A 288,358-nucleotide genomic window follows, 5' to 3' on the forward strand; every position below is an offset into this window, starting at 1 on the left:
TTAACTTTTGCAACATAAGGTGTCCTTACACAAACCGAAATGGTGTTGCCTACTATATATCTAGGCTATGTGGAATGGCCTATTGCTCCCAGGCTACAAACCTATACATCATATTACTGTACAAAATACTGCGTGTAATTGCAACACAATGGTAAGTAATTGTGAATCTAAACAAACATAGAAAGGTACAGCAAAAATATAATATTATAATCTTATGGGACCACTATCTTATATGCAGTCCAATGTTGATCAAAATGTCACTCTGTGGTGCATGACCATATATGTATTATAAATGTGTGTAGGAGTGTGGCCTCAATAAACAAAAAAATGAAACATATTAATAGGTCATGAAGAGAAAATAAGCAAAAAAATCATTCTTTGAAACAACACAGATGTAGGGGCCTTGCTGGATGCAGGTTCCAAGCTTAAAGGGGTAGAAGCACCTAATGGATAACCAGCACCAAAGTGTTTCCATGTAAGCCAGCCTCATTGTTTGAAGCCAGCAGCTGAGCTTGGGCTGGTCAACAAGGAAATAAAAGTTGAACCATAGGTTTTATGGAGTTATAGCTGAAACACCATCCCATGCTTTGCCTTCAACTGAATTTAAAAAGAAAAGCTTTATTAAAACTGATTTAAATCATGAGGTCAATTCCATATCTGAATAACCTTCAGTTTTACTTTCCATTGCTTCTCAGGGCATAGGGAACTGCGGAAAGATACCAGGATCCAACCAAGCTGACATATCTAACAGTAAATACTCATCAGAAAGGTAGGCCTGTAGAATGTTCAATTGGCTGTAAATTTACTTTCCAGGAAAGTTAAGAAAAATTGCTTGGTGGCAAATTTGGTTCTAGGTAGAAGGAAAAAATCTCCCATAAATCTCTTGTAAGAATTTATAATTATAAATGGCCCTCATATGAGTTTGCACTCTAATATTGCCTGGGAGTCCAAATGCCTTAGTTCAAATATTAAGTTTGAAAAAATATTTGTTTATAGTGTCTTTAAGTGTCTGCAAGATGCAAATAAAAATCTTCCCTGAGCCCAGAGTCAATCCAAGTTATGAGAAATTTGTACAAATACATTTCCAAAGATTTTAAGCCTACAGTCAAAACTCATAAATCACACAAATAATGATGTGTCAATAAGTAAGTCTTGACAGACAATAGGCAATCAAATTAGACATCAAATGCTTCAAATGTCAGAGTCAAAGTATAACGCTAGTACATATAGGCCAGGCATGGTGGCTCATGCCTGTAATCCCAGCACTTTGGGAGGCCGAGGTGGGCAGGTCACCTGAAGTCAGGAGTTCGAGACTAGCCTGGCCAACACAGTTAAACTCCATCTCTACTAAGAATACAAAAATTAGCCAGGCGTGGTGGTTCATGCCTGTAGTCCCAGCTACTCAGGCGGTTGAGGCAGGAGAATTGCTTGAACCTGGGCGGTGGAGGTTGCAGTGAGCTGAGATTTGGCCACTGCACTCCAGCCTGGGTGACAGAGTGAGGCTCAGTCTCAAAAGCAAACAAACAACAAACAAAAAAATACTGCACATATGTAAATATGAGCTATAAGTATATATAAGCAAAAAGAATACATATATGTATATATGAACAAAGATAAATACGTTAGTTAAAAAAGATTTGAGAAGAAATAATAAATTTTTTTAAAAATCGTAGAACTGATATTTAAAACTCATTAGATGTAGTTAAAAACATATAGGCCAGGGGCAGTGACTCATGCCTGTAATCTTAGCACTTTGGGAAGCCGAGGCAGTTGGATCATTTAAGGTCAGGAGTTCGAGACCAGCCTGACCAACGTGATGAAACACCATCTCGACTGAAAATACAAAAATTAATTGGGTGTGGTGATGCACGCCTGTAGTCTCAGCTACTTGGGAGGCTGAGGCAGGATAATTGCTTGAACCTGCGAGGTGGAGTTTGCAGTGAGCTGACATTGCATCACTGCACTCCAGCCTGGGTGAGACGGCGAGACTCTGTCTCAAAAAAAAAAAAAGCAGACTATATGTGATGGTTAATATTGAGTGTCAACTTGATTGGATTGAAGGATGCAAAATATTGTTCCCGCGTGTGTTTAGTCAGGGTGTTGCCAAAGGAGGCTAACATTTGAGTCAGTAGACTAGGAGAGGCAGACCCACCCTCAATCTGGGGGCACTATCTAATCAGCTGCCAGCATGGCTAGGGTAAAAGTAGGCGGAGAAACATGGAAGGACTAGATTGGCTAAGTCGTCTGGCCTCCATCTTTCTCTTGTGCTGATGCTTTCTGCCCTCGAACATTGGACTCCAAGTTCTTCAGTTTATGGACTCTTGGACCTAAACCAGTGGTTTGCCAGGGGCTCTTGGGTCTTCACCCTCAGACTGAAGGCTGCACTGTTGGCTTCCCTACTTTTGAGGTTTGGGGGCTTGGTCTGTCTTCCTTGCACCTCACCTTGCAGACAGCCTATTGTGGGACTTCACCTTGTGATCATGTGAGTCAATACTCCATAGTGAACTTCCTTTCATATATACATCAATCCTATTAGTCCTCTCTCTCTAGAGAACTCTGACTAATACAGATTTTGGTGCCTGGAGTGGTTCTAGGGGGAATAGAGTTTTAAAGATGGAGTTCTTTAGTTGAGTTTCTGGAATTCGCTGCTTCACATGATTATGCCTCAAAATGCTAAGGACTCTACTTCTAATAATATGGAGAACACTGATAATCCTTGGCATGAACTGTTTAGACAGTTTTGCAAAATAAATGCATTTGATACTTCTGATTCACTGCTCATGAGAGGCAAGGAGTTTAGTGGCTCTATACATAATATCTTTGACCATATATGGAGAACCAAGGTATATAATGAAGTTGGTTGGTTGCTGCTAAATTCACTAGACAAAGTGGTAAAAGAAAATGATGAACTCAGGAATTCTATCCCCCAACTCCAGAAGCACATACTGAGGCTCAAATCTTCTAAGATTTCCTTGAGTGAGAGTCTTATCTCCTGTAGAGAAAGAGTTGAAAGTATAGAAAATGAGACACAAGCTCTTACCATGAGAATGGCTGCGCTGCAACTAAAGATTCATACACAACCTTGCCAGGTGTCTACTGTTAAAGTGAGGGCATTGATTAAGAAAGAATGGGACCCTGCAACTTGGAATGGGGACATGTGGGAGGACCCTGATGAAACTGGGGGCATTGAGATCCTAAATTCTGATGAGCTTTTATTTTTTTGCCAGATAAAACTTCTAGTAGTGCACCCTGTTGTGCATTTTGCTTGGAAGGAGAAATGGCCAGATTCACAATTACATACTGATACATGAGCAATAGCCAATGGTTTGGCTGGATGGTCAGGGATTTGGAAGAAGCACGATTGAAAAATTGGTGGCAAAGAAATTTAGGGAAGAGGTATGTGGATGGAGCTCTCTAAGTGGTCACAAACTGTGAAGATATTCGTATCTCATGTGAGTGCTCACCAAAAGACGACCTCAGCAAAGGATAATTTTAATAATCAAGTGGATAAGATGACTCTTTCTGTGAACACAACTCAACCTCTTTCTCCAGCCACCCCTGTCATCACCCAATGGACCCATGAACAAAGTGGGCATGGCGGCAGGGGTGGAGGTTATCCATGGACTCAGCAACATGGACTTCCATTCACCAAGTCCAACCTGGCTATGGCCACTGCTGAATGCCCAATTTGCCAGCAGCAGAGACCAATACTGAGCCCTAAATATGGCACCATTCCTTGGAGTGATCAGCCAGCTACTTGGTGGCAGGTTGATTATATTGGATTTCTTCCATCATGGAAAGGACAGTGGTTTGTTCTCACTGGAAGACACTCCAGATATGGGTTTGCCTATCGTGCATGTGATGCTTCTGCCGAGACTACCATTGTGGACATGTGGAATGCCTTATCCACTGTCATGGTATTCTATACAGCATTCCCTCTGACCAAGGCACTCACTTTACAGCTAGAGAAGTATAGCAGTGTACTCATGCTCATGGAATTCACTGGTCTTACCACGTTCCGCATCATCCTGGTGCAGCTGGATTGATAGAATGCTGGGATGGCCTTTTGAAGTAACAATTACAACACCAGCTAGGTGACAATACTTTGCAGGGCTGGGGCAAAGTTCTCCAAAGGCTGTATGCTCTGAATCAGCATCCAATATATGGGACTGTTTCTTCCATAGCCAGAATTCATGGGTCCAGGAATCGAGGAGTGGAAGTGGAAGTAGCACCATTCACCGTCACCTCCACTCATCATCACCCCTAGTGACCCATTAGCAAAATTTTTGCTTCCTGTTCCTGTGACATTATGTTCTGCTGGCCTAGAGGTCTTAGTTCCAGAGGGAAAGATGCTGCCACCAGGAAATACAACAATGATTCCATTAAACTGGAAGTTAAGATTGCCACCTGGCCACTTTGGGATTCTCCTGCTTCTAAGTCAACAAGGTAAGAAGGGAGTTACAGTGTTGGAAGGGGTGATTGACTTGGACTATCAAGATGAAATCAGTCCTCTCCTCCACAATGGAGGTAAGGAAGATTATGCTCGGAAAACAGGAGATCCCTTGGGGCATCTCTTAGTATTACTATGCCCTGTGATTAAGGTCAATGGGAAACTAAAACAGCCCAATCCAGCAGGACTACAAATGGCCCAGATCTTTTAGGAATGAAGGTTTTGGTCATTCCATCAGGTAAAAAGAGCACAACTTGCTGAGGTGCTTGTTGAAGGCAAAAGGAATACAGAATGGGTAGTAGAAGAAAGTAGTCATCGATACCAGCTATGACGACGTGACCAGCTGCAAAAATGAGTACTGTAATTATCATGAGTCTTTCCTTCTCATTTTGTTAAGAACATTTGTGCATATACACACTTATACTAAAAAACAACTTCATTTTATTTTCTTTCTTTTTCCTTTATTATGTGACATAAGATTTATGGAGTTCATATTGGCATTTAAGTGTTAACTTTATGTAATAACATTTGGGTTGGGGATTGGTGCATTTCTGGTTGTATGAAGGATAGCTGTATTATGTTATGTATAATTATAACCTTATTACTGTATTTATTTGACGATTACATATGATTTCAGGAGATGTGTATGGATTCAAGTTGACTAGGGGTGGACTTATGATGGTTAATATTTATGGGTTCAAGTTGATTGGGGTGGACTTGTGATGGTTAATATTGAGTGTCAACTTCATTGAATTGAAGGATGCAAAGTATTGTTACTGGGTGTGTCTGTGAGGGTGTTGCCAAAGGAGATTAACATTTGAGTCAGTAGACTACGAGAGGCAGACCCACCCTCAATCTTGGTGGGCATCATCTAATCAGCTGCCAGCATGGCTAGGATAGTAGGCAGAGGAACATGGAAGGACTAGACTGGCTAAGTCTTCTAGCCTTCATCTTTCTCCCATGCTGGATGCTTCCTGCCCTCGAACATTGGACTCCAAGTTCTTTGGCTTTTGGACTCTTGGACCTACACCAGTGGTTTGCAGGTGGCTCTCGGGTATTCAGCCACAGACTGAAGACTGCACTATCGGCTTCCCTACTTTTGAGGTTTTGGGACTTGGACTGCTTCCTGGCTCCTCAGCTTGCAGATGGCTTATTGTGGGACTTCACCTTGTGATCGTGTGAGTCAATACTCCTTAATAAGCTCCCTTTCATATATGCATCTATCCTATTAGTCTTGTCCCTCTATAAAACCCTGACTAATACACTATACATAGTTGAAGAGAGGATTTATGAACTAAAAGATAGAAATTAAAAATTTATCTAGAACAAAATACAAAGAAATGAATGTATGGAAAGCAAGGAAAAGCAGCTGATATAATAGAGGATAGAGTGCTAAGTTCAAAGTATATCCAATTTGTAGTTTTAGAATGAAGAGAAAAAAATAGGGGTGGTTCAATACACAAAATTGGCAAATAATTTTTTATGACCAATGAAAGACATCAATTTTGATTCAGAAAACTCAATAAATCCCAATCAGACTAAAAATATATTCACCCAAATATATGATGATTAAAAATGCTTAATATAGAAACAAAGAGAAAACCTTCAAAGGAACTAGAAAAGAATGTACAGATTATATACACAAATGAAAAAATTGAACTGATGTTATTCATCACAATGAAAGCCTAGTGCAAAATTTCTATAATGTACTGACAGAAAATAATTTACCCACCACATAACATATTTATATACCAAACAAATATATCTTTAAAGAATAAAGTGAAATATATAGTTTAGGGGAAACAAAACAAAATTTGGCACCAGTAAATTTTTATCAAAAGAAATTCCAAAAGATATGTTATATGCATAAATGTCATCTCAGATGTAATAAACCTCAAAGTTCCAGTGGACTTTCCTTAACAAAAGACCCTAGATATGACCCTTGAAAAGGGTTTTTGTTCAAATAAATTATAAAAAAACCAACCCCCTTCAGAATATACTAACAAGAATCTGAAAAGCAAATAGAGAAAAAGCCTCTTAAAGTAAAATCTGCATTTTTCCAAATGTAACACCATAAAACATTTTTTTGTTAATCAGTCATCGTTAATATCTCAGAGAATATACTTTTGGGAATATGGACTATATTTTCTAATCAAAAGCTTTAAAAAGATTCCTAAACAAGAGCACAAACAAATAAGGGACATAAGGAAAGATTAATAGACATGGAAGAAATTTATCTTAAAAAAAAGAAAAAGAAAAAAGAACAATCTTATGCTTCCAGATGGTGAGGATTATAATGACATAAATCCCACTCCACCATCAATGTAAACATTTAATGTCAATCCAATAAAATCCCAACTGAGTTTTTATAGATTTTGGTTATTTGATTGACAAATTCATTTTGAGGTATATTTAGGTGAGATCAAACGTTTTTTTTTCCTTAGGAAAACTGAATAATAAAATAATATTTACATTTTCAGATATAGCATTTCAGGGTTAATATGATTTGTATATTGTGGGGGTCCTTACCAGATTATATAAGCAGAGGGACTATGGGAACAAAATAAAAAGGTAGAGAAAAGCCATCCTTATATAAAATAATTTTACTTACAAGACAAATATATTCGACTTACAAATTAGTGGGAAGCAAATTAACAAATAATGCTTAGATATTTTCATTAACTACATATTTAAAAAGTAACAGTGTATCCTGTCAAACATCACTCAGCCAATAGCTATACATATTATTAAATACAAAGATATAATTTGTATTAAAATGATACAAAAATAGAAGTTAATATGGCTTATCAAGATAGGAAATTCAAGGTAGGAAAAAATAAATGATAAAGGATTTATTGATATGCTTAATAATAATAAATTCATACATTTTTTATGATTATAAACAATAACAAAAAGGCATATAAAGAAATATACTATTATTACGAAAAGGACAATAATATTTGTTGTTTAAATCCTTACAAACAGAACAAAAGTAGCAATACAATTTACTAAAAAAAATTAGATTTAGACAAACCTACATTTATTTATCCACCTTCTACTTAGAAGTTAAATAGGCAATAAGTATTATTTTAGATTAACTTTGTGCTTCTAGGGTCTGACAAATTTAAAAGCAGATTTAAATTGTTTTCAAGTTCATCCCTTAGTAGCTATATAAACTAATCTTTATTTTTTGCATTCTAAAGGAATGGGGATAGAAAAAGGTAAAATCAGCAAGATGTTGCAATAGGAAGCCCTGATCCCTATCACTCCCCACTTATAAACACACTGATTCAACAACAAAATATAGACAATTCCCTTTGTGGCAAATCCAGAAACTAGTTGAAAGGTTCATAAATCCAGCATGACTGTGAACCCATTCACATTGAAACTGATGTAAGAGTTTAAGACACCCTCTCACCAAAAGCCCTGCTATTGACCCAGCACCAATGATTAAGAAGAAACTCTTAGCTTCAGTTTTTCTCTGGGAAGAAACAGAAGGACAGGACCTTGCATACAGTGCTCTGAATTTTCTGGGGCCTTCTTGAGGCACATCCTTCTTCTTTGCCTATCTTGGAGTGCTGGAAGGACCTGGCATACTACAGATGCCCAGGGGCTACAAAGACTATAGTTTGAAATAGGAGGCTAGCACATGCTACAGTTCCACATTTCAGCTCACCAGCTGTTTTCTATCTTGCTTATGTCAGAGCACCAATAGGACTAGCATATTCTAGATGCCTAGGGGCTACCGAAAAGAAACATGGTGGTCTGAACTAGCATGAAAGTTTGAGAGGCCCCCTAGAGTCCGTAGCTAGGCTGATTGGTGAGGGTCTCCACCTGCATGACAACAGTCCCCAAAGACTAAGAGAGGAAGTTCCTTAGCCTGATTTGTTATTGGTCTTTGTATTGGTAGACACCAATACAAGTAAAAAAAAGGAAAAAAAAGGAAATGAAGAAACAGAATATGTTATAAACAAACAAGATAAATCTTCAGAAATGAAAATATATAACTCACCTGAAAAAGAATCCAAAGCAACCATCATAAAAATGCTCAACAAGTTCAGGAGAACAATACATGAACAAAGAGCATTTCAACAAACAGACAAAAAATGCAACAAAGTAACAAACAAATCATGGAGCTGAATAATATAGTAACTGAACTAAAAATCCACTAGAGTGGTTCAACAGCAGACTAGATAGGCAGAAGATATGGAAACCAAGATATGGAAACAACCCAAATGTTGATGAAGAGATGAGTGGAAAAAGAAAACATATATAAAGTGAAATGTTCCACTGTAAAAAAAGATGGAAATCCCGTCATGTGTAACAACATGGATAAATCTTGTGGCAATTAGGCTAAATGAAATAAGCCGATCTCCAAGGACAAACGCTGTATTACTCCACTTACATGAGGTATGTGAAAGAGTCAAACACCTAGAAGCAGAGAGCAGAATGGTGGTTGCAAGGGGTTGGAGGAAGGGAAAATAAGGAGTTGCTACTCAATGGGCATGAAATTTCAGTTACACAACATGATTAACTTCTAGAGAACAGCTGTACAACATTGCATTGTGCCTATACTTAATAATACTCTATTATACACTTTAAAATTGTTAAGTGAGCAAATCTCATGTTAAATGTTCTGACTGCAATAAAAAATGAAGAAATGATAGAAAACATCTGAATTTTATTCTATTAGAAATTATGCAGAAATAATTCACTATGACACAAGAGTGAAAATGAAATTTTTATAAATGCAAATCTAAGTTATAAAATATAAAAATATAATTTTTAAATTCAATGGAAAATGTTTCTAAGATCACAGTGAAATGAGTAATTTTAGATATCCTAGCAGTAAAGTAAATGTGTATACATAATCTGTAGAGCTATTTGGGACTATCAAATAATTTATAATATGCTTACAGTTGACCCTACAATTCCATGTTTATGAGTTTAAGACATTTCAATTTCAATGTATTTTAAGATAGATTTATTTTCAATAATGTGTATTCCCTTTTTGTAAGAGACGCAACTTCGGATACATGTAGAAATAATTACGGATCTGTGTATACCCAGGTTAGTATAGAAACATTGCATTGTAAGACCTAGAGTTTCAAGTGCTGCCTTAACCTCTTAAGAGCCTCACAGCCCTCTCAGAGGCCTAATTATCAATTCCCCTCTTCTTACAATATATATGACCCTACCCAGTGAGAAAAGTTCTCCACCTGGCTAGTTTCTCTGTAAGTTATACCAGCTGTACTCTATCTGTTCGTCAACTTAGGCTCTATCTTCATGCCAGACTGTGGAATTATTCAAACAAAGCAATTACAACCTCCTGCAGGAACCAGAGAACACCCAAACTTGTTCCTATGAATACTGCCTCCCACGGTCCCTCCTTGTTCACTCTGCTCCTGAGTACAACCACTGTGTGGCCCTGAAGGGTGTGTGGTGTCCTCCTACCCCAGACTGTGAATATATGTGACTTATATATTCCTGTCAATCTTTTTTGTCCAGTGCTGAGTGTTGTATACTCTGTATCTCATATTATTTATGGTGGAAAGGGGATCTGTCTCTCAACAATGAGGTGAATAGGAGGCAATCAGAACAAATACCCATTTCCTTCCTCTGTTAGCTGCAAGGACTTAGAATCAATGACGCCTTGGTAGCAAATAGCACAGTCAACACATAGATTTTGGCTTCTAATACTTCTCCAATAAAAGGAACTGGGATTTTTTGGAGAAGTGATTGATTCTAGGTCTGGGGCAAAAAATATACTCGATAAGCCTAGAGCATCCTTTGGTTCAGAAAGTAAGGAAGTGCTTTAAAACTCCACAATGATAGGGCTCCATCAAAGGATGTAGGAATCATCTATAAGAGCTTCCAGTGGTCAAAACTGAAACAATTTGAGCAACAAAATAAATATAGTAGTATTGGATTATAGACTCAAAGTCTAAAATAAATATCTCTAAGTAAATATTAATATAAATAAGCGGTTGATTAAATGAATGAATAAGAAGTACGTAAATAGGATGAACTGGCCAAATTTTCCATCTCCTGTGCAAAGGAATTCCAAATCATTTATGTAGACACTCAGCCCTCTCAAAAATGGTAAATAACTGACTTTGACTGTGGGCTGCCTATAGTGACATCCCTTCAAAAATACACTATGAACAAGGGCAAAAAAGAGTTTTTTTGTGGTGGAGAAATCTGGAATATAATGGACTCAGGTGATCAGGTAATATCAATACTGATAAGGCATGTCCATAGTATGTAGTGAGAATATCACTGTACTCTTCCTCACCACTAAAATCTAATGCCAGAATGGAGCTTTACTTCTGTGACCTTTCTTTAAAAAATTCATCATCTCAGTATCATTGTGATAAAACCATAATACAAATCCAAATTGAGGGACTTTCTACAAAACATCTGACCAGTATGCCTCAATGTCCAAGGTAATCAGAAAAAAGGAAAGACAGAAACTGTGATATCCTTGAGGGGCCTATGGAGATGTGATGGCTAAATATACCATGGTATGCTAAATAAAATCCTGGGGGGGTGGGAAGGATATGTGGTAAAAACGAAGAAAATTTAAATAAAGCATGGTCATTAGTAACAATAATGTATTCATATTGGTGAATTAGTTGTGTTGAATATACCATATCGTATTAGTCCATTCTCATGCTGCTAATAAAGACATACCTGTGACTGGGTAATTTATAAGGAAAAGATGTTTAATTGACTTCCAGTTCAGCATGGCTGGGGAGGCTTCAGGAAACTTACAATCATGGTGGAAAGGAAACCAAACATGTCCCTCTTTACATGGCGGCAGCAAGGAGAAGTGCCGAGCAAAAGACGGGAAAGTCCCTTATAAAACCATCAGATCTCATGAGAACTCACTATCACAAGAACAGCATGACGGTAAGCACTCCCATGATTAAATTATCTCCTGCTGGGTCCCTCTCATGACACATGGGGATTATGAGAACTACAATTCAAGATGAGATTTAGGCGGGAACACAGCCAAACCACATCACATACTAACATAAGGTGTTAACAATAGGGGAAACTGGGTGTGGAAGCTCTATACAGTCTGCAACTTTTTTTGATATCTGAAACAATCCTAAAATAAAACGTTCATTTTAATTCCTGGTTTTGATATTGTACTGCAGCTATATAAGGTTGTCATTATTAAGAGAAGCTGGGTAAAGGACTCATGAGACTATGTACTCTTTTTGCAAGAATGAGTCTATAATTATCGTGGAATAAAAAGATGACAATATTGTGTCTAAAAAATGTATCTTTATTTTTCTAAAACAGTCTGTTAGGTGAACCCCTGAGTTATTGCCCATATTTGATCATTAACCTATAGAAATGGCAGTTTGACATTCATCACATAATGGAACAATGTTTGAACAGTGGAAGGAATCTGGAATTGGTAAGTTCGGAGCACCCTCCTCCTTTGCTTAATACTGCATTTAAATTGTGGAAACTTACAGAGGCTATGACACCAGGAAAGAAGCCTTTTCTTCTGGTCACTTTCTTCCTAAATCCGAGCTGGATTTTACCTGAACAGGTCTTAGACTTGCAGTCTATTCACTTGGGGTATGGCTCAGTCACTTTTAATCTTGATTGTCAGTTCATTTAGTTTTGAATTCTCTGTTTACTCTACTGCACTGCTCAAAGAACTCTGTAGCATTCTTTTGATCTGATACTACAGTGGCCTCAGGAAAAGTGGTGATCTTTCTGTGGCCCTATGTGCTGTCAAGGTACACAGAGAGAGCTCTGCTTCTCCTGTACCAAAATATGGAGTGGGAAACTTTGCAGTTTGTCTCAACTGCTGTGTGACTAGCCCCAGCTGGGTCCTTACTTTCTCCCAGAACCTTTGGGAAATGGAGCATAACATTAACCTGAAATTTCTGGAAATGCCCAAAGGAAGGAAGACTTATAGAGTCTACTCAATCTTTGTTTCTTTTCAATGTTTCCTCCTCCTCACACCATTCTGGGGATATTTTATCTAAATATTTAATAATCTTATCTTTGATTTATAGAGTTTTTTTTTTTTCATGAATCCTCTCAGAGCCTAAGCTTTTGAAAATCACAATATATTTCTTTGTTACTGTTAATTTACTTTCCTAAAGCAATAGCTACCACATAGTTTATTTGCTGGAATGCAGTTGGTTGGGGGCCAGGGGCAAAGAGTAACTAGAAATAGCAACGAACCCTATCATTCGGTGTTTCAAAATTGGACTGTGCTATATTTCTTCTTCTAGCAAATATTGACATGGCAACAAGAAAGACTTGCTGCTATTCCAGATCTGTACTCTCTTTCTGGCTCCCCAGGCTCTCACCTCTGAAGCACACAACTCCATTTCTAGCTCTTCTCTGGGGGCTCAGTAAGTTTATTCTCATAATAAAACCCTAAAAAAACCCTACATTTGTCCTTTCTTCCTAAAATCTGACAACTTCTTTTGGTGGGCGGGGGTAGCGTGGGAACCTTAATAAATATTTCAGAAGCGTTCTTCTTTGGGAGTGTTCTTAGCTAGTGTGTGGTGGGGGAGGCCCATCTTTCTGCCTGTGTAACATTAAAACAAAAATGAGTAAATGCTAGTCTCTTCCTTCTGTTATTTGGCCTTGATGAATTACTTTTCTTGAGGATCCAGCAAATATAGAATATTGATTCAGGTCATAAAGAAGTTGCTTCTAAGGCTTTCAAACCCACGAATTTTATCACATTTATCAGTCTGAATGTTTCATAAATTTTCTCTAAAATTGACTACAGACATTAATATTTCATTCAAACAGGTTGTTCAAAACACAGAATGCATTATTATTTTCTCTTCTAGATTTACTACTTTTATCAACAGATTTCAATACTTAAAAAATTATTAGTTAAATTTTCACAGCATTGTGGAAATATATGAATATTTATAATATGGATAAAATTACTGTGCCTCAATATTTATAGAGAAAATGCCTATGATATCCATGACAGTGGTGAAATATTCCATCTGTGTATGATGCTGGTTAGATGACAGTGATTTTCCTAGTTGCAGTCCTTTGTCTTACTTTCCCCAGGCACTTCTTTGTTGGTTTAAGTTTTTGTTCTTATAGTTGCTTCAAATTGGACTCACAGTAATGATACTCACTGAGTTCTTATGTGTTCAAAAATATATATAGCATTTATACTTGGAAAACAATTTGGCTGTCTATAAAATACTTGGACCAACTTTATTTCTTTGCGAATCTTGAAGGTGTTATACCACCGTCTCTTAGAATTTAATGAAAAATGAAATTTGAGGTCAGCATGATCTTTTCTCCTAGTTGCCTAAATTATTATTACTTTATTTCTGAAAGTTTACATATTTACTATAATACATCCGGGGAAAATTATTCTGCATCAGTTTTCCTACCATATGGTATGCTCTTTGAGCACATAGATCTAAGGCTTCTTTTAATATATTTAAAAATATTGGTTTTCCTCTACTGTTTTGGCTTTCTTCTTAGGGACAAAGTATCTTCTGTGTGCCAGTTCCCCTGTGCCTGTCTTTTATATCTATCCCCGTCTCCCCAGCAGTTTTAAACTCTTTTTTCATATCATTTTGCATACATTTTTATAGGTTTCATGTTGTATTTTCCACAGTTTGTGTTTTCCCTTGCATTCATTGTGATTTTTTTCCCCTTCTTTCTGGAATGGTTTTATTTCTACTGCTTTCCTAAGTTTTGACAGTTTATCTTTTATCTTCTCCAGATGACCCATTATTTCTGTCCTGAATTTTAGCTCTTCCAACTTTCCTTCCTAAAGGCAATTGTCTTCTGAAATTTGTATATTCTTGAGAAAATATTTAGATCTAATTATATCTTCTGTATGGCATACTTTTAAAATAAAAAGTCTATTGTTATAAAGCTTTAAAAATATTTTGCTCATTTTTTTCACATATTGTGTTTGTATTGACGCTGTGGCAGTTTCTATTTTATCACTGGCCAGTGAAGAAATTGAAATTGAATTTCCTGAGCTTGCCATTTCTATAAATGGTGGTTGGGCAGGAAAGCCTCATGGCCAGGTTGATCTTCCAAAAATCTGGAAGCACTAAGTACAATCCAAGCACCAAGTACACTTCCTCTTCCCTTGACTAAATGAGGCACAGGAGGACCACTGGCACCAAACTTGCTTACTACAGTGCCAACACTGAAATAGCCCACCACATCAGAAGAATGCAATACCGGTGCTCAGATGTGCCTTCACTTTGATGATACTTTTCCACTCTCTGTACTTCTTGTCCTCACTTGCTCTCAAGAGGATCCCCCAATCTAGTTACTTTTGGCAGGCTTTATGTGTATTGCAAAATCTGTCGTTTTTATCTGTCTCCTAGTTTCACCATAAATGGTTTTCCAGGGTTTTCATTCTACATTCTGCTTTTGGATGATTTCTAGGCAGAGAATGAGAAATGCTGACTCATCCAGCTATGCTCCTACCATAAGTTCCAACATTGCTATTTTTAAATAGGAAAAGTTTGAATACACAGAAAAAAACATATATATAAAATGAAAATTTCCCACTCTGTAAAACTCATGTAAAGAAATACGTAAAGACATAATAAAATTAAGAGTGTATATGTGGTAAAAGCTGGTTTCAAAATCTTTTCCATATGCCATGAAGTATGCAAAGGTATAGAAAAAGTTTTGAGAGTTATATATAGAAAGCGTAAGGGAAGAAAAGATATGATACCTTTCCTCATCCATCATAAGGGTCGCCGCAGACACTCACTATAACCAAAGACATGTTAACAACAGAAAAGCATAACAAACTTTTTAAACTAACATTTTACATGACATGGGAGCCTTCAGAAATGAAGACCCAAAAACCCAAGAAAACTGTCTATTTTTCAGCTTAGGTTCTATTAAGAATGGATAGTCATGCAGAAATGTCATTGGACCAAAGGGTATAATATAATGGTAATATACAGAAAACCCAGCAAGGCCTGTCTGGATTCTTCTTGGCCTCTCTTTGTAGCATTCCTTCCTCCTGCATATGTCACAGGACCCCTCTGGAATGAAATTTTAATTTATAAATTTACCTTATTATAGATATTATTTATAATTAAATATCTCAGCATCATTTATTAAATTGTTTGATTTTTCACATTCATTTGAAATACTATTTTTCCTACACATTATCAGTAGTTCTCAATTTTTTTCTCTGATGCAACTGTTTAATATTCATGCCATCACAAATGATATCCCACAGTAACCTGCTATGTACATAAGGCAATTCCCATATTTGCAATAATTGGAAGGTGTACTTATTGCATCTTCATCTTTTTTCCTCCAAGATCAGTGATGTACAATAGCTCAGAATCTATAAACTAGGTATTTATAGATTTTGTTTTGCCTTTGTTCTTTTTATTGTTTCTACATATTTAATAAAATATGGATATTACATTCTTTTGGAGGGTCTTTTTTTTTTTTTTTTTTTGAGATGAGGTCTTGCTCTATTATCCAGGATGGAGTGCAGTGGCACAGTCACAGCTCACTACAACCTCAACCTTCTGGGCTCAAGTGTTTCTCCCACTTCAGCTCCCCCAAGTAGCTGGGACCACAGGCGCCACTATGCCTGGCTAATTTTTAATTTTGTAGAGACAATGTCTCCCTATGTTGCCCAGGCTGGTCTCGAACTCCTGGGCTCAGGTGATCCTCTTCTCTAGGCCTCCCAAAGTGCTGGATTTACAGGCATGAGCCATTGCACCTGGCCTAATTATGATAATTTTATGACATGTTGTCATATCTGACAGAGTGAGATATCCCTTTTGTATTTCTTCAAAATTTCACTGAACTCAAGTCTACAATTGTTTGGAGAAGATTTGACATTCAAGAGATAATTCTTAATTTATTAAATAATTTGTTTGAACCATTAATGGCAAACCGATATTTTCAGAGTATTTCTTTTTTCTATTCAAGAATATTGGCCTGGTGCGGTGGCTCACGCTTGTAATCCCAGCACTTTGGAAGGCTGAGGCGGGCAGATCACGAGGTCAGGAGATCGAGACCATCCTGGCTAACATGGTAAAACCCCATCTCTACTAAAAAATAAAAACAAATTAGCCAGGCATGGTGGCAGGTGCCTGTAGTCCCAGTTACTCGGGAGACTGATGCAGAAGAATGGCATGAAGCCAGGAGGCAGAGGTTGCGGTGAGCCCAGATCATACCACTACTCTCTAGCCTGGGCGACAGAGGGAAACTCCATCTCAAAATAAATAAAATTAAAATAAATAAAAATAAAATAAAATAATAAGAATATTGGATGTATCTGCATTTTTCAAGCCTTCTTTTATGGCACTTAATAAAATTGTATAGTTTACATTATTTTCTTTGACATAATAGATATTTTATAATATAATGGGTTTTCAGATTTTCTTTTAAGAGAAACTTTCCTAAAAGTATTATAGGCTGGACTTCAGAGGAGCATGACTAAAGATAGGGCAGAAAAAAATATTTCCACGATTACAATAACTCTAACATGAAATAGTGATGGGCTAAAAGTGAATAAAGTGTGGTAATAAGGAAAAAATGGCATTTGTGAGCAGCGTTCTGTTAATAAAATCAATAGGATATGGTGATTGTTGAGTGTGGAATGGAAGAAAGAGGCAAAGTCAACATCGATCCCTAAGTTGCTAGCAAAGTTCAGACCTAGGTTTCAGAAATAAAAACATTTCTTCAGAATGGGTTGGGTTTACAGTGTATGGTAGGGCTTGTAGGTGAAGATTTCGGTAGGTAATTAAATATATTATCATCCTATTGATCTTGGTTTAGACCTCAATGTCTTCATTTGTAAAATAAGGATGATTACAGTTACTTCATGGAGTTTGAGTGACGATGGGAAACACACTTCGGGTTTCACTCTTTCTCCTCCCTTCTCCTTTTGATGTAATTACTCAGCTGCCTTTCAGCTGCAAAGACAAGAAACACAAGAGAATATCAAATTAAGTAGAATAGCCAGTTTGCCCGTCTGTCTCTTCAAAAACTGCAGCCTCTGACATAGACCAGTATGTACTGTATTTATATTTATCAAGCCAGTTCAAGCCAATTTATGTAACAACAATATGGACTCATTTTATTGCAGTATTTGATCATTTTTACTCATCCAGTAATTTTTTTTTTTTTTTTTTTTTTTTTTTTTTTTTTTTTTTTTGAGACGGAGTCTCGCTCAGTCGCCCAGGCTGGAGTGCAGTGGCACTATCTCGGCTCACTGTAAGCTCCGCCTCCCGAGTTCACGCCATTCTCCCACCTCAGCCTCCTGAGTGGCTGGGACTACAGGCGCCCGCCACCACGCCCGGCTAATTTTTTTGTATTTTTAGTAGAAACGGGGTTTCACCGTGTTAGCCAGGATCGTCTCGATCTCCTGACCTCGTGATCCACCCGCCTCGGCCTCCCAAAGTGCTGGGATTACAGGCATAAGCCACCACGCCCAGCCCATCTAGCAATTATTTTATTACCTTGAAATGGTGTTTGCAATAATAAAGTCCATATGAATGGTTTGTTTTGGAAAGTAAAATAGTTCTCAGCTGTGTGTACATGTAAATCTGAGCTACACTGTGTTTTTTAAACAGGACTCATACCTTGTCATTTTAAAAGCCACATTTCCACAGCAGCTTTATTTTCTTTCACAATTTTTATGTCTAACTCCTTCATTCTATCTAATTCCATAAAAAATAGTTTGCAAAAATTCATCATGGTCATCCAATTTAAATTTTTGTATGTGTGAACATAAACATTTTTCCTATCATTAGTTTGTATGATTCTGTATGACTTGTGAATTATGTCCAGCTGTTGCTCCAGTGACAATATAAATAAAATCTTATTTTAAGTCTGAAAATTTGCAAAGAGAGAGAAAATTTAATATTGCCTCTCTAGTAATTGACATGATACAAGAATGTAATTGATCTTGGATACTTGAGATGAAGTATCCAATAAACCTTGGATAACATAGCTGACCCTGAGTTAGTCAAAAGAAACCACTATCTGTTCTCAGAAGTATCAATATACAATCATACCTTTTAATGCTTTTTATGTTTTAAGTGATCAAAATAAAATTTTAGGCAGCAAATCATGGCAGTGGGAATTGGGACTCATATAAATAGAAATAAAGAGAGTATTATTTTTATATTTTTCAGGAGTTTGGAAATTCTGATTTTTTTACACTACGATAGAAAAATATACTTGAAACTTTGCTTTTAAATGTACTGGCTGCTATTTTAAAAAGCAGCGAAATGCATAACTTAAAATGCTATGATAATAATGATAGTAATAATAAAACCAAACCTAGTGAATCCATAGAGACACTATAGGGAAAAAAGACTTAGGGCATGCACAGCAATTAGAAACACAAAATGAGAATGAAAAATAATTCCAAAAATATCAAGACTCATAACAAATAGAAGGAAGCTAAAACCACTTAGTGAAGTACATATGTCAGATCATATTAAACAAACATTTAAAAATAATATTTTCTCTCAACAATCAAAAACTATGTAGAAACTTGGAAAACAAAGATACAAAGCAGTTAACTGCAGGAAAAATGCTATTTTTTTTTAAAACAGGACAAAGGAAGCTGGTGTATACACATCAATAAAAGACCAAATAGATTTGAATCTGAAAAACGTTAAAAGTGAAAGAGGGGACAATTTTAATCAGTAAAAGGCTTCTCTTTCTCAAGAAGAGGAGCTTGTATTAACCCAACAACCTAAATTTGAAATCCATATAACAAAACTTTGCAGAAATCAAGATGAAGTAAATACATTTCATAAAGGAAAAAAGAAAGATAAAATTGCAAAAGGTACGAATTACAAAGTAGTAACTTTGCCTCGTGTGTGCATGTGTATGTGTGTACACTTTTAACACACAAAATTTACAAAAATGCCAATAAAATCTCAGCAACAGAATCTCAAATTATTGCCAAAACAATGACAAAAGTTAGTCAATGTTACCTGACTGCAGACCAGCTAAGGAAAAGAATTATCAAAATTGAAGTCATTTGGAAACCACCAACTACACGTAAATGCAATGCACAGGCTCTAAAGTGATAGTTGAAATTACAGATATATACATTTACATACATATATATTAATAAGTACTTATAAATTTGTATTTACGCACTTTAGGCCTTTGGACATCCTATCCCCAATGTATATCTTTGGACATTTTACCCCCTAAAAAAATGTTGAAGTCTGCAAACAAAAAGATTTATCCAGAATTGCTGCTGTACTTGGCCAAAGTGGAGAGGGAATTAAAAGAAAATGAATGTTCAGTGCTTAATGCCAGTTAATGGATTAATCAAGAAACAAAGACCAACATGTTCCCCATACAACAAGGTTTAGCACAAACCTCTCCTGTGGGGAAGAGTGAATAAATGGCTGGACAGTGGCCAAGAATTTTACCGTAATAGAATTCTTTCCATATGAGAACCTAACACCAAAGGAAAGAAGACTCCTTCACAAAAATTCACTGTTCATCATTGTTTTCTCTGCCCTTTATTAGCTCTGATCTTGGTATCTCTGCTTAGACTCAATAGTCATTTGGTTAGAGAACATTCTCAAGTATTATTTCAGGTAAGAAACATGGTGGTTCACTCTGAATCCTGCAGAATCCTAAGATAACTTTTGCTCAGAAAGATGAAGAATATCTAGACCACAGAGAGAATTGTTATATTGAGTAACTTTTCCTCTGTGGTTTAAATAAATTTAGACATACACAAACACACATATGTAAAATTTGAAGAAAATTATAAACTCCATGATAACTCGCAAATTTTTGCATATGAAATTAGTCCTATATTGAATTAGTTTCCTTTGTAATTAGCCTGGTTAGAATTATACTTAAATAAGTCCTGATTTCTAGGGACAGTGACCTAGCATCCCATCCAGTTACTATCCCTTGATAGCATCCCGATTTGGAGAACAAATTAAATGGTGACTCTAGATTTCTTTCTTCATTTCAGGAAAAGTGTTTTCTATTGCTTCTTTAAATATTACTTCTATGACAAGAATTCCAGCTACTCATTTGCTAAATTCTCTTTATCTGACCTCTAAGTCTTTTTTATTTAATTTGCTCTAATGATAATCTGTATTTTTGGGGTTTTTTGGTTATTTTAAGTTCTTTCACTAGTGTATCAAGATTCAGTAGCAGTCATAGTGCTTTTTGATTTTCTTATTGAAAAAATATTTTAATTTGTATGGCATTTTGACTCCTTCCTTTTTCTTTTTTGCTTTTAATATATTTCCTTTACCATTCTTATTTTTTAAATTAACTTTTATCTTTGTAAAAATAAAATATTACTAAGAGGCTAATATTGTAAAACAATAGGTCCCTACTCTACCTCTCCTGAAAACCTAGGCCTGACACCCTGAGGCAATCATTTCAACTCTCATAGTATTTTTCCTATTTGCATTTATATTTTTAAACAATACACCTGTACTATTTTGTGTTGCTTCATAAGTTGCTTGTGTGTGTGTGCTGTATTCAGCAGTAGAATACAGTAATAAGGAGCATGGTGCTTTGAGCCAGGACTGCTTCAGTGCAAATCCCAGTGCCACCACTTACTTGATGTCTAATCCTGAACAAGTTATTTAACCAATTTGTCTGCAATTCCCTTATCTATAAATAGGAATGATAACATCACCTAATTCATGGTATTGATGAGAAAATTGCTTGTTATGTTCACCAATATATATTACTAACGCATTTTCTCTAGCTATTCTCCAATTTTTGAACTCTATTCTATACGTTCCTTTCTCCTGTAATAGATAACAAAAATTCTGACACTATATGTTGTTTTTCAGGGATGTTTACTTTTATTCTTGTTAGAATGTTCCAGGAAACCACTGAGTTTATGCTTCACGCACCTGCTTTTCATCTTGAAAAAAAAATGTGTTGGACAATTTTGTCTGCTGTTTTCTTCTTGCTTTCTTTTGGATTGACATTCCTCTACCACGATTTCAATAATATCTGGGGAGAGAGAAAAGATAAACATATGTTCTCAATCTTCCATATTCTGAATGCAATATAATTAAAAATTATTTCATATATTCAGATAAATCTAAAATCATGACATATGATGCAGTATCTTTAACATTTTTCTCAAGTGAAACAACATTGAATTGTTTTTCACAATCTCTCTTTTAAGAAAGTGGTGAGTCTGTACTTTTGACTGAATTATATATATGCAGTTTTCCCTGGAGGTGGTAAACTTTTCTTGCCACCACTGCTCTAGACAGTTGTTAGAATAAGAAGAGAAGGGAGCTGGTGCAGTTGGATGGAAGCAGAGGGAAGAAAGAATGTCTAGGAGGAAGGTTAAATCAAGGATCTCAAAGTTGCATAAAAACGATAGCATTATTGCCTTTAAAATAGCATTGCCGGTTGGGGGCGGTGGCTCACGCCTGTAATCCCAGCACTCTGGGAGGCCAAGGCGGGTGGATCATGAGGTCAGGAGATCAAGACCATCCTGGCTAACACAGTGAAATGCTGTCTAAAAAATTAGCAGAGCGTGGTGGTGGGCGCCAGTAGTCCCAGCTACTCGGGAGGCTGAGGCAGGAGAATGGCATGAACCTGGGAGGTGGAGCTTGCAGTGAGCCTAGATTGTGCCGCTGCACACTCCAGCCTGGGCAAAAGAGTGAGACTCCATCACAAAAAAAAAAAAAAAAAAAAAAAAAAAAAGCATTGCCAGGGCTAGGTGTGGTGGCTCATGCCTGTAATCCCAATCCCAGCACTTTGGGCTTCCCAGGCAGTCAGATCACCTGAGGTCAGCAGTTCGAGACCAACCTGGCCAACAGAGCAAAACCCCTCTCTACTAAAAAAACAAAAAAAAATTAGCAGGGCATGATGGCAGGTAACTGTAATCCCAGCTACTTGGGAGGCTGAGGCAGAAGTGCTTGAATGTGGGAGGCAGAGGTTGCAGTGAGCTGAGATCATGCCACTGTACTCCAACCTGGGTGACAGAGCAAGACTCCATCTCAAAATAATAGCATTGCCAGGACTAAGTTAGAAATAAAAGACAATATGCTAAGTGTAATTGAGTGATTCTAAATTAAAATTAGAAACAAGCAAATCGTTGGTTAAACAGAAAAACATAGTGGTGAAAGGAAGTTGAAAGTTAAAGTCATAAATTGAAGATGTAAGAAGCTTGGAAGGTACATTGGGTTTTAGTCTAACGGGGATTTGGAAATGTATTTTACTTGATATTTTGTATTGTATAGAGCACCCTTGACATAAGTAACTCCATCTTACATTCCAAAAGGTACCTTGCATGCAGATGTTTTGCCTAATCAATAAAGACTGCATCCAACCAAATAAGCATATAATCAAGCATACTCTTCCACTATCAGTCCTCACCAGAGGACTCTGGTCATAAAAAAAGCAGGACTTGGGCCGGGCGCGGTGGCTCAAGCCTGTAATCCCAGCACTTTGGGAGGCCGAGACGGGCGGATCACGAGGTCAGGAGATCGAGACCATCCTGGCTAACACGGTGAAACCCTGTCTCTACTAAAAATACAAAAAAAAAAAAATAGCCGGGCGAGGTGGCGGGCGCCTGTAGTCCCAGCTACTCGGGAGACTGAGGCAGGAGAATGGCGTAAACCTGGGAGGTGGAGCTTGCAGTGAGCTGAGATCCGGCCACTGTACTCCAAACTGGGCGGCAGAGCGAGACTCCGTCTCAAAAAAAAAAAAGCAGGACTTCACCAGCTTGGAACGGCCATCTTAACAGACATTGTCGTGCTGTCACTTGTAATAAGCACCTGGCATCCACCACTGCTGAAGGCTCTGCCCACTTCAAAGACTCTTCCTTGCAAGACTGACAGATCACCTGGCCCAGACCAGGATATTTGTTTTGCTCAGATTGCTTTCTGTGGACTGGTTCATTAACCCTTTTTCCTATCCTTTTCCTCTTGATGTTAAATGTTACTTCATTTGTGATGGAATGTTTAACCTATAACATTTACACATTGATTAAGTACACTATTATGTTTGATTTGCAGTATTGACTGACTTGGGGAATGGCTTGAGCCTGTGTGCCCATGGCTTTGACTACTGAGTGAATGGGAAGTACGAAGATTTTCCTCCTTTGGAATTCCAGGTAGTTTATGACTTTTATGATTGAGATAGCATGAATAAAAGTCTGACGCCGTGGAAAGACACAAGCATATGTGGACCTGATTACTTCTGACCTTGTATCGCTCATGATAAAGATGGAGAAAATGAAGGTATAATTTTAGCATTTTTCAGGAGTCACTCTGGAACAAGTTGTTGTTTCATCCCCATATTAAGTAAGAAACAAGTTAAATGATTTTCCAAAAAGAATGTTTTGTATTTGAATATAGGAGAGGATAAGAACATACGAGGCAGGTGGGTTAAAAAAACATGAAAAGCAAATGTTGGCTTGGATTTTTATTTCCAATGAATCTTAATTCCAGAAAAATAAAAGGCAAAGCATTTATTGCATTGTAATGTGAGAGTAGAGCTTAAAGAGGGTGGGTGTCATTTACAACAGTCATGTTGTAAATTGAAGTCATAAGTCTTCATAAGCCCGTCACAGGACGGGCTCTGCTACTGGTGATTATTGAGGCCAACTAGTACTAGAATATGGATGTTTAATTTTAGTCATCTTATTTCTTTACCTATACACTATAATAAAATATTTTCACAAGGCAAGTGGAAAACCCAATCTGACAGCGATTTGTAAAGTTACTCTAGGGGAGAACAGAAGGTGAATTAGGGAACTAAATCCACATGTGGGGACTACTTTCCAGATTTCAAGACTCAGGGCATTTGCACTGAAATTCAAAAGAAGCCTGGCATGTGCGATTACAATCAAGATGAAACCAGTATGAGACTTCATGCACAATTTCCTGTTTGCCTGATAAAATTTGAAAATAAAATCAGTAGACAAACCATATATGACCATATTTTACATGCAATTAATGCTTTCGGGTTTTAAAAAAAGTATTTCTATCTAACCTGTGGGATAGTTCCCAGAAACAAACAAAACAACAGCAAATTTTAGGAAGAATAGGAACAGTCTCAAAGATTCAATGGAAACATTATTTAAAAACACAGAAAATATATGACAAGATTTATAAAATTTGCATATGTGAGAGACCAGCTAGATAGCAAAGTGAAAAAAGATGAGAGAATGGAGAGGAAACTAAGGCACAGTCACATTCTCAAGTCTAATTGAAAGATTTATTAAAGAATCATTGTAAATCCAGAAATTTTGGATCATTGATATACTGGAAAAGTTATACACTATTCAAAATTTGCCACCAGATGTTGATCAGTTCTTCCCCAAACATGCTTATAAGATTGTATCCCTTATTGGGACTACCCTATCAATTGTTAATGATAATAGTAATATACTCCTCAACTGTTACTGCTACCACGACCATTGCCACTGCTGCTATTCACTCCCCTCTAATGCTTTTATTCCTTTTGCTGTGCGATACATTTGACATGTATTACCTCTAATTTTATCAATAACCACTACACCCATGTAGACTTGCAATATTCTAGGCAATCTTTTACATGTTGTACATAGGCTAACTTATTTAGACATCACAAAAAGCCTATGAAGCAGAATCTGTCATTTTCCCCACTTTATAGAAGAAGAAACTCAAGGCACGGAAATGTCTTTGAATTGGCTCAATGGCACACAGATAAGAAGACAGATTATTTAGTATCACTACATTAAACCTAAGGTAACTGTCATAACATGAAACCGAAGACTCAGAGATGTGACTTGTCCAAAACCACACAACAAGCAAGATATCTTCTCAGCCTATTGTCCTGATATAAATGAGTTCATGCACAACAAGCAAGATATTTTCTCAGCCTATTGTCCTGATATAAATGAGTTCATGCAATCCAAATACTGAGATATCTGCATTAAACAGATCTTTGTTCTCCTCTTGGCTGTAATATTTCAGAGCTATGAGAGTTTTGTCAAGTTATGTGAACTTTCTAAGCCCTCATTTCTATTCTGTAGGTTAAGACATCAGTGCTTAGATTACAGAGTTAGGAAGAATAAATAAACTGTTATCTTTAAAACACTTACTACAGCACCTGGCAAAACATGTTTTTAACAAATCCTACATCTCTTATCCCTTTCTTTCCTTGTCACCAGCCATGGGACCCAAGAAAATAAGAAGCAAAAGCATATGTCATATTCTGCTTCTTTGTTCAAAATGGGTGCAATTTTGCCACAAAGGCCTGGTTGGGGGAAAATATGAATAAAAAGCTTTTCCCTGAGATAGATATTTTTAAGTTAATTTTTTTAACTTGTCAGAAAAACATGTATCTCAATTTAGATGCAACCTTTAGACAGTGCTATTTATACAAATAATATCAGGCGTTCCAGAACAAATAACGTGACACCGATATCCATGATTATCATTAACCTTAATCAGACATGGCAAGCTTAGAAATTCTGTGACTCCAGGAAGACGTTCTCTGATTAGCTCTGCTCAGCAGTAGGCTTTCCTAGGCTGCACATTAATAGCTCCATCCCCCATCAATGGGAAAGGGAAAGTCAGGAAATGTTATTTGTGAAAAATGGAAGTTTATGAATGGACTGGCCACAGTGTCTACATTAAACAAGCATGGCACATTGATTGGGGTGGCTGTCAAGTAGTTTTGATGGATTATTTTTTTCTTCATTTTTCTTTGAGAAGGATATATTGGTTTAGCTCACTGCAAAACATCTAAACACGCTTGTAGATAATTTGTTTCTTCTTAAAACAAACAGCCTTGCATGTTGTGGCCTATAGATCAACAATCATGGATTTCCCCAATAATTTATCCCAGAACAACCTATGGTTGGTGAGTAGCTTTATAAAAGAGATATAATGTCTGTTCTAAATAGATAGACATTTAAACATTAATTTCAATCATTGGAAACTGAACTGAATAATGTATGTACCTAGTGACTGGAGGTGTTAAAAATAGTGACATGAGGAATTTCAAAATACTTAATTACTGTTTTATTGGTGTAAAGAGTAGAATACCTTAGTAGGGAAGTACAGATGATCAGAATGAGCGTGTCATTTGGAAAAAAATAAACAAGCAAACTGGGCTTTAAGTTAGAAGGCTTGGACTCTAATTCGTCATTGTAACTAATTTACTGTGTGAGCAAGTAACATTTGCTTGACAGGGCGCTCTAACCTTATTTGTAAAAATCCTGTGGTTAAACTAGGTTATTTTCACCTCTAAGTTGTCCCTTCACGTCTATGCTCCTATGAGTCTTTTATGTGAAGAAATGTTGATCTCCCAGAGAATGTGCATTTATTAATTAATAATTAAATAAGTTCTTCTTAGGTTTTGCTAGGTTCTCTGAAATGATGAAAATTTTTCCCTGATCCTTATTTTTTTCTATAAGAGATTGACCCTTTGGCCCCTTGTAGATCTAATGCTCATTTTCTAGGAGCATAATTCATTGAGGACACAGAAATATAGTATAATTTGCCAAAGGAGAAAAAGAGAGAAAGAAAGAAAAGTTTGAAAAAATAAACTAAGCATACATAAGGGCTTCCAAAATATCTTTTTTATTTGTCAACTTTATTTTAGATCATTAAAATAGGAATACAGGAAAAGGGAAAAGAAAGGCAGGCATATAGCTTTTTTTGTTGTTTATGTTAATTATAGATTTTCTTTATGTTAATTATAGATTTTCTTAATGTACCTCTGATAATGATATATGTATAAAGTATGTGTTTATATAAAATAACATTTGATGAATCACAAAGTGATTCACAAATTCTAGAATATTTGTTCAAATAATAAAAATATAAAGAAGAAAATAAAAGTAAGCAGTATTTTGTTACATCAAAATTACCACAGTAACATTTTGTTGCATTTTCTTTCCTTCTTTAAATATAAGAATTGCATGCTACTTTAAAACTACTTAAACTCATTTTTTCCAGCACATTCTTTAAGAAAATTATTAATATTAGAAAAAATAAAAAAGTTGGAATAGAAAGAAAACAACATACTTTGATACACATTTTTAACAAAAATGAAAATATTAGGCATATAATGCCTTTTTGACTTAACAATATGACATCACATTTTCATATGAGTAAGCATTCATTAATATTACTGTTAGAAATGTACTCTATTTTATCATTGCAAAATGGATTCTATCCTTTTACTATGCAGATATATGGACTCTTCACAGTTCTAAAGATGAGACAACTTTGGCTCTGAGAGATTGTTTTGTGTGTTTTGCTGTTGTTATTTGTTGTATGTGACAAACACTCATGTAAGGAATTAAAATCATATCTTACACTATATTCTCTGTGTTAATCCCTACTGAGATTCTGATGGCAAGACATTCATGCATTTTTAATGTACCTATGGTTTATATGTAAATAAAAACCTTTATTTACTAAAGGTTTTTTAGTAAAAAAAATCTTTATAGTTTTGCTAAATACAATTATGTCATAATATTGCTTATTTTAAAATGTGGCCATCGTTATTTTAAATTATTTTTGTTTTTATATTTTATTGCTTCATATTGCTAACTCCAAATCAATATTGATAATTGGATTATGTCCTCCCATAGCTTTCTCCACTTTCATATAATTATGTATTGGTTATTTTATTTGATTTTAAATCAAGGAATATATCTTACATATACATTTCTACAGCTTGCTTCTCTCAATTCACAGTAGATCATGAACATTCTTCCCAGTAAGTTAATATGAATGTAGTAAATTCTACATCAGTTTGAAATATAAAATTATTCTTCACTTAAGGAAAAGTTAACATATAGTTGGATAGTTTCAAGTTCATTCCTATACTCTAATAAATACTCTAACCATCACTTCATTTTGAACAAAGTGCTAGTTGGGGGAAAGTGTCTTATCATGGAGTTATATCAATCAGTGTTAGCTGGGATGTTTATAGAATTTGTCTTCTGGGAACTTTAAAGAAAGGTTAAATTTATTAGAGATTGGAAATGATTCCAAAGAGTATAACCTCACGAGTTTAATTGTTGGGGAGCATGATGCACATGATTTTTGAAAAATCTAAACTAACAGGTAAAATAATAGTTGTTTAGACTATAGAGCTACTAAATATTGACCTGGTTTGGAGGGGGTGGGGAACAAATTGTTGGCACATGGACATTTTTGTCTTGAGGAAAAAAAACAGAGTTTCAAAAATACTATCTCGCAAACACAATAAACAATGGTAAAAAGTATATATTTTGTTTCTGGGCATATACTTAAAAGAATTGAAAGCAGGATGTCAATGAGGTATTTGCACATCGATGTTTGTAGCAGCATTATTCATACACAATAGCTAAAATGTGGAAGTAACCTAATATCAACAAATGAATGGATAAGCAAAATACGATATATACATACAAGAAAATATTATTAAGCTTTGAAAAGGAAGGACATTTTGACACATAGTGCAACATGGATGAAATTTGAAGACATTATGTTAAATAAAATAAGCCTGTCACAGACAGACAAATGCTGTATGATTCTCTTATGTGAGATATGTAGAAAGTAGTTTAATTCACAGAAACATAAAGTAAAATGGTGACTGTCAGGGGCTTCAGGGGAAGGACAAAAGTTTAATGGGTATAGAATTTCAGATTTTCAAAATGAAAAAGTTTTGGAATCTGTTTCACAACAGTGTGAATGTACGTAAAATCTTGGAACAATACACTTAAAATGATTAAGATGGTCAATTCTGTTTGCCACATTAAAATAATTTTTAAAAACCATAGCAGCAGAAAGCAAATCAATTTCTTTGAGCTGGTGAAGTTAGGGAGGGTTTGACTACCAAGGGGTCTGAAGGAATGTCTTGGTTCTATTATGGTTATTCTTCCTCAGGTGTTTGGAAAAGCATATAGAATTGTCAGGCAAACACTACATTTTACTGTATTTAACTTATACTTTAATTTTAAGAAGTATAGGCACCTGAAAAAATATATTATTCTCATGAATAAAATTATTTTATGAAATATGAGCATGGAAAAACAGTATTTTGAAATCAATATAGTTTGTGTTTTAATAAAAAGTTAAATGCTATGTTTGTATTTTTTTAATGTTTACATTTATCTTTGTAAAAGGAAAGAAAATAAAAGAAATTTAGGAGATTCTTTTCATTAGAAATGCATATTTCTTCTTATAGGTAGGCATATAGGTGGAATTAATATACTAAAATTTATTTAACTATCTAGTTCTGATTGTTAGTTAATTTGATGTAATTATGTTGTCACTCCAAAAAAATACCTCCTATCAATATTAAATATAACCTTCTATACTTGTGTTTTTACTGACATGGTGTAAAGTCCTAATTGTGGAGCAGTAGATATATAGTGTTAATGCGATAGCTGTATCTTTTCTTTTCCCCTTTACTGAAGTATAATTGGTATAACAAAATCAACATATAATTGGAAATATGTATATGCTTATGTAACCATCACCAGAATCCAGGTTATAAACCTATCACTTCCAAAAGTTTCCTTGGTCCCTTTGCTTTTTTTCTTTTGTGTGTGTTCAGTAAGGACCCCTCACATGAGTTCTAATGGCAGGGTCCCCAGTATGCCCTACATTGGGCCAAGACCTACTTTCATTATCACTGTATTTTTTTGTTTATTCTCTGTTCTGTGGTATAAAGATATTGTTGAAAATGTAGAAATGGCTTGCAGCTATGGGTAAAAATGATGAGAAAAAGAGAAAGCATTAATGTTTAGCTATAGCACAGAAAGTCAAGATGTTAGACAAACTAGATAGAGGTTTAAGTGTAAAATATCTTATAGAAGAGTACAGTGTTGGAATGACCATTATATATGACCTGAAGAATCCAAAGGATAAACTGTTGAAGCTCTATGCTGAAAGTGATGAACAGAAGTTAGTGAAAAATAGAAAAACAAGGTATAAAATTAAAATGAAGATACTGATCATGTATTGAAAGACTGGATTCATCATTTCCCAGTGAATATATGCTGCATATTGGTGCACTGATCATAAAACAAGCAAAGATCTATCATAATGAACTGAAAATTAAAGGAGAATGTAAATATTCTACCAGCTGGTTGCAGAAATTTAAGAAAAGATACAGTATTAAATATTTAAATTTTGTGATGATAAAGCCCCTGCAGATGACAATTCAGCAAAGAAATTCATTGACAAGTTTTTCAAAGTCATCACTGATGAACATCCGATGGAAGAACAAGGCTATAATGCTGATGAAATATCACCTTTTTGGCATTACTGTCCCAGAAAGAAAGCTGATGAGACAGCCCCTACAGGAATTAAGAATGCCAAGGACAGAATAGCTGTTCTGGGATGTGCTAATGCAGCAGGCACACATAAGTGTAAACTTGTTGTCGGAGGCTAATGCTTGCATAGTCGTTACTTTCAAGGAATGAATATCTCACAAGTCTATTGTGCTGGGAAAACGTATAGATAACCAGAAACATCTTTTCTAACTGGTTTCACAAATGTTTTGTACCAGCAGATTGTACCAGTGCTCACTGCAGGGAAGCTGGACTAGACGATGACTGCACGATATTCTTATTACTTGAAAACTATTCTTCTCATCTTCCAGCTAAAATTCTCATAAAAAATAATATGTATGCAAGTAATTTTCCCCAAAAGTGACTTTATTCCTTCAGCCATGTGACAAGGGTATTCTTAGATCAATAAGATTAAATATAAAACACTTTCTTGAACAGCACACTAGTAACACTGAACAGAGGCATGAGTACAGAAGGTAATCAAAAGGAGTTCCGTGCAAAGGATGCTATATTTGCTGTTGCCAGTGCTTGAAATACAGTGATTGAAGACGTAGTTGTGCATGCCTGGCACACCCACTAGCCTGACTTTGCTCAATGATGATAAAAACAAGGTCGTGACTTTAAAGGGTTCTGTATGTCAAGTCAGAAAAAAATAATTTTTAACCACCTTACACATGCAAACATATGCCTTCAGGGTCTGTAAATAAGCCAGAAGGCATATTGAAGAATTTTTAAAGTTATTAATGAAGCTCCAGTTTTTCATTAATTTACTGGTGGTAAAATAGCCAAAATAATTCTGAATTAAGGTGATTGTTGTAACAGTGATGACAAAGATGATGTTAAATATTGTAGAAAAAATGCCGGAAAATATGGAAGTGACTTTGGAACCAGGTAACAGGCAGAAGTTGGAAGAGTTTGGAGGGCTCAGACAAAGATAGGAAGATGTGGAAACATTTGGAACTTCCTAGAAATGTGTTGAATGGTTTTGACCAAAATGCTGATAGCGATGTCAGTAAAGAAATCCAGGCTGAAGTGGTCTCAGAGTAGATGATGAACTACATAATCCGAACTGGAGTAATGGCCACTCTTGCTATGCTTTAGCAGAGATACTGGTGGGATTTTGTCCCTGCCCTAGAGATCTGTGGAACTTTGAACTTGAAAGAGATGATCTAGGGTATCTGGCAGAAGAAATTTCTAAGCAGCAAAGCCCTCAAGAGGAAGCAGAATATAAAAGTTTGGAAAATTTGTAGCCTGATGATGCAAAAGAAAAGAAAAACCCATTTTCTGGGCAGAAATTCAAGCCTGCTGTAGGAATTTGAATTAGTAGTGAGGTACAAAATGTTAATTTTCAAGACAATGGAGAAAATGCCTCGAGGGCATGTCAGAGACCTTAATGGCAGCCCCTCCCATCACAGGCCTGGAGGCCTAGGAAGGAAAAATGGTTTCATGGCTTGGACCCCAGGTCCCCATGCTCTGTGCAGCTTGAGACATGGTGCATGGCATCACAGATGCTTCAGCTCCAACCATGGCTAAAAGGTGCCAATGTGCAGCTTGGGTCATTGCTTCACAGGGTGCAAGCCCCAAGCCTTAGCAGCTTCCATGTGGTGTTGAGCCTGGGTGCAGAGAAGTCAAGAACTGATGTTTGGGAACCTCCACCTAGATTTCAGAGGATGTATGGAAATACCTGGATGTCTAGGCAGAAGTTTGCTTCATGAGCGGAGCCCTCATAGAGAACCTCTGCTAGGGCAATGTGGAATGGAAATGTGGGGTCAGAGCCCCTACATAGAGTCTCCACTGGGGCACTGCCTAGTGGAGCTGTGAGAAGAGACCCATCATCCTCCAGACCCTAGAATGGTAGATCCACTGACAACTTGTACCATGTGCCTGGAAAGCTGCACACACTCAATGCTAGCCCATGGAAGCAGCTGGGAGGGTGGCTCTACCCCACAAACCCATAGGGGTGAAGCTACCCAAGGCTGTGAGAGCCCACCTGTTTCATCAGTGTGACCTGATGTGAGACATGGAATCAAAGGAGATCATTTTAGAGCTTTAAGATTTGACTGCCCTGCTGCTTTTCAGACTTACGTGGGGCCTGTAGCCCCTTCATTTTGGCCAATTTTTACCATTTGGAATACTGTACTCCATTGTATCTAGGAAGTAACTAATTTGCTTTTGATTTTACAGGCTTATAGGTGGAAGGGACTTGCCTTGTCACAGGTGAGACTTTGGACTTGAACTTTTGGGCTAATGCTGGAATGACTTAAGACTTTGAGGGACTGTTGGAAAGGCATGGTTATGTTATGAACTCTGAGGACATGAGATATGGGAGAGGCCATGGATGGAATGATATAGTGTAGCTGTGTCCCTACCCAAAATTTTACCCTGAATTGTAATCCCCATAATTCCCATTATCCCCACATATCAAGGGCAGGACCTGGTGGAGGCAATTCAATTATGAGGATGGGTCAAATGGTATTTCTGCTTCTAGATTTTTGAGGAATCACCACACTGTCTTTCACAGTGGGCAAACTAAGTTACATTCCCACCAACAGTGTTAAAAATGTTCCTTTTTCTCTGGAACCCCATCAGCATCTGTTGTTTCTTGACTTTTTAATAATTGCTATTGTGACTGGCATGAGATAGTATCTCATTGTGGTTTTGATTTGAATTTCTCTAATGATCAGTGATGTTAAGCTTTTTTTCATATGTTTGTTGACTGCATGGATTTCTTCTTTTAAGAAGTGTCTCTTCATATCCTTGCCCACTTTTTATGGGATTTTTTTTTTTCTTATAAATTTGTTTAACTTCCTTCCTGGATATTATACCTTTGTCAGATCGATAGATTGCAAAAATTTTCTCCCATTCTGTAGGTTGTCTGTTCACCCTGATGGTAGTTTCTTTTGCTGTGCAGATATTCTTTATTTTAATTATATCCCATTTGTCAATTTTTGCTTTTGTTGCAATTACTTTTGGTGTTTTCTTCATGAAATCTTTGCCCATGCCTAAGTCCTGAATGGTATTGCCGAGATTTTTTTCTAAGGTTTTTATAGTTTTGGGTTTTACATTTAAGTCTTTAATCCAGCTGGAGTTAATATCTTATATAAGCTTTAAGTAAGGGGTCCAGTTTCAACTTCCTGCATATGGCTAGCTTTTATTCCCAGCACCATTTATGGAAAAGGCAATCTGTTCCCCATTGCTTGTATTTGTCAGGTTTGTCAAAGGTCATAGTTGTAGGTGTGTTGTCTTAGTTCTGGGTTCTCGATTGTTTCATTGGTCTATGTGTCTGTTTTTTTACCAGTACCATCCTGTTTTGGTTACTGTAGCCTTCTAGTATAGTTTGAAGTCAGGTAGCGTGATGCCTCCAACTTTGTTCTTTTTACTTAGGATTGAATTGCCTATAGAGTCTCTTTTGTGGTTCCATGTAAATTTTAAAATACTTTTTTTTTCTGATTCTGTGAAGAGTGTCAATGGTAGTTTAATGTAATCTGTAAATAACGTTGGGCATTATGGCTATTTTCATGATATTGATTTTTCCTATCCATAAGCATAAAATGCTTTTTCATTTGTTTGTGTCCCCTTTAATTTCCTTAAGGAATGGTTTGTAGTTCTCCTGGAAGAGTTCCTTCACTTCTCTTGTTAGCTGTATTCCTAGATATTTTATTCTCTTTGTGGCAATTGTGACTGGGAGATAATTCATAACAAATTATGAATTAGAAGCTCTCTGCTTGTCTGTTGTTGGTGTATAGGAATGCGTGTCATTTCTGCATGTCGATTTTGTATTCTGAGACTTTGCTGAAGTTGCTTATCAGCTTAGGAAGGCTTTGGGTTGAGATGATGGGGTTTTGTAAATATAGGATCATGTCATCTGCAAACAAAGACAATTTGACTTCCTCTCTTCCTATATGAATACACTTTATTTTTTCTCTTGGCTGATAACCCTGGACAGAACTTCCAATACTATGTTGAATAAGAGTGGAGAGAGGGGGCATCCTTGTCTTCTGCTGGTTTTCAAGGGGAAAGATTCCAGCTTTTGCCCATTCGATATGATATTGGCTGTGGGTTTGGGTTTATCAGATATGGCTCTTATTGTTTTGAGATATGTTCCTTCAATACCTATTTTATTGAGGGTTTTTTAACATGGAGGGATATTGAATTTTATTGAAGGCCTTTTCTGTATCTGTTGAGATAATCATGTGGTTTTTGTCTTTAGTTCTGTTTATGTGATAAATTACATTTATTGATTTGCATATGTTGAACCAAACTTGCACCTCAAGGATGAATCCAACTTGATCATGGTGGATAAGCTTTTTGATGTGCTGCTGAATTCATTTTGCCAGTATTTTATTGAGGAAGATTTTTGCATCAGTGTTCCTCAGGGATATGGGTTTTTTTTTTTTTTTTTTTTTTTTTTTTTTTTTTTTTTGTTATTGTTGTTGTATTTCTGCCAGGTATTGGTAGGATGAATGTATCTCTGCCAGGTATTGGTAGGATGATTGTATCTCTGCCAGGTATTGGTAAGATGATGCTGGCCTCATAAAATGAGTTAGGGAAGAGTACTTCCTTTCCAATTGTTTGGAATAGTTTAAGTAGAAATTGTACCAGCCTCTCTTTGTACCTCTGGTAGAATTCAGCTGTAAATCCATCTAGTCCTGGGCTTTTTTGTTGTTGTTATTGGTAGGCTATTTAGTACTGCCTCAATTTCAGAAATCCTTATTGATCTATTTATGGATTCAATTTCTTCCTGGTTCAGTCTCGGGAGGGTGCATGGATCCAGGAATGTATTCATTTGTTCTGGATTTTCTAGTTTATGTACACAGAGGTGTTTATAGTATTCTGTGATGGTTATTTGTATTTCTGTGGGGTTAGTGGTGATATCCTCCTTATTTCTGATTGTGTCCATTTGATTCTTCTCTCTTTTCTTCTTTTTGATTCTAGCTAGCAGTCTATTTACTTAATTATTTTTTTCAAAAACCAGTTCCTGGATTCATTAATTTTTTAAAGGGTTTTTCATATCTCTAGCTCCTTTGGTTATGCTCGATCTTGGTTATTTATTGTCTTCTTCTAGCTTTGGAGTTTGTTTGCCCTTGGTTCTCTAGTTCTTTTAGTTGTGATGTTAGGTTGTTGACTTGAGATCTTTCCAGCTTTTTGGTGTGGTCGTATAGTCCTATAAATTTCCCTCTGAACACTGCCTTAGCTGCAACCCAGAAATTTTGGTATATTGTCTGATTGTTCTCATTTGTTTCAAAGAACTTCTTGATTTCTGCCTAAATTTCATTATTTACCCAGGGATCCCTTAGGAGCAGGTTATTCAATTTCCATGTAGTTTTGTGGTTTGGAGTATGTTTCTTAATCTTGAATTCTAATTTAATTGTGCTGTGGTCTGCAAAACTATTTGCTATGATTTCAGTTCTTTTGTATTTGCTGAGGAATGTTTTGCTTCCAATTAAGTGATCAATTTTAAAGTAAGTTTCATGTGGCAATGAAAAGAACATATATCTGTTGTTTTGGGGTGGAGAGTTCTGTAGATATCTATCTGGTCCGCTTGATCCAGAGCTCAGTTCAGGTCCTGAATATCTTTGTTAATTTTCTGTCTCAATAATCTGTCTAATATTGTCAGTGGGGTGTTAAAGTCTCCCACAATTATTGTGTAGGAGTCTTTTTGTAGGACTCTAGAAACTTGTTTTATGAATCTATGTGCTCCTGTATTGGGTGCATATATATGTAGGATAGTTAGCTCATTTTAGAGAATTGAACCCTTTACTATTATGTAATTCCCTTCTTTGTCTTTTTTGATCTTTATTTGTTTAAAGCGTTGTGTCGTAAACTATGATTGCAACCCCTGCTTTTTTCTGTTTTCTTATTTGCTTGGTAAACATTCCTCCATCCTTTTATATTGATGCTATGTGTGGTTTTGCATGTGAGATTTGTCTCTTGCAGACAGTACACTGATGGGGCTTGACGCAGCTTGCCATTCTGTGTCTTTTAATTGGGGCATTTGACCCATTTACATTTAAGGTTAATATTGTTATGTGTGAATGTGTGAATTTGATCCTGTCATTATGATGCTAGCTAGTTTTTTTGCAGACTTGTTTATGTAGTTGCTTCATGTTATCACTGGTCTGAGTACTTCGGTGTGTTTTTGTAGTGGCTAGTGGTTTTTCCTTTCCACATTTAGTGTTTTCTTCAGGAGATCTTGCAGAGCAGGGCAGGGCAGGGCAAGGGGTGATGAATTCCCTCAGGGTTTGCTTGCCTGAAAAGGATCTTATTTCTCCTTCAGTTATGAAGCTTAGTTTGGCTGGGTACGAAATTCTGAGTTGGAAATTTTTAAATTTAAGATTGTTGACTATGAGCTCCCAATCTCTTCCGGCTTGTAGGGTTTCCACTAAGGCTTGCTTTTAGTCTGATTGGATTCTCTTTGTAGGTGACCTGGCCTTTCTCTCTGGCTGCCCTTAATGTTTTTTTCTTTCAATTACATTTTGGATAATTTGAGAATTATATGTCTTGGGGTTGAATTTCTTGTGGAGTAAGTTACTGTCACTCTCTGGATTTCCTGAATTTGAATGTTAGTCTATCTTGCTATGTTGGGAAAGTTCTCCTGGATATCCTAAAGTATGTTTTTGTACTTGGTTCCATTCTTCCCATCCCTTTCAGGTACCCTAATAAGTCATTGGTTCAGTCTTTTTACATAATCTCATATTTCTCAAAGGTTTTGTTCCTTTTCATTCTTTTTTCTGTATTCTTGTCTGCCTGTCTTATTTCTGAAAGTGTATTAGTCCGTTCTCATGCTACTATGGAGAAATATCCAGGACCTGGGATATTACGAACAAAAGAGCTTGTATTGATTTACAGTTCTGTATAACTTTGAGGCCTCAGGAAATGTACAATCATTGCAGAAGGCACCTCTTTACAGGGCAGCAGAAAAGAGAATGAGTGCCAGCAGAGGAAATGCCAGACACTTATAAAACCATCACATCTCATGAGAACTCACTCACTATCATGAGAACAGCATGGGGGAAACAACACCCATGATTCAATTACCTCCCACCAGCTCCCTCACATGACACATGTGGCTTATGGTGATTAAAATTCAAGATGAGATTTGGGTAGGGATATAGCCAAACCATATCATTCCACTCCTGAACTCTTCCAAATCTCATGTCCTCACATTTCAAAACACAGTCATTCCTTTCCAACAGTTCCTCAAAGTCCTAACTCTTTCTAGCATTAACCCAAAAGTCCAAGTCCAAAGTCTTATCTGAGACAAGGGAAGTCCCTTCCACCTATGAGCCTGTAAAATCAAAAGCAAGTTAGTTACTTCCTAGATACAATGGGGGTACTGGAGTTGGGTAAATATACCCATTCCAAATTGTAGAAATTGGCCAAAATGAAGGGGCTACAGGCCCCATGTAAGTCTGAAATCCAGTGGGACAGTCAGATCTTAAAGTTCTAAAATGATCTCCTTTGACTCCATGTCTCACATCCAAGTCACACTGTTGCAAGACAGGTGGTCTTTCATGGCTGTGAGCATTTCTGCCCCTGTGACTTTGAATGGTACAGCCCCCCTCCCAGCTGCTTTCACAGCTGGCATTCAGTGTCTGCGACTCTTCTAGGCACATGGTGCAATCTGTTGGTGGATCTACCATTGTTGGGTCTGGAGAACAGTGGCCCTCTTTTCACAGTTCACTAGGCAATGCTCCAGTGAGAACTCTGTGTGGGGGCTCTGACCCCATATTTCCCTTCTGCACTACCCTAACAGAGGTTCTTCATGAGTGCTCTGCCCCTGTAGCAAACTTCTGTGTGGACATCCAGGCATTTCCATACATCCTCTGAAATCGAGGTGGAGGTCCCCAAACCTCACTTCTTGTCTTCTGTGCACCTGCAGGCCCAACACTATGTGGAAACCACCAAGGCTTGGGACTTGCACCTTCTGAAGCAATGGCCTGAGCTGTACCTTGGCCCCTTTTTGCCATGGCTAGAGTGGCTGGGATGCAGGACACCAAGTCCTGAGGGTGGACAGAGCAGGGAGGACCTGGACCCAGTCCAAGAAACCATTTTTCCCTCCTAGTCCTCCAGGCCTGTGATGGGAGGAACTGCTGTAAATGTTTCTGACATTCCCTAGAGTCATTTCCCATTGTCTTGGAAATTAGCATTTGGCTCCTTGCTAATTATGCAAATTTCTGTAGCAAGCTTGTATTTCTCTCCAGAAAATGGGATTTTCTTTTCTACTGCATTGTTAGGCTGCAAATTTCCCAAACTTTTAGGCTCTACTTCCTCTTGAATGTTTGCTGCTTAGAAATTCCCTCCACCAGATACCCTAAATCATCTCTCTTTAGTTCAGATTTTCACAGATCTCTACTAATTTTGTGTTGTTTGTTCTTGCTTTTCTACTTTTAAAAAATACAGCATTAGGTGGCATATTTGAAGTTTTTGTTTTTTTTGTTTTTTTTTACTTTTTTGCTGTAGGCATTTATTACTAGAAACTTCCCTCTTAGTATTGCTTTTGCTGTATTCCAGAGGAGGTGTTTGTCTGTGTCATCTTGTAACTCACTGAGCTTCTTTAAAACATCATTTTGAATTTTTTTATTGGGCAATGGAGTGTTTTCTTTTTCTTTAGGTTGGTTGCTGTAAATTATTTATTTATTTATTTATTTGTTTATTTATTTATTTATTTTAATTTATGTTTCTAATTCTTCATGTTCTTTATAGCTTTGCTTTGGTTTATGCACATTTGGAGAAATAACCCACTCTTCCATTCTTTGTCAGCTGAGTTTAACAGGAAAAGACCTTTACCATTTAGCACTGCTGGAAATTCTGGACCTTTCTTCCTAGCTGTCCTTGGTACCCAGACAGAGTGTCATTTATGTGGTGGAATTTCTGTGGTACCTGCCTTTATTTTTCACAAAAAAACTTTAGTAAATAAATATACAGTCTATTTATTCTAAAGAAATGTCTTAAAGGTGGACCCCAAATTGGTCAGGATATAGTTATGAAGGACTTTTTTTCATTCCATCCATCCTGAATTTTGTCCATCCCAAGGCTGGAACTTTGACTACATATTTGTCTTGGAATCAAGAGCAAAAAACCATGGAAAAGATTCTGCGTCTTTTTTTTTTTTCTCATGATATCTAAAATAAACAGGTATTTATATTAAGTACTTTAACATTCAGATTACCAAATTTTATTTTAACATGGTTGGGTATAAAATAATTTATATAACTTTTCACCTTTCTCTTTCTATTTTTAGCTATGCTAAATCTAGGATCCATTGGTGAAACAATCACTGCCTTGGAATAGTTATTTTTCTTGAAAACCAGTAAGGATATGAGGTATTTCTGTGGGCTGAAATGTGTGCAAACAACAACTTAAGAGAGAGAGAAATTTATTGGTGAAAACATAGTCAAGATCAAAGAAAGCTGAAGGATTTTGAATTGCACAAACTATTTGGAGTCATTAGAACCATGTTACCTCTCTTACAAATCTACTGATTTGTGTATTAATGTAGGACAGATTTCAACTTTATGCTTAGAGAATAGATAAGATCATATTTAAAATCCTTCAGACTTAGCAAAGAAGGCTAAATGGATGCAATGGCTTTAAACATCTTTAAATGGAAGGAGGCCATTCTGCAGTCACAGATGAGAATATTTTACCAAAGAATTAAGAATGTTCTAAAATGGATTAAGCATTGGACTAGGTAATGTAATGCACTAAGTTTAAAGAAACATATAGCTGGCATGGCATGGTGGCTCATGCCTATAATCCCAGCACTTTGGGAGGCCAAGGTGGCTGGATCACCTGAGGTTGGGAGTTCAAGACCAGCCTGTCCAACATAGAGAAACCCTGTCTCTACTAAAAATACAAAATTAGCAGAGCGTGATGTGCATGCCTGTAATCCCAGCTATGTGGAGGCTGAGGCAGGAGAATCACTTGCACCCAGGAGGCGGAGGTTGTGGTGAGCTGAGATTGCACCATTGCACTCCAGCCTGGGCAACAAGAGTGAAACTCTGTCTCAAAAAAAAGAAAGAAGGAAAAGGTAGAAGCGTATAGCTATTTGTCCAAGGATCATAAACTAGTTAACATCTATAGGCAATATTCTTAAAGAGCTCTCTCCACATAAGCCAATATGCTGTTATTAGTGGATAATATTTATTTTGCATGAAAGAGAGGACAGGGACATTTATTGTTATGCTGCAGGAATACTTTGAGTTAAGGGTTATTAAAATAGAGATGCATGATTGGCTGTAAGTGCAATAACTATTATTACAGTGAATGTAACATTTACATTATAAGGGAAATTAATACAGAAAAGACAGAATCTCTAAGTGTGCTGGGGATAGGAAATGTAAGAAAAAATATAAGAGAATGCTCAAAGAAAAAAGAGATTACAAACTTCTTTGACCCATTCTCCAAAAGAGTAGTTGTTAAAATTTTCTTATAAGATTTATTTACAAAATATCTATTTGTAAAGCAAAGGAGAATAAATAATTATATACCAGGAATTTGCATCAAAATTGAGGCACAGCATGTCTAGAGAAATGGAATAGAAAAGAAAATAATATGTATCAGTTATATACGATCTGTTAGGCACACAGATATGTTTCATAATCATGCCATCTGATCTTAGAAAGATGGAAACTATTTTGAGAAAGTCATTAATATTTTACAGAAGCATTTGTTTATTTTTATTTTAAAAGTGTTATTTTATTATTAAATTTGTAACATACAGGCCCACTGAACAGAACGTATTTCTTTCATATATATGTGCAGTTTTAAATGTGCACATACTGTAAGTAAATAATTGTGGTCTTTAAAATGATAGACAAACAGATTTAGCTTCTATTTTTCCTTAATATTAAGTGGTATCTAGCTTGATGTTTTCCATTCATCCTATCCAAACACCCCACTAGAATAGATATTAAATACAAAATAAATAATAGGAAAAAGAAAATCAGTAACACCAAAACTAAGAGAAAATCTGAGAAACTGGGAGCCATATCCTCAATTTTCAGCTGAGTTAACTGAGTAAAAGCTACTGAAAAGGTATCTCATGAGATTAAGATGATATAATGAAACAATAATAACTAAGAATTTCCCCCAAATTAATATAAAACCAAAGCCACAGATTCAGGAAGCTCGGAGATTATTAAGCAACAAAAGTGCCGCATACACACAAAAATTATGCCTGTATGTATTACATTTAATCTTCAAAAAATCAATGACATAAGAAAACTCTTGAAAGAAGCCAAAATGGGGGAAACTTTACCTATAAAAAAGCAAAGATGAGAATTATATCTGACTTCTCAGAAACCATGCAAGCGAGAACAAAATGGAGTGAAATATTAAAACAAGAGGGGAAAAAACTAACAAATTATAATTCTGTACTCTGAAATTATGCTTCCAAAATGAAGAATAAATAAAACTTTTGTCAGACAAATAAAAATTGAGGGGAGTTTTAGCCAGTACATATGCCTCGCAAGAAATGTTAAATGTTCTTCAGAGAGAAGAAAAATGATACAGGTCAGAAACCTAGATTTATGTAAAGAAAGAGCATTGGAAAAACAATTAGTGAAGGTTAATAAAAGCATTTTATTTTTCTTATTCTTGAATGATCTAACATAAAATAGTTTGTTCAAAATATTAATAGCAACAACATATTTAAATATGCTTATGTACAAGTGAAGTGAATGACAACAATGATACAATGAATGGAGGGAATTATTTTGTTAATATAAGGTACTCATACTACCTGTGAAGTGGTATAGTGTTATTTGAAAGTGGATTTGGATTAGTTATAAATGTTACAAACTCTAGGACAATCACTAAAAAAAGTATAATTGGTATACCAGAAAATGAAATGCTATAAAATACTCAATTCAAACCACAAAAGTCAGAAAAAGTGTAGAAGGCCAAAAGAGGACCAAACAACAAATAGAATGCAGTCTCCAATATGATAGATATTAATTTAACTAAATCAAAAATAACTTCAAATGTCAATGGTCTAAATCGGCAATTAAAAGATAGACATTGTCAGAGTGGATCCAAAAGCAAGTTCCAATTTTCCACTGTCTAGAAAAAAACTGATTTTAATATACAGATACATATAGCCTAAAAGTAATAGAATATGTACCATGCAAACACTAATTTAAAAAGGAGGAGGTAGCTATATTAATTTCAGACAGAGTAGACTTCACTACCAGAAAAGTTTTAAGGACTAAAAAGAAACATTACATCATGATAAAGTCAACACTCCAAGATGACACAGTAATTCTTAATGTTCATTCATCTAAAAATAAAGTTTCAAAATATGTGAGGCAAAAACTGATAGAACCAAAGAAGATATAGATGAAGCCACTATTACGGTTGGAGATTTTAATACTCTTCTATCAGAAATGGACAGACAGCAGGAGAAAATCATAAGGACTTAGTTTAACTTAGCAGTACCACCAATTAACTGAATGTAATTGACATCTATAGACTATTTCATCTAACAATAGTAATTACAAATTTTTCTCAAGTTCTCATGAAATGTCCATGGAGATAGACCACATGCCAGGCCATTTACCCCAACAAAAGAAAGAAGAAAGGTAAGAGTAGAAATCATATAATGTCTTCTCTGAGACAACAAAAGCAATTAAACCAGAAATCAGTAACAGAAAGACAGCTGATGCTTTAGACAAAATACTTGTGTTCCTTGAAGATTTATATGTTGAATTTTAACATCCAATGTGATGATATTAGAAAGTGGAGCTTTTGGGAAGTGATTGGGCCATGAGGGCAGAGCCATCAAATAGGATTAGTGTCCTTGTAAAAGAGACACAGAGAAGTCCCTTAAGTTTTCTGCATGTGAGAATATGGCAAAAACATGATTGTTTATAAACCAGAAAGCTAGTTCTCACCAGATACTGAATCTGCCAGCTCCTTGATCTTGGATTTCCCAACCTCCAGAACTGTGAAAAATAAACATTGTTTATAAGCCACTCAATCTATGGTATTGTGTTAGGGCAGCTTACATGGATTAAGACAGTTAGAACATCCAAAATGCTTGGATATTAAATAATACACATCTAAATAACACAGGGGTCATAAAAGAATCTCAAGAGAAATTTTCAAATATTTCAAACTAAACCGAAATGAAAATACAACTTATCACAATTTGTAGGATGCAGCAAAATGAGCACTTCAAGGGAAATTTATAGCATGAAATGCATATTTCTGGAAATAAGAAGAAATAAGAAGATCTAAAATCAGTCATTGATCTTCCACCCTAAAAAACTAGAAAAAGGAGAGCCAATTAAATTAAAAGTGGAAAAGGAAATTAAAAACTAGAACAAAAATCAGTAAAATTAAGAGCAGGAAATCAATGGAGAACATCAACAAAACTCAAAGTAGTTGTTTGAAAAAAATCAGTAAGTCTTTAGTCACACTAAAGAATAAAAGATAAAAAACAATTGCTAATGTCAAAATTAAAGAAGGAACATCACCATAGATTCCATGAACATTAAACAAATAATAAAGAAATATATGAATAAATTGACATCCTCAAATTTGATAATTTAAATGAAAAAGACAAATTACTTGAAAAGCACAATCTTCAAAAACTCATAAAAGAAGAAATACATAATCTGACTAGGCCTACATCCATAGAAGTATTTGAATCAATAATTAATAACCTTGCAAAGAAAAAAACGCCAAGCTCCAGTAAGTTCACTGGTGAATTCTATCAAACACTTAAGAAAGAAATTATACCAATTACCTACAATCTCTTCCAGAAGATAGAAGCAGAAAGAATACAGTTTGAATATCCCTCATCCAAAATGCTTGAAACCAGAAGTATTTTGGATTTCAGGTTTATAAATGTTTGCACATACAGTTGTTCCTTTGTATCTGTGAAAAATTGGATTTAAAGCCTCCCACAAATACCAAAATCCAAGGACTTTCAAGTTCCTTATATAAAATGATATAGTATTTGTTTACAACGTATACACACGCTGTCATCTACTTTAAATTCTCTCTGGATTACTTATAATACCTAATACAATGTAAATGTTACATAAATAGTTATTATTGTTTGGGAATAAGGACCACAAAAAGTCTATATATCTTAATACAAACACAGTCCTTCATTGTTTTCAAATGTTTAATATTTCAAATATTGGTCAAATTTGCAGATGTGGAATGCAGAGGTCAGCTGTACATAATGAGATATCTTGAAAATGGGACCCAAATCTAAACACAAAATTTATGTTTTATGTATACCTTATACATATAGTCTGAAAGTAATTTTATACAACACTTTTAAGTAGTTTTTTACATGAAACAAAATCTGTGTACATTGAACAGTTAGAAAGCAAAAGTGTCACTATGTCAGTTACCCATGTGGACAATCCGCGGTTGTCTGGCATCGCCATTATTCCTGACCTTATGTATTTTATATGCTGCTGATAAGCAATAATTTTCTTACACTTATTCACCAATAAGCACTTAACAGTAGAAAAATAATGGCATACTATTAATACAGTGAAACAATAATGTGTTCATGGTAGCTACACAGCACAGTAGCATCATCAGAATAACTGCTTCGGCGGTTAAAAACAATAGATAATGGCAGGCTTCAGGTCTCCATCTAAGATGCTGTACTTTGATTCAAAGACTGTACAATGTGTCTTTTTTAGGTGAGAAGAGCCTTCAGAAGCAGTTGAGGGACCAGAAAGGGGGTCCTCTAAGGGTGGCTTTTAAAAATGTTTCCTCCAGAATAATCTACCTAACTTACATTTTTTAACTTTACAACTCTCTTTAATTATATATACTGACATGATGTCTTGTTCTGCTATGAATGCACACTATTCCTATCCTTCAATAAGCCCATCACACATTTTTACCATGTCATCTTGTATTAGCCTGTTCTCACATTGTTATAAGGAAATACCCAACACTGGGTAATTTATAAAGAATTATTAGAAGAAGAGAAATAAAAAAGATCAGAGCAGAAATAAATAAAATTGAGGCTTAAAAAAATACAAAAGATTAATGAAACAAAAAATTACCTTTTGAAAAGATAAACAAAATCAACAAATCTGGGGCCGGGCACGGTGGCTCAAGCCTGTAATCCCAGCACTTTGGGAGGCTGAGGTGGGCGGATCAAGAGGTCAGGAGACCGAGACCAACCTGGGTAACACGGTGAAACCTCGTCTCTACTAAAATACAAAAAGTTAACCGGGCGTGGTGGCGGGCGCCTGTAGTCTCAGCTACTCAGGAGGCTGAGGCAGGAGAATGGCGTGAACCCGGCAGGTGGAGCTTGCGATGAGCTGAGATCCGGCCACTGCACTCCAGCCTGGGAGACAGAGTGAGACTTCATCTCGGAAAAAAAAAAAAAAAAAAAAAAAAATCAATCAAACAATCAATCAATCAACCAATCAATCAATCAACAAACCTTTATCCAGATGAAAGAAACAAGATAAAATGCTCAAATAAATAAAATCAGAGATGAAAAAGGAGACATTACAACTGAACCATAGAAATGTAAAGGATCATTAAAGCCTATTACGCAGCCAGGCGTGGTGGCTCATGACTGTAATTTCAACATTTTGGGAGGCCAAGGCATGAAGATCGCTTGAGTCCAGGAGTTTGAAACTAGCCTGAGCAACATAGGGAGACTTCTGTCTCTACAAAAAATAATACAAATAAAAATTAGCCGGGCATGATGGTGCATGTCTATGGTCCTCGCTACTCAGGAGGCTAAAGTAGAAGGATTGCTTGGGCTCAGGAGGTCTGCAGCGAGCCAAGATTGCACCACTGCACTCCAGCCTGGGCAACAGAGTTAGACTCTGTCTCAAAGAAAATAAATTTAAAAAAACAAAGACTATTATCAGCAACTAACTATATGCCAATAAAGTAAGAAACTTAGAATAACTGAATAAATTCCTAGATACATAAAACCTACCAAGATTTAACCATGAAGAAATCCCAAACTTGAATAGACCAATAATAGGTAACAAAGATCAAAGCCATAATAAGAAAGCTCCCTTTGAAGAACAGTCCAGGACCTGATAGCTTCACTATTAAATTCTACCAAACATTTAAATAAGAACAGAGCTACAAAGTACTACATATCTGGGGAGTGAAAGGTTTCTTCGACTCAGAGCTTTCCTGAACCTAGAGATGCTCTCAGCAATTACCACTCTTCCTACCAATGCTTTCATTGAAAGATCAAAAACAAGAAGTCTAAGTGCAGTTATTTCAACATTAAAAATAAGACTATGTAACACACCAAAAAATGTAAAATAGAAATAAATCCAGATTTATTTCATAAATGGCTGCTGGGTCAGTAACCTGCACAGCATTTCTGAAGGTCTGTCTTTTACATTATTGGTGCAGTGAATACTGGCACACTGTTTTGTTTTTTTCTTTTTCTTTAGACAGAGTTTTTCACTCTTATTGCCCAGGCTGGAGTGCAATGACGTGATCTCAGCTCACTGCAAGCTCCGCCTCGCAGGTTCATGCGATTCTTCTGCCTCAGCCTCCCAAGTAGCTGGAATTACAGGTGTGCACCACCATGCCCAGCTAATTTTTGTATTTTTAGTAGAGACAAGGTTTCGCCATGTTGGCCAGGCTGGTCTCAAACACCCGCCTCGGCCTACCAAAGTGCTGGAATTATAGGCGTGAGCCACTGCGCCCGGCCGGCACACTGATTTTTTTAATGGCAATTCTAGATACATGTTTCCTTTGATTTAACAATTGCTCTTCTAGGAATTGAGAACTTGGTACAATGTAGGATATTACACTATTGTTTCAAAAGGGGTATATCATATATAAAAGCATTGGGTATATTTATAAATTATCTAAATACTAATACAAGGAAATGGTTTGCTCTTATAAATGATTCTGTAAACTTTTTGATATAGAAATATTTTCACAGTATATATATATATTTTATATGCCTCTTTAAATTTAGTTTTATTTTATCTATTTGTGTTCAATATATTTTGATACACACACACAGTGAAATAATTAATAAGGTCAAACACATTTCCATAGTCATCATCTTCCATAGCTATGTTTTATTGGTGTGTGGCAAGAGCATGTAAAATCTACTCTTTTACCATATTTTTGGTATACAGTACATCATTATTAATATAATCTTTATGCTGTATAGAAGATCACTAGATTTATTCATCTAACCTAACTGCAAATGTGTACCCTTTGACCTACTTCTCATTTCCTTTCCCTCTTTCCCCCTAGGAACCATTGTTTTACTCCGTTTCTATTTATTAGTGTTAAATTTTATTTTTTAGATTCTGCATATAAGTGAGATCATACAGCATTTTTCTTTCTTTTGTTTGACATGTTATCCTCCTGGGTTCATCCATGTTGTCACAAATGACGGTGCCTCCTTTTAAAAGGCTGAATAATATTTCATTTTGTGTGTGTGTGTGTGTGTGTGTATATCACAATTTATTTGTCCATTCATCTCTTTATAGTCACTTAGGTTGTTTCCATATCTTATCTATTGGGAATAATGCTGCAATGAACCTAAAAGCACAGAAAATGGCTATGAGGTGCTGATTTCATTTCCTTTTGGTATACAACCAACAGAGGGATTGCTGGGTCACAAGGTAGTTTGTTTGCTTGTTTGTTTGTTTTTAAGAAATTCTGTACTGTTTTTTATAATGGCTCTACCAGTTTATATTCTCATTAACAGTGTATAGAGGTTCAATTTTCTCATAGTATATTTTTAGTGGAAAAATGTATGATATGGTTTCTATGGAATGATCATGTGCATCTATCTGTATCTAGATATAATTCTATAGGAGTCTAAAGGCATGCATTCTAAAATATTACCAGAATAATCTCTGAATATTAGACTTTATAATTATCCAAATTCCCCTTTATTTTCTAAAGGTAAACCTCTACTAATTTAATAATAAAATATAGTAAAGAAAAAGATGAATAGTTCTAAAAATTAGTTTCCAGGGCTGAGAATTACTGAGCAAAATAAAGAAACAAATTTGAGGTCATCAGTGGGAATCTCTGTTTTTTGCATGGTTTCTCAAGAGTAAGCCTGACTCCTTTTTGGTGGAATATCTAGTCCAAAATGCCTTCAGGAGTGAGTAACATTCATTTCTGAATTAACTTTCAGTTTCCTGGCAATTGTTTGTACCAGACTTAATTTTCAGTGTTTTAAGTCTTATGTATTTACAGCATCAATTGCAAAACTTCTTGGGAATGAGGCAGTAATAAAAGCATGAAACTAGTCACAGGATGTGGTTAGATATTAAAAACACACTATTCAGTTGACATGCCTGTGTTTTAAGAATTCTGTGGTCTCCAGAGCTATAACTCTGAGTGATTTATTTTCTTTCTCCTTTAATTTTCAGGTTTACAAACTGATGTCGGAACAGTTCTCTTGTATACCATTTATAGTAAGAAATCCTTTAAGATTGGGCTGTTCTCTAGTTGGCCTCTGGGTAGTTAAGTTTTCCAAGAGAACAAGTTTGAGGGTAAACACATTCACATGTTTAAACTTTACTTAACTTTCACTCTATCAGTGTATCTTCACTCTGCCTTAGTTCCCTCCCCCTGGGCTTACATTGCTTTTTTGGCAGAGTCAGGGTGCTATGGTTTGAAGGTGTTCTCCAAAGTTCATGTGTTGGAAACTTAATCTCCAGTGCAACAGTGTTGAGAGCCTGGATCTTTAAAAGGTGATTCAGTCATGAGGTCTTTGCCTTCATGGATGGATTAATGTTGTTATCACAAAGGTAGATTAGTTATAGTCATAATGGGTTCCTGACAACAGGATGAGTTTGCTGCCCTTCCTCTCTTCTCTCTTTTTCTCTTTCTCTCTCTTACTTGCTCTCACTTTTTCTGGTGTGCCCTCTTGTCTTTCCACCTTTCGTCATGGCATGAGGCAGATTGTTGCCAGATACAGGCCACTCAACCTTGGATTTCCCAGTGTCCGGAACTGTAGGAAATAAATCTCTGTTTCCTACAAGTTACCCAGTCTCAGATATTTTGTTATAGCAAAGCAAAAGGGATTTGAGACAGAGGGAGACACTTTATTTTGTACATGAGTCTTTTATTATTCCTTCTCTTACACTGAGAATTATGTAATACTTTAGGTTGGCTAGCAATAGTATAACATGTTACAAATATTAAACTGTAAAAATTATAAGGGTTACTTTTGCTGAGTTATCATGGTAATGAAACAATAGAGATTCAAAAATACGCACATAATAACAATAAGAAGAATATGGCTAATATTGGTTAATGAGATTTCAAAGTGATTTCTAAAGGACAGAAATTATAAAATAGACTAGAAAAAAACTGGGCTGAGGCTGTGTGGACATAGATCTACCAATAAGTACATCTGAGAGGCTCTCATCTCAGAGTGATAGAGACAGGCAGATAGAAGCAACAAAGATGAGCTTCATACTTCTAAAATTCGGTGTTAGTACTGGAATACAAAGCCAATGAAAGCTCAGACCACAATTCAAAACAAGTAATAACAATGGGAGAAAAAAATAAGACATATCTGATATTGTCCACATCTCTCTAAGAAGAATTCTAGAAAGAGAATGAGAATACACATGTAAACAAATTATACAAGTAATAACAGAAGATAATTTTCTTTAAGTGAAGACCCATGTTTCCAACAATTGAGTTGTATTAAAAAGTGACAGATGATGAAAAGGATGGAGTCGAAAGAACTTTAACAAAGACACACCCTCATAGAAGTGAAGAAAATCAGATTAAAAGAGCATTGTAAAAGTTTGTGGGAATAATATGTACAGACAGGCAGCCCTCATTACTAATGAATGCCATATTTTCACAATAACCTATTCACTGAAACTTATTTGTAACCCCCAAATTAATACTCACGGTATTTCCTTGGCTATTCATGACCATGCACAACCTCAGAGTAGCATCCCAGGTTCTGAGTCACGATGTACACATTTCCAGCTCAGATGAAAAAGGTGATACACTGCCATCCTGTTTAGTCTCTCATCCTATAAATGAGCATCCTTTGTTCAGTCTATTTAATGTCACAGTTTTCAAATGTGTGTGCTTTTTGTTGGTAATTACACTGTTTAAAATGGCTCTTAGGCGTAGTGCTGAGGTACTGCCTAGTGTGCCTAAGTGTAAGAATTCAGTGATGTGCCTTATGGGGGAATATGCATATTTAGGTAAGGAATGAGTTATAGTGCTGTTGGCCACGAGTGTGATGTTAACGACTCAACAATATATATTAAATAAGCTGTCTTTAAATAAAAACACACATTTCCAAAAGGTTATGTATTGATTGATGAACATTTTGTGACCAGAAGCTCACAGAAACCTAACCTCGCATTTCCTCTAGTTGCAACTTTTCCATAGTCACCAGTTTAGTGTTTACAGTAATTTCGTAGAATGTAAGTCCTGCAAATAACAAACATTGACTGCTTGTCACTCAAAAGGGACAGGCATTAGATCTTCTTTCTAAACACTTGATAAATCAAAATGTTATATACAAAAAGTTAGGTTGTACCTTGTATCTAGCTAAACTATTAAACAATTATGCACTCAGAATAAAGATTTTATTTTTCATTAAGTAATTGAAGATATATATATTAATTAAGTAGAAGAGAGATACAAGATCCAGAAAAATGAAGAACAAGGTCTGGAGTTAGAGACCAGCCTGGTCAATATGGTGAAACCTCATCTCCACAAAAATGCAAAAAGTAGCCGGGCATGGTGGTAGACGCCTGTAGTCCCAGCTACTCGGAAGGCTGAGGCAGGAGGAACTCTTGAACCCTGGAGGCGGAGGTTGTAGTGAGCCGAGGCTGGGCCACTGACCTCCAGCCTGGGAGACAGAGTGAGACTATGTCTTTAAAAAAAAAACAAAGTGGCAGGAACAGAAAATGTACTTAATCTCGATGCCGGGATACTCTTCTTCTATTAGTTTAGGGCTCATACAATTAAAGCCATAAAGAAATGTATAAATAAAAATTCTGATCCACTAAGGAGCTCTTAAATGCATTACACGAAGAACTATAATAAGAAAGATATAATTTATTAGAACACACTTTATAGTAGTCCACCTGACTTGGTTGTGATAGTAGATACTTGTTTTAACACTCTTCAATAAAAAAGTAAAATTTTATGTGTTGGACATTGAGAAGTAGAACCAGAGGAGAAAAAGTTAAGGAATAATGCAGGTGTTTATATGTATGTGTGTGTGTATATAAATATTAAACTTAATAAATATAGGAATATAGATATTATTTGATATTATTTAAACTTATAGAGCTAATCAATAGAATACATAGTTCCAAATGTAAGTACATATTCACATTCAGAGTCAAACACATGGGAATGTACATTTCCAAATACAAGTATTTTTAGGATAAGAGTCAGGGGAAAGAGAGGATAGTATAGGTGACCTAAGTTATATTGTATCACAAATGAAAGTTGATAGTTGATAGTACACAAAGAAAAGAAAACATGGAACAGAAATTAATGTTTTATATAGATGTGTATGTGTTCATATATTCTCAGATATATACACCAGATGAAGTTGAAAGTATATATTACGGGCAAAACAATTTTTAAAAAATAATAATTTTTCTTCCTTAATGGGGACTGGATATTAAGAGTGTTTGGGACATCGTTGTGAGGTTTGCTGTTTAAAATAAGCTCTTTGTCCTCTTTAACATGTTAGTATGGATCATCTGTCACAATTTAAAAATATGTGCTAAGGAGTCTTCTGCTTCTGTCCAAGTGAAGTAACAGAAAAATGATTTACCCTGTTGCATGAAACAATTTTAAAAGTGGGAGAAAATGAGAAGGGAGAAGGCACAAATTACTGCTATTAAGAATGGCAAGGGTAGCATTTATTTTATAAAGATTATTAAAAACTTTATGAGATGGATAAATTCCTGGGAAGACACTAAGTAGCAAAGCTCAAGAAAATATAGGTAATATGGGTAGCACTATATTTAGTAAAGAATTTCAATCTTTAATTCAAAATCTTCCAGAAAGAAAGTTTTAGCCTCAGATGGGCTCCCTTGGTTAATTCCACCAAACATTTAAGGAAGAAGCAATACCATTTCCACCAGAAAAATACATTCCAACTGTGAGGCTGGAATTACCCTGATAAAAACAATATAATGAAAGAAATATACACACCAGTGTTCCTTGTGAAAATATACAAATACTTTTAAAATTATGTCAAATCAAATCCAACGATTGTAAGAGGTATAATGCATCATCATTAAGTGACTTTTATCCTTGGTTTGACATTTTAAAAACAAGTAAAACAAACAATATTCTTATCAATATTGATTGATTGAAATTTAAAAACAAAGATAATTAATTTGATCATCTTAATATGAACTAAAGAATATTTGCAAAAACTCAGTATCGAAATCAAAATTGCCGTTCTTGATTAGGAAAAAAAGCTATCATCAAATTAAGCACAGAAATAAACTTACTCAACTTGATCAAGGGCATGAATGGAAAGCTAACCGTAAAAGAATACTTAATCATAAAAGAACTGAATTCATCACCACTAAGATCAGGAAAAAAGCAAGGATGTCCAGTCTCACCACTCCTAATCAAGATTGTTACACAGGATATCCTAGGCTGTGCAATAAAAGAAGGAAAAAACCCTATTTTTATATTTTTATAATTTATATTTTAAGAATTTGAGTTATAATTTAAATATTATCCAATTTACTTTTTTCTAGGAAATTTGGAATTATGAAACCAACATCACAATCCAATTTTAGAGTATTTTCATTATCCTAAAATATTTCTCAATTTAGTTTTTCTATGTATAGATTTGTCTTCTGGGGAAAGTTCATATAAATAAAATCATACGACATGAGGTCTTTTTGTTTTGCACCTTTCATTTAGCATAAGGTTTTTGTCATTCATCTATGTTACAGTAGGTATAAGTACACCATCCTTTTTCATTACCTGATAATATTCCACCATATGTAGGCTTTTTGACTATTCTGAGTCTCTTGGAATTCCATGATTTTTCTAGTCAACTTGTCAATTACTATGAAGTTAGCTGGGATTCTGATAGGAATTGCACTGAATCTATAGATCAATTTGGGGAGTACTGTTTCTGAATAGTCGAAAAATATTAAGTCTTCTGATACATTAATATAAAATATATTTCCATTCATTTAGATCTTCAATAATTTATTTCAGTAATATTTTGTAGTTTTGAAAGTATAAATTATGTACTTTTTCATAAATTTATCTTTATGTATTTCATTCTTTTTGATGATGTATTTGTTCATTTTCTGATACTATAACAGAATACCACAGACTGAGTAATCAATTTTAAAAATAAATTAATTTCTCACAGTTCTAGAGGCTGGGGCATCTAAAAGCATAGCATCGGCATCTGGTGAGGGTCATCTCATGGTGGAAGGTGAGAAGGTAAAAATTAGCATGTGAGAGAGAAAGCGTAAGTGGTGTACTCCCTTTTATTACAACCCACTTTCACAAAAACTAACCCTCTCTGGCAATAATGACATTAATCCGTTCATGAGGGTTTTGTTCTTATGACCCAATCACCTCCTATTAGGTTCCACCTCCCAACACTATTGCATTGGGGATTACGTTTCCAACACATTAATTTAGGGGGCACATTCAAATAAAATAGCAGATGTCATTGTAAATGGAACTTTTTTTTTAATGTTATTTTTGGATTGTTCAAGTGTATAGGAAGAGTTGATTTTTGTATGTTAAACTTTTGCCTTGCTGAACGCCTTTATTAGTTTGAATAATTTTCTGATAAATTCCTTAAGTATTTTCTATGTTCAGTATTTGTCACCTGAAAATAAGGATAAACTTCTTCCTTTCCATTCTGATCCTTGCTTGCTTTCTCTTTCTCTCTCCCTTCCTTCCTTCCTTCCCTCCCTCCCTCCCTCCCTCCCTCCCTCCCTCCCTCCCTCTCTCTCTCTCTCTCTCTCTCTTTCTCTTTCTTTCTTTCTTTCTTTCTTTCTTTCTTTCTTTCTTTCTTTCTTTCTTTCTTTCTTTTCTTTCTTTCTTTCTTCTTTCTTTTTCTTTCTTTCTTTCTTTTTTCTTTCTTTTTCTTTCTTTCTTTCTCTTTCTTTCTTTTCTTTCTTTCTTTCTTTCTTCTTTCTCTCTTTTTCTTTCTTTCTCTTTCTCTTTCATTCTTTCTTTCTCTTTCTTTTTCTTTCTTCTTTCTCTCTGTCTCTCTTTGTCTCTTTCTCTTTCTTTCTCCTTCTTTCCTTCTTTCCTTCTTTCCTTCTTTCCTTCCTTCCTCCCTTCCCTCCCCTCCCCTCCCCTTCACTTCCCTTCTTTCTTTCTTTCTTTCTTTCTTTCTTTCTTTCTTTCTTTCTTTCTTTCTTTCTTTCTTTCTTTCTTTCTTTCTTTCTTTCTTTCTTTCTTTCTTTCTTTCCTTTCTTTCCTTTCTTTCCTTTCTTTCCTTTCTTTCTTCCAATTACCAATTTTTCTACACAGGACCTACAGCACACTGTTTAACTGACATGGTGAGAGTGGACACTCTTTTATTGTTCCTAATATTAAGGGGACAACATTCAGTCATTTACCATTAAGTATGATGTTAGCCGTGGGTTTTTTAGATTCTTGTTATTAGGTTTTTGACATTTCCATCTACTATTAGTTTTTCATGAAAGGGTTGTGGGTTTTTTTAAATGACTTTTCGGCACTTACTAAGATGATCATGCAATTTTTGGTTTCTATTCTATTTGTCTGATGCCTCATATTCATTAATTTCCACACAGTAAACCAGTCTTCAATTCTGGGATAAATACTACTTGTCATGGTGTATAATTCTTTTTAAATGTTGCTTGGCTCAGCTTGCTACATTTTTGTTGAGGATTTTTGCATTTTTATTTGCAAGAAATATTGATCCATAGTTGACTTTTCTAGTATGTCTGTGTCTAGTTCTGTAGTTAGGGTAATGCTAGACTTGTCAAAACACTTAGGAAGTGCTCTCTACTTTTCTAGTTTTTTAAAGTGTTTATTAAGAACATGTATTAATTCTTTATTGTTGGAACACACTATTGAAATCATGTTGGCCTGGGTTTTACCTTGTGTGCAGTATGTTGTTTACTAATTCAATCTCATCATTTATTAGAAGTCTATTCAGATTGTCCATTTCTTCTTGAGATAGTTTTGAAGTTCGTGTATTTCTCTGAATTTATTAATTTTATCTAGATTACCTAATTAGTTTGGCATATAATTATTCATCACATTCCTTTATAATTCTTTCTATTTCTGCAAAATTGGTAGTAATGGTCCCTTTTTTATCTCTGATGCTAATAATTTGAGTCTTTTCTTTTTTTATGGTTGATCTAACTAAAAAAATTAGTGGTTTCAGTCTTTCTAAAGAATGAGCTTTGGTTTATTGATTTTCTCTCTTTTTTAAAATTATCTGTTTCATTAATGTTTGCTGTCCTTTTATTACTTTCTTCTTTCCACTTGCTTAAGTTTGGTTTGAGCTTATTTTTCCACTGGCTTAAGGTGTTAGGCTATTTATTTCAGGGTTTTCTTCTTTCTTAATCTAAACATTTATAGCTATAAATTTCCAAGTACAAATGTTTTTGTATGATTGTAATGTACTTGTGTGTGTGTGTTTGTCTTGACTAAGTTTTGAGGCCTTGGTTGTATGCCAGTCAGTTCCTCTTTTTGCCTGCGCTGATTAAGGCCACACCCCCAGCCACTTTCTGTATTGGTCTCTTACACTCTGGGCCACTATACACTGGCACGAATCACCTAGGGCTTGGTACCAGACACCTAGAAACTGCTGTAGGCCCGCGAGTCCCCTGGAATTATTCACAACAGCCAATTCTAGGCCTGCTTACCCTGCCTCACCCATGCCTTCCTGTGGAAACCACAAAAAAGTGCTTGCCCACAGGTCACCTCATCTTCGTCTTCTGACTGACCCCAGTGCTTCTCCTGAGTGGCCCTGTATGGCATACTGTGGTCTCCCTAAGAAGCTTGTGAGTATAACAAAACTGCAAACATCTTTTTGGCTTCTTTCTCTTCATCTGCATCCAGCTTTCTCATACCTCACCCAAGATAATATGGTTAAAACAACTGGTGAAGCAAACAGGGTGTTTTGGTCTCGGATGAAAGAGAAATACCACTAGATGGTGTCTGGATTTACTGAGAGGTGGACGCAGCCTGGGAGCAACTGCTGCCTGCTGGTAAGCTTGCGCTTGAACCACTGCCACTGTGCATGATTTCATGTTTTGCCATCATTTCCAATCCTAAATTGTGGATCTCATAAACTGTGTTCTCCTTGAGTTTCTACAACCTAAGCACGTGTCTGCCTCCTCTCTTAGTCACTGCTTCCTGAGCCTCCAGAAGTGAAGGTTCCACATCGACAACTTAATTCTTCAAAAGCTCCCCCAAAAGGAGAGAAAAGGGACTAACCCCCTTGGACCTTATGATACCCCCCAATCAGCAGAGTGGGCTGTGCCCCAAAGAGCCAGGCATATCTGAACCAAATTCGAATTTCTTGTTGCCTGATGTAGTGTAGCAACAGCAGACTGCCCACAGGTTGCCTGGAAGTACCAAGAGTTGCATGAAACTGGCAAAGGAGCACCCTAACATGGGGTCCTTGAAAAACAATAGTGTGCTGTCGGGGCTGGTGGTTCCTCTGCTGTTGTTTACCTTGTATCCGATGGCTCTCCATCCCTATAGTCAGTGGCCTATTGGTGCACACATCCATGGAAACTAGCAATTCAAAATTTTATGAAGCAGGAAAAGGAAAAAGATCATCTTATCCTTGCTCCCTGTTGGAAAATGTAAAAGTCTAAGTCATTTTGCTCAGGCACTCCTTACTGTTGCAGCCTATCAACCACACTAAGAGCTTGTTATTGAGATCAAATGGCCTACAGGTTTTCTCTAGAAGACCTGGATACTGGCATTTACTTCTCCTAGGTTGACAGGGATGCCTTAGAATGAGAATCAGCACCTTATGAGTAGACTTATGGGGACTACCAGGAGTAAGTGGTGAACATTGAAGGGATAAAACTGGTTTGGAACAGACAAAATATGTTTAAATTGGACAAAATATTTGAATAAAATGAAAGAAGACATATTGATGGCAAAAATGTGTTCCACAAGTCATTAGTCATTAGGGAAATTTACATTAAAACCACAATGTTATATCATTAGAGAGAATAGACTGACTAAGGAAAAAGTGCTGACAATACTTAGTGCAGGCAAGAAAGTAGGGTCACTGAAACTCACAAACGTGACAGAAATATAAAATGATACCATCTCTTGAAAGGCTCTTTGTCAGTTTGATAGAATCAGGGGTCTGTCTACTCATGCTTCTCCATTTTTAGGATCCTCATGAAAGATTTCAATATCTCACCTTGAATTGTAACAATCCCCACGTGTCAAGGGTGGGGCCAGGTGGAGATAATTGAATCATGGAGGTGGTTTCCCCTATACTGTTCTCCTCGTAGTGAATACATCTCACGAGATCTGATGGTTTTATAAATGGGAGTTCCCTGCACAAGTTCTCTCTTGTCTGCCACCACGTAAGATGTTGGTTTTGCTCCTCCTTGCCTTCCACCTTGATTGTGAGGCCTCCCCAACCATGTGGAATTGTGAGTCAATTAAACCTCTTTCCTTTATAAATTACCCAGTTTTAGGTATGTCTTTATTAGCAGCATGAGAACAGACTAATACAGATTTCTTGATTTCTATAGATATCTGAGCTTGAAAACTGATGGCCTAAAGTCACTCAACACTTCGGGCAATGTTGAGTGATCAAGGTAAGAGATTATATTTGGGTGTAGGCCAGTTTACAGCCAGTATCCTTGGATTGCTTTTTTTTTTTTTTTTTTTTCTGGAACTTATTGTGGGTTAAATATGTATCTATAACTGTGGCTATAGATATAACTTTTATGTGAATAATGTATGTGTTAGAGGTGAGGGGCATTGTTAGTATGCAATAAAAAGATTGAAAGATAGGATTTTGGCTACGCTTATGAGGATTAGTGCATTGAGTAATTACAGATGTCACAATGATTTAGAATGAGTACAAAAATCAATGTTAGGCAAACTATTCCTCTGTAAATATTAAAATTCTGCTTTGATGTGATAACAATCCTTCATTAAGATGTTTGTAATCAACTTATTTAGTCATCTATAGTGAGTTAAGCTTAGCAAGGGCAACATGCAGTATGATTCACTGGGCGGTGAGAAAAATACTGTATTAGTACAATCTTTATTTAATTTTAACTTAAAAATAATAAGTACATTAAGTTAGGAAGCTTGTTGGTGAAGATATGAGAGCTCCACAATCCAGAGCTGTTGATAACACCAGCAGGAGTCACTGGCTTACTACTGCTGAACTGAAGCATAGTAAAGTATACATGTGCTTTGTAAGATATAATTATGGATTTTATTATCTAGTGTTGACCCTCAAAAAATAGAAAAGTGGTTTAAATAGATTCCTACTATTGTGAAACACAAGAAAATGGCAGAGCTAATATAGGTAATGTGAAATGTTTGTAACCCATATTAAGTCGTAAAAACAATGGCAATCAAAATGCCTGATAACACATTAAGTCAAAAATTAAATTATGAAAGATATTATTTTACTGTATAAATTCACATTTATTTTTAGTGTTGATGACCTTGCATTAGTTAACATTTTGACTAGAGTTAGTATAAACATGGTAGAGATTGCTAGCTCTGCATCAAAGACTAGTATTATTCTGTAGTTTAAATTGTTGCTGAGAATACATTATAAGCCAAGAAATAGATTTCCAAGCCCACTTTGCCAATACAATATTAGCAAAACTGATGTATGATCCCTTTTGCCCAGGCCTAAAAAGGTCTTTTCTTCCACCTATTGGATGCAGTCAATGTCTAGGGTGGCCATGAAAGTCCTATGTTAGCCGGGGCTTCCACATGAATAGAGTTCTTTCCTCTCCTAGCCCCTTTCCCAGTACAATCTGATTTCATATGAACAATAAATAAACATGTATTTAGTAAGCCAATAAGATTTCAATGTTATCAATAACTTTTATATTTATTTTACCAAATATGTAGCTTGCATTAAATTATTTCATAATGAGATAATTTGTATAAGTTTTAAAATATAAGCACCTAACACATGATAATCAATATGTATTTATTTTCAGCAACATTTTAAGTCTAGATAATTCCTCCAATACTCTGCAAAATTTCCTTAAACAATGAGAAATGTGAAGAAACATATAGATAGAGTTCATAGGAAATGGCAGCAAAGTGCCTTGTTTCTCTAGATACTGTTGAACGGGCAGAGAAAAATTTCAAAAGTTTGAAAGAAATAGGTTTAAAATAATACATAGTGTGAGAGGTTCCAGAGATGGATAAAAGTACAGATTCCTAATGTGCTTTAGATTTTGGCATTTGCTACTCTGTGTTTCTAGAAAAGATACATAAGACAACTATTCTTGTGAGCCACTAAGAAAAAATATACCAGGAAAACCGAAAGTGTATCCATAAATTTTTTTTCTACTTTTATAAGAATAAACAAAAAGACTTAAAAAAACCTTTTTTTTAAGAGATAAGGTTTATTTGCATCATTCATAGACAATCCTGAGCAGCAAGTATACATAAAGTACTAATGAACAAAATTCTACAAGAAAAGCCAATATTGTTTGTTTGTTTTATTAAAAATGAAGACTTCTTTTTAACTAAGTGGAGAGTTACTCTGAAAATCTTTGTGCCAGGCAAGAGTTCACTGGTTACATTTCAAAACATTCTTGAACTGGGTATTAATTTTTAAGATGTAAGTCACTTCATGTTATAAATTTACTGATTTTATTTTGTTTTGGGATAAGTAGCTATCAATTGTAAGGTATACAGCAGATATTTTTACACAATTAAGAATGATAATAATTAAAGCTTATATACTGTTACCTATGCTTCTGACACTGTTTAAAATTTTTTTCTATCAATTTTATTCAATTAAATTTACACATATTACAGTGCACCAGTGTTTGAGAGTATCAGCCTTTTAAATGTTTCCTATTGTAGGGGATAGGTACTAGTACTTGGTTGTGGTTTTAATTTACATTTCCCTGGCAATTAAAGATGTTAAGTGTTTTTTTATATGTTTATTTGCCGTTTGTTTATTTTGCTGTGCAGTAAAATACTTTGTGAATTTTAAAAAAGTAGGTAGTGTGCTTTCTTATAATTGAGTTTGTCGACCTAAAAGGAAGAGGCTGAGGCACAAAATAGAATTTAAAGCATTTACTTGAGCCAAAGTGAGCACAGTTTTCCAGGGGCTCATACCCAAGTATATTTAGATAAGAGCTCTCTTTAGCCTTTGTTAAAAGGAGGTTTCCAAAGGCCCAAATCGAGGACAAGGAGTGGGTTGGTACACAGTTGTTTATCAAGAATTCTCATTGGTTTACAAAAATAACATTGATAAGTTATTGGCTATACGTTGTTAATCTAGGGGTATGGGTTATAGTGTCTGGTGGGGGCAATGTTAGGGTACTTTATAGCTACTGTGGCAATAGCAAGCAGTTTCAAGAGATGAATGCATAGTTGAAAAGCGGGGAAGTAGGACAGGGTTGCTGTCTCATTTTAATGCTTCTCTGGGATACTTGAAAAGAATTCACACTCTTCAGATAAAAGTTCCTTTCTTTTCTCAAGTTGTAAGAGTTTTTTTATATTTTGTATACAAGCATTTTGTCAACTTCATATGATGCAAACATTTTCCCACAGTCTATGGTTTATTCTTTCATGTTAATGGTTGACTGGAAAATTTTGATGAATTTCAGTTTATCATTTTCTTTTGGTACACACGATGCTGAACCATAGGTCATAAAGTTGTTCTTCTGGGCTAGAAGTTGTATAATTTAGCTTTAGGTTTAGGTCCATGAATCACTTTGAGTTTACTTCGTTTATGGTGTGAGAAATGCTTGAGGTTTTTTGTTTGTTTTTTGGTTTTTGCTTCCAAATGGAAAACTATTTCAAAATGGATAAGAGATTTAAATGTGAAATACAACACTTACGAAACTTGTAGAAGAAAGCATAAGAGAAAAATGTGTCACTTTCACATTGGAAATGAATTTTTGATACTTTGGCCAAAGCATAAGGAAAATAATTTATGAACTTGATTTTACGAAAGCTTTTACCCTGTGATACATTGGTAGAGGATGAAAAGATAAATTTTGGCCTGATTGCTTATATTTGTAAATCTCATATCCAATAAAGAACTTATATCTAGTATATAAAAAGAACACTTAAGCATCAATAAAACAGCATACAATCCAATAAAAAAAGCAATGTATCTGAACAGAAACTTTATTACATAAGTTATATGAATGCCAAATAAGCCATAAAAATATATTCAATATTATTTATTACTGGTGAAATGAAAATTTAATTGGTCATGAGATAATTGAGAATGGCAGAGTAAAGAATTTTGAAAAATTTTTCTTTCATCAAATCAATAAGAACATTGACAAATATTGTAAAAATCAACTTTTTCAGAACTTTTAAAATTAACTGGAAATTAAGCCTGGAAAATATTTAGAAACGATTTATTCAAGAAAAATAGCTGAATCTAGGTAAGAACAGCAAATTATATGGCAGTCTGACATTTTAATTCCATTCCTTTTTTGAGGCCTTGAAAACCAACAGCATGATGAAAAACAGGAAGATCTATCAGTCACTGGTGGAGGCTGATGAGGTTTGAATACCTCAAAAACCACATTTCCAGAAAATTGTATTTGATCTGTCAGTTCCTTGGAAAACTCCACTGAGATATTGCCCTGTGCTAACAGTCTTTTCCCAGGAGCATCTGTATACAAACAAAGGAAGTAACAATAACAACAACGAACAGTGAGGAATTGTTCAACATTGTTGCTTGGTGAAGTAGCAATAACAGCTGCAGTGAATAACAAGTTGGCCAAAAAACTAAAAAGGAAAAGCTAGAAATGAGATGTCCATAGGGTCTTTGAAAAGCTCTGGCATATTTCTGGAATTAGAAGGTCACATTTATGTGTAGTAGTGTTCGTCTCATCAGGGATGTGGAATACCACGAAAGACCTGAGTATGTCCTCAGTTGTCACCTCTGGCTGATCTTGAAGCTCTGCACAAGCAGTACATGAAGGTGAAAGCAGAGCTGTAAACTTGGTGCCTGATCGTAGAAAGTGTGCACCAAAATGTGATGCAAAGACTCCTGGTGAAAGCTTGCAGACTTACTGGTTCTAGGTATTTAAGGAAATCTCTGTTCAATCATTAGCCCAGTACTAACAGAATTGAGTACTGGGGGAGCCACACAAAACAAAGAATGCAGACTTATAGAATTAGTTCAAGAAAAGTCACTAAACAAGCAAACAAAAACAGTAAAAACCCTTGGTGGAGAGGAAATCTAATTTTCAGAGTATTATATTATATTATATTATATTATATTATATTATATTATATTATTTTTTTCTGAGTCGGAGTCTTGCTCCATTGCCCAATCTGAAATGCAGTGGCAACATCTCGGCTTACTGCAAACTACACCTCCCAGGTTCAAGTGATTCTCGTGCCTCAGCCTCTTGAGTAGTTGGGATTATAGGTACCCACCACCACACCTGGCTAATTTTTGTATTTTAAAAATATTTATTTATTTATTTTTGAGACAGGATCTCACTCTGTTGCCCAGGATGGTGTGCAGTGGTACAATCTTATCTCACTGCAATGTCTGCCTCCCAAGCTCAAGTGATTCTCCCACTTCAGACTCCCAAGTAGCTGGGATTAGAGTAATGGGCCACCAGTCTGGTTAATTTTTGTATTTTTAGTAGGGACAGGGTTTCGCCCTGTTGGCCAGGCTGGTCTCCAACTCCTGACCTCAGGTGATCCTCTTGCCTTGGCCTCCCAAAGTGCTGGGATTACAAGCATGAGCCACCATGCCCAGCCTAATTCTTGCATTTTTAGTAGAGACAGGGTTTCAACATGTTGGCCAGGCTAATCTTGAACTCCGTACCTCAAGTGATCCTCCCTTAGCCTCCCAAAGTTCTGGAATTACAGGCATGAGCCACCACACTTATATTATTTTAAATGTCCAATGTTCAATAAAAATTATATACACGCAAAGAAACAAGAAAGTATGTCTCACACACAGGGAAAAACAGCAATTAATAGAAATTGTTAATGAGATCACCCAGATGTTGGACTTAGAAAAATACATGTAAATCAACGATTTCAAATTTGTCTGTATTAATTTGCTAGGGCAACTGTAAAGAATACCACCAACTGGGTGATTTAAACAACAGAAGTTCATTGTCTCATAGTTCTGGAGACTAGCCGTCTGAAATCAAGGGATTGGCAGGGTTGGTCCCTTGCTGAAAGCTGTCATGATAGGATCTGTTCTTGGTTTGTAGATGGCGTCTTCTCCTTTGGTCAAAATTTCCTCTTTTTATAAGAACACAAGCCACACATTTAAGGTATACAAGTTGATCTTTTGATATATATATACATTGTGGAAAGATCACTACAGTCAAGAAATTAATATATCCGTCAACTCATGTAAGTAAATTTTTTGTTTTGTTTTGCTTAATGAGAACACTTAAGATGTACCTGTAGTGACTGTTCATAATTTTATGTTGCCTTAATATCATTTAAATATACAGGTTTAACATTCTCATGCCAGAAGCAGGACTCAGTTACCCCTGACACAGTTTCCAATACTATATCCCACCCAAATGGCTCCAGCTGCTGGCTAGAGATAAAAAAGTAAAGGCATCTCTCCTGCCAGGCAAGCTGGGCTCCTTGTTTTCCCTCTGATTTCTTTAAATGGACGGTTTAGATATTTGCCCATGAACTTAAAATGACAACCTCTCAGTCACAGAATGACCTCCTGCCTCCCAAGGGGATGGGATTACTGGTGTGAGCCAATGCCCCAGCCCTGAATATGTTTATTAAAGATGTTCATTCAACTTGTCCCAAACCATTTAGGTAAGTGGAGATGTGATGTTAACCCAGGCCACTTGTGTCCTAAATCCCTGCCTTTAATCTCCTTCCGGAGATTAAAGATAGATATCAATGTTCCTTTGTAGTCTTCCTTGTTGTGTACATTTCTGTGTATGTGTGTGTGTGTGGGGGGGGGGGCGGGGGTGGAGGGGCAGGCAGGAAGTGAAGGGTGTTTAATTTTAATTTAGATGAGATTATGATTTTCTCAACTTTTTAGCAATTTATCATGGATTATTTTTACCTAAATGCCTCTTTCAATTTTACAGATGTAAATATATTCCTTTAATTCTGCATCAAAATAATTATGTGTAAAATAAAATACCAGGAAAAAACCTAAAAACTTGAAGTAGGAAATAACATTCATTGAATTCTTTCATTAAATGCTTATTTATATGAATTATGATGTTCTACTTTTCAAAACACCAAATCCAGCAATTCAATTTCTGGCCTCTAAAACTTACGATCTAAGGTTTCTTTCTAAATATACATTGAAAATAGTGTTGATTTTAGGGAGTCATTTTTCTCCTCTATAGCAATGATTCAGTGAATAATTTTAGCAGTATATTTTCCTACTTTTATCTTCATAAGTAAAATAGAAAATCAGCTTGTTCATACATGCTGCTTATGAGAGTTTTAGAAAATCTTAATGCTACAGACACCACAAATATGTAGACAGATCACTTGCCTCTTCACCTTTTTCCTCCCCATTTTTCCCTTTTTCTTGAAAATTATAGCTTGCCTTGGACTGTACCAGCTGGTGCCACTTGGGATAATAAAATAGCATGAGCTTGGGTATGATAATTTATTACATTTATGTCATGACTTTTTTGGTACTATAGTTAGCCTGCCAGAGCCTCAGATTTTCTCCTCTGCTTTAATTTGTAAATTGGTCGTTAGTACCTGCTTTATGTGGTTATTAGGGGCAATAAGGAGATAGTTAAAGCACTAGTTAACAGCCTGGCACATGACTGGTTTTTCTTTTTGTCCCTGTCTTCTTTCTTCTCAGTTTGTCTTCTTCCATTATAGCATAAGATGATCCATTATAGCCACTTCTTCATAACGGCTTCTTAATTAACAGTTCATATTTTTAAATGAAGCAAATAGTGGTTTTATTCCATTAAAAAGGGCAACTTTGAGAGGTGAAGCCAGCTGGACTTCCTGGGTCCAGTGGGGACTTGGAGAACTTTTCTGTCATACAAGAGGATTGTAAAATGCACCAATTACTCTCTGTCAAAACACACCCAATCAGTGCTCTGTAGCTAGCAAGGAGATTGTAAAATGCACCAATCAGTGCTCTGTAAAAACAAACCAATCAGAGCTCTGTAGCTAGCAAGAGGATTGTAAAATGCACCAATCAGTGCTCTGTAAAACGTAACAATCAGCACTCTGTAAAATACACAAATCAGCACTCTGCAAAACGCACCAATCAGCAGGATCCTAAAAGTGGCCAATCACAGGGAGGATTGAAAAAAGGGCACTCTGATAGGACAAAAACAGAACATAGGAGGGGACAAATAAGGAAATAAAAGCTGGCCACCCTAGCCAGCAGTGGCAATCCACTCAGTTCCCCTTCCATGTTGTGGAAGCTTTGTTTTTTTGCTGTTTACAATAAACCTTGCTACTGCTCACTCTTTGGGTCCATGCCATCTTTAAGAGCTGTAACACTCACCACGAAAGTCTGCTCCATTCTTGAAGTCAGTGAGACCATGAACCCACCAGCAGGAACAAACCCTGGACACAATTTGTTTAGCTAACTGGTTATTAATTTATTTATGTATATATTTGCAAACTGGAGTTACATACCAAATGCCAAATTTCATGATAGTAAAGCAATTAAATAACTCTACTTAGTGACTTGTAGGCAATTAACTTCTGAATTCTTTGAACATAAAAAAGAAAATAGTATTCCAGTTAACAGCTATAGGACCATGAGAAGAAAAAGTGAAAACTTGAAACATGACAGGTTATGGTAAAATAATTCAAAAAGCAAATACAGTTTTAGTTTTATAAAATTGTGTACTATGACTTCAGCCAAGTTCACAGGTAGAGTGAGAAAGTTATAAAAATGTTGATTTGTTTCAGTCAAAACAAATATAAAATGAAGAGAAATATTTGTGAACAACTAAAGTGCTTAATACTACTTATAGAACAATAAAACATGATGTCAACAGGTGGTAACCATGAGTATTTTCTGAATAGGAATGCTCATAAATCTGAGAACCATCAGATTTATATACATTTATATTCTATACATTTTCTTTGTAGTTGATACATTTTGATTTTATGTATATCACCGGAGATAAACCCACAACCTAGACACCTTAGGATTTTTTTTTTCTTTTCTATGTCAGAATGAGAAAGGGGATTTTAGTGGGGAGTGGAGAGGGAAAGAGAAGTGGTTGTTACTTATAAGATCTTAAATAAATTTTATTAGTGTTGAAGAATGTTTGCCTAGATTAGCGTGTGTGTGTGTGTATGTATGTGGCTGGCTCTATGAATCCATAAAAGAGTGGATATCAACTTAGATTCCAAGCTGCCTCCAACTACTCATTCTACCACTTACAAGCCATGTGACCTTGGGCAAATTAATTTATTTGTTCTTTAGTTAAGTCACCTGTAAAATGGAAAATGCATTGGCACCTACCCCATAAGATTAAATTTTTACACAGGTAAACTACTTAGAACAACAAATATGCTATAATAATTGATATGGTTTGGCTCTGTGTCCCCAACCAAATCTCACATTGAATTGTGATCCCAAGTGTTGGAGGTGGGGCCTGGTGGGAGGTGATTGAATCATGGAAGTTGTTTCTAATGGATTAGCACCATCCCTCTAGTGCTGTCTCATGATAGAGTTCTCACACGATCTGGTTGTTTAACAGTGTGTAGCACCTCCCCCACTTTTTCTCTCTCTCTCCTGTTGGCCGTGTAAGATGTTCTTGTTTCCCCTTTGGCTTCTCCCTGAAGCATCCCCAGCCATGTGCACTATATAGCCTGTGGAAATGTGAGTCAATTAAACCTCTTTTCTTTATAAATAACCCAGTCTCAGGTAATTCTTTATATCAATGTGAGAATGGACTAATATAATAATTATTCAGATATATTAATATATTGGTTTTGTGATGATTATTATTTCTCATGCTTCTCTGTCCTGTGCATCATCTCTTCAAATTCCTATTGAATATTTATATCAACAACATGAACATTTTAACCATTACATTTAACCTAGAAATCTTACTTGGGTATATTATTCTACACAAAGCCATCATTCTTGAGGAGGTATTTATAAGGTATTCTATTACATAAAGAATAATCAAACAGTTGCCAATTGGAAAATGAATTGATATATTGTTGTCAGTTCATATTGTGAAAGTTTAAAAATAAATGGCTACGTTTCTGTATTGACTCAGAAATGTCTGGATATACTGCAGTAACAAATAATCCCCAAATCTCCTTTTCTGAAAAATAGCAATGCTTCTGATGCGTGTCATCCAGAGTGTCTGTCATCATCTCAAATGTTGGCTCTCTCTGTACAAAAGGAAAGAGAGAACGTAGGGAAGTGGCCACTTGTCTCATCTTTAGAAAGGTAATGTGTAAATTTACCCACATTTTGTTGGTAAGAGGAAATAAAATGGGCATACATATTTTCAAGTAGATGAAGTTCAATCAATCATAAAGGAGAGGAGAAAGAGCCAGAATATATGTGAAAATGCTAAAAAGTACCACTGTTTATATCAATTGACCTTGAGGAATGGATATTAGAAATGTAAGTTGCCAATTAATTAGTATCCTGTCACCTAATAAAATTAGTTTGTCACTATATATGTTGTCATTAACATGGATAAAAATGCAAAGACAATTATTGTTCTGTTTCTTTATACTTTTTCCTTTTGTATCTCTATTGTAGGGAACATATCTTTAAGAAAATAAAAGAGGAGAATAATAAGTAACTAATTTGAATCAGTAACAAAATGTCTCCCATTAAAGAAAAGCCCAGGACAGCATTACTACAGAATTCTATAAAACATTTAAAGTGCTAATATCAGTTTTTCTCAAATTATTCCAAAAACACTGAAGGTGAGGGGATTTTTCCAAATGTATTCTACAAAGCCAGAATTACCCTGATATCAAAAACAGAGAAAGCCATAAGAAAAAAAAAAAAAAAAAGAAAAAAAAGAAAAGAAAGCCACATGCTAATATTCCTCATGAAAACAGATGCAAAAATCTTGAAAAACATACTAGCAAACTGAATTCAACAGCACATCAAAAGGATTGGTCACCCTGATCAAGTGGAATTTATCCCAGGGATGCAAGAAGGTTTCAACATATGCAAATTTATGAATGTGATATATCACAACAAAAGAATGAAGGACAAAAAATGTATGATCACTCAATAGATGCAGAAAAAGTATTTCATAAAATTTAATGTGTCTTCATAAAACCTTTCAACAGAGTAGGTTTAGAAGGAATGTACCTCAATATACTAAGGCTATATATGACAGAACCACAGCTTACATCATACTGAATTGAATTGAGAATAGCCGAAACCTTTCTCTGTAAGAGCTGGAAAAAGAAAAGAATGCTTATTTTCATAACTATTAATTGATGTGATACTGGAAATCCTAAGCAGAGCAATCAGGCAAGTGAAAAAAATAGAGGATATCCAGACTGGAAAGAAAGATGTCAAATTGTCCCTGTTTGCAGACAACATGATCTTACGTGCCTGCACGCACACACACACATATATATCCCCAAAGACTCCAGCAAAACACTCTTTGAACTCAATAAATTGAGTAAAGTTGCAGGATACAAAATAAATAGCAAAAATCAGTAGTGTTTCTATCCACCAAGAGTGAGTTTCCTGAAAAAGAAATCAAGAAAGCAATCCCTTTTACAATAGCTACAATAAAACACCTAGACATAAATTTAACCTAGATGGTGAAAGATTTCTACAATGATCAGTAGGAAACATTGATGAAAGAAATTGAAGATGACTCGAAAAAGTGGAAGATACTCATGTTCATAGATGAGAAGAATTAATATTGTTCAAATGTTCATACTACCCAAGTGATCTACAGATTCAATGTCACTGCCATACTGCCATACGAGTAGATACATAGATGCATAGGATGGAATAGAAAGTGCAGAAATAAGCTCACACATCTACAGCCAACAGATATGTAACAAAAGTCCGCATACATGCAATGGGGGAAAGAACAGCTTTGTCATTAAATGGTGCTGAAGAAACCAGATGTTCACATGCAGAAGAATGAAACTAGAGTCTTAATCACTCATCATATACAAAAATTAAATAAACATTGGTTAAATACTTAAATTTAAGATTTAAAACTGTGAACTACTTGAGAAAACGTAGGTAACAAAGGGGAAAAGCTTTTTGTCATTAGTCTAGATGAGATGTTTTCAGATTAAACCTCAAGAGCACAGGCAACAAAATCCAATATAGACAAATGGGCTGACATCAAACTAAAAAGCTTCTTAACAGCAAAAATCCAACCTACAAAATGAGAAAATATATTTGCAAACTATACATCTGATAAGAGACTTATATCCAAAATATATAGGCACTCAAAAAACTCAACAATAAAAATACGAGTAATCCAATTTAAAAATGGACTAAAGAAGACCTGAAAAGACATTTCTCAAAAGAAGACATACAAATGGCCAAATATATATTAATAAATGTTTGACATTACTAATCATCAGAGAAATACAAATCAAAACTGCAGTGAGATATCATCTCACTCCAGTCAGAATGGCTGCTATCAAAAAAATCAAAAGTTAACAAGTGTTGGTGAAGGTGCTGAGAAAAGGGAGCTCTTACACCCTGCTGGTGGTAACATAAATCAGTACAGCCAAATATATGGAAGTTCCTCATAAAATTAAAATATAACTACCAAATGATCTAGGAATTTTACTGCTGGATATATATATACACAAAGGAAATGAAATCAGTGTGTTGACAAAATACCTGGATTCCCATGTTCATTGCACTATTATTCATAATAGACAAATATGAAATAAATCTAAATGTTCATCAATGAATGAATGGTTAAGGAAAATGTGGTATAGATACCCAATGGAATACTATTGAGCCATAAAAAGAATGAAATCCTGTCATTTGTAGCAACATGAATGAACATGGAGGGTATCACGTTAAGTGAAACAATCCAGGCACAGAAAAACAAATACTGCATAATCTCACTCATGTGTGGAATCTAGAACGTTATTCTCATAGAAATAGAAGTAGAATAATCATGTCAGAGCATGAGGAGTGTGGTGGGGGCAACTGGGGAAAGACTGGTTAATAGGTACAAAGCCACAGTTAGATAAGAATAAATTCTGATGTTCTATTGCATAGTAGGCAACTAGAGTTCACAACGTATTTCAAAATAGCTGGAGGAAAGGTTTTTGAATGTTCTCATCACAAATAAATGATAAATGTTTAAGGATATGAATTTGCTAACTACCCCTTTTTGATAATTACATAATGTATACATGTATTGAAACATTACATTGTACCCTAGGGATATGAACAATTATTTTGTGTCAATCGTTAAAAAGAATCAAAGTGCAGGTTAAATGAAAACTTTTTAAAATGTTTACTGTTTGGCCTGGGTTTAAATTTGTCTTAAGAACATTATATGGACTTATGTGCAATATAAATTGTATTAAACAGAAATAGGGTTTGAGTGGACCTTAAATTTTCAGAGTCTCTGCACTTACCCTGCCCACTTTGGCACCAAGTTGTTGTATCCAATTTTTGGTAAAGCCCTTCAAATTCACCCAATTCTTAGAATTTTCTAAATTTGGTGTTAGAGTCCATGCTTTATAAAAAATAAAAGGATTAATTGAGACTGTCTATGGAATGAGAATTGCATAAGTGATTCTTTACGTTAGATTTAAACATATTCTCTATATGGATTGCATGGTATACATTCACACTTATACCTAAAGAAATCCACACCAAATGCAGTGGAGGCAAAAGGCTAGTTCTACCTGTGGTCTAAAACATGGAAATGTTTCAAACTAGCAATTCCATTTAAATGCAGTTGAAAGAGATTAAAAGGCAAGGTGGGCATCTAGTTGGATGGGATTAACCCTGGGCTATGGAGAAAGAAAATTGCTTGCAGCAATATATTGAATTTTTAAAATAGTGAAGTGGGATCATGGCAGGAGATGAGTTTGTAAGGAAGGCTAAATAATAGAAGCAATTTAAATACCACAATCAGTTTAATATTTGTACTTCTTTGCTTATGAAATAAATATAAAATTTACTGTAACCTCATTATTATCATTCTTCATAAGATATTTTGCTTCATTATCCCATACATATTTTTATAGGACATTAACATTTTTAAATAAAACATTCTCAGTGGTACACCTTTAAAGTTCTTTTTTCATTCACTAATTTATTGATTCAACAAAATATTCAGTGCAGATTTTTTAATTAAAAAAGCAGAGTTCCATTTTTTTTAGTTTCATGGTGTTCTTTATCTCCACTGATAATATTTTATCAGTGGGCCTACTTTGGCCTCCCAAAATGCTGGGATTACAGGCATGAGTCACCACACCTACCAGGGACCCTCCCACCTCAGCCTCCCGAGTAGCTTGAACTACAAGAATGAACCACCATGCCTAGCTATGTTTTTATTCTTTTTTTTTTTCGGTAGAGACAGGGTCTTACTATGCTGTCCAGGCTGGTGTTGAATTCCTGGGTTCAAACATTCCTCCTGCTTCAGATTCCCAAAATGCTGGGATTACAGGAATGAGTCACCACATCTACCTGATAATTTTTGTTTTGAGTTATAGGAAATAACCTCTTTCTTTACCTCTTGTAAGAGGTAATCTGTTTCCACAAAATATTTCAAGTTAAAATTTATAACTTATTTCTGATTGGTTAGACATAACCAGAAAGTCCTTGAATCCACTTGTGTTGGGTCTCATGCAGTACCTTATAGAATAATGTAAAAAATGGTGTTGATTATCTCCCAGGAAAATTTTTGTATTTCTATACTATTTTACTTGAAAATTTATGTTACCTCACTGAGTCCTTACAGATGGTGTTATGGGGTGACTGGTGTCACCTCAAATTCATATTTTGAACTCTTAATCCCCAGAACCTCAGACTGTCATGGTGTTTGGAGAGACGGTCTTAAAAGAGGTAATTAAGGTTAAATAAAGTCATGTGGACCACCTTAGTCAAATCTGACTGGTGTTGTCATAAGAAGAGGAGATTCGGACCCACAAGAAGAGACACCAGGGACACATGGATGTGGACAAAAGGCATGAGAGGACATAACGAGGAGGCAGCCATCTACAAGCCAAGGAGGGAGGCCTCACAGGAAACCTTAATCTTCAGAACTGTGAGAAAATACATTGGGTTTTCTCAATGAGTTGAGATAAGGTTGTTCAAGCCATTCGGTGGTATTTTCTCAGTGCAGCTCTAGTAACTGAGTATTGATGGGTATGTAAAGACTTTTAGCCAAAACAAACAAATACATAGCACAAAGCACTGCTTTCTTATTATGCAATTAATTAAGTTCAGTAAAGTGCAAGACAAAGTTAGATTTTCTACAATGAACATGAGCTTGTTCCACATAACAAATTACACGTTTGAAGGGACCTGGAAAGGAATAGATTGGTGACCACAAGGAAAACGAAAATTAGGGCAGGTCAAAACCAGAAACACCATAACATTAACAAGAAAATCTTGGAAACCATGAAAAGAAAGTGGTTGCTCAGGGCGAACTTTCCATTACACTGGAATTTTTGGCTACATTTAAGGGCAAAGAATAGGTTGGTGGGTTTTTGGGGGATTTTTTCCTAAAGACATGCTAAGGAACTTTTACTTTTGGAAATAAAGTGGCTGCAATGGGAGCTTCAACAAAAGCTCATTTGGAGAATACTAAAACATTGCTAAAATATTCAACTTATTTTGCTATTGTTCAGTGAAGTGTTTCAAACTTTCCTACTGAGCACTTCATGTTCAATCCCTAATGCAAATAGATTCAGTTCCAATTCATTTCATCCCCGTGTTTTACTTATTTGTATCCTACTGAGCGATTTTTGATGCCAGATATTCTCTTTTTCTCCTACATTTTATATTTTATCTTTTCAATTTCCCACTGAGGAGTTTGCTAGATATCCTGTCTAGCAATAAGTTACATTTAAATAAGTATCATATTTTTGGAATTCTAATGGGCAGTGACCATTCAGCTGAAAAGATAAAAAATTCTCTTTAAGATATGCACAAAGGAGTTATAAATGTGATAGATTAGTTCTGACCTTTTAATAGGATTGATTACACTATATTTTAAAATAATCCCTTAAAATCTCTGAATGTTGATGGCTGCTCATAGGAGAAAGTTGTGTTCTTTATGAGCACTACCAGATATCTATTAGTAATTAATGCTGGATTCTCATTAATGATACACAAAGGAATACATTTTGAAATTTATTTGAAAATCTAATCAATCGAAGCTTTTTTCATGTAGGAATTATACTGAGAAAATCCTCTTTTATTCACTCATATCAAAAGTGGCAGATATCTGAATGCTGGCCTAGTGGTTTTGCATTTCTCTGTGCTTTCTGTGAAACTAAGTTCTAAGAAAGCTTTCAGTCACAACCTATTGTTTGGTAAGAAATCTTTAGAAAACAGAAGAAAAGAAAAGCAATGTATTTGAAGAAGAAAAAAGATGAAATTAGATGGTGAACTTTTGAGGGAATATTAGTAGAGAGGATAAATTTCTTGTTACCTGGGAAGCAGTGCTTTCTTCATTAAACTTACACCCATAATAAAAATCCAATTTGTTTACTACTATGATTGTAATATGTATTTCCTAGGCGACATTGAACTAGAACTACAAATAGGATCACAGCAATAGCCTTAGATAGTGTCACTCTAGTTTTGCTTTTCTTCATTTTGTAGGAATTTTACCATCCCTTTAAATGACACCTTCAAAGTTTTCTTTCTACAATTATTGCTCAAAATATGCCATCACATTTTAATTTATTTTATATTTAAGAAAGAAATTTCTTATTCAGTAGGCAGGAGAGTGCATTTTAAAGACATTGTGGTTAATATAGCATGTGACAGCTTATGTCAATGACCAAGGGAGATAAATGATTCAATAGAATGGGAGGGCTGATTTTTGTACACAACGCTATCAAAAAATGACTTGACAAGAATTCTTGGAGAAAAGATAGAGATTAAGATTAGAGGACATGTATTTTATTGGACATGAGTGACAAGAAACAATTATAAATATATTGGCATATATTCCGATTGGTAGATGTGGTCTTAGGTACTAATGGAAATTATCTTCTAATTGTTCAAATTTTCCTTCAGGGAAACCAAAGCCATGTTCTTTAGAGATGAGCGACTATGCCAAAGGAAGTGATATAAGATTGAGGAGAAAGGAAAAAAATGCATAGTTGAGCGTGGAGATTGAATCCATTAGGAAGCTGAGATCTGATTATCCAGTGCCATGAAAGGCCCACATCACAAATTTAGAGTCCATTCAGCATGGCTAAATGTTTTAGTCTAGAACTATTCAGTTGCAAGACAACAGGCATAGTGCAGGTGAAGTGTGGAGATTTATTGCATGGGTATGACAAAGAGAGTCAAAAGATTTGAGGATGTTTGCATGGGAGGGAGTCATCAGGCAATAAAAGCTGAAAAATGAAAGAGAGAATGTAAGAAAAAAGAAGGCAGTGAAAAGGTGGTAAATCAACAAGAAGAGGTGATTAGTTTATAAAAGTGTCACCTTTATTGGTAATGACAGTCTAAGAAGATATGACTATGGGAGTGACTGGTGAGGCCAGATGTATAGTGTCATGATTGAGGGAGAGGCCAGGATGTAGGAAGGATTGTCTATGTTAGGATTTCTCAATGTGAACACTATTCACATTTTAGGCTGGATAATCGTTTGTTGTGGGATTTCATCCTGTGCATTGCAGAATGTTTAGCAGAGTCGCTGACTTCTACTCACTGGATGTTAACAGCATCACATCCCATGCCCCAGTTGTGACAGCTTAGAATATCTCTAGACATGGCCAAATGTCTCTGAAGGAGGGCAACTCATTCCCAGTAAAGAACACCATTAGATATACATGCATATCACCCCAAAATGAAAACTGAAATGAAAATCACTAAGAATGAAAATAGGAGTGATGTTACAGAGTGACAGTAAGTCAGAGTCCAAAATTAAAAATGAAGATGTTACTGTTGGATCACGTGAGATTTAAATCAGGAATGTTGAGAATGGTGAATGAGAAGGGAGAGAGTGGTCTAGATGTGTGGAAATGAAAATCTCAGTTCCAGGACAAGAGATAAGAGGACACTGAGAGAGAAAAGAGCAATTGTTAAAGATATTCTTGAAAGAAAGGGCTGCAAGGGAATCTCTATACACAGAGGAGAGTCAGACATAGTAAGAGAAGGAAGAAAAGAAAATATGCAGAGAGAAGGTGAAGGCTATGAAAGATTTTACTAATGATGAAAATAGAGTATCAGAAATGTGCAGTATTGTAGCAGGACGAGCCACAGACAAAACCTATCAGACACCGAGTTGTAGAAGGAAGGGCTTTATTCAGCTGGGAGCATCAGCAAGCTACTGCCTTAAAATCCGAGCTCCCTGAGTGCACAATTTCTGTCCCCTTTAAGGGCTCACAGCACTAAAGATTTCACGCGAAAGGGTCGTGATTGATTTGAGCAAGCAGGGGGTACGTGACAGGGGCTGCATGCACCGGTGGTCAGAGTGAAACAGAACAGGGCAGGGAGTTTCACAGTGTTCTTCTATACAATGTCAGGAACATCAGTTTCTAAGTCATGAGTTGATTTTTAACTACTGGGTTTAGGCCAGGCAGACTCAGGCCTGGTTCCGGGCCTGGCGCCGGGCTGCCTGTCTTTGGTTTTACTTCATTGTTTTTTCTTAAAACAGGTACTGAGTATAAAACAATATAAAACAATATGAGAGGGTCTGTCTCTTTCCTCAGTATGAGGGTTCGGGAGTCAGTTAGGGGTGAGGGACAGAAAATAAAAGAGTGTGTAGAGGGGTTTATGAGAATTAGGGCTCTAGAAGAGGAGGGAAGTGACCTGGAAGGTTTTGTAGTCAAGGTGTCCAAGGATTTCTTTTAGATAAACTAACCACTAGTTTAAAGAAAACGTTTTGTCTTTGTTAATGATTCTTTCCCCTCTCCTTGTAACTAAAGGATCCCCTGTATCAAGTGCTGCTGATCCCTAGGGGGTGAATGGTCTTGTACCAAAGATATATTTAACCGATAACTTTGCATGTAAAACAGAAAGGAGACAGGTCCTCTATTGACTTGACAGGGTAGGGGAATTCAAATTCTTTTACAGCAGTTAAATTGGAAGGGAGTGTGTGTGTGTGTGTGTGTGTGTGTGTGTGTGTGTGTGTGTGCGTGTCTAGAGACCAAATTGAAATTATGTAAGGATGAAAGACACTAAAGATAGGACTGAAATGAAGGGGGATGGAAAAGTGTAAAATTCATTATCAGATAAGTAAAACAAGAGAGAAAATTAAACAACTAATTGTATATTTGCTAATATATAAACAGCAAATCTATGCTAAAGGATTTTAGTGATACGTGAACATATTTTCTTTTAAAGAGTGGTAAATAAATTTGAAGAATAAGCAAAGCAACTTAAGGCAATGCTACAATGAACCCGTGTGTATCATGTGCCCGAATGGCGTAATAACTCTGAACAATACAGTTCTTTTCCAATTTATTTATTTGTAGGAATATGTTTCCAGAAATCAATGATTGAAAAGTTATAATTTGACAAAATGATTTATAGTTTATATGAAAGAGAAACAGGCTAAAATTTTTGAGGAAAAATAAAAGTAGAGAGTACTACACTTTCAGATATTAAATATTAAATATATATGTAGAGTCTCTGCCAGGCTTTGGTATCAGGATGATGTTGGCCTCATAAAATGAGTTAGGGAGGATTCCCTCTTTTTCTATTGATTGGAATAGTTTCAGAAGGAATGGTACCAACTCTTTCTTGTACCTCTGGTAGAATTCAGCTGTGAATCCATCTGGTCCTGGACTTTTTTGGTTGGTAGGCTATTAATTGTTGCCTCAATTTCAGAGCCTGCTATTGGTCTATTCAGGGATTCAACTTCTTCCTGGTTTAGTCTTGGAAGAGTGTAAGTGTCCAGGAAATTATCCATTTCTTCTAGATTTTCCAGTTTATTTGCGTAGAGGTGTTAATAGTATTCTCTGATGGTAGTTTGTATTTCTGTGGGGTCGGTGGTGATATCCCCTTTATCATTTTTAATTGCGTCGATTTGATTCTTCTCTCTTTTCTTCTTTATTAGTCTGGCTAGTGGGCTGTCAATTTTAGACCAATATCCCTGATGAACATCGATGCAAAAATCCTCAATAAAATACTGGCAAACCGGATTCAGCAACACATCAAAAAGCTTATCCACCATGATCAAGTGGGCTTCATCCCTGGGATGCAAGGCTGGTTCAACATTCGCAAATCAATAAACATAATCCAGCATATAAACAGAACCAAAGACAAGAACCACATGATTATCTCAATTGATGCAGAAAAGGCTTTTGACAAAATTCAACAGCCCTTCATGCTAAAAACACTCAATAAATTCGGTATTGATGGAACGTACCTCAAAATAATAAGAGCTATTTATGACAAACCCACAGCCAATATCATACTGAATGGGCAAAAACTGGAAAAATTCCCTTTGAAAACTGGCACAAGACAGGGATGCCCTCTCTCACCACTCCTATTCAACATAGTGTTGGAAGTTCTGGCTAGGGCAATCAGGCAAGAGAAAGAAATCAAGGGTATTCAGTTAGGAAAAGAAGAAGTCAAATTGTCCCTGTTTGCAGATGACATGATTGTATATTTAGAAAACCCCATTGTCTCAGCCCAAAATCTCCTTAAGCTGATAAGCAACTTCAGCCAAGTCTCAGGATACAAAATTAATGTGCAAAAATCACAAGCATTCTTATACACCAGTAACAGACAAACAGAGAGCCAAATCAGGAATGAACTTCCATTCACAATTGCTTCAAAGAGAATCAAATACCTAGGAATCCAACTGACAAGGGATGTAAAGGACCTCTTCAAGGAGAACTACAAACCACTGCTCAGTGAAATAAAAGAGGACACAAACAAATGGAAGAACATACCATGCTCATGGATAGGAAGAATCAATATCGTGAAAATGGCCATACTGCCCAAGGTAATTTATAGATTCAATGCCATCCCCATCAAGCTACCAATGAGTTTCTTCACAGAATTGGAAAAAACTGCTTTAAAGTTCATATGGAACCAAAAAAGAGCCTGCATCTCCAAGACAATCCTAAGTCAAAAGAACAAAGCTGGAGGCATCATGCTACCTGACTTCAAACTATACTACAAGGCTACAGTAACCAAAACAGCATGGTACTGGTACCAAAACAGAGATATAGACCAATGGAACAGAACAGAGTCCCCAGAAATAATACCACACATCTACAGCCATCTGATCTTTGACAAACCTGAGAGAAACAAGAAATGGGGAAAGGATTCCCTTTTTAATAAATGGTGCTGGGAAAATTGGCTAGCCATAAGTAGAAAGCTGAAACTGGATCCTTTCCTTACTCCTTATACGAAAATTAATTCAAGATGGATTAGAGACTTAAATGTTAGACCTAATACCATAAAAATCCTAGAGGAAAACCTAGGTAGTACCATTCAGGACATAGGCATGGGCAAAGACTTCATGTCTAAAACACCAAAAGCAACGGCAGCAAAAGCCAAAATTGACAAATGGGATCTCATTAAACTAAAGAGCTTCTGCACAGCAAAAGAAACTACCATCAGAGTGAACAGGCAACCTACAGAATGGGAGAAAAGTTTTGCAATCTACTCATCTGACAAAGGGCTAATATCCAGAACCTACAAGGAACTCAAACAAATTTACAAGAAAAAAACAAACAACCCCATCAAAAAGTGGGCAAAGGATATGAACAGACATTTCTCAAAAGAAGACATTCATACAGCCAACAGACACATGAAAAAATGCTCATCATCACTGGCCATCAGAGAAATGCAAATCAAAACCACAATGAGATACCATCTCACACCAGTTAGAATGGCAATCATTAAAAAGTCAGGAAACAACAGGTGCTGGAGAGGATGTGGAGAAATAGGAACACTTTTACACTGTTGGTGGGATTGTAAACTAGTTCAACCATTATGGAAAACAGTATGGCGATTCCTCAAGGATCTAGAACTAGATGTACCATATGACCCAGCCATCCCATTACTGGGTATATACCCAAAGGATTATAAATTATGCTGCTATAAAGACACATGCACACGTATGTTTATTGCAGCACTATTCACAATAGCAAAGACTTGGAATCAACCCAAATGTCCATCAGTGACAGATTGGATTAAGAAAATGTGGCACATATACACCATGGAATACTATGCAGCCATAAAAAAGGATGAGTTTGAGTCCTTTGTTGGGACTTGGATGCAGCTGGAATCCATCATTCTTAGCAAACTATCACAAGAACAGAAAACCAAACACCGCATGTTCTCACTCATAGGTGGGAACTGAACAATGAGATCACTCGGACTCAGGAAGGGGAACATCACACACCGGGGCCTATCATGGGGAGGGGGGAGGAGGGAGGGATTGCATTGGGAGTTATACCTGATGTAAATGACGAGTTGATGGGTGCAGCACAGCAACATGGCACAAGTATACATATGTAACAAACCTGCACGTTATGCACATGTACCCTACAACTTAAAGTATAATAATAATTAAAAAAAAAAAAAAAGTAAGTCTGTGGATACAAATGTAAAAAAAAAATAAATAAATAAATAAATAAATATATATGTAGAACAACTAAACCAGTGTGCTTTAATAGGCCAGTTGAGTGGGTTTTCTAAAAATAGATCACAGACTATCCCAAAGATATAAAGCAATGGGATTTGGTATAAGGATATAGAGATCAATGAAATATAACTGACATAAAATCAATGCAATGGAATTGTATTTACCCATAAATAAACCTGTGTATTTGTAGTTAATTGGTTTTTTGGCAAAGATGCCAGGATGACTAAATGCAGAAAGAAGCAAATAACTCTGGGACAACGAGATAATCACAAGAATGAAAATGTACCCTTTTTAAATGCCATATCCAAGAATTAACTCAAAATAAATCAGAGAGATATATATATATAAGAGCTAAACCTATAAAGCTCTTAGAATAAAAGACAGGAGTAAATTTTCATGACCCATCTTCAATGGTTCTTTAGATATGACATCAAAATCATAAGCAACAAAAGAAAAATTAGATAAACCAAATTGCATCAAAATTAAAAACTTTTGTGCTTCAAAGGATACCAGCAAGGGAATGAAAAGACAACACACAGAATTGGAGAAAATATTTGCAAATCATGTATCTGATAAACGACTAGTGTTTAGAAAACAAACGACTAGATAATACAAGACAAACATCTTATTAAAAATGAGGAAAGGATCTAAATATCCAAAGAAGATAGACAAATAGTCGGTAAATACATAAAAGGTGCTTAACGTCGTTAGACGTTAGGAAATGAAAAATCAAAAACAGGAGCTGCCACTTCACATCCATTAGGAAGGCTGCAGTAAAACAGAGAGAGAGAGAGAGAGAGAGAGAGAGAGAGAGAGAGAGAGAGAGAGAGATAAGAGAGATAATAGCAAGTATTGGTGAGAATGTGAATACGTCGAAACTCTCATTAATCGTTGGTTGAAATACACTGGGGCAGCCACTTTGGGAAACAGCTTGGCAGTCCTTAAAATAATTAAACATAGAGTTACCATATGACCCAGCAATTCCACTCCTATGCATACAGGCAAGAGAAATGAAAGTATGTGTACACAAAAACTTGTACCTCATATTCACAGCGGCATTATTCATAATAGTTAAAAAGTAGAAATAACCCAAATGTCTATCAACTGATAAATGGGTAACATAAGAATGTAATATAGTATTATTCATAATAAAGAAGAATAAAGTAGTGATGAGTGCTATATGCTAACATGAATAAACTTTGGAAATATTTATGTAATTATGTAGTGAGCATATTATTTCTCTAATAGTAGCTTTGTTTCCTGACTCCACCTCACAGATTCAATGGTACCACGCAAAATACAGGAAATGTTGTTCCCTATTGCACTGTTGAATGGCCACGCTATGAACTCTCATTGCCTCACACTTCAGTGAAAGAAATAATCACTACTGAAGGTAATTACCTAACTAAATCTAGTTGGTGTTCAATTTTTAGAACTGCTTTATGTCATTCAAAATAATGGATTTTTAAAAGTCAAACTTAAGATTCTATTCATGTTTCTCAGGAAAATCCTATTACTTAGTTTTTAAATTTTGTTATATATTTAGAAATGTTCTTTTGTCCTTAGTTTACAAAAAAGATATTTTAAAACATTACATTGTATATGTGGATTGTCAAGTCATCATTGTAGTTTTATCTTTATATGTGTTATATATTTGGAATTAATATTACTAATCACATAAAAATTTATACATCAGTTAAAATGAACAATGGGAGTGGACTTCCAGTTTTAACACCCACATGTAACAGGCTTGGAAGTCATTAATCCCATCTTTACAACAAAGAAACACTTGACACACTGAAAGTCAATAACTTTTCCTGGATCCTTCAGAGAACTGATGTCAAAAGGCTAATGGCTGACCTGAAAGGTGGAGAGAAACTCACTCAGAGTAACACAGTTGAGATCTTCTTACCTAGAAGAGAAGTCAAGAAGCCTTAAATAAGTAGGGACACACATATGATCACTTTGGCAAGTTACTGGAGGCCAAATGTGTGGACCAGCCTGAGAGTGGGAAAGTCCTGGGAGCTACAGTCCCAGGAGGCTTCTTCATTTGTGGTCATTACCTTCAGGAACTCCCCAGGGCTCTCATGGTGAAGATTTGACAAAGATATTCTGGCAGGTCTGACAGAGAGAGGGAAGCATAATTATTGTGAAGTATATTCTGACCCTTCTTCATTAAAATGGCCTTATTTCAAAGCCTACTCCATCTGGAGGAATTTTACAACTCCTTTTGGGTTTCCTGTCTCATCTAAGGGAGAAATATATCGTAGTCAACAGGGGCCAAGGATTCAAGGAAATGTATTTGAAATACCAGGGGAGACAATAGAGGGATGGGAAAGAAAGATATCACTAGAGAAATAGGAATGAATGTCACAGTCCTGAGATATGAGTAAATGTCACAGTCTTGAGACACACACCCACAAAAGACTGACACTTAGTAGAAATATTACAGAATGTCCCCCACATCCCACACCTTACTACCACACCAAAAGGGCCCCTGTATAATAACAATGGATTATATCAGAAAAAGTCGAAAGATAAATGCTGCTTTCTTCAATGGTGTGTACTTATAAAGCCCCAAATCACAAGAGGACCAAAAAATAAAAAATAAAAAGAGGAAACTAGAAGACTTTGAATCTCTGACACCTGCATCTACAATACACGCTAAACACACCCTAAAATAGCCAGATCAACAAAAATCTTTACACTATACAATGTACTTCCATTCCTAATATCTGAATTGTTTGAATTTCAGCAACAACAAACGAGACATATGAAGAGGCAAGACAACTCACATTCTAGAGAGACAAAGCAATAATCAAAACAATATTCATATATAACACAGATATTGGATTTATCAGAGAGGTAATTTCAAACAACTACAATTAACATGTTAAGAGTTATAATGGATAAACTAGATAGCATGCAAGAGCATATAAGTAATATAAGCAGAGATGTGGAATTTGGAGAAAGATTTTAAAAGAACTGATAGAAATAAAAAACTGTAACATAAAATAATGCCTTTGATGGGCCTATTAATAGACTTGATATGGCCAAAAAAAAAAAAATTGGTGAGGTTGATTGACAATAAAGACTTCTTAAAATTGAATTGAAAAGAATATTAGAAAAGCCAAGCATCCAACAACTGTGGAATTTCAAAAGGGGGTGTAAAGTATGCCTAGCTGGGTTATCAGAAGTACCAGAAAGAGACAACAGAGGAGAAATACGTAAAATAGTAATGGTGAAATTGTTTTTCAGAATTAAGGATGGACACTAAACTTAAATGCAAAACACAAAGCTATCAATCTATTAGAAACAAACAGAAGAATATCTTTAGGACCTAGGGCTAGACAAAAAGTTCACATACGTGACACCAAAAATACAACCCATAAAAGAAAAATTGGCAAATTGAACCACATAAAATTAAATTTTTTTTCTGTGAAGGACCCTGTTATGAGGCTGAAAAAAATAGGTGAGAAGAAATACCTGCAAACCATGTATCTGATAAAGGACTGGTTTCTAGAATATATTTTACAAAAACTCAATAGTAAAGAAATAAGTATTCCATTTAAAAACTGGGCAAAAGACATGAACATTTTAAGCAAGAGGATGTTCAAATGGCATATAAACAAAGGAGACCATGTTAAACATTGTCAGAGGACTTTAAGAACAATAATTAAGGGTGCTGTGGAAATATAGGGTACTTTTTTTTTTTTAACAAAAATAAACACCTCCCAATAGGAAAGCAGTTTATTGGGAACTATGCATACTACTTGTTTTTGGCTTGGGTTAATATTTGAAAACTCAAAGGGTTTGGTTTTTAAAACCCATTAGTGCTGGCTGCTAATGGCTTATCAGTGATTATCTCTCCACAAGTTTCCCTAGGCTAAAGAGAGTATCCTTGCCAAAGGTTGCCCCCCTTAGGATGGGGGAAGGCAGCCTGTAGCCAAAGATGAATAGTTGTGTGGGTAGAAAGGACTGAACTCCTTGCCTCAATTGGGATGATTCCCGGGGGCCAGAATTCCCCATGGGATCTGCTGAGGTCTTTGTTGTGACTGCATCCCATCCCATCTTAGAGACATCTCTATGGCATGCAAAGGCACTTTCTGTTGGGATGGGAGGTTTTGTCCAATACCCTAGAAAAAGGGCTTGGCAGGAATAAGAAGACCTAGTCAATACTACAGGATAATTGATCTCGTCCAACTCTAGCTCATAAATCCTACTCACTGTATGGTGGCCAATATCTTTTGCCATTTTTAATATTTTAGTTTACTTTAAAATTGTTTTTCTAGTAATGTGAATAGGAATAATTTGCAGAATAGCCAACTACATTTGATGAAAGAACTGAACTGCCTGTACTTTCCCTAATTGTATTACTTGTTCTACCTTACTTTGCTATTTCAAAATAAATTCTTTTTGTCAAATTAGTGAGATAATTTTCCCATCATATTAGAATAATGTTATCTAAACCTAATGATTTTCAATGCTCATTTTGAAAAATATTCGCTTTGCTACATTTTATTAGTAGGTATTTTACAAATTCTCCATTACTACCTAATTGTGCAAAATGCTCTTCCCTACTTTTCTTATTAAAGTCAGGTTGCAAAATGAATTCAAAACCTTAGCATTTAAAAATAATTATTAATTTCATGCCTACTTGCTTTCTAGGTGTTTTACTCCTGATATATTTATACAGATCCTGCCTATTCTTTTCATCCTTTAAATAGCATTAACTGCTTTTTCACTGTTCTCATGTTTATTTGCGGATCTCAAAAATTGTCTTGCATCCTAACTTTCCTCCTCTAACCACAATAATCCTGATTTTCATCACTAGGTTTTCAAAAGATTACTTTTTGGAACACTGAAAAGGGTTATTTGGTTTTTCTAAATTATACACTTGAGGAATATACATATGTTATAATTGTGTGAACATGGGTTTTTCTCTCCCTTTATCTACAGAAATGTTGGCTAACATCTGCACCAAGTCCATAGTCAAAACTTGACTTTCTAATGTCTTTAGATAGTTTTCTAACATTTCAAACCATTTAACACCAGAAAGTGATTTAAAAATTATTTACTAACATAAAAATTATTTATTCCATCAATAGGTGGGTATTTCTGATTTATTTTTTAAATTATCCTCTAATTATCCTTATTTTTTCTCCTTAAAATCAGGTTATTTAAGAAATATATACATCATAAATGTATTTTCTGGTATTCTTCATGTAATATTGAGTTTCAGGGCTAGAAAGGACTTTAAAAGTCCTCCAATTACATCACGATACAATGCAGTTTGCATTCTTAAGAAACCCTTAGCTGGCTGGGCATGGTGGCTCACGCCTGTAATCCCAACACTTCGGGAGGCCAAGGCTGGTGGATCACGAGGTCAAGAGATCGAGACCATCCTGGCCAACATGGAGAAACCCCAACTTTACTAAAAATACAAAAATTAGCTGGGTATGGTGGCATGCACCTATAATCCCAGTTACTCTGGAGGCTGAAGCAGGAGAATCACTTGAACCCAGGAGGTGGAGGTTGCAGTGAGCCGACTGCATTCTAGCCTGAGACTCCGTCTCAAAAACAAAAACAAAAACAAAAGAAAATAAAAAAGAAACCCTTAGCCTCAGGCTCCATTCACACACTCACCTCTCATATGATATTGTAATTGCCTCTTAAGGTTTTTCAATTTTCCATGCTGGCATCCGTCAATCTCCGAAATGCAAATGTCATTGTATGGCATTTGTTGAACGTTGTTTATTGTCCTATTTCTACATTTTTCACTCCTTCCGTATCTGCAACTTTAGCTCTACAAATTTACATTTTTCTCTATAGTTCTCTACCCAAAGATAGAATATTTTTATGAAATAACTCTATGATCTTACTGTCAGAGACAAACTTTGAGCTGTTACATCAGTGAAAAAACTCAGGTGGTCAATTCCAGTGGTTGGATGTAGAATAATTGTCTATATCACTCTATGTCCAAGTCAGGCATTTGAAAGAAAATAAGAAAAAAGAAGCACAGATCTCTAAAATAGATATGCCATGATTGAAAGCATCCCAACCTATGCATGCATGAAAGGGGAGTGACATAGTAGGGTAGGAAGGAATATAGGAAAAAATGTTTGTTTGGATGTCCAATTTTCAAGCAAGTTCTTCCACTGAACTGTTTAGTCTTCTGAATGCTACTTGTTTATTAAACGTTTATGATAAAATACATATAAAATTTATCTTTTTAATATTTATCCCTATGTTTTTTTCTAATAGCTTTATAGTCATACACCTCATTTTTAGGTATTTGATCCTTTTTTACACAGTTAATTTTTATGCTGTGATATAGGATCCTACTTCTTTCACACATGGATATACAGTTTTCCCAGAACCTTTCTCAAAAAACACTCTTTTCTTCATTGTATGGTCTTGACATCCTTGTTGAAAATCCATTGATCTTAGATATATGGGATTATTTCTGGAAACATTAATTTATATGCCAATCCTTATGACAGTACCACATAGATTACTGTAGCTTTGCATTAGATTTTGAAATTGGGAACTCTGAGTCATCTAACATTGTTCTTTTGTTTGTTTGTTTTGCGTATTTGGGGTTCCTTGCAAATCTACATGAATTTTAGAAGCAGCTTTATCATATCTGAAAAACAAAGGCTGGCTTCTGGGTCAAGATGACAGCCTAGAGCTGCTCATGTGCACCACTCCCATGGACAGGAAACAAAAGGGCCAGTGAACACTGATCCTGCAGGCCAGTCCCCTGAGAAACCATGTCAGGACCCAACAAGGTAGCAGGGGACTCAAGGAGCAGAAAGCACAGCATGGAGCCAGGAGAACCTCTGCAATATGAGAAGGAAGGAATGAATGAGAGCCCAGTGGGGGATTCACATTCTCCAAGGGACTTGTGGGAATGTGAGAATCCCCCTGTCACCCCTGTGCCCCCTCACTATGCTTCTAGACTGAGGCAGAGAACCTCCCAGATGTTTTGTGAAGGAAAGTTTTGAGTCCAAGGGGGCATCTACAAAGCTAGGCCCCAGAGAAACTAGTGCTGGTACCATAGTTGCAACAGAGGCCGCAGTTGAAGTGCAGTGCAGTGCAGTGCAGTACCTGGGAGGAGTAAGATTGCTCCACCCCTCTTGCCAGACAAGGCTTAGCACTAGCTTTTGGTCCAGTGTTCCCAATTCTGTCTGAACTCAGCTAGTAGCTATAGCCTCTGTTTTCCTAGAAAGCACTTGGATGGCAGGGCAGGTGACCCCACTCACCCCTGTCACTGGAACCCAGACAGGCAACACCTGCTGGAGCTTCCAATCCAGTGGTCCTACTTTTGTGTGGATTCACCTGGAGGGGGGCATGCAGGCTCCTGCTGTTCCAGGAAACACATGGATAGCAGGGAGAGTGACCCAATCTACCCTGACACTAGTAGCCAGGTGGTTTCACTTTCTAGGACTTCCAGCCAGCAGTCCCTCTTCTGCATGAGCTCAGCTGGAGGGCACAACCTCCTGTTGTCCTGCAAAACACCCAGATGGGTAACTCCATCCACCCTCACCTCTCATAGCCAGGCGAGACATGCCTGCTAGAGCTTTTAGTCCAACGGTCCTACTTCTGCCTGAATTTACTGAGGGATGTAGCTTCTTCTTGCCCTGGAAAAACCCAAATTGCAGGGTGGGAAACTCCAGCCATCGCACCTCTGGTAGCCAGATAGGCCACATCTGCTAGAGCTTTCAGCTCAGTGGTCTTGCTTCTGTCAGAACTCTGTTGGCAGGTGCAACAGTGTGTTCTCCCAGGAAACACTTGAATAGCAGAATAGGACTGAGCTGGCAAGGATATGACCTGTCTGCCAACTGTAGCCCCTGCCTAAGGAAGACCTGTGGACCAGAACATCCAGCAAAATAAACATAGGCACAGCATCAGTAATCAGAAGTGCTCCTCCTAGATTCAGGAGTAGATTAGAATCAAAGCCAGTTGGCTGAAACTACCTTGTACAGCAATCGAACCCCCAAGGGCATCAAACAGGATAAAAGCATGAAATAAAACCCATCCAAAGAACAACACTTCAAAGACTGAAGGCACATTAGCCCACACAGATGAGAAACACACACACACACACACACACACACACACACACACACACACACAGTGTAAGAATTCTGGCAACTCAAAAAGCTAAGTGTTTTCTTACCTCCAAATAACCACACTAGTTCCCCAGCAATGGTACTTAACCAGGCTGAAATGGCTGAAATATCAATAATAGAATTCAGAATATGAATAGGAATGAAAATCACCAATATTCAGGAGGAAGTTGAAACCCAACCCAAGGAATCTAAGCAATACAATAAAATATACAGGAGATAACAGACAAAATGACCATTTTAAGAAAGAATGAAACTCTAAACTGATAAAGCTGAAAAGCTCACTTCATGAATTTTATAATAGAATTGCATGTAGTAACAGTAGAATCAAACAAGCCAAGGAAAGAATCTGAGAGCTAAAAAGATAGGTTCTCTGAAATAACTCAGGCAAAAATAAAGAAAAAAGAATAAAGAAGAATGAACAAAAACTGAGAAATATAAGATTATGTAAAGAGAACAAATCTATGATTCATTGGCATCCATGAAACAGAGGGAGAGAAAGCAAGCAACTAGAAAAGCATATTTGAGGATGTTATCTACAAACATTTCTCCAACCTCACTGCAGAGGCCAACATTCAAATCCAGAAAATGCAGAAACACCCTGAGAGATACTATCCATGAGGCCAGTCTTGAAGACACATGGTCATCATATTCTCCAAAGTCAAAATGAAAGAAAAAAATGTTAAAGGCAGGTAGAGAGGAGGAGCAAGTCATCTACAAAGGGAACCCCATTAGGCTAATAGTGGATCTTTCAGAGAAACCCCACAAACCAGACAAGATTGGGGGCCTATATTCAGCATTTTTAAAGAAAATAACCCACCAATAATTTCATGTCTTCCCAAACTAAGTTTCAGAAGCAAAGGAAAAAGATCCTTTTTAGACAAGCAAATGCTAAGGGAATGTATTACCACTAGACCTGCCTTGCAAGAGGTCATTAAGGGAGTACTAAATATTGAAAGGAAATACCCTTACCAGCCACCACAAAAACATAGTCAAGTACATAAACCATTGAAACTGTAAAGCAACCACACAATGAATACTGCATAATAACTAGCTAACAACATGATGACAGGATCAAACCCGCACATATTAATATTAACCTTGAATGTAAATGGGCTAAATGCACCAATTAAAAGGCACAGAGTGGCAAGTTGGATGAAGAAGCAAGATCTAACTGTATACTATCTAAAACAGACCCATCTTACATGAAATGACACCCATAGGCTCAAAGTAAAAGGATGGAGATAAATTTATCAAGCAAATGGAAAACAGAAAAAGACAGGGATTTGAATTCTAATTCCAGATAAAACTGACTTTAAACCAACAATTACGAAAATAGGGAAAGAAGGGTGTTACATAATGGTAAAGGGTTCAAATCAACAAGAATACTTAACTATTTTGAATATGCACCCAACAAAGGAGCACCCATATTTATAAAGCAAGTTCTCAGAGACCTACACGGAGACTTAGATAAGCACTCAGTAATAGTGGGAGACTTCAATATTACACTGATAGTATTAGATCATTGAGGCAGAAAACTAACAAAGATATTTGAAACCTGAACTCAATGTTTAACCAAATGGGTCTAACAAACCACTACAGAACGATCCACACAAAACCAACAGAGTATGTATTATTCTTATCTGCACATGGCACATATTCTAAAATCAACCACCTAATCCTCAGCAAATTGAAAAACAATGAAATCATACCAACCACACTCTTGGACGACAGCACAATAAAAATAGAAATCAATCATAAGAAAATTACTCAAAACCATAAAATTACATGGAAATTAAACAGTCTGCTCCTGAAAGTTGTTTAAATAAACAATAAAATTAAGGCAGAGATCAAGAAATTCTTTGAAACTAATGAGGATAAAGATACAATATATCAGAATCTCTTGGAAACAGCTAAAGCAGTGTTAAAAGGGAAGTTGATAGCATTAAATGCCCACATAAAAAAATTAGAAAGATCCCAAATTAACAACCTAACATCACACTGAGAGAATCTAGAGAAAGAAGAGCAAACCAGAGAATCTAGAGAAAGAAGAGCAAACCAACTTCAAAGCAATCAGGAGGCAACAGATAACCAAAACCAGAGCTGACATGAAGGAAATTGATTTTTAAAAAATACAAAATATAATTGAATGCAGGAATTTGTTTTTTGAAAGAATAAATAAGATTACCTGACTGCTACCTAGACTAATAAAGAAAAAAGACAGAAGATTCAAATAAACACAATCAGAAATAAAAAAGGAGACATTACCACTGAGCCTGCTGAAATACAAGAAAACCCTCAGAGATGGCTATGAGGACGTCCATGCACACAAACTAGAAAAGCTAAAAGAAATTAATAAATTCTTGGAAGAGCAGAACTTCGTAATATTACACAAAGAAGAAACTGAATCCCTAAACAGAATGATAACAGGTTTCAAGTTTGAATCCATAATAAAAAGCCCACCAACCAGAAAAAAAGCCCAGGACCAGATGTATTCACAGCTGAGTTCTACTGGATGTATAAAGAAAAGCTGGTACTATTCCAGTGGAAACTATTCCAAAAAACTGAGGAGGAGGGACTTATTTCTAACTCATTATATGAGTCCAGCATCACTCAGATATCAAAACCTGTCAGAGGCACAACAAAAAAGAAAACTTCAGGCCAAACAGAAATGCAAAGATCCTCAACAAAATGCTAACAAACTGAATTCACCAGCACATCAAAAGCTAATCCACTATGATCAAGTGGGCTTTATTCCTGGGATACAAGGTTGGTTCGACATATGCAAATCAAATCAATAAACGTGATTTATTACATAAACAGAACTAAAAAGATACTGCATAATCATTTCAACAGATGCAGAAAATTATTTTAATAAAATTTAATATCTATGTTAAAATAAACCCCCAACAAATTAGGCAATTCAGGAGCATGCCTCAAAATAATAAGTCGTCTATGACAAACCCACAGTCAACATCATACTGAATGGGCAAAAGCTAGAAGAATTCCTCTTGGAAAGCAGAGTAAGACAAGGATGCCTGCTCTCACCACTCCTATTCAACACGGTACTAGAAGTCCTAGCCATAGCAAGCAGGCAAGAAAAAATAAAAGGCATTCATATAGGAAGAAAGAAAGTCACGCTATCTTTGCTTGTAGATGATATGATTTTATACATAGAAACTCCCTCGTCTCTGCCCCAAAGCTCCTAGATGTAATAAAACAACTTCAGCAAAATTTCAGGATGCAAAACCATTGCATAAAAATCAGTAGCATTTCTGTACATCAACAACTTCCTAGCTAAGAACCAAATTGAGAATGTGATCCCATTCACAATAGAGACAAAAAGAATAAAATGCCCAGGAGTACAGCTCACCAGGGAGGTAAATGATCTCTACAATGACAAGTATATAAAACTACTCAAAGAAATCATAGATGACAAAAACAAATAGAAAAACATTATATGCTCACTGTTTGGAAGAATCAATATTGTTAAAATAGCCATACTGTCCAAAGGAATTTGCAGATTCAATGCTATTCCTATCAAACTACCAATGACATTCTTCATAGAATTTGAAAAATCTATTTTAAAATTCCTATGGAACCAAAAGGGAGTTTGAATAGCCACAGCAATCCTAAGCAAAAAGAACGTAGCTGAAAGCATCATGTTATCCAACTTCAAACTATACTGCAAGGCTTACAGTGACCAAAACAGCATGGAACTGGCACAAAACAGACACATAAACCAGTGGAACAGAACAGATAGTCTAGAAATAAAGTTGCACACCTACAATTGTCTGTTATTCAATGAAGATGACAAAAATAACCAGTTGGGAAAGGACTCCCTCTTCAGTAAATGGTACCAGGATAACTAGCTGGCCATATGAAAATGATGGAAACTGGACCCCTTCCTTACACCATATACAAAAGTCAACTTAAGATGGATTAAAACTTAAAATGTAAGACTTAAAAGTATAAAACCTCTAAAATATAACTTAAGAAATACTATTCTGGATGTAGACCCGGACAAACATTTCATGATGAAAACTCCGAAAGCAATTTGCTGCAAAAAACAAACAAACAAACAAAAACAAACAAAAAACAAAAAAACAAAAAAAGTATGAACTAATTAAACTAAAGAGCTTCTGAACAGCAAAACAAACTATCAGCAAAGCAAATAGTCTACAGAGTGAAAGAAAACATTTGCAAACTATGCATCCAACAAAGTGTAATATCAAGAATCTACAAGAAACAAACTAATCAACAAGCAAAAAACCATAACCCCATTTAAAAGTGGGCAAAATAAATGTACAGACACTTTTCAAAAGAAGACATATGTGCGGCCAATAAACACATAAAAATGCTCAACGTCACTAATAATTAGAAAAATGGAAATCAAAATCACAATGAGATACCATCTCACACCAAGAATGGTTATTACTGAAAAGTCAAAAAATAACTGATGCTGGCAAGGTTGTTGAGAAAAGAGAACACATACAATGAGGATGGGAATGTAAGTTAGTTCTCACTAACTAACTTATACATTATGGAAAACAGTATGGCAATTTCTCAAAGAGCTAAAAACAGAAATCCCATTCCATCCAGCAATCCCATTATTGGGTATGTACCCAAAGGAATACACATTGCTCTACTATATAGACACATGCATGCATATGTTCATCACAGGACAATTTACAATAGCAAAGACATGGAATCAACCTAAATGCCCATCAATGATAGACTGGATAAAGAAAATATGGTACATATACACAATGGAGTACTATGCAGCCATCAGAAAGAATGAGATCATGTCCTCATGGATGGAGCTGGAGGCCATTATTCTAAATGAAGTAATGCAGAAACAGAAAACCAAATACTGTATGTTCTCATTTATAAGTGGGAACTAAACATGAATGCAAAGAAGGGAGTAGACATGGATGCCAAGAAGGAAGCAACAGACACCAGGGCATTACTGAGGGTAGAGGTTGGGAGGAGGGAGAGGATCAAAAACTACTTACTGGGCACTGTGCTTACCACCTGGGTAACAAAATAATATGTACTCCAAACCACCGTGACACACAATTTACCTGTATAACAAACTTGCACATGTACTCTTGAACCTAAAATACTAATTTTTAAAAGACTTGGAAGAGAAATTCCCCATGATTTTGGGAAAGCAGGGTTTTCCAGTTAAAATGTCAGAGTGACCCTTTGCTCTGGCTGATTCACTGAGCAACTGCACAATCTCCCATTGACTTATGTGCATATCCAGCCTAGTATGACTTCACTGTTGTTATAAACAAGCACAGTGCCTTAAACTAACAAATGGCCACATTATTAAATCAATTGTTCCAAAAAGGGAAAAAATAGAGAATAAAGAAAAGATTATGCTGCAAAAAAAAAAAAAAAAAAAAAAAAAAAAAAAAAAAAGAGCCAATTTTGATAGGCACTGCATTAAAAGTGTGTGATTCACTTTGGAGTATTGCCATCTTAATAATATTAAATTTTCCAATTAATGAATAAGTGATGATGTTCCACTTATTTAAGCCTTCTTTATAGTTACCTAGCAAAATATTAGTTTTCAGTGTAAAAGTCTTATATTTTCTAGTTAAATGTACTCTCAATTATTTTATTCTTTTGATGCTATTATAAAGGGATTTTTAAAAATTTCCTTTTTGAATTCTTCATAGCTAGTGTATGCAACTGATTTATTTCCTTACAAAGGTTTAATTTTAGATATTTTTCAAAGAATTTATAATTGACATATGATTGTTAATTTTATGGGGTAAAATGTGATGTTTTGGTACATATATACATTATATAATGATCAAATCAAGGTAATTAGTATATTTATATCCCTAAACATTTACCATTTCTTTAGGATGAGAACATTCAAAAAAAATTTTTTTTTTCTTTTGCCATTTTGGAGTATACATTATTGTTAAGCCCAGTGATCCTATTATGCAATAGAAACACCAGAACTTATTTCTCCTATCTAACTGCAGCTTTGTACCTGCTGACCAATCTGTCCTCATCTCCCTCTCCCAACTACCCTCCTCGTTCTCTGATAACCATTATTCCACTCCCTTCTTCTATGAGAACAACATTTTAGATTCCACATATGAGTGAGAACATGCAGTATTTGTCTTTCTTGGTTTGGCTTATTTACTTAACATAATGTCCCACAGGTTCATTCATGTTGCCAACCATGACAGAATTTCATTCTTTTTTATAGATGAATAGTATTCCATTGTGTATATATAACAAATTTTCTTTAATTGTTCATCTGTTAATGAACATTTAGGATGATTTTATATCATGGCTATTATGAATAGGGCTGCAATAAACATAGGAGTGTAGTTATCTCTTCAAAATACCAATTTCATTTCCTTTGGCTACATACCCAGTAGTGGTATTGCTGAATCATATGGTAATTCTGTTTTTAATTTTTTGAAGAACATTCATACTTTTCCACAATTGCTGTTCTAATTTACATTCCCATCAGCAGAATGTAAGGGCTCCCCTTTCTCCACATCTTCATCAATCCCTGTTAACTTTTGATTTTTTTCATAGCATTCATTGTGACTAGATCAAGGTGACATCTCATTTCGGTTTTAGTTTGTATTTCCCTGATGATTAGCGATGTTGAGCATTTAATCCTACATCTGTTGTCCATTTGCATGTCTTCTTTTGAGAAATGTCTATTCGGGTCTTTGGCTCATTTTAAAATCAGGTTATTTGTACTTTTGTTGTTCAGTTGTTTGAGTTCCTTATATATTTTGGATATTAACTCTTCATCAAATGTATGATTTCTCATAGGAAGAAAGATAAAATGTGGACGGGGGAGAGGGCTAAAAGAGAATGCAAACAATGGGGCTGTAACCTTCTTACAACCATAACATACTTATACCTGGCACAGCACAGGGCACAAAGTGGGCTCTCTTTTATAGGTTTTCGCTTTTGTTTATTGGTTGTTTCCTTTGTTGTGCAGAAGTTTTTTAGTTTGAGGTAATCCCATTTGTCTACATTGGATTTTGTTGCTTGTGCTTTTGAAGTTTTATCCAAAAACTTCCTGCCTAGAAGATTTTCCCCTATGTTTTTTTCTACTAGTTTTGCAGCTTGAGGTCTCAACGCCTTTAACCCATTTTGAATTGGTTTTTGTATATGGTGAGAGATAAGGATCTATTTTTTTTTCTTCTACTTATGCTTGTTCAGGTTTTCCAGAACTATTTATTGAAGAGATTGCACTTTTCCCATTTTGTGTACTTGGTACCTTTGTTGAAAATCAATAAACTGTAAATAAGTGGGTTTGTTTCTAGGCTTTCTATTTTGCTCCATTACTCTGTCTGTTTTTATGACAGCATTTTTGTACTTTGTTTACTATAGGTTTGTAGTATGTTTTGAAGTTGGATAGTGTGATGTCACCAGCTGCATCTGTGTGTGTCTGTGTGTGTTTCTGAAGACTGCTTTGTGTGGTCTTTTTTTTATGGTTCCATAAAAATTTTAAGATTTTTTTCTATTTCTTTGAAAAATGTCATTGGTACTTCCATAGAGATTGCATTGAATTTGTGGATGACTTTGAGTAATATGTACATTTTAACAATATTTTTACAATTTATGAACATGGAATATCCATATTTTTCTATGTCTTCAGTATTTCATCAATGGTTTATAGTTTTTATTATTGAGATCTTTCATCTTCTTGATTAAATTTGTTCTTATGATGTTTTTTGTGGCTCCTGTATGATATGGAATTACTTTCTGGATTCATTTTTCAGATAATTTGCTATTGGCATATAGAAATGCAACTGATTTTTGTATGTCGATTTTGTACCCTGTAACTTCAATGAATTTATGTATTAGGTGTAATAGTTTTTGGTGGAATCTTTGAGGTTCTCTGTACGTAAGATCACATCGTCTGTAAACAGGGACAACCTGACTTCCTCCATTTAAGGTTGGATGTCTTTCATTTCTTTCTCTTGCCTAATTGCTCTGGCTAGAACTTACAAGTGATTTTTGTCTGTTGGTCTTCTCTCTTGTAACATTGCTGAATTTGTTAATTAGCTCTAATAAGTTCTGGTATAAATCCTTTAGAATTTTCTCTATGTAACACAATGTATCTCTAAAGACAGTTTTACTTTTTCCTTTCTAATTTGGATGCTTTTTATTTCTTTATTTATTCTCACTGTTCTGCATAAAACTACCATTACAATGTTGAAAAGAGGTGAGAGCAGAGGATGCTCTTGTCTTGCTTCTGAACTTACGGTAAAGTTTTTCTCCATTTGGTTGTAATGTTAACTATGAGTTTTAAAATACGCACCCTTAAAACATTGAGAAATAATCTGTGTATTACTAGTTTTCTGAGGGGGTTTTTTCATGAAAGAGTGTTGGATTTTGTCAAGATTTTTTTGCACTAGTTGAGATGATCATATATATATATATATTTAATTTTTCTTTCATTCTAATGATATGGTTTATTATATTGATTTCATTCATTCTTGGAATAAATCCCACTTGGTCATATTATTTTAATATGCGGCTGGATTTCATTTGCCAGTTTTTATTGAGAATGTTTTGCACCTATATTCATGAGGGATTTTTGTTTGTAATTTTCTTTTCTTATGTCTTTGATTTAGTATTAGAGTAATGCTGGCCTCCTAGAATGAGTTAAAAAGAGTTTTATTTATTTTTTGGAAGAATTTATTTAGGATTTGTGTTAATTCTTCTTTTAATGTTTGGTAGAATTCACCAGGGAAGCCATCTAGTCCTTAGCTTTCCTTTGTTAGGAGGTTTCTGTTTTCTGTTTTTATTTTAGACCTAGGGGGCACATGTGCAGGTTTGTTACATGGGCATATTGCATGATGCTGAGGTTTGGAGTATAGCTTCTGTACCTCAGGTTGTGAGAATAGTATCAAATAGGTGCTTTTTCAAACCATACCCCTTTCCCTCCTTCCACCCTCTAGCAGTCCTAGTGTCTATTATTCCCATATTTACGTTTATTTCTGTTCAATGCTTAGCTCCCACATGTAACTGAGAATAGGCAGTATTTGGTTTTCTGTTTCTGCATTAATTTCCATAGGATTATGGCCTCCAGCTGCATCCATGTTGCTGCAAAGAACATGATTTCAATCGTTTTTGTGGCTGCATAGCATTCCATGGTGTACATGCACCACACTTTCTTTATCCAATCCATTTTTGATGGGCTCCTATGTTGATTCCATGTCTTTGCTATTGTAAAGAGCATAGTGATGAACATGCAGAGTGCATGTGCCATTTATTGATTTATTTTCCTTTGGTTATATAATCAGTAATGGGATTAAGAGGTTAAATGGCAGCTCTGTTTTAAGTTACTTGAAAAATCTCCATATTGCTTTCCACAGTGACTGAACTAATATACCTTCCCACAAAAAATGTGTAAGTGTTCCCTTTTCCCATAGCCTCACCAGCATCTGCTTTTTTTTTTTTTTTTTTTTTTTACTTTTTAGTAATAGCCATTACAACTGGTGTGAGATGCCATCTTATTGTGGTTTTTATTTGCATTTCTCTGATGATTAGTGATGTTAGCAGTTTTTCACATGTGTCTTGGCTGGGCTGCTTGTATGTCTTCTTTTGAGAAGTGTCGTTGCCCTTTTTTTTTTTTTTTTTTTTGAGATGGTGTCTCACTCTGTTGCCAAGCTGGAGTACAGTGGCGCGATCTCGGCTCATTGCAATCTCTGCCTCCCGGGTTCAAGTGATTCCCCTGCCTCAGCCTCCCAAGTAGCTGGGATTACAGGTATGCACCACCACACCCATCTAATTTTCCTATTTTTAGTAGAGACAGGGGTCTCACCATGTTTGCCAGGACAGTCTCAATCTCCTGACCTCGTAATCTGCCTGCCTCGGCCTCCCAAAGTGCTGGGATTACAGGTGTGAGCCACTGCACCCAGCCCTTTCCCATTTTTTAAATGAGGTTGTTCATTGCTTGTTGATTAAATTCCATATAGATTCTGCATATTAGCCTTTGTCAGATGCATAGTTTCTGAACTTTTCTTCTACTCTTTAGGTTGTCTGTTTACTTTGTTGACAGTTTCTTTTGTATGCAGAAGCTCCTCAGTTTAATTAGGTCCCACTTGTCAATTTTTGTTTCTGTTGCAATTGCTTTTGTGGGCTTGGGCGAAGATTGTTTGCCAAGGGCAATGTCAAGAAGGGTATTTCCTAGGTTTTCTTCAAGGATTTTTATAGTTTAAGGTCTTACATTTAAATATTTAAACCATCTCAAGTTCATTTTTGTATGTGGTGAATGGTAGGGTCTAGTTTCGTTTTGCATGTGGCTAGCCAGTTATCCTGGTACCATTCATTGAATAGGGAGTCCTTTGGTAGGTTTCTGATTACTGATTCAATCTCATACTTGTTATAAATCTATGCAGATTTTTATTTCCTCTGGAGTTAGTTTGGATAGTTTTTGTGTTTTTAGGAATCTGTCCATTTTACCTAGGTTATCTATCATAGTATTTTGCTATAAAACTTTTTATTTCTGCAAGATCAGCACTAATGCCTTCACTTTTTTTTCTGATGGTGGTAATTTGATTATTCACTTGTTTCTTATTCAGTCTAACTTAATATTTGTCAATTTTACTGATCTTTCCAAAAGACAACTTCTCATTTTATTGAATTTCAGTGTTGTCTTGAATTCTCTATTTTGTTCCTATCTGCTCCATTTTGTTGGTTTGCTTACCCTTTCTTCCCTTCTGCTAGCTTTGGTTTTGTTTGCTCTTTTTTCCTAGTTCTTTGAGAAATAAAGGTAGGTTATTAATTTGGTATCTTTCTTCATTTTTAATGTAGGTATTTACAGGTATAAATTCCCTTCCAAGACATATAAAGCTAATACATTTTGTATGTTGTATTTTGTTTTTGTCTCAAAATAAAATATTCCTAATTTCTCTGTGATTTCTTTTTTGACCATTTTTTGTCTGAGTGTATTGTTTAATTTCCACAAACTTGTGAATTTTCTAGTTTTCTTCCTGATATTGATTTCTAGTTTTACTCCAGGTTATTGGAGAATAAACTTCATATGTTTTCAAAATTTTAAATTTTGAGATGTATTTTGTGACTTAATATACAGCTATGTTAAAAATGTTTTATGTAAACTTAATACAAAAAGTGTATTTGCTCTGACTTGATAAGGTGTTTTGTACATGTCTGTTTAGTTCTAGTTTGTTTACTGTGTTTTTACAATTCTGTAGTTTCTTATTCATGTTCTTTTACAATTCTTTATATATTGTTAAAAGTAGGATATTGACATTTCTAACTATTATTGTAGAAATGTCTGTTTTCCTCTTTACTTTTATCAATTGAAGGGGCTCTGTTGCTAGGTGTCTATGTGTTTGTAATTATTATATCTTCTTGGTGATTGACCCTTTAACCAATTTGTACATTTTTTTATCACCTTTTATAATTTTTGATGTAAAATCTATTTTGTTTGATATCATTAAAGCTACCCTAGCAATCTTTTTGTTACTATTTCTATGGTACTTTTTTTTTTTTTATCATTTTGCCTTCAGCCTATTTGTGTCTTTGGATCTAAAATAAGTATTTTAGATAGAATATCGTTGAATGATTGTTTATATTAAATGTACCACTCTTGTGTTTAAATAGAGAGTTTAATCAATTTCCCTTTAATGACTAAGAAAGAGTGACTTACTGCTTCCATTTTGCTCTTTGTTTTCATACGTCATATCTATTTTTTCCTGTTTCCTCCTTATTGCCTTCTTTAGCATTAAATTAATTTTAATTAATAGATTTTATATTTAGAACCTTTTTAGGTTGGTAGAAAAATTGAGCTGGTAGTGCAGAAAATTCCCACCTTTTCCCCCATTCATAGTTTCCCCAATTTTAAAAACCTTGCATTAGTACGTTTGTTACAGTTGATGAACCAATATTGATACATTATTATTAACTAAAGTCCATAGTTTCACTCTATGTGTTCTATAATTATACTACTTTTGACAAATGTATAATGTCACATAGTCACCATTATCGTTTTATACAAAATACTTTCACTTCCCTAAAACTCCATGTGCTTCAACTGTCTATCCTCCCTACTTTTCTAATTAAACTTGCAACCAGTGGTCTTTTTACTGTCTCTATAGTTTTTCCTTTTCTAGAATGTCATGTAGAACCATACAGAACCAATTTAAAATGGCTTGTTTTAATTAGAAGTATACATTTAAGCTCCCTCTATGTCTTTTCATGGTTTCATATAGCTCATTTCTTTTTATTATTGAATAATATTTTATTGTATAGCTGTACCAGAGTTTTTTTTTATCCATTCAACATTTGAGTAATGTGTTGTATGCTTTCAGTTTTGGCAATTATGAATAAAATTTTTGTAAGCATCATTGTCTTTTTATTCTCTTAACAGTGTCTTTCACAAAGCAGAAGTGTTTAACTTAATGAAGTCTAACTTATTAACTTTTGTTCATGGATTGTGCTTTTGGTGTCTTACCTAAAACACATCGTAAAACCCAAGGTCATCTAGATTTTCTCCTGTTATCTTCTAGAAGTTTTATAGTTTTGTGTCTTACATGTAGGTCTATGATACATTTTGAATTAAGTTTTGTAAAAGTTGTAAGGTCTATATCTAGGTTCTTACATTTTGCTTTTTGCCTGTGGATGTCTTGTCACAGCATCATGTGTCGAGAAGGTTTATTTTTCTCCATTGAATTGCCATTACTCCTTCATCAAAGAGCAGTTTACACTATTTGTGTGAGTCAATTTCTGGGCTTATAAATCCGTTTGAAGGCCCTTTGTTTTCTCTTCCTTTACAGTTTTCATCTTTCAGTGGTAGTGTTTCCTTTTGTGCAGGTGACAGTGTCATGCTTTTGTTGTTGTTTCCTCATGTTTATCAACTTATTGGAGAGGCAATGGAATGACACAGGAAAGAGTGTGGGCCTAGAGAGAGAGATTCTTTGTTTCAAGTCCTGTCTCTGCCACTTAGTAGCCATATGAAGATGTGGAGGTGATTTAACTAATTCATGAAAAAGAGAATAGGAAAACGTATTTCAGAAGGCAACTGACATGATTAAGTTGAAGGTAATGGACTGGGATGTTGGGGAACTCCTCTTCTGCAAAGACAAGGGAAAGAGACATGAATGGTTGTGAGAAACTTGACTATTAAGGCTCAGTTTTATAAATCAAAGGTGGAACCTGGGATATCTTTTCAGCTACCTTGGACTGGCTCTTTTAAGTCAGATTGTTTTTCCTTTTTTTACTTCCTTTATATTAAAATCATGAAAATAATTTTTGTGTGTGAATGCTGGGATTTTATAAAAACATTCGGCTTCATCAACATCTTCTGCTCTGTATCTACATGTTACCTACTTTGTGCTTGGGGTTGATAAAAGTGAAGGAAACCTGGTCTTTAGGTCTGTGTGATTACTTCAGAAAGCATCTTAGCTGAGGAGGAATTCATTGTATTCAAACAAGGCACTATGCATTTGCCAGAAGTGGAACATTTCTGTCAACTCTTAAATAATCTCACTGTAAGAACAAAAATAAGACTGTTTGTAAAACTGTTGTAGCATGTTTCAAGGGTGGTAAAAATTCCCATGCTTTATGTGCTGTTAATTCAAGATCTTGGGGAGATTCTTTGTTAGAATAGGTAATCATCAATCCTTTAGATTTAGCTAATTGACATTAGCAACTCCCAACGGGCTTACTTTCTGAAGTCCCAATAGATAAACCTAATGCCATGTATCATAATGAACCATTTTATTTGTTGTGCATTTCTACTTTCAGTGTCATTAGGATGTTGCTCATTTTCTAAGGAAGCCTCCATCTGTAATGAAATGTCATTGTTAATGAAATCAGGAAACCTTTAATGTTATTTAATCTGTGTAAAAGAAAATCAATATTTAGAGTGGAACATGTCAAAGAATGTATACCTGGGTAATTTTGACAATTTAGAATATTAAAAAATTAATATTGGCAATATTTTTTGAACTCTTAGTAAATTAAATGCATCACTCTGTCTTTATATATCAAAATAAGCCACTTTCTCATTGCATTCAGCTTTTTGTTACAGTGTTACACTATGTTACCAGTGTATATTAGATCCAGTAGTATATTAGATCCAACCCAATATACTACTAGACAGTAAGTGACTCAAAAACAGATATAAAATAGTACCACAGAAAGATTGTGATTTAGAGTCAACATTTCTGTTATAAAATGTAGATAAAACTATCCTTTCAGTATCATTTTTATGAATTATAGAATAAGGTGTGAAATAATTCTGTAAGAAATTGTGCATTAATTAATCTATTAATTATAACGTGATAGTCTGGCTATCAGTGTAGTCTGATTGAAGTTATATCTGAATTTAAATGTGAATCTTGCATTTATTATCCACATACTTTTTTTCTTTTAAACTTTTATTTTATGTTCAAGGTGTACACTTGCAGGTTTGTTACATGAGTAAATTGCATGCAGCTGGGGTTTGGTGTACAAATGATTTCATCACCCAGGTAGTGAGTATAATATCAGATCTTCACTCTCCTCTCACTTTCTACCCGCAAGTATCCCCTTGTGTCTATTATTCCAATCTTTGTGTCTATTGGTACTCAATGTTTAGCTCCCACTTATAAGTGAGAACCTGTGTTATTTGGTTTTCTGTTCCTGTATTAATTTGCTTAAAATAATGGCCTCTCTAGTTGCATCCATATTACTGTAAAGGACAGGATTTCATTCTTTTTGGCTGCATAGTATTTTATGGTGTAAAATACAATATCACTTCATGTTAAAAATCCTCATTACACGAAGAACTGAAGGAACATAACTCAAAACAATAAGAGCAATCTATTACTCTTATTCTGAAGCCCACATTGAGCATCATACTGAATGGGGAAAAGCCAGAAACATTCCCTTTGAGAACCAGAACAAGATAAGAATGCTCAGTCTCACCACTCCTTATCAATATGGTATTGAAAGTCCTGGCCATAGCAATTAGGCAAGAGAAAGAAATAAAGTGCATTTAAGTAGGAAGAGAGGAAGTAAAATGATATCTATTCACAGACAGTATGACTCTATAGAAAATCCCATAGTCTGTCCAAAGGCTTCTAGAACTGGTAAACAACTTTAATAAAGTTTCAGTATAAAAAAATTCAATGTACAAAAATCAGTAACATTTCATATACAACTAATGTCCAAGCTGAGAACCAAATCAAGCACACAATCTCATTCATAGTAGCCACAAAAAGAAAAAAATACCTAGGAATACAGCTAATCAGGGAGGTGAATGATCTCTACAATGAGAATTACAAAACATTGCTCAAAGAAATTACAGATGACACAGACAAACGAAAAAATCTTCCATACTAATGGATTAGAAGAATCAATATTGTTAAAATGGCCATACTGCCCAAATCAATTCATAGATCAAATCTTATTTCCATCAAACTACCAATGTCATTTTTCACAGAATTAGAGAGAACTATTCTAAAATTATGGAATTTAAACAAGCCAAAGTAGCCAAAGTATCCTAAGCAAAAGGAGCAAAGCTGGAGGCATCACATTACCTGACTTCAAGCTATACTGCAAGGCTACCGTAACCAAAACAGCAGTTTGCTGATACAAAAACAGACATGTAGACCAATGGAACAGGTTAGAGAACTCAGAGGTAAAGACATACACTTACAACCATCTGACCTTTGGTAAAGTTGACAATAACAAGCACTGTGGGAAGGACTTCCTATCAATAATTGGTACTGGGATAACTGGCTGGCCATATTCAGAACATTGAAACTGGACCCCTTCCTTTTACCATATGTGTTAGTTCAGTTTCACACTGCTGATAAAGACATACCTGAGACTGGGCAATTTACAAAAGAAAGAGGTTTATTGGCCTTACAGTTCCACGTAGCTGAGGAGGCCTCACAATCATGGTGGAAGGTGAAAGGCAAGGAGGAGCAAGTCACATCTTACCTGGATGGTGGCAGGCAAGGAGAGATTTTGTGCAAGGAAACTCCGTTTTTAAAACCATCAGATCTTGTGAGGCTCATCCACTATCATGAAAACAGAGCAGGAAAGATCCACCCCCATAATTCAGTCATCTTCCACTTGGTTCCTCCCACTACACACGGGAATTGTGGGAGTTACAATTCAAGATGAGATTTGTGTGGGGACGTGTCAAATCATATCATCATATATAAAAATCAATTCAAGATGGATTAAAGGCTTAAATGCAGGACCTCAAACTATAAAAACCCTAGAAGAAAACCTAGGAAATATCATTCTGGACGTAGACCTGGGCAAAAACTTTATGACAGAGTCTCCAAAAGCAATTGCAACAAAAACAACAATAGATAATGGGACCTAATTAAACTAAAGAGCACAGCAAAAGAAACCATCAACAGAGTAAACAGATGGCATTCAGAATGGAAGAAAATATTTGCAAACTTTGCATCTGACAATGGTCTAATATCCAAAATCTATAAGGAACTTAAACAATTCAACAAGAAAAACAACAACAACAACAACATCCCCATTGAAAAACGGGCAAAGGATATGAACAGAGACATCTCAGAAGACATACATGTGACCAACAAGCATATGAAAAAATGCTCAACATCACTAGTGAGTCATTAGAGAAATGCAAATCAAAACCACAACGAGATACCATCTCACACCAGTTAGAAAACCTATTATTAAAAAGTCAGAAGAAACATACATTTTAAAAACTGCCTAACCTATTTGACCAATGTATACTTTAGTAATAGTCTTTTAAAATAAAGTTATGAAGTTGCTATGGCAATTAAGAGAGAAAGTGTGTGAAGCATTCTAATATATCTCATTAAATACATCAGGGGTCAAATAGTTCATTTCTTTGCACATTCTTCACTTATTAATCGTAATAGTTTTAATGTCAATATATACTTAATAAGTAACTGAGCAATTAGCATTTTTTTCTGATAAAAATGAAGATCATCTAATGATCTTCAATGGCAATTATGACAGGCAGAACTTAGAATAAAATATAACAAATGTAAAAGGAGACACTGTATTTCAGAATCATAAATATTTTAAATTATTACAAAGCATAATTAATTTTATAAAGAAATACCTAAAATCCCAAATCAAGATGAAACCAATGAATCTACCTGTGACATAGTTGAAGGTATAAGCATTTTCAGAGGTTTCAAATCTCTGAAATTTTCTATATAGCTGTATTGAGTTATGTTTAAAACAACCAAAAAGAAAAACCTGCAAAAAAATTCAAAATTGTTTGGAATAAACATATTGTTTCATGTTGTTATTTTGAGTTCATATTGTTATTCTGATACTATTGTGGGTGTATTACGGCATAAGAGAAATGACTATGTCAGTTCCGTTGAGAACTAGGATTTTCAGCACAAGAAAGAGAAGAAATAATATTTGTGAGGCTTGTATAACCCTGTATTCCTGAAATCAATTCAGAAGTATAATTATTAATTCATATTAAGTTTATTCCTTACAAATTTGATTTCCTAGCTCTATCCACTGAAACTACCTAGATACCATGCATATTTCAGTAGCAAAGAGCATCCCTAGTGCCCATATTGTAAATTCTTAGTACAATTCTTCACTAAGACGAGCTAACACTTCTCATTCAAAAAGCTATCTGGGTCAGGGCAAGAAATGTACATGAAAGACCTATGACATTTCATCATACTGCATAGCAAGGATGTACTCAAGGACTTCTACGAACATAGCTAAAAAGATTTAATATCCCATGCAAGGAGAATCTCTGTAACCAATGGTGAATCAAGTTTCGGCTTCAGTTAGAAAATGCTGCCATCAATTGCAGCCCCTTTGTTAAACCCCATAATATTATCACAAAGTAATAAAATAATAGACCCATTGATCACCTTCGAAAGATACTAATTGTACAACTCATCAATCAAAAAATGCATAGATAAAGGGAAAATATCAAGTGTTTAACTTGTGTCTTCTTGTTTTTGCCTGGTTATGCTTCAGGGCAACCAACCAGATGATGAGTACAAATTTATCTTTAAAGAAGCATTCCAGATAATAAATGAAAAAGAAACAGTAAATAAGAACATGACTATTTTTAACACATAATAAAGGATCGGTGAATTATTTAACAGGCACTAATATCACACACATATAAAGAGTGTTATCTGGATTATGTGCGCTCTGTTGGAAGAGAACAACCTATAAAGAGTTATTGCAAAAAAAAGCCAGAATCATATAGAGCTTGATATATATGTTTATTACAAATAAGCAGACAGAGGAAAAATGATGAATGACACCTTGGAGATGTATCAGAAAAAGACAGGCCATGAGATACTCTACAAGACAATTGACCTTTTTGGTATCAGAAAATAACAGCTAGAGAAGATGGAATATGGAGTAAGAACCTGTAAATTGAAAGAGACTTAACAGATGTCAAGTAACTGCATCCTATAGACCTTCTTAGATTGTGACTTAAATAAACTGTACAAAAATACTGAGTTTATTTGTATAAGACTAATTAATTTTCCCACCAAAAAACCAAGTATGGAAACGGAAAAAAAAAAAAAAAAAAAAAAAAACCCAAAACTGTTTAAGGCAATAGAGAGTAACCAATACAGTCATTACTTAAAGGCCTACCATTCTGAAAAGCAGCAATTACATCTAGTACTGGCAAGAATGTAGGCTAAATACAACACTTACGTCTTGATGCCTAGGATAGAACTGATGTAACCACGCTGGAACTTCCAAACTAAACCTATGTATACCCTATTACTGAGTGCTATGTGAAACTATCTAAATGTACATCAGCATGAGGACAGACTAAGTAAATAGACTATTTTGTAGTTAGAAAACAGAGCAAAGATAAAGAATGAACTACGGCTTATATGCAATACCATGGATAAAACTCAAAGGCAAAATGTTGAGCAAACAAAACCAGGCACAAAAGAGTAAAACTGTATAATTCTAATCATCAAAAACAAGCAAAACTAACATAGTGGTATTTGAGGTCACAATAGTAGTTCTCTATGAATATACAACATTTTATTGATGGGACATGAGGAAACCATCTGAATAAAGGAAATATTGTAAGGTTTGGTGGTTTCATGGCATTTTGATGAGGGAATGAATAAATTAAAAGAAAATGTAAAATTAAATAAATTATGAATTAATTTGGAAAGTTGAATTCTGATTAGACATTTGATTTAAGAAACTATTTTCTATTTCAAAAGTTGAGATAATGGTGGTGGTGTTATATTAAACAGGTTCTTGCCATTTAACTATACACATTTAGGTATGTACAGCTCAAATGGTATGATATCTGGGATTTGCTTCATGATAATCTGAAAACAGAGTCCCAAAATATACAAAGCAGACAGTGACAGCATTGAATGGATAAACTGTTCAACAAGAATATTTGGAGATTTTAATATACCACATTCAGTAGTGTTTAGAACAACTACACAGATCAACAAGAAAAACAAGACCTGAGCAACACTATAAACCAGCTAGACCTAACAGATTCTTAGAGAGCACTTCATGCAACAAGATCACAAGAAGCATTCCCAGCTGAACCGTATGCTAGACCATAAAACTGGACTCAACTAACTTAAAATACTTGAAACCATGCAGAGCACATGTTTTCTAACTGTTAAGTAGTTAGATAGACATAAGAAGCTGGGAGGGGATGAGAGAAGAGATCAGAAGGGCTGTCACTAAGACAGGTCCTGGCCCACCTAAGTTCAGCGCCAAGATCACCCTAACTCCACCCTAACAGATGGAGTTTGTGGTAAAGTCTGTGGCTAGTGATAGAGGTAGGAGACAGCCAAATGCTGCCCAGGTCATTGTACACAGGGGGCTTGCCTAAACGTGCCCATGGTGAAAAATTCTGTCCCTTAACACATGCGTAGTAAGGGAAATAAATCAATGTGGAGTGGCTCAGACTAAGGGCCTGCATGTGCAGTGGGAGAATGGGGTGGAGTCACCCGGAATTTGCACCTTATGCAAGGGAGGAGCAGGGCCTCTTCAGTGCACATGTGGTGGCCTGGTGTTCAATTCTATAAGTTGGAAAACCTGGGTGCAGGCCCCTCTTTTTGTTGAGAGTGTTCCTTTTTGATTAATAATTCTGCTCTTTTTACTTTTCAATGTGTCGACATGCCTAATTTTTCCTGGTTGTGAGACAAGAACCTCAATTTTAGCTGAACTACAGAGCAAAAAGTCCTGCATCACTATCACATCCTGGAGAAAAAAAGAACTGGAGCATGGATTAACAATCCCCTAAAGGGGCATAGGTCCAGTCCATCTGGGCTGGAACCCCAGGTAACCCTATCCTCATTATACAGTGATTATAATAAAATATACATGTGCTTTGGCCCCCTTGAGTGGGCTTTCCTTAATGAATTACAGATAAAAACATGCACAATTTAACTTCAGTTATATAACCACAAACTCCCCATCAAATGACATCATCCTGCTACTCAAACCCAGTTCAAGCCTCACCTTCTCCCCACAAACTGGATAAAAGCACCCTGAACTCTGTAAAGAGGGTCTGGTTTCTGTGAAGTGAAATCAGCCCACTCTCTCTCTGAGAATTTATTACTGTGCTTTAATAAATTTTGCTTTGAGCTTGAATTTTGGTGTTAGTTTGCAATTCTTTGCTCACTACCACAAGAACTGAGATTGCTGATCCAGAACTCTAGCTCTGTTGATCTCCTTGGTTAAAGAATTCATCCTAATGCAGAATCCCCCAGTAACATAACCACAATGCAATGAAATTAGAAATTAATAACAGAAGTAAACCGGGATGTTTGCAAATATGTAGAAATTAATAACCCACTCCTAAATAACCAATCTCAGAAAGAAATCACAAGGGAAATTAAATTAAATGAATAAAAATGGAAAGTAAAATTTACAGGATTAACTAAAAGGGTGCTTACAGGGAAATTTATACCTGCAGACTCCTATTTTATTTTTTTTAAAGAGCTGTATCTCCTCATTTTTCTTACCCTCCTCAGTTCCTGTAACCACCTTTCTACTCTTTGTTTTTACGTGTTTGAATTTTTTAGATTCCACATGTAAGTGCGATCATGCAGTAGTTTTCTTTATCTGCCTGACTTATTTCACTTAACATCATGCCCTCTAGTTTCATCCATGTTACCTTAATGACAGGATCTCCTGTTTAAAGCTGAAAAAATATCTCATTGTATACATATATATTATATATAATATACAATATGTATACATCTATCCACATTCCATTGTATATACATTACAGCTTCTTTGTCCATTCATCCACCAACAAACACTTAGATTGTTTCCATATTTTAGCTAGTGCCAAAATATTAGTTAACCAGATGAAATGGACAAGTTTCTAGAAGGACACAAATCATAGCAACAGACTCTAGAAGAAACAAAAAAATCTGAATATACGTGTAACAAGTAAAAAAACCGAGTTAGTAATCAAAATATTACCTGAAATAAAAGCCCAGAGTCAACTTCATTAAGGAATTCGTGTCCAGAATTTACTCCTTTTGGTGGGTTCTTCGTCTCACTGACTTCAACAACGAAGACGTGGACCTTGCGGTGAGCATTACAGCTCTTAAAGGTGGCACATCTGGAGTTGTTTTTTCCTCCCAGTGGGTTCATAGTCTTGCTGACTTCAGGAGTGAAGCTGCAGACCCTTGTGATGAGTGTTACAGCTCTTAAAGGTGGTGCAGACCCAAAGAGTGAGCAGCAAGATTTATGATGAAGAGTGAAAGAACAAAGCTTCCACCGCTTGGAAGGGGACCTCAGTCGGTTGCTGCTGCTGGCTGGGGTGGCCAGCTTTTATTCCCTTATTTGGCCCCGCCCATGTCCTGCTGATTGACCCATTTTACAGAGTGCTGATTGCTCCATTTTACAGAGCACTGACTGGTCCATTTTACAGAGTACTGATTGGTGCGTTTTTACAGAGTGCTAACTGGTGCATTTACAATCCTTTAGTTAGACACAGAGCGCTGATTGGTGCATTTACAATCCTTTAGCTAGACACAAAAGTTCTTCAAGTCCCCACCCTACCCAGAAGCCCAGCTGGCTTCACTTCTCAACTCCACCAAATATTTTAAGACAAACTAACACCAATCCTTCTTGAACTCTTCCCAAAAATAGAGGAGGGACACATTTCAACCCATTCTATAAGGCCAGTGTTATCTGACACCAAAATCTGGCAAAAACCTTGAAAAGAAAACTGTAGAACAATAGCTCCTATGAATATAGACACAAAGATCCTCAACAAAATACTTGCAAACTGAATCCAGCAACACGTAAAAAGGATGATATGCCATGACCAAGTGAGATTTAGAAGACGCAAGATTAGTCCTACATACAAAATAAAGTGATTTAATACACTGAATTCATAGAATAAAGGACAAAAAATCATGTAGACATATAATATAGATCAATGGAATACAATTTACAGTCCGTAATAAATGCATACATACAACTATAGCCAATTGATTTTCAACAATGGTCCTGAGACCATTCAATGGGGGAAAAATAGTTCCTCAAAAATGTAAGCAAAGATTATTCATGTAACCCAACCATTCCACTTCCAGGACTAAACCCAAAAAAGTTGAAAATGTATGTTCACATGAAAACCTGTACACAAGTGTTCTTAGAAAACAAATAAGTGGAAACAACACAAATGTCCTTCAATTGATGAATAGATAAAATATGAAATATCCCCTTAGAATGATATGAAAAGAATGAAGTACTGAAACATGCTTTAATGTGGATGAACTTTGACAACATTGTATTAAGTGACACACTCAGAAGCAAAATATCACATGTCATATGATTCTATGTACATGATGTTCAAAGCAGACAATTCATAAACACGAAAATAGGCTAGTGGCTGCCAAGAGTTGGAGGGAGGAGTTAAAGAGAGTCACTGCTAACAGCTATGCAGTTTTTTTTTGGGGGGGGGGTGATGGTGACATCAAACTAGTGAACATACTGAAAACATACGAAATTATATATGTTAAAAAAGTGAAACTTATGATGTGTGAATTATGTCTCAATATAACAAAAAATAATATGGACTGGGGTGTTAGATTCTAGAGGACCACAAATTAAACAAGATTGATAATGAATTAATCACATTGTATTATTATTTTACCTTCTGTGTATTTGGAAATTTTATGACAAAAATAAGTATTTAAGTAGCAAAACATTATTTGCAGAGGTTGCATAGAAATGTGGAAATATTTAATTCCCATAATGGTTCCTAACTTTGTAACACACTTATACTAAACATCCAAATGGAATTGAAATGTTGTAGTTAATTCATTGGAAAATGAAAGCTTTACAAATGAACCAGCAGACACCTAGAAATCTTGATTCTGGAATCTGGACCTACATAGTCTATTTATCGCTATCATTTCAATTCCTCTTTATGTCATCCCAGTATCTATTTCATTCCCCGTGAAGATTTTAATCTATGGTATCCTGGCCATTTTACATATGAAGTTGCTATATGCTACATTCCACCTATGAGTTTTAAAAATATTTTGACAGAAAGTATATAGTGCATTTTTAAGATGTTTTGAGTTTTGTCTGAGAATCAAAATCCAATAGAAAAAAGTGATAAGCACTCTAAAAATTTTTACATCCAAATAACAAAGTTAATTTGTTGACTATAATTGTAACATAACATAGCAATAAAGTAACTCTGTAATTCTGCTGATCTTTACCTACCCATATTATTTAAATATATGGATGAATGAAACATTTATATCTAACATACTAAGATTTCAGCCAAGTGGCAGGCACATTTTATGAAAAATGAAAAATTTATTTCAGCATCTGCCTGCTTCCAAATAGCCAGATGTTTTTCATTAGACAACAAAACTTCCAACAAATTTAACTTTAATACCTTTATCACCCATCAGGAGATTTTAATCTCTCCTTCTGAATAATCAAAACCAAGCAACATGCATAAACACTAAATTAAATGTCCAGCCCCTCAAAATGTTACGGAGTCTTTGGTGGAGTTATTGTATCACTTCCAAGTTAGGTACATCAAAATAGTATTTGGAGAGTTTCTGAAGAATACCTTTACTTAAGCTATTTTGTACCTGGCAGAATAAAACTGGAATTGCATTACTCATTATATTCTTTATCACATGGTTACCTAAATTATACATAAATGAATTACATAGTGAAAGTATTTTGGAAAGATAAAGTGAACCTTATTAAATACCTCTAATTTTCTAGGTACATTGCTAATCGATATGCTTTAGGATCACCTGCATCATACATACCCGAGGTGGCAATTTTAAAGTGTACCACTGCAGACACAGTGAACCCAACTCTCTAGAGAAAGGCTGCAAGATTGCATCAAAAAGATGGTGAGACCGAAGCACTGTAATATTTCACATTTTTAATAATTAGGTTTTCACTTCTGATAAACATGCAAGTAAGAAAAAATTAGAGATAAAGAAATAAAACCTCAAATTTTATCTTCCAATCGGACCTAGTAAATGGCAGATCCAACTAAAAACAGTGTCTTCTGAGTTCTAAAACATGTGAAGTTTAATCTCTGCACAGATAAATTTTGTATTATATATTCTTGAGAAATGTTTTATATCTGTTTATTTATAGGTATATTTTTGCTTTTTGGAACAAAGTGAAGCAGTTTATATTTTTACATAGTTGGTTATGTTCTTTCTCTTAAAAAATCATTATCTTTGAATTGCAAATAGAGACATCATTAATGAGGTTAGCAAGTGGCATTTACTCTTAAGTCTGCCACATGATATGACAATTCAAGCGTATATGTTGAATTCTGAGATCTTGAGCTGAAATTTAAAGGGAGAAAATACATCAAAATTCAAAGCATAATATACATTAGCTTTTAAAAGAAATATTGCCATGAACAAGCCAGAAACTCTGCTACATTTCTAAGACAGTTCAATTATGTTAAAAAAAAAGTTAAAAAAGTTTGACACCATTTTACATTAATTTTAAGAACATGCAGCAACACTGTGGTTTTTGAATTCATGCATTTCTGTTAGGTTCATAAAAATGCATGTGAAAAATATATACCAATTTCAGTGCAGAAAATAGTGGCTTCCCCTAAAGAAGACTGAAAAGTTGTGAAAAAATTTCTATCTTAAAATTCTATTAAAAAAAAAAAACAACAACCCAGAATTGAATACAGCAGCACCTACATTTATTAAATGTGGATAGCAAGTAGGTGGCTATTAACTGCATTTTCCTTCGCATTGTACTAGATACAGCAGGATCCTTTCCCTAGTAAGCAGTTGAGAAGGCTTTTATGCTGTTTAGAGAGAGAAGGCATTTCACTATTAGCTGACATGAGAATCATGGAGAAAACTTGCTCACTACAACAGTTAAATTTTTTAATCCATTACCGATTTGGGGTTAGAGCCATCATTTCCTTCTCACAGATATTTGAAGCTCTAGACAAAAAAAACAAAAAACAACAAAAAAAAAACACTGTTAAAATTTCAGTGTCCCAACAAAGCCTGGGAAGACCAATGGTCAGTCATCAGGGGTCAAATAGCAACCATAGGAAGGATTTCAGGAGCTGCAGAGACTACTACACTAGAGTAGCACTTCATGGGTTGTACCCACATACACTCTTCACTTCTACAGATAATGTGAAATACAGCAGGATCCTTGTCAAAGCACAGCGAGCCCAGGATCATTTCTACCAGTGCCAAAAGTGAAGCAGCTAATTTGGGACTGCTGGGATTGTTATAAACTAATTTGGACTTCGTAGCAGAGCAATGTGATTCTTTGCTCAACCAAGTCTCCCTCTGCCTTAGGGAGTCAGTTTAGACACGTATCACAGATTATGAAATAAAATCTGTGAGTGCATCAGGGTGAAAGAAAACTGGTGTCACTGCAGTTGGAAAATGGTCTATCATGAAGCCAGAAGTATAGGCAAGAGACAGATTGTGCAGAGACTTGTGGACAAGAAGTGACTTGTTACTTATTCAAATAGCAAAGGAAAGAACCATAGCAGTTTAAGCAAATGAAAGATACAGACAAACTGATACACCAGAAGATTAAATTATTCCCTGAAGATCACACAGATAAATGGTAAAGAGATATTCAAATTAAGAAAGTCTGACTCTGGAATCCACTATAACTACCAAGTGAATTAAGAATTTAGACATCTTTAGGAAGAGAATCTTTCTGACTTGATGATTTATATGGGGTGTAAGGAAGAAGGGAATGTCAAGAAGTTGGGAAACATAATTCACATTTCTGGTTCTGTGCAGACTCATTTCACATGTTTTTTGCTAAGATTAGAAAATGTGTACATAATACCACGCAGTGCATGGGGAACTCATTATCAGAAAATACAATTTATGAATGTAGTTTTCAGATCCTTTCTTCTGTTCCAACATAATTTTTTTATAGGTCACGTAGTCAGTAAGCAAGTGGTTTTTCTGGTTTCCAAAATATGAACAGATGACAGCATTCCTATTTTTAAAATTTCAACTTAATATGAAGATCCCACTGTGAACTCATTTCTCACATTGCCTATCATTTATTTTTAATCTAAGTGAATTAAAAGCCATAAAGCTGAAAATATTTTTAGTTCATTCATGTTCTTTTACAACTCAACTCTACCCGTTCACCAATCTTGTCACTTCTAACACGTATATTGCTTGGATATGTCTGTCATTTCCATTTCTGCTGCATTTATATTGAGCTTAAAAATAAATAAATAAGAATCTTAACACTTCTCTCATCTAATTATGGTCTTTCAATACACCCACTGCTTTCTGGCAAGAATTACAAAACCTTATTATACTTCCCATCAGGGTCTTCACACTCTGATCCCAGTTTACTGCTATAACCCAAGTCCCATTGCTCCTTCCTTCATGAAGTGCAGGCTTTGTTTACAAACCAATTTCATGTTTCGTATTACTATGCCACACAAAGCCTTCTACAACATCATATTGATGGTATAAATCAAAATCTTTACCACAGATAGTAAGGAATTTCCATTCTATGGTCCCTGAGTAACTTTATGATGTCTTTTTTTTTTTTTTTTTGACAGAGTCTTGCTCTGTCGTCCAGGCTGGAGTGCAGTGATGTGATCTCGGCTCACTGCAAACTCCACCTCCTGGGTTACAGAGATTCTCCTGCCCCAGCCTCCCAGGTAGCTGGGATTACAGGCGCCAACCACCACACTGACTAATTTTTAAAGTATTTTTAGTAGAGACAGGTTTCACCATGTTGGCCAGGCTGATCTCAAACTCCTGACTTCAGGTAATCCACCTGCCTTGGCCTCCCAAAGTTCTAAGATGACAGGCGTGAGCCACCACCCCTGGCCTATGGTATCGTTTTATACCACTTTTGATCTCTCTTGGTGCTCCAGAAATACCAGAATTCTACCTGTTTCTTGAATACATCTTTATGCAATGGTGAATAAATGACTGGACCCCTTGTTGTTAGTTATTCTTTATGCCTGTAAAATGTCACCTCCTCATAGCCCATCCCTTCACTTCAATTTGCTTTACTCCAGCATGCCTTTTTCTTTTCTCCCTAACTGAAACATCTCCATCCACTTATGCTGCATGCATTATAACTTGATATCCCATCTGTACATGTCAATGGAATGCAAGTTTCATTAGAGAAGAGAATTTTTCTGTTTTTTTTTAACCTCCATATCTCCACTCAAAATAGTGTCTGGCAAAGATGTTCTCATACATTTTTTTGACTAATGAACGTACCACGATGAAAGAACTGGCCAAGAATTGCAAGGGAAAAATAAAATTTTAACCATCTTTTGTCATGGACATAGAAGTTAAATTCCTGAATCAAATATTAGCAAATGAAACACACACACAATGACTAATTAAAATTTATCTGGAAATGTGGAGATGGGTTAATATCAGAAAACCAACGTATATAACCTACCATATTAATAGACTAAAGGAGAAAGTACGTGCTAATGTAGTGAAAAACAAAGATATTTCAAAATTGAAAATTAAAAGTATTGGGCAATATTTAATAATCAATATGTAAAAAACCTCACTATACTTGATAAAAGAGGATGTCTTTAATCTAATAAAAGACATTTATCAAAGATTCATAATAAATATTATAGTTTATATGACATATTTAAGTGCATTTCTTATTAAATCAAGAAACGAAATAGAGATATCTGCTATTTCCACACTGATTCAATCAATACAACATTGGAGACCTTTGGCCATTCAGTAAGATTATAAGATTTAGAAAGAAGTAGAAATTAAAGATATCAGTATTAAAAAACCCCAAAGCTTCCCTACTTGTATTGATAGAGTACAGGATTCTTTATATGAAATAGAAAATCTAAAACTCTGGCAAATAAAGAGTTTAGTGTTTCTACGTGTGTGACTGAAAACTAATTAAATATAACACAGTGTAATAGAAAATGTGCTCTCATGTGATGCCCATAATATGGTACCTAACAAAAGATCTTTTTGTGTCTACCAAAGACCTCTATGGAGAAACGTTGAAAATAACTATATTCATAAGTAAGAAGACACAATATTATAAATATATCCCCAAATTAATTAAAATTTAATGCATTTTCAATTCATATCCTATTTATTTAAAAAAAAAGTCTGTAGTTTCTGGGGCATGGGAGGTCTTTGGTTACTTGGCTAAGTTTTTTAGTGGTGATGTTTGAGATTTTAGTGCACCCATGACCCACACAGGGTACACTGTACCTAATATGTAGTCTTTTGTCCCTCACCCCCTCCCAACCTTCCCCCAAATGTCCCCAAAGTCCACTGTCTTAAGCTTATACCCTTGCATCCTCATAGTTTAGCTCCTGCTTGTGGGTGAGAACATAAAAATATCCTATTTTTTAAGGAACTTATTTTGTAAATCCTAACGTTTATATGGAACAGTGCAGAGAAAAGAATATTTGTAAAATTTTGAAGAAAAGCAAACTACAAGGTCTTGACTTAATGACAGATTTTTATAGTGATAGCTCTTGAGACAGTATTTAACCATAGATAAACAGTACAAAGTGGAAATCCCAGAGACAAGTTCATGAATATGTGAGATATTGATGAATTAATAAACAGGCATAACATGTAAAGGCTGTTGAATCCTTTTGAAGGATCTAAAAACAAATTTTATTAGAAAGAAAATGTATTTGCTTCTTTTTTTTGCTTGTTTTCTTGCTGGTTAATTTGCTTAGCACTGGAATGTCTTGGAAATTTTCACTGCAATTCTTTAAAATAGATGGTGTTTGCTAATTCAATCTCTAATAGCCTGTGGTAACTCACACACTTACACATTCCCTCCATCCTTAGGAGAAATTCTGAGACAATTCAAGAACAAAATTATTTCTTTATAGAGCCAGGACTACTGAATCTTAGAATCCCCCCCTTTCAAAGGCTCATTCCCTTTGTTATTTTGCCTCTGATGCAGTGTGATAGAGTTCAAGAAAATATTGATGTGTGGGAGACCTAAAATCCTTCAGGAAACAGCCTACGAAGAGACAAAGAGGAAAATTTTACAATCTTCTTTCCTTCTAAGAGTTAACATAACAGATAAAAATAACATTCTTCAAATGCCAATCCATTTCATGGATACGGAAACTCTAAATGAAACGTTGAATCAATCAAATATCTATGGTTGATACAAGTGCATATTTGGCAGTGGTTTTTTTGTGCTCTATGTAAAATTGCTGATCCCTCCCATGATAGACAATATCATTTCCAGTTTTGAAACTGGAAAACTGTTGCTACCAGGGTGTATTAAATACCTATGCTCACATATTTACATGAAAAACCTGGAATTTGATTTCGAGTTGCCTGTCTTCAAAGCTTGTACTATTTCCCTCCCAAATAAAAATTTATGATGGAAGGATATTCTTCTTTAAGAAAGAACAGCATCTTTGGAAGCACCTAAGTTTAACATAGAATGGAGTGTCATTTCTTTCTGCCAATTAGGTCTATATATATATATCCCATGAGGAAATGATGACATCCATAAGCATATAAAATTAGAAAAAATGACTCAGTCATGGCAAGAAATATTAAAGACATTTTATTTTGTGTATTAATGTCATCACACCACTTAGAAGTCAGAACAAAACCGGGAGTCCAGGAAATGGATGACTCAGAAATAAAATCCCTATCATCCAGCAGGTGAAGCACTTACCATATGAGGAAAGTGGTACATTTCCCTAACCAATTTCAGATACCTTTTGTTTGACATTTTCACATTTCTCTAATTGTAAGTTGGGGCATCAATCAAAACATATAAATTGGTGTTTAAAAATTAAATATCTAAAGGATAGATAACATTAAAAGTTTTCTTTTAATGTGGAAATATAAAGAATTTCCAGGAACTACAGAAAACTGAGCAATTGCATCCAAATTTCCTCCTCATATATGGACTTGGAATACTTTATACAGTATGAAAATAGAAATTAAAATCCCAGCACATTGGTAGGCCACAGTGGGAAATGTAGCTTGAACCCAGGAGTTCCAGACGGGCCTGGGCAACATAGTGAAACCTCATCTACACACATACACACACACACACACACACACACACACACACACACACACACACACAAATCTATCCTAGTGCTAGCGATTAGAGAAGGAGGATCTCCAAGTTCTGAAAACCTCATTTAATTTATTTTAATGCAAAGATATTTTCACACTGAAAGAAGAGTCAATACATTGGGTCAAACTGTGTTTTAAGTGAAAGAGAACTTTATAAAAATGCATAAACTTTTGCTGTGAGTGGACAGGTCAGCTGCGGGGAAGTTGGGTTAAATATCAGGATAAATATCGGGCAGCATCAATGTTTCTGAAAAGTACCTTAGGTAACAACATATTCCTCCATCTTATGATTGGCACTGAAAGCTGTGTGTGTGTGTGTGTGTTTTGTAGTTGTTGTTGTTTTCTGTTTTTGGTTAGTCAGTTTACTTGCTGGCTGTCCTGACAAGCAAAGAAAGGGCAAAGGGCATCCTTGAGCAGAGAGAGAAATTATGAAAGTTATGAAAAGGAAAAGAAACCATTCAGAATATAAGAAATCCCCTTTCAACTCCAAAAATAGATAAGTACAAATTTTTTCTCCAAAGAAAATAAATAGAAAAATTATCTGTCATAGGAAAACCAAGAGAGGATCAAATTAGGAACCAATATATCTACATATGTTCAAAAAAGCAAAAGAGAAGATCACTTTAAACATTTTGGCATGAAGCTTCCACACCAGAACAAAAACATTTTGAAAAGAACAATCAAGACTACGTGAATAGACATAAAAGAAATTTAACAATATCAGAAGACAAAAATGAGATGAAGTAATACTACATTAGAAAGGACCTTAAGTGCATATGATAAAAAACAAAGAAGAGAAATAATATATATATGCAAGTCAAAAAACAGGTTTTTTAACAATAAATTAAACATGAATATGAGAATTCTCAACATATTTTTTCTAATTTAACTTCATTGTGGTCAGAGAATATATATATTCTGTAAAATTTTTAGTTATTAGAAATATATTGGGACTCTATGACACAATTTATGGTTAATCTTTACTGGAAAAAATGTATCATATACATTTTAGAAGAATATCTATTCTGTAGCTGCTGGGTATGTGTTCTATATAAGTCAATATCAAAGAAATGAAAACATACATCACAGAAAAACCTGAGCACAAATATTCATAGCAATGTTATTTACTTTAGCCAAAAGGCTAAAAAAAAAGTTTCCATCTATTGATGAATGGATAAATAAATGGTGGCATATCCATATAATGATTTATTACTGGACAATAAAAAGGATTGATACTGACACGAACTACAACATAGATGAACTCTGTGCTAAGTGAAAGAAGCCAATCACAAAAGGTCATATATTGTATAATTCTATTTAAATAAAATACCCAGAATAGGTAAATCTGTAGAGACTGAAAGTAGATTGGTCATTGCTTAGGACTAGGTAAAGATGGGGAAGGGGATTAACTGAAAATGATTATACAGTTTCTTTCTGGGTTGACAAAAATGTTCGAAAATGACATTGTGATGATGTTTGCACAACTGTGAAATACAACTAAAAATATTGACTTGTGCACATTAAATAAATGAAAGGTATGATATGCGCATTATATTTCAACAAAGCTATAAAGAAAAAAGTCAATTAGGTCAATGTATTTGATGTTCACTGAAGTATTCTATATGCCTAATGTAGTCTTTTTTTTTATGAGACACTTAGAAAGGAGGCTTAATATTGCTATGTTTTAGAATTTTTCTAGTTATCCCTTTAGTTTTCTAGTTTATGTTTCACTTATTTCGAAGCTTTTTAATTAATTTAAATATAGGGTTATTATGTGGTTAAATAAAGCTTTGAAATTATCATCAAATGACTAAAAATATATATCTAATGATATCAAATATATAACATACAATATGCTATATAATTTCGAGTTATATTACTTTGTAAGATGAGGATAAGTAAAATATTTAATACTTAGTTTAATGCTTAGTAAAATGAGAATAAAACTCCATATATTTGTATTAACAAGATTATATACCATTTTCAACATATATGCATTTGATAAGGATATATTAAAACACACAAAGAAGCACATAAAAGGTCTTAACAGACAGCTATGTGATTCATCATGTATAAATATTTGTATGTTTTTCATTTAGAAAAAATAAAAATGTAATTACATTTAAAACCCTCAAATTAACATAATTTTACATATGTGCCCCTATACACATATCCTGGTAAGAAATTGAAATAGTGAATTTTGTGTTGAATATTCTGGTCCCCTTGGCAGTTATATGCCTTATTTAAAAATTAACAATTTCAATTAGTAATATAGTTTTTAAGAGTAAGGAAAGCACGGTAAAGAAATTTGAGATACAGAACAAATTAAACTCATTCCTTATTCCACTAACATTTCACGAACATCTTTTTATTTGATTTATGATACCCTTTTTATCTGTTTTATTGTTTCGTAAAATATAATTTCATTCAAAAATGTAGGTTTTTACCTTCAATATTACATTGTAATATTTTACCCATATTGATAATTATTCTTTTCAAATATTAGCAATACATATAAGGTTTAGAAATGATTAAATTTATTTTTTTGATTTTTTAGTTTTTTGCTCTTTTTTTGTTGTCATTTGTTTTCTGAGACAGAGGTCTCGCTCTGCTGCCTAGGCCGGAGTGCAGTGGTGTGATCTCGGCTCACTGCAATGGCTGCCTGCCAGGTTCAAGCAACTCTTGTGCCTCAGCCTCCTGAGTAGCTGGAATTACAGATGCGTACCACTACACTAGGCTAATTTTTGTATTTTTAGCAGAGGTGGGGTTTCACCATCAGCATTGGCCAGGCTGGTCTCGAACTCCTGACCTCAAGTGATCTGTCCACCTTGGCCTCCCAGAGTGCTGGAATTACAGGCGTGAGCTACTGCGCCTGGCCGCTTTTTTGTTCTTTAAATAGCGCTATACTGGACACTTTTTTTTTTTTTTTCCTAAGCATTTTTGTCCTATATTTAGTTTTTTTTTCTTTAATCTCAGAACTACTTTTCTTACCCTCTATTTCTTGGTGAAGTACTGCAGATGCGTAGATGTCTACAGCAGTTTATTAAGGAAGGGTCTACATTGAGTGGACTACAATGAATAAACCTATATTTATACACAAATTAGTTATTTAAAATTTGAGATCAAGAATCAAGAGTAATGTTTTTAAAAAATGTATTAGCTACTACTTAGATTAAACCCCAAACCTATATATAAATATATATAAGCACATATATATAATGCAAATTTATGTGTCTGTGTATTATCACTACTAGAATAAAATCAATGTGTCTTCATATATATTTGGGATCAGAAGGGACATTAATATTGTTATACTATTGATAACAATATCAATTTTGGTAATGTAAAAGGTTGGCATTAACTCTGTATTAACACCCTGTATACATTTATTTGCAGATATAAATCCACTATTACAGGTCAATGAAATAATTTTCTTTTAATAATTAAGTACTGTATTATTTTTATACACAGGTAATTCCAATATATTTTGGCATTGAAATTTCAGCAAACAAAAAAGATAATTTGGAATATTTTGTAAGACTCAGTATGAGAAATAATTATATTACCAGTAATCATTAATTAAAATTGAGGTCAATTTTATACAAAAGTATTTAAGAACTTCTTTATGCATTTCTTCATAAGAATATGACATGGTTAGTTAAATATGCCATTAACATTTAGCTGTTACCGATATTGCACTTACATTTTGCTAAGATTTAACTTAAACTTTGTTAAATAAAATAAATGTATCCCTCATTTCACAAATGATTGGCAAAATGTATCAGCCTTTTAGGACTTCATTAAGCCTAAATTACTTATTATAAAATGTATTTTCTTTTGGCTTGGTTTAAAAAGTAAAATTTTAAAGATGACAATAGATAAGATAAGTGTATAGGAAATGGCAATGAATTATTATTTATAGCATAATAATATATATTGGAAATTGTAATAAAAGACTTGAGTTCTACTCTTACTTACTACACAAAACTATGTGAGTACACAAGAGGAAACAGTTCTGAACATGGAAAAATGTTTATCCTCTGAAGACATAAAACTGCAGGCTAAATAAACTTAGGTAAACTTTTACAATTATAAGTCAGAAATTAAATAATAACATAATCCAGTGTTAAAAGCATTTGTTAAAATGGTTACACACTGTTCTGTAACATGAAAATAAACATCAGAAGGCAGAAGTTATTGATAGTTTCTCTGAAATTGTGAATGCTCATTTGTGAATCTTGTCCTAGAGTCGATAACAGTAAAGACAACAAAAATGTACACTCATCAAATGTAATTAAATGTTTGTAAAACTAATGTATTATTAACCAAATATGTATCACAATCTGAATAAAAAAGAAACGAATACAAATGTTTAACTAGATGTAGTAGAATTAAATTATTACGATAGTTGTCTCTCAGACTAATGCAGTGCTTAGCAAGATAATTGCAAACATTATGCTTCATCACAGATAATTTTTACATATTAATATTGGAAATGTAATAGAGCAAAGTATGTTCACTACAAATTCAACTGCATAGATATATCTCTAAGTGATTATATACATAGATGAACATAAAGCAAATTATTAGATCAATGGAGAAATAAGGAAAGAGAGAATTGAAGTGACTAATATAATATCAACATAATTATGTTATGGTGATTAAGTTATTGATACTTGATATGTTTCAGCAGTTTTTAATGTTACATTTTTGAATTAAAAAATTAAGCTAGGTAATACGATGCAACAACAAAAATTTAAAAGTAATAGAAAGAAAACAGTTAAGTGAATGCCCAGTTTTTTGCAGTTCTGATTACGTTTTTGTTTTGCAATTCAATTAAATATTTTTGTTGGTTTTCGCAAATAAAACTGAACGCATTTTTAAAAAGCACACAACTAGCTTGTAGGCAATTACAGTTATTTTTTCAACTATATTTCAGACTCTTACCATGTTTTCAAGCAATGTGCAGAAAAGGTGTAAACCAAATCTTCAGCAATTATGTGAATTAGCAAAATAAATAAGGTGATTACACACTGTTACTCATAAAACAGGGTGTTTTTTCTACTTTAATTTGAAATATGGAATCAAGTAACTATAGCGCCTTTAGGAGAGCTGTATCTTAACTTTCATATAGACAATTATACATCTCAAACAGTATCTCTCTTATAAAAAGAAATTCTCCAGTCCAGATTGCTTTTATAAGGACTTATAAAGAACTTGAGATCCTCCTACAGGAAAAAATATCAGTTGTATCAACAAAAGGCATATTGAATGCTGATAAGCTAAACTGAATCTACAGGGCTGAGAAAAGTTTAAATCAGTCTATTTTGATAGAATATATATGGAGGAAAATCATTTATTAGAACTGTATTCAAAATGACCAATACTTTCATGAAAAACTTAATTTCTGGGAACACTTTTTAGGAACCAAAAAATAAAAGATTATTAGTTGAATTACATACTTTAGGTCTTTTATTAAAAATTCTATGTATTTTACAAGAAAATGAAAATGTTCTGGGACAAATTTTTTAACAATATACCAATTTTTTGAAAAGCAGAGGATAATCTCATTTTAGCTAATATATTTTTTAAACAAAGAAAAATAAATCCAGATGTAGGAATTGCACAAGTGATCTTAGGTGTGAATACAATTTTTTTTTTTAATTTTTGAAAATTTGGTTTTTTGTGTTTTCTAATTTTTTGCAATCACATTTACAGATTTTCTGATAATAAAGTCATTGATATATCACAATATAGCACAGGTTTTTGTGCATAAATGATAATCTTGAAGGTTTTTTAAATTTTGTAATATCATGTGTAGGTATTTCTTTACTTTTTACTTTTCTTTAAAAATAAAATTATGGATCAGGTGTGGTGGCTCACGCCTGTAATCCCAGCACTTTGTGGGGCCGAGGTGGGCAGATAGCGAGGTCAGGAGATCGAGACCATCCTGGCTAGCACAGTGAAACCTCGTCTTTACTAAAAATACAAAAAAAAAAAAAAAAAGCTGGGCGTGGTGGCGGGAGCCTGTAGCCTGTAGTCCCAGCTACTTGGGAGGTTGAGGCAGGAGAATGGCACAAACCCGAGAGGCAGAGCTCGCAGTGAGCCAAGATCACGCCACTGCACTCCAGCCTGGGCGACAGAGAGAGACTCCATCTCAAATCAATCAATCAATAAAATAAAAAAATATATATGATACAAGAATTTTCTACTCGGCAGAGAACTACTAAATATGAACAAATGAAAAAGCTGCCACTCACACAACCTCACTGGAAAAAAAAAAAAGAATTGAAAAAAGTCCTTTACCTATGTAAAATCAATTCATAATTTAGGCTTTAATAAAATGGAAGATCTAAAAGAAGTGTCTGTTAGCAATTAAACAAATATATTAAATGTAATGTCAATTAACCGTGTGGGTAGAAAAACTCAATATGATAATAAGAGATAAAACAAGAGTAAGAAATACATTATCACCTTATAGTTTTAAGTTTTGAGGTTATTACAAATTATGGTGTGTTGGTTTGGGGATGGAAATAATGGCATGTTAAATTCCTCGTTTTTCAAGGGTACTGTAAATTGATAATGCATTATCCTTGTAATTGTTTTCTTTGCAAAATAAGGGCTTAAATAAACTTTTGGTCTATTTCATATAAATATTTTACAAAATGAAGTTAAGAAAAAAATTTAAAATTACTGTGGGTAGGAGAAAAGAAATAAGCAAAAAGTTACAGATTTAAAACAGTTTTAAAAGGAAACCACCTTACATTGACTGATTCCCTTTATAAAGGTTGTTTCTTGGAGCAACGGGACCCGAACCAGATTAGTACAGATTGAGGTGGCTGAGAAATACAATCAGTGAGTATAAGTGCATCTTTCAAAATTTAACGTGGGTATCTGGATGGCACTAATCACTATTTAAAAAAATCATACATTTAGAGCTGTATTCAAAATTTTTATGAAAACACATTTCAAAAGTAATAATGATTTAAATATTAAAAATAATTAAATATAATGAAATTCTGATCTCAGCTCCATTTGATATATTGAAGGTATGGTAGGCCTCCACCAGCTGCTCCAAATTTGACAAAAATGATAAAAATACATTTATAAAAATAGTGAAAAACAAGTAGAGGTGCTCTTAGTTTACCACAGACAAAGCAAAGCCTGAAAGACAGCTGACAAGATCTGAATGAAGCACGGAATCAAGCTCTAAAGAGCTGGGAAAGTACTACTGTAGAACGTAAGACCATTATTGGCCAATACATGGAATGTTGAGTATGTACCTGGGAGAGGAGCAGAATCATCAACTCTTGTTGGGTTGTTCCAACAAAAGCTGCTAACAGTGTCAGCCCATCACCATTCCCACTCAGTCTCCTCCAGCTAGATAAGCAGCATCTGGTAATGGGATTTTGGTGCTCTAGTGACCAGAACTTACTCTATATTTCAGCGATAACGAATTACTTAAGATATGTATAAAATCACTGTGCAATCTTTTTATTTAAAACTATAAAATAAATGAAAGATTACAAAACTAGGACTGACAAATAGAGACATTTGCCATGTTTCTAAATGTAAGGATGTAGCAATTATTAGTCATTCCACATTAGTTAATATAAATATCATATATTTAATATGTTATACTATATAATAATGTAATATGATCCATTAGATTTCTGTCAAAATCCCATCTCGAATTTTCACTTAACCCAACAAATGAATTCTGATAGCAATGTACAGAATTACATATGGAAGACGAGTTCAGTATTAAAATGTTGTTGAAACTATAGCAGGCCTGTATAAGTACTACATAAATATTTCTTCAATGAAGGCAAAAGTTAATAAATCTCTTCTTAAAAGTGTTTTTACGAGTGTTAATTGTGATAACATATTTGGAAGTGTTTTGTAAGTTCTATTAAACTGTTATTGATATCATTTTTAGCTTAATTGTGGTTAGGATTATTTTTACTACAATTACAGGTTAGCCTGTACAAATAGGAATAGTATTTGTTATTGGAAACTGCATATATTTCTGAAAAATTCTTATAAACCATGTCTCCTCCTAGATATTGTCCACAGGTTTCTACATAACATCAGTTTTAATAAGGTATAGTTTTAAAACAATGTACTTCCTTTATAGGTAAATATTCAAGACAAAACAAAAAAGAATTATCGTATTAACTTACTTCAAGTTAAATAAAGAAATCATGTCTTTACAAAGTTGATCTAGCTAAGTAAAAAATAACAAACCAACTCTCTCACATACTTACTGTTGACATTGACCAATATTCCAGGTCATGATTTACAAGGTAAATTATAATCATGAGGTAAGTTACCTTGAGCAGTACAGTCTCAAGTATAAATGGGTATCACGGTTTAGGGGAAAAATCAGAATATATGACAATGAATCGAGAACAAATGATTTGGTTAGTAAACTTACCTACACTTGGGTGTGATTCTAACGTATTCTTTATTTACTAATAAAAATCTTTACTTTTGATTCTAACAAAGAGTTGTGTTTTTTTAAATGTAAATGCCTTTTGAAATTTAATGTTGTCCTTTAAAAATTCTTTACACATTATTTTTTACTTTTAAAATCACACATAAATTCTAGTACTTTACAATTTTTAATCATTAGCTCCCAATTCAAATAATATTGGAGAGATCTGTTCAAGTTCATTTATGCTTTTACAGATTTATATCCAGGCCATTTATTGTCTAATTTTTAACATCCTGAAATGTGTCACCTAGATGTTCATTCGTTTAGGCTTAAATGTTTAAAGTGTTTATTCCTGTCACTTCTACCTTTATCACTGTGTGGCTTATAAATTCAGATGATAATACTGGTTGCTACATCATTTTAAAAGAAAACAACTCTTGTTACCACCTATCTTAAAAGCAGGTCAATAAATTGGCTGTTGTGATGCTGTTGTAGGTTTCATATACCTCTTTATTTATTAATGGACTTGGAACTTCATGTTCAATTACTTCTATGTTTGAAATACTTAAAAAGGCTTTTCTTATTTCCCTTTGCCATCTGCCAGTATTTTGTTTCTTTTGACCCAATTCACTGTAGCTTTCACTAATAGACTCAACTTATTTTAGGAAGCCACTCACTTACTAAAATTCGGAGCCTTTGGTGCTTTACTTTGTGGTTTTGCAAGCTTTTAGAACTCTATCAAAATCATAAACAGCATATGATAGATCCAAGGCAAGAATAAATAAAATGTCAAGTTTCAAAAAATTTGTAACACAAATAGATTATATTAATTGAATAAAATAGAATATTGTGTTTGTTACCAGATCAGCAAATTATTTTTAATATTTTAGTGTATTCTCTTTTGGCTTTCAGTTAATTTTCTTATATAGATGAATTGGTGGTGCCTACGTACCTTAACAATTAGACTTAAACGTGTATGTTCTTAAAAATGTCTTATATGTTCATTTTACTTATCAATATATGATGACTATTTTTTATTTAATAAAAATGTTTTCATTAGGATGCAAACTACCTGGACACAATGTTCTTCCTTATCTCAAAGGTTTTCCCTTTTGCTATTAGCTGAATGTCTTCCTAAGCTTGCACTTTCTCTATTCTGATGTTACATGCAAAATTCTTACTCTTTGACGCTCAGATCTGATACCATTTTTACCCAAGAATTATTCTAATATAATCCAACTGCAATATATCTCCATTTATGTGCTCCCATGACATTTATTTCCTCAATTTTTATCCACTAAAATTTTTATATATTGTACTAAAATTTTTATGTATAGTCTATTTGTGGTCTGATTGTATAGAATTTCTTATGCCATGGTTTATCGATATTTGTAGTTATCAGACCAACTAGTACAATGTCTAGAATATAGTGAATAATCAATAAATTCTAAAACATATTGAGTTTTGCAAAGGATTCCAAACAAAATTTTGAAACTCCTGCATATTAAAAATGTCTACTATTTTAGAGTTATCCAAAATAATTAATGGCTATAATCTATCATTTTTTAAGGTGTTAGAGTTCATAGATATATTTGAGGAAATATTGACTCTTTACTGCATATTTTATAATATGAAAAAATGCATAATTAATCTTCCCAAAGCACACAGTTACAGATAATGTCATTGAAGTTGCTAGAGTCATTTTGGGGAAGAAGAAAAAGTGACAACCATCTGGAAAAATTAGACTACAGTGGTTGCATTCTGTAAGGTGGCCTCATTTGGTGTCAAATTAGAGCACTCATCTGTTAGACATCAAGACTGTTTTCACCCAAATGTGTGACATCACGGGCATATGTAGTTTAATCACGTTGTCAGTCAAATAGCTCATTAATAGGAAGAGAACTATTGGGCTTATGTATAATGAAATGTGACACTGACAGCCAAGGTACTTCTCAAACAACTTATTCATATCTGCTTCTTAAATTTGCTATAAGAAGGAAAATCCCAAGTTCAGTGACTCAAAAAAATTCTTCTCCCATTCCTTGGACCCATTGTTGCTATTTCCATTGCACATTTGTAGTTCTGATTATGTATTTGTAATAATGCTCCTTATACAGAAATTCAACATTGCGAATCCATCATTTTCAGTTGCTGTATTTCCACTCTTTTAAGAAGGCAGAGGGAGAAATGGAGGAAAAGACGGAGAAGGGAACATAAGAGGATTTGGAGATCAGTCCCAACTCTGTCAACTTAAAGCTTCCACAAAGGAAAAAAATGACATTCATCGATGACAAAGAAAATGTCTGGCAACTGCTTTAAACACCTTATCTAATTTATTTTTTCAAAAGTTTACAGTGTAGATATTTTCACCATTTGATAGACAAAAAAGAGGATCTAAAATGATTAATAAATTGCTCAATATTTCAAACATGAACATGGTGAGGAGACAACTCAAAGAAAACTCTCTAGAGGTTTTGCTATTTCTGCTCTATGGTCTTGTTTCTAAACTGTTGAAGAATTATGTCCACGCTGAACCAAACTCCCTATTTCTTAAAGTACATCATGGAAAGCTAGAAAGGGAAAGGGAAAGACTCAAGACAAGTAGTCTGGGCAAAAATGAGAAAAAGCCATTGCAAGGTGTTACATTACTGGTGTAATATCCTAACTGACATTTTAGAAACAGTACTTGACTCAGTTGTACCTATTCTTCCAGATTTGACCAATAAAAAGTGCTCTGACTGTGCATGTAATACATATTCCCATGCAAGTACAAGAGAATGAGAATAAACATGAATTACTTTTAATTATTATTTTATTGAGGATGGTGACATAAGGAAGATGAGTATTTTGGTTTAAATTGTGATGGGATGCCACTTTTAAAATGTAGTTTAATAAACATGCAACTTGTTAAAAGATATTGTTCGAACCTATATGCTTAATTCTGTTCATTCATAAATTCCCTTAAAATAAATGTACTAGAAAGTGAAAATAAATCTGTCCTCTCTATTCAAAATGGAAGGTGAGAATGGATATCATCAATAGACGGGTGGTAATGCAGATAGGATTGTACTGAAGGAAGTACTGAAAAGCTGATAATGTGAAACGTAAAAGAAATCCTGCATGAAAGTATGTGAACACAATATCTCAGGAGAAACACAAAACAAAACAAAAACAGAAACAAAAGCAAACAAACATAAAGTGGTAAAACAACCAAGTTCAGAACAGAAGGTGCCAGTTCAAACTGTGAAGCTTCAAAAGGAAGAATTGTGTGAGGTATTTTGCCAGCGTGTTAGCCCAAATTTAGTTCAAGTATGGATGGCTGTGCAAAAGGAAGGCACTGCGGCACAGAGTTCTCTGTGAGACCTGTGAAAGTGAGATAGGCCCTAAAAGAATCAGCTTTCTACAATTAACATGGAAAACAACCACTCCTGAATCAGTGAGGTCCTCTGCAACTGGCTGGCTGGTCTCCTACTTTTTCCCTGCCTCCCAAGCAACAGAATGCCAATACAGAAAAATAAAATAGATAAGTGTAAATATCTTCCTTTCCTTTCCTAATAATTTATACTAAAACACAGGAATAGAAAGCCACATCAATCTAGAAAGCAATTTATAAATTCATAAATTTTCATGTCTCGCTAGTCTAAAAGGAGGACACTATTTTGAAAATTCTGTAATAGTTACCTCCAATAAAGTAGGCTTACTCCAAGTAACAGGAGGAACCCTAAACATGTCTTAATGTATTATGTAAGACAATCGAGAGAATGTTGTAATTGAAAGTGGATATTTGACATCAAAATAAAATTTTTACACACATAGAATGATTTTATGTCATGAAAACCATACACAGCAGGAGCTCAAACAAATTTTAAATCAACTAAAGAAATTCCAAAAACATTTTTATGGGTAAAAAATAAATGTAATGAATGTAATCTGAGGAATGTGAAAATCTGAGATACCAGTAACCCCTGAAGAAGAGAATGGAGCCTGCTGAAAAGTACTAAGTGAAGAATTATGAAAAGAAAAATCCGCAACACTGAAAAACAAAACTCGAGAAAAATGGAATCAAAAGGTGGTCACTTAACAGAGAAATTAGTGAAGATATGATACATCCAGAAGATAATGGCAAGATTTTGGGATGTCTATAGAGAATAAATATCTGAAAAGCTATATATCTAACATTAAATAGGTTGACATAAGGTTTCTTATCTTCAATGTAAGATTTTAGAAAGTAGTACTTCAGAAGTTTCTATGACAATACATTTTAACTTTGTTTTATGATATGATTGTGCTGATTTTGCCTGTCACCATATTAAGCTATTTAGATGTCTTATCCAATTTAATTGGCCAATAATCCTTCTTGATTAGTTGATTTTTAAAATCCCCATTATAAAGATGAGAATATAGAGGCTAAAGAAGATAAAGTAGTTTCATGAATTTATACATATAGTATGGGGAAGAGGCAGGATACATATCCAAGCCAGATTAAATTTAGAGCCTGTGGAGCTAACCACTACACACTAATACTTCTCAGGCCCATGAAAAATGCATATCTTAGAAGATAATACATTTAACAATAAAATAATTTATACAATAAAGTACTGTCTAAATCAAAATTTTATAATAAGGTAGATGGAATCCACCAAATCTATAAATCCTGTAAAAATAAAACTTAAAAAAAACACAAGTAGAGAGACAGAATTCAAATAATAAAATTGTTTTCTATACTATAAGGATAAACTAAAATGAAATGGCATTAATATATAAAGAGCTTACATCTATCTGAAACATTAAAAATATATAAATAATTTTTGTATATAGAATATTCATATATGTGTGTGTGCATATATATGAATTCCTGGCTTAAATAATAAAAAACCTACATATGCAAATATAAAAGTTTTTTTAGATTCAGTTCCTGAGCATTTGTGTATGGTTTGGGAGAATAGACTTGCTCATATGTTTATTGGAATTGTAAGTAGGTTTGATCTTTCTGAAGAAAAATTTGGCAATGAGCAAAGTAATGCCCCAAATAGATCCAAATACACATGGGGTTTTAGTTTAAGGTGGTTCAAAAATAGTTTCCTATAGATATAGAAATTCAGTAGAAAATGAAAGTAACATTTTCAAATCAGTAGAGAAAAGAGAGATAATTCAATAACCATTGCTGGGGAATAGATTAATAAATCAGGATTTCTGTCTTACTGCTCAGAAATGTCTTCACTTCTCAATCATCATAAATAATTCACCAATGCTACTTATGAGCACTCTTATTTTTGAGCACTCTTATGATTCCCTTTTAAAAATTAATAATGATTCATGTGAAAGCAAACATATAATATTTCAGTTGTTAATAAGTTGTAATACAAACAATAAAAAAATAGCACAACAAGGCAAAGAAAGTGTATTGTTGGGAGAGGTGCTTTGCATAGGACAATGAAAGACTGCTGTTTGAAAAGACTGGAGGGAGGGCGGGAGGTACCTGATGTCTGACAGGAGCTTTCCAGGCAGAAGATCCTGAAGGCAGAAGAAGATACATGTCAAGAGTGTGGCACAAGGAGGCCTGCTAATGGGAGATGAAGGGGACATGAAGGCAGGATAGCCAGGATGAGATGACTCAATGCCCAAGTAAGGATGTTAGCTTTGGCTAAGAATGAGACTTTTTGTGCAGAGGAATATTATTTGGCATATGCTTTAAAAGTGTCATAATAGCTACTCTGTTTGGAATAGACAAGTTAGAGGATGTCACAATAGCCCAGATGAGACATGACAATGGTAGGTCATGAAAAAAGGTTTGATTCTGTATATATTTTGAAAGTGGGGCTAACAGAACTGGTTGATGGATTAATTGTGGAGTATGTATAAAAGGGAGTGAATTAATTCATTTTCACACTGCCATAAAGAACTACTTGGGGTTGGGTAATTTATAATGAAAAGAGGTTTAATTGACTCAGAACTGATAGGCTTGGGAGGCCTCAGGAAACTTATAATCATGGCGGAAGGGGAAGCAAACATGTCCTTCTTCACAAGGTTGCAAAACAGAAACACGTGCAGAGTGAAGGAGAAAGAGTCCCTTATAAAAACCTCAGATCTCGTGAGAACTCACTCACTATCACAAGAACAGTATAGGGGAACCGCCCCCATGATCCAATCACCTCCAACAAGGTTCCTCACTCAACATGTGGGGATTATAACTCAGATAACTCAGGTGAGTCACAGAGCCAGACCATAAGTTTGACTCTTGACAAGAAAGATCTAATATCATTAATCTTAATTTGCAAAGAGGAGCACACCACACAAATACATACACACACACCCCTCACAATACTAAAAGTGATTTACTGTAAACAACTGTCTACACATACCCAATAAACACAAAAATGATGCTCAGCATTTATGTCTCAAGGAAACATAAGAATGTAACAAATAATAAATTATTTGATGATACCCATGGCTGGCAAGGCTGTGCAGAAACAAACATTCTCACACATTGTTGATCAACGGTTTATTGTAAAACACTTTTGTAAGAATATTAGATAACTATTCTCATATTTAATACATGTTTACTATTTGACCTGATAATCTCAAGACTAGAAATTGTTGCTAAAAAAATCACATTTGGCAAGGATATAGGTTATTAATAAATTTCTGGGAGTATAATTGACAATGTTCTCTAAAACATTTACACTCAGTCTTTTTTATTTTTTAAAATTTATTTATTTATTTTTTAGGTTTTGGGGTACATGTGCAGGATGTGCAGATTTGTTACTTAGGTAAACAGGTGCCATTGTAGTTTGCTGCACCTATTAATCCATCACCTAGGTATTAAGCCCCACATGCATCAGCTGTTTTCCCTTATGCTCTCCCACTCTGCCCTCCCCTGACAGGCCCCAGGAAGTGCTGTTCCCCTCCCTGTGTCCATATATTCTCATTGTTCAGCTCCCACTTATAAGACAGAACATGCAGTGTTTGGTTTTCTGTTCCTGCATTAGTTTGTTGAGAATCATGGCTTCCAGCTTCGTCCATGTCCCTGCAAAGGACATGATCTCATTCCTTTTTATGGCTGCATAGTATGCCATGGTGTATATGTACCACATTTTCTTTGTCCAGTCTATCATTGATGGGCATTTGGGTTGATTCCATGTCTTTGCTATTGTGAATAGTACTACAATGAACATACACGTACATGTATCTTTATGATAGAAAGATTTATATTCCTTTGGGCATATACCCAGTAATGGGATTGCTGGGTCAAATGGTTTTTTTGGTTCTACATCTTTGAGGAATTGCCACACCATGCCCATTCAGTATGATATTGACTGTAGGTTTGTCGTAAATGGCCCTTATGTTTTGAGGTATGTTCCTTCAATACCTATTTTATTGAGAGTTTTTAAACATGAAGAGATGTTGACTTTTACACTCTTACATTCTCCTTGGCACAGACAAGACTCGGGGGTGCTCTAAGTTGTGAACTTATTCAGACATGAACTTGTATCTTGATTATAACATTTTGAGGCTGTTTGAAACTTAGCAAAATGCTTACATTTCTCTATCTACATTTATTTAGTAGTAGCCTTATAAGATTACTGTTGAATTAAATAAAATCATGAATATAAAGTATGACTGGTATACTGTCTGACACAATGCTATTATTCAATACATGGTAGCTATTATTGCAGTACCTGGGGTGGCCTGAAGCATGATAATATGGTTTGGCTGTGTGTCCCACCCAAATCTCATTGTAATTGTAATTTCCATTGTTGACAGAGGAGCCTGATGGGAGGTGATTGAATCATGAGGGTAAATTTCTCCTTACTATTCTCATGATAGTGAGTGAGTTCTCATGAGACTTAGTAATTTAAAAGTATGTAGCACTTCCCCACCCCTTTTTTTCTACTCTGGCCATGAAGGATATGTCAGCTTCCTCTTTACCTTCCACCATGATTGCAAGTTTCCTGAGGACTTCCCAGTCATGCTTACTGTACAGCCTGCAGAACCATAAACCAATTAAAACTTTTGTTTATAAATTATGCAATATCAGGTATTTCTTTATACCAATGCAAGAGCAGACTAATACAGAAAATTGGTACCAAGAAGTGGGGCATTGCTATGAAGATACCTGAAACTATGGAAGTGGCTTTGGAATTGGGTAACAGGCAGAGGTTGGAACAGTTTAGAGGGCTCAGAGGAGGACAAGAAGATGTGGGAAAGTTTGGAACTTCCTAGAAAATTGTTAAATTGTTGTGACCAAAATACTGATAGTGATATGGACAACAAAATCCAGGCTGAGGTGGTGTCAGATGGAGATGAGGAATTTATTTGGAACTGGAGTAAAGGTCACTCTTGCTATGCTTTAGCAAAGAGACTGGCAGCATTTTGTCCCTGCTCTAGGGATCTGTGAAACTTTGTACTTGAGAGTGATGATTTAGGGTATCTGGTTGAAAAAAAATTCTGAAGAGGAAAGTGTTCAAGATGTGGCCTAGCTGCTTCTAACACCACATGGCCATATGTGTGAGCAAAGAGATGATCTGAAAATGGAACTTATATTTAAAAGAAAAGTGAACATAAAAGTTTAGAAAATTTGCAACCTGACCATGTGGTAGAAAAGAAAAACCTATTTTCTTGGGAGGAATTCGAGCCAGCTGCAAAAATTTACATAAGTAACAAGGATTCAAATGTTAATAGCCAAGATAATGGGAGAATGCCTAGAAGGCATTTCAAAGACATTCAGGGCAACCCCTCCCATCACAAGACTGGGGGCCTAGGAGGAAAGAATGGTTTTGTGGGCCAGGCCTAGGGCACTGCTATTCTGTGAATCCTTGGGACATGGCACCCTGCATTGCAGCTGTTAAATCTCCAGCCATGGCTAAATGGGCCCAAGGTATACCTTGATCTGTTGCTTCAGAGAGTGCAAGCTATAAACTCCTTGGTATTTTCTACATGGTGATAAGCCTGCAGGTGCACAGAGTGCAAAAGTTGAGTCTTGGAAACCTCCATCTAAATTTCAGAGGATGTATAAAGATGCCTGGATGTCCAGGCAGAAGTCTGCTGCAGGGGTGGAGCACTTATGGAGGACCTCTACTAGGGCAGTGCAGAGGGGAAATGTGAGGATCGAACCCTCACACAGAGTCCCTACTGGGGCACTGCCTAGTGGAGCTGTGAGGAGAGGACCACAATCCTCCAAACTCCACAATGGTAGATCCACTGACAGCTTGCACTGTGTGCCTGGAAAAGCTACAAGCACTCAATGCAAGTTCGTGAAAGCAGCTGTGAGGCTGTACCTTGCAGAGGTATAGGGGTGGAGCTGCCCAAGATCTTGGGAGTTAACTCCTTGCAATAGTGTGGCATGAATGTGAGACATAGAGGCAAAGGAGATTATTTTGGAGCTCTGAGATTTAATGATTGCCCTGCTGAGTTTAGGAATTGCATGAGGCCTTTATCCCCCTGTTTTTTTGGCCAATTTTTCCCTTTTGGAATGGGATCATTTGCCCAATGCCTGTACCCCCACTGAATCTTGGAAGTAAGTAACTTGTTTTTGTTTTTTTTTTTTTTTTATTTTATTTTATAGGCTCCTAGACTGAAGGGACTTTTCTTGTCTCAGATGAGTCTTGGGACTTGGACTTTGAGTTAATGCTGGAATGAGTTAAGACTTTGGGAGATTGTTGGGAAGGCATGATTGTGTTTTGAAATGTGAGAAGGACATGAGATTTGGGGGGAACCAGAGAGGAAATGATATGGTTTGGCTCTGTGGCCCCACCCAAATCTCATGTCAAATTGTAATCCCCAGTGTTGGATTAGGGACCTGGTGGGAGGTGATTGATTCATGCAAGTGGACATCCCCCTTGCTGTTCTCATGATAGTGAGTGAATTCTCATGATATCTGGTTGGTTAAAAGTGTGTACCACTTTCCCCTATCCTCTCTTCCTCCTTCTCTGGCCATTTAAGATGTGTTGGCTTCCCCTCTGCCTTCTGCCATGATTGTAAGTTTTCTGAGGCCTCCCCAGCCATGCTTTCTGTGCAGCCTGTAAAATGGTGGGCCAATTAAACCTCTTTTTTAAAAAAATAAATTACCAGGTCTCAGATAGTTCTTTACAGCAATGTGAGAACAGACTCGTACACCCATGCAGACTCTAGTGTTTATGAATTTCTTCCTTTGAAAATTTTCTCTGCCCTGAGTACTTGAAATTTCTGGAAACTCTAGGTGACTTGTTTTACTTCTACGGAGGAATTCAATAGAATGATCACTTAAAAAGAGTAAAAAATGCATTATAGAACATGACACTTTGTCTCTTCCTTGCTTAAAAGATGAATCCATTTTTCCATGTCTCAAAAATTCTTATTTGTATGTATACAAAAGCACTTGTTCTTTCTGCATAATACATCTTATTACACCAAAGCTACACATTCTAATATTTGTCTGATACTTTTATGTTTCAAATATTCACGTTGTGAGTTTAGTACAAAAATGTAAGTTTATATGTGATCTTGAAAATAAGAAGGAAATTACTGTAAGCATCTTCAGCTTAAAAGTTTTATATTTTATCTGAACATAAATTGCACTTCACATGAAATAAGAAGCTGTAATTCTACTCCTTTAGTATTACTCTGAATTTACGCTCAGTCAAATCTTTGTTTAAATTAATCTCCTAAAGAAAAGAACAGGCAATAAATCAGTTAAAAATAAATATAATTATAAAATTGGTGTTTTTCATTTTCAAAGGATTCTTGGCCCCATATCAGAAATCAACAAGCAAAGGCAATCACCTCTATTATACTTCAGCACTGTGATTCAGTGCAGGCATTAGTTATGAAGGGTTGGGGGAATTTAGAAAGAGAATACTTAACTTGGGCTGGGGAAGGATAAGTGAAATCTCAGTAAAGGAAATGATAAAACATAATCTGAAAAGAGAAGGGATCACAGAGATGGAAAGATAACAAGAAGTATGGAAATGTTGATGAGAGGCATAAGGGCTCTTTAAACTGGCCCAGAGAGGTGACATGATATGAATTATTTTAAAGAATTAATTTGTATCGCCAATACCACATAGATAAATGAGTAACAAATAAGCAGTAGGATTTAAATTAAAATATGGGTGCTCACTTTAAATTTATTTTTAACCTCTTGGAAAAAAATATTTTTCACAGTAAATGACTTGACTGTTTCTGAAGATGCTATAGAATTGATGAGCAATACCAGCCTGTCTCAAGCAAATTGTCAAAGCTAAATGGAGTAAGTGTTTAAAATGGTCACTCAGGCAGAACCATCTGCTTATTAAAGTGTTTGCTTGAGAAGCCAGGTGCTGAAGTGCTAATGCATTTATTGATGACATGCAAATTTGTTAAATATTGAAATCTCCTTTATCAAGATGTCATAGTTGTCATTCTTCTCCTTCCTCTTTTCCATTCTTTTCTTGCAACAGTGGAGAGAACAAATCACAAAAGCTGGAGTTCAGCTTTGATCTATGAAAAAGCTAAATAAAGCAGAACAAAAGATAAATAATATAGAATGTGATGAAATAAATTAAGCATTCTCCGCAAGTAAGCTGTGCTATTTATTCATAAGGGTACCAAGAAGTTGATTTCATTGTCCCCTATGGAGACTGTATGACAAAATATCTGTTACATCAAACAATAGTGTATTGCAAAATAGGAGTTATTTCAGCTAGAATTTTATGGTTTTAAGATCCTGGTTCAATTATTACACCATACATGAAGTAATTAGGAAAATTGGAGGCTTTAAAAGAAATAAAGGTAGGATAACCACCAAGAGTGTAGGTAGTGATTAAAATAGCTCTAAACCATTAAAAGTAAAATTGTTAATTGAAGAAAATACACCATGTGTTCTTCCTTCTAGTTATAGCCAATGCTAATTACTCTCCATAACTCTTTCCTGTTCTGCTCTTTTTGTGTATCACATACCATAATTCATTTTGGAGGGTGAATAGTAAGCCCAGGTGTCTATATCTTGTCCTCTCCTTAACTGGATGGTTCCCATCTACCTGTAGGCCCTCTAGTGCAGTACAGAAAGTGCTATGACAGAGGTACAAACAGGTTTAATAAAAGAAAGGTCTGCAAGGAGACTGAAGTTAAATTTTAACAGAGGAAAGGTATTCAGTAGTAGAGAGTGTGGAGTAAAGGGCCACGCAGAGGGCGAAATTACTAAGGCAAAGACATGTAATGGAACATAGTAGGGCTGAATACCATTTAGCACTGTGGTTAACAATGAACTATCTATGGTGACCAGAGATATGGCATGTAATAAGGCTGAAATAATGAATGGAAATAAACAATTTTGAAGGGCATGTTTGACATCCCCAGAAAAGGAAAATATATGTTGTCATGATGAAAAATAATAATTTTGGGATTTCAAACAAGGTGTTAATATGATTGGACTTGTATTTAAGATGGGCTACAGTGGCAGGTATGTAATATTTGTATCAGGGATGCAAGTGATATTGAAAATACATTAGAGATAGTAATCTAGGAAGAAAGAATCTTAGAAATCCAAATGAAGATAATTTATAATTGTTCCTTAAAAACACAGTCTCCAGAAAATATATGCAAATATGTGATTATGTAGCAATTTATTAATTTTTAAAATAACATTAATTTATGAAATCAGGTTACATAAACAAGAATGCAAAGGGATTATTATTGGGCAAACAATCTGGACATATTTATTATATTTAATATTTTAATGATAAAAAACAGAAATAGCATGCCAATTAAACTGTAATATGGAAGAGAAATATACCTCATAATAAAGGCTAGATTCTTACAAAAGCTGCTGTGTAAGTGTGAAATATAAATGTCAAAGGAAAATTCAAGGTGTAAAAGTAGCACTGTTAATTTAAAGATATTGTAAGGACATTTTATGAAGTGTTTGTAGCATGGCTTTCCCAGAAAATCTGTATTTAAAATATCTAGAATGATGGCCGGGCGCGGTGGCTCAAGCCTGTAATCCCAGCACTTTGGGAGGCCGAGACGGGTGGATCACGAGGTCAGCAGATCGAGACCATCCTGGTGAACACAGTGAAACCCCGTCTCTACTAAAACTACAAAAAACTAGCCGGGCGAGGTGGCGGGCGCCTGTAGTCCCAGCTACTCGGGAGGCTGAGGCAGGAGAATGGCGTGAACCCGGGAGGCGGAGCTTGCAGTGAGCTGAGATCAGGCCACTGCACTCCAGCCTGGGCGACAGAGCGAGACTCCGTCTCAAAAAAAAAAATAATAAAATAAAAATAAAATATCTAGAATGATAAGAAGACGTAAGCTGTCATAGACTATATTTTTTAGTAATCAGACCTGCAAATATGGCTGTAGATAGCTTGGCCAATTGTAGCTTTCATTTTACATATAATGTACTCATGTTTAAACTCCAGTTTGCTGATTTTATAAATAATTAAGAATTCTGTTTTCTTGCAGATGATCCTTGAGTGGTTGATTTATTTTCCAAAACAGGAGTAATATTTATTTAGTTGGGAAATACTGTGTGAAAAACAGAGTAATGAAGTACATGTTATTTAATTATGGTGATTTTTAAGGACTATTCATATTATTATGATCACTAATGTTTAAAGTTATTAATAATTAAAATGCAACACTTTAGGGTCATTATTGTTTTGTCTCTTTCTCACAAACATGTTTTACACCTGTTAGAAATGCTTGTTGTCTCCACCTTCAAAATATCCACAGATTCCATTGACTACCATGCTCACCATGCCATGAGCTTCCATCATGTTTTTCTGAATGACTGGCACAATTCTTCTAACTTTGCTCCCTCCCCCTCATGAGTGTATAATCTATAGGGCAGCTAAAGTGATCCCTTAAAATAGCAAATCCTTTCATATCATTCTGCTAGTTAAAAACTGGTAATTGCTTCATATTTCAAGCTGTTTTAAAGCCAACGCACTTAAAATTTTCTACAAAGGTCGGGTGCGTTGACTCATGCCAGTAATCCCAGCACATTGGGAGGCCGAGGCAGGCAGATCTCTTGAGGTCAGGAGTTCAAGACCAGCCAGGCCAATATAGTGAAACCCTGTCTCTACTAACAATACAAAAATTAGCTGGGCATGGTGGTGCACGTCTGTAGTCCCAGCTACTCGGGAGGAAGAGGTAGGAAAATCCCTCGAACTTGAGAGGCAGAGGTTGCAGTGAGCCAAGATCATGCCACTGCATTGCAGCCTGGGCCAGGGAGTGAGACCCTGTCTGGAAAAGAAAAAAAATTGTCTACAAAGCCTCAGTTTTCTTTTCTTTGGAACTTTTTCTTCTACTTTATCCTTTGCTTACTTTGGTCTAGATTCTCTGGCATCCTTAGAGTTCTAACTTTTCAGGCACAGTCTTCCTGTCGGATTTTTGCATTAGTTATTTCTTCCATGTGGATTTTGTACCTCCAGAAATCTATCTAGAAACCTCCTTATTTCCTTGAAGACTGCTCAGATACGACCTTCTTCCTGATTATTCACCCTACATTAAATTGCACCCTCAGCACTCTCAATCTTTCTCTGCTCTTTTTTCCTCCCAAAGTTTTATTACCTTCTAACATGCATTAATTATTTACTTTTTAATGTATATACTTATCTTCTATTCACAATGGTATGCAACGTTCACAATACAGCAACTTATGACTGTTTTGTTCACTAATGTGTATCAAATATTTATAAGAAAGCCTGATACACTATACTGATACCTAATAGGCGCTCAGTATGTATTTGTTGAGTGAATTTAAACAAAACAGCATTATATGATTTTCTGAAGCTCCTAAATTAACCAACCCTGAAGCTACCCTAACTCTGGCCATCTTATAAGGTCATAACTTCCTAATTACTTGAGAAGTTGGTAGGTGTTTTATTTTACTTACAACTGAAAATACTCAAACCGATATAGAAGAATTTTGACTGGGACATATTGTTCTGATATTGGACTAATAATATGATTAAAAAAACAAAGTTTTAGAGTCTTAGACTTAGCATAAGGCACAGGGAATGGAGACAAATTCCAAGTACATTTTACATGTAGAATTGACATGACATGTGGAAAGAATTAGGAGTGTTGCAAATAGTCATAATAAATGTATGATGATAGATAAGATTTCAAAGCCTGGAAGTAGATAATTTAGCAAAAAAAGTAATTACACAAACTGAAAAGCGTAGACCTTGGAAAAATCTGAAATTTCTGATTGTTTAAGTAGGAAAAGGCATCTGAGACTCTTTCCAGGAAATCTCTTTTGTGATTCTACTTAATTCAGAGAAATGAGATAATCTTTCTTTAAAAATATTCTTCAGCCTAGGTCATAGGAGAAAGCAAGGGTAAACAAAAAGTTTAAAATGCACTGATGATTTTGCACTCATGCATTTCTAAAATATATATTAAATCTCCAACATCACAACTCAAAAGTACTAATTACATTAAAACAAGAAATCACCATTCTTACGCAATTATACCAGACCAGTGATGTTTCAATCAGATGCCACTTCTGATAACAGATGTCACAGATGATATAATGAATTCTTGTGACTGTTTCTGACAAAATAGTTAAAACAATCTCCAATCAGTTCTAATCACATACAGCTGTTTTTCACAATGCACAAAAGACAATTTTCTTTACTTCACATGACAATAATAGCTATTTTCTTAACTGTTTTGAAACACCTGAGAACCCAGAGCCACTGAAGTCATTTGCTGTATTGATGATCACAGACCAATATTTTGGAAAGATTTGGAACCACATCTTGTTATCCGTGTACCTATACTCATACATATTCTATACTCTTAATAGAACTTTGTGCATTGTTTTATACCTTTTCTGCAAAATACATAACCTGGAATATTTTTCTTTCTTTCTTTCTTTTTCTTAGACAGAGTCTCATTCTGTCACCCAGGCTGGAGTGCAGTGATGCGATCCTGGCTCATTGCAACCTCTGCCTCCAGGGTTAAAGCGATTCTCCCACCTTAGCCTCTCAAGTATCTGGGACTACAGGCACAAAACATCACATCTTGTTACTTTTTGTATTTTTAGTAGAGATGGGGTTCCACCATTGTTGGCCAAGCTGTTCTCTAACTCTTGACTTCAAGTGATGCACCCTCCTCGGCCTTCCAAAGTGCTGGAATTACAGGTGTGAGCCACCATGTTCGGCCGATATTTTTCAATACTATGTGCTCCTATGTGCTATTTCCTAGTTAAGTCATGTAATATCTTGCTCCTCTTCTATTAACATAATATTGAGTAACTGTTCAGTCCACGTAAAGAGTGAACGACTCCATGAAATGGTATTTAATTTCACCTGTTACAAATGGTATGATCCAACTAGCTGAAGAATGGAAGAATCAGACAACTAGCATTTAAAATCAGAGCCCAGCACTATGCTAGCTACCATGAAAGATACAAAATATATAAATATCATCTCAGATATTTGAGCTTAATTCAGAAAGTAAAACTCAGCATTTTGGAAAGATGTAGTAAGCCTAAAAACCACAGTAGTAAAGAATTGTGATGCAATTGTCAGAAAAATTATCACTGAAGTGATTTTAGACTGATTCTTGACTTAGTTTCTGTTCTTAATTCTAATTTATAAATATATGTTTTGTAATTTTGAAGCTTCAGAGCTAAAAGGTAATTACAATGGGTCATTAAGATTAAGGATGTCAGTGCCTAGGATAGGATAAATTTTAATAATTAAATTTCTAAAATATTTATGGATAGAATACTTCAAGGAGATTAGAGGCATCAAGATAGACTCTCTGAGGTGTGTGGTCATATGGTATCTGGATTCAAATAACTCTCTGAAGTTTTCTGAGATACTGAGAAAGATGGTGTATTTAAAAAGCACAAAACCAAAAAGCATATTTGGAGAACTTTTACAATGTCAGCGGGAATACAAAATATCTCAGGTTTGCACATACCTGAATGTAGATTATGAGCAGATTATGGAGTTACTTGATAAGAAAATAAATTTATTATTGACATATAAAATAAATCCAAATTTTGTGATGTTGAGCAAGAAAAGTTTAGAAGAAAACTGGTGCTGAATAAATAATAATTATTAGAAAATACAATGAAAGAAAGTGGATGAAAAGGATAAACCTATAACACAAAAATCTCAAATTGAAATGACAAAGGTTTTGACGTAGATGATGAAATGGAATCTAAATACAATAAATTCATTTGTCAATTCAGTGGAAAAATCATTGAATATAACCTGATAAATAAACCAGCCAACAAACAATTCCAGTCACTGCTACATCCCACTTTAAATTATTAAATATAGCAATCATAAAGAAAAACCTAGAAAATAAGATTGTGAACACCTGAATACCAACTACCTAGCTTTACAAATTATTAATCCTTTTTAATATTCTATGTTTTTCAAAATAAAATCCTAATTTTAAATTTTTTGTGACCTGTTGTAAATGCAGCTTCAAAAACTCCACTGAGATGGCAAAAAACTAACTATTTTAAAAGACAAATCTACCACAAGTAAAATAAAATTTGGGAAAGTGGGTCAAAAAATGGTACGTAACATATCAGATAAGAAAGGATTGAGTGTTCCAGGAGTAGGCTCCAATAATCAAACTCAACATAGCTACAGAAAATTTCAAACATTCGAGAACTGAACATAGTGATACCTTAGAGGGAAACTTAGAGCTTTAAGTTTATTTATCAGGAAGACATGCAAATAAATAAGAAAATATGGCCCACATACAGAAAAAATAGCAATCAATAGAAATTCCCCTTAAACAAGCCCAGATGCTGGACTTACTGAATAAGCCCTTAAATCAACTTCTTGAAGTATGTTCAACTTCTTGAAGTATGTTCTCTTTAGCCAAAGAGAACCAAGGCTAAAGAACCAAAAGAAAGTACAATAATACATCTCAGTATGTGCAGAACATCAATAAGGAGATAGCAATTATGAGAAGAAACAAAAAACTGGACATTTTAAATACTAACATTTGGTAACCTTGGAAATTAGATTCTCCCTCTTCCTTAAGGTTTGGTGGTGGTGTTTGTTGTTGTTGACAGTTCACTGTGGCTCCTGAAGTCTCTACTAGTTAGCTCAGTGGTCAGCTAATGATTTGATGGAGATTCACGTAAATATCTGGAACAAAAAAGTCCTCATCCATGCTGAGTGACTGTGTGTCTTGGGGCAGAAAAGAGTGGAGAGACAATGAAGCCTTATAGAGGCCAAGTATATTTTCACCACTGAACTTAAATTGGTATTAATCTGAACCAGATTGTTGTATGTTAAGATGTTAATTTAAAATCTCAGGTCAGCCACTAATTAAAAAAACTTAAAATATAGAGTATATCAAACAACAATTATCTTTTTGTATTGATCTTTTGTTCTATGACCTTGCTGAACTCAGTTTTACAAGTTGTTGATTTGTTGGTAATTCGTTGGGATTATGTATCATGTCATCTGCAAAGAGACAGTTTTATTTCTCATTTCCAAATGTGAATGTCTTTTATTTTGTCTTCTATTTAGTATATATATATATATATACACACACACACACACACTAAGTAGTATATATATACACATATATATGTATACTAAAATATACTGCATATTATATATTTAGTATATACAAATGACATTTGATATGTTTTTAAATACAATATAATATGTAGATTGTATTTTAGCATATATGATATATAGTATATATCCTAAAATACTCTATATATTGTATATCCTAAATATATAATATATAGTATATTTTTGTGTATATATGTACTAAATATACTAAATATATTTAATATATTTATTTAGTAAATGTATATATACTAAATATGTCTAGTATATTTATTTAGTATATATAAACATATGTTAAGTGTATGTATATATGCTACATTAATACACATAAACACACACACATACACATACATATTTATATATAGAGAGAGTGAGCAACAAGATATCATTCTGTCACCCAGACTTGAGTGCAGTGGTACAATCATATCTCACTGCAGCCTCCTGGGCTCAAGGGATCCTTTCACCACAACATCCAGAGTTAGCCTATAATTAAAAAAAAAAATTGACTTTTAAAGTATTCTATTTCTCCTTTCCTAGTTATGATAATTTTCAAATTTCCTTCAGGCCTTTAATATTGTTGGCTTATATTGGAGAACTTAAACCAAGTAATCCTCTGTCTCTGGGAGTAGTAGTGTCTCCCACCCACAAATTCCTGTTTGATTCCTGCAAACAGGAATCATTTTCGATTCTGTGCTAAACAATTTTAGAATGCCCTTGCTTCCTAGTTTTTAAAAATGAATATCACTGAGATTAGTAAAAAGTAAACTGCTTGCTGTAAGAAACACCTGCTTATGGAAAATACGGTGTGAACCAATTAACCAAAGTACCAAACTTATTAAGAGTAATAGCTCTCCCATCAAGACTTGCTCTAGACTCTCACCTCACTGTACACACCAATAGCCAACCCAAAGCTATTACACCAACAATATCACTCAATCCCAAATCATTCCCACCTTATAAGTAATACTTTCAAAATTATTCAGCCCACAATCTAAAACCCTGTAAATGCCTTTCTATGTTTTCTTTTCTAAAATTATTTCATTTCATATATTTAACATCTGCAATGAAGTGATTACTACAGTCAAGTAAATTAACATACTCATTATCACACATGGTTAAATATTTTGTGCTAAGGATATCTAAAATCTACTCTCTTAACAAATTTCAGTATATAGTAAAATATTATTAAATGTAGTTATCATGTTGTACACTGGATCATTCAGCTTATTCATTAAGTCAATGAATTCCTCCAATTCTCCCATCCTCCCTACCCCTGATAATTACCTCTCTGTTCTCTATTTCTATGTATTCAAGATAGTCACATTGGTATATAGTTACAGAACTATAACAATAGATAGATGTTGAGGCTATCGCAAGACAATCAACCTCTTATATCTATCAATGTGGTATTTAGTACTTAAAAATTCTCTAATGCTGAAATATCTTTCCTTGTGTGTACATTTTTTCACATTGCTGAATTTGATTTACTATTGCAAGTATTTTACAGGTGAGATGAATCTGTATTTTCCAAATTTGAAATTTCATTTTTCAAATTAGGTATCTACTTTATATTAACCTCCTAAGTGTTTTAATAAGAATGTTGTTCATTATTCTCTGAAAGAGCTTGCATAACAGTTTATTTGTTCTTTGAAGATTTGCTCAAACTTGTGTATAAAGCCATCTAGTGGCCTTTTAGAAGGGATCATTCTGACACAAATTTGATGTCATTTTTAAATTCATTTACAACTTTTATTTTCTTAGTATATTTTAGTACTATATCGCTTTAAAGCCTATCAACATATTTTTTTTTTGCTATTCTTGTGTTATATTAAAAATCTTTACTTTTGACTGTAGTTACGTACGTCCTTTGAATTAGTTCAAACTATCTGTGATGTTTCCCTGATTCTTTATAAATATTGCCAGATATTGATTTGTTGGAGTGAGAGGGAAAAGGGATGAACTAGTCTCAAAGAATAAGCTCTTTTGGCTTTGTTCACCCTTTTTTTTTCTTGATTTCATTTACTACTTTACTAATTTTACACTTATTTTTATATCCTCCCTTTTACTTTTCTTAGGTTTGTTATATTATTCCTTTTATGTAATTGTTTTATTAACACATGTACTTTAAAGTATTAACTTACTTCTAAAAGCCACTATGCAGAAGCTTTTTAATTTGAAGCCCTTGAGTTTTCATGTGTGATAATTTGCTACCAATATGTGTATAATCTGTAGGTAACATTGTTTGATATCCTTTAAAGTATTTTAAATTGTGAATAACATGTGTTTATTGTATGCCTTTTATTTATACAGTTTTATTGTACACAAAGAGTATGGTATTGAATGAATTGTGTGTAATTGCATTCCATTCAGTGCATTAGGTTTTATTATGTCAATTCTCAGAAATTTGTTCCATTGTGACATTGTTTCTAGACAATTTTATTTTTTGAATTCCATTTGATCATGAAATGAATGAGTTCAATATATGTTATAGATTTACATGTATATGAATACATATATACATTGTAAACAAATTTATGCATATGCAATATGGTTAAATACATATATATGTATAAGCATGTACACATGTATAATTAAGCCTGATTGAAATTGTAATTGTTAATTATTTTAAAAATGGTTCCCTTTTAAACCACTTGAGGTATGATTGACATATAAACAGTTGTACATATATAATGTATATGTCTAGATGAGTTTGGGAATCTGTACACAATCGTGAAACCATCCCCATTATCCAGGCTATAATCATATGAGAGGCTTATAAATGGAGTTTATTATATGTCTGTGTTAATATCACAGTAGGACCAACAAGTGTAGACCATTGTAAGAAAACCATCCTGATAGACGAAGTTAGTAAGAATGGATTGTGGGTTAAAATGATAATTAGTTTGAGAAGAGAGATAATATTTTTAAATTTTAAATTGTTAAGGAAAATTATCTTTGATTTCCAAAAAATATTTATTGAAAACATACATCTGGAAGAAGCTATACTTGTTCTGAGGGTATAACTGTAAAACAGATAAATATAATAGCTAATGACCACTCTTCATGGGAATTTAATTCTGAGGGAAAGTTAAGCATTGAAAAAGTAATCATCAACTGATAAATTAGACAGAGAGAAATAGAAGGCGCTACAAGACTATACGGCAAAGGAAATTAATTCGTTATTGAGTATCAGTAAGAACTTTCCAGAGTAAGTGATAATTGAACTCTCAAGTTAAAAAGCAAATAAATATTAGCTGAAAATAAAGCTTGGAAGCAGTGTTTGTAGATCAAAGGGGAGTGAATTAGTTTAGGAACACAGATCAGGTTATTAGGTTTTCTTGATGTGGAGGGCCTGGATTTGGATTTTGATCTTAGACTTTCATCAGTACTCATCTTCGATTTCTAGTGTTGTCTCCAAAAATTATTATTATTTTTTTTGAGATGGAGTTTCACTCTGTTGCCCAGGTTAGAGTGCAATGGCACAATCTCGGTTCACTGAAACTCGCCTCCCAGGTTCAAGCGATTCTCCCACCTTCTCTCAGCCTTCCAAGTAGCTGAGATTACAGGCATGTGCCACCACGCCTGGCTAAATTTTTGTATTTCAGTAGAGATGGGGTTTCACCATGTTGGTCGGTCTGGTCTGGAACTCCTGACCTCAGGTGAACCACCGCCCTCGGTCTCCCAAAGTGCTGGGATTACAGGTGTGAGCCTCAGCGCCTGGCCTCCAATAATTCTTAAATGGTCAGTTGTGGTTAGAGAGAAGGGTGGTGTGATATTCCTCGAATGTTACCATTCTATGCTCCGAGGAAAGACAATGAAAAAAGTTTAGGGATTTTTAAAGAAATGATTGAGATAATTAACCCAAGAGTTTAATCTGTAGAGAAAAAGAAATGAAGACAAGATGGTTATTAATAAGAATATAATGGAGTCAATGAGCAGATGATACCAAGGAGGTAGAAGAAAATATGCGATTAATTAAAATGATATGTGTTGTAGTTAGAGAGGATTGTTTTAGTGAGAATTTCTGAGGTGGAAACATTTTATCAGATGTAAATCCGGCCAGGCACGGCGGCTCACGCCTGTAATCCCAGCACTTTGGGAGGCCGAGACTGGTGGATCATGAGGTCAGGAGCTCGAGACCATCCTGGCTAACAGGGTGAAACCCTGTCTCTACTGAAAATACAAAAAAATTAGCCAGGCGTAGTGGTGGGCACCTGTAGTCCCAGCTATTTGGGAGGCCAAGGCAGGAGAATGGTGTGAACCCAGGAGGGGGAGCTTGCAGTGAGCCAATATCGCACCACTGCGCTCCAGCCTGGGCGACAGAGCGAGACTCCATCTCAAAACAAAACAAAACAAAAAAACAGATGTAAATCCAGGATGTGGACAGAAGATTTAGTAGCAGGAGTGGAGTGCTTCAGAAGTCAGTGGGAATGAAGAAGTCTGAAACAATAAAAAATAAATGAAGTCCGAATGAGAAAGACTGAAAGTTTTGGCAGTTTATTCTGTTTCCCAGGTTGAGGTTGACCTTACTCTGCTATACCAGGAGGTAAGGAGAGAGTATAATAGAAAGCTAGGATGCAAAGTTGATGTATTGCAGAAAAGGCGGGCTGAAGAATAATATAATCACCCAGAATTAACCTCAGAGGAATGCAAAGATTCTTTTATAAAAGAAAGATAATTATTTCATTAAACAAATATATCAGGTACATCTACAGAGAAATAATATGATTAAACACAAATGAGAAAATATTTTTTGATAGAGACCATGAAGGAAGCTAATACTGTAATGACTTAATATAATACAAGGCCGGGCGTAGTGGCTCATGCCTGTGATGCCAGCACTTTGGGAGACCCAGGCGGGCGGATCATGAGATCAGGAGTCTGAGACCAGCCTGACCAACATGGCAAAACCCCGTTTCTACTAAAAATACAAAAATTTGCCGGGTGTGGTGGCACGTGCCTGTAATCTCAGCTACTTGGGAGTGTAGGAAAGGAGAATCGCTTGAACCTGGGAGGCAGAGGTTGCAGTAAGCCAAGATCACACCACTGCACTCCAGCCTAGGCGAGAGAGTGAGACTCCATCTCAAAATATACATATATACCCATATATATAATATAATATAAAATGATATGACTTGTTCAGTCGAATGTAATATAAGAGGAATGATCTTCTAATGGTAACATCAGGCAGGGAAATAAAAAAAGGAAATATAAACCTTTCAGTCTTGTTTTACAGGGCATGAGAAAATACACAAGACACATTTGAGGGGACTGGAGGGAAATGGTGTCATCAAGAGAAACAAACAGGTGATGAAGTCACCAGTAAGTAGGCTAAGAACATAGAGTACTGTGATGATCATTAAAGAGAAACTCTAAACAGAAGGGTTCATGAAAGAGTAAATTAGTGGGAGGTTTGGCTTAGAGAGTGTACAAGTTTGTGCTGGACATAAAGCATGAAATACAAGGATAAAGAGCTTATCAGATTTAGTTGACAGGTAAGGTTTACAATAATAAATGAGTAATCAATATGAATTCTAAGGATTCCGCTATATTCTGCAAAACATTCATAGAAGTTGTGTTTTTGATATGAAAATGGCTTTTTCTTTAGGATTTTGGAGTAAGAAAAGGAATAGGACTGTATGGAAGGGAGAAACCTAAGTAGCAGGTCCGGTAGATGCATCATTTAGTGCCTCTCAATCTGATAGATGCAAAAGAGTGAAAGACATAAGTTGTGTTCACTTATTCAGTAGACATTACTGAATACCTACTGCAGGGTAGGTCCTGTATAAGCGTTGAAAATACAACTGTCGGCAAAACCAACAGAAGATCATTATTCTTTCATCCTGGGGAGGAAGGAGAGTCAAAATATATTCTAAAGATGGAAATATGTGTTATGAAGACATGTTCAAACACTAAAGGGGAGAGATATTGACAGGGTTGGTAGAAAGTTGTGAGAAAGCTAGGTGGCAGGAGGTCCCCAGAAAAACTCCAACTGGCCTGCGCACTGGGAGAAAGGCTACCAGGCTGGAGCCACAGAGGTCCCTGCCCTTGGCAGTGGGGAGGAGCCTGGGCCCTCCTCTTCCTGCGTGGAACCTGGAATTCAAGCTGCAAGGCAGGAAGAACTCTAGCAGGGAACTCTGGCCTTGCGGAGAGTGCCTGTTGCCCACTTTTCTTCCCTTTTACCAAATAAAACCCCACTTTACTCACGCTTCAAATTGTCTGCGAGCCTATATTTTCATGGCCGTGGGACAAGGACCCCGTGTTTAGCTGAACTAAGGAAAAGTCCTTCAACAGTTGGTTTCTTACGATGTGATCCTATAAAGCACTCCACCCCTTCCTGACCACCACCACCACACACATGTTCATAAAGTGACATCTGAACCCAGAAAGACTTAAAGCAGGTGAGAGCGAAATCACAATGATATCTAGAAGAGTGGCCCAAGCAGGTCAAACATCAAATGCACATTTCCAGGGGTTAAAGGATGTTTGGAGTGTTCAAAAACCAGAGTCCCACGTAGCTGAAGAGTGTGGGGAGTGGGAGGAGTCGAGGTCAGAGAAGTAGGAGAATAGCGTGAAATACTAAGGGGATGTTAGATCCATATAGTGACTTTAGCTTTTACACTGAGTAAGGTTGGAAATTGCTGGAGTATTTTGACCAGGTAAGTAGCAGCACAGTTTTGTTGTTGTTGTTGTTTTGGTTTTTTTTGAGATAGAGTCTCACTGTGTCACCCAGGCTGGAGTGCAGTGACTTGATTTTGGCTCACCGCAACCTCTGCCTCCTGGGTTCAAGATATTCTTGTATCGCAGCTCCCCCCTGCCCCACTCCCAAGTAGCTGGGATTACAGGTGCCCGCCACCACGCCCAGCTAATTTTTTTTTTTTAATTTTAATAGAGGCGGGGTTTCACCATTTTGGCCAGGCTGGTCTTGAACTCCCTCCTTCAGGTGATACACCTGCCTTGGCCCCCCAAAGTGCTGAGATGACGGGTGTGAGCCACCGCACCTGGCCAGCCCTATTTTGTTTTACTAGGAAGGCTCTGGGTCTGTGGTGATACTAGGCTCTTGGGGAGCAAAGGGAGGAGCAGGGATTCTAATGACAACAGTAAGCTGGGAGGAGATGATGGAGCTTGGTTGAAGGTGAAGTGGTGAAAGCAGTTTGAAGTGTTTGAGCCTGAATGTATTGTGAAAGTACGGCCAACAAGATATGCTGATGTTCTGCATGTGAGAAAAAAAAGAATGAATTTAGGAAAGGTACCAAGGTTTTGGTGTAAGCAACGGCAAGAATGGCTTACTTTATGTTAGGCTATTCTTGGAATCTCTTTTGTATAATTCTTTTGTATGCCTTGGCATTCTTTTGTAATGAACACTGTTTTCCATATCTGATCTAAATGTCCTCAGTCCTTATAAGAAGTTGTTAATTGATGTCTAATTATTAATTATAAAGAGATAGTGGTGGATACAAAAACTAACAAGTAGAAATGAAACTCAAATTGAGTAAATATTAATTTTGACCCCATCCCCTAAACATTATAACTTTCTCTACTTAAAAAATCAGATCAAATTCCCACATCTAAACAGTGGGGAACTTGAGAACTATGAAATTAGAGCCATGGATATATTGCTGTTCCTACCAGAACTACATCATTCTGTTTTTTAGCCTGGTGACCCTTCCAGTTTACCATGTTGGTTGATTTACTACAGAACATTTTGTTACTCTGAATAAGACTGAAAGTTGCTGGAGTATTTTGACCAGATGAATACCACCATTTTGTTTCAAAAAGACAGCTCTGGCTTTGTCATGCAGTCTCCAAATTGTATATTTTCATCCACTTTTGTTTGACTTGTTTCTTTCATTACTTATATTTTTATTTTCAGAGAGCCTAGTGTTTGTAATCTTACAACACAGGAATTTGTAGGATTCTGAAGTTTGTGCAACACAGAACTTAAGCTTTTCTCATCTCTTAAATCAGTCTTAATTTTTCTTAATATTATAAGAATCTTCATAAGCCTGAAAGATGATTTAATAGCTCATGTTCTTTAAAATTATCATATAGTGCTCCTGTTAAAAGTTACTAAGATCACTAAGGACCAAAACACTACCAGTTTTCAATCACCTGTGCTAAAGAACAGGTACTCTGCAAACTGTTTCACAGAAATTCTGTTCCAGGATCAAAGAGACTGTGTATATTGCTGTGAGTAAACCCTGGATACTTTCAGGTACTGTGGAAACTGCTGTATCTGGGGAACTCTCTGTGACTTACCAAGCAACCTATACCAAGTCCTGAGCAGTTTGTCTCATCGAGCTTGAAACCTGGAGGTCCAAACTTAGGGAAAAAAAATCACCCTTTAGATCAGCTGTTTTGGATCCCCTGGCATAAATGCAGATTAGTTACAGATGCTCTATTCCAGCCACAAATTTGGAGCTCATGGGGAAACGTGAAGACAATGGAAGGAATCAGAATTTCTGGCTGCTGTGTAGTGCTCAAGCCTCTACCACAGCTGCTATAATTAGGCCAGATGGAAGGGTTTGGAAATGAACTTTCCAGTTTTCTACCTGGCATTTCTTCCTTGTTCACAATATTAGCTCATATGACAATCCTGTGTCTCCAATATTGTGCCCAATCCTCTATCTCCAATATATCATATGCCAATCCTGTATCTCCAAATATTTTCCTGTATCTCGAAATATTTTCATAAGAGTTGCTATTATTTAGGCAATTTGACTTTTCCCCAATTTTATTGAGGTATAATTGACAAATAGGGCTTGTATTTATTTAGGTGTGCAGCAAGATGTTTTGATATGTGTATACAGTGTGAAATGATTACCACCATCAAGCTAATTAACACATACATCACCTCACATAGTTACTATTTGTGTGTGTGAGAGAGGACAAACTTCAGATCTTTCTTTGAAAATTTCAAGTATAAAATGCACTATCGTTATCATGTTGTACACTAGGTCTCCAGAACTTATAACTGAAATTTTTCTCTCTTTGACCAACATCTCTCCATTTTCCTCACCCCATAGTCCCAGCTAACCATGCCTCTATTCTCTATTGCTACAAGTTTCACCATTTCCACATTTCATTTACATGTGGAATCTATTTATAATAAATGAAATCATACAGTATTTGTCTTTCTGTGTCCGGCTTATTTCACTTAGCCTAATGTCTCCTAGGTTCATCTGTGTTATTGAAAATGACAGGATTTCATTTCGTAAGGCTGAATAATATTCCATTGTATGTGCCTGTGTGTATGTATGTGCGTGTAGAAAGAGAGACAGAGACAGACAGAGAGACAGACAGAGAGAGAGAGAGAGAGAGAGAGAGGAATTTGAGAAAGATTGGTATTAACTCTTTAAATGTTTGGTAGAATTTACCAGTGTTGCCATACATCCTGAGATTTACTTTGCTGGGGAATTTTTTGATTACTGATTCAATCTCCTTTACTCATTATTAATCTTTTCAGATTCTCTATTTCCTTATGATTTTGTGTTGCTGGTTGTATCTTGCTAAGAAATTATCTATTTCTTCTACTTTAACCAATTTTTTGGTGTATAGTTGTTCATAATAGTCTTTTGTATTTGTGTGGTATCAGTTGTAATGTCATTCATTTATGTTTCATTTATTGGAGTCCTTTCCTTTTTATTCTTAGTCTAGCTAAAGGTAACCATTTTTATGAAAAAAACAAAACAAAACAAAACAAACAAACAAAAAAACCCCACATTTTTCCATTTCTTCACTTTCAGCTGATATGTGCCTTAAAGCTAAAGAGCGTCTCCCACAGGTAGCATATAGTTGGATCTTGCTTTTTCACATATTCAGATCCTTTGACTTTTAATTGGAGAATTTAATTCATTTATAATAAAAGTAATTTTTCATAGGTAAGGACTTACTATTGCTATCTTATTGTTTTCTGCCTTTTTGGTGGGTCTTTTTTTCTTTTCTCTCTTTCTCTTGTTTCTTCCTTTGTGATTTGACAATTTCTTTTGTAGTGGTATGCTTTCATTCCTTTCTTTTTATGTTTTGTTTATCTACCACAGGATTCTTCTTTGTGACCATAATGAGGCTTACTTAAGACATATTACTGTTATGAAAGTCTATTTTAAGCTGATAACATCTTAATTTCAATCACAAAAAAAGTCTCCACTTTCACTTCACCCTCTCCCCATATTTTATGTATTGATGTCAAAATTTGCATCATTTAATATTGTGTATCCATTAACAAATTATTGTAATTGTAGTTATTAACTTTTATTCTAAAGTTCACTGTGATTTACTTAGCACCATTACATATTAGAATAGTCAAAACTTGAATATTTACTTGTTTATTGTGAGTTTCATACCTTTATATATTCTCATATTGCTACTTAGCTCCTTTTATTTAAACTTGAAGAATATCTCTTAGCATTTCTTATAAGGCAGGTCTAGTGGTGGTGAACTACCTCAGTTTTGTTTTTCAGGGAAAGTCTTTATGTTCCATTCATTTTTGAAGGAGAGATTTGTCAGGTATGGTATTCTTGACTGGCACTTTTTCTTTCAGCATTTTCAATATATCATCCCATTCTCATTTTGCCTGCACGGTTTCTGTGAAAAATTCTGATTGCCTGATAGAGATTTCCTTGTATGTAATGAGTCTCTTTTCCCTTGCTGCTTTCAAAATTCTCTTCAGTTCCTGATTTTTGACAATTTTATTATAATGCGTTTGGTAAAAATCTGCTTTAGGTTGGACCTGCTTGGAGACCTTTGTGCCTCATGTACCTGAATAACTATAACTTTTGGCTGATTTAGGACGTTTTCAGCCATTATTTTTTAAAATAACCTTTCTGCTCTTTTCTATCTTATGTCCCCTTAGTGAAATCCCATAATGTGGGGACAGCCTCTCCCAGCCACTTAGATGCGTTGGTCACTTCAGTAATTGGATGAGGCAAGAAAGAATTGGTTCTTCTGGGAAGCATTCCACAAGGCTGGGGAGGTGGTGATCACTCACTATGCTGGCTCTTTCCACTGCGGGTGAAATTTCAGACTGGAATGTTCTCTCTTGGCACTGAACTGTGCCATCTTGGAAAGGGGTGACACAGGTAAGGTACTTTTTTTTACCCTCTTCAGTGTAGCTATTCCAAGAATTTTTGCTTCAACAGTGTGTTGGAACTTTTCCACTGTACCCTCAGATTCCCACAGAAGTACACTTGTTAATAGATAGTTATCAGAATCTGTGCTTCTGCTGAGGAATGATGGTAGAGAGTGCTTACTCTGACATCTTGCTAACAACATTTCCTTATTTTAGCATTTTGAAGTCAGTAATCCTGCACTAGGATTCAAGCATGCATATAAATCTGCAGCACTTTTATTTGCAGGTAGACAGGAAATATTTATTCTATCACAATGTTAATTAATATTTAGTGGTTGCCAATAATACAGTAAGCTGATAATATATCTTTATACTCTGATTATCACAAAAGGGTCTATCACAATAAATCATTTTTCTTATTTAAAAATAGATCTTTGGAGTTTTTCATCTTTTAACTATTCAGTCTCTTAACTGACAAAATCACAGTTTTCAGGTGGACATTAAAATTTAACATAATAAAGTGCTATCACATGCTCCTGTCTTTAATTAAAATACTGATAATTAGAAGCATCATATTCTTAATGAAGTTAGAATGCAACCTTTTAAATGTACAGACAAAGCAAAAGTTGTTTGATACACAAGAGTCTATCTCAGTTTTAAATGTTTATTTCTTTCCTCTACATTTAAAAAATGTTAGGATTACATTTCAGAAACTTTGAGTAACTGGTCCAAGATTACACAATAAGTGAGAGATCTGGGATTCAAAATGAAGAACTCTTGGGTGTGAGAAGACCAGAATGCCTCCTTATCCTACCCTGTCTCTCAGCTGCTTGGTTGGGGATTTGTAGCACATGTGTTGCAAACACTTCTTGCCTGTTGCCCAAAACATGGTACAAATCCAAACTGTGCCTTATATCACTCATTCATGCAGCCAATACCTACATTATTGATTTTTTGACTCAAAAGACATGCAACTAATAATGTTCATCTACCAATTATAATCAAAGAAAGAAATGTCAGGGAGGATAGAGAAGATATGCCTTTGGTACCCATGCAAAATAAACATGCAAGCAGATTTCCTGGAACTCATTGACACATTAATAGTTACATTGGATGCGTGGAGAGATTACTGGAATGACTCCCTGCTGCTCCTAGCTAACCTTTGAACAATTGCTGGCATTCTGACATGGGAAGAATGAACCTGGAGATATTGGCTGCTGATCTTTCTGGCTGTCCTAATCAGTCTAATACCATTAGAAATAAGAGCAAATACATTGATAATTTAATACATAATGTGAAATTAAACTATGACCTAATATGTTTAAAAATTTTGTATTTTGTATCATTTTAGATGATATTAAAATGAAAGCACCACATCAACCCAAAACCCTTGAACCAGAAATAGCCATCAATATTATGAGGTAAATATTATTTGAGGCCTATATGTATGCAGATAAGTAGACAGGAAGACAGATGAAGGTAAGTTAGGAAAAGTACAATAAATGTAGCTTTACTCCAATTGAGAGGAACAAATTGCTGATGTAAAACTAATCACTAAACTTAGATGTCACCTAAAGGAAATGTATCATTAAATGATGTTCTAAAGGTAATGAAGAAAAAATGATTTTTTAGAACATTGTTATTTTAATCATATGGTTTGACTTTAGAGAATATCTATTATCTATCTTCTATAAAATATCAAGAAATTAGCACTATGTTACCTTTCACCTTCTCTAAACTGTCATTCAAAATATTATTATTTTTATACATTTTAAAATATTATAAGTAAGTCATTATCCTTTCATTGCCAAGATTTATAACATATAAATTCTGTTTCACAAACATAATTTCTTGGTTGTTTAGCCTTACTTCTATATTCACATAAACTAAATGCTAACCTTCTATTGATTTATTAATGTCTTGAATCCTGATTTTTTAAAAATTTTCTCATAAAGTATTTTTTCCTCATGCAGTACTCATATGTGGAGTTAGCCTTATTTTACTTATTTTTTGGAATGCTTGAGAACACAGGTCAAAAGAGCAAAAGAAAACTTTACTGTAATTTTTTTCTTATTTGAAACATTTCATTTTCTGTTACCTTTGGGCATATTTTAAAGGTTTCTACAGGTTTTAGAATGCACTTTTATTAATACAGACAAAGTTTATAGTTATTGATGAGTTCCCATAAGTCATTTGGTATTTTGACTGAATGTATATATTAAAGTTATAAATATATAATTTATTATGTAAAGAATGAAGTCACACTTCTTTGCCTCCAAATTTTGTGGGCATGGTAACATTTTACAATTGTTTTCTGGGACTGAATGTTGGTGGAGAACTCATATGCCAGCTTGACTTAGTTCTCTCAGTAAATGACCATTTTTTCTTCATTATTTGCATCTTATGTTAGTATTTGCATTTCAATAACCTAAGTAGGATATATTTTCTTGTTCATGATTCTCAATTTTTTTCCTGAAACAAACAATATTCGTGAATTACAGGGTCAATTCTCATTTCAATAATATACTATTATGTATTTCATTTTTCTTTTATATGTTTTCTGAACTTTTAAAAATTTTAGGGTTAATTATTCTAAAATTTGACAGTCTTATTCTCCACTTCTTTTATGTTATCTCTTACTGGTTTCAAATTGTTATTTTTCTCAGCATTCACTATAAGTATCTCGAGTCATTTATTATTGCTGTAATTCAATTTTCAGTAAGATTCCATTTGAATTTTCTTTTTTTAAAATATTCAATAGTTTTTTATTTTTAGTATTTATATTTTCTCATAGTTGAGATTATGTTTTTATAATTTTTACTCCTTTTACTCAAAATTATCATAAATATTTTCCATTTTATTCAATATTCTATGCCATTATTTTTTTAAATTTTAATTTTAAAATATTTCTAGACTTAATAGAAAAATTGAAGAGACAATACGGAGATCCTATATGCCCTACACCTATTTTCACTTATTATTATTATCTTTTCCAACTTTTATTTTAAGTTTAGAGCTACATGTGCGGAATGTACAGGTTTGTTACATAGGTAAATGTTTGCCATGGTGGTTTGCTGCACAGATCATCCCATCTCTCAGGTGTTAAGCCCAGTATCCACTAGCTGTTCTTCCTGATCGTCTCCCTCCTCCAACCCTCCATCCTCCGACAGCCAACAATGTGTGTTGTTCCCCACCATGTGTCCATGTGTTCTCATAATTTAGCTCCCACTTATAAGTAAGAATATGTGGCATTTGGTTTTCTGTTCCTGTGTTAGTTTGCTAGGAATAATGATTTCCAGCTCCATCCGTGTCCCTGCAAAGAACATGATCTTGTTCCTTTTTATGGCTGCATAGTATTCCACAGTGTATATGTACCACATTTTTTTTATCCAGTCTGTCATTGATGGTATGACATTACTTTTAATGACTGCATGATATTTCATCATATGCAATGAACCAAGATTTACCCATCCACCCCGAATGTTGATATTTAGATTGTGAAAAGTTAATCCTCATTCCCATTAGATTTTCTGTTTGTTCACTTTTTCCAGTCAAATTATTTTCTTTCTTTTTTTTTAAGAACTGATTTTTCTTTATTTTTTGGTTATTTTTATGGTTTCAGGTCTTAGGTCACCAGATCATCTGTTTGCTTGGGCTGAGGTTGCTTAGTCTTTTCATATCATTTCTCTTTCTTAGTGAAAGTGGAGCGTCACTGAGAGAGAACTTTACTACTCTATTTAGAGCTCTTTCCACCCCAAGCACTCTGCATATATTACCCATTTATTTTTCATTTATTTATTTGACAATATCAATCACTTCTTTTATTTTAGATTATATTACTTTCAGCAAATATGTATTTTTTAATTTCAATAGGTTTTTGGGGAACTGGTGGTGTTGAGTTACATGAATACAATCTTTAGTGGTGATTTCTGAGATATTGGTGCACTCATCACTCAAGCAGTGCACATTGTACCCAATGTGTCCTATTTTATCCCTCACTGCCTCCACCCTTTCCTCCAAGTCCACAAAGTCCATTGTATCATTCTTATGCTTTTGCATCCTGATAGCTTAGCTCCCATTTATAAGTGAGAACATACCATGTTTGGTTTTCCATTCCTGAGTTGCTTCACTTAGAACAGTGTTCCCCAATTCCATTCAGGTTGCTGCAAATGTCATTATTTTGTTCCTTTTTATGGCTGAGTAGTATTCCATGTTATATATGTATTTTCTTTATCCACTTACTAATTGATGGTCATTTGGGCTGGCTCCATATCAAACCGTGCTGCTATACATGTGTGTGTGAGAAAGTATATTTTTCATGTAATGACTTATTTTCCTCTGGGAAGACACCTAGAAGTGAGATTGCTGGATCAAATGGTAAATCTACTTTTAATTCTTTGAGGAATCTCCACGCTGTTTTTATAGTGGTTATACTAGTTTGCAGTCCCACCAACAGTGTAAAATTGTTCCCTTCTAACTGCATCCATGCCAACATCTGTTATTTTTTTTGTTATGACCATTCCTGAAGGAGTAAGGTGGTATCACATTGTGATTTTGATTTGCATTTCCCTGATCATTAGTGATGTTGACTATTTTTTCATATGTTTGTTGACCATTTCTATATCTTCTTTTGAGAATTGTCTATTCATATCCTAGCCCACTTTTTGCTGGAATTGTTTGGTTTTTCTTGCTGATTCCTTTGAGTTCCTTGTAGATTCAAGATATGTTAGTTCTTTGTCAGATGTATAGATTGTGAAGATTTTCTTCCACTCTCTGGGTTGTCTGTTTACTCCACTGATTATTTCTCTTGCTGTGCAGAGGCTTTGTAGTTTAATTAAGTCCCATCTGTTTATCTTTGTTTTTGTTGTGTTTGCTTTTGGGTTATTGGTCATGAAATCTTTGCCTAAGCCAATGTTTAAAAGGGTTTTCTCCAATGTTGTCTTCTAGAATTTTTATGGTTTTAGGTCTTAGATTTAAGCCTTTGATCCATCTTGAGTTGATTTTTGTATAAGGTGAGAGATGAGGATCCAGTTTCATTCTTCTAAATGTGGCATGCCAGTTATCCCAGAGCCATTTGTTGAATGGGGTGTCCTTTCCCCACTTTCTGTTGTTGTTTGCTTTGTTGAAGATCAGTTGACTCTAACTATTTGGCTTTGTTTCTGGGCTCTCTACTCTGTTTCATTGGTCTATATGCCTGTTTTTATACCAATACCATGCTGTTTTGGTGACTATGGCATTAGAGTATAGTTTGAAGTTTGGTAATATAATGTCTTCAAATTTGTTCTCTTTGATTACTCTTGCTTTTGCTATGCAGGCTCTTTTTTGGTTCCATGTGAATTTTAGGGTTGTTTTCCAGTTCTGTGAAGAATGATGGTGGTATTTTGATGGGAATTGCATTGAATTTGTAGATTGATTTTGGCAGTATGGTCATTTTCAAAATATTGATTCTACCCATCTATGAGTATGGGATGTGTTTCTATTAGTTTGTGTCATCTATGATTTCCTTCAGCCATTTTTGTAGTTTTCCTTGTAGAGGTATTTTACCTTCTTGGTTAAGTATATTCCTAAGTATTTAAATTTTTGTAGCTATTGTAAAAGGAGCTGAGTTCTTGATTTGATTCTCTTCTTGGTTGCTGTTTGTGTATGGCAGGGCTAATGATTTGTGTACGTTAATTGTGTATCCCCAAACTTTGCTGAATTCATTTACCAGTTCTAGGAGTTTTTTGGGTAGTTATACAATAATATCATTTGTGAACAGTGACAGTTTGACTTCCTTGTTACTGATTTGGATTCCCTTCTATTTCTTTTTCTTGTCTGATTACTGTGGCTAAAAGTTCCCCTACTATGTTGAACAGAAGAAGTGAAAGTGGGCATCCTTGTCTTGTTCTAGTTTTCGGGGGAATGTTTTCAACTTTTTCCCGTTCAGTATAATGTTGGCTGTGGATTTGTCATACACGTCTTTTATTATCCTAAGGTATTTCGCTTCTGTGACAATTTTGTCGAGGGTTTTAATCATAAAGGGATGCTGGATTTTGTCAAATTCTTTTTCTGTGTCTATTGAGATGATCATGTGATTTTCATTTTTAATTCTGTTTATGTGATGTGTCACACTTATTGACTTGCATATGTTAAACCAGCCCTGCATTCCTGATATGAAATCCACTTGTTTGTTGTTTACTCTCTTTTAAATATGCTGTTGGATTCAGTTAGCTAGTATTTTGTTGAAGGTTTTTGCATCTATGTACAATTGATCTGTAGTTTTCTTTGTTGGTATTTCCCTTCCTGGTCTTGGTATTAGGGTGCTGTTGGCTTCATAGAATGACTTAGGGAGGATTCCTTCTTTCTCTATCTTTTGAAATAGTGTCAGTAGGATTGGTACCAATTCTTCTTCAAATGTCTGATAGAATTCAGCTGTTAATTTGTCTGGTACTGGACGTTTTATTTGGTGGTGAATTTTTAGTTACCATTTCAATCTCACTGCTTGTTATTGGTCTGTTCAGGGTTTCTATTTCTCCCCAGTTTGCTCTAGGGGGGTTGTATATTTCCAGGAATTTACCCATCTCCTTTAGGTTTTCTAGTTTATGTGTGTAAAGGTATTCATAGTAACCTTGAATTATCTTTTGTATTTCTGTGGTATCAGTCATAATATCTCCCATTTTGTTTCTAATTGAGCTTTTTAAAATTTTCTCTCTTCTTTTCTTGGTTAATTTCACTAATGGTCTATCAATTTTATGTATCTTTTCTAAGAATCAGCTCTTTGTTTCATTTGTCTTTTGTGTTTTTTTGTTTCAATTTAATTTAGTTCTGCTCTGATCTTGATTATTTATTTTCCTTGGCTGGGTTTGGGTTTGGGTAGTTCTTGCGTCTCTAGCTCTTGGAGGTGTGACCTTAGATTGTCTATTTGTACTCTTTCAGACTTTTTGATGTAGGCATTTAATGCTACAAACTTTCCTCTTAACAACACTTTGTTGTATCCCAGAGGTTTTGTTAAGTTTTGATAAGTTCTTTGTTTAGTTCAAAGAATTTTTAAATTTCTGTCTAGATTTTATTGTTCACCCAATGATCATTCAGGAGCAGGTTATTTAGCTTCCATGTATTTGCATGGTTTTGAGGATTCCTTTTAGAGTTGATTTCCAATTTTATTTCACTGTGGTCAGAGAGAGTATGTGCTATAATTCAGATTTTCTTAAATTTGTTGAGACTTGTTTTGTGGCCTATCATATGGTCTATCTTGGATGATGTTCCATATGCTGATGATTAGAATGTATATTCTTCAGTTGTTGAGTAGAATGTTCTGTAAATACCTGTTAAGTCCATTTGTTCTAGGGATAGTTTAAGTCCATTGTTTCTTTGTTGACTTGTCTGTCTACTCCTGCTCACTTTTGTGTCCTTTTACATGGAATATCTTTTTCCGCCCCTTTAGCTTAAGTTTTTATGAGTCTTTGTGTGTTAGGTGAGTCTCTTGAATACAGTAGATACTTGGTTGGTGAATTCTTATCCATTTTGCCACTCTGTATCTTTTAAGTGGAGCATTTACATTCAGCATTAGTATTGAGATGTGAGTTACTATTCTATTCATTGTGCTACTTTTTGTCTGCATACCTTGGTTTTATTCATTGTGTTATTGTTTTATAGGTCCTGTGAGATTTATGCTTTAAGAAGATTCTATTTTGGTATATTTTGAGCATTTATTGCAAGATTTAGAGCTTCTTTTAGTATTTCTCATAGTGCTGGCTTAGTAGTGGCAAATTCTCTCAGCATTTGTCTGAAAAAGACTGTATCTTTCCTTCGTTTTTGAATTTTAGTTTCATTGAATGCTAAGTTGTTAATTGTTCTGCTTAAGGATGCTGAATATAGAACCCCAATCCTTTCTAGCTTGTAGAGTTTCTGCTGAGAAATCTGCTGTTAGTCTGATAGGTTTTCCTTAATAGGTTGCTTGATGCTTTTGGCTCACAGGTCTTAAGACTCTTTCTTTCACCTTGACTTTGGATAACCTGGTGACTGTGTACCTAGGTGATGATCTTTTTGCAATGAATATCCCAGGTGTACTTTGAGCTTCCTGTATTTGGATATAAAGTTTTGACTCTTCTCATTGACAGATGTCTAGATCTCTAGCAAGGCTAGGGAAGTTTCCATGATTATTCCCACAAATATGTTTTCCAAACTTTTAGAATTTTCTTCTTCCTCGGGAACAACAATTATTTTTATATTTGGTCACTTAACATAATCTCAAATTTCTTGATGGCTTCGTTCATTTTTTTAAAAATTATTAGCCATTTATTTTTGTTATACTTCTCAATACTTCTCAGTACCTGAGCTGTCATTGAAAACTGAATTAATTAGTACACTTATTATCTTTCTTTCTTCCCCACCCCTGCCACCTTTAATATTTAAAATTAAATTCCTTAGTGGAATAACTTCTTTTACCAGTGACTTGCACAAAATAGGTGCTTAATAATTTTGGTGTTAGTAAATTGTTGACAGAAATCCTATACAAGTAAAGGAAATGTAGAATCTTCTAGAAATTGAATATTATATTCAAAAGTCTACTTTTTCATCCAATTCACCAATCTTTACATTTACCTTATATGTCAAATATCATTCTAAACCTATTAGCTAGAGACTAAAACATTTGTCCAAATTAGTGATTCAAAATAACAACTGTGTAATTCAAAAGTCCTGATTTTTGTTTATCTCACATCAGTAAGCTACCAATATTTATAGATAAGGAGAAAGAATAATAAAACAATACTTTAAGATGACTTTTGCATTTTATATTAAGTCAATTTCTTGTAATTGTCCTAAGAAGAAGCTATTGTTCAGAGTCTCTAATTCAACTTTTTATAATTGGATAATGCAATAAGTAAAGCAAAAAAACCAAAATTAAAAGTTGACTTTTAAAAATAATTAATTATAATTAATATTTACCAAATACATGAACTGGTATATGAGAAACCTTCAGAAACTGGAAAATATAAACACCTTGAAGAAGACATTTCAAAGAAATGATATTTAAAGAAGTTTTATAAAAAGAGAAATACAAATGGTCAATTATCATATACAAAGTTTTTTAAGCCCAATGATATGAAAGAGATGAAAACTGAATAATTTTGCCTACCACATTGAGGATTTTTATAGTTCTAGGTCTTACATTTAGGTATGTAATCCATCTTAAGTTGATTTTTGTATGGTGAGAGACAGGAGTCCGGTTTCATTCTTCTGCATATGGCTAGCTAGTTTTTCCAGCACCAATTATTGAATAGAGTGTCGTTATCCCTATTGTTTATTTTTGTTAACTTATTCAAAAATCAGTTTGTGGAAAGTATGTGGCTTTATTTCTGGTTCTCCATTCTGTTTTGCTGATCTATATGTCTATTTTTGTACCAGTTCCATGTTATTTCAGTTGTTATAGTGTTGTAGTATAATTTGAAGCCAACCAATATGATGCCTCCAGATTTTTGTTTGTTTGTTTGTTTGTTTGTTTTTGCTTAGGATTGCTTTGGCTATTCAGGCTTTTGGGCATGGAGGCTTTCATATAAACTTTAAGATTGTTTTTTCTAATTCTGTAAAAAATGATATTGCTAGTTTGATAGGAATTGCGTTGAATCTGTTGATTGCTTTGGTTAATTTGTTCACTTTAATGATAATCGATTCTTTTTATCCATGAGAGTGGGATATTTTTCCATTTACTTGTGTTGTCTACAATTTCTTCCATCAGTGTTTTGTAATTCTCCTTGTAGAGATCATTCACCTCTTCGGTCAAATGTATCTCTAGGTATTTTTTGTAGCCATTGTAAATGGAGTTATTAATTTGGTTCTCTGCTTGAACTTTATTAGTGTGTAGAAAAGCTACTGATTTTTGTATCTTGATTTTGTATCCTGAGACTTTACCGAAGTCACTAATGAGGTCTAGCAGTCTTCTCGATTAGTCTTTAGGGTTTTCGAGCTATATTATCATGTTATCAGCGATAATTTGAGTACTTCTTTTCCAATTTGGATACCTTTAATTTTTTTTTTCTCTTACCTGGTTCCTCTGGCTAGGACTTCTAGTATTATTTTGAATGAGAGCAGTGAAAGTGGGCATCCTTGTCTTGTTACAGTTCTTAGGGGAAATATTTTCAACTTTTCTTCTTTCAGTACGATGTTGGCTGTTGGTTTTTCATATGTGTCTCTTATTATTTTGAAGTACGTTCCATCTATGGCTAGTTGGTTGAGGGTTTTTTTCATGAAAGGGTGTTGGGTTTTATTGAGTGATTTTTCTGCATCTACTTAGATGGTCATATGGTTTCAAAACATCTTAAATACATTAAAGTATGAACTCAGGCTTATTTAATTTTAGGAATAATTTTACACTGTTGGTGGGAATGTTAACTGGTTCAACCATTGTGGAAGACAGTATGACAATTCCTCAAGGATCTAGAACCAGAAATACCATTTGACCAAGCAATCCTATACTGGGTATATATCCAAAGGAATATAAATTATTCTACTATAAAGACACATACACACATAAGTTTAATGCAGCACTATTTACAATAGCAAAGGGATGGAACTAACCCACATGCCCATCAATGATAGACTGGATAGAGAAAATGTGGTGCATATACACCATGGAATACTATGCAGCCATAAAAAGGGTGAGTTCATGTGCTTTGCAGGGACATGGATGAAGCTGGAAGCCATCATCCTGAGCAAATTAACACAGGAACAGAAAACCAAGCACCACATGTTCTCATTGGTAAGTAGGAGTTGAACATTGAGAACACATGGACACAGAGAGGGGAACAGCACACAGCAGAGCCTGTTGGGGGATGGGGGGTGAGGGGAGGGAACTTAGAGTGCAGCAAACCACCATGGCACACATATACATATAGGACAAACCTGCATGTTCTGCACATGTATCTTATTTTTTTTAGAACAAGTAAAGGAAAAATAATAATAGAATAAAACAAAAAATAGAATGTAGTCTATTAATGACTTTTTATGTAGCTATTCAATATTGTTTTTTATATTGACCTAGGGAAATATTAATAACTCTATACTATGACATTATTTAAAGAGCACTGGACAAAATTTATAAATTATTAATATTTTTGTCAGAATTGTGATGTTAGCCTTTTTCTTACATCCAGTTTTAAATTTTTCTAGGAAGGCTATTTATTTTGCAATAAGATATGTATATGTTTCAATTTTCTTTCCACCAGTTGAAATCTTAGACTTTCAAATGGTTCTAAAAATTTATTTTAAATTGAATTAATCCTTGCCTCTTATGACATGCATTTACTTATGTGCTTATTTTTACCTTTTTAAGTCATTTATCTTTACATCTTTCATTAGGATAAGTGGCTCAGTTTACATGGTTTCTCACCATTCACTAAAGTGTAAATTTAAAAAATAATAATTGTGGCAACAAGGCTCTTTATATAAATTCATAAATGTATATATTATAAGATTTTGATTTTTTAAAATTTATTTTATAGGTTATATTTTTAATATGTTTAATGTGGAGTTTGCTGTTAGCTAACTGTATTTTTGCTACAGTATTCATGTTGAAGGAGACAGACAAAATTAGTTTAAAGCATTTAAACTAATTTTGCATTGCTTTTCCTTAAGCAGCTGTTTTCTGTATTCCTCATTCTCCATTAATAATCTTCTGTGTTTCATAAGATGCAAAGCATTTTCCTTTTGTGGCCTAAAAACATTTTCAAATACACACTAACATTATGCCACAAAAGCATTTTATAATAAATAGCCCATGTTTTACAAGGTGTAGCATTTTCTTCTGTTGTGTATTTACAATGGCTACAGTAATGCACAAAGATTTCTCAAAGACATCTGTGAAAACTGCTTTGTTAATGTATATCTACATTTCAAGCAATTTCCTCTCTATCATGTCAGTATTGTTGAAAACATGTGTTAGAGGTTGGCTCACAGGTCATCATTCACTCTGTTGGACTGTGGAGAAGAGAAAGAATGGCAGGACTGTGAGTCCATAATATAAGAGGGACTGTGGTTGGCATCAACCTAAAGTCAGCTTAAAGTGTAATTTTTAAAAATTAAAAAGAAAAACTGTTAAGTTGTTTTCCAGAATGACTGTATCATTTTACAGTCTCATTGGTAATGTATGAGTGATCAGTTTCTTTACATTCTCTCCAACATTGTGTTTTCTATATTTTATTTTAGCCATTTTGATTGGTGTGTGGTTTGGCAGTTACATGAATATCTGTTGCAGCTTTATTTGTAAGAGCCAAAACTCAGAAACAAACCAGATGCCCATCAACAGGTAAGTGGTTAAACAAATTTTGATACCTCTACTCTATGGAATGCTACTCAACAATAAAAAGGAGTGTACTATTGCTACATGTGACCACTTGAATGAATCTCAAGGGAATTAGACCAAGTCAAAAAAGCTATCTACTATATGATTCTATATGACTATATGATTCCATTTAAATACATTCTTGAAGTGGCAACATTATAAAAATGGAGAACAGATTAGTGGTTGCTAGAGGTTAACGGAGAACATAGGCATGGGAGGAAAGTGAGTGTCATTTAAAAACGGCAGCATAAAGAGTCCTCATGATGATGGAAATATTGGAAATTATGACTATTTTGTTAAATATATAAGCATACACATGTGATAAAATTTTATAGAACTAAATACTTGTGCAGATACACACAACAAGAAAAATTGGCAAAATCTGAGCAAGATCAGAGTATAGTACCATTGTATCAATGTCCATATCCTCATTATGGCACTATACTATAGTTTCACAAAATATTATCATTGGATAAAGTATACATGAGATCTCTTTGTATTGTGCCTTATAACTATGTGAATCTACAATAATTGTCATATAATTTATTTAATTATTTTATAAAGTTCAAAAGAGAGTGACCACTCAATCATACATAAGTAGCTTATAAGAAGATAGTACATCAGTTTTCAGGAGTCCTATATGTGGTGGACTCTACATTTTCCAAGACTCAGTCATGACTTTGGACATCATCTTTCCCAGAATGGTAAATTTTAAATTCTTAGTGAAGCTTAAGGTAAACTATGATGTAGAGGTTCTGTTCTGCTTACCATTTTCTTTACTTATATAGACTTGTGTTTGCTATTTGATTTTTTGTTCATTCCCTTAACATAAAGGATTCAGTTAGAGAAAATAGTGAAGTAAAGCTCCTAGTTTTTTTATTTAATAAAGAGAATTAGTTATGTAAAACACATTGGAAAGAGATAAGGGGGAAAAGGGTTTTGGAGGAGAAAAAATAAACAAAAGAGCTCTCTAGAGATTAGTAACTTCAGGAAACCACTGCCATTCCTAGAACTGGAAAAGGTGAGTAAAGAAAGGAGATGGTGTTGGTAGGACCCCAGACATTTGGTTCTGCACTACTGGGGTCTGCCCAGCTAGTCCTAGAATGGTAAGGAAGGGTCCACCTTCAGTCATAGTAGAGCTCCCTATATGATCCGCCAGAAAGGAAGGTCTGGTTGAAATTGGGAACACAGAAGGAGGTAACTACTTTTATAGGTGCCTCTAGAAGCAAATAAAAGGAAGAAGAAACTAGCTTTTCTTCTCTTCCTACTTTCTGGTCCACTGTGTTTTTTCCTACTGGCAAAGTCTGGTAACTAGTTGTCAGGTGAGCATGGACAATGTAGTTTGCAGACTATCAGACTTAGTGTTACAGACAAATCTTAGTTGAGATCAGTGCATGTCAAACTGAGAAAGAACAGAAGAAAATAGACAAGATTATCTTTTACATTTATTTATATGTAAATAAATATTGATAAAATATTAAAATATTTAACGAATTATACAAAAATCAGAAGGAGGACATGTCGTCTTTTAGGTTCTATGAATTTGAACACTACTAATACCAACATGGGGCTATGTACATATGTGTGTTCATATTGTTGAGCATAACTTACATGTACCTCTTTTACTGAATAAAGATATATCTTCAGCAATTGTCTTCAAACATTGGGATGTTAGCCCTTCGGAAACACTAAGGTGTTGTAAGGGGCATATAAGCATTGGTTGTTTCAACACTTTCAATTTACAAATCTTCAATTTCAATATGTATCTTTTCTTAAAATTGAGATGTTCCAGAGTGCTCATTCTGGAAATGTCTCAGGTTAGCTCTCCCTTATCTCTCTTTTCACCTCATGCTTTTAGCAATATACAAAACAAAGGCAAGCCTTATCTAATTTGTATTGTCATGCATTGCATTTCCCTGGAGGTTATAAATTCATATTCATGCTTACTTGGATGTAAGTATCCTAGTGTCTTTAAACCTTTGCCAATTTCTTTCTCTATGCTTCCCAAGCCCTTTCTTGATTACTGAGACTATTTTAAAGATATTACTATAAATAATAGCTTTAGCAACCATTAATACACCTTTAATAAGCCCCACACTAACTAAGGACTCAAAGTCTTACCTGCTCTGTGCTATTAATTTACACAAAATAAGTTTCTGTCATAAAAGCAGAATGTATGCACAAAAGCATCTATGGTATCAGAGTATTTCTAATATTGCACCTGGAATTTATAGTCCGGAAATTTAGAAAGCAACTGCATCTATTTAGGATTAGCTTACATAAGGGTTTATTTTTATTGCATATATTATTTTCAACCATGGTTTAAATTATTAACATATATGTAATTATTATTAGGTGTCACATTTGTCATTTCTTGTTACACCTGTTTTAAACAATTTTAGAGGGTGGAGCAAGATGGCCGAATAGGAACAGCTCCAGTCTCCAGCTCCCAGCGCGAGCGACACAGAAGACAGGTGATTTCTGCATTTTCAACTGAGGTACCGGGTTCATCTCACTAGGGAGTGCCGGACAATCAGTGCTGGTCAGCTGCTGCAGCCCGACCAGTGAGAGCTGAAGCAGGGTGAGGCATCACCTCACCTGGGAAGCGCAAGGGGAAAGGGAATCCCTTTTCCTAGCCAGGGGAACTGAGACACACAACACCTGGAAAATCGGGTAACTCCCACCCCAATACTACACTTTACCAAGGGTCTTAGCAAACAGTACACCAGGAGATTATAACCCACACCTGGCCTGGAGGGTCCCACGCCCACGGAGCCTCCCTCATTGCTAGCACAGCAGTCTGCCATCTAACTGCAAGGCAGTAACAAGGCTGGGGTAGGGGCACCCACCATTGCTGAGGCTTAAGTAGGTAAACAAAACTGCTGGGAACTTTGAACTGGGTGGAGCCCACAGCAGCTCAAGGAGGCCTGCCTGTCTCTGCAGACTCCACCTCTGGGGACAGGGCACAGCTAAACAAAAAGCAGCAGAAACCTCTGCAGATGCAAACGACCCTGTCTGACAGCTTTGAAGAGAGCAGTGGATCTCCCAACACGGAGGTTGACATCTGAGAACGGACAGACTGCCTGCTCAAGTGGGTCCCTGACCCCTGAGTAGCCTAACTGGGAGACATACCCCACTAGGTGCAGACCAACACCCCACACCTCACACGGCAGGGTATGCCCCTGAGACGAAGCTTCCAAAGCAAGAATCAGACAGGTACACTCGCTTTTCAGCAATATTCTATCTTCTGCAGCCTCTGATGTTGATACCCAGGCAAACAGGGTCTGGAGTGGACCTCAAGCAATCCAAAGGAATGCAGCTCATCACCAGCAATAGATCAAAGCTGGACGGAGATTGACTTTGATGAGTTGAGAGAAGAAGGCTTCAGTCCATCAAACTTCTCAGAGCTAAAGGAGGAACTATGTACCCAGCGCAAAGAAACTAAAAATCTTGAAAAAAGAATGGAAGAATGGATAACTAGAATAAACAATGCAGAGAAGGCCATAAATGAACTGACAGAGATAAAAACCATGACACGAGAAATACGTGACAAATGCACAAGCTTCAGTAACTTACTCAATCAGCTGGAAGAAAGAGTATCAGTGATTGAAGATCAAATGAGTGAAATGAAGCGAGAAGAGAAGTCTAAAGAAAAAAGAGGAAAAAGAAATGAACAAAGCCTGCAAGAAGTATGGGATTAGGTGAAAAGACCAAATCTACGTCTGATTGGGGTGCCTGAAAGTGAGGGGGAAAATGGAAGCAAGTTGGAAAACACTCTTCAGGATATCATCCAGGAGAACTTCCCCAACCTAGTAAGGCAGGCCAACATTCAAATTCAGGAAATACAGAGAATGCCACAAAGATACTCCTCCAGAAGAGCAACTCCAAGACACATAATTGTCAGATTCACCAAAGTTGAAATGAAGGAAAAACTCTTAAGGGCAGTCAGAGAGAAAGGTCAGGTTACCCACAAAGGGAAGCCCATCAGACTAATAGCAGACCTCTCGACAGAAACTCTACAAGCCAGAAGAGAGTGGGGGCCAATATTCAACATTCTTAAAGGAAAGAATTTTCAACCCAGAATTTCATATCTAGCCAAACTAAGTTTCATAAGTGAAGGAGAAATAAAATCCTTTACAGACAAGCAAATGCTTAGAGATTTTCTCACCACCAGGCCTGCCCTACAAGAGACCTTGAAGGAAGCACTAAACATGGAAAGGAACAACCGGTACCAGTCATTACAAAAACATGCCAAACTGTAAAGACCATCGATGCTAGGAAGAAACTGCATCAACTAACGAGCAAAATAACCAGTTAATATCATAATGACAGGATCAAGTTCACACATAACAATATTGACCTTAAATGTAAATGGACTAAATGGTCCAATTAAAAGACACAGACTGGCAAATTGGATAAAGAGTCAAGACCCATCAGTTTGCTGTATTCAGGAGACCCATCTCACATGCAGAGACACACATAGGCTCAAAATAAAGGGATGGAGTAAGATCTATAAAGCAAATGGAGAACAAAAAAAAGCAGGGGTTATAATCCTAGTCTCTGACAAAACGGACTTTAAACCATCAAAGATCAAAAGAGACAAAGAAGGCCATTACATAATGGTAAAGGGATCAATTCAACAGGAAGAGCTAACTATCCTAAATATATATGCAACCAATACAGGAGCACCCAGATTCATAAAGCAAGTCCTTAGAGACTTACAAAGAGACTTAGACTCCCATACAATAATAATGGGAGACTTCAACGCCCCACTGTCAACATTAGACAGATCAACAAGACAGAAACTTAACAAGGATATCCAGGAATTGAACTCAACTCTGCACCAAGTGGACCTAATAGACGTCTACAGAACTCTCCACCCCAAATCAACAGAATATATATTCTTCTCAGCACCACATTGCACTTGTTCCAAAATTGACCACATAATTGGAAGTACAGCACTCCTCAGCAAAAGTACAAGAACAGAAATTATAACAAACTGTCTCTCAGACCACAGTGCAATCAAACTAGAACTCAGGACTAAGAAACTCAATCAAAACCACTCAACTACATGGAACCTGAACAACCTGCTCCTGAACGACTACTGGGTACATAATGAAATGAAGGCAGAAATAAAGATATTCTTTGAAACCAATGAGAACAAAGATACAACATACCAGAATCTCTGGGACACCTTTAAAGCAGTGTGTAGAGGGAAATTTATAGCACTGAATGCCCACAAGAGAAAGCTGGAAAGATCTAAAATTGACACTCTAACGTCACAATTATAAGATCTAGAGAAGCAAGAGCAAACACATTCAAAAGCCAGCAGAAGGCAAGAAATAACTAAGATCAGAGCAGAACTGAAGGAGAAAGAGACACAAAAAACCCTCCAAAAAATCAATGAATCCAGGAGTTGGTTTTTTTTTGAAAAGATCAACAACACTGATAGATGGCTAGCAAGACTAATAAAGAAGAAAAGACAGAAGAATCAAATAGACGCAGTAAAAAATGATAAAGGGGATATCACCACCGACCCCACAGAAATACAACCTACCATCAGAGAATACTATAAACACCTCTATGCAAATAAACTAGAAAATCTAGAAGAAATGGATAATTTCCCGGACACTTACACTCTCCCAAGACTAAACCAGGAAGAAGTTGAATCCCTGAATAGACCAAGAGCAGGCTCTGAAATTGAGGCAATAATTAATAGCCTACCAACCAAAAAAAGTCCAGGACCAGACGGATTCACAGCTGAATTCTACCAGAGTTATAAGGAGGAGCTGGTACTATTCCTTCTGAAACTATTCCAATCAATAGAAAAAGAGGGAATCCTCCCTAACTCATTTTATGAGGCCGGCATCATCCTGATAGCAAATCCTGACAGAGACACAACAAAAAGAGAGAATTTTAGACCAATATCCCTGATGAACATTGATGCAAAGATCCTCAATAAAATACTGGCAAACTGAATCCAGCAGCACATCAAAAAGCTTATCCACCATGATCAAGTGGGCTTCATCCCTGGGATGCAAGGCTGGTTCAACATACGCAAATCAATAAACGTAATCCAGCATATAAACAGAACCAAAGACAAAAACCACATGATTATCTCAATAGATGTGGAAAAGGCCTTTGACAAAATTCAACAGCCCTTCATGCTAAAAACTCTCAATAAATTCGGTACTGATGGAACATATCTCAAAATAATAAGGGCTATTTATGACAAACCCATAGTCAATATCATACTGAATGGGCAAAAACTGGAAGCATTCCCTTTGAAAACTGGCACAAGACAGGGATGCCCTCTCTCACCACTCCTGTTCAACATACTGTTGGAAGTTCTGACTAGGGCAATCAGGCAAGAGAATGAAATAAAGAGTATTCAGTTAGGAAAAGAAGAAGTCAAATTGTCCCTGTTTGCAGATGACATGATTGTATATTTAGAAAACCCCATCATCTCAGCCCAAAATCTCCTTAAGCTGATAAGCAACTTCAGCAAAGTCTCAGGATACAAAATTAATGTGCAAAAATCACAAGCATTCTTATACACCAGTAACAGACAAACAGAGAGCCAAATCAGGAATGAACTTCCATTCACAATTGCTTCAAAGAGAATAAAATACCTAGGAATCCAACTTACAAAGGATGTAAAGGACCTCCTCAAGGAGAACTACAAACCACTGCTCAGTAAAATAAAAGAGGACACAAACAAATGGAAGAACATACCACGCTCATGGATAGGAAGAATCAATATCGTGAAAATGGCCATACTGCCGAAGGTAATTTATAGATTCAATGCCATACCCATCAAGCTACCAATGAGTTTCTTCACAGAATTGGAAAAAAACTGCTTTAAAGTTCATATGGAACCAAAAAAGAGCCCACATTGCCAAGACAATCCTAAGCCAAAAGAACAAAGCTGGAGGCATCATGCTACCTGACTTCAAACTGTATTACAAGGCTACAGTAACCAAAACAGCATGGTACTGGTACCAAAACAGAGATATAGACCAATGGAACAGAACAGAGTCCTCAGAAATAATACCACACATCTACGGCCATCTGATCTTTGACAAACCTGAGAAAAACAAGAAATGGGGAAAGGATTTCCTATTTAATAAATGGTGCTGGGAAAATTGGCTAGCCATAAGTAGAAAGCTGAAACTGGATCCTTTCCTTACTCCTTATACGAAAATTAATTCAAGATGGATTAGAGACTTAAATGTTAGACCTAATACCATAAAAATCCTAGAAGAAAACCTAGGTAATACCATTCAGGACATAGGCATGGGCAAGAACCTCATGTCTAAAACACCAAAAGCAATGGCAACAAAAGCCAAAATTGACAAATGGGATCTAACTAAACTAAAGAGCTTCTGCACAACAAAAGAAACTACCATCAGAATGAACAGGCAACCTACAGAATGGGAGAAAATTTTTGCAATCTACTCATCTGACAAAGGGCTAATATCCAGAACCTACAAAGAACTCCAACAAATTTACAAGAAAAAATCAAACAACCCCATCAAAAAGTGGGTGATGGATATGAACAGACATTTCTCAAAAGAAGACATTCATACAGCCAACAGACACATGAAAAAATGCTTGTTATCACTGGCCATCAGAGAAATGCAAATCAAAACCACAATGAGATACCATCTCACACCAGTTAGAATGGCAATCATTAAAAAGTCAGGAAACAACAGGTGCTGGAGTGGATCTGGAGAAATAAGAACACTTTTACACTGTTGGTGGGTTTGTAAACTAGTTCAACCATTATGGAAAACAGTATGGCGATTCCTCAAGGATCTAGAACTAGAAGTACCATATGACCCAGCCATCCCATCACTGGGTATATACCCAAAGGATTATAAATCATGCTGCTATAAAGACACATGCACACGTATGTTTATTGCGGCACTATTCGCAATAGCAAAGACTTGGAATCAACCCAAATGTCCATCAGTGACAGACTGGATTAAGAAAATGTGGCACATATACACCATGGAATACTATGCAGCCATAAAAAAGGATGAGTTTGTGTCCTTTGTAGGGACATGGATGCAGCTGGAAACCATCATTCTCAGCAAACTATCGCAAGAACAGAAAACCAAACACCGCATGTTCTCACTTGTAGGTGGGAATTGAACAATGAGATCACTTGGACTCAGGAAGGGGAACATCATACACCAGGGCCTATCATGGGGAGGGGGGAGGGGGGAGGGATTGTATTGGGAGTTATACCTGATGTAAATGACAAGTTGATGGGTACTGATGAGTTGATGGGTGCAGCACACCAACATGGCACAGGTATACATATGTAACAAACCTGCACGTTATGCACATGTACCCTAGAACTTAAAGTATAATAAAATAAAATTTAAAAAAATAATTTTAGTGTACTTACAAAATTGAAACTGGGCAGAAACTATGATATTTCTAATATCAAATAGTTATTTTGGTCCCAAGTTCACCTAGTTTCAATTCCATCTATAAGGTTTCTCTAAGTGAAAAATTACAGTTCTTTGATAAGTCTCGCTTAATCCACAATGTATTACTTTCTAGAAACTGACAATAATGATTTATGACTGTGTCACAAACATTTCTGTAAGACCTATAATTTTCAATACTTTGCTTTCAGCAATTTGAGTAGTTGGAGAGCACCTAATTGAGTTATCAGCTGATTAAAATATTTTTGATGATATACCTTTATGCAATATGTAATTATAACTCAGAAGAACTTTAGAGAACTGAGTAACATTGTATTGTCAAATGCCATCTAATCCAACCATACATAAAAATGTTCTCAGTTTTAAAATATATAAAAAAGAAAATAGGAATAATTGTTAATGATCTTTATACCGTTATAGAAGTTCTTTAAAATTGTTTTAATATTACACTGACACAGAACAAAATATTTATTGCCCGTGTTCACAGAAAATTATTTAAAATTTTTCAGTTCAAAAAGATTTTGTTGATTTCTATGATGGGCAGATCAACAAAAAAGCTTTCAAAAATAAAAATATTTTGTCTTAGAATACAATTTCAATAACTTCAATCTCCACCAAACTTTCAGGCTATGAGTGGTGACAACTCTGCTGAGACTAGTTTCAAGTTCATGAGTTAACACGGAAGGTCTCCCAATACCACCCATACTTTTATAATTAAAATTTGGTAAATATGCTATCCTTGAATCAGAATGGATTATGTCTTAGGTTTCAAATTTGGGATTCTGATTTAGATGATATGAAACTGACACTATGTGAGAGACTAATACTTTTTCAGTATTCATTAATAATAAATAAAATAGACAAAAACAAAATAAAAAATAATAAAATAGACAAACCAAAACAAAGTTGCTAGAATAAACGCTTTGAAAATAAATATGTAATAGAATAATAGATATGGAAAGGCATTTAAGGAGTACCTATTCTACCAACTGCTACTCCCTCTATAATACTGTATGAAATGTTTTCCTTATTTAAAATTTATATTCAACACTAACAAGCTGAATTAGGACACATTGTCTAACTGCCATCAATGGAAATTGCACTTTTTGCATAATCAATTCAAGAAAAAATTCTTTACTTCAATTAAATCTAAGTTGTCAAAATTTAAAAAGGAATAAAATTAAAACACTGTATAAAATAACAATATTTAAAGCTTTTAAGATATTATATGCGTGTATGTATTAAACTGGACAGAGGAAAGATCAGGTTTCTGCTGAGACTAGATGACCCAGTGCCCTCTCATCCTTTGAATTCTATTCAAAGCATCCCCTGAACCTCTACCCTTCTTTTATGTAAGGAGAGGAATAAAGAGATGGTTTCTGAACTTTTGTTTTTCAATCCTAGTAACGCCTTTAGAAATCTAATGCTCTCTTTAAATTGTGGGAGCCCTTGTCATATGTGTATTTCAACTATGAGACTTCAGCTGCATAAAAGTATGATTAACAAGGAAACATACATTTTGGCATTCTGTTATTTTTTGTACACTGTAAGAATTGTACACTGCTATTTTTGCATAGAGAAACGATTTATAAGCAGGAACATATGAATCCTACTTTTATTGTTAAATACAAAATCTCAAATTTAAGTGACTTAACTTTCTGAAAAGCTACCCTATATGAGAGAGAAAGGTGAATAAACAAAATGGGTCATATGAACAGTATAAATGTTCTATTTTATATTTAAGACAAATGATAAAGAAGTGGAGACTTTGTGTAACAGATTTATTGAGATATAATTTATATACATTTGACCCTTGAACAACCCGGGTTTGAACTGCACAGGCCCACTTATACACTGGATTTATTTTTAACCAAATGGAGATTAAAAATACAGCATTTGGCTGGCCGGGCGCGGTGGCTTACGCCTGTAATCCCAGCACTTTGGGAGGCCGAGACGGGAGAATCACGAGGTCAGGAGATCGAGACCATCCTGGCTAACACGGGGAAACCCCGTCTCTACTAAAAATACAAAAAAAACTAGCCAGGCATAGTGGCTGGCGCCTGTAGTCCCAGCAACTCGGGAGGCTGAGGCAGGAGAATGGCGTGAACCCGAGAGGCGGAGCTTGCAGTGAGCCAAGATCGCGCCACTGCACTCTAGCCTGGGCGACTGAGCAAGACTCCGTCTCAAGAAAAAATAAATAAATAAATAAATAAATAAATAAATAAATAAATAAAAAAAATACAGCATTTGGGATGGCCATGATGATTTATGCCTATAATCCCAGCACTTTGCGTAGTGGAAGGATCCCTTAAGTCCAGTTGTTTGAGCCCAGCCTGGACAACATGGTGAGTTACTATCTACAAAATACAAAAAATTAGCTGGATGTGTGGTATAGTCCTTGCTACTGAGAAGGCTGAGGATAGAGGATGGCTTGAGCCCCAGGAATTCGAGGCTATAGTGTGCTGAGATCATGCCACTGCACTCCAGCCAGGACAACAGAGTGAGATCCTGTCTATGAAAGCAAGCAGGCACGCAGGCAGGCAGGCGGGCAGGCGGGCAGGCAGGCAGGCAGGCGGGCAGGCGGGCAGGCGGGCGGGCGGGCAGGCAGGCAGGCAATTACAGCATTTGCAGAACGTGAAATCTAAGTATAATATGGCAGGCCAACTTTTTGTCTATGCAGGTTGAGGATGCATGGATTTTGGTATACACAGGGTGGGTATGGTTTCCTTTTAGTGAAAGTAATTTTTCTCTGGTGATATGATTTAGTTTCTTGCTTTATATTTCGTGTGTATTCATTATGTTTTTTGGTTTGAGGTTACTATGAGGCTTTCAAATCTTATTTTATAATCTGTTATTTTAAGCTGATAACAACTTAACACTGTTTGCACAAACAAACAGGCAAGCAAGCAAAAAGAAAACTTATATTCTAAGCCTTAACTTCATCCCTTTGTGTTTTAACTTTTTGTTGTTTCTTTTCATATCTTTCATATCTTATTGTGCTTGTCTGTGTCCTGAAAATATGTTGTAGTAGTTATGTTTGATTGGTACTTTCTACTTAAGTAGTCTTTCTACTTAAGAGTAGTTGATACATCACAATTATAGTGTTATAAATTCTGGGTTTCTTTCTTTTTTTTTTTTTTTCTGTGTACCTACTGTTACCGGTAAGTTTTACAGCTTCAGATGATTTCTTGTTGCTCATTAACATCCTTTTCTTTATGATTGCAGTACTCCCTATAGCATTTCTTGTAGGACAGGTCGGGTGTTTATGAAATCCCTCAGCTTTTTTAGTCTGGGAAAATATTTCTCTTTCATGTTTGAAGGATATTTTTGCCACATGTACTATTCTAAAGTAAAAGTTTTTTTTTTTTTTTTTTTCCCCATCAGCACTTTCCTCTCTCCTGGTTTGTAAAGTTTCCACCAAAAGTCTGCTACCAGACATATTGGAGCTCCATTGCATGTTATTCGTGTCTTTTCTCTTGTTGCTTTTAGGATCCTTTCTTTATCCTTGACCTTTGGAAGTTTGATTATTAAGTGTCTTAAGGTGGTCTTTGTGTTAAATCTTGGTGTTCTATAATATTCTTGTTCTTGGACATTGATATCTTTCTCTAAATTTGAGAAGGTCTGTTGTTATTTCTTAGCATTAACTTTCCACCTCTATCTCTTTCTCTACCTCCTGTTGAAGGCCAATAACTCTTAGATTTGCCATTTTCAGGCTATTTTCTAGATCTTGTAGACATGCTTCATTGTTTTTTATTCTTTACTATTTTTTTTCTCTCTGACTGTGTATTTTCAAATAGCCTGCCTTCAAGCTGGCTAATTCTTCCTTCTGCTTGATGAATTCTGCTATTAAAAGACTCTGATGTGGCCAGGTGTGGTCACTCACACCTGTAATCCCAGCACTTTGGAAGGCCAAGGCAAGTGGATCACCTGAGGTCAGGAGTTCGAGGCCAGCCTGGCCAACATGGTGAAACCCTGTCTCTACTAAAAATACAAAAAATTAGCTGGGTGTGGTGGCAGGGGCCTGTAATCCCAGCTACTCAGGAAGCTGAGGCAGGAGAATTGCTTGAACCCAGGAGGCAGAGGTTGCAGTGAGCTGAGATCGTGTCATTGCACTCCAGCCTGCGTGACAGAGAGAGACTCTATCTGAAAAAGAAAAAGAAAAGAAGAGAAAAAAGAAAAAACTGATGCATTCTTCAGTATGCCCATTACATTTTTTCAACTCCAGAATTTCAACTTATTTTTAATTATTTCAATCTCTGTTACATTTATCTGGTTGAATTCTGAATTTCTTCTCTGTGTTATGTTGAGTTTCTTTGACTTTCCCCAAAACAGCCATTTTGAATTCTCTGTCTGAATGGGCGTGTATCTCTATTTCTCCAAGATTGGTCCCTGGTGCCTTATTTAGTTCATTTGGTGAACATTATGTTTCCCTGGATGGTCTTGACACTTGCAGATGTTTATCTGTGCCTGGGTATTAAAGAATTAGATACTTATTGTTGTCTTCTCATTCTGGGCTTTTGTGCAACCCTCCTTCTTGGGAAGACTTTCCAGATATTTGAAAGAATGTGGGTGTTGTGATCTAAGCTGTATTTGCTTTAGGGGGCACCCCAAGCCTAGTAATACTGTGTGTGGTTCTTGCAAACTCATAGAGTCACCTCCTTGATGGTCTTGCACAAGATCCAGAAGAAATATCTGGAATACGAGGCAGAGACTCTTACTCTGTTCCCTTGCTTTCTCCCAAATGAATTAATACAATAAGAGACATAATCTGGTAGGTTCTGAGCAAACTGGAGATGGGGGGTGGAGTGGCACAAGCACTCCAGTGGCTGCCAGCACTAGGATTATGCTGGGTTGGATCTGAAGCCAGCACAGCACTGAGTCTTGCTCAAGACCTGCTGTAACCACTCCCTGGCTACAGCCTATGTTCACACAAGGTCCTGGGGCTCTACCATTGGCAGGTGGCAAAGCCAGCCAAGCTCACGTCCCTCCCTTTAGTATGACAAGTTCTCCCAGGCCCCAGGCATGTTCAGAGGTGCCATCTTGAAACTAGGGACTAGATTCAAAAACCTTAGAAATCTACCTGATGTTCTGTTGTACTGCAGCTGAGCTGGCACTCAAGCAAGACTTAGTGCTTCCCACTCTTCTTTTCCACTTCCAAAGGCAGAGGATCCTCACCCCATGGCCACTGTCACCACACGTCAATAGGGTATAGGGTATACTGCCAGACTATGATGAATGTTCCCTTAAGGTCCAAGGGCTGTTCAATCAGCTTGTGGTGAATCCTGCCTGGCCTGGGACTCACTCTTCAGGGCAGTGGGTTCCCCTCTGGCCCAGAGAAGGTCCAGAAATGCCATCCAGGAGCCAAATCATGGAACTGGCGACCCCAAGAGTCTGCTTGGTGCTCTACCCCCCTATGGCTGAGCTGGTACCTAAGGTACAAGACAAAGGCCCCTTTACTTTTCCCTCCACTTTTCTCAAGTAGAAGGAGTCTCACACCATAGCCATCATAGCTGGGAATGTGCTGAGTCTTATCTGAAGCCAGCAAGGGAAATTACCTATAAGTGGAAATAATGAATAACTCTATGTTTGACATTTTGAGAATTTAGGATAATGTTTTCCAAAGCCACTATACTTTACATTCCTACCAGATTATGTCTCTTAGTATATTATTGTATTAATATTATTTATTTTATTGTTTGATTTAATATGCTAAATCAACCCCCCCCCTTTTTTTTTTAGACAGAGCTTTGCTCTGTCACCCAGGCTAGAGTGCAGTGGTGCGATCTCAGCTCACTGCAACCTCCACCTCCCGGGTTCAAGTGATTCTCCTGTCTCAGCCTCCTGAGTAGCTGGGATTACAGATGCTTGCCACCAGGCCGGGCTAATTTTTGTATTTTCAGTAAAGACAGGGTTTCACCATGTTGGCCAGGCTGGTCTGGAACTCCTGACCTCAGGTGATCCACCGGACTCAGCCTTCCAAAGTGCTGAGATTACAGGTGTGAGCCACTGCCCCCGGCCATCAACTCTTTTTCCCTGGAATAAATCCCACTTTTCCAGCGTGAATAATTCCTTTTACATGTTGCCGGATTCAGCATGTAGTATGTTGCAATTTAAGAATTTTTGAATTAGTATTTATAAGATAGACTTTTAGACATATGTTTCATGATGGCCTTATCTGATTTGGATATCAGGGTAATAGTGGTTTCATAGAGTGAATTAAGATTGGCTGCTTCTTTTCCATATTTTTGGAAGAGTTTGTGGACAAACGATATTGATTTATCTTTACATGATTATAAAAATTCACCAGTGAAGCTTTCTGGACCTTGTTTTATTTGTACAAGAGCTTTCAAATTACTAATATAAATGGTTTACTACTTATGCATCTATTCAGAGTCTATATTTCTTTTAAAGTAAGGTTTAGTAGTTTATGAATTTCTCCATTTCATCTAAGTTGTCTAATTATTGAGATATATTTGTTCATACTACTTTGTGTTTATTTTATTATTTATTTTGTTTTTGTTTATCTATTTTATTTATTTATTATTAATGAATACTTAAAAATTATTAGTCTCTCACATAGTGTCAGTTTCATATCTAAATCAGAATCCCAAATTTGAAACCTAAGGTATAATCCATTCAGATTTAAGGACAGCATATTTCCCAAATTTTAATTATAAAAGTATGGGTGGTATTGGGAGACCTCCCGTGTTAACTCATGAACTTGGAACTAGTCTCAGCAGAGTTATCACCATCCATAAGCCTGAAGGTTTGGTGGAGATTGAAGTTATTGTAATTGTATACTTAAACAAAATATTTTTATTCTTGAAAGCTTTTTTGTTGATCTACCCATCATAGAAATCAACAAAATCTTTTTGAACTGAAAATGTTTAAATAATTTTCTGTGAACATGGACAATAAATAACATGGTGGAACCCTCTATCTCCAAACAAACAAACAAACAAAAAAATCCTTTCCATTTCTCTAAGATCAGTAGTGATGGCTTCTTAATTTCAGTGATTCAAGTTTTCTTTCTTTTTAAAAAATCTGTCTTGCTAAAGATTTGCTGATTTTTTGTCTTTTCATAGAACTTTTTGGTTTTATATTTGCATTGTTTTTCTCTTGTTTATGACGTTGATTTCCACTCTAATCTTTACCATTTCCTCCCTTCTGCTCATTTTAGTTTCAGCTTGTTCTTTCAGTGTGTTGAAATAGAAGAGTCCATTAATGATGTGAGATCTACCTTCTTTTTAAATATAGGTTTATAACTCTAAATTTCACTAGAGTCACTTAACTGCATGCCATAGATTTTGGTGTGATGTGTTTTATTTTCATTTTTCTTGAAGCAATTTAATGTGATTTACCTTGTGATTTCTTCCTTGACCCATTGGTTATTTAGAAATGTGCTTTTTACTTTTCATATATTTTTGAATTTCTGAAAATTCCTTCTGTTAGTGAGTGGTAATTACATTTTATTTTGAGTGGAGAACATATTTCATATTAATTCAATACCTTTAATTTTACTGAGGCTTTTTTATAGCCTAGCATGTGGCCTATGCTGGAGAATATTCCATGCGTACTTGAGAAGCATATGTGTTCTGTTGTTTGTTTGTATGTTTGTTTTGGTTGTATGCTCAATTCATGCCTGTTTCAGGCCTTTTATTTTCTTATTCATCTTTTGTCTAGTTGTCCTGTCCACTACCTAGAGTGGAGTATGAAGTCTTTATTATTGTTGAATTGTCTATTTCTCCCTTTAGTTTTACTTCGTAGTTGGGAGTCTATTGTTAGGTGCATATTTTTAGAATTGCTATATATTCTTGATGTATTGAATCTTTTTATCAATATAGAATGTGTTTCTTTAGTAATTTTTTATTTAAACATCTATTTTGTCTAATGTTAATTTAGCCACACCATCCCTGTTAATGTTGCAGTTTACATGATGTATATTTTCCATCCATTTATCTTCAACTCATTTGTTTCTTTGAACCTAAATTGTGTCTCCTGAGGACACCAAATAGGTAAATGTTATTTTTTTATGATGATCTGACAGTCTCTGCATTTTGACTGGACTGATTAATCCATTATTATTTAATGCTATTATTGTACAGTTAGATTTACCTCTGCTGTTTTCTTTCTGTATATGTTTTATGTCTATCCCATCTGTATTTCTTTTTGTTCATTAATTGATTATTTCATTTTAATACATTTAATAATTTTTTTACTCCTGGTTTTTTTGGTTATTTTGTTAGAGATTTCTCTAAGGTTTACCATATGTATGTGTGTGTGTGTGTGTGTGTGTTTTGTATGTGTGTATATATATACACTTATTAGAACCTACTTCAGACTTATACTAACTTAATTCTAATGAGATAGAAACTTTCCTCCTACATACTGTACATATATCCTCCTCACTTTTTTGTGCTATTTTATACATTTTACTTCTGCACAGTTATATATAATACATATGCAAAACACTGATTTCATACAATTATATGCCTTTTAAAGAAGCTAGGGAAAAAAGAAGAACATGTATGTATTTGCAATATATATTTATAGGCTTATATTAGCCATATCATTGTTTCTGGTTCTTTTTATTTTTTTCTTTGGATTCAAGTTACTGTCTGGTGTTATTTCTTTTCCTCCACAGAACATTGCTCACAAATGACCGTTTCTGATGACGTTGTCAAACATTATATTTCTATATGCAAAAGCGTCAAAAATGCAAATATAGATATATATATTTTATACATTTGCTTTTTTAATCAAGTAAGGGAAGTAAAGTAGAAATTTGCAATTATACGTTTCTCTATAATTACCCATGTAAGTACCTTTACTGGCACTTCTGGATTTTTATGTGGCTCTAAATTACTCTCTGGGTAACCTTCTCTCAACCTTAGGGACTTTCTTTAGTAGTATCTTGTAAAGTGGCTCTGATAACAAATAAATTCTCTCAGGTTTTTGTTTTTGCTTGGTTGGGATTGTGTGTGTGTGTGTGTGTGTGTGTGTGTGTGTGTGTGTGTCTGTAAATATCTGTATTTTGCCTACTTTTCTGTGAATATAGAATTCTTTGTTGACAGACTTTTTCTTTCAGCCCTTTGCATGTATCATTACCTGTCTGTGGCTTCCAGTGTTTCCAATGAGAAGTTGGTTTTTGTTATCATCAGGGGTCCTTATAATGTGATAGGCCATTTTTCTTTTACTACTTTCAAAACTCTTTTGTTTCAGAGATTTTATCATGATGTGTCTGGGTATAAATCTCTTTGCATTTATTCTACTTGGAGTTTTTTTGGCTTCTTGGATGTGTAGACTATTTTTTCTTTTATCACATGAGTAATTCCCAGCCATTATTTCTTCAACTATTTGTTTATGTTACTTTCTGGTACTCCCATTATGTATATTTTGGTGTGCTTAGTGATGTTCCATATTTGTCTGAGTCTCTGCTCATTTTTCTCCATGATTTTTTTCTGTTCTTCAGAATGTACCATTTTTATTGAACAATTCTAAAGCTGTTTCTTCTGCCAGCTTAAATCTACTGTTGAGTTCCTCTAGTGAATAAATTGTTTTATCCACTCTAACAATCTCTGTGTTTTAATAGGTGTTTTTAGACTATTCACATTTTAAATGTTATAAAAATGTTATACGGTCATTGAAATGGATTATTATCTACCACTTTTATCACTGTTCTTTATTCACTGCAATTGTTCATCGTTACTTTTTCCCACATTTTGCCCATCTTTTGTATCTTAATTGAGCATCTTATATGATTAGTGTATCTACTCTCTTATCAACAGTGCCTTAAACTTCTTTTCATATTTAGCTTAGACTGTGCAATATACATTTTTCAAAACATGTTATTTGTTAAAAGCAGTTTAGGTTCATAGCAAAATTGAGAGGAAGATAATGACATTTTCCCACATACTCGTAGCCTTCACACATACATTGCTTCCATATAACCAATATCCCCCATTGGGGATATCCCCCATTAGGTTGATGCATTCATTATAATTGATGAACCTACACTGATGTGTCATTATCAGCCAGAGTCCAAGGTTTACATTAGGGTTCACTCTTGCTGCTATACATTCTATGAGTTTGGACAAATGTGTAATGACATGTGCCCATCATTATAATATAATACAGAGTATTTTCACTGCCCTAAAAATCCTGTGTTCTGCCTCTTCATCCCTCCCTCACCCAACCCTGGGCAACCACTGATCTTTTAACTTTAGCCATAGTTTTGTCTTTTTCTGAATGTCATGTAGCGGACTCACACAGTATGTAGCCTTTTAGGTGATCTTACTGCACTTAGTACTAGACATTTAAGTTTCTGCTATGTCTTTTCATGGCTTGATAGCCCCTCCTTTTTTTTAAGCACTGAATAATGTTCCATTGTTTATATCTACTGCAGTTTATTCAGTCACCTTTTGAAGGACATGTTGGTTGCTCCCAAGTTTGGAAAATTATGAATAAAACTGCAATAAAAATCTATGTACAGGTTTTTGTTTAGATGTCAATTTAACTTAATTTTTTTTTACTTTTTTGAGACAAAGTCTCACTCTGTCTCCCAGGCTAGAGTGCAGTGGTGCGATCTCAGCTCACTGCAACCTCCACCTCCTGAGTTCGAGCAGATTCTCCTGCCTCAGCCTCCTGAGTAGCTTGGATTACAGGCATCTGCCACTAGGCCTAGCTAATATATATTTTTTGTTGTTGTTAAGAAAAGACGGGGTTCTACCATGTTGGTCAGGCTGGTCTCAGACTCCTGATCTCAAATGATCCGCCCTCCTCATCCTCCAAAGTGCTGAGATTATAGGAGTGAGCCACCATGCCCGACTGGACATCAATTTTAAACTCTTTTGGATGAATACCAAGGAGTGTAATTGCTGCACTATATGGTAAGAAAAAATTCAGTTAAAAAAAAAAATCTGTCACATTGTCTTCTAAAGTGGCTGCATCATTTTGCATTCCCACTAGCAATAAATGAACATTTTTGTTGCTCCACATTCTGACCAGTATTTGGTGTTATCGTTGTTCCTGGTTGTGGTCATTCTACTAGGTATATAGAAGTATTTCATTGCTATTCTAGTTTGCATTTCTCTTACAACATATGTAGAAATGTTTTAAATATGCTTACATGCCATCTGTATATCTTATTTGAGGAAATGTCTGTTATGTAGCCTATTTTTTATTGCGTTACTTCTAGATTCCTATTTCCCATTCCAAATGTCTGTTAAGATATGTAGCCTACTTTTTATTGGGTTACTTCTAGATCCCCATTCATCTACCTATTCAAATATCTCACTGTTCTGATTAATGCATTTTCTCAAAAAGTCTTAGAATCAGATAGTGTCAGTCCTCCAACTTTGTTCTTTAATATTGTCTTGTCAATTCTGTGTCTTTTGCCTTTCCGTATCAACTTTATACTTAGTTTGTTGATACTGAGAAAAATAACTTGTTAGGATTTTGAATGGGATTGCATTGAATCTACAGATCACGTCAGGAAGAACTGATATCTTGACAATATTTATTCTTCTTTTTGATAAACATGAAATATTTCTCCATTTTAATTTTTCTTTGACTTTATTAAATAAAGTTTTGTAGTTTTCTGCATATAGATCCTGTACATGTTTTATTAGATTTTTAACCAAGTATTTCATGTTTTGAGTTCTCATGTAAGTAATATTGTGTTTCTAATTTCAAATTGTCCATTTTCATTGCTACTGTACAGGAAAGCAATTGACTTCTGCATATAATCTTGTATCCTGCAGACTTGCTGTAATTCTTTATTAGCTCCAGGAGTTTTCTGTCAGCTCTTCAGATTTTCTACAAAGACGATCATGATGATGTCATCTGTAAACAATGAGATTTTATTTCTTCCTTCCCAATATGAATATATTTTATTTCCTTTACTTTTTTATTGCATTAGCATGAACTTTAGTATGATGAAGAAGAGCAATGGTGAGAGGAGACGTCCTTGCCTTATTCATGATCTTAGCAGGAAAGCTTCTACATTTCATCATTAAAGATGATGTTTGTTACAGGGTTTCGCAGACATTCTTTATCACGTTGTGGAAATCCCCCTCTTACTTGCTTACTAGCAGTTCTATTATAAATAAGTATTGGATTTTGTCAAATTCTTTTTCTCCATGCTATAGTTGATTTAGTTATGTGATACAGTTATGTGATTTTTGACATAGTTATGTGATTTTTCTCCATTAGCCTCTTTATACTTTGATAGATTTAAGTTGCTAGTATTCCACTGAAGATTTTAAAACCCATTTTGATGAGAGAAACCAGTCTGTCATTTTCTTTTTTGTGTGATGTATTTATGTGTTTGAGGTATTTTGGTAATGCTGTCTTTCTAGAAGGAATTAGAAAGTATTTTCTCTATTTTTATCTTCTAGAAGAGATTGTAGAAAATTTCTTTTCTAAAGGTTTCATAGAATTCACAGTGAACCCATTCAGGCCTAGTGCTTTCTGTTTTGGAAGAATATTAATTGTTGATTCCATTAATTTAATAGATATAGGCCTATTTAGATTATTTATTTTTTTGTGTGTGAGTTTTTGCTGATTGTGTCCTTCAAGGATTTGATCCATTTTACAAAACTTATCAAATCTGTTGGCATACAGATGTTCCCCGTACCTTTTATCATCCTCTTAATGTCCATGAGGTCTTTAGTTATGTCTTCACTTTCATTTCTGATATTAATAATTTGTGTCTTTTGTGTGTTTTTGTTGTTGTTGTTATCTGGACTTGAGGCTTATTGGTTTTATTGATTTTTATTAATCATTTCAAATAAATAGTTTTTTGTTTTGATTTCCCATATTGATTTTCTGTTTTCAATTATATTTATACTCTAGTTTCTATTGCTTATTTTCTGCTTACATTGGATTTTATTTGCTCTTCTTCTAGTTTCCTAAAGTAAAAGCTTAAGTGATTAATTTTAGATATTTCTTCTTTTCTATTATATGCATTCAATCTTATAAATTTCTCTCTAAGCACTAAGTTTACTGCATTCCCCAAAAGTTATATTTTTGTTTTTACTGAGATCAAAGTTTTGGGTTTTTTTTTCCTTTTTTTTTAAAATTTTTTTTTTTATTATACTTTAAGTTCTAGGGTACATGTGCATAACATGCAGGTTTGTTACATATGTATACTTGTGCCATGTTGGTGTGCTGCACCCATCAACTCATCATTTACATCAGGTATAACTCCCAATGCAATCCCTCCCCGCTCCCCCCTCCCCGTGATAGGTCCCGGTGTGTGATGTTCCCCTTCCCGAGTCCAAGTGATCTCATTGTTCAGTTCCCACCTATGAGTGAGAACATGCGGTGTTTGGTTTTCTGTTCTTGCGATAGTTTGCTGAGATTGATGGTTTCCAGCTGCATCCATGTCCCTACAAAGGACACAATCTCATCCTTTTTTATGGCTGCATAGTATTCCATGGTGTATATGTGCCACATTTTCTTAATCCAGTCTGTCACTGATGGACATTTGGGTTGATTCCAAGTCTTTGCTATTGTTCTTATACACCAGTAACAGACAAACAGAGAGCCAAATCATGAATGAACTTCCATTCATAATTGCTTCAAAGAGGATAAAATACCTAGGAATCCAACTTACAGAGGATGTAAAGGACCTCTTCAAGGAGAACTACAAACCATTGCTCAGTGAAATAAAAGAGGACATAAACAAATGAAAGAACATACCATGCTCATGGATAGGAAGAATCAATATCATGAAAATGGCCATACTGCCCAAGGTAATTTATAGATTCAATGCCATCCCCATCAAGCTACCAATGAGTTTCTTCACAGAATTGGAAAAAACTTCTTTAAAGTTCATATGGAACCAAAAAAGAGCCCGCATCTCCAAGACAATCCTAAGTCAAAAGAACAAAGCTGAAGGCATCACGTTACCTGACTTCAAACTATATACAAGGCTACAGTAACCAAAACAGCATGGTACTGGTACCAAAACAGAGATACAGACCAATGGAACAGAACAGAGTCCTCAGAAATAATACCACACATCTATGGCCATCTGATCTTTGATAAACCTGAGAAAAACAAGAAATGGGGAAAGGATTCCCTATTTAATAAATGGTGCTGGGAAAATTGGCTAGCCATAAGTAGAAAGCTGAAACTGGATCCTTTCCTTACACCTTATATGAAAATTAATTCAAGATGGATTAGAGACTTAAATGTTAGACCTAATACCATAAAAACCCTAGAAGAAAACCTAGGTAATACCATTCAGGACACAGGCATGGGCAAGGACTTCATGTCTAGATCAAAGTTTTAAAAAATCTTGAGATTTCTTCTTTGATCCATGTGTTATTTAGAAGTGTGTTGTTTAATCTTCAGTATTTTAGAACTTTTCATCTCTTTTCTGTTATTAAATTTTAGTATAATTTTATTGTGGTCTGAATACAGATGTTGTATAATTTCTATTCTTAAAATGTTAAAGTGTGTTTTGTGTTTAGAATGTGGTCTGTCTTGGTAAATGTTCCATGTGAGCTTGAGGAGGCATATTCTTCTGTTGTTGGATAGTATTTTATATCTAGTTGTTTATGAGTTCATTGAGTTCAACCATGTCCTTAACAGGTTTTCTGCCTGCTGAATCTGTCTGTATCTGTTAGAAGGGTGCTGAAGTCTGCAACTACAATAGTGGATTTATTTATTTCTCTTTGCAGTTCTATCAGTTTTTGCCTGATATATTTTGATGCTCTGTTGTTAGGTGCATATACATTTAGGATTATTATGTCTTCTTGGAGAACTGACTCCTTTATCATTATTATGCACCACTTAATCTGATAAATTTACTTACTTTGATTATTTTCTGTTTAAAATGTATATAGTAACTTTCACTTTATTTTGATGAGCGGTAGCAGAGTGTATAATTCTCCATCCATTTGCCTTTAATTTACATGTGTCTTCATATTTAAAGTGGGCTTCTTGTAGACAATAATTAGGTAGGTCTTTTTGTTTTTGTTTTTTGTTGTTTTTTTTTAAATGGAGTCTCACTGTGTTACCCAGGCTGAAGTGTGGTGGCACAATCACGACTCACTGCAAGCTCCGCCTCCCAGGTTCACACCATTCTCCTGCCTCAGCCACCAGAGTGGCTGGGACTACAGGTGCCCGCCACCATGCCTGGTGAATTTTCTATATTTTTAGTAGAGAGGGTGTTTCACCATGTTAGCCAGGATGGTCTGGATCTCCTGACCTTGTGATCCGCGTGCCTCAGCCTCCCAAAGTGGTTAGGTCAGGTCTTTTCTTTTTCTTTTTTTTTTTGATGGAGTCTCGCTGTGTTGCCCTGGCTGGAGTGCAATGGTGCAACGTTGGTTCACTGCAAGCTCCGCCTCCCGGGTTCAGGCCATTCTCCTGCCTTAGCCTCCCAAGTAGCTGGGACTACAGAGGCCTGCCACCATGCCCAGCTGATTTTTGTATTTTTAGTAGAGACGAGGTTTCACCTTGTTAGCCAGATGGTCCCCATCTCCTGACCTTGTGATCCGCCGGCCTCGGCCTCCCAAAGTGCTGGGATTATAGGCATGAGCCACCACGCCTGGCTAGGTCTTTTTTTTAATTCACTCTGGCAATCTTAATTTACTGGTGAATTTAGACATTTGACATTCAAAATCATTATTCACTTTGTATTAGTGTGTTGAAAATGTAGTTGGATTAATATCTACCATATTTATTACTATTTTTTATATATTGGCTTTGTTCATTGTTCTTTGTCTTCCCTCTTTTTCTGCCTTTCCTTGTTTATTTGAGCATTATACATATTTTTTTCTCTATTTTCTCATTATACAGTCGTACTTTTTTCTATTTTCCTTTTTTTGTGTAGTTGCACTAGAGTTTACAGTATACATTTACAACTAAGTCCACTGTCAACTAAAACTGTCTTGCATCTTATAATGAAGAATATGTAAGAATTTTCCTGTGATTGTTATCCTTGTTTCTCTAGGTAAGGTAATTTTTTTTTCTTCTTTTTTTTCAAGAAATGTTTTAATCATTTTTTTTAAAGTTTGAATATGATATGCTGGTATTTGCAGCTATAATTTTTTATTAGTACTGCTTTTGTTGCGTTGCTTAAGTTTTTGTACATTATGATTTCATTTACATTTGTTTCAAGATATACTAAGTTTTCCTTGTGGTTTCTTCTCTGAACTATTAGTTTTTAAAGAGTATGTGGTTTAATTTCTGGATTTTCTAGTTTTCCTTCTGCTATTGATTTCTAGTTTCACTCCATTGAGATCAGAAAAGATACCATGTGAATTCCAGTGTTTTCAAAATTTATTAAGTCTTGATTTGTGACTAATATATGGTCTATCCTGTAGAATGTTCAATGTGCTTTTGAGAAAATGTAAAATCTGTTGTTGTTGGTTGGAGTGTTCTGTATAACTTTATTGTTCTTTGTCTGATTGTTGAAAGTAGGGTATTGAAGTGGGGTATTAAATGTTTTATAATTATGTGTACTATTATTTTCCAGTTGTCTTATTTCTTCCTATGCACTCTAATTTCTACAAATTAGAATATGTTTAGCTGTGTTTAATTTAATCTAATTAACAAGAGATGTAGTATGTACACATGGGTATGTGCATACATACCTCTTGAGAAATGGGAGAAGGGTGGTTTTCCATCATTAGAGAAGATACCTTACAATTATATGAAAAAAAAGCATAGGCTAATACTAAAAAATAAACAAGGATAGAGGAAACCAGACCCAGCACACACTCCAGAGGAAAGCTGTAGGTGATGTGGAACAGTGTTTCCTAACTGCAGAGAAGTTCCGAGCTCTGTGTCCACAAGTCCAGAAAACAGCAAGTACCACAAGTAAGCAGCTACAGAGATTAATCAAAGGAATATACATGGAACAATTTGGTGGAACCTCCTTTTCCAAGTTCTTTCCCGGCCCTTCAGCCTCCTACACAAAGAAATTAGAATCCAAAACCAGATATTTTTCCTCTGTAGATGATCTTCTTTGGGACATTCAGAACTCCCAGAAGAAGATCTGTCACATACAAGAAAGCATTTCTTATTTCAACGTGTTGTAGAGTCATCTGCTTGTCTATTCCTGGTCATCATATCCCCAAGTAAGAGTGTCAAGACAATGAGCACTCTAGAATATATTCTATTACACAATTTTCAAATCTAAAATATAGAGAAGGTGCTGAAGATGTTTTTCTTTTTTGGAATGAAGTAACAGATTGTCAACAAAGAACCAGACTGATGTTTGACTACTCATCAGTAAAAATTACTGCAACGTGATCGGTCAATGACATCACAATTCTGAGGGAATGTTATTTTAAACTACATTTCATACTAAATGCCAGACCAAGTATTTTTTGAAAAATAGATTTTATGTCATGAAGGGAGTTAACTCCTAATAAGCTCTTTCTGAAATCTGCTACACCAGATTTTTGGTATCTTACACCAAAGCAAGCAAAGTTAAAAGAAAAAAAGTTGATGATGGACTTCAAGAAATAAAAAAGTGAAACCCAATAAAGCAACAACATAAGATCCAAGAAAAAGTGGGAAGAAAAGGGAGGAAGGAGCTGACCTAGAAAACAGCTCAGACATCTAGAACAGGGAGCCCGGAGGAATCAATTCAGTTCCAGTAGACAATTGATTTACAATAAAAATAATGTAATTGATCAATTTGACAAATATTGAGAGATTATTGTGTTGCTGCTCTTGGTTTTTGGGACAGAGCAGTGAACAGGCAGAAAAAACGTTGACTCCTTTGAAAGTATTTTAAGTATGGTATTTTTTTTGACACTCATCCCAACTGGTTTATTGCAATTCAGTTCTTGTGGTAGCCTCCTGAAATTAGCACAGATGCCACAAGTTAAAAGACACAGTCCTCAACAAGTCTTTCCTTAATTTAGATGCCATCCACAAGTGAAGTCCCCAAACCACCCACTCATCTGACCAATTGGCTACAAATCCAGGGTGTTCCCATGATCCCCTTCAGGTTAGATAATTCACTAAAATGACTCACAAAACTCGGGAAAGTGCTACATTTATTATTACAGTTTTATTATAGAAAATACGAAGTCAAAAATGGCCAAAGAGAAATACATAGGGTGAGGTCTGGGAGGATTCCAAACGCAGAGCTGCATGACCTCTCCCTGTGGAATGTGAGTATGTTACCCTCCTGGTACATCAATGTATTCATCAACCAGGAAGCTCCACCAAGCTTTGGTGCCCAGAAGTTTTATTGGCATCTCATTGACATTTTGTCAACCATATCACATAAGGAAAGTTTAACTCATAATTAATACCTAAATACAATGGGACTTTTACTCTGGAAACTTTTACATAGGCATCCATTCATTTAAGATTTTTCTTCCCCTAAAGAATTTATTATAGTGGATGCTATGTTGTGCTGCCCAGACCCTTACTTTAAGGTTGAGCTACTCATTTTCTTAGATGGTTGCAGTGTTCTCTGCTAACAGCAACAAATACTTCCCTTTAAGAGAATTGTCCTGTGCTTAAGGTTGCTGTCTTGCTCAAGGTTAAAAAGTGTCTCTGTGAAGAACCAGCATCCAATGACTGGCGACGTTTCAATAAAATGTCTTGGACCTTTGATTTAGTTAGGAACAATTTTAAAGGGACAGCCCAGCTCCAATGATCTCGGAGGGACTAGCTAACATCTCTGTTGCAGCTATAATCATGCATCACTTAACGATAGGGATACATATGTTCCGAGAAATTCATCATTAGGCAATTTCATAATTGTGCAAATGTCAGAGAGTATACTTACACAAACCTAGATACATAGCCTACTGCACACCTAGACTATATGGTATGGCCTATTGCTCCTAGGCTAGGTCTTTTACAGAGTACTACCATACTGAATACTGCAGGCAGTTTTAACATAGTATCTAAACATGGAAAGGGTACAGTAAAAATATGGTATAAAATATTTTTCAAAATAGTACACCTGTATAGGGAATTTACCATTAACAGAGCTTGCTGAGCTAAAAGTTACTTTGGATGACATAGTGGTAAGTGAATGTGAAGGCCTAGGACATTGCTGTACACAAACACTACACACTTAGGCTATGCTAAATTTATTAAAATACTTTTCTTTAAAAATACGTTAGCTTTCACTTACTGTATGTTTTTACTTTATAGCTTGTAATTTCTTAAACTTTTTGATTTTTTGTAATAGCACTTAGCTTAAAACCCAAATTGTCCAACTGTACAAAAATATTTTCTTTCTTTATACCCTCGTTGTATAAGTTTTTTTCTATTTATAATTTTCTTAAAATTTTTACTTAAAATTCTTTTTTGTTAAAAGCTGAGACACAAATACACACATTAACCTAAGCCTATAAAGGATCTGGATCTTCAATATCACTGTCTTCTACCTTTTTACGTCTTGTCCCATTGGAAGGTCTTTGTGTGCGACAACATAACGTGGAGCTGTCATCTCCTATGAAAAAATGCATTGACAGCACCTATCAATAGACAACCGCTTCTGTAGTCCTTATATTATTCTGTAGTTCTCAAATGACTGAGATATTGCATCAACCAATGCAATCTCTTTAGTAAATAACTCAACCTAATTTACCACCAGATCCATTGTAATAATTGTGTTGCTTCAGTTGTGGCAGAGACTATCATTATTCTACCTACCAGAAATCCTGGCGTTTGCTGGAAAGAGATGCCTTAGGTTGATATTTTATAAACAGATTTTGAAGTGCAGATTTTTGTGCAGGAAGATTATTAGGGAGTACACTCAAGAACAACCCCTGTATGAAAGAAAAAAATGAACACAGAGAGAAATTGAACTGTAACGTAAAATCTTGTGTTGCATTATAACATTTTGGTCAACAACAGATCACATATAGGATGGTGGTCCCTTAAAATTACAATGGAACTATAAAATTCCTGTCATCCAGAGGTGTCCTGGCCATTATAATGTCGTAGCATATTGCATTACTTACACGTTTGTGGTGATGCTGGTGTAAACAAACCCACTGTGCTGCCAGTCATATAAAAGTATAGTACGTACAATTATATACAGTACATAATACTTGGTAATGATAAGTGATCATGTTACTGGTTTATGTATGTCCTATACATTTTATTCTTATTTTAGGGTACACTCATACTTGTTAAAAAACATATTAACTGTGAAACAACTTCATGAAGGTCCTCCAGAAGTTATCCGAAAAAAGGCTTTTGTTTCTTTCCATTTATCAAACTAGATAAATTGATGAGTCTTCAGTTTGCTGATTCTTCTACCAACTCATATCTGCTGCTGAATTCTCTCTAGTGAATTTTTAAATTTCAATTATTATAGTTTTCAACATCAGAATTTCTATTTGGTTTGTTTTTGCAATTCTTTATTTTTATTTTTATAGTTATGTGTCACTTAATGATAGGGATACATTCTGAAAAATGTGTTGTTAGGTGATTTCATCATTGTGCAAACATCATAGAGTGTATTTACATAAATCTACATGGCATAGCCTATTGTACACTTAGGCTATATGGTATAGTTTATTGCTCCTAGGGTACAAACCTATACAGTAGGTTACTGTACTGAATACTTCAGGCGATTTTAACACAATGGTGAGGGTATTTTGAGATATAGAAACATACAGTTACAATACAGTGTTATATTCTTATGAGGCCACCATTGTATATGTGGTCTATCATTAACTGAAACTTCAATATGCAGCAGCACATGACTGTATTCTCTATTTGGTGAGACATTCTTCTCATGCTTTCCTTTAGTTTTTGGAATTTTTTTTTTTTTTTTTTTTTTTAGATTTTTAAGTATCTTTAAAATAGCTGATTTTAATTATTTGTCTAGCCAGTCCAGTGTCTCTGCTTCCCCAGGGACAGTCTCTATTGACTACTTTAGTTTTGTGCAGAGCTTCAAGATCAGCCAAAGGTGAGTGGTTGAGGCATTTGAGTGACTCACATGCATTCACATCACCACTCTAGGCATGTGTGTGGTCTTCTGTATTCCAGGAATATGCTCAATATTTTCCAAGCTTTTACTCGACAAAGCATTTCATTCACCAGTTCTTCCTCCCAAGCTGATTGGTTAGTCTGTAGCCTGCACCTGGTGCCATCTATTGCCTTGGACATCAGTAACTAAAACATTTGTCTGTACACACTTTTGACAAATGCCTCTCAGGCAGCAGCTTTAGCACTGGATGAGTTTTGAGTTAGTAGACATAAAGGCAAGTGTTCGACCCAGTCTTATAGGGTGCCACCAGACAGATAATTAATAATACAGTAAGTACAATTCTTTGTAAATCATATTAACTTTGTTCATTCCAACACCAGGAGTGTGGGCTATTATTTTCAAAGTATAGGTTAACTAGGCTGAGCAGGTAGGCAGGGAGTGAGGCTAGAGTTAAGTCAAAATGCCACAAAACTTGCTACTTTTGGTGAAATTCAGCTAATTTTCTTGAATAAACACTCTATTGGCTGTTAGCAGCTTGTGTTCATTTCCAGATTTCTGTAAAAGTTGGTGGTAACAGTGTTTGCCACTTTTTCATTGCTTTTATGAATGAGAAGTTGGTGTTTCTTACTCTACCATTTTTACCGATGTTTTTATAAGCATTTTTACTGTAGGTTCTACAGTTAAACACAATACACAATGTCCACAAGGCAATGAATATTAAACTATTTTCTGAAAAAAAATGGCATCATGACTCATTTGCATTTTTAAACAATATACACTTGTAAAATTAGACAACAAAATTTGAATAGGCAAAGAAAGATGAAGTGGTTTATAAAATATAGTTTATATTATAATGAGGGTGTTGTATTTCACAATAGTGTGGTTTACACAGTGGTGTGTATTGGAATGAGGATGTTGTAAAGAGGGTGATGAACAGTGTATTGCCTGAGATTTTCATCAAAGACATTTGCCTTTTATAGCACATATGTCAGTAAGGACACTGCAGAACCGATAGTTTCGTATGAAGTTTACGTTAGGCATTTATGTTTTTTAAAAATGTTATCTGATTAACATTTGGAATTAATAGTAAATTGATATTGATTCAAAAATATAATCTGTTCATTTAAAATGATAAATTCAAGGCCATGTTTCAAAGAACAATGTTGGGAAGAATAATACCTTGTAGAAAAATAAATAAATGCAATGTTAATTCTTATGTTTAATGCTTCCATTCATCGGGGAGTTAGGTTAGGCTTGAGAAAAGCATGTCTAACAGAAAGAGCTTTGTAGCCATCAGCAAGAACACCTTTGAAGGTCCTGAATCACTGTGCAAGGACTTCTGGACATCAAGCTTTCATTCCTCCTGTTTTACGTATGTTATTCTTATAAATGAAACAACATCAATGTAAACTCAAAGGTATGTTTTATTAAGAGAATAAAAGGCTATGCCACCCCTTAGCCTGTCTGTCCTCACATGTAACCCTGCACGCTATCACGGGGAGCAATATCTTCCAAATCTTTTGCAAGTGGCCTACCATTTATTGATTAAAATTATCTCTATGTTTCCATAGTTACTGTTTCAGGTAACTTTTCGAATCACATTGTCAATTTCTAACAAAATTCCATTTTGGGACTTGATTGTTGTTGAATGTATAGGTGCCTTTTTGGAAAATTGATGGCTTTATAATATTAAGTATGCCATTCACATATGTGATTTATCTTCTCATTTCTTTATTTTATTTTGTGTTCTCTAGTAGAGTTTTATAATTTTATCCATTCTGTTTTTTCACATATTTCATTTGGTACTTTGTAGTTCCCTTGTTCTCTCTTTCTTTCCCTCTCTCTCGCCACCTCTCTCTCTCCCTCTCTCTGCTTTTCTTAATATAACCTTCTTTCTTGCATTTTCTAAATTTATAGATAGCAATTCATTATGCTTTATTATATCTGACAGATTGTAGCTCTTTTATGTTAGTTTAATAATTTGTCATTTACTTACAGTTTATATGAAGATAATGATATCATCTATAAAATTTTTTGCCTCTTTCTTGTTCCTATTATCCTCTCTTCCTCATTGTCTTATTTCTTTTCAACCTTCAATATGTTATTGAATGAAATAGTGAGATTATGCTGGATATTCTTGTCTTATTTCTGATTTTATAGAGAAAGCATCTAAATTTCAAAACAGTGTAATATTCATTAAAGCTTTCATATGTGTGTATGTATATATATACACACACGTATATATTTCTAATATAAACATATTTTCTTTTTTTTTTTTTTCTTTTTTTGGAGACAGGGTCTCACTGTATTGCCCAGGCTGGAATGCAGTGGTGCGATCTTGGCTCCTGGCAACCTCCGCCTCCCGGGTTCAAGCGATTCTCCTGCCTCAGCCTCCCGAGTAGCTGGGATTACAGGCATGAGCCACCATGCCTGGCTAATTTTTGTATTTTTAGTAGAGATGGAGTTTCACTTTGTTGACCAGGCTAGTCTTGAACTCCTGACCTCAAGTGATCTGCCCACCTCAGCATCCTAAAGTGCTGGGATTACAGGCATGAGCCATCGTGTCTGGTCTATAAATATATTTTCAATCAAGATAAACACTTCTACTCTTTTGTGTTTTCAATAATCTTAAACATGAATTTTAAACCATCTTTAAAATTCCACATAAATTCATTATTCATCACAATTCACAATTAAATATATACATTTTAAAATATATTTCTCACATTCACTGAAATATATTAATAGATATTGCATTCTTGACCTATTCTTATTCTCTTAAATAAATCTTAATTGGTCATAAAATTATATATTTGAATATATCTCTGTATTTAATCTGCTTATTTTTAATATTTTTGAATCTTTGCTCATAGGTGAAATTGGTCTATCATTTCTTATTCCTGTGTGTCCTTGAGCAATGTGAGCTCAAGGGTTACGTGAGCTCTGGAAAAAGAATTGATGATATACCACAGTTGTAGAGAAGGTTCAGAGGGGCCTGCAGTGACTTTCTCCTCTGGTTCCTTGGGCTGTCCTTCTCTGTGAGCAGCCCTCTTCGTTGCTCTAGAGCTCCTTCTTCCTCCTATTTACAACTTGCTTGTAGAAAGCCAGTGTTTTTCTGCTCTCATAGTTTTCAACAGTCCACTGAATGTGCATTTTGTTGAAATTCCTAGAATATATTTGACACATCTATTACTTTGTTTTTCAAGGAACCATCATAATTTCTGGTACATCATGCTTCCTCATTTTTATTTTCAAAGAGTTTTGCAGTCATTCATTCAAAATATGTTCTCCATCATTTATGAGCATTTACTTTTGAATAGATTTCTATCACATTTAAAATAGAACAGAATCCTCAATGGGCTTCAGGGCCCTATGTCATTTGGCTCTGTCTAGATTTCCAACCTCATTTCCAAATCTTTCTCCTTTTCCACTCATTCAGTTCTTCCCACACTGTCCTCATTTCTATTTCTCAGCAGCTAAACAAGGTCCATTTGAGAGCATTTGCATTGTGAATGTCTCCGCCTGGAATGTTCTTTCCCCCTACCTTTTTTATTGTCTTGCCTTAAAGGTCACCTTCTCCAAGGGTACCACCCCAAAAAAGTCTATCTAAAAAAAATCTCTACTCATCACTCTCTTTTTTCCTACTATTCAATCATTCTTTAATGGACTTAACATCAGCAAACACTCTGAAATATAAATATATTACTTTTCTTAATTTCTGTCTACTTTACTAAAAGGTAAGAATTAAGGCAGGACATTTGTTTGTTCTGTTCATTCACTTATGTTTGCTCTGTTCGCTGTGTACCCATACACAAGATCAGCTACATTATGGAACCATGAAGGAGCTCAAAATAGACTACATGAATTCAGGGAAGATAGGGTGAGACAATAATAGAAGATAAAGGAAACAATAAGATAGTATATTGCATATAGCAAGCACTAAATATATTTGCTAAATAAATAAAGAAAAGCTTTAGTTTGTACTTAGGTTATATCTTACATCAAAACTTTTTATTTTATTTTATTTTATTTTATTTTTGAGACGGAGTCTCGCTCTGTCACCCAGTTTGGAGTGCAGTGGCACGATCTTGGCTCACTACAAGCTCTGCCTCCCGGGTTCACGGCATTCTCCTGCCTCAGCCTCCCAAGTAGCTGGGACTACAGGCTGTCACCATCACGCCCAGCTAATTTTTTGTATTTTTGGTAGAGACGGTGTTTCACCGTGTTAGCCAGGATGGTCTCGATCTCCTGACCTCGTGATCCTCCCACCCCGGCCTCCCAAAGTGCTGGGATTACAGGCATGAGCCACTATGCCCAGCCTCTTACAACAACATTTTTAAAATTCAACACTGTGACACTTAACTCAAAGAGCAATAATTTACACTTCAGAATTAGTGGGCATAGGAGGCAAAAAATACATTACTATCAACTGACTCTGGAAGTTCAATCATTATCTTAAATACATAAAGTAGGAAAACTGAGAATGCATCTGTTGTCTAAAAGCATTAAAATCACTCATTAAATTATACTCTTTAAACTTTCTGCTGGCTCCAATAGTATTTCATTTAGATTGGACCTCTAAGCTGTTAGTTTGTCATATCTATTGAACTCCTTTGTGTAGCACTTCTACTATTCATACTGTTGTTACCATTACTTCATTCCCTTTGCTATTACCAATCCTACTATTATTACAAATATTACTGCTACTGCTGTGGCTTGTTTGGCATAACATAAAGGACATGCAAGAAATAATCACTTTCATTGTTTATTTTCTATCACTTATTCCAATTATTTTAGCTTTCATGACATAATTATATAAACAGACATAGTATAACTTATGAAGACAAATAAAGCTAGTTCATGTGTGTGTAAAGTTTTTAAATGCATATGTACATGCTTATGAAATCATTATTACAAGCAAGATAATGACTATATCCATTACCCACAAATTTTCTCTCATTTTCTGTTTTGATAACTTCCTCCAAAACCTCTCTCTGCCCAGGATCCCAAGGCAAACACTATGTGCTTTCTGTCATTATTGATTAGTTTGTTTTTTCTGGAATTTTATGTAAATGATATGATACACTCTGCATTCTATTTTTCTTCTAGTTTCTTTCACTTAATATAATTAATTTGATATCCATCTATGATATCATTTTTATCAATAATTCACTCCTTTTTATTGCTCAGTAGTGTTTCCTTTTATGGAAATACATTTTATTATGCACTAATCTCTTGATATGAATTTTATTTTATTTTGTTTTTTTTATTTTTTATTTTTTGCAATTGCAAATAAAGCTGCTATGAATGTTTGTGTGAAGAAATCTTTCTGCAAACATATGCTTTTATCATTCTTGGGTAATACCTGGGAATGAACTGGCTGGATCATACAGTAAATATACACTTAACTTTGTAGAAAACTTTCATACTGGCTTTCTAGGTTATTGTATCTTTTCACTGTTCTACCAGCAGTGTGTGAGAATTCCTGTTTTTCTGTATCTTTCCCAACCTTTGATTTTTTTTTAGTCTCTTTAATTTTACTCTTTTAATAGGCATGTCGTGGTAGTTCACTATAATTTTGTAAGTATTTTTTATTAAAGACTAATGATGTTGACATGTTTTCAAGTATCTATTTGACATTTGTGTGTAACTTCTTTGGTGATTTTTTTGTCCAAATTGCTCCTTTTAAGAATTGAATTACTTGCTTTCTTGTTATCAAATCTTGATAATTTAAAAAACATTCTTTATGTAAGTCTTTTTTTCAGATATGTGGTTGGAAGTATTATCTCCCAGTTATTCTCCTTATTGTGTCTTTTGAAAATTAGATATTCTTAGCTTTGATGAAGGCCAATTTTTTATTTTTTCCTTGTGTGAATTGTGAGTTGCCTAATTCAAGGTCACAAAAGTTTTTTCTTATGCATTCTAGCAATATTTGAATTTTGGACTTTTTATTAGGTCTATTCTCAACTTTTAGTTTTATATATATATATATATACACACATATATGAATATTCAATTGTTGCAACACTGTTTGTTGAAGAGACTGTCATTTTCCCACTGTAATGCTTTGGCACATTTGTCAAAAATCAATTGATAAAACATGTGTGAGTCTATTTCTGAATTCTCTATTCTGTTTCATTGATCTGTATGTCAATCCTAAAAAGTGCCACATTTTCTGATTAGTGTATCTTTATAGTACTTTGAAATCAGGAAATAAGTCCTCCAACTTAGTTCTTACAAAATTATTTAGAGTATTTTTGGTTCTTTAAAGTTTTATATAAGTTTTAGGATCTGTTTTTCCATTTCTCCAAACAACCGTCAGAGATTTCCTCAAATATTTGTTGACTTTCATGTGGGGGTTCATCCTGGAATTTACAATTAACTCTGAGTGCTAACCCCATTTCAGGGACTGTGGGAGTAACACAAGACTTCTGCCTGGCTAGTGCCAGTACTCTGGGCATGGCAATTTCAAATGTAGGTCACTGCTCTGCTTCTCTGATTCGCGAGGACAACCTGACATCTCCTGTTTACATGTGTCCATGGAGGAGTTGGGGTCTGGTGTCTCTTTCACATATTGTAAGCATCAACAGAAAATGTTTTACATACCTGGCTTAACTCCACCATACACTCTGTTGTTTGCCAATATTTACCTCTATGTTTCTGTTTTAAATCTTCATGCAGTTCTTTCTGTAAGTTCATTCTACTGTATTTTGGCATGTGCTGTCTGTCTTTTGGAAACTACTGATACGTTTTCATCCGTGCTTATTTTATATTTCAGTATAATCTGAAGTTCATTGTTAAATATTTTTCCTTTCATTTCTAGAGAGTTGAGAATGAAGAAAGAGGCTCCAGTATGTGATCAAGCTGTCATATTTGGTCTGATTCACTTACCCATTATTCTTCACATTAGCACATTCATTAACATGTCAACAGAAAAATGAATGCTTTTAGTTTTACATTAGTTTTGTGTAAATGTGATCATATTCTTTTCTTTTGCTCTTTTTTTCTTGTTTTGTTTGCTCTTTGTATTTAATTGTTAACAATGAGTCTTGAAGACCTTTCCATGTCAGGATATTTATATCTACATTATTTCTAACTGCTAAAGTATTCCATGTTGTGAAAATAATATCATTTATTTAACCAATGCCACATTGTTGATCATTTACATCACTTTATTTCCTTCGCATAGTATGAACAATTTTGTAATTTAAATATGAAATTGTACATATTTGTGTCCATGAAATAGCATTTATGTAGACTACGTATTAAGGAAATGAAACAACCTGGCCAAAGGTTTGTTCATCATAATTTTTACAAATATTTCTAATTTATTTCAAAACTATATATAGCAATTTTCTTCTTCTGGCAAGACTGTATCAGAGTGTACACTATTCCATATTCTCATCAATAGTTTTTCTAATCCATTCAAACATATATTTAGTGAATATTTTTATCATTCAGACACTATGTTAAGCCCTGACAACTGTCAGAGAAGACAGCTATTAATCATAGTATTCCTTACAAATATAAAATTGCTATTTCAATGATAATGCAATGTAAAGACCCAAGAGTCCGTCAGGGCACAAATGAGGAGGAATCAATCCAATAAGAGAGGATAATTCAGGTTTTCCTAAAATTGTATATTGTCTATACTTTTAAATTGCTAATAAGAATTGTATTTTATTTTTAATTCCTATTTTTAGGTGAATAATAAAGTTAACATCCTTTCATAAATTTATAAGCTATTTCTATTTCCCAATGTGAAATGCCCATTAATGTATTTAACTGTAATTCTAATGAGCTATATGTAATTTTAATATATTTTAAAATTTTGTTACAGTAAAATATACTGTATATAAATGGCTTTTTGTAAGTTGCAAGATTTATCTTTATTAGTTTGAAATCTTTAAACTTGATTTATGGTAGTTATTTTAAAAGGTTAGTATTTAACAGAGTAAAATATGTCTTTTAAAGTCATCTTATATATTAGAAATATATATTTTATTTTTCTCTAATGTGTTTTATTTCATGTTTCATTTTGTCTGTTGGGTAAAATAGAGACCTAAACATGCTTTTGCCAAATATACATAATTGTTCCAAACACTAATTGAATAATGTATTGTTTTACTATTGTATTAATTTTTGCCATCTTTAAAATGGAAAATTAAACTCCCAGGATATTTTACCCATCTGAGCTCTAGTCATACTCCTCATTAAAAAAAGAAAAACATCTTCAACTACTTGTTTTTGGAGTCTCTAGTAGTGAATTCTGCAGTAGGGAAAATTTCTAGGAATAGCCCCAAGATTGCACATCTCGAATCCCCGGAACCTGTGAATGTCATGAGATATCACTCCTGTGATTGTGTTATATTATATGCCACAATTGATCTTAAGGTATATGAGCCTAATTTAATACTACAAACCCCTTACAAGTGGAAAATTCTGACTGGTAGCAAGAGGAATGTGAAAAGAAAGGCAGAGATGGAAGACAGAAGGGGAAGACAGAAGGGAAATTTAGTGATCCTTAACACAAGGAGGACTTGAGGCACCATGGCTGATTTGGAGATGGAGATGGCCATAGGAGAAGGAATAGAGGTAACTCGCAAGGGCAGAGGACATCCTGTGGCCAACAACAAGCATGGGAATCTGAACGTCAGTTCTATCATGATACAGAACTGAATTCTGTCAACAACTGAATAAGCTTGGAGGTGGATTTTCCCACGGAATGAATTCTCTAGCATCGTGAAATCCTGAGCAGAGAACCCAGTTGAATCGCTTGAAATTCTGACTTTCAGAATTTTTAAATTGTGGGTTTTTTGTTTTGTTTAAATCAGCTTTATGGAGGCATAATACACAAATAGGAATTATATATATTTAAAGTGTACAATCTGATGTTTTAATACATGTACTTAATATACATTGCCGAATAATCACCTCAATCAAGCTAATTAACATATCCATCACCTCATAGAGTTACCTTCTTTGTGGTGAGAACACTTAATATCTACCCTCTGTAAATTTCAAGTATACTGTACAGTATTGTTACCTATAGTCACCATGATGTACAGTAGATCTCCATAATTTATTCATTTTACTTAACTGAAACTTTATATCCTCTGACCAATATCTCCCCATTTTCCCTCTCCCCTGCCCCTGGCAACCACTATTCTATTCACTGTTTCTACAATAAGTTTCACTATCTTAGATTCCACATATCAGTGAGCTCATGTGGTATTTGCTTGTCTGTTTATGGCTTATTTCATTTAGCCTAATGCCCTGCAGGATCATCCATGTCATCACAAATGGAACGATTTCCTTCTTTTATCAACAAACATTTAGGTTGTTTTCATATCTTGGCTTTTGTGAATAATACTACAGTGAATAAGGGAGTGCAGATATTTCTTAGAGCTCCAGATTTTATTTTCTTTGCATATATACTCAGAAATGGGTACGTGTTAGTTCTATGTTTAATTTAATTTAACTTAATTTAATTTAATTTAATCTAATAGCCATCCTAACATACGTGAGGTGATGTATTACTATGGTTTTGATTTGAAATTCCCTGATGATTAGTGTTTTCGTGTACCTGTTGGCCATTTGTATGTCTACTATTGAGAAATGTCTATCCATGTGCCTTGTCCATTTTTTTAATTGGGTTGTCTTGTTTTTGTTGTTTTGCTATTGAGTTGTATTATTTCTTATGTATTCTGTATGTTAACCTCTTATCAGACACACAATTTGCAAAAATTTTTCTCTCATTCCATAGGCTGCCTTTTCACTCTTGATCATTTTCTTTGCTTTGCAGAAGCTTTTTATGGATGGAGTTGTACTTGTCTGTATTTTCTTGGGCAGTCTGTGCTATTGGTATAATAATAAAAAATTGTTGACAAGATCAACACCGAGAATATTTTCCACACATTAATTAGTGTGTAGTAAATTATTTACTTAGAGTTAGAAAACTAATACGAGGTTGATATTTCTAAATGATGTATTTTATTAGCACCTACTTGCTTATCCATTTCAGATATTTTTGGTTTATATTTTAATATTATATTTTAATATTATTATGATTAATTTAATCATAATAATATGATTTAGTATATTTATATCACTATCAACATATTGTCTTCCTGCTTCCCAATGTAGACAAGTATTAGTTTCCTTATCCCTACTGGTCAACTCTTCAAGTGGTTACAGTATGTATAGACATCCGTTCTTTGTTCCGTCACTCACAGGGAGAGTGGTATTCGTGGAAAATTTTTAGTTTATGTTATTATTTTCTATAGCTTTCTTTCATTTATTATTTCTCTCCGGTTATATGTTAGGAGGTTAACATTTACTTTCTATTTTACAACCATAATGAAATCTTTTGCTTCTATTTTTGGTAGATTATGAAATTTGAAAAGCAATAACAATATTGTTTCTCTGCTAAACATATTTACTGCACAGCCAAGAAGTGTATTTGCATATAATTCCTTTTTTGAGGACCCAAATGTCATGATTTCTGAGTACTAAAGGAAAAATATTCCCATATTCAACTGTGAATCTATACTTCTATTTTGCCATCTACCAGGTTCCCCTCTCTCTCTCCATGTATACATATATGTATTACTATGCCTCAAATTTCTCCCAAGGTCTATTTGGGATGTTCCATTAGTGTCCCTTATTCATGACAAATTGTTCTCTTTTCTTCTCTGTCTGCCTGAATCAATCTGAACAGCCTGTTCTCTAAGCCTGTTGTGCCGCTATTTCTAGTTACAGACCATCTCTTAACCACTTAAATGAATAGGCTATTTTCTGGATATATATTTTCATTTGCTGTTCCTCCAGATTCACTGTCCATTAATATCTATCTCATTGCGGGCCCTGGGAGACTAACTTTTGTGGTCAACTTTACAAATTTCCTTGCCCTTGATCTTCCTGCTGAATTGGCCAGGAGGAGGCAGCAGCAGTAGTATTTAGCACTAGCAGACCAATTCTTCAAGCTGGGAGGCAGACTCAAGTGTTTCACTATCTCAGCCTAGGCAAAGCTGTGACTGACAGGGCTTTACAATCCATACGGATGCACTATTTTTTTTTTTTCTCCTAAGGAGAATTGTGCCATGATTTTGAAGTCAGAGGGAAAGTTGTGGGCTTTACTTCTCATCACTCAATTTTGTATCTATATAAAGTTTTGAAGATTGTTTAACTATATATATTAATTGTTAACCAGTGATGGGAAAATCTTCTTCGTATGGTTTCTGTAAAGAGAAAATGAGATCACACTTTAAGCATCTTAGTTGATTTCTTGGTACTGTAAATGGCCCAAAAATGTTTGCTAATGTTACTGTTTTTTTGTTTTTTTTTTGTTTTTTTTTTGTTTTTTTTTTTTTTGAGACGGAGTCTTGCTCTGTCACCCAGGCTGGAGTGCAGTGGCCGGATCTCAGCTCACTGCAAGCTCCGCCTCCCGGGTTTACGCCATTCTCCTGCCTCAGCCTCCCGAGTAGCTGGGACTACAGGCGCCCGCCACCTCGCCCGGCTATTTTTTTGTATTTTTTAGTAGAGACGGGGTTTCACCGTGTTAGCCGGGATCGTCTCTCCATCTCCTGACCTCGTGATCCGCCCGTCTCGGCCTCCCAAAGTGCTGGGATTACAGGCTTGAGCCACCGCGCCCGGCCATGTTACTGTTTTTGATAAGTGGCCTCTTATATCACAGTTTCCTTTTTTGTACAATGTGGATAGCAAAAGTTTTTTATTGAGTCTGAATAATATAAGTAAGATTTGAGGTAAGATTCAAGGTGTATTATATAAAACAATAATTAAATAAATGTATTACCCATCTGTCTCCCATGAAGGCCACCAAAAAAGCATCTTTCTCCAATCTTCAACTACCTAAACATGATTGCTAAATATTTTTCTTATCCCTGGAATATGTTCAACTCAGCCAAAACATGAATAAATGGTGATTAAAGGTGAGAAATAAAATTAATTTAGAGGAGCTTAGAAATGACAGCTCCACTACATTGTTACTGCTTTTGTCACCCTGCCATGAAACAGAACACCAGAACTGACCCTTCTTGTCCCACTGTAACTTTGTACGCATTGACCAACTTCTCCCATTCTCCTCGAACCACTATTTTCCCCAGCCTCTCAAAACCACAATTCTACTCTCTATTTCTATGAAGTCCACTTTTTATGTTAGTGAGACTTTTTATATTCGTGAGATCCTGAAATGTTTTGTTCTTCTTTGCCTGGTTTATTTCACTTTATGTAATATCCTCCAGATTCATCACTGTTGCCACAAATGACAGGATTTCATTCTTTGTTATGGCTGAATAATATTCCATTGTGTGTATACATACATTTTCTTCATCCATTCGTCTGTACATGGGCATTTAGGTTGATCCCATATCTTGGCTATTGTGAATAGTGCTACAATAAACACGGGAGTACAGATATCTCTTCAACATACTGATACAATTTTTTTTTTGGCTATATACCCAGTCATGAGATTGCTGGATTATATGGTAGTTTTATTTTTAATTGTTTAAGGAAGCTTCTTCTGTTTTTCAAAGTGGCTGTACTCATTTACATTCCTACCAACAGTGTGTGAAGAAGGTTCCCTTTTCCACATCATCTCCAGAATTTTCTTTGGTCTTTTTTGATGAAAGCCATTCTAATTGGGGTGAGGTGATAGCTCGCTATGCTTTAGATTGGTATTTCCCTGCAAATATAATGTAGTGCATATTTCAAGATAACTAGAAGAGAAAATTTTGTATGTTATTACTACAAAAAAATGTTTAATGTGATGCATATGCCGGTCACCCTGATTTGGTCATTATACAATATATACATGCATTGAAACACACTGTACCCCACAAATAGCCACTAATATGTGTCAATTATGAATTTAAAAAATTAGTTATTTTAACTTTTTCTTGTTATTCTTTATATGCAGTCAGGAATTATTAACTTTCCCTTGCCAGCTTTCTAAACATGTAATCCAAAAGATTGATTTCTATGATTCTTTTACAATGAAGGTGGCACCTTTGTGGTTGATACCTTCTTCAAGAAGCCACTGTCCAAATGTTTAACAAAGATAACATAAAGACATTACTTTTCTTTTCCCCTTATGAACATTTTCAACGTCACTGAAATACATCAGATATGGCTTTCAATTCTGTCTGCTAGTAACCATCCCAATTAGTAATACAATTCATTTACTATGGTAAAAAATATAACGTGAAATTGCAGATTTTGTATATGAGAAAAATTCAGGATGTTGCAGTTTATCTTTTCTTGTAAGGTACTAAGGGTTTTGAGGATTTTGCACACTTAGTTCTATCCATTAACCTTTATCTCAGCCTTTGTCTTCTTACAGTGTTCTGATTTCCAGAAAACAAATTAAATCTTTAGAAGACTGAGAAAATAAACGTTAGTTTAATATTAGACGAACAGATATAGTGGAAGAAAATGAAAAGACAAAATAGATTTGTAATTAAAATAGTTCAGGGATTTAAAAAAGCAACATGAAGTGGGGATATTACCATTGATTAGTGAGCCAGACAACCCCAGACTTAATCATAATTTTGTTAGTAAAGAGTTGTATGATTTTGATTTTTAAAAACTTCTCCATACTTTTCTCATCTAGTAAGAGAAGGAAGGGAAGGATGATATATAACATCCTTTTTAGGTCTGAAATTAATTTATTATTTTTTTCACAAGTATTTTTTATCATTACTATGTTCTTCGCAACCTTCCAAATACCAGGAATTTGGAAGTTATAATCCTGCTACAAAGAGGATTACAGTCTAATGAGAAAGTCAACCATGTCAAAGAAAGTGATATAGCATGAAAACCAATTAAAATATGCACATTGTTATATGGGAAGGACAGAAGATAATGGTTAGGAACAGAGTTGGGAAGGGCTTCACATATAAGGTAAAATGTAAGCCCCTATTGAACAGAGAAGGAGAGAAGGCTTTTCAAGCAGATGAAGCAGCAAGCTGTGGTCCATGGGGCTGGGAGAGAAATGAGGTGCTTGGTAGCACAGACCCTTAGCAGGCACTCAATAAAAATCTATGTAGCAAATTCTGGAAAATACAGCCAGAATGCAAGAATGGCAGGCAATGAGTCTGTACAGAGAGGACTAGAACTAATCATGAATCCTCCATATACCAGGCTATATATTTTTAGCTTCATCTTATGGGCAGTTGAGTAAACATAATGGATTTGAGTTTCAAACATTTTACTTGGCAGTTATATGAAGTCTGTTTTGGAATCAAGTAATACTGAGTCAGATAAGAGAGCATTCAAAAATTGTCAAGCAAAAATTAAGGGTATATTTTGGGGGGACTTAAGTGTGGTTTCATTAACAAAAATACACAAAATAATTATATTAATCAATATAGAAACATATTTTTCTCTCGTGGTCATCAATGTTTCCTAGCATTATTATCCAACATGTCCATCTGCACAGGTACAATGCAGCCCAGACATTCAATGACACATTTAGAGTCTCCCTTATTGTGATTGCTAACACGAACCATGGTCATCTTGCTGATATCATCTGTGAAAAATTACGTCTGATTTTAAAATATAGGCCAATTTTTCACATATTCTAAATTTTATTTTTGTTTAATGGAAATCATTAATTTTTGTTGGACAGTAGAGGGACAAAATGGCTCTTCACATTGTCAAGGCCACAGGCTTTGTCTCTTTGGCTGCCCAACTACCATTCCTAATCATCTCTTGTGCTATGGTGCTAGTTGCAGCTCTTGCTATTTGGTCACACTTTAACCAGTAAGAAAAGTAAAAGGAAGGAAAATAGCACTCTCTCCTGAAAGTCTGTCTTCTGTGTCATGATACAACTACCCCAGGAGCCAGAATTTTATCACCAGAAGCTACCATGAGGGTAGAAGGTATATAAAGATTTTATTCTGAAGGCCATAGATATAGCGAATATGGACAATTCTAGCATTTTAGAGGAAAATAAGCATTCACTACCATAAAGTTTGAAGGAAAAAAACATTGCAGTGAGAGTAGAGACAGGGCAACATATTCAAAGACTGATTTGAAGAAATGGTTGGCAAGACTTGGTAAATTAAATGTGAAAAGTGAGCATGAAGAATAAAAAGTTTGCTTATTATCGCATCTTACCTCATTGTGTGGTGAGAGGTGCTGTTAACTGAGCTGAGTTTAGAACGAAGAATATAAAGTGGGAGGACTGGCTTTACACTTTGAGTGAGAACACAGTAATATATGGTTGTCACAGAGTCATCCAATGAAATAAGAAAGTAAAATAATTTGAAATGGATATTAGTAAGAAGACAAATAAGTAGGCATGGTGTTTATTGAAGGTAGAAGGCTCAGAAGAAAGTTTTTACTTACCCCCACCCAAAACATTACAATATTTTAGGAGAGCTTTTTTTGTTTCCTAGCATTCTAATACAACCATTTCATCTACACAGGTAAAATGCACCCCAGACATTCCATGACACATTTAGAGTCTCTCTTATTGTAATTGCTAACAAGAATAAGGATTATTTTGCTGATATCATCTGTGAATAATTGTGTCTTATTTTCAAATGTAAACCAATCTTCCATGTATTCTAAACATTACTTTTGTTTAACAGAAATCATTAATTTTTCAATAAAACCCTCTGCTTGTAACACAGTTAGCATTGTTATTTGTTTTACAATCAAACCATCCACCATCTTAGTCCTATTTTTATTGCAAATACAACATTCTGTTTAATTCTTTGAGTGTGTGTGTATGTGTGTGTGTGTGTGTGTGTGTGTGTGTTTCTTTATGGAATCAACTATAAAATATGCCCTGACTCTTTTAGAAGATTGCAACACTAAGATAAATAGGGTTTAACTGCACTAATTAAAGAAGCTATTATAGAGTTCACTTACATCAGAATCTTCACAATTACGCTTGGTGGTCCTTTTTTAAAAATCGATTTTTGAAATGACTAGTGTGAGAACTCATAAGTGGTACCTCAAGTCAGAAAACACTCCCTCAGGACAACAAATGAGTTTTTGGAACCTCGTGTTTTTATATGATGTATTACCATAAGTTGTAGTGGTGGTATTTGAATGTGTTGTGTTCATTTCCAGTAAACATACTATGTGTAATTTTACATAGCATTCAGCACTTTTAGTTGTAGGGGTATAGGAGACAAGGAAAATATTATATGGGCTTGTTAATTTTTTTAGGTTACACAGTATTTATCCACTGAATGTATTTTGATCCCATGTGGTTACAAACACAAGAAGATTTTGAATGTGTAGGAGGAAAGTTTATAGCACAGGCAGAATTTAACTTAAGATATAAACCTCAGTTAAATTAAAAGTCATGAAAAGATATATCAATGAACAGAAATTGGAAGGAAGATGTTAACTCTTTAATGGATACAATCTGATCAATTATCACATTCTTCATGAGATAGAAGAAGTTAGTATTTTGTAAGTCTGGAAAACATTTTGAGAAATTGTCAGGCATTGATCTATATATGACTATGGATCTCAAACTTCAGTGTGCACCAGAATAGCCTGTTAAAGTCTTGTTAATATACAGATTGCTATGGCCTACACTCAGATTTTCTGATTTAGTATGTCTAGGGTGGGGCCTGAGAATATGCATTTTTAACAAGTTCCCAGGTGATACTGATGCTGCTGGTCCAGGAATCACTTTGAGTAGTACTGTTCTTTCATGAGCTGTACATAAAATGGACAAAATGTAAGCTAGTGCCCCTGAGAGAGGGCTAGTTTGCTTTGGTTCTCTGAATATCAACTTGAGATACTATGTCATATTTGATGCTGCATTAACCTTCTTGTTAAATTTTATAATGAAAAATATCTCAATAAATTCTTAGATTTTTCTGAGAGGGCCTCTGGAGATATTTTATTTAAACTTGTATGATTTAATTTATATAGTCTATTCTGTGATTAAATTAAGTTGATGACATTATTTCCTCTAAATACTCCATAGGATCATAAAAATGTTAAGCATTGTTTTAATTTTTAAATAAATAGATGATAAATTTTTACAGAAATATCTGATTTATCTTATTGGATAAATTTAGATTTAAAAAAATTTTTTGATGGAACTGTAATGCTTAAATGCAATGTCTACTTCCTGCCTCGTATGATAATAGTTCTCACTATTATAAAGAAAAGAGTTGTTCATAGTAGTAGAATCAGAACTGCCAGGGAATTACAGAAAGAGTTATATTTCAGAGAAAGGATTCTGACCTATATAAGACTGAAACATGTTCCTCCTGCCATGAATATCACATTGAATTCTGGAACAGTGCTTTCTGAGGGCTATTTGGTCTTTGAAGAAATATAGGGATAAGCAAGTACTCTCGTTTTCCCTTGTTCTTAACTCTAGTACTTTAAAATAAGTAAACAAACAACAACCACACACAAAGAAACACCTATATTGATACTAGGATAAGCCTACATTACATATTTCCAATTATACTGCTTGCTGCAATATAATTTAAATCAAATTAGAAGAGGGCTTGAAATATATTAAATTTTGTCATTGGTTGCATACTACCTTGGTGTACATATTGAATTATAAAATTACAAAAGTCCCATGTTAGAATAATTAATGTAAACAGTCCCTTTTCAAAATAAGGATAAACATATAATGAATTTAACATCAAGGGCTGAAGTTGCATTCATATAATATTAAAGAGAGGTAATAATTTAGAGTCCATTTTCTTACCAATCTTATAAGCATAGCAGCACTGGGAAAACAGTTTTCACTCATTCAAACAAAACATTTAATGAGCACCTACTATAGTCTATCATTCTGGAGATAAAGAACAAAAATTTTAAGTCACTGTCTTCATAGAATGTACATTCTGGCAAAGGTAGTTAAGGAACACATGTATGAAAATAAGAATGAGCACATCACAAGGCTGACCTATAACAAAAACTCGGTAATAGGATAGAAAATGCTATTTTAGATAGGATGCCGTTGATATGTCATTCCTGATGAGACCCGAACCATAAAAGAGAGCAATGCAAAGATAAGTGAAAAGCGTTCCAGATCAACGGAACAACTGGTTCAATAGTTTCCGAGCTTGGGGTCTTTACACTCACAAAGAAGTCCAGCAAGCCTGGACCATGATGAATAATACAGTGTGGGGGATGGAACTGTGGTGAATCACAGGTACCACATCACATAGGACATTATAGATCGACCATGAGAAGGGGTTTGGACTTCATTGGAAATAAAATGGAAATCTACTAGGTTTATATTTTAATCAGAAAGATATGATAAGATTCAAATTGTTAAAAAGTTTATTCTGTCGACTGTAGGAGGAACAAGACAAGAATCATTCAGCCTGGTAAGGAGGCATAAATTATTAAGATACAGTAGAACAAAAGAAGAAATATATAATACGTTTAAAAATGGGGAGCCATTCAAAAGTAAAGTAGTACTAACTGATTTTAATAAGCTTAAATTTAGGTATTATTTTAGTAATTATCCTTACAACAATATTAATTATACTTATGGCTTTCTGCCAATATCTCATTTGGCTTTGGTAGTGGAAGCTAATTGCAGGTTGATAAGAGAAGAGCATTCTGACCTTGTAAATGAATTCTTATTTTAATTGATCTCTGTATAACCAATAATCAATGCAAGGTAATACAATTATACAGATGTTGACTTTTTTATTTTTATAATTGATTAAAGACATCTTTCATAGGGGATACCATGAACTTTGAGTAATTTAACAACAATTTTTTTCCAATATGTGGAATTAATTATTTAATAATTCACTAGCTGATTAATGATCAATAAGCTAATCTCAGTTTAAACCCATCTGTAACACTTAATGATCCTTAGCCATATTTCACTAAACCTCCAAAATGAAACAAAGACCTCTATTATGAAGTTGATTTAGGCCTTGTCTATTCTACACTCTCCAATGAAAAATGATGGTGATACACAGTGTTCTCCCAGTGTATCTTAGAACCAAGAATAAAAGTGCTTCCTAAACAAGAATGAGTTATGGGATTTAATTCTAGCTTTGGCAATGATTCATTAGATAACCTTGGGATAGTTAGTTCAACATTCTCATGTGGTTTCCTAGTTGTAAATGGGGATATTAACCATTTGCCACTGAAGTTCTAAGCCTGACTTATGGGATAGTAGTTGCTTACTAAGAATTTTAAAATAAAATGGCAAAGCTTGTGATAAGCTAGATATTCTATTACAAATACAAATAAACAAACTGAAATATATAAGATAAATGAAAACAGGTTTAAAAGATTTTATGTTCCAGGTACTAGGTAGGTGGCATACAGAATAGCAAGAGGAACAAAACACAGTTGATCTCAAGGACAACATTTTCAAGCCAAAGAGATAGGTTCACATGAAAAATAAATTTATAAACATTGTACATGCTGCTGAGAATGATTGACCATTAGAGTATGAGTCATGAGAGAGTGGACTTCATGTGTCCCATTCAGTATTTTTAACCCACCACTTGGAATGGTGCCTTGTTTTTTTGGTGATTCAATGTTTATTTATTAAGGGAATATTTACAGGATCTCTACTATGTATCAGGCACAGTTTCAGAGCTGGGGATATTAGCATTGACAAGTTAACACCCCTGACCTCAAACCCTTATTTATATCATAGTAAGGGAGACAGGCAACAACAAATAAACGAAATATGAGGTATAATATCAGGTAGTGGTAAGTGCTTTAAAGAAATGTTGTCACAGGATGAAACTGAGTGTAAAAGCCTACTATTTGAGCTACATGGAATACAGAAGACTTTTTTTTTTTTGAAAAGGTCGCAATTGAAGAGTGGCTTAAAAAATATCAGTGACTGAAACCTGAAAGTATATGAGGAAAAGGTACTCTATGTACATCGTAAGTATAATGTATGGTATGTACTATGATATAAAGTGCACTTTGCCTAGCAAGTACAAAGGCCCTGAGGTGGGAAAGACTTTGGCATACTTGAGGAATGGGATATTCTTATAGTTTATGGTAAGAGCCACATTTTGTCAAAGTGCAATCAGAAAATGTTGGAGGACTATGAGCAAGGGAGTGACATGATCTGACTCAGGTGTTTAAAATATCACTCTGACTTCTCTGTAGCAGACAGACCCTAGGTAAGCAGTAGTAGAACAGTGAAACCTGTTAAAATGTTGTTACGGGGATCCAGGTAAGGGACCCTAGCAGTTCCTGTGGAAACCACTGATGTGATAAAAAGTGCTCAGGTCTGCCATTTATATTTGACATATACCTTGAAGTTAGAGCTAATGGGATTTGTTATGGATTGGATGTGAGGTATCCCAGAGAATGAGGACTCAGATGCCTACTTTCATGTTCTGAGCAATTGGATAGGGGGTTGCCATTTTGGAAGGATCAGATTATAAAGAGAAATAAATAAAAGATCAATTTGTGAAATATTAGAATTGAAAAGCCTTTGAAATATCCAAGTGGAGATTTGGAATATATTAGTCTGAGGCTCTAGGGTAATATTAGGCTAGAAATGTAAATTTCATAGTCATTGTCATATAGCTGGTATTAAAAGTCACAGAACTGGGTGAGGTTACCATAGAGGAGCTTAGAAAGAGAAAGAAACGTAAATTGCAGGGAAATTCAACAAAGTAGACTGAGAATGGCCAATATGATTGGAGGAAATCAATTGGTGAATTGCACCCTGGAAGTCCAATGTTGCAAATACTCTAGGAAAATGGTGCCCATGTGCACTAGACACAGGAGAAATATAGACTATTTACATTTATTGCTTGTTTTTCAGAAAATCTTCTTTAATGGAAGCAGAGGCATCAAAATAGACACAAAATTCCAAGGATGAAACAATGGCAGAGGAAAGAAATGTAATAAACTATTAGGAGATAGAAAGCAGAAAGGTAAAAGACAACCTAGCATGTCAGAAGGAGAGATGTAATGTATTGGAGAAACCTACAATCCACGTGTATTAGGCCATTCTTGCATTGCTATACAAACATACCTGAGACTAGGGACTTTATAAAGGAAAAAAAAGTTTTAATTGGTTCACAATTCTGCAGGCTTTACAGGAAAGATGGTGCTGGCATCTGCTCAGCTTCTAGTGAGGTCTCAGCAAGCTTTTAATTATGGCAGATCATGAAGGAGAAGCAGGCATGTCACATGACGGAAGCAGGAGCAAGACAGAATGGGACGGAGATGTCACACACTTTTAAACACTCAGGTCTCACAGGAATTCACTGTCATGAGGATAATACCAAAAGGATGGTGCTAAACCATTCATGAGAAATCCACTCCCATGATCCAATTACTTTCCAATAGACTGCATCTCCAATACTGGGGATTACAAAGCAATAAGAGATTTGGGCAGGGACAAATATACTAACTCTATCATTCCATCCCTGGCCTCTCCCAAATCTCATGTCCTCACATTTCAAAATATAATCATCCCTTCTCAATAGTCCCACCAAAGTCTTAACTCATTCCAACATTAACTGACAAAATCCCAATTCCTAAATCCAAAGTCTTGTCTGAAAATTGTCAGGTCTCCGAGCCCACGCTAAGTAGTCATATCCGCTATGACCTGCACGTATACATCCAGATGGCCTGAAGCAACTGAAGAACCACAAAAGAAGAGAAAATAGGCAGTTCCTGCCTTAACTGATGCCATTCCACCATTGTGATTTGTTCCTGCCTCACCCTAGCTGATCAATTGACTTCGTGACATTCTTTCTCCTGGACAATGAGTCTCAGGAGCTCCCCACTGAGAACCTTGTGACCCCAGCCCCTGCCCACGAGAGAAAAATCTTTAACTGTAATTTTCCACTACCTACCCAAATCCTATAAACTGCCCCACACCTATCTCCCTTTGCTGACTCCTTTTTCAGACTCAGTCCACCTGCACCTAAGTGAGTAAAAAGCTTTATTGCTCATACAAAGCCTGTTTGGTGGTCTCTTCACATGGATGTGTGTAACAAAAATGAGTTCCGTCTATCTATGAGCCTGTAAATTCAAAACAAGTTATTTACGCCAAAGATACAATGGGTGTGTAGACATTAGGTAAACATTCCTATCTCAAAAGGGAGAAATCAGCCAATCAGCCAAAAGAAAGGAACTACAGGCCTCATGCAGGTTAGAAATGCAGTAAGGCAGTCATTAAATCTTAAAGCTCCAAAATAATCTTCTTTGACTCCATGTTGCACACCCAGGGCACAGTGGTGAAAGCAGTGCACTCTTAAGCCTTGGGCAGCTCTGCCTCTGCGGCTTTTCATGGTTCAGCCCTGAGGCTGCTCTCATAGGATGGTGTTGAGTACCTGCAACTTTTCCAGGTGCAGGGTGCAAGCTTCCAGTGGATCTACGATTCTGTGGTCTGGAGGATGGTGGCCACTTCCCACAGCTCCTACAGGCAGTGCCCCATTGGAGATTGTGTAGGCCTTCCAACCCCACATTTCCCTTCCGCACTGCCATAGTAGAGGTTCTCTGTGAGGGCCCAATCTGCCTTTGAACCCAGGCTATTTCATACATTTTCTGAAATCTAGGTGGAGGAGCCAAGTCTCCACCACTCTAGCATTCTGTGCACCTACAGGGCTTAACACTATGTGGGAGCCAACAAGGCGTATAGTGACTTGAGCTCTCCAAAGTGGCAACATGAGCAGTATCTCGGGCCCTTAGAGTGGAGGCTGGAATCGGAGTGACTAGTATGTGGGGAACAGTGTCTTGAGGTTGCACAGGGCAGCTGTGGTCCTGGGACTAGCTCACAAAATGATTCTTCCCTTCTAGGCCTGTGATGGGAGGGACTGCCATGAAGGTCTCCGAAATATCTTCGAGGCCTTTTCCCATTGTCTTGGCTATTAGCACTTGACTCCTCTTTAGTTATGCAAATGTGTCTTGCTTGGATTCCTCTGCCAGAAGTTTTCTTTCTTTGCCACATGGCCTGGCTGCAAATTTTCCAAACTTACAAACTCCGCTTCCTGTTTCACTATAAATTCCAACTTTCAGTCATTTATTGGCTCCCACATCTGAGTGTAGGTTGTTAGAAGATCTCTTGAACATTTTGCTGCTTAGAAATTTCTTCTGCCACATACCCTAAACATCGTTCTGAAGTTCAAACTTCCACAGAGCCCTAGGGCAGGGGTAAAATGCAGCCAAGTTCTTTGCTAAGGCATAACAAAAGTGACCTTTGCTCCAGTTCCCAATAAGTTCTTCATTTCCATTTGAGACCTACACAGCCTGGACTTCAATGTCCATGTTGCTGTCAGCTTTTTGGTAACAACCGTTTAACCAGTTTCTAAGATGTTCCAAACTCTCCCTCATCTTTTCTTCTAAGCACTCCAAACTCTTCCAACCTCTGCCTGTTACCCAGTACCAAAGCCGCTTTCACATTTTCAGAATTTTCAGGTATCTTTATGGTAATGCCCCACTCCTCAGTACCAATTTCCTATATTAGGCCATTCTGGCATTGCTGTAAAGAAATACCTGAGACTGGGTAATTTGTAAAGAAAAGAGGTTTAATTGGCTCACCGTTCTGCAGGCATTACAGGAAGGATAGTTCTAGCACTTGCTCAGCTTCTCGCAAGACCTCAGAAAGCTTACAATCATGGTGGAAGGTAAAGGGGGAGAAGGTATATCTCATGATTAAAGCAGGACCGAGAGAGAGGGAAGTGCCACACACTTTTAAACAGCCATATTTCATGAGAACTCACTATCATGAGAATGGCACTAACAGGAGAGTGGTAAAGCATTCATGAGAAATCCATCCCCACAATCCAATTATTTCCCACTAGGCTCTACCTCTAATACTAGGGATTACAATTCAACATAAGATTTTGGTGGGAACAAATATACAAACTTTATTACCATTGAAGCAGAGAAGAAGACCAGAAGCAAGCTGTTTAGCACCACAGAATTCAAAATAGCTCAGGAATTATAGCCAAAAGGCACCTGTGAGAATATGGATGGCTGGTGTAATAAATGGGGAAAAAATTAAAGAAAATTGAATTATAGATTAAGAAAGCATTGCATAGTGATTAAGTACACAAAAAATACACAAGTTAAAAAATCACAATAGGCCAGGCGCGGTGGTGGCTCCCGCCTGTAATCCCAGGACTTTGGGGTTCAAGACCAGCCTGGCCAACATGGTGAAATCCTGTCTCTACAAAAATACAAAAATTAGCCAGGCATGATGGCAGATGCCTGTAATCCCAGCTACTTCAGAATCATTTGAACCTGGGAGGCAGAGGTTGCAGTGAGCCAAGATCGTGCCATTGCACTCCAGCCTGGGTGACAAAGCGAGACACTGTCTCAAAAAAAAAAAAAAAAAAAATATTTAAAGACATTGGGGAGAAATATATTATGTCAGGCTTACAAAAATAGGAATTCACGAACCAGAAAAACATCGGAATTCTCACATGGTCATTGGTTCAGGCTTTAGAAAATCTGTCTGAGATTTTCAACCTAGAATTTTCCTACTAGGAATTCCACGCTAGAATCCAGTCAAGCTATGAATTTGTATGTGAGTATGTTTGATCAAGGAAGTAGAACCACTTGAGTGACATAAATAAAGTGATACACCATAAAGATTATATTGTACACAATTGTGGGAGCTAGTACAGAAATTCATGGAGTTCTGTTGCTCCTGTGTCTATGGTGGGCCTGAAGCTACAGTAGATCTGCAGGACTGACAGGAAAAAAAAAAAAAAAAAAAAAAAAACTGGATAGGAAGCAGAGAAGAGCAGGAGAGAAATTAGAACCCTCATTGTCTCCCACTGTGTCCAATGATGAGGTAGGTAATCTGCAAAAGACGCTGGTACTCAATACATCAGAGCTGCATTTGCATCTGGCCCAGGAGTCCAAGAAGCTGAAGGAAGAGATCAGGTGGGAACTGGCAAAGCTGGAGGCCCAACTGCAATGTAAGGCAGGGGATGAGTTACAAGATGCACAAGCTGCAGTGGTGTCCAATGTTCTGCATTACCCACAGACTGAAATAACTGCTTTTTCACTACCACTTCCAAATCTCACGCAAGATTTTTTTTTTCTCAGCTTGTTCTTATCTGGTATGTGAGAGATGGGAGGAAAATGTTATTCCAGGTGTATTAATCCATTTTCACACTCCTGATAAACACACACTCGAGACTGGGTAATCTATAAAGAAAAAGGGATTTAATGGGGATGGGGACGCCTCACAATCATGGAAGAAGATAAAGGAAGAGCAAAGGGATGTTTTATGTGGTGGCTGGCAAAGAGAGAGAATGAGAACCAAGCAAAAGGGGTTTCCCTTTATAAAACCACCAGATCTCCTGAGACTTATTCACTACCATGAAAATAATATGGGGAAAATCACCCCCATGATTCAATTATCTCCCACCAGGTCCTTCCTGCAACATGTAAGAATTATGGGAGCTACAATTCAAGATGAGATTTGAGTGTGGACACAGCCAAACCATATCACCAGGTTAGCCAAGTTCTGATTAGCAATAACCCACAAAGGATGTATCATAAGCCTTGTCAGACATTCCAGGTCTTAAAAAAACAAAAAAAAAAACAAAACAAAAAACCATGCACTCTGTTTCTGGAAACTTCTGAACAATATACTCCACTGAAGCTAGAGTGTAAACCACCATTAAGGAAGATACAGAATTCTGAACACAGAAGATCCATACATCAGAGAAGTTATAGAAATCCTCGGGAAGATGTGGAGGAATGCTCAAGAACAATATCATGTTTCAGAGTATCTAATCCAGACTAGGGCCAAAAGGACTCTAGGACAGTATCCAAGAAAAAATATTAGAAATGGCAGATTTTCCCAATATGTTTTAATCATGTTGAGAGAAAATTTAATACACTGGCTGAAATCTTAGGAATGAATTAATAATAGATATGTGGAAAACTGATCAAACAAAGAAAAAAAAAACAAACAATATAAAGGACACCAGAAAAAATAGAAAGTGACTCCGGTGTGATTAAGTTTTAAATCCCAAACTAATGTCAGTAAATATTAATTAAACAAAACATATGATGATATTGGGAAGATAGCATAGAAGAAATTCGGCTTTTGTGAGTGTGGCATGGATAATTGTTACCAAAATGCCAGGGTTTTGCTCCAGGAGCTGTTGCTTGCCACAGAGAAAGCCAGTCACTGAGACAACAATTCTTGCTAGAGAAGAAAGTGTTTCATTAGTGTTATATCAACCAAGAGAACAGAAGATAAGTCTCAAATTCCTCTCCTCTACCAAATAAAGTTGGAAGTTTATACAGTGGGGAAGGAGGGTGCCATGCAGGAAAATAGAAACTAGGAAGGTGTAAGGAAGGCAAATAAGGGTAAGGAAGGCAAATAAGGGGTAAGGATCTGGCCTCTCATTGTCTGGATGTGACGATCTGGTGAGTTTCAGTCCCTTGGCTGAGGGTCAGTTTCCTGAGGAAAGAATTCACATGAGACAAGTGTTTCAAGTCTTAAGACAGAGAGGGTCAAGTTCTATGTTTATTTTAAAAACATGTAAATACCAGTTGGATGGACCCATTGGACCAGTTTCATAGCCAAGATATAGGAAAAGATCATGGCATTTAGAAACAGATGGAAAAATAGAAGAAACAGCTAAAAGCATTGAAAGTGGTCATCAGGGTGTGACAGTGAATTGTTAATTCTGGATGAAAACGTTGTTAAAAATATTGAGCTTTAAAATGATATACTTAAGATTTTTTTAAAATGGGGGAAAAAGGCAGTATGGAAGAACTCAGCTGCTGAGAGGTCTCCCACTGGGATTGACAACACGGAGGTTTCAAAGTTCGTGACTGTAGTTTCTTCACAAAAATGTGAAAAAAAAGCCAGAGTTGTTGTGTGCAGGGGCCACAAAAACAAAGTGGAAATAAAAGGGCCTCTTTTTAGGGAGTTTTACATAAAAGGGAGAGGAGAGATGACAATCTCTCTCTGATAAAAAGTACTTTGATTTATTTTTATTGATAGAATTATTTGATTAGGAAGAGGATACTGCAACTTGTTTATATGCTGATGGAAATAAACCTGAAAAGAGGGAGAGAGGAGGAGAGGGGCAATGACCACAGCAAGTTCTATAGATTGACAAGACAAGATAAAGTCGGATTGTGTTCACTGAGTGATGAAAGTGTTGGCCCCTCTCTCTCAGCCTGTTCTAATTCATCAATCTTTCACCTACACTACTGCAATAATCTCCGAATTTGTCCCTCTATTTCTTCTCTTGTTTACAACAGTCTTATCCCAACACAGCAGCCAGAGTGGTTTACATTTAAAATGTAAATTCAGATCATGTCAGTCTTCTGTCTTCAACCCCACAACCACTTCTCTTCTCACTGGGATTAAATTCAAAACTCTAATATTTGCTTATATATATTTCTGGAATCTGGTTCCCAATCACCTTGCTGATCATTTCTCCTCTTATTACCATCAAATCTCCTCTCACTCACTCAACTTCAGCCTCTCTAGTCTTCTTGTGAAATTTTGAACTTGCCAGGAGATACCCTACCCCTTGGCCCTGCACTGGTTCTATCTTTGTTCTTTACTCTCTCTCCTAGTGTCCATATGGGTCACTTCGGAGCTTTGCTCAGATGTCACCTTCTCAGTGAGGCTTTGTAGGATTATCTTCTCTAAATCAGCAGCACTGCTATCCCCTTCCCCACAAACCTTCAATCCCGTGTCTCTATCCTGTAAACATTGAATTGCCTTTTGAAAGTTGAACATAAACACTGCAGGTTCATTTAAAACTTGGGTCATACATTTTAGGTGTGATTAGTCAATGTGTTTGTGTGTTTTTCTCCAGTAACATCCAGGAATGGAGAAACAAGAATGGATTTAGGCAGGATTGGGGTTTGCAAGAAAATAAATACGGATATAAAAATGGCAAAGGAGCAAGACTGAAAATGATGGTTGTGATAGTGGACCATCTAACCCAAACTATGTTGTTGGGGGGTGAGCATTACATAGAAAAATTGTGATAGGGTCAATGGTGGTCCTGGTGGAAGTTAGTCTTGGAGACTGAATGAAATAAAGAGACACTAGTAGGAGTTTGGGATGTTTTACACTGGAGTGCTATAATTATTGATAATGGTGAGCTCCAGGGTTGTATTCAACTGGTAATGGAAGAATGCCTCATGTGAGCATGCGTACAACTGTAGTAAACAGATTGTGCATGCTCCCCTCCCAAGTGCTAGCAGGCCACTGTGCATAGGGACAGCCCACCCGCAGGGAAGAATCAGGGGAGAAGGGATGCAAGACCCCAGAACTATGCCAACATATAAAATCCCAAGTCAAGAAGTCAAACCGTGCACTTGTCTTTCAAGTCAACCATTTGACCCTCTTCCGAGTGTACTTTCCTTCCTTTTGTTCCTGCTATAAAGCTTTTTAATAAACTTTTATTCCTGCTGTAAAACTTGCCTCTGTCTCTTCTTCAACCTATGCCTCATTGGTCAAATTCTTTCTACTAAAGGGCAAGAATTGAGGTTGCTGCACACCCATGTGGATTCACTGCCAGTAAAAGAGGTGAAAAAGAAAATAAAGAGTGGAAAAAAAAAAGAAGTATATTTAAATAACAACATATTCAGTCACAGTGGTTTTCAAATATTCACAATATTCACTACACAGGTAAGATACAATGGCCACTATTAAAACCCAGCTCTTCTGGCTCCTGTCTGGTTTGATTACTGGTATCCTCATGGCTAAATCATCCAATTTAATTGGCATGAGAAAGGGTTAAACATCAGTTGGCAAATGTAAAATATTTCAAAGCTTTTTCAAAAGAGACATCTATAAACACTGAAATTATATTGAAATGACTTTCTTACAGGTATTATTTTCAAAGAGCGTGATTATTTATTTAGCAATATTCTGGCAGAGAACCACATGCCACCTGTTTTCCTCTCTCTACAAACAGGGACAAAATACTGAAGTTAGTTTGCAATTAACCACTTTGATCTACTTCTGGCAATGCGTTCTTCATCATCTTCATATTATAATACAAGTAGCACCTCTGAATTGAAGGCATTTAACTAAAGAAGAAAGCACAAACACTCACACACAGAAGGAGCAGTAGCAAATTAGAGCAAATCAGCAAGCAAACTGTAAGAGGCTGCTTTAGAGCACTGAAATACAACTCCGCTTAAATTAGTTCAACTAAATTTGTTTTATAAAACAACTTAACTCATACTTGCTTTGGTCTTAATTTCTAACTAACGTTAAGAGATTCTGCTGATGCCACTGATGAATAACAAAAGCACAAGTTGATGGGTAAACATAATTAATAACCATATTCAGTATCTTTGTAAACTAAAAGGAAAATAAAATTTGCAAAGGAATAAAATAAGAAATTAGCCACTTTATTAAGGCAAGCATAGAGGCAAAAGTAAAACTGAAATAAAAATCTCTTCTGTTGACAAATCAGGTTTGTTTGGATAAAATAATTGAAGCCAAGAAACAAGTACTTATTATTTCTACAGTACTGTTCTTAAAATGCAGTTTTGTGATACCAGATAATATAAGAAAATGGAATCTAAAATCTACCCTTTCCACTTCATGTTGCTATTATTAAGAATACAAATAATGAATAAAAGCATATATAAAAATAAAAGCATATATACACATTATATATATATATATATATATATATATATATATATATATAAATAGTACAGGCAAACAATAAACAAGAGAAAACCCATCACAAGACATGTTTCATTGTGACCAAAAATTGATGAGTCCATTTCTAAATAACAGTGTCCTTTGTTGATCTTGAACTCTTGAACCCTATCGAGAAATGGGAGAATTTAAATGCTGACATCAATTCTCATAAATTGTAGACACTATGACAGAAAATCTCTTGGTGATCAGAAAGGAATTATGTAGAAATGTCTAGTGAGGGTTTGGAAAACCTGAATGATACCAGGAGCTTCCTGAGATATGTTTATGGTTGTGTTGGTGATACAGGTTCAGATGTGGGTAGCAGTAATGGCTTTTTAAAAATGTTTATAAAATATACATTTCTATGAACCATTCTGTTTCGTCATAAGAAAAAGCATAATTATGAAAGTCTAAACTTCCCCTTTTTCTCCAATTAAAAATATAATCGCAAATGTAATGTGGAAAATGGAATCCATTTAGAAACTTTAAGTGAAAGAATAGACAAGTAATATAAATTATATATTACAAAAGTTAAGGAAAGACTTGTATCTGCTGAGTTAAAACATGGTTAACAAAAAGAAAAATCTAGACATAGTAGTGATATTTCAGAACTTAAAGGATAAAAAATAAGCAGAGAGAGGGCAAAAATTTCATGAGTAAAGATAAAATTGGCATCAGATACTTGTCTCATTGACAACAATGGTGGTTAAAATATAATAGCTTCAAAATTCTTTAAAATCCATAAACAACCCCAGTAGCATTCAAGGACAAGTGAAAAACAAAAACGTTTTGGTTGTTCAGAAAAACAAAGCAAGACAACAGGTTTTTGCTTCAGCCTTGACTCATCAAATAAAGGAGAATTCAAGAAAATGATGTAGGAGCAGGTGGTTTATTGTGGGGAAAAATGACAAGGAGCAGAGTAGGAGACAGGAATGAAGGCAGAAATTAGAGAAAGACAATCTAGGGATGCATTTTTTATTTTGCATTGAGTAAATTCTTATTTCAGTAACATAATAAGTTCAAGTATTTTAACTACAGAGTTCAATACATTTTAATTTATGTCTGCACCCATGTAACTAACACCCAGTTAAGATAAAAATTATTTCTAGTATTGCCTGTGGGGATGTTTTCCTTGTGGCTGAAATTTTCCATATTCCAATTATTTCTATATATTTCCTCTGGAGTTTAAATTCTATGTACATCCCAGCATTCTAATTTGCATTATTACTGATGGGGTTTGAATATTTCAGTTTGAATATTCAGTTTGATTATTTTCTGGTGGCCTATATTCAATATCATTAGTTCTATTTTCTGCTGTTAAATCCATCCACTAAGTTCTTAACGCTGTGGATTTGAATTTTTGAATCTTGATTTCATACTTTTTTTATAGATTATAATTTTTCTATCAAAATGTCTACTTTCTTCCATTTTGTCTATCTTTTCTTATGTTTTCTTTAACCTATTTAAGATGGTTATTTTAATATCCTTCTCTGCAAATTCCAATATCAGAGTTAACTGTTGGTCTCTTTCACTTGTTGATTTCCAATCAATTGACACTGTTGTTTTTATTAAGTCTTATAATTTCTTATTGAATGTCAGGCACACAAAATTATGAATGAAGAACTATAGAAACTGTGAAAGATCTTATTCTCCAAAGAGGTTAAATCTTCTTTAGTCAGGTGGATCACGTTTACCCTATAGAGAGTTACATTCAGGCTTCATTACAACTGATTTGTTTAGTTTTGCCCTTATGCCTAGGTTTTGGCCTTTCAGGATTTCCGATAAAAACCTGATGTTTTTACCAAGCCCCTCTAACTTGGAGGAGGAATTTGTACTTCAAAACACTTGCTTTCCAGTGGTGGCAGTTCCTGAAATCTTTGCTATGCTTTCCAAAGGATTTCTTGAAGCTGCAGCTTAATGCTTTCCTTTGGATTTCTTGAAGCTGCACCTGGCATGTGCATAGTTTATGAGTTAGACAACAATTTATGGGGAATTTTCATGTAAATTTGGGATTTCTGTGACTCTCTTCTCTTGGGAATTTAAACATATCCCCCAACTTCCAGCCTCAGTTCCCCCACTACCCCAATTTCCAGCCATTCTTGCATGCCTAACATCTTACCTCCTTCTTCAGTCTAGTAAGATTGTCAATGTCTGCCTGGATTTCATCCTTCTGAGCACAAAGGAGAAAGTCCAGGTACATCTGGAATACACCATGTAAAGTTTTCTTTTTTTAAAGATCAGATTATCCCTAGTTTTTGTATTCTTATATTGGTCTCCAATGCCTTCATTTTGGGTTCGTAATTTTTTTTCCCATAATTTGTTCAGTTTTTGTAGGTATTGCCAGCATTAGGGTTTGTCTAAAGTCCTTCATTTCTTATCAGTCACCAAATCCAATTTCCTTTGCTCACTAAATATCTTCTAAGAATCTTAGGAATGACCGGGCGCGGTGGGTCACGTCTGTAATCTCAGCACTTTGGGAAGTGGAGATGGGCAGATTACGAGGTCAGGGGTTCAAGACCAGCCTGGCCAACACTGTGAAACTCCATCTCTACTAAAGATTAGCTTTAGTAGAGGCATGGTGGTGCACACCTGTAATCCCAGCTATTCAGGAGGCTGAGGCAGGAGAATTGCTTGAACCCAGGAGGTGGAGGTTGCAGTGAGCTGAGATCGCATCATTGCACTCCAGCCTGGGTGACAGGGTAAGACTCCAAAAAAAAAAAAAAAACAAACCTTAGGATTCTCTTCCTTCCCACTCCACTCCACTGTCACACTACCCCTGTGAAAGCTTCCCTAAGCTCCTGCCTACATTTTTACTAGGCATCCTGCCTTCTCTTTTTTGCCTCCTACACCCTACCTTTCTTTGAATTGCACTCAGAGTGCGTCCTTCAAGTTGAATTCTAATGTCTTAACTCCTGTCTCTCCACTGTTATAGGTAAGTTGATAATTGATTTGAAATGATTTTTTTGTCCATGGTGTAAATTGTGACACTTTTTCAAGTTTTAGGATATTTCAAATGTCCTCGAAATGTCAGACTTTTCTGTAATAAATTATATTGAAAATATCTGATTGGGGGATGTAGTCATCAGGTAAAGATTTAATTCATGCTGAAGAGTCCTCCTGTGTAGGAACTAAGTAAATGTTCCAGTGAGGTAACACCAAGTACCCCTCAGCTGGAAGTAGCAGCAGTTTAGAAGAAAGATGGAAAGTAAACTGGGGAAAAGAAAAATATTTGGAAAACTATGCCCCGTATGTGGCAGCTGGGGATAGGAATGGTGTCTGAAGATAAACATAAGCATTGGCGTAGTAATCTCCCCATAATGGTTCTCACTGCACTTCTGCAGCAGAGTTGCAGAGCTCCTATAGTTTTAGTTCCTTCAAAGAAGTTTCAGAAAAAGTTATGCCAAAGGGTACACCTTCAGATGGGTTCTTCCTTTCTCCCCAGAACATGTATAACAGACACAGCTTAACTTTCATAATGACCAGGGTGGCAAGACTGTGTGGCCCAGGAAGTAGCTGTTGGTGAAAAATAATTATTAACTTACTTTGGAAATTACATTCTCTGGACCCTACACTCTGCATGGTTGAAGTGCTACTACTAGGCAAAACATCAGACTTCCCTTACTTTGTATTGAATTAACAAAACGTGATTCCTTAAGGTCAACTACACCTTATTAAGTATTTAAAATCTCAGAATATATTAGTATTCTTTTTATATTCATTGTCTTGGAAAACACAAAATCTTTGATTAATTCATCTGATGTAACTGTAACAAAAAGGCATTTTAAAATGAGTACCAGAGAACTATACTGCATGCATAGAGCACTGATATATTACTTTTTCTTCAAATAGTTGTACATATTTACCACATGATTTTCATCAAATATTTGGTGTTTTCCTTTAACTTAAAATAACTGTGACATATTTTAGTATCTTGCTTTTCAAACCAAAGAATTTGCTGACTCCCAAGAACACATTTTTAGATAATACTACATTGAAATTGAAATGTTGTCATTATCTGATTGTGGACACCAAAGTGATTTTTAAAAGTATATTTATGTTTAGAGTAGTTTTTGGTTCACCGCAAAATTGAGCAGAAGGTACAGAGGTGTCCCATATATTCCTGGCTCCCACATATGCACAACCTCCCCCACTATCAACATCTTGCATTAAAGTGGTATAGTTATTACAATTGATGAACTTACATCGATGCATCATTATCACTCCAAGTCCATAGTTTACGTTAGGGTTCACTCTTGATGTTGTTCATTTATGGATTTGGTCAAATGTGTAATGACTTGTCTTCAGCATACAGAATACTTTCACTTCCTTAAAACTCCTGTGATCCCCTTCTTCATCCCTTTCTCCTCCCAATATCTGGTTCCACTAACCCTTGTACTATTTCCATAGTTTTGCCTTTTCCAGAATGTCATATAGCTGGAATCATATGGTATGTAGCCTTTTTAGATTGGCTTACTTCACTATAGTATTTGATGTTCATCCATGTCTTTTTATCACTTGATGTCTCTTTAATTGTTAGGGAATAATATCCCTTTGTCTCAATGTACCATGGTTTACTTATCCATTTATTACCGAAGGACATCTTCATTGCTTCAGGTTTTAACAATTATGAAGAAAACTGTTACAAACATCTGTGAGCAGATTTTCATATGGACATAAGTCTTCAGCTCTTTTGACTAAATGACAAAGAGTAAGATTGCTGGATTTCATGGTTAGAGTAGTTTTAGTTTTGTAAAAAATGCCAGACGTGTTGCTGAAGAGAAGATCTTCAGCATCTTCTTGGATGTACCACAGTCTGTTAAATCGTTCACCTGTTGAAGGATATGTGGACTCTTTCTAGTTTTTAGCTATTAGAAATAAAGCCCCTATAAAAGGTTTAAGTTTACATGTGAACATGAATTTTCATTTTTCTGGGATAATTATTGAAGAGTTCAATCCCTAAGTTGTGTGACAATTATATGTTTAGTTTTGCAACAAACTGCCAAACTGTTTTCCAGGGCAGGCGTACCATTTTCCATTCCCAGCAGTAGTGTCTGAGGGATGTAGTTCTCTGCATCTTTACTGGTATTTTGTGTTGCCACTTTTTTTTAGTCATTCTGATCTGAATGTTGTGATATCTAACAGTGGCTTCAATTTGTTTTTCCCTAATCAATCATGATATGAACATCTTTTCATATGCTTACTTGTCATCTATATATCCTCCTCAGTGAAACGTCCATTCATGTCCTTTACCATTTTACAAATTGGATTGATTCTTTTACTGTTGAGTTTTGAGAATTCTTTACACATTTGCTATGGTCCTTCCATCAACCTCCTATCATGCACACCACCTCCACTCAAATGCTGCCCTTTTGAACACAGAGAATTCTCATATATCTGCGGGATTCAGTAAGAGTCTTCTGATCTTCACATTCCTTTCTCCTCTATCAGTTTGAAGTTAAGAAACTGCCCATTACTGATATACAGAGTTTAAACTATATCTTTCGTAGATCTCAAATCTTCAAATAGTGTCATTTATAGGCTAAATTTGTAGGAACTATTAGTATATGTTTCTTCTTTGGATTCGTTTTTAACCCTGATTAATTTGGGAAACAGTCACATGTTTTTTGTATAGGTACGTGAAGAATCTCTACACATCCAGGGATATCAGGACTAAGGTAAAAGTAATTTTAATCTCATTTGTGTCTGGTGAGATTCTTTTACTTTTCTTTCTCAATATTTCATCTCTAGTTGCTCAGTGTCTTCAGTTTCCTTGAAACCTGGAGTCCTACCTGAATATATTTATTTCCCTTTCTCACATAAAAAATAGACATATTTGTTATCCAGAAAATGCTGTATATGTTTAATTAAAAATACATAGCATATATGTTTAAACATGTTCATTCATATATTTAACTATATGAGTTTTTCTATATGAGTACATATTTGTATATTTTACCTACCCTTTATTCTAAGTAATATGTTCCCATCAATTCATAACAATAGTTAATAATACTTTTCCCACATCCCTGTCTACACACATACAAATATATCTCTAAAATTCTCTAGAGCAGAAATAAGGACTTGTAGGAGCCTGGTGTTTGCCTCTACAGTCCTTTTTCTATGCAATTATACCTGTACTCATATACATCTAATCTTATCTTTATTTTTTCACATAAATGGAATTAAACATTTTTCTATACTCTTCTTTCTAGTCCATAGCAAGCTCTGGAGGATAACTTCTTCGTTCCTGTTGGTACTTATTCAAAATATAGTTTGTCTCTCAATTACTTTACATTGTATTTTATGTCCTTTAGCAAAGTTGTCAAGTTTTCTACTTATACATTTCTTATTGCTATGTTGCTAGCTACTATGGTATCGGTTGTTCTTTTAGAAAGAAATGACTATGTTTTGCTGTATTTTCTTACTAATTATTGTGATTACAATGTTCTTTTATTCTAACTGGCTTATAAATATTCTTTATACATTAAGTAATAAAGTGTTCCAAGAGTATTGCAACTAGTTTGCTTAATTAAGACATTTAATTTTAACTTTGAGTATCATTTCTATTTTATATAAAGAATTTAAACTTATTGAATATTTTAATTTTCCTTTCACGTTTACTTTATATTTTCACTGTATTAAAGTATTAGTGCATAAGCAAAGTGAACAAATCATAGTGATGCAGCTTTATGAATTTTCACAGTGAGCCCACTTATATAACCAAGAAATAGAGTAAGAAATAAAACATTACTATTTGAGAATTTGAGAAGATCCCTTCATGGAACCTCCTAGATTTTCCTTTTCCTCAAAACTAAATGCTATTCCAAGTTATAAACTAATAAATTATTCATATCCGTGTTTGAACATTATATAAGTAAACCTTTGTTGCATAATACATACTGTGTAGTGATAACAACCATACCATGGAACACTACTTATTAAGGAAAAGGAATGACCTATTGATATGAACAACAAGTTTGGTGATCTATTTGGAATTGTACTGAGCAAAGAAAGCAAATTTCAAAAAGGTATTTATTGCATGATGCCATTTATACAACATTCTAAAATGACAAAATTTTAGAATTGAAGAAAGAATAGTGATTGCTATGTGTTGGGGATAAAGTGGGAAAAGGCAGGAAGAATTGGGGTATGGTTATAAAAAGGTGACAATGGGATCCTTGTGGCGATGGAACTCTACAGTGTCTTAGCTGTGATGGGGAATACACAAAGTTGCACGAGTGATACAATTCAATAGAGCTAAACATCCATGGAGACACACACAATGAATAAACTAAAACTGGGAAACTGAATAAGATTAGTTTAATATATTGATGTCAGCATTCTGTTTGTGATGTTGCCCTGTACTTTTACAAAATGTCACCATTGGTGTAATCGTGTAACCATGTAAAATATACACTGCTCTTTCTGTGTAGTTGTTCTTAAGTTTGCACATGAATCTGCAGTTATCTCGATACATTTTTCTAAATTAAAATAATGTATTTTTTTACGTTTAAAAATCAAATGAGTGTTCTTTCATTGTTACCTCTTGAACAATTCAATCCTAAATCCATTAATTGGGAGTGATCGAGGTAGGTATCTCCAGTTGACAGTTGGTGAGAACAATGGCCCAAAGCAAGATGTCAGAGCTTGATCATAGTGAGAAGTATGCCCTTGGCAGGCAGCCTGATACAAGGTGTCAGAGAGTGAGCAGGATGAGGAGGGCTTCCACACCTCTACTGTGGTGTGTCAAAGTCCAAGAAAGTAAGGAGAGTGTTCACATTGAAGGGCTGACCTGGTGCATGGTGCCAGAGCCCCAACAGGGTAAGAAATTGTCCATGTTGAGGAGTGGCCCAACATGGTGAATTAGAGGTCACAAGGAAATATAATTGAATAGGTACATATTGGGGAATTTCACATATGTTATAAGGATAACAGCAGCTTTATTTTTCAGCTGTCATCAAAAACAAGGTACAACTACCAACAAGAAAATGTAGAAAAGGCAAAAGCTAAATTACATGCTAAGGTATCGGATAGGAATTGAAGTTATTATTTTGAACTCATGTATATAGGTAGAGAAATAAATAGAGATGAAAATAACTCTGTGTTGACCTTGTAGTAGTGACACGTTAGTAGCAATGAGCACACATGCCATCTAAATTTTGGCTTCTAAACAACATTCATCATTAAAAGGAAACATGGCCCTGGAAAAGTATCTGATTTCAAGACAGCCGAAGAGAAACTACAAAATGCACTTACGACACGTTTTACACCAGAAAGTAAGAATGTGTTCAGTGAGTAATAGAGGCATTTCAAAAAGACACAAGAATCACTTTAAATAACCTTCCCCTAAACAAATTATAGACAATATGTTTATCAAAATAATAATAGTAATGAAGTATAGTCTACTGAAGAAAATAAATCCATGAATCCTGGCAGATATTAGTGATCCAAGTAGAAATCATTCATAACAGGACAAATTTAAGTCTTTGTTACCAGACAGAATACAATGAGAAGAACACCACATCACACTGGCCGAATTTCTGCCAAATTATATTTATTAGTCTGTTCTCACGCTGCTAATAAAGACATCCCCCAGACTGGGTAATTTATAAAAGAAGGAGGTTTAATGGACTTACAGTTCCACATGGCTGGGGAGGCCTCGCAATTGTGGAAGATTAAAGAACAGCAAGGGGACTCCCTATATGGTGGCAGGCAAGAGAGAATGAGAGCCAAGTGAGAGGGGAAATCCCTTATAAAACCTTCAAATCTCATGAGACTGATTCACTTCCATGAGAACAGTATGGGGGAAACTGCCCCCATGATTCAATTACCTCTCACCAGATCTCTCCCGCAACACATGGGAATTATGGGCACCACAATTGAAGATGAGATTTGGGTGGGGACACAGCCTTACTACATCAATATAGAACCTGAGTTTCATCATAAGGCAACCCATAATTAGAAACCAAAATTGGGCAACATTCTTAAAAAGCAACTGGCCTGTAATTTCCAAAAGTGTTAAAGCATGGGAAAACAAGGAAAGACTGAGGAATTGTTCCAGTTTGAAGAGAACTAAAGAGACATACTAAGTAAAATGAGTAATCATGAATTATAAAGAAATTATTACTTTACATAAATTAATGGACAACTAGTAAAACTTGAGTGGGGCATGAAGATTAGATGGAACATATGGTTAATGTCCATTTATGATACCAATTCTTTTTATTTTCGCTATGTAGGATATTCTTGTTTGTGAAAAATATACAATAAAGTTTTGAGGATAATGGGGAATCAGGTCATTACCACATACTCAGATAGTTCAGGAAAAATGTTCTTTGACTGGAATTACAACTTTTGTATAAGTTTCTGATTTCAAAAATTCTGAAGGAAAATACAAAAACTAATATCTAAACACAAAACCACAAGTGAGATCACAGAAGTGTGGGCCTGAGTTTGTAAGTAAGAGAGAATGCAGCAAGTTCAAAATGGTTCAATCTCCTGTAACATGAATAATTAGCATATATAAGTAATGAAGTTTATCCATCCACTATGCCTTACTTGGTCTGCCTGAGACACTGATGCTTGGAAGAAAATCCCAGGTCTGGAAGAAAGTGAAGCTCCTCCTGGTTGGGTGCTATTTTAAGCTGATTTGAATTTCTGGCAATCATGATAGCCTGAAGCTTTGATTGATCTCCATGGACCCTGCTGCTATCAAGATGGGTAAGAGACCACCAAAATATTTTACTCAAAGACAAGAAGTCATCAGAGATAATGTCTGCAAATGCTCACACTGGCAATAGGTGAGGCTGAATGAATATTTCATGTTATAATATCATCCTGCCTTTTCTGGGTTGTTCAAACTATTGTTTGCAAAATTTTATATGTAGTGAAAATATAAGTATTTACAATAATATATCACAAGCATTTCTATTATCCTGGTAACTTTAACACATATGGATTCGTGTTTATAGTTTCTCAGTATGTAGAGGCAGTCAAGATCTATGTCATCTACCCAAACAAAAAACAAACAGCTTTGGCCAGGCACGGTGGCTTACGCCTGTAATCCCAGCACTTTGGGAGGCCGAAGCGGGTGGATCATGAGGTCAGGAGATTGAGACCATTCTGGCTAACACAGTGAAAACCTGTCTCTACTAAAAATACAAAAAATTAGCCAGGCGTGGTGGTGGGCACCTTTAGTCCCAGCTACTCAGGAGGCTGAAGCAGGAGAATGCCCTGAACCTGGGAGGCAGAGCTTGCAGTGAGCCGAGATTGTGCCACTGCACTCCAGCCTGGGCAACAGAGCAAGACTCCATCTCAATAAAATAAAATAAAATAAAATAAAATAAAATAAAATAAAATAAAATAAAAAAACAGCTTTACCACATTTGAATTTTCTTTCTCCTGCACATTTATCAACAGAAAATTAATATATTTTCATATTCTCATGAGGATATTAATCATTGCTTTTGTAAATCTTCTGTGTGTTGAACTAAATGTTTATTTGGATGTTATTGGATGTTATCATGATTAATGATGTATTTTAGTGTATTTCTAACATTGTAATTTTTGCTTTGTGTATGCTCACTCTTTCATGGTGAAGTAATTACCCTTACTTTCTAGGTTCTTTGTCAAAAATTATTGAGCCAACTAAAATCAATGGTATTGTTTTTTTTCCACTACTGATTTTATGTCTCATCTATTTGTATTTCCAAACACATTTTCTATTTTGCATTTTTTTTTTTTTACTAAACATAGCACAGAGGACCTCTAGATACAAAAATAGTTTCTAAATATCCTCAAAGTATCTTTATTTCAATGCTGACTTAAATGTGTACAATGATAGATCTAAAGTGATTTTACTTTGGAACGTTGAATGTTTCTTCTAGTGTCTTCTATAATTTTTTCTAATTTTCTAAACATGTCTTATAAGAGGTCTAATGCCAATGTGATTTTAACATTTTTTCTAAATAGTAATTTTTTTTGTCTTTTGGAGATATTAGAAATTTATCTTTACCTTTGGAATTCTAAAATGTCATCAAGTTTTTTTCAGTTTTTTTTTTTTTTACTTTAAACTCAGAAAAATGTTGGTGCTTCTATGTGCTTTATGTCTCTTCATTTCTATACTTTATTTTAATTGATACATAATCATTGTACATATTTATCAGGTACATGTAATATTTTAATACATGCATACAATGTATAAAGATCAAATCAGTGTAACAGGTATATCCATCATCTCAGACATTTATCATTTCTTTGTTTTGGGAACTTTCCAAATCTTTTCTTTAGCTATTTTGAAACATACAATTATTGTCCTCTTTCCATTTTGACACCTTAGTTCATATTTCCTGCTCTATAACTTCCTCTTCAATTAAATTCATTATAATTTTATCTAATATTATGGCTTTAAACTAAGTAACAATCATTTTAATTTATAAAGTTTTATATATATATATATATATATATATATATATATATATATATAAAATTTCTTTTTCTATATCCACAAGTTCTTTTTATGGTTATGACTTCCTTTCTTTTTTCTATATCAGTCATCCCTGTTTTAAATTCTCCTTGTGTGCCTCTACTAATTCTGGTTCCTTGGTGTTACTCAGATTATGACATGCACTGTCTTGTTTTTCTTTAATTTTTTACTTTCAAATAATTTTACATGAAAGATGTAAAAATGTTAAAAAGAATTCCTATTATTCTTTATACATTAATGTTAATATCTGACATAGCTATAGTACACTTATCAATAACATAAACTTATCACAACATTGAAATAATGCTATTAATTAATCGCAGACTTTATTCAAATTTTGCTAATTTTCCTACTGCTACTCTTTTCCTTTCTGGTACCCAATTTGGTATAGCACTATACATTTAGTTTTATGTATCCTTCAGTCTTCTACGGACTCAGGCACTTCCTCAGTCTGTTTTTGTCTTCCAGAACCTTACTAATTTTGAAGAGTTATTTTGTAAACTGTCTCTCAATTTATATTTATCTGAAGTTTTCTTGTAATTACATTAAAGTTATTCAGTTGGCAATATTACAACAAAAGTGATGATGTTTCCTTCCCAGTAGAACAGAGTGTACATGATATCCACATCTCATAATTGGTGGTATAAACTTTGATCACTTGTTTGAGGTGACATCCTGTGTAAAGTTGCAACTTTTTCCTTATAATACTGTATTGGTTTTTTATGGCTGTGAAACAAATTACCACGAGTATAGAGACTTAAAACAACATCCATTATGTCTCACAGTTGTGAGACATCAGGAGACTTTTCTCTGCTTAGCTGGCTCCTCTGCCCATGGTTGCATAAAGCTGTAGTCAAAGTGCAGGCTACATCTCATCTGTGGGCTTGATTGCAGAATAATCCACTTGAAAGCTCATTCCAGTTGTTGGAAGACTCCATTTACACTTTATGTGCATGTATGACTCAGGCTCTGAACTTTTCTCTGTGAATACACAGTGATATCCAGTAGACTGTAGGACCTAAAGATGGCATCCAGTCAGTAGCCATCCTTAGTATAAGTTTAATACTAAAATACTACTTTTAACATGATCCTTAATGTTAGTTCAAACAGTTCTCATTTTTTTTTTTTACAACTGCAGAGTATTTCAATGTATAAACTAACCATATTTTATTAAATTGCTATCTTATCTATGGACATTTAGGTTACTCCCATTGTTTTGCAATTACAAGCCTGTGTTGCTATGAACATTGTGCATATATAGTTCATATTATCGGCAGTCTATCCCCAGAGAAGGTTCTTGTAAATGGAATTGGAGGACCAAAATAAAGTAGTATATGTAGTTTTGTTAGGTTTTTCCCAATTTCTTTCCAGAAGGATTATACAAGTTTAAATTCCCACCAGGATTCTATGAAAGGATATGCTTGCTCATAACTTTGGCAGCAGAATATGATGATATACATTTATTAAATGTCAATCTGATACGTGAGATATGATGTAAGTATTTTAGTTTGCATTCATCTCACTGTAAGAGTTGGAAAATTTTTCATGTTTTAGTAGTCATTTTTATACTTTTCTGAGGTAATTTTTATCGTTTTTCTCTCGTTTTCTATTGGATATTTGAATCCCTTTTTCTCAACTTAAAAAGTATTTTTTAACATATTGGGGATATTAGCCCTTTGTCTGTAGAATATTTTATCCCAGTTTGTCAACTGTCTTTTACTTTGTTTTGCTTTTTTCATAAAGTATTTTTGCCATGAATTTTTAGAAATTTTATGAATATAAAATCAGCAGTTTTTTTGAAAAATTGTCCCAGATTTTGAGCCACAATTAGAGAGCCTTTCCCTATACTAAGTTTAGAAAGTAGTTAAGACAGGTATACTTCTAATACTTGTAGAAATGGATGTTTTACATTTAGATCATTGATTCATTTGAAATTTATTTTTGAAAAGGGTGTAAAGTATAAATCTAATTTTATCTTTTTTATTTCCAAATGTATACACTCTTGTCTTTGTATTTTTATTAACTAAAATAGTCTATCTTTGTTACAGTGATTTATGATACCACTCTATTCATACACTAAATTTCATAAGCACACAGTTGTGTTTCTGTTTTTTTTTTTTCTATTCTATTTCAATAATATATCTTATTCATGAACCAGTACCACACTTTTTTTTTTTTTTTTTTGAGACGGAGTCTTGCTGTGTTGCCCAGGCTGGAGGTTAGTTGTACAGTCTCGGCTCACTGCAATCTCAGACCCCCATGTTCAAGCAATTCTCCTGCCTCAGCCACCTGAGTAGCTGGGATTACAGGCATGTGCTACCACACCTAGGAAATTTTTTTATTTTTAGTAGAGATGGGGTTTCACCATTTTGATCAGGCTGGTCTCCATTGCCTGACCTCATGATTCATCTGCCTTGGCCTCCCAAAGTGCTGGGATTACAGGCATCAGCCACCATACCTGGCCTCACAGGTTTTTAATTACAGAGGCTTTAGAGTATATTTGACTATCTTGCAAAATTAGTCTGCCCCCATGATTTTTAAAGGTTTTATTGGATATACTTAGACTTTTTTCTATATGAATTATGACATCAACTTGTTTCATTTCATAATAAATCATTTTGATATTTTAAATGATATTGTGTAATAGTTATTAATTAATTTAGGGAGAAGTTATATCTTAATAATATTGAATTATCCTATCCAAGAACAGGGGTTACCTTTCATTTGTTGAAGCCTAGCTGTATATTTAAAAAATTTTTTTCAAAATGTTATGATTAGTTTATAAAAAATTTTCTTGAGATAATTGCTCAGTATTTAATATTTTATGATACATTCCTTCCATACCCAGTTTTTTGAGGATTTTTCTTCCAAAGCAATGTTGAATATAATCAAATGCTTTTTCAGCATCAATTGAAATGAACATATGGTTTTTGTCCTTCATTCTGTTAATATGATGTATCATAATGATTGATTTGCATATGTTGAAAACGCAAGACATTTGTGGGTATTATAAACAGTGTTCTCTAATTTATTATTTTGTGTTTCTATATATGTCATTTTAATTTTTTATTTCAGTTTTTGTGGATCTGTTTATGGGATACATGAGTTGTTTAACACAGGCATGCAATGCATAATAATCATATCATGTAACATGGGGTATCCACCACTCAAGCATTTATCCTTTGTGTTACAGACAATCCAGTTATACTCTTTTAGTTATTTTAAAATGTAAAATTAAATTATTATTGAGTATAGTCACCTTGTTGTGCTAATAAATATTAGGTCTTATTCATTCCTCTATTCTTTTTTTAAAGCATTAACCATTCCTACCACCACCATACCACTCCTCCAACCTCCAACCCACACTACCCTCCCTTCCCAGTTTCTGGTAACTATGCTTCTACTCCTATCTCCATGAGTTCAGTTATTTTGATTTTTTAGACCCCACAAATAAGTGAGAGCATGTGATGCTTGACTTCTGTGCCTGGCTTATTTCACTTAGCATAGTGACCTTTTGTTCCATACATGTTGCAAATGACAGGATTTCATTTGTTTTTATGGCTGAATAGTACTCTATTGTGTATAAGCACCATATTTTCTTTATCCATTCTTCTGTTATGGTCACTTAGATTGTATCCATCCTTTGCTATTGCAAACAGTGCTGCAACAAACAGCAGTGCAGTTGTCTCTTTGATATACTGATTTCTTTTATTTTGGGTATATACCCAGCAGTGGGATTGCTGAATCATATAACAGTCCTATTTTTAGTTTTTCAAGGAATCTCCAAACTGTTCTTCATGTTGGTAGTACTAATTTACACTCCCATCAACAGTGTAAAAGCCTTCCCTTTTTGCCACATCCTCGCCAACATTTGTTATTGCTTATCTTTTGGATATAAGCCATTTTAACTGCGTGAGATGATATCGCATTGTAGTTTTGATTTGCATACCTCTGATAATCAATGAGATCAAGCACCTTTTCATATGACTGTTTGCCAATAGTATGTGTTCTTTTGAAAAATGTCTATTCAAATTGTTTGTCCATTTTTAATCGGATTATTAAATTTTTTTCCATACAGTTGTTTAGCTTTGTATGTATCCTGGTTATTAATTCCTTGTCAGATGGGTAGTTTTCAAATATTTTCTCTCATTTTGTGTGTTGTGTCTTCACTTTGCTGATTGTTTTCTTTGCTTGTGCAGAAGCTTTTTAACTTGATGTTGATAGACGCAGGAGGCAGATAAGGGAGGATCCCCAGAGAATCTCTGACCCACCCTACAAGTGTTTATATCAGTTGACTTTGTGTAGATGAGGGAACCCGCTAAGGGCTTTGTCTGGACACTCCCACAATAGACTGGGGGCCTGCCTGTGCACCGGGAGAATGTCGTGGAGCTACCAGAAATACACGCTTTATGCAGGTGGGGAGGAGCCTGACCTCTTCCCCACTGGTAAGCTGGTTTGTGTGGTGGCCTGGTACTCAATCTGTGAGGTGGGAGCTTGTTGACCCTCCTTTTTTTTTTGCTGAGAGTTTTCTTTTAATAAATTCTGCTCTTCTCACATTTCCATGTGTCCGCATGCCTAATTTTTCCTGGTCATGTGACAAGAACCTGGATTTTAGCTAAACTAAGGGACAAAAAATCCTGCATCAATGTGATCCTATTTGTTCATTTTTCCTTTTGTTTCCTTTGCTTGTCTTTCTGTGCCTGGGTTATTTCACTTAGCATCATGATCTTCAGTTCCACCCATGTCACAAATGACAGGATTTCATTTGTTTTTATGGCTGAATAATAAGGACTCCATTGTGTATAAGTACCACATTTACTTATACACTCAGGAAACTTTTGCCCTGACCAATGTCCTAGGATTTTCCCCAATGTTTTGTTATAGTAATTTCATAGTTTGAAGTCTTAGATTTAAGTCATTAATCCATTTAGATTTTATTTTTGTAAATGGCAAGAGATTGGGATCTAGCTTCATTCTTCTGCATATGGATATCCAGTTTTCTTACCACCATTTATTGAAAAGATTCTCTTTTCCTCAGTGTATGCTTTTGGCACCTTTATTAAAAAATCAGTTCACTGTAGGTGTGTGGATTTGTTTCTGGTTTCTCTCTTCTGTTCCATTGATCTAGATGTCTGTTTCTATGCCAATACTATGCTGTTTTGGTCACTATAGTTCTGTAGTATATATGAAGTCAGGTAGTGGGATTCCTCCAATTTTACTCTTTTGGCTTAGGATAGTTTTAGCTATTTTGGACCTTTTATGGTTCCATATAAATATTGGGATCATTTTTTCTATTTCTGTGAAAATTGTCATTGATATATTGATAGCGATTACATTGAAGCTGTAGCTTGCTTTGGGTAGTATGGACATTCTAACAAGATTGATTCTTCCAATCCATAAACATGGAATAATATATTTCCATTTCTTTGAGTCCTCTTCAATTTTGTCGATCACTGTTTTATAGTTTTAATTATAGAGAACTTTCAACTTATCTTGGAATTAACTCCATGATATTTAATTTTATTTGTGGCTACTGTAAATGAGATTAATTTTTTATTTCTTTTTCAGATTATTCACTTTTGACATACAGAAATACTACTGTGTCCTGTATGTTGATTTTGTATTTTGCTACTTTACTGAATTATTTATCATTCTTAATAGTTTTTTGATGGAGTCTTTAGTTTTTACAAATATAAGATCATATCACCTGCCAACAAGGAGAATTTGAATTCTTCATTTCTAATTTGGATGCAACTTATTTCTTTCTCTTATATGATTGCTCTAGCTAGGAATTCCAAATTCTGTTGAGTAACAGTGGTAATATTAGGCATCCTTGATGTGTTCCAGATCTTAGAGGAAAGGCTTTCCATTTTTCCTCATTCAGTATGAAACCAGCTTTTGGTCTGTCATATCTGGATGTTGTTATGCTGAGGTATGTTTCTTCTATAACCAGTTTTTTGAAGATTCTTATTATAAAGTGATAATTGAATTTAATCAAATGCCTTTTCAGCATGAATTGAAATTATCATGTTTTTTGTCCTTCATTCTGTTGTTATGATGTACCACACCGATTGATTTCCCTATGTTGAACCATCTTTGCATGCCAGAGAGAAATCCCATTTGGTCATGATGAGTACTCTTCTTAATGCATTGTTGAATTTGGTTTGCTAGTATTTCATTGATGATTTTACATCAATATCCATCAGAAATATTGGCTTGTAGTTCGTTCGCTCTTCCTTCCTTCCTTTCTTTCTTCCTTCCTTCCTTCCTTCCTTCCTTCCTTCCTTCCTTCCTTCCTTCCTTCCTTCCTTCCTTCCTTTTCTTTCTTTCTTTCTTTCTTTCTTTCTTTCTTTCTTTCTTTCTTTCTTTCTTTCTTTCTTTCTTTCTTTCTTTCTTTCTTTCTTTCTTTCTTTCTTTCTTTTTCTTTCTTCCTCCCCCCTCCTTCTCCTCCTCCTCCTCCTCCTTCTTCTTCTTCTTCTTCCTTTGATGTGTCTTTGTCTGGTTTTAGTATAGGATAATACTAGCCTTGTAGAATGATTTTTTAGGCATTCCCTCTTCCTGTTTTTTGAAACAATTTGAATAGGATTGGTATTTGTTTTTCCCTAAATGTTTCTTAGAAGTCAGCAGGCCCCTGACTTTATTTTACTGGGAGACTTTTTATTATGGCTTTGATCTTGTTATGTGTTATTGGTCTATTCAGGTTTTAAATTTCTGTATAGTTCAATCTTGGCAGGTTATATATATCCAGGAATTTGTCCATTTCTTCTAGAGTTTCAAATTTATTGGCATGAAGTTTCTCATAGTAGCAACTAATGATTATTTAAATTTCTTCACTATTACTTGTAATATTAATTGTAATTACTAGTTGTGATGTCTCCTTTTTCATCTGTGATTTTTATTTATTTGGGTTTTCTGTTTTTCTTAATTAGTCTGGCTAAAATTTTCTCAGTTTTTTAAATCTTTTCAAAACGCCAAATTTTCATTTCATTAATCTTTTCTATTGCTTTCTTTATTTCAAATATGTTTATTTCTCCTCTGATCTGTATTATTTCTTTTCTTCTGCTAATAGGGGGTTTAGTTTGCTCTTGCTTCACTAGTTCATTAAGATGAAACACTAGGTTGTTTATTTGAAATTTTTCTTATTTTTTGATATAGGCTCTTACAGCTATTAACTTCCCTATTAGTACTGCTTTCACTGTATCCCATAAGTTTTGGTATGTTGTGTTCCAATTTTTATTTGTTTCAAGAAACTTTTCAATTTCCTTGTTAATTGTGTCATTAACCTACTGGTCACTAAAGAGTGTCTTGCTTTGTTTTCATGTGTTTGTGTAGTTTCCCAAATTCCTCTTGATATTGTTTTATAGTTTTAAGCCATTGTGGTCAGAGAAGATGCTTGATATTATTTCAATTTTTTTGAAAGTTTTAAGGCATTTTGTGAACTAAAATGTGGTCTATCTTTGAGAATGATCCATGTGCTGAGGAAAAGAGTATGTGTTCTTCCACCATTAGATGAAATGTTCTATAAATATATATTTGGTCCATTTGGCCTATAGTGCAGAGTAAGTCCAATGTTTCTTTGTTGATTTTATGTCTGCAAGATCTATCCAATGCTGAAAGTGAGATATTGAAATCTCCAGCTATTATTGTATGACGGCTGATCTCTCTCTTTAACTCTAACAATATTTGCTTATATATCTGGGTGATCTAGTGTTGGATGCAATTACATATAAAATTGTTAAATCCTTTTGCTGAATTAACCCCTTTATTGTTATGTAGTGATCTTCTTCATCTCTTCTTATAGTTTTTGTCTTGAAATCAATTTTGTCTAATATAGGTATAGCTACTCCTGCTGTTCTTTGTTTTTCATTGGCATAGAATATCTTTTCCATCCTTTTGTTTTTAGTCTATATGTGTTTTTATAGGTAAAGTGTGCTTTTGTTTGTTTGTTTTTTGCAACAGTTTTTCTCTGTCACCCAGGCTGGAGTGCAGTAGCGTGATCCCTGCTAACTCCAACTTCTGCCTCTGGGTTCAAGTGATTCTTCTACCTCAGCCTCCTGAGTAGCTGGGATTACAGGCACATGCCACTATGCCCAGCTAATTTTGTATTTTTAGTATAGATAGGGTTTCACCATATTGGCCATAGTTGGTCTTGAACTCCTGACCTCAGGAGATCCACCCACCTCAGCCTCCCAAAGAACTGAGATTACAGGTGACAGCCACCATGCCAGCCTAAAGTGTGTTTCTTGTAGGCAACAGTTCATTGGGTCATTTTTATAAAATCCAGTTAGCCATTCTATGCCTTTTTATTGAAAAATTTAATCAATTTACATTCAATATTATATTGTTAAGTAAGGGCTTACTTCTGCCATGTTGTTTTTTGTTCTCTACTTGTTTTTTTGGTCTCTTCTTCTTTCTTTCCTTCTTGCCTTCCTTTTAGTAAAGGTGACTTTCTCTGGTGATGTGATTTAGTTTCTTGTTTTTTATTTTTTGTGTATTTGTTGTATGTTTTTTGGTTTGAGGTTACCATGAGTCTTTGAGTTGAGGTTACCCTAACCTTTTTTTACTTGAATATTTATAACTTTCTCTAAGCAAGGAAAATTCTCTGTTATTATCCCTTTGAATAAACCTTCCACCCCTATCTCTTTCTCTACCTCCTTGATAAGGCTAATAACTCAGATTTGCCCTTTTGAGGCTATTTTCTAGATCCCGTAGGTGTGTTTTATTGATTTTATTCTTATCTATTTTTCTTCTCTGACTGTGTATTTTCAAATAGTCTGTCTTCACGCTCATTAATTCTTTCTTCTGCATGATGAATTCTGCTATTAAAAGACTGATGCATTCTTCAGTATGTCAATTGCATTTTTCAGCTTGAGTATCTGCTTGATTCTTTTCATTTATTTCAATGTCTTTTTAAAATTTTTCTGATAAAATTCTGATTTTCTTCTCTGTGTTATCTTGCATTTCTTTGATTTTCCTCAAAACAGTGATTTTTAAGTTCTCTATCTGAAAGGTCACATATCTCTGTTTCTCCAGGATTGGTCCCTGGTACCTAAATTCTTTTGCTGATACTACCAGTTCATTTGCTGAATGTTCATTTAGTTCATTTCCTAAATGGCCTTTAGCTTGCTGATATTCACCTGTGCCTGTGAATTGAGGAGTGAGGTATTTATTGTTGTCTTCTCAGTTTGGGCTTATTTGTACCTGTCCTTCTTGGGAAGGTTTTCCAGATATTCGACATGATTTGGGTGTTGTGATTTAAGCTACATCTGCTTTAAGGGGCACCCAAGCCCAATAATTCTGTGGTTCTTGCAGACTCGTACAGGCACCTTCTTGATGGTCTTGGAAAAGATTCAGAAGAGTACTCTAGGTTACCAGAAAGAGTCTCTTTGTTCTCTTTTCTTATTCTTATTTTTTTCCTAAACAAATGAAATGTCTCTCTCTTTAATTTCTTTCTTTTTTTTTTTTTTTGAGATGGAGTTTTGCTCTTTTTGCCCAGGCTGGAGTACAATGGCATAATCTCAGCTCACCACAACCTCCGCCTTCTGGGTTCAAGCAATTCTCCTGCCTCAGCCTCCCAAGTAGCTGGGATTACAGGCATGCACCACCACCCTTGGCTAATTTTGTATATTTAGTAGAGATGGTGTTTCTCCATGTTGGTCTTGAACTCCTGACCTCCGGTGATCCACCCACCTCGGCCTCCCAAAGTGCTGGGATTACAGGCATAAGCCACCATGCCCGGCGGAGTTTCTCTCTCTTTCTTAACCACTAGAGCTGTGGTGGAGTGACATAAGCATTCCTGTGAACACCACAACTCAGACTGTGCTGAGTCAGACCTGACGTCTGCACAGCACTGTGTTTTACCCAAAGCCTGCTTTAACAACTCCCTGGCTGTCACCTATGTTTGCTGCAGGCCCTAGGGCTCTGCAATCAGTAGATGGTGAAGGTAGTCAGGCCTGTGTCCTTCTCTTCAGGGCCATGTATACCCCCAGGGTCTGGCCACATCCAGAGGTGCCATCTGGGAGCCAGGGATTAAAGTCAAAAACCTAAAAACTCTACCTGGCATTCTATTGTACTGCAGCTGAGCTGGCACTCACACTGCCAGGCGCAATCCTTCTCATCCTTCCCTCCTTTTTTGAAGGCAGAGGAGGCTCACCCTGTGGCCACCACCACCACAGGCCCTTGAAGAGTACTACCAGTCTCCCGCCAATATTCCGTTAAGACTTAATGGCTCTTCAATGAGCTTGTGGTAAGTAGTGCCTGGGCTGGGTCTCCCCTTTCAGGTTTGGGGCCTCCTGTCTGGCTCAGAGCAGGTCCAGAAATATCATCAAAGAATCAAGTCCTGGAATTGGGGATCCCAGGAGCACACTTAATGTTTTACAACCCTATGGCCAAGCTGGTATCTAAGGTACAAGACAGAGTACTCTTTACTTTTTCCTTCATTTTTTTCAAGTGGAAGGAGTCTTGCCTCATTGACACCACAACTGGGAATTTGCTGAGTCTTATGTGAAGCCAGCAAGTCTCTTAGAGTCTCACCTAAGGCCCTTGAGGTATTAGGTGGGTATTGCTGCTAGTAATTCAGGACTCAAGGGCTCTTCTGTTAGCTGGTGGTGAATCCTGCCAGAGCTGGATTTTTCTCTTCAAGGCAGCAGGTTCTCTTCTGTTCCAGAGCATGTCCCGAAATGTTGCCCAGGAGCTAGGGCTTGGACAGGGGTCCTCATGACTTTGACTGGTGCCCTATCTTGCTGTGACTGAGCTGGTATTCAGATGCAAGACAAAGTCCTCCCCACCCTTTCCTCTCATCTCAAGAGGAGCTACCAGCTGTGAAGCCTGGGGCTATGAAAGGATGATGCCAGCATTGCCTTAGCTGCTCTAGCTGGTGTCTCAGTAAGCTGTTTGCCTTTCCAGTTTACTGGCTCTCGGCCCAGTTTAGCACTAGGACTTGCCTAGGAGTTGCAGTCTTGTGGCCTAGACTGTCTTCCAAGTTAACTTAGAGTCCCAGAGCACTTTAGAAAATAGTGGGGAGTCTTGGTGTAACCGAAGCTTGGACCACTATGATGACTATTCCCCTCTGGCTAGGGATGATTTAAATTCTTCCTCCATGGCCAGACATCAGCTAAGTTTGGTTTAGTTTTGTTTTCTGCTATAACAGGACAGTCCTGAGTTCACTGCCTCACATTTGCTGTGCTCTTTCTCTCCCTGGCACATTGCACCATGCTGCTGGAGTATGAGGAAGGGTTAGCACTGGCAATTCAAGACTGTTTATTTTTCTAACTATTTAACTGCCTGTTTCAGTGGTATAAAATTAAAAACAGGTACTGTGAACATTTACCTGGTTTTTGGTTCTAATGAGTTACTTTTATGTGTAGATAGTGGTTGAATTTGTGTGCTTGCCAGGGGAAAAATCAGTGTGGAGCCTTCTATTCCTCCATCTTGTTCCACCCCTCCTCCCATGAATGTAATTTTGAAACAGATATATTGAGCTATACTTTATATAACATAAAATTTTGCCCTTTAAAATGCACAATTCTGTGTTTTTTGTATATTGACAGATACATGTGACTATCACCACAATTTTAAAACACTTTCATCATCTCTAGAAAAAATGTATATTTTTAAACTATTTCCCCTAACCCTTAGGTCTCCTACTCAGCTCTAAGAAATTATTAATCTACTTTCTATTTCTATACATTTCTCTATTGTGAACTTTCAAATTAATAAAATCATATATGAGAAATTTTGTAACTGTATACTTTCACTTAGCATGATGCTTTCAAAATGCATTCATGTTATAGCGTGTATCAGTATTTCATTTTTATAACCAAATAATATTCCATTGTATGGATATGCCATGGTTTATATGCCATCCATTTTTCCAGTGATGAACAATTGAATTTTTTCCACTGTTAGGCTATCATGAATTATATTGCTATCAACATTTGTGGACAAGTTTTTGTGTGGACATATATTTTCAGTTATCTTGGTCATTTGTATGTTTTTTTGGAAAAATTATATTAAGAGCTTTTGTGTATTTTTAAATCAGTTTATTTATATTTTTAATCATTGAGTTGTAAGTGTTCTTTATGTATTCTAGAAACAAGTCCTTCACCAGACACATAATTGCAAAGATATTTCATTCTGCGAGTTGTCTTTTCACTTTCTTTTTGGTTTGTTTTGTTTTCTGTTCAGAGACAGGGTCTTCCTCTGTCACCCAGGTTGGAATGCAGTGGCTGGATCATGGCTCACTGCAGCCTTAAACTCCTGGCCTCAGCCAAGCCTCCCACCTCTGACATCTGAGTCACTTGGATTTCAAGCATGAGAAACAGTGCCCATCTCTCTTTCCACTATCTTGATGGTGTGCTTTGAAGCACAGAAGTTTTTAGTTTTTAAAAAAATCCAATTAGGCTATTTTTTATTTTATTGTTTGGGCATATTGGATTACATTGAATAATTCTTTGCCAAATACAAGGTTTTGGAGGTTTACCCATAGGCATTTTAAAAATAGTTTTAGCTCTGATATTTGGATATTTAAACAATCGAGTTAATTTTTGTATATGGCATAAGGTATGGGTTTATATTAATTTTTTTTGTATGTAAGCATCCAGTTGTCCTAGCACTATTTTTTGGAAAAAAAAAAAAAAACCAGATTTCTTATGGTCTTGACATATTTATATGAATATGGTTTATATAATCTGTATATATATTAATACATTAAATACAAATTAATTAATTTGTATTTTCCATTCTGTTTCTATGGAGAACACTGACTAAAACAATTTCTATTCCTATTTTTTGTGGTTTTATCATGAAAAAGTAAGGGTGTTGGATTTTATGAGACTTTTTTTTCTTTACTTATTGATACTATCATGCAATTTTGATTTTTTAGTCTGCTGATAAGATGTATTACATTAATTAATTTTCAGATGTTACACCAAGCTTGCATGCCCAGATTAGGTCCTACTTGTCTATGCTATATTGTTCTTTTTATATGTTACTGGATTTGGTTTGGTAGTGCTTTGTGTTTGTTTTGAGGATTTTTGCATATATATTTATAAGAGATATGGGCCTGTAGTTTGTTTTTCTTAAATGACGCATATGATGCCTTTGTCTGGTTTTGGTATCAGATTAATATTGGCCTTATAGAATGAATGGAGAAATGTCTTCTTCAATTTTTCTGGAAAAGTTGGTAAAGAATTGGTATTACTTTCTCTTTGAATGTTTGGTAGAATTAAGCAAGGAAGGCTTTTGTGTTTGAAATTTTATTCATAGTCATTGGATGACTGATTCAATTTCTTCTTTTGTTATAGGTTTATTCAGATTGTCTGTCTACTTGAATCAATTTGGGTAGAGTGTGTCTTTTAGAAATTTATCTATTTCATCTAAGTTATCTAATGTGTTGGTAAACAGTTGTTCATAGTATTTATAATCCTTTCTATTTCTATAAAGTCTGTAGTACTGTCTCCTCTTTCATTTTTTATTGTATTAATTTGCATCTTCTATCTTGTTTTCCTTGGTCACTTAGGTAAAGGCTCGTTAATTTGGTCAACCTTTTCCAAAAACCACCTTTTGGTTTTATATATTTTATCTATTCTTTTTCTATTCTCTAGTTCATTAATATCCACTCTAATGTTTATTTATTTTCTTCATTCTTTCTGCTTAAGGTTTAGTTTTCCATCTTTTACTATTGTCTAAGATGGAAAGTTAGCTTATTGATTTGAGATTTTTTTCTTTTTTAGCTCTTTTTACCTTTTTTTTTTTTTTTTTTTGAGATGGAGTCTCGCTCTGTCGCCCAGGCTGGAGTGCAGTGGCCGGATCTCAGCTCACTGCAAGCTCCTCCTCCCGGGTTCACGCCATTCTCCTGCCTCAGCCTCCCGAGTAGCTGGGACTACAGGCGCCCAACACCTCGCCCGGCTAGTTTTTTGTATTTTTTTAGTAGAGACGGGGTTTCACCGTGTTAGCCAGGATGGTCTCGATCTCCCGACCTCGTGATCCGCCCGTCTCGGCCTCCCAAAGTGCTGGGATTACAGGCTTGAGCCACCGCGCCCGGCCTCTTTTTACCTTTTTAAGGCTATCGAAGCTATACACTTAACCCTCAGTACTGCTTTAGCAATATCCCATAAATTCAGATGTCATGTCTTTTTACTCTTTCATAAAAATTTTTTATTTTCCTTTTTATTTTTTATTTTATTTTAGTTAATTATTTTATTTTATTTTATTTTGAGATGGAGTCTGGCGTTGTTGCCCAGGGTGGAGTGCAATGACGTGATCTTGGCTCACTGAAACCAACGCCTCCCAGGTTCAAGCGGTTTTCCTGCCTCAGTCTCCTAAGTAGCTGGGATTACAGGTGCCTGCCAACATGCCCAGCTAATTTTTTGTATTTTTAGTAAAGATAGGGTTTCACTATGTTGGTCAGGCTGGTCTCGAACTCCTAACCTCATGATCCTCCTGCCTTGGCCCCCCAAAGTTCTGGGATTACAGGCATGAGCCACTACACGTGGCCTTGATTTTGTTTTTTGATCTGTTGGTTATCCAGGAGTGTTTTGCTTAATTCCCACATATTTGTAAACTTCCCAAATTTGTCTTGCTATTGATTTCTAAATTGATGCTACTGTAGTTGAAGTACATATTTGAACTATTTCAATTCTTTAACTTTATTAAGATTTATTTTATGTCCTAGCATATGATCTATCATAAAGAATGTTCTCTGTGTGTGGGGGGAAGACTTTATATTCTGTTGTTTATTTAGGATGGAGTGTTCTTTTGATGTCTATTAGGTCTAGATAGTTTATAGTGCTGCTTAAGTCTATTTTGTTGTTAATCTCCTGTCTAGTTGTTTTTTAATCATTGAAAGGAGCATATTGATGCATCAACGTATTATTGTTGAATTGTCTGTTTCTTCCTTCATTTCTGTCTTCTTTGTTGCATAAATTTTGGTGTTACATTATTGATTGCATACATATTTATAGTTATTATATTTTCCTAATGAATTAAACTTTTAACTGTTATAAAATATCTCTCTTTATCTCTAGTAAACATGTTTTGTCCAAGTTTACTTTATCAGATGTTAGTGGAGCTAATCTACGTTTACTGTGATCTGTGATTACTATTGCCTGAAATATCTTTTTTCATTCTTTTATTTTCAACCTATTTGTGTCTTTGAATCTAAAGTTTGTCTCCTGTAGACAACATTTAGTTAAGTCCTGTTTTTAACCAACCTGATAATCCATGTTTTTTTTTTGTTGTTGTTTGTTTATTCACATTTAATGCTACTATTGATGTGGCTAATTTGCATCTCCCATTTTTTCTTTTTGTTTTCCATATGTCTATGTCTGTTTTTCTTTTCTTCATTTACTGCTTTCTTTTTGATTGAGTAAATGTTTTATAACATGCAATTTTATTTTATTAGTAAACTTTTCACAGTTTACCAATAAACTGTGAAATAATTTTTAAATTATTTTGTGAGTAGCTTCTCTAGGGTTTACCACACACTTATCAAAATTAGCTTCAGATTCATGCTATCCTAATTCCAGTAATATATAGGAAGATTATTTCTATGTAGCTCCATTTCTTTTTACCCTCCTTTTGGGGTATTATTGTTCCACTTATTACATCTATTAATTTTACAAACCAAACAACACATTTTCATAATTATCATATTATAATCTGTCATTATTACCTTAGCCCATTACAACTTTGCTCCGGCCCACCTTCTTTATGCTATTATTCACAAATATATACATATGCATTGCATTTGTATGTGTTATGAGCCTAAAATGCCTTATAAACATGATTCTATTCAATTGCTTATTCTGTTAGTTAATAAAAGAAAGAAAAGGATCTGTATTAATAGTATATATTATAGTTATGTAAGTATCTTTATCAATGCTTTTGCTGTTTATATGAATTCAAGTGACCATTTATAGTTACTTGCTTTCAGCCTGAAGAACTTCCATTACTACTTATTGTAAGGTATGTCTATTAGCAACATATTCTCTCAGATTTATTTAGTTGGGAACACTTTTATCTTACCTGTATTTTTGAACAATAACTTTGCTTGATAAAGGGCTCTTTACTGACATTTTTTTCTTAGAGAATTTTGAATAGATTATCTCATTCTCTTTGGACATCCACTGTTTTTACTGAGAAGACAACCATTAGTTTTATTGGGGATCTCTTGGGAGAAACATTTTCTCTTGTTGTTTTAGATTGCTGTCTGTAAAATTTTGAGTATTTTAATATGGTGTGTCTGTGGGACTCTATGTGCTTATCATACTTGGAGTTTGTTGAAATACCTACATTTGTTTATATTATTTATTTACATTATTTATTGAATATCTAAATTTATTGTTTTTCAATAAATTGGGAAACTTTTCACTTAGCATTTCTTTGAATAACTTTTTTTTCTTTCCAGTCCTCTGATATTCATAGTATGTGTATGTTGGTGTGCTGTCTTTATTTTCTTCCTTATTTTTTCTCCTTGTTCTTCAACTCACATAACCTTTATCGATCTATCTTCAAGTTTGCCAATTTTTACTTTTGCTAGTTCTTATCTATTGTTGAGCCACTCTAACGTATTTTTATAATTTCAGTTATTGTAATTTTTCTTTTTGAGAGATTGTTTATTCTTGTGTATTTTTTAATTTTTATTTTTAATTGTAAATTGACAGAGTATAGTTGTATTTTTTTCTGGGGTAAAAAAGAATTTTATGATTTATAAATATAATATGCAATAATTACTTCAAGCTAATTAAAATATCCACCTCTTTTAAATACTTCTTTTTTGTGGTAAAAACATTTAAAATTTATTCTCTTAGATATTTTGAAATGTACAATACATCATTATTTACTATACTCACCATACTATGTAATAGATTTTGGAGTAAAAAATAATAATAAAATTTATTCCCTCTGTTTAATTGAGATCTTATACACTTTGACCATCATCTCCATACCCCTGGCTTCTGGTTATTACCATTCTATTCTCTCCTTCTTATAGTTTGATGCTTGAGATTTCACATATCAGTGAGAATATGATTATTTGTCTTTCTGTGCCTGTCTTATTTCATTTAGCACAATATTCTTCAATTCCATCAAGGTTGTCACAAAAGACAACATTTCTTTCTTTTCTAAGGCTAAATAATACCTCATCGTGTATCTTTACCATCTTTTCTTTACCCATTTATCTGTTGATGGACGCTTCAGTTTATTCCATAACTTGGCTGTTGTGAAGTTCAGTATATATTTATGTGTGTGTGTGTGTGTGTGTGTGTGTGTGTGTGTGTTTGCTGCAGTGTATGTGCTGCAGTGAACATGGGAGTGCAGACTACTCTTTGACATACTGATTTTAAATTTGGGAGGTAAATATCCAGAGAGGGGATTGCTGAATCATATGGTAATTCTATTTTTAGTTTTATGAGCAAACTCCAAACTGTTTACTGTTTTCCACAATGGCTGTACTGATTTATATTTCCACCAACAGTGTACAAGGGTTCCCTTTATTCCACATCCTTGCTAATACTTGCTAACATTTGTCTTTTTGATAATAGCCATTCTGACAGGTGTGTTGTGATGCCTCATTGTGGTTTTAATTTGTATTTTCCTAGTGATTTGTGAGGTTAGGCAGTTTTTTCATGTATTTGATTGTCATTTTTATGTCTTCTTTTGACACATTTATTTAGATCCCTTGCCTATTTTTTAATTGGATTATTTATTTTCCTTCCATAGAGTTGTTTGATTGCTTATATATTGTATTTTTCTGTCTCTTTAGTGAAATTCTCTATTTGATGTGACATCGTAATTATACCTTCCTTTACTCCTTTAATCAAGATTTCCTGTACTTCTGTGAACATAATTATAATGGCTACTTTGAAAACTTTTCCTTTTAAATCCCAAATCTGAATGTTCTCACAAGCATTATTTGTTGTTTTATTATTTATATGCCTGATAATATCTTCTTGGACACAGGATATTTTTAATAACATATCGTAAAATCTTTGGGTATATTCCCCCCCACACCAAGCTTGTCTTTGTTATTAGTTTTCTCATTTTTCAGTGACTACCAAATTATTTTAGTAAAACTAATTCTCTTGCATAGTCATATCCAGCTGTTAAACTCTACTCATTATAGGCCAATTGCCGTATTATTATTATTATTATTATTGTTTTTGAGACGGAGTCTCACTCTCACCCAGGCTGGAGTGCAGTGGCGCGATCATGGCTCACTGCAAGCTCTGCCTCCTGGGTTCGCACCATTCTCCTGCCTCAGCTTCCCGAGTAGCTGGGACCACAGGCGCCAGCCACCACGCCCAGCTAATTTTTTGTATTTGTAGTAGAGATGGGGTTTCGCCGTGTTAGCCAGGATGGTCTCGATCTCCTGACCTCGTGATCCGCCCACCTCAGCCTCCCAAAGTGCTGGGATTACGGGCGTGAGCCACCGCGCCCGGCCAATTGCTGTATTATTTACAACACTGTCCTGCAGCAAAAAGTTCTGTATGTACTAACCTGTTCAAATTGGAGGCTCTTTCCAAGATATAGTTTCTGAGTCACTGTTTGATATTTTGTTCGTATTTCAGAAGAGCTCTTCTAGATGTCTAATTTTTTTTTTTTTGCGAATTTCGTAACCTACAGTCTAGACTGCATCTTTATTAGATCCTCAAATTTCCTCCCAATTTTCTTCACCATAATCTTCACTGTTTTGAGAAATTTCTTAGATTTAAAATTTTCATACTCGTTGCAAATGAAATATGTTATTTAAAAGATAAATTAGGAGCTATCTGTTTTACTGCTTGGTTCTCCCTCCACCCCAGCCAAAATCTCTGAACCAGGGCTTTGTAGCAGGGAGTGGGAGTAGAGGCAATGGCAAGCTTCTTTTTGAGTGTTATGCCCTTGTAGTAGCTGCACATTTAGCAACAGGATCCTTTTGGTTTGCTTCTTTGGGGATGGAACCACTGTCTACAGAGCTAAGGGAAGGCAGTTGTGTTCCCAGTATTTTCTGTGAGACAAGCCCAAGGCAGAGCTTCTGTTCCATGAGTATGGGCTAGGCAGAAGGCAGCCACCACCTCTTGACTACACTCACCCAGGACTTAGTTACAGCAATAGAAAACAAGGGGCAAGATGAAAAATGTGAAGTCCTGCCCTTAGCAAGATAACCTTTTGGCTGAGAGCTGAGGGTAGAAGGAGCCCTGTTTTTTGGGTTGCAGCAGTCTAGAGTTGATTATCTCTCTCCTCTAGCTGGGATGTGGGAGGGAAGAAGAGCATAGGGGAGAGAAGCAGAGGATGTAGGAGAGGAGAGGGCAGACCCTCACATATTCTACCAAATTTTCATACAGTTTCTTGAATATATGTTTGTTCATTTGTTATTTGCCCTTAGGACTATTTCAAGTGACTATTTTGAGACAGAGCGGAGATTCTTTCTTAGGGGTCTGTACTTCTGCCCCAAGGCATGGAAATAAACGAAAATCTTCAGTGTTTTCAAGAGAAATTCCAGGCACCTAGTTAGCCATGAAAAGTAAATAAGTGACTTGATAAGCAAGAAAGCAATAGTAGCCTAAAACAATAGCAAAGTTAGAGTCAGGAGATGTGCTAATGATAACATCTTAACATATACCTCTGAGCTGTTTTTCAGAAAGCTGGACTCCCACTAATGGATCTGTCAACAAATAAACTTCAGATAAGAAAGAAGGGAGGACTGAACTCTGAACTATTCTTTGTTCTGAATTTCTTCCTGAGAGTCCTAGAGGGAGTCACACCCATGAGCCAGAGCTAATATTCTTTTCTGCTGATTCTAAATTTTTAAACCATGTTTCTCTTCCTTTACCAATTACAAATAAGACAATGTTTGAAACTACTTATAACCAATCAGCACCTGCTGAAAGATATCCCACCTTTTTAGGTCCCAGTCAATTTGTAACCTCCGTGTATTGACTTACCATTTTGTCTGTAACTTTTGCTTTCCTGAAATTTACTCCTGCATTTGAAAACCTTTACCTACATCCCACTGGGGAGGTCAGAATTTGAGCATAAGCTTCCGGGTCCTCCTTGCTTGGTGCCTTACAAATAAGCGTGTCCTTCCTACTCTGCAAATTCTCACTGTGGATATCTGGTCTTACTGTGCTTGGAGAGTAGGCACCAGTTCAGTCGTATAACAATTTTAAAGTAAATGTTTCCAAAATTTCCAAAAGTCCCTGGGGAGTGAATCAGCAGAGCTCACACTGTCATGCGGGAAGTTGATCTATGGTCATTGATTTTTTACTTTTTGTTTTTTGTTTTGTTTTGTTTTGATTTGGAGATTGAGAGATGGGAATGGCTGGATTTCCTATGCCGACTAAGAATCCCTAAGCCTAGCTGGGAAGGTAACTGCATCCACCTTTAAACACGGGGTTTGCAACTTAGCTCACACTTGACCAATCAGGTAGTAAAGACAGCTCACTAAAATGCTAATCAGGCAAAAATAGGAGGGAAAGAAATAGCCAATCATCTATCACCTGAGAGCACAGTGGGAGGGACAATGATAGGGATATAAACCCAGGCATTCCAGCTGGCAGTGGCTGCCTTCTTTGGGTCCCCTCTGTTTGTGTGGGAACTCTGTTTTCACTTTATTAAATCTTGTAACTGCACTCTCTACTGGTCCACGTTTGTTACGGCTGGAGCTGAGCTTTTGCTGGCTGTCCACCATTGCTGTTTGCTGCCGTGGCAAACCCATTGCTGACTTCCATTCCTCCGATCTAGCAGGTGTCCACTGTGCTTCTGATCCAGGGAAGTGCCTGTTGCCGCTCCCAATTGGACTAAAGGCTTGCCATTATTCCTGCATGGCTAAGTGCCCGAATTCGTCCTAATCGAGCTGAACGCTAGTCACTGGGTTCCACAGTTCTCTTCTGTGACCCACAGCTTCTATTAGAGTTGTAACACTCACTGCATGGCCCAATATTCCATTCTTTGAAATCCATGAGGCCAAGAACCCCAGGTCAGAGAACATGAGGCTTACCACCATCTTGGAAGCAGCCTGCTGCCATTTTGGAAGTGGCCTGCCACCATCTTGGGACCTCTGGGAGCAAGGACCCCCTGGTAACAAGATGGGGTCTCATTCTGTCACCCAGGTTGGAGTGAAGTATTGCAGTCTCAGCTAATTGCAACCTCTACCTCCCAGGTGCAAGCGATCCTCCCATCTCAGCCTCCCAAGTAGCTGGGACCACAGGTGTGCCCCACTATGCTCAGCTAATTTTTTGTATTTTTGGTAGAGACAAGGCTTTGCCATGTTGCCCAGTCTGGTCTTGAACTTCTGAGCTCAGTCAGTCCCTGCACCTTGACTTCCCAAAGTGTGATATTTTTATATCTTGTCATTTTACATCATCCTTATATCATAAGCTATTTTTTAAATTGTTGATGTAGAGTTTCCCAAGAAGACAATTATACTCTTGTAAAAGAGCTAGCTTTATGCACTCTTTATCATTCTTATGTGTCCAATTTATCTTGTCTGATTGCATTGGCTAATACCTCTATTACAATGCTGAAGAGCAGCTAAGCTAGTAGGCATCCTTGCAATGTTTCTCAGGATGATGGAAATGACTCTAATGTTTTTCCATTAAGTAACATACTGTGCTTATGATAATGGTATATATAGCTTACCAAGTTTAGAAGTATACAATTTCCCATTGAATTCCCCAAATGTTAGAAACAACTGTGATAATAATGATGTTGGTGATGATGACAATAACGTTAATGATGATTATTGACTGACTAAATTTTCATTTAATTCTCTTGTGGTCAGATAATGTATTCTGTGTGATTTGAATGCATTGACATTTAATGACATGTGTTTGATAGACTTTATGGTGCGTCGTGGTAAAGGTTCAGTGTCTACTTGAAGAGAATATGTTTTCTGCTGCTATTAGGTAAAATGTTTTATAAATATCAGTTTGTCAGGTTGATTGTGCTGAAGTTTTCTATATTCTCACTTATTTTCAGTCTAATTGTCTATGAAGTATTGAGATAGTTAAGGGTGTTTACATTTCATATTACAATAGTGAATTTTTCTCCTTTATATTTAACATACAGATGGTGTTTAGACTCATAAGAATTTTGGATTATTATATCTTCTATTGAATTGGCTTTTTAGATAAAATGACTCTCTTTATTTCCTGACAGCACTCTTGCTCTGCAATTTACTTTGTCTTATAGTAATATAGCTACTTCAACTTTCTTTTTATTTGTGTTATTATGGTACATATGATTTTATATTCATTTGCTTTTAATCTGTGTCTTTACATTGTCTTATACATAGCATATAGTAGTGGTTGCTTTCTTATACAATCTGACAACTTCTGCCTTTTAAATTAGGTGTTTAGATCATTAACATTTAATGTGGTTATTGACATATTTGGATTTAAATCTATCACATTGCTATTTCTTTTCAACTTTTATGATCTGCCTTTGTTCCTTTTTTTCCTATTATTTTCTGCTAAATTATATTATCTTTATTTTCAAAATATATTCTTTGTATTGTCACCATTGCCACTGCCTCCACCCTAGACACAAGCAGGGTCATCTTTGTCCTATAATCTTTATTAGCCTTCTAACATGTTTAGAGCCTCTCCTCTAACATCTTTGCTTCTACTCTTGCCTATCAAAACTTTTGCCCTATGTACAACTGTAAATTTCATCACATTACCTACTCAGACAAATTATTACATGGTCTTTCTTTTTTATATATATATTTATTTATTTATTTTTATTATTATTATACTTTAAGTTCTAGGGTACATGTGCATAACATGCAGGTTTGTTACATATGTATACTTGTGCCATGTTGGTGTGCTGCACCCATCAACTTCTCAGCACCCATCAACTCATCATTTACATCAGGTATAACTCCCAATGCAATCCCTCCCTCCTCCCCCCTCCCCATGATAGGCCCCGGTGTGTAATGTTCCCCTTCCCGAGTCCAAGTGATCTCATTGTTCAGTTCCCACCTATGAGTGAGAACATGTGATGCACTCATACGTTTACTGTGGCACTATTCACAATAGCAAAGACTTGGAATCAACCCAAATGTCCATCAGTGACAGACTGGATTAAGCAAATGTGGCACATATATACCATGGAATACTATGCAGCCATAAAAAAGGATGAGTTTGTGTCCTTTGTAGGGATATGGATGCAGCTGGAAACCATCATTCTCAGCAAACTATCGCAAGAACAGAATACATGGTCTTTCATTATAATTCAATTGGAAGTGCTTATGTAGCCTAAAGGCCATATATGCTCTTGCTCTTGGCTTACTCTACAACCTCATTTCCTTCAAATGCAGTCATCCCTTAGTATCTGTGGAAGATTGGTTCCAATCTGCCATGGATACCAAAACTCATGGATGCTCCAGTTCCTGATATAAAATGGTTTATTATTTGCAAATAGCTTATGTACATCTTCCTGTATATTTAAAATCATCTTTAGATTACTTATATCTAATACAATGTAGCTGCTATATAAATAGTTGTGATGATGTATTGTTTAGGGTACAATAACAAGAAAACAGCCTGCATATGTTCAGTACATATACAATTTTTTTTTTTTAATTTATGGCTGGTCGAATCCATGGATGTGGAACCCATGAATATGGACGGCCAACTGTATTATTATTCATTCTGCTTCAACCACACTCTCTGTCATTCTTCTCATCAAACACTGTAAAAATGAAAATGTGTCCATTTCAAGTTTTGCACTCACAATTCCTTCTGCTTTCTCCCAGATGTTTTCCTTGCTTGCTGTTGTATTTTGTTTCTTTAGTTCTTCAAATGCCCCTTCTTCAGGAAGTCTTTTCCTGATAATGCTATCCAATCCATGTTCCCTCAATTTATACTTGACACCTCAGCTATATTTTAGTTTATAAAACAACATTTATCTCAAACTGGCTTCACATTATGTACTTGTTATTTATTTAAATCTCCCTCCCTTGCTAGAAAGTTAGCTTTTAAAGGGGCCTGGATTTAATCTGTTTTGTCTATTGTGCCATCTCCTGGAACTAGATTAGTGTCCTTGAACATAGCCAACATTCAAAAAACAAAATTAAATGAATGCAGGCTTTCTCTATGTGACTGTCAAGATGGCTTCCTTCAGGTCTATAGTCAAATGGTTCTAAATCAACAACCCTTATGGAAATGTGATGTCTGTTTCTTAACATCCAAAGGCTCTGATTGGCCATTTTGCATCAGACATCTCTTCCCTGAACTCATTATTCTGAGTTATGACTGACATTCTGTATCAGTTCTCCACTTCCTAATCAAAAGGATTGAGCACATGTGACACAGAGTGGGAGCATGGAGAGCCTCACACTGTAGGCAGATCACACTCCCTTCACACATAAAAGATCTTCTCTTTTTATATGTCACATTTTTTCTGTGATTCCTTTTTTTTCTCATACATTTCATTGAATAGAGATTTATATACAGGTATTTTTCCCCAAACTCAGTGAATATATACTCTTTTCATTTTCTCACTCTAAGGACGGAATCTGTCAGGATATTTTTCTCAGATTTTCAGCTACAAGGCTGTTTGCTATAAATTTCAATCACTCATTTGGTGTGATCCAGCAGGCTGGAATCGAAGCAGTGCCTGCAGGTGAACTATATCTCAGCTTAGTTACTTATTTTATTCAGGAAAGCTTCTACATGAAATATGAGATTTCAGTATCTAATATTCTGCTTACTCTGGCTACCGCTCCATGGGAAGCATGGATACAGTATGGAGTCTTTCTACAATTACCTGAATTTCTGTATAATATACCGCTCATTAATGTTGAGCTTCCAAAGGCAACTGATTCTATAATCTGGTTGAGATACAGAGAAGAAAATATTTTTAATTTAAGTGAAATTTTCTGCATCTGTGGGACTTCTTTTCCTTTTCCAGTGAAAGACAGTTGTAGTGTGGTATCAAGGACCTGAACTTGGGAATCAGATTTTCTAGGTCTATCTGTGTTTTATTATTTACTATCTCTGCAAATATAATCAACTTAATTAACCTCTCTGTATCCTAATTTTCCTCATCTACAAAAGGAAATTGTAAAATAACTGTCCAGTTATATGTTGCTTAATGATGGAGATACATTCTGAGAAATGCATCCTTAGGGGATTTTGTCTTTATGTGAACAACATGGAGTATACTTACACAAATCTAGATGGTACAACCTACTACACGCCTACTACCTATCCTATGCAGAGGGTATACCTACTATACACATATTATTATATTGTATAGCCTCTTTCTCCTAGGCTACAATCCTATACAATATGTTACTGTATGGAATACGATAGGCAATTGTAACACAATGGCTATGTATCTGTATATTAAACATATATAAACATAGAAAAGGACAGTAAAAATTGGTATAGAAGATTAGAAATAGTATAACTACATAGGGCATATACTGTGAATAGAGGTTGCAGGACTGAAAGTTACGCTGGGTGAGTCAGTGAGTGAGTGGTGAGTGAATATAAAGGCCCAGTGCATTACTGTACACTACCGTAGACTTCATAAACGCTGTATATTAGGACACACTAAATGTATAAAAATATTTTCTTTCTTCACTAATAAATAAACCTGAGCTTACAGTAATATTTTTACTTTCTACAAATTTTAATTTTGACAAATTTGTGACTCTTATGTCACTAAAACACAAATCCACTTTACAGCTGTATAAAATATTTTAATATACTTATTCTATACACTTCTTCTGTTTTTAATCTGTTTCTACTTTTTAAACATTTTTGTTAAAAGCTAAGACGTAAATACACACATTAGCTTAGGCCTATATCATCAATATTCCTGTCTTCTACCTCCACATCTTGTCCTACCGGAATCTCTTCAGAAGCAATAGCACTTCTGTCATATCAATGCCTTCTTCGGAATAACTCCTGAAGACCCTGCCTGAGGCTGCTTTACCATTAACTTTTTTTTTTTTTAATAAGTAAGAGTACTCTCCAAAATAATGATAAAAAGTATAATAAATACTTAAACCAATAGCATAGTCATTTATTATTATTACCGATTATTGTATATGGAGGCTAACTGAATGTGCTGCACTTTCATAGGTCTGGCAGTACAACAGATTTGTTTACAGCAACATCACCACATATATGTGAATAATGAATGTGCTACAACATTACAGTGGCTATGACATTACTAGGCAATAGGAATTTTTCAGCTCTATTATAACTTTATAGGACCACCGTTGTATAACTGTTCACTGTTGAGGGAAATGCTATTATGTGGTGCATGATTGTCCTTATATCATACAAAAGAGAAAGTAATGGGAAGAAAAAAACATTATTTTTAACCAAACCTACTGAGATCGCACCTTGTACCAGTTACTGTCCTAAATGCTTTATAAGCAAAATAATTAATCTTCTTACCAATCCTATGAGGTGGTAAGTTCTAAGGCTTTAGATCAGTGATTTAACATTCTGTTCACATGAGAGAGTATTGCAAAAATAATTCAAAAAACAAATTTTGCTATATTAATACTAGAAAGGCTTATGTCATATTTATCATCTAATGCAAGTGGACTGAGGTGCTTTGTCTCATATAGCCATGCAAACCAAGATGCCATCGTTTCAGAAAAGGGTTTCTCAACCTTGGTACCATTGACATTTGATTGGATAATTTTACTTTTTAGAGGGCATGAGGATGGGGGAATGGGAGAGGACTTTCTTTGCAATGATGAAAATGTTTTAAAATTAGATTATGGTAATGGTTTCACAGCTCTGTACATATACTAATAACCATGGAATTGTTCACTTTATTTTTTATTATTTATTTATTTTATTATACTTTAAGTTCTAGGGTACATGTGCACAACATGCAGGTTTGTTACATAGGTATACATGTACCATGTTGCAGTGCTGCACCCATTAACTCATCATTTACATTAGGTATTTCTCCTAATGCTATCATGACAATTGTCCTGTACATTGCATGATGTTTATGAGGGTCCCAAGCTTTTATCCATTAGAGTCCAGTAGTATCATCCTAGTTTTCATAAACACAAATTACTCCACATGCAGTCAGGTGATCCCTGGGTGGAAAAGGGAAATTATGTCATTGGGAATCATTGATTTAGAAATTATAGCATTCACTACAGACTCAAAGGCTTCACCGGATTTTTTGGGAGGTGAGAGGTTTGGCTGGCAAATAAGTCATATTTTCCCATTCCTCCAGGAAATCTAGTAATTATATTTTTTCAAAGAGAAGAATGAAATGAAGTTCAGGAAACAAATGGCTGTGGATATTTGGTTTTTTGTTTGTTTTTGTTTTGTTTTGTTTTGTTGCCAAAATCTGCCTTTCTGGTGATCAACTACCAATTTCACTCTTTTTTCTTCTCACACATTGAACATACTCTGTTTACAAAGGAGGCATTTAAAATTTTGTTACTAACAGCATCCAGCTCAGGTCCTGGTTCTGTGAATAATACACATTATTCTGCATCAGGCATAAAAGTGCCTTCGCAGTTCAGTAACCTTTGAATTCAAAAGACATTTCTTGCTCTGCCCACCCTCCCCCAACTGATACACAGTAGCAGAACAGAAGCAGCTTAACCAATAAATAATTCATTTGAAAAGGAGAAGAATGGGAAACACAGATCACAGATTGTTGAAAATAACAGTGAATGATATGAGGAAAACTTTTTGATTAGACTTTGTTTTCCTTTTTTTTTTTCCTAAAACATTTATTTTGGGTTCAGGGGTACATGTGCAGGTTTTTTATATAAATAAAGTAGTGTCATGGGTGTCATGTATTTAGCCTAGTACCCAGATAGTTATTTTCTTTATGATCCTCTCCTTCTTCCCATCATGCAGCCTCAGGTAAGCCCTGGTGTCTATTGTTCCCCTCTTTGTGTTCATGTGATCTCATCATGTAGCTCCCACTTAAAAGGGAGAACATCTGGTGTTTAGTTTTCTCTTCCTGAATTAGTTTGTTATGAACAATGGCCTCCAGTTCCGTCCATGTTCCTGAAAAGGGCATGATCTCGTGTGCTTTTATGCCTGGGTAGTATTCCACGGTGTATATATACCACATTTTCTTTATTCATTCTATCATTGATGAACATTTATGTTGATTCTCTGCCTTTGCTATTGTGAATAGTGCTGCAGTGAACATCCGTGTGTGTGTGTCTTTATGACAGAACAATTTATATTTGTGTGGGTATATACTCAGTAATGGGATTACTGGGTCGAATGGTAGTTCCAGTTTTAGCTCTTTGAGGAATTGCCACGCTGTCTTTCAGAATGATTAAACTAATTTATACTTCCACCGACAGTGTATAAGCATTCTCTTTTCTCAGCAACCTGTCCAGTATGTTATTTTTTAACTTTTTAGTAACAGACATACTGAATGGTGTGAGATGGTTTCTCATTGAGGTTTTGATTTGCATGTCTCTAATGATCAGTGTTACTGAGCTTTTTTTCACATGCTTGTTGGTCACATGTATGACTTCTTTTGAAAAGTGGCTATCCATGTTCTTTGGCTACTTTTTAAAGAGGTTATTTTGTGTGTGTGTAAATTTGTATATGTTCCTTATAGATGCTAGAGATTGACTTTTGTCAGATGCATAGTTTACAAATATTTGCTCCTAATTTGTAGGTTTTTTGTTTACTCTGATGATAGTTTCTTTTGCTATGTAGCAGATCTTTAGTTTAATTAGATCCCATTTGACAATTTTTGCTTTTGTTGCAGTTGCTTTTGGCATTTTCAACATAAAATCTTTGCCATAAAATCTTTGCCAGTTTCTATATTCAGAATGCTATTGCCTAAGTTGTCTTCCAGGGTTCTTAGAGTTTTGGGTTTTGCATTTATGTCTTTAATCCATTTTGAGTTGATTTTTGTGTATGGTGGAAGGAAGAGGTCCAGTTTCGATCTTCTGCATTTGGTAAGGCAGTTATCTCAGCACCATTTAACCATTTATTGAATACGGAGTCCTTTCCCCATTGTTTTTGTTTACTTTTTCAAAGATCAGATAGTTCTCTGTGTGCAGTCTTATTTTTGAACTCTCTATTCTGTTCCATTGGTCTATGTGTCTGTTTTTTTTTCACCAGTGCCATGCTGTTTTGGTTACTGTAGCACTGTAGTATACTATGAATTCAGGTAGCGTGGTGGCTCCTGGTCTATTTTTTTGCTTAGGAGTGCCTTAACTATTTAGGCTCTTTTTTGATTCCATATACATTTTTAAATAATTTTTTTCTAGTTTTATAAAGAATGTCATTGGCAGTTTGATAGGAATAGCACTGATTCTATAAATTGCTTTGGGCAGTATGGCCATTTTAATGTTGATTCTTCCTATCCATGAGCATAGGATGGTTTTCTATTTGTTTGTGTCACCTCTGGTTTCTTTGAGCAATGTTTTGTAATTCTTATGGTAGAGATATTTCACCTCCCTGGTTAAATGTATTCCTAGGCATTTTTTTTCTCTTTGTGGCAATTGTGAGTGAGATTGCCTTCCTAATTTGGCTGTTGGCTTGAATGTGTCATATATGGGGATGTTAGTGGTATTTGTATGTTGAGTTTGTATCCTGAAACTTTGCTGAAGTTGTGCATCAACTTAAGGAGCTTTTGGGCTGAGACTATGGGATTTTCTAGATATAGAATCATATCATCTTCAAACAGGGATAGTTTTACTTCCTCTCTTCCTATTTGGATGCCTTTTGTTTATTTCTCTTGCCTGATTGCTCTGGCCAGGACTTCCAATATGATGCTGAGCAAGATAGATGAGAGGGGGCGTCCTTGTCTTGTGTGGGTTTTCAACAGGAATGCTTCTGGCTTTTGCCTGTTCAGTATGATGTTGGCTGTGGATTTGTCAGAGATAGCTCTTATTATTTGGAGGTACGTTTTTCCAATTGACGGTTTTAACACAAAGTGTGTTAAATTTTATTGAAAGCCTTTTCTGCATCTATTGAGATAATCATGTGGTTTTTGTCTTTAGTTCTGTTTATGTGATGGATCACATTTATCAATTTGCATATGTTGGACCAACCTTGCATCCCAGGGATAAAGCCAATGATCATGATGGGTAAACTTTTTGATATGCTGCTGGATTCAGTTTGCTGGTACTTTGTTGAGGATTTTCACATCAATGTTCATCAAGAATATTGGCCTGAAGTTTTTTTTTTGTTTTGTTTTGTTTTTGTTGTTGTGTCTCTGACAGATTTTGTTATGAGGATGATGCTGGCCTCATAGAATGAGTTAGAAATAAATCCCTACTCCTCAATTTTTTGGAATATTTTCACTACGAATGGCACTAGCTCTTCTTTGGACATCAGTTAGAATTCAGCTACAAATCCATCTGGTACAGAACTTTTTTTTTTTAGTTTAATAGGCTATTTATTACTGATTCAATTTCAAAGCTTGTTATTAATCTGCTCAGGAATTCAATTTTTTTCTGTTTCAGTCTTGGGGTGTTGTATGTGTCCAGCGATCATTTATATCTTCTAGGTTTTCCAGTGTGTATACATAGAGGTGTGCGTCATAGTCACTGATGATTATTTTTATTTCTATGGGGTCAGTGGTAACATCCTCTTTATTTCTAATCGTATTTGGATCTTCTTTCTTGGCTTCATGATTATTCTAACTAATGTTCTTTTTTATTAATTTTTTTCATAAAAGCAAACTTCCGAATTCATTGACCTTTTGAATGGTTTTTCATGTCTCCATCTCCTTCCATTTAGTTTTGATTTTGCTTATTTCTTGTCTTTTGCCAGCTTTTGGGTTGATTTACTCTTATTTCTCTCATCATTTTTGTTTTTATGTTAGTTTGTTAGCTTGATACCATTCTAACTTTTTAATGTATGTGTTTAGTTTCCCTCTTAATACTCCCTTAGCTGTGTCCCAGAAATTCTGATACATTGTATATTTGCTCTCATTAGTTTCAAAAACTTCTTGATTTCTGCTTTAATTTCATTGTTTACTCAAAAGTCATTTAGGAGCAAGTTTAATTTCCATGTAATTCTATGTTTTGGAGCAATTTTTAGTTGGGAATTCTATTTTTATTCCACTGTGGTCCAAGGGAGTGGCTGGTATGATTTTGGCTCTTTTGCATTTGCTGAGGATTATTTTATGTCTGAGTGTGTAGTCGATTTTAGAGTATGTGGCAGTGAGAAGAATGTATATGCTGTTGTTTTCGGGTGAAGAGTTCTGTAGGTATTTATGAGATTCATTTGGTCCAATATGAGTTCACGTCCTAAATATATTTGTTAATTTCCTGCCTTAATCATCTGTTTAATACTGTCTGTGGGGTGTTAAAGTCTCTCACTATCATTGTGTGGGAGTCTAAATCTCTTTGAAGGTCTCTAAGAACTTGCTTTATGCATCTGGGTGCTCCCATGTTGGATGCACATCTGTTTAGGATAGCTGGGTCTTCTTGTTGAATTGAACCCTTTACCATTACGGTATATCCTTCTTTTTCTTTTTTGATCTTTGTCGGTTTAATACTTGGATTCTTTTTCTTCTTGTACATTATTCTTTATGACTATGGCTTCAACTTCTGGGCTACTCTTCCAGGTCTATCATCTTCGTCAGTCACATCTAAAGTGTCATGCCTGGCTATGCCATCCTTACAGTTTGCTCAGTTTTTCTATATTGCTTCTCTTTTGAAGCTCATGAAATAGTCAGAAGCTTGTTAGACAAGGTTTATTGTTTCTTTGGCACTGAAATTCCCTCAAAATCTCAACAGGCTTCTTACCTATTTACTCCCTATCAATTCTATGTACCATTAATCGTACTCACTATTCTTTTCTAGAAAAATTCTCAATTCTGCTTAATATTTCTGATTACATGCCTCTATGCCTCCCTGTTTACTGCATGTTTTAAAACTTTTCTAAATTGGAAGTTGTTTGGCTTAGAGATACCATATTCTTATTTTAATATCTCATAAGTATAAAAATTCAGAAGGCAATGAAAAAATCAATTAATAATTGTCAATGATTACACACACACACACAAGCATTAGAAAATTATAGGTGGAGTTAGTGAGATGGTAGCAGAAGCATCAAATATTCACACTTCAGGCTTACAATTAAAAAATACTAAAGTTAAATAAAAAGAAAGCCTCACTGCTAGTATTTGCAAACATTGTCAATGACCTAGACACCAATATGAGGAAAATTTGGTAAATGCAGAAATGATGTAACATGGCTGAAAGAAGAGAAAAATGGTTAAACTAAAGCTCAGTTCCTAAAAATCAATAGGCAAACATCACAGAGACCTCATTATCTGCTTAGCAATACAAAGATATGTTTAGACAGGAATGAATATATTTGGAGTATACAGCTATAAGAATGAAAAAATATTTTGAATAAATTATAGATACTGAGAGATAGTATTTCCATTATGACTATGGAAATGACTCCCTGGCAGAGGAACAGACAGGAAAATTTTCTGCTTTTTAAAAGAAAGACAGTGATACATTGGTGGACAACTTCTCTGGAGTGGTTATCTCAAAGAATATATATTGAAACTTTATTTTTATGAAACATATTTTGCATTGAACAGATACTTTTATAAAATACTTAAAAATTACTAAAAATATAAAAAGGCATTTAAAGTATAACCTAATTTTATTATTTATTCAAAATACATAAAATTACCATCATATTGCTATAATTGCTTTCCAAATTATCATTCCCATCTTCTGTCCTGACCTTCTTGTGTACCAGTGACAGTTTTACAACTGGCACTGGTTTGTACCTTACACTATTAGAGAAAAATATTTAGGTTGTGGTAATATTCATTGCCCTCAAAGTCTGGTTTGTAGCAGTTGGCTGTATTCTTGCAGGGTGAAGTTGTATTGTATACTACCAAAATGTTCTATATTGATTCTCTTACAAAATGCAGGAAGATTATAACCTAGGGATGTTGTAAATTAGCTGTCATTAAAAGCAGTCCCCAAATTGATAAACAAATATTAGTATTAAAGGAGAGGATACACTACATACTTTGGAAACATTAAAGAGTAAAAAGACAATACAACAGACAAACTTAAGCATATACTTCATCAACTTAGATGAAAGGAGCCATTTGCTAAAAACCAAAACTAGCATAACTCATCAATAATAAAATTAAAAACCTGAACCATTCTATAACTATTAAGGAAATTACATTTGTAGTAGAAACATCCAAAAAGAGAAATCTCTTTGCCTATTGAAAAAAACAAACTTTATAAAATCTCGTCCAGAAAATAGAAGACAAAAATACTTCTCAACTCATTTATGAGTCTTCTATTGCCTTGATACCAAAACGTCATAGTACTAGAAACAACTCAATTCTAGAAATATATTTTTAAAGGACAAATAGAGATTGTTCTGGGAATGTAAGGCTGGTTCTGTATTTGAAAATCGACTAATTCTATCTGCCATATTAACAGTCTAAAAATTAAAAAAAAAAGATTATGTTAATTGATCAGAAAATTACTTGCCAAAATTCAACATGCATTTCTGATAAAACTGGGAAATATCAAATTGGGAATGGAAGACAACTTGATCAACTTGAAAAACAATGTTCATAAAAAATATCTACAGCTAGTGATGCAGCAGCAGCCCATCTGGAGCTGCTGCTGCAGGGGAGACAAGGCCCGGGCTGCTACATGTTCCTTGGAGCCAGAGGGAACCAGGAACAGGTGGATGTCCTGCCCTCTTCCAAGCTGGTGTGGTGGGAGCCCGTGCTCCCAGGCACAGCTGCAGCCACCCAGAGGTGGGTGTGGACCCACGGGTGTAACCCTGCAAGCTTGAAAGTGCCTGCTCCGGTTGCCTGGTCTCCCCATGCTCCCAGTGCACGTTTGAATTTCAGAGCAAAGTTGAGGCTGAGCCCAGGCACAGTCACAACCCAGCTGGGTGTGCATGTGCTCTGGGTGGCACTGACATGCCAATATCCTGCTGCCTCAGCTCCCTCTGGACTTTGGGCACTGATGAGCATGCAATGGAGGCCAAGGAGGGGCTGAGGGCAGCTCTGCATGGACCTGCAGGTGTCCCTTGGCACAAACAACCTAGGGGCCATGGATGACATTTAGAGGAGAGAAAGAGGCAGATAGGCTCTGGGCAGAAAGGGGAATGTCCATAGTGAAGCACCACCTTCAAGCCAGGGAAGGCTGAATCCTGTTGGCCAGACTGCCAGTTCTGTGGCCTGGAGATAGAACTTAGATGCTTTATTTCCAGGCCCACCCATGGCCGCTGATGGACCAATCAGCCTATACTTCTTATCTTCTGAAGTCTATTAAAAACCCCGACTCAACCAGATTCGGGCAGATGGGATGACCTGCCTGCAGAGAGGATCTACCCACTTCTTGTCTCCTGAGAACTGTGCTGTCTGTCGCTCAATAAAGCACCTCTTTGCCTTGCGCACCCTCCAGTTGTCTGCCTACCTAATTCTTCCTGGATGTGGGACAAGAACTCGGGACTCACCAAATGGTAAGACTGAAAGTGCTGTAACACAACCAGGACTGCAACATGCCCCCATGCTAGCCACATTGAGGGTGACAAGAAGGAGAGAAGAGCTGTGTCCCTTTGAGGACTTAGGAGCTCCCCAAGCTGCAACACCCTCTCTGGGTCTCTGTAGTTCCTGGCATCATCAAGCTTACAAGTGGCCCTGCATTCCCTGATGCCGACAACAGAAATTGCTTGCAGTATGCCTGGTCTATCTGCAGACTCACAGGGAGCTCACACCCATGTCAGCGCCTGGAGCTTCTTGCCCCACCGCAGCCGGTATACCTGGCTGTGCATAGTGGTCAGACCCTGTGCTTGCTCACTCATCCACCCCTCACTGCTTCGCATCTGGTTCACCCTTGACAGTCATAAAATTAGGGCTGGTAGCGTCAGCCTAGTGCAGCCTGCCAGGCTGAGTGGGCAGAACAAGCCCAGTGGGTCCAAGCAAAACTTGGGCAAAGGCACCACTGGTCACAGAGGTTTCTGGCTGCTGAAGCAACACCCCGAGGATCTTATGTCACTAGTATTGTCCTTAATGGTGAAAGACTGAATGTTTTCCCCCTAAGATAGGGAAAAAAACAAGGATGTCATTGTCACCACTCCTATTTAACTTTGTAGAGGAAAGTTTATCCAGTGGATTAAAGAAAGAAAAATAACTACAAAATATATAGATCAGAAAAAAAGAAAACCACATTTATTTGCAGATGGCATGATTACCTATTGAGAAATTCTCCAGGAATCCTTAAATTACTTGAACTAATGAGTGGGTTTAGGAATGTAAAGACAACACATGAAAATCAATTATGTTTCTATATATTAGCAACTTAAGTGCCCACGAACAGAAGAATAAATAAAACAAATGTGGTGTATATACACAAATGAGTACTATTCAGCCATAAAAAAGAGTGAGAGCCTGTCATTTGCAGCAACATGGATAAAACTGGGGGTCATTATGTTAAGTGAAATAAGTCAGGCACAGAAAGACAAATTTTGCATGTTCTCACTTATTTGTGGAAGCTAAAAATTAAAATAGTTGAAATCATTGAGATAGAGAATGAAGGAGGATTACCAGAGGCTGAAAGGAGTGTGGGGTGAGTAGTGGTCATGGTTAGTGGGTACAAAAAATTGAAAGAATGAATAAAACCTAGCATTTATTTGCTAGCCCAACAGAGTGACAATGGTTAAAAATAGTTTAATTGTACATTTTAAAATAACTAAAACATATAATTGGATTGTTTGTAACACAAAGAATAAATGCTTGAGGCGAAGGATACCCCATTTACCCTCATTATGCATTGCATGCCTGTATCAAAATATCTCATGTAACCCATATATATATATGCACGCATATTTGTAATACCCACAAAAGTTAGAAATTAAAAAAGTTACATACTGTGTGATTCCATTTGTATGACATTTTCAAATAGACAAAATATAGTGTGAACATATCAGTGATTGCTAAGGGTTGGGGAGTTTGTGATTACAAAATGTTCTCATAACATAGATTTTTGGGGGTGATGGAAAATTTTTATGCTAATTGTGGTGGTGAATGGTGGTAATCTGTAACTGCGTTAAAACTTGCAGGAGTGGTATCATCCCCACCAATCTGAAAAAAGAGAAAAGTCAGTCAGAGTGTAAATCTCACACAATTGTGAGGTTTTATAAGTTTTTTTAGAGACAAAGAAGATCTTTGGGCAAATATCTGCTATTTAATGTCAACGGATGGGGCAGTTGCAAGGTTGGTACTGCCCTGCACAGTAATTAAAAGATCTTGCATTTTTGTATTAGGTAATGCTCCTAAGTGTCACATAGATAATTTTCAATTCAGTCCACATCACTGATTCATGCTTTGCCTGAAGGCATCTCATCTGGGGGAGAAAGTCTTAATTCTTCAAAGAGACTCTCATGTTAGGGATTTAAGGTTTTGACTGGTAAATAGATTCTTGGTCAGGTTGGCCTTTGGCTTGCTTGAACCACATCACATATTTCTCTTACATAATAAATACTGACGTTCTTGACAGTTTACAATTGAGCTCATCTAGAAGCATCTTATTAAAAAGGATCAGAATTTAATACAGCAGGATTTCACTTCCAAATTACATACTGCCTGATTGCTAAAAGGTCCCAAATGTTAGCCAGAGTGTTTTTGAAATTGAAGTCTATGCCAGCTTAAAACTACAATGCATTCAACATTTTTAAAGTCCTTATTTTAGAACATTTAGTTTTAAAAGTTCTGACCATATATCATTTCGAGGTAATAAAAATTCCTATTGTTTTTAATAAACATTATTACTGTTGTGAAATTAACATGTGTTCATTATACAGTCATTCAAACACAACAAAAAATTTCAAAGGAAAACTAAGAACCCTATTCAAGCTAGCAGCATAAACACACAAACACACACACACACATGCACACATACATATAGAACATATTTTCAGTCAGATAGGATACAAAACTATATAGAACCATCCTCATAGAAGGCTAAAATCCTGTTTTAGGTGATCTTAACAGGCACACTAAGTGGCTGCTTGTATCAGATAGGGCTCCTTATAAAATCTAGAAAAATCAATAAGGATGAAAAAAGAGATATAACTCAACAATGTGAGGAATTTCCAAACAGAGCCTGCAACCATCACAAAGATACTAAAGAAATACTACATGAAAATAACATTTTAATATTCAACAACTTAGAATTCTTTGAAAAAATATATCAAAACTCACCCAAGGTAATATAATGTGAGTAGCTCTATAACCATTTAAAAATTGAATTTTTAATTAAAGAGTTCCAAAAAAGGAAATCTTTATGCCCAGATGGTTTTAGTAGCTCAATTTAGCAAACATTTAGGGAATAAATTAACACAAATGTCTACAACCTTTTCTAGAATATAGAAAAAGAGAAAACTTCCAATCCATTTTATGAGGCCAGTGGTTCTCTAATAAAAAACCAACCTCAGCATAAAAAGCAAGCAAACAAAATCACTCATGAACATGCATACACAAAGCCTTAACAAAATTTTAGCAAACAGAATCCAACAATGTATAAAAACAATAATATACCATAACTATATTGGGTTATTTATTCCCAATATGCAAAGCTGGTTCTATATTCAAAAATCAATCATTGCAGTCCACCATTACAACAGGTGAAAGTAGAAAAGTCACATGATCATATCAACTGAAACCAAAAAGGCATTTCACAAAGTTCGGTACTCATTTATGATTAAAAATTGTCATTATACTGGAATAGAGAGGAATTTAATGGTGAAAGACTGAATACCTTTCTTGAAAATCAGGAACAAGGCATGGTTATTCTCTCTCTCCACTCTTTTTGGCATAGTACTGGCATTTCAGGCACTACAATAAGACAGAAAAAAAAAATAAAATGCATGCCACATTTGAAAGAAAGAAATAAAATGGTCTCTCTTGGCAGACAAGATGATTTTCTATGTAGGAAACCCCGAGGAATCTACACAAGTAGAAACCAAATGGATTTATGTGAGTTAAATAAAGTCACAAGACATATGATCAACAAAAATCAATCATATTTTTAGATAGCAAAAATGAACAAGTGTAAACAGAAATTAAACCCACAATGCCATTTATAGTTTTTCCAAAAAATGTTATATTAGATATAAGCCTAACATGGCATGTACAGATTCTGTATGATAAAAATAATAAAATGCTGATGGAAGAAATTAAAGAACTACTTGAAGAGTCATGATGGATGTGATTTGGAACACTCAACACAGTAAAGTTGTCAATTTTCTCTAAATGAATTTATGAATTACACAAGTACAATATCTCAACATATTTATTGTATACATAGAAAAGTTTATCTTAAAATTTATATAGAAAGGCGAAACTCAAAAATAGCCAAAACAATTTTAATTTTAATAAATGGTGCTAAGCAAAAATGGATTGTAGATTAAAGTGTAAAACTATAAAATTTCTAAGAAAATAATATAGTAGAAAATATTTGGGAACTAGAACTTAGCAAGGAGTTCTTAGACTCAGCATCAAAAGCAAGTACCGTAAGTGGAATGATCGATAAATTGGAACTTATCAAAATTAAAACCTTTTACCTTGAGAAAAAGATGAAAAGATAAGCTGCATGGTGGAAGAAATATTTTCAAGTCACATATCTGACAATAGATATAAAATATGAAAGACTCTTAAAACTCAGTGAAACAAACAAAATACTCCAGGCAGAAGGTGGGTAAAATACACGCACAGACACTTTACTGAAGATTATATGGCAAATAAAAATATGAGAGACGTTTAACTTCCTTAGCAATTAAAGAAATGCAAATTAAAACCATAATGAAATATTACTAAAACTTTTTCAGAATGGCAAAAAAAAAAAAAAAATCAAGTAGTGGTGAGGATTTGGAGCAAGTGGGTCACTCATACATTGCTTTGGGGAATATAAATAGCACAGTCACTTTGGGAAACAGACGGTCAGTTATTTTTGAAACTAAACATGGACTTACCATACAACCTGGCAATTGCATTCTTGGGCATTTGTCACAGAGAAATGACAAATAATTTTCACCCAGGGCCTTGTAAACAAATGTTCTTAGTAGCTTAATTTATAATATCTATAAACAGGAAACTACCCAAATGTCCTTCGGTGGATGAACAGCTAAACAATGATACATTCATACATACCATGAAACACTACTCAGTAACAAACCAGGAATAAGCTATTCACACACCTAAGAACTTGTGTAAACCTAAAGGAAATTATGCTTAGAGAATAAAAGAAGCCAGTCTTAAAAACATGCATACTGCAGGGATCCATTTTTGTAATATTTATGAAATATAATGACATAATTATAGAGAAGAAAAACTGATCAGTGGCTGCCAAGTGATAGGAGTGAGGTGGGAGGGGATAGGTGTGTCTACAAAGGGGTAAAACAAGAAAGCCTTGTGGCAATGTACAGTTGAGTATCTTGATTTTGTTGGTGGGACACAAGGCTGCACATATGATATATTGTACACACCCCTAAACACAGGGATGCCTGTGTACTGGTAAAATCTGAATAAGTACTATGGATTACACTAATATTGTCTTATTGGCGTTGATATTGTACGGTTGTACGGTTGTAGAAAGTATTAACTTTGGGGAAGACTAAATGAAGTTGACATGGCACTTCCCTATACATTTTCTGCAATGTCTTATGGATAAATAATTATTTCAAAATAAAAATTAAACATTACTTTCCTGGGGAGCATGTAAAATAATTTAAGAAAAATGAATGAATTTTCCTGTAGAAAGTGTCAGGTATTAGGTGTCAGAACCTTAGTTTTTACTTAACGTAGTGCACCTGAGTCTATCAATGGCCTTAGTATGTATTTATAGTGCTATAGTAATGGCAGATTACATAACATGAAATGTTCCTGACCCTAGTAATTTTCATTCAACACTCATTTAACAAATGTGGCAGACACTAAAATGGTCTGTTAAGTCTGTATGTACCAGGTTTGCCCACTAGGAGAGTGGTAGCCAAGAGCACATGGCCTCCAGAATGTCCCATTATCCAGACACACTGCTTTGCTTTCCTCTTTAACCTAGGCATCTTGAAATCTTGAAAGTATCTGTAGCATAGTTTTAAGGTTCAGAGTTATATTGAGGAAGACGTGATGTGAATCCATGTGACCTTCCTGTACATCCAGTTACATCCTGCTGTATATCCCTCTACAATGTCCTGTGACTCAATAATTATTTCAAAATAAAAATCTAATATGAAAACAAAAGTGCACTTTCCTGAATAAAGTATCTTATGTGATAATGTTAAGAGTTTTAATCAGACAAAGCTAGATTCTAATTTGGGGCAGGGGATGGGAAAGCTGCTACTTAGACCACAATCTAGTTATTCGAGACTAGATTTCAAAAACTTCAAGAACAATTTTTGACACATGAAAACAAGCTCATCATTATTAGCCATCAGAGAAATGCAAATCAAAACCACAATGATATACCATCTCACACCAGTGAGAATGGCAATCATTAAAAAGTCAGGAAACAGCAGGTGCTGGAGAGGATGTGGAGAAATAGGACCACTTTTACACTGTTGGTGGGACTGTAAACTAGTTCAACCATTGTGGAAGACAGTGTGGTGATTCCTCAAGGATCTAGAACTAGAAATACCATTTGACCCAGCCATCCCATTATTGGGTATATACCCAAAGGATTATAAATCATGCTGCTATAAAGACACATGCACATGGTATGTTTATTGCATCACTATTCACAATAGCAAAGACTTGGAATCAACCCAAATGTCCATCAATGACAGACTGGATTAAGAAAATGTGGCACATATACACCATGGAATACTATGCAGCCATAAAAAAGGATGAGTTTGTGTCCTTTGTAGGGATATGGATGCAGCTGGAAACCATCATTCTCAGCAAACTATCGCAAGAACAGAAAACCAAACATCGCATGTTCTCACTCATAGGTGGGAATTGAACAATGAGATCACTTGGACACAGGAAGGGGAACATCACACACCAGGGCCTGTTGTGGGGTTGGGGGCGGGGGGAGGGATGGCATTAGGAGATATACCTAATGTAAATGATGAGTTAATGGGTGCAGCACACCAACATGGCACATGTACACATATGTAACAAACCTGCACATTGTGCACATGTACCCTAGAACATAAAGTATAATTAAAAAAAAAGATTTAGAATTCTTAATCTTTAGTTCACTAAAACAACAACCTTTCTAAAACTCAGTTACCTAATTTCTAAAATAAAAATAATTATATTTAACCAAGAGGGTTGCTATCTCAGTTAAATGAAAAAAATGCATGTACAACATTTACAAGATGCCTGTGATGTATGCAATAAGTGCTATTATTGCTAAATAAATTTGCTATAATTTATGTTATGTGCTAACTTGGCTGTGAGGGCCCTTGTATCTAACCTAAAGCAGATATCAATAAATTTGTCTGCCAAGGGCCAGACTGTAAATAATTTAGGGTTTGTGAACCATGCAGTCTCTGCAGCAATTACTCGACTCTGCTGCTGTATTGCAAAAGCAGTCATAGATAATAGTAAGTGAATGAGCTTGTCTGCTGTCCCAATAAAACCTTTTTTTGGTGTGGACACTTAGCTTGCCGGCCTTACAAAAACAGGCACTGAACAATAGAATGATGGGGCATTGGGAGGAAGGTGGGACAAGGCTGTGGGTGAAAGTGTAAAGTAAAAGCAATTCTATATCATCCATAACCAGCAGCACAAAACAGAGAGTGGTAAAACATAGAAGTTGCAAAAGTGAATGGAAGACCTTTGGTATTATGTTGAATTTAGAATTTGTCCTGTAATAAGTGATGGGGAGCCATTGGAAGGATTTTGAAATTACTGAGCCCTGATCTAAAAAGATCGTTAAGGAGATCTTCAGAACATGAACATATCCTCTTTAGGTTCTGCTTCTATTGTAGGATGACATTTGAATAAAAGAGGGAAGAAAATCATTAGGTTATCTATAAAACAAATAGTGATTGCCAAACGTCTGGGGTAGAACATTTCTTGGTGTGATTATGGGAGAACAGGCTCATCTGCTTAAAAGGAACAAGTCAAGGAGTTATGAGACTTACAGGTACTGTGGTGTGGTCCATAATGAGATCAACGAGGATCAATTTGGAGGACCTCATAAGTTATGTAAAGGTCTTTATGTTTTTTCTAAGTATGGTAGGATACTCTTAAAGTATTGAACAAGGAAGTGATCTGCTCTGATGTACAGTTTTTAAAAATCATGTTGGCTACTGTGGGGCAAAAATACAGGAAAAGCAGACTAATTAGAAAGCTATTTTAATACTCTAGGTGAGAGATAATGATAACTTAGAAGCATAAGAAGTTATAAGAAAGTAGAGTAGTAGTTTTTCACTGATGTAACTTTTAAAAATAATTTGTTAGAGGTGTGATTGGTTTCAGAAATCCACTTGGATTCTCATATATGCTGACTACTTGTTTTAACTTTAAGTGTTATTTTCCCCTATTTGACAATTTCCATTGGCATTTTCATAGAAAATTTACTGTTTTAATGTTAGCACTTGATCTTGTCTTTACTTCATTGTTTCCCTATCCCATATACATATTATCTTCCCTTTACACCATTATTTTTCTACTCTCCCTCTCTCTTTCTCTCTCTCTGTCTGTCTTTCACTCTCTCTCTCTCTCTATATGTACTATATATACACATATATAAACACACACATATATATACTATCTTAATGTCTCTATATACACACACAAATATATATACTATGTGCATGTCTCTACATATACACATGTATACACATCAAATTATATTTGCTCTAAGTTAGGTAGCTGGAGTTCTTGTGTCTCCACCAAATGTAGATCCTTCTTTGGAAATTACCACTGAGAATTAGTATTATTAAAATAGTAATTATACCTACATTTGGCTAATTTGAGAAGTAATTGCCCAATTTCAGCCACAATTAGTCACTTGGCTATATTTTTCAGGCACGATTTCATTATGATGAGAAACAAACAAACAAAAAATGTGTGTTAGCTGCTCCTTTTACGATCTGCCTACTAATGAGCCTTTCTTCTGCACATACTTTCTTCACTTGAGTACTTCAACAAAGCATTTAGCATCCCCTAGGGAATTTCTTGGACTAGTGCAATGGAAATAGTTTCCCCATGTTTGAAGATTTTAGATGTTTTATGAATAGCTATAGTTCATTGAAAAACAACTTCTTTGGGCTATCACCTTGTGGTAGAAAAAATAGTGAATCTTTTGATTATGAAAATATCAAAATGGGTTGTTTGTAATTAATCATCAGGTTTGTCTATGCCTCTACCTCAACAAAACAAGTGATTACAGAATTCAGCAGTAAAAAATTAAAAGCATCTTTTATACATATGACATTATATAGTAACTGCCTGAGTTCCATGTTCTTGGAAAACAGAAACAGTTAAAAAAAATTGCCCTTCGCCCAATCCTTTTGTGCTTAGAAACCAACTAGTCACTGCAAAGTACCATCATGCCTTAATATTGTCCAAGACAAAACCTGTTTCCATCTTATCTTATGCCTTCTATAAGATTGGTGAATGCTTCCCTTATATACCTACCTCGATTAATCTCCAGGCTCCCCTTTCTTTTCTCTCAGATATTCTCATTAATGAACATTTACCTTATTGCAATAGCTTGAATAAAATCTATTTGTTTGGTGCATTTGTTTTTCACACAAAGTGGCATCTGTTTCTAAACCTAGATAACTAAGTAGGAAACAAAAATGTATTTTACTATTATGATAGAAACATTGGGGCTTATAGACTTATAATATGGGTGGTTAAATCTATAACAGACAATATTGAATAGTGAAATTTAAAAAATATCTACCATTAGAAATATTGTCCGGGTGTTTTCTGAAACTACCAAAGTCAGATTGGGTGACAGTATTTCCATTCTTATAATAAAAAGCTTGTTTTTAATAGGTTGGAAGAGAAGTCAGAAATATTTGTCTCGGTTTAAAATTTTTTAATGAATGAAGTGTAAAATTTTTAATGTTTCTATGAAAACACAGTAAAGCATGAATACTTAATAATGGAAAACATGGAATAAATACATAATACAAATTTAGTAGAATTGGCTACCTAAAAATGGACAATATCCATAAATACAAATAAACATAATAAGGTACAATAAAAAGACAAACTTACCGGTAAGAAATATTTGCAAATAGCTCATAATTAGTAGTGTCAATATTTTTTATAAAATAAGTCCTTTTACCTATAATGGGAAATAATCAATGGTCAAAAGAAAAAAAGAGAGAAAACAAGAACTGAGAGAAAAATTTAAATAGCTAATAAATATATTGAGTATACTGAATGGAAATGTACATTCAAATAATGAGATATCTTCTCTCTTTTAAATTGTGGATTCTGCACCCCTCCCCACAATTTGGAAGACTAGATTTCAGAAACTTCTTCAAGAACAATTTTTAGTATATATTATAACATTTTAGAATTATTAATCTTTAGTTCATTAAAACAATGCTGAAATTCCCCTCTGAAGGAATAATCAAAGCTAGAGAAAAATTCTACATAAAATTAAATCTTAGTGTAATTAATAATAGACAAAAATTGGAAACAAATTGAATGCCTAGTAAGGGGGAAAGTGTCTAAACAAATTTTACAATGTTTATACAGATATAATATGAAACTTTAAACAACAGGTTGTTGATGAATAATTAATATGAAAAAATCCTTCAAAATGTAAATTATGGTAAATTTATTATATGTTTTTGTTTTCTGCATTTCCAAAAACATTTATCTATATGTATATTCAAAGCTTAACAACTAAAATCGAACTGTCACATAATAGAGTCCCCAAATTCATTGTTGCTAGAAACATGAACTCAGGAACGGATAGAAATGCTTAAGTCACTTACAGAAGGGATACTTTGGCCCAGTGAAAATTGAAAATGTGTAAGATTGGATATAACCAAATTATTATTTCCTAAAAGTAAGCAAGCTATGTTATGGAGTAGATTTTTGGGTTTTCTTTGGGGAAAAAATATCAAACTAAGCATGAGTCAGAATGTTCAGATTAAGTTCCTTCATTCCATTTTTACAAAACTTAATCCTAATTGCATTTTATAGAGTGATCATACAGCTCACCTTTTAGCCATGAAATGTTAAGAAACATATTAGGTAGAATGTTTTTCTTTGGTTTTGGAGGAAATGAGGAACTTGAGCTTGAATATGCCTCTGTAGGCTTTCTTTAAGCAATTCTGATTAAATGCTGCATAATAGACAAGAGAGGACATAATTGTGCTTGTTAAATGCAGTCTCCATTTAACTGTCAAATAAGAGAGTAGAAAAAGGAAAAAAAAAATAACTATTGTCAGCCATGGAGATAATTTCAGACAATCACAATAATCTGCATTACAATATTCTTTCCTATGAAAAAGACGACCATAACACCATCACAAACAGCAGTTCAATGATAACCACTCAGATTTGATGCCTTAAATGTGAACATCTGTTTCTATCATTAAAACTCTCAGAGTGCTGTTAATTACTTGTCTTCATCTACTTTCAGTATCTGTAAATATATATTCAAAATCTAAAAAAGCAATTCCCATTATTTAAACAATTGATAGTAACATCTGATGATACTACGGGTATCATACCTGCATACAAGTGGCTGCTTCATTCTTGAGGAATTATGCACATACCTAATATATAAAATCTGTTTCTTATTTAACATTCCCCTATTTCTCACATTCATTGTTGGATTATATATACATCATGTGTGTGTACACACACATAAACACAAACTGTGACACATACACGCAGGCAAACATACAGAGAGACAGGGATAGAGAGCTAATGAAATAGATATAGATATATGGTAAAAGACAGGTACATATTTGAGTATGTATCAATTGGAAGTTACTATAATTTAACTCATTCAAAAAATTCATCCAATTAAAAAACATAGAGCCCAGAACTCTTTAAAATATGCCATTTTTCTTTATAAAGTAATGTATTTACAGGGATAATGTAAAATCAGATGTTTTAATATCCTAGGCAGTGTTCATAAGTTTCTGGTGTGTCCTAAGTCTATGCAAAAGTTACATATGATACACTGTGGTTGGTACAGCATGCTTTACATCATAGGTGAAAACAACATTAGATATAAAACTTTCCAATATTTCTACATTATTGGCTGTTAACCTGAGCTAGCCTGGGGAAAAAGGGGGAGAGAGGAATGAATGCCTTAGAAAGAATATCGTAATACAAATGAAAATGGGAAAGAATGACTGAAAGAATATTAGAACAATGATCACCAACATTTAGAACTAGGTCATTTTCCCTCTAGAATTTTTACTGACTTAACTCAGCTCTCAAAAACTAACAGTTGCTCTGTCCTTTCATCATTCAAAATTTTGTGGGGAGGTAAAGGCTGTGGTCTCCTTGAAGTATTATGCAGGAGTAACATGACCGAGACGAGCCGTCTATATAGGAGAAACAAGCAGTGTGAGAAAATAAGAGGTTTCCACTATATGATTCACCTGGGTTTGACAGGAAAACCACTATTCTTTCCATAGAAGTGATGCCTAAATCTAACAAGATGCAATAGCACCATGGAGCATTGACACCACCTCAATAAAACTTAAATTCACAGCTGCTCTTCCTGAGGAAGAGTCAAAGAGTCACTGTTATCAGACATCCAAATTGCAGTGGAATTCTTTCTACCTTCTTTGCTTTTCTTCTGAAATCTGGATTCAATGGCTCATGAAGATCACAGTAAATTCAGTCTTTATGGAAGTGTCTGTTTCTCAGTATCATCAGTCTTCCCAATCTGGATTGCACCTAATTTCAAACATTTTTTAAATGAGTCAAAACTGTGAACTTTGTTACTGACAAAATGTAAGCTGGAAGACAAGATTAAATATTCTTGTTAATAATATCTTAACACAGAAATCTATTATTCAATTCGCTTTCCAAAGAATTCCACCAGTGACTGGGCAGGGCTTCCCCATCAGGAAAGAAGAGGCTCCTAGACAAATAAAAGTCTGGAGAACAAGACGAGAACTTGTGTTTACTCAAGTTCTATACTTTCTAAATATACTGTATATTCAGAAAGAACCATGACAGATAAATCAGGCTGGCAAATTATTCCTCCAGATGTAACAATCAGATAGGGAAAGGTGAGCATATACAACTTCCCAGGGAAGACTGAGTATAGGGTTAATATATATGCGTTAATATATGGTTAATATATGGGATGGGGGACACTGAGCAAAACAAATTAGTAAATCAACAGGCCAATAGAAGGGATAAATGGAAATGACTGTACTTAATTTACCAAATGAAAGGCAAGAAAAGAAGCATAGAACATGTAACAAAATACGGAATTCATGATAAACTATTAGATTTTTTTAACCAAATTCATCAATAATTGCATCTGATGTGGATAAACTAAATACTACAATTAAGAACAAGTGTAGTCAGACTAGAGATATATATACATATATATATATAGGGGAGGTGGGGTGGGTGTCTGTGTGTTTGTGTAAAATAAATTTATGTGTTCCCAAGTAGACACACTTTAAATATAAGGTAATAGACTGGTTGAAAATAAGGCATAGAAAACATTTTTCATGAAAAGGCAGCCCAAAGTAAAATCAGTTGTATTTTGCCATTACTATTGTTATAAAGAAATACCTGAGACTGGGTAATTTATAAAGAAAACACGCTTAATTGGCTCATAGATCTGCAGGCTCTACAGAAAACAGCAGCTTCTGCTTCTAGGAGGCCTCAGGAAGCTTCCAATAATGGTGGAAGGCAAAGAAAGAGCACACACTACACATGGCCAGAGAAGGAGGAAGAGAGAGAGAAGAGGGAGGTGCTACACACTTTTAAATGACCAGATCGCACCAGAACTCATTCACCATCTCAAGAATAGCACCAAGGGGATGGTGCTAAACAATTCATGAGAAACTGCCCCCGTGATCCAATCACCTACCACCAAGCCCCACCTCCAGCATTGGGGATTACAATTAGATATGAGATTTGGTGGGAACACAAATCCAAACCGTATCACCAGTATAGGCATACCTCATTTTATTGTGCTTCACAGATACTTCACTTTACTGTACTTCACAGATGCTGCATTTAAAAATTTTTATTATATTGTATTATGGTTTTTGTTTTGTTTTGTTTTGTTTTT

At 35.2% G+C, this 288,358-nt stretch overlaps 1 long non-coding RNA gene across 2 annotated transcripts; it reads right to left on the minus strand.

Moving 5' to 3' along the window:
* Positions 1-17,080: 17,080 nt before the first annotated feature.
* LOC105465931 (uncharacterized) lies at positions 17,081-133,407 on the minus strand. Of its 2 annotated transcripts, XR_011607454.1 has the most exons (4): positions 133,244-133,407; positions 50,613-50,740; positions 21,340-21,442; positions 17,081-17,388 (listed from the first exon to the last, which is right to left on the minus strand). It is a non-coding gene; the product is annotated as an uncharacterized lncRNA (long non-coding RNA). The 2 variants fall into 2 exon arrangements; XR_977862.2 differs by lacking the exon at positions 50,613-50,740 and having other exon boundaries at positions 17,089-17,388.
* Between the last annotated feature and the right edge of the window lie 154,951 nt (positions 133,408-288,358).

The sequence above is a fragment of the Macaca nemestrina genome, chromosome 9 (genome assembly GCF_043159975.1).
Source record: "Macaca nemestrina isolate mMacNem1 chromosome 9, mMacNem.hap1, whole genome shotgun sequence".
NCBI classification, from domain to species: domain Eukaryota; kingdom Metazoa; phylum Chordata; class Mammalia; order Primates; family Cercopithecidae; genus Macaca; species Macaca nemestrina.